Source organism: Aedes aegypti, chromosome 3, assembly GCF_002204515.2.
Source record: "Aedes aegypti strain LVP_AGWG chromosome 3, AaegL5.0 Primary Assembly, whole genome shotgun sequence".
NCBI lineage: Eukaryota > Metazoa > Arthropoda > Insecta > Diptera > Culicidae > Aedes > Aedes aegypti.
The window spans coordinates 342986055-343274412 of record NC_035109.1 but is presented as its reverse complement, the minus strand read 5'-3'; the positions used below and the strand labels follow the sequence as shown (position 1 = coordinate 343274412).

At 38.1% G+C, this 288358-nt stretch overlaps 5 protein-coding genes, 1 long non-coding RNA gene and 3 other non-coding genes across 29 annotated transcripts in view; 5 read left to right on the top strand and 4 right to left on the bottom strand.

The window, feature by feature from the left end:
• The window catches only part of LOC5579127 (nephrin), a 655956-nt gene extending 583453 nt beyond the window's left edge, over positions 1 to 72503 (top strand). The window contains exons 13-23 of one of the 3 annotated variants that reach the window (XM_021849148.1): positions 13304 to 13468; positions 14888 to 15031; positions 15508 to 15642; positions 24999 to 25079; positions 38072 to 38272; positions 39454 to 40044; positions 62467 to 62610; positions 63621 to 63691; positions 63762 to 63876; positions 63963 to 64147; positions 71504 to 72503. In XM_021849148.1, coding sequence (XP_021704840.1) covers positions 13304 to 13468; positions 14888 to 15031; positions 15508 to 15642; positions 24999 to 25079; positions 38072 to 38272; positions 39454 to 40044; positions 62467 to 62610; positions 63621 to 63691; positions 63762 to 63876; positions 63963 to 64147; positions 71504 to 72034 — 2363 coding nt within the window. In that variant the 3' untranslated portion in view covers positions 72035 to 72503. Of the gene's footprint in view, positions 1 to 13303; positions 13469 to 14887; positions 15032 to 15507; positions 15643 to 24998; positions 25080 to 38071; positions 38273 to 39453; positions 40045 to 40550; positions 40746 to 62466; positions 62611 to 63545; positions 63692 to 63761; positions 63877 to 63962; positions 64148 to 71503 lie in introns of all 3 variants that reach the window. The other 2 variants (XM_021849147.1, XM_021849146.1) reach the window with 2 other exon arrangements.
• A 9906-nt stretch (positions 72504 to 82409) lies between these two features.
• Trnae-uuc lies at positions 82410 to 82481 on the bottom strand. Its single transcript has one exon. It is a non-coding gene; the product is annotated as a tRNA-Glu (tRNA).
• Positions 82482 to 92021: 9540 nt separating this feature from the next.
• Positions 92022 to 92093, bottom strand: Trnae-uuc. The gene has a single exon. It is a non-coding gene; the product is annotated as a tRNA-Glu (tRNA).
• A 6568-nt stretch (positions 92094 to 98661) lies between these two features.
• Positions 98662 to 233350, top strand: LOC5579122 (ryanodine receptor). Of its 19 annotated transcripts, XM_021851817.1 has the most exons (31): positions 115895 to 116134; positions 152416 to 152641; positions 152703 to 152829; positions 172215 to 172418; positions 180896 to 180910; positions 189312 to 189389; positions 206346 to 206534; positions 206601 to 206800; positions 206866 to 207390; positions 207451 to 209521; positions 209582 to 209662; positions 210712 to 210811; positions 211721 to 211830; positions 211898 to 211995; positions 212062 to 212286; positions 212350 to 213117; positions 213178 to 213909; positions 213975 to 214112; positions 214426 to 214635; positions 214698 to 214991; positions 215053 to 217633; positions 217692 to 217829; positions 218027 to 218313; positions 218375 to 219042; positions 219106 to 220286; positions 220351 to 220587; positions 220797 to 220909; positions 228337 to 228430; positions 228495 to 228749; positions 228920 to 232432; positions 232496 to 233338. In XM_021851817.1, the coding sequence occupies exons 3-31, from the start codon at positions 152776 to 152778 to the stop codon at positions 232709 to 232711; spliced, it is 15375 nt and encodes a 5124-aa protein (XP_021707509.1). In that variant the 5' UTR covers positions 115895 to 116134; positions 152416 to 152641; positions 152703 to 152775; the 3' UTR covers positions 232712 to 233338. The 19 variants fall into 19 exon arrangements, with proteins under 19 accessions (XP_021707513.1, XP_021707512.1, XP_021707509.1 ...); XM_021851821.1 differs by lacking the exon at positions 115895 to 116134 and adding an exon at positions 98662 to 98780 and having other exon boundaries at positions 152416 to 152829; XM_021851820.1 differs by lacking the exon at positions 115895 to 116134 and adding an exon at positions 98760 to 98825 and having other exon boundaries at positions 152416 to 152829.
• On the bottom strand, positions 198875 to 198958 carry Trnal-uaa. The gene has a single exon. It is a non-coding gene; the product is annotated as a tRNA-Leu (tRNA).
• Positions 233351 to 237438: 4088 nt separating the features above from the next.
• On the top strand, positions 237439 to 251179 carry LOC5579120 (zinc finger protein 711). Its single transcript, XM_021849294.1, has 6 exons — positions 237439 to 237583; positions 238393 to 238830; positions 239430 to 240086; positions 248431 to 248838; positions 249198 to 250094; positions 250754 to 251179. Exons 1-6 carry the CDS (start codon positions 237581 to 237583, stop codon positions 251051 to 251053), a joined length of 2703 nt encoding a protein of 900 aa, XP_021704986.1. The 5' UTR covers positions 237439 to 237580; the 3' UTR covers positions 251054 to 251179.
• On the bottom strand, positions 241160 to 242283 carry LOC5579121 (transmembrane protein 60). The gene is made up of 2 exons (XM_021849296.1): positions 241971 to 242283; positions 241160 to 241911 (listed from the first exon to the last, which is right to left on the bottom strand). The coding sequence occupies exon 2, from the start codon at positions 241887 to 241889 to the stop codon at positions 241464 to 241466; it is 426 nt and encodes a 141-aa protein (XP_021704988.1). The 5' UTR covers positions 241890 to 241911; positions 241971 to 242283; the 3' UTR covers positions 241160 to 241463.
• A 13200-nt stretch (positions 251180 to 264379) lies between the features above and the next one.
• Positions 264380 to 270217, top strand: LOC5579119 (galectin-8). Its single transcript, XM_001657267.3, has 4 exons — positions 264380 to 264538; positions 264635 to 265259; positions 265317 to 265396; positions 269944 to 270217. Exons 1-4 carry the CDS (start codon positions 264515 to 264517, stop codon positions 270040 to 270042), a joined length of 828 nt encoding a protein of 275 aa, XP_001657317.2. The 5' UTR covers positions 264380 to 264514; the 3' UTR covers positions 270043 to 270217.
• Positions 270218 to 283679: 13462 nt separating this feature from the next.
• LOC110679173 lies at positions 283680 to 284421 on the top strand. Its single transcript, XR_002502280.1, has 2 exons — positions 283680 to 283943; positions 284001 to 284421. It is a non-coding gene; the product is annotated as an uncharacterized LOC110679173 (long non-coding RNA).
• The last annotated feature ends 3937 nt before the right edge of the window (positions 284422 to 288358 follow it).

Sequence of the window (288358 nt, the reverse complement as noted above, 5' to 3'; positions counted from 1 at the left end):
ATATCCCTCCCCTTGGTTATGCGACCTTGCCGCGATGGGAGGGCATAATCCATTAGAAAGATAGAAAGACCAAAGGCGTAACCTGTAGTGGTGGTATCACATTTTGGCATTTTTAGCTTAAAGCCGCGTCATAATTCATATGGCATAGACGCAATAATATGTCGGATGTGATCCAACGGACATTCTGCGTCATTAATAGAATTGATGCCCATTTCAAATAATTAATCTATTCGAAGTGGACATTAATACTATTGGTGACGTTCAGTTTGCCTTTTGCTAACCAGAATGAACCGTAGCCACTCTTACTATTAGCTAGCTAGATACATCGTTATCATATACGACGTAGGGAATACTAAGGAACTCTTAGGAAAATGACTAGTATATTCATTGAGTAGAAATAAGTGGTGACAATCTTATTTTAATATGGTTTTTACATTGCCATAATAATACCTCTTTTGTAACAGCAGTATAAATAATCTAATTCCAGCTTCATTTTCGCAAAATTTACAAGTAGAAAGTAGGCGTTGTGAAGCATTGCATTTACCACCGAAAAGTGAATCTTTTAGGAGAAGCATAAGGTAACTTTACTCTTCAATGTACAATAAAAAGGCCATTTTACCCTTGTTTCCAGCTCTAACACTGCTATTTTTTGCAGTAATATGTGACACATTGTTAACTTTCGCCAAATCATGCAATACAGATACATTGAGTTGAAAATCTCTTGATTTTGCGCACAAATCCTAAACTACGTTGATACTGTGAGATACATTTATCAGCTACAACTTTGCCGAAGACCGTTTTCAAATCAGACGCCTCAGTAATTAGTTATTGATTTATATCCACAGTCACAAATTCTTCAGCACTGCTCATTTAACTTCTGAACAGGCAACATTGCTCCACCCACGGTGTACTATATTTAAGAAGGTGATATATTCCGAAAACTGACAGCTACTTGACGACGTCATTCCTATCCACCTCGAACAAATTTTCAAAATAATTGATCTAGTGGTCCGAAAGGTATATGGTACGATAGGAGTGACGTCACATGTTTTCAATTAAACTTGATGTTTACATCAGTGAAGAGCCTGCCTTGTTAATTTTTTATGCCGTGGCTCCACCTGGCGCGAAAGATAGCACGCACAAATCATGGCTACTATGTTTTACAGCATACATCCAGTAATGCCTGCAGAACAGCCCAATAATTATACCCAAAGTTTTACATTTCATTCAAAAATCAATAACTAATTACAGGAGCGTCCGATTTAAAAACGGTCTTCGGCAAAGTTGTAGCTGCTTATTGTACCTCACAGTATCAACGTAGTTCTATGACCGATTGAATGAATTGGTTGCTTTTCTCATACTAATTCCCATATAAACTTTGAAGGGCTTGTGCAGTCTCAGTTTTCATCCAAATGAGATCAAACTTTGAGAGGACACTCAGAATTTGATCTAGAATCGAATGAGCGGTGTGGAGCAAAAACGATTTTTTGAACCACTCTAATGAACATTGATCCATAATATAGTTTTCAAAAACCGATACAATTTTTAATTTTCATGCAATCCTATATAACTATTACACTCAAAACAGTTTATTATCCGAAGTTCCATTTTGAAACGATTCAATTCGTACTTTTAAATTACAATTTTACGTTTTCCATGTCGTTTTATTGAATTTTATAGGTTGGACTCCACATTATTACTACAAAGTGACCATTTGCATGGATAAAGTTTGGTTTCATCGGGAAATTTATACCGTAATTTCGGGTGAAATTGATCATTTTTCACGTTTATTCTAGTCTGTTTTCTATAAGGTTAACAATTCCAAACAACTAAATGCAGGAAAACAAGTACGAAGGTGAGCCTCATAGACTTATGTACAGAAATTTTCTAACAAATGTCATTTTAGTGTTAACAAATATATCTAAAATAAAAAATCAGGGGATCTCATTTCGGGGTGAAATTGATCACTTGTCAATGCCATTATTACTAGTTTTCAAAACAACTCTACATGATAAATTTGAGCTTCCTGAATCCGAATATGCTTGTCAAATTCTTAACAATGCAATATTTATATAAATAACGAATAGTTAAATTTCAAGAATTACGCGGAAAACGCCTAAATGTATGTAATTTACTATGGAATTCAATGATATCTAACAGAAATTCAATTATTTCAACCATATGAACTAATTGGTACGAGTTTTGGTGATGAAATCTGGTTTGGGGATATATCTCAAGCATCCTCACAAACTTTCAGGTTTATACCATGTTCAAATCCTTGCTTAAAAATAGAAGTTCATAGGTGTTTGTCAATACTTCACCGTCCATGATTTTGAAATTTTATATAATTTTCATAGTAATAAACATTCTTTAACGCAAAAAGCTTCACAACACACAATTCGACAATAGTAACGACAAACAAAGTTCACTTACTGCTGCTTACATTGATATTTGTGCTCCATTACGAATAAATACAATTGTGTGATACGATGATCAATTTCACCCGTCTGATCAATTTCACCCGATTTTACGGTACTGTAGATTCCTTTCCTGGTTGAAACAAATCATTAATACCACTAATTTTTTTTTACTTTGTCATTCATTCAACAGGCTCAAGTGCTTTTAGGCATGACGGAGCCGAATTCTATTGATTTAATTAATAAAATAATTTTTGCTTCTCATGGAACTATGTTAGTTTTGAGAAAACGTTAAACTCGTGATGTGGTCGAGGTTAGGGGTTACAATCATTCTTGGAGGGGATGTAAGCCCGTTAATATTCATCAGCAGCATACTATTATTGCGTCGTTGCTGCTGGTCAACGTATTGGGGACATGTCGACAACATGTAACGGTACAAACTAATGTTGTTCGAGGGGAACAAAGTGGACAACCAATAAATGAGAGGGGGTATACCAGCAGACTTATGGAACCACAAAACAAATAAACAAACGAAGACGTCGATTTGCTTTAAAAACTCGTAAACAAAGAACATGTAGCCAAAGTCTAGCCTACACAAAACATCTCAAATGTCATCCTTTTCTGTTTTTTTTCTCTGGCCCTGAGGGATGTACAATGATTTGATCTTGTAATTCCGTATTTGGGGCAGCATGATTGATGTCTTGATAGCCTGCTCTACAATCACATCTATTACTATCGGAGAGCTCAATGCGATTGAAATGCTTACCTTGGCGAGTGCGTCCACTTTCTGATTGCCCGGAATAAAGCAATACGAGGAGACCCAAGGTGATGCTTTGTTTCGACAAAGCACTCAATGAAGATTGTATCTCACGGAGGAGATACGAAGAGTGCTTTACCGGTCTCATTGAACGTCTAGCTGAGGCAATCCGTAAAAATGAAATATTGGTCAGAGAGAAAAGAGGCAATTGGATCTAATGCGTATTGTACAGCCACTAATTCCAGGCTCATTTACCAGTTGTACATGGTAATGAACTTTGTATAAGGATTTCGTTCGATTAGCTTTTCAAAATTTTCAAATACCAATGGGTTCACTACCTCACAGCGAATGAGGTACCGGAGCGACAATTCTGCGAAACGATCTGATGAAGGAAGAACTCCTGCTAATACCTTCAAACTCGTTGTATGAGTCGAGTTCATGCAGCCTATCTCGTTTCCAAGGCTGCTGGATACGCTCAAGTTTCAGAATAATACTACTACTGTTGTACGGAATAGCATTACTAGATCGTCCGAGTTAGTTTCCTACCATGTTCCGGTTAGTGTACGCGTGAAGTTGATTCTTTGTTGACGAGTAGTGTTTGATCCTTCAACCTTGTCGCTTGCTCCTGCGGAGGTGGGTGATGAGGGCCAGACCAAACACGCGCGTCATTCGCGTAGTGAAATGAAAAAGCCTCGCGTACCGTTAGTAGTGTTTGATCTATTGATCGCGTCGCTTGCTCTCGCAAACACTTGTGCGGCATACAATGCGATTATCGAATTATATCGCGAACCCGGTTAGGGGTGATTATATCATAGATTGCATTACCAAACATTTGTGACTCTCAGATCTCTACCTTATCCCGCTAACCCAATATCCTCTCCATGTCAACTGTGGAGATGCAGAGGTGTTTTCGGTCTCTAGTTACACCTCTTGCTAACTAACATTCCTTCCCCTGTCCAATGACCGTAAGGACGTGGCCGGCGCCGTTATTGAGTTTTAATTGTTGAGCTCTCGATTTGTGCATATTGAAAATGGTAAGTTAATCCCAAACCGCATTCATTAAATCTTTGTGCAACTTCGATTGTTCTGGTCAATCACTGAGTAACAACTACGCATTGTGCGGTCATATATGCGTATGCTTATGCTTGACTCTTTATTGGCATTTCTGATACTGGCATCTAAGGTGCTTTCCATAAGTACATTTGGGTTCGAACCAGCCCTCTAGTATAAATGTGAAAGACCTTGAGTTAGTTTCTTACCCATAATTTGAAGCCCCAGCTGTGCCGGAAAAAGCTTCCTAGAAAAGCCGACTCAACTCTCCGGGAAAAATTCGATACCCAGCTTTAAGGCCCAAGTAGACAATTTGTCTAGAGTATCTTGAAGTGACCTTTGCAGTTCATTTGCCCTTGACCCTGTTAAGGAAACAACAGCATCATCTGTAACCTTCAACAACCACACTTTAGCAACCTCTTTAATCAAATGCCTAAATTATATGAAATTTGCTAAATGTATTAAGAAAGTAATGATTAGAAGTGAAGCATAATGCTAATTGATGTTTTTGCGTGTGTAGTTCACTTTCCGTGGTGTTAGAATGTAGCATTGCCTTCCATGTTACCGCAATGAAAATCAGTTAGTTTTTCACGGTTGAACAAATATCAGCATACTTTCTGTTATGTTGATAATTAAAAACTAGTCGTTCTGATAACCCTGGATTGAGAAAGAAAATCTGAAAATTTACTTTCTGTATGTAAGCGCATCGAGTGATACTTTTTCGAATTGTTATTGACCATGAGGAATAAGTTTTTTTTTTTTAATGCGATGTACAACATCATCATGTTTGCCAAAACGAATGACGGGCTCCTTTGTATTAATAAAGTAACGCAAATGATGCCCATTTTCAATCTCTTGAATTTTGAATGGGGCTTCTGAAAAATATAAATGAATCGTAACATTTCTCAATCTACAGTCTTATGCTTTTTGACTACCTTTCTCATATAAAAATTGGCATATTGGCATTTTATCAGATATTCACCCTTATAAAAGGCTTGCATGTCAAAAAGGAATTATGCTTTCTCAATGCCATATGCTTTTCCTTTGGAGACGTGATATGTAGTCACTTTATAACATTTTTAGTTGTTATGCTAAACATGCTATTCTTTTAATCACAAAAATGCGCCAAATCGAGCTAACAAGCAAAACACGATGGCCAAATTGCGTGCGCGGAACCTGTACCGTGAATTGCTGGTCAAGCTAGGCTGTCTCGTCATGAACGACGAGACATACATCGAAGCGGACACCAAACAAATCCCCGGCCTCGAGATTTTAGTCGGTACGTCCCGCATGGAGGTTCCGGAAAAGCTTCGGAAGAGAAACACGGACAAATTCGCGAAGAAGTACCTGTTGTGGCAGGGCGGTCGGTACAGCAAGCCGTTCGTTACAACCGACACCATAAACGGGCAGATTTATCGAGAGGAATGCTTGCAGAAGCGCTTGCTGCCCTTCCTCCGCTCTCACCGTGGTCTCAAGCTGTTCTGGCCGAGATCCGTGCCATTACGCCAAGTCTGTAAGGGATTGGTATGAAGCGAAGGGCGTTAATATGGTCCCGAAGGACAACCACCAAAAATTCGTCCGATCGAAAAGTTTTGGGCGACAATGAAGAAGAAGTTGAATTAAAGTAGAAAAACATTCAAAACCGATGAAACTTTGAAGAAAAACTGGGAGAAATTGTGTAAGAAAGATGAGCAAAGCTTCGCCCAAGATTTCATGAGCAGTGTTAAGAAAAATGTACGAGCATTCAGCTTGAGGGAGGAAAATCAATAAACAAATTAAGCCAAAACGTAGCTGCTATATAGAGTTGTTTAATTCCTGAAAATTGGAGAAGTATCCGATTTAAAATGCATTTTTGGTGATCATTTTTGTGTGTCTTATTTTTTAAGAGCCTAGACATTAATCATTTTTGGATATATCAAAGTATTCATGATTCGAAGCGTTTGGGCAATTGGAGCCAACACGGTACTGTTCTTTTAGATGCATCCGCTTGGGATCAAAACTCAATATTGTACACTTTGCGAAAGAAACATCTAACGACTGGGCAATTTTTACTTAGATTTGTGAACTAACAGAAAGTTTAAAATCGACTTTGTTCGTTTATTATTTCTGCATATTAGTGCCTTCAAAATCGTGAATAGGGGTACAAATCGTGCATTGTGACAGCCTGGCTTGGTTTCCGACATGTTTCACCTAAAATTTATGCCAAAATATCTTTGTACCACATTTATGTGAAACGTCACTTACAGACATACCATTGGAACATTTATTATTTTTTGTTTGCAGTGCATAAGTTTAAAAGAGCATTTACTCGCACGTCATATCGAGATCCAGAAAATAAAACTTCAATTTAGATTTCTTTTTTATTTTTACTTTAACGTTTATTTAACAGGCTCAAGCGCCACTAGGCATAACGGAGCCGAATTCAATTGATTTTTTTTTACAAATTCATAATTGCTTCTTAATAATCTATATTAGTTTTGGGGAACCGTAAAACTCGCGGTTTGGCCGAGGTTAAGGATAACAAAAAAATGAAGGAGAGGATAGGGTTAAGGTTTACATGTTGACGTTCAGCGTGGTAGTGAGTATCGTTGTTGCTGCAGGTCAACCGTAGAGTGGACATGACGACAACCTGTAACGGTACAAACAAACGTATTTCGAGGGGACAAGGTGGACAAACGAAACCAGAAAGGGAACTATGTGGACAGCGAGAATGGGAAATCAAACAATGACATCATTTTGCTTCAAAAATTTGTAAATAAGCATCATGTAATCGAAATCCAGCCTACCCAGAACATCTCTAATGTCTTCCTTATCTGGTTTCCCTCGGGCCCTGAGGGATTCACATAAATCGGATCTGGCAATGCCGTATTCGGAACAGTACCACACCACGTGGTTGATGTCTCTGTATCCTGCACCACAACCGCAACGGTTACTGTCTGAGAGCCCTATTCGATAGAGATGCGATCCCAAAGAGTAGTGGTTGGACATCAGCCGACACATTACCTTGATAAAGTCTCGACTCATGTCCAACCCTTTATACCACGGCTTCCTGGACACCCGAGGGAGAATGGAATGCAACCACCTACCCAAGTCACCATTGTCCCATTTCTGTTGCCAACTGAGCAGGGTTTGCTGACGAGCAATTGCAAAAAATTCATTGAAGGCGATTTGACGATCATAAATATCGCCTTCCATAGCGCCCACCTTGGCGAGTGAGTCTGCTTTCTCATTGCCCGGTATCGAACAATGTGAAGGGACCCATACCAAGGTGATGGTGTGATTCGATAAAGCACTCAATGAAGATCGTATTTCGCGAAGGAAATACGAGGAGTGCTTTAACGGCCTCATTGAACGTATAGCCTCAATGGAGCTGAGGCTATCCGTAAAAATGAAAAATCGATCAGAGGGAAGAGAGGCAATTCGCTCTAATGCATAATGTATAGCCGCTAATTCAGCGACGTATACTGAGCATGGGTTTTGAAGTTTATGGGCGGCACTATGAAATTCGTTATAAACACCAAATCCAGTGGAATCATTTGTTTTTGACCCATCAGTGTAAAACGTTCTGTCGCTGCTGACATGACCGAACTTGTTTGCAAAAATTAGTGGAATATACTCCTTTCGGAGATGATCTGGAATTCCATGGATTTCTTGCTTCATGGACAGATCAAAACCTACAGTAGAACTGGAGAAGTCTGGGAAGCAACTACGATTTGGAGCATTCAATGAAGGGTTAACCTCCAGACTCATGTACCAGTAGTACAGTGTCATAAATTTTGTTTGAGGATTTCGTTCGATTAGCTTTTCAAAATTTCCAATCACCAATGGATTTAACACCTCACATCGGATGAGGTAGCGTAGCGATAATTCCGCGAAACGATCTGATAAAGGCAGTACTCCTGCTAAAACTTCTAAACTCATCGTATGAGTTGATGACATGCATCCTAGCGCGATCCGAAGACAACGATACTGGATACGCTCCAGCTTCAGGATGTGTGTTTTCGCGGCGGATTGAAAACAAAAGCTACCGTATTCGAGAACCGACAGAATCGTTGTTCGATATAGCTTTATCAGATCTTCCGGGTGGGCTCCCCACCATGTTCCAGTGAGGGTACGCATGAAGTTGATTCGTTGCTGGCATTTCTGATACAAATATTTGATGTGCTTTCCCCAGGTGCATTTAGAGTCGAACCAGACCCCTAGATACATGTGTGAAATACCCTGAGCAAGCTCCTTACCCATGAGTTGAAGCTCTACCTTTGCAGGATCACGCTTCTTAGAAAAGACAACCAACTCAGTTTTCTCCGGAGAGAATTCGATACCCAGCTTCAAGGCCCAAGTAGACAAATTGTCTAGAGTATCTTGCAGTGGTCTTTGCAAATCATCCGCCCCTGGTCCTGTTACAGAAACAACGGCATCATCCGCAAGCTGTCTTAGCGAGCAATTTTCCACGAGACAATCATCAATGTCTCTGACATAGAAATTGTAAAGAAGGGGACTTAAACATGAGCCCTGGGGGAGACCCATGTAACTTATTCGTGAAGTTGTTGAGGTACCGTGAGAAAAGCTCATACGTTTCTCAGACAACAAATTATACAAGTAGTTGTTTAACAATAATGAAAGTCCACAATCTTGAAGTTTGTCTGAAAGGACATCTATGCATACTGAATCAAAAGCCCCCTTAATGTCCAAAAATACTGAGCCCATTTGCTCCTTTTGAGCATAGGCTAGTTGGATTTCTGTTGAAAGTAACGCAAGACAGTCGTTCGTTCCTTTGCCTCTGCGGAAACCAAATTGCGTATCTGAGAGAAAGCCGTTCACTTCAACCCATTTGTCAAGCCGATAAAGAATCATCTTCTCTAACAGCTTGCGTAAGCACTGCAGCATCGCGATAGGGCGGTACGAGTTGTAATCCGACGCGGGTTTTCCGGGCTTTTGGATGGCAATTACTCTCACTTGTCTCCAATCATCCGGAACAATGTTGCCTTCAAGAAACTGATTGTATAAGTCCAACAAGCGCCTCTTCGCGACGTCTGGGAGGTTTTTGAGCAAGTTGAACTTAATCCTATCCATTCCTGGGGCGGAGTTGTTACATGAAAGGAGAGCAAGTGAGAACTCAAGCATCGAAAAGGGTCTATCAACTTCGTTTCTCTCTGGCAAACAAGCGCGAACCGTCCTGTACACGGGAACGGAGTCAGGACACACTTTCTTAGCGAACTGGAAGATCCACCGAGAAGAGTGTTCTTTATCTTCATTTACCGACGACGCGTTGCGCATTCTTCTCCCGGCGGACCATAATGCTGTCATCGACGTTTCCCTCGAAAGACCGTTTACGAAATTTCGCCAATATCCTCGTTTCTTCGCTTTGACAAGGCTACCAAACTTGCGTTCAAGAGAGGTATAGCGCTCGTAGTTTTCCCGAGAACCGCGTTTCCGGTATTCTTTAAACGCGGCGGATTTTTCCCGATATACTGCGGTGCACTCCTCATCCCACCACGGGGTGGGTGGCCGACGTCGAACTTTCGATCCCGGTATTGGTCGACGCTGTGCTTGAAGAGCACTGTTGACGATTAATTCGGATAGGAACTGATACTCTTCCAACGGAGGAAGTAACTCGACCGAATGCACGCCATCGATGATTAACTCAGCGTACTTTCCCCAGTCAATATGTTTCGTGAGGTCATACGCTAAGTCGATCTGGCGGGCCTGACACGAATCATTGGTGATAGAAATTTTGATAGGCAGGTGATCACTACCATGGGGATCTTGAATCACTTTCCACGTGCAATCCAATGATAGCGAATTCGAACAGATTGAGAGGTCTAACATGCTAGGTGGAGCTGGAGGTCTTACTCGTGTTGCTTCCCCAGTGTTTAAAATTGTCAAGTTGAAGTCGTCGCACAAGTCGTATATCAAGGACGAACGGTTATCGTCATACATTGACCCCCAGGCTGTACCGTGCGAATTAAAATCGCCAACGACTATCCGTGGAGCCGGCATAGCGCAGCAGATGGCTGCAAGGTCCCTGCGAGATACCCTGGCGCTCGGCGGCAGGTACACACTTGCTATGCTAAAGCTTTTGCCTCGTATCGTGACCTGCAATGCGACTACTTCGGTGCCAGTCATCGGGGGGAAGTCAACTCTATAAAAGGAGTGGAGTTTTCTGATCCCCAATAACACCCCTCCATAACCGTCCCCTCGATCCTGACGGATAATGTTAAAATCGTGGAAAGAAATATCTTTATCAGAAGTGAGCCATGTTTCACTAAGGGCAAATATGTCACAGCGCGTGCTGTGGACTAAAAATTTAAACGCATCAATATTTTTAAGAATGCTTCTACAATTCCACTGTAGGATTACGATCATATCCCCGACCTCGTTGGTTGAATTATCCATCGAGAGATATGAACGAATCAAGAATCGGCCATTGTGAAAACAGACGTTTCAGAAGAGGTTTCACGAAAGGAAGAGCCATGTTAATGAGGTTTCTTGTTGCGGGAGAAACTTCCAATATTTTGAAGATGATTTCCACAATCCCAGAAAGTGTTAGTTTGTCGGAAGTTTCGACACTTTCCTGTCGAGCCGAAGGAATATTTGCGTGTTGGCTTTCTGGGCGAAAAACTGGGATATCTGGGGTTTTAGATGATCCCGGAAGTGACGGAAAATCTCCAGGGACAAGTCTGAAACCTGGTGGATTTGCTTTGATAGCTTTTTCGAAACTTCTTGACTTTTTCAGGGAGGGTCGGAGTTCCTGCTGTGCGTTTTGAGAATTTTGCTGACGATGTCGCAGCTGTCTAGCAACAGCTCGCTTTCTCTTTGATCCTGTTTGCACAATAGTATACTCTTCACCCTCCTCAGAGTCAGAACCTTGCTCATCGTCAGCTAGGGAGGTGAAGATATTGTTGCTAGCTATTGGTTGGGCTGGCGGAGCAACAGCTGGGGCGATCTTCTTCAGCATTTCTGCGTAAGAACGCTTCGATCGTTGCTGTAGAGATCGAATTTGATGTTTCTCCCTCTCTATATACCTAGGACATGTGGTGAGCTCATGTGGAGCTTGACCACAGCATGTACACTTAGGTTCTGTACTGCAGGCACCCTCAACATGTTGCTCACCGCATTTAGCGCATCGTGGTTTGTTACAACAGAAAGGTGTGGTATGACCAATCTGTTGGCACTTATCACAGTGCATGACCGTAGGTTTATAGAGGCGAACGGGTAACCGAAGTTTCCCGATCACCAAGTAGTCCGGAAGCGCCGATCCAGAGAATGTGACGCAAAACGAATTTGAGGGCTGTTTTGTGCCATCAGGAGCCACCTTCTTCATTTGTCTGACATCAAGGATAGTGACTGGGGGAACATCACGGTTTTTAAACCCTCCAGCACCAGCTTTGATGTCAGTGCAACTCAAATACGGTTCGGTGACAACCCCTGCGATCTCAATGTCTCGACTTGGTATGTATACTCTGTACTCCATCGAGAAGAGCTCGTAGGAAGCAATTCTATTTGCCTGTTCACGATCACTGACAGTGATTCGGAGCTTGTCACGGCTGGGTGCATCTACAGACTCGATGCCCCGAAACGACTTTGCCAAATCTTTTTCGATTTGCAATTTGTTTAACGGTTTACCTTTGGGCCGGAAAAAAACCAGAAAGGGACCCTTAGATCCGGGCGGGTAAGCTTTCTGGCGGGGGTTCGCTTTACCAAAGGTGGAGGGGAGCGCTTGCCGTTGATGTGCAGAGGAAGAATTCGAAGAGGATGTTTCCATTGGTACTTGTGGACTGACCAATGTTTCGTACGATGGTGATTCAATAGATTCATCCTCAGAAAGATGGGTAATGGACTGTTCGATTTCAGGCAACCTCACTGGAGTTTGTAATTCAGGCGCTCCTTGTAGGGGAGAAGACCCTGTTTCTAATACGCCGGTCTCCATAGGGGAGACATTTTCAACAAAATTATTGTTTGACTCGTCTTCGGAGGATATTAGAAATTGCGAATTGCCCCCGCCTTCATCATTTGGATCCATTGTGTTGTAATATTAACACAAGGGAAAAATCAAAAACCTAACTAATATTTACAAGTGGGCTTTTTTTAATTTAGCTCACAGAAAGTAGCGTTGGTTCACGCTTCGAGAAAAATAACAATAGCAATAATAACCAAAAAAAAAAAAATGATTTGATTGATTTTGCACTGCTGTGTGAGTTAATCAATATTAATGCAACACAAAAAAAAATCAAATTAATAATACAAAAAAAAAAAATAATTCAGCAAAAAAAAAATTCTATTTTAGTCAAGGGAGAAAACACTTCGAGACCACTGTGTAAGTCAACGTAGATGAAATTGTCCGACCGACGGCAAACAATGCAACCAAGAAAATATGAACAATTTACCTAACCACAGCGTGCTACAGCTTGTTATCTGCTTACTGTAGGTAGTCAAACAGGCGGCGTTTTCTGACCTTGGCTCGTTCGATCTGCTGGAGCTGGGTACAACGATGAAAGCGCGTTGATGTTTGCGATGGGCACGATGGTAGATGACGGGGAGGAGGGACCCCCGGTTTGCCCTTTGGTGATGCTTCGACGCACAGTCTAGCCGTAGGACTAAGCCAGGACTAGCTGCTTCCACGTGTTGCGCGATTACCGTTTCGTTCACTGGTAGGATTAGCGAATGATAAAAAAACTCCACTTGGAGAAAAACTCTACCGAAAAAACGAATGGTTCAGAGCACGGAATAAAGGCGACCGTCTCGATAGAGCGCACGACGAGGAATGAATTTAGATTTCTGATAATAGACTTCTGATTATCGGATCATACACCTTAACTCTGATCATCATCACTGATTGTTTCTAGATTTACTGGCGACCTTGTTTTACCCATTCGGATTATATCGCATTCGGGTAAGTGTTACTATCAGGTAAATGACGTTCGGGTATTCGTCTTCGGGTAAATGGTTTTCGGGTATTTGTTACAGCTTCGTCGTGGCATATCGCAAGCAGTCAGTGGTGTAAAAGCCGCTGCCAAACCCGATCGTCCTAACCGATTTTTCCTTCGCTTTTCTCCCCCACCTCGTTCTCCCGTTCTAGGTATAAATAACTCGTCCAAAGCGGGCCTCTGGGGTGGCACGGTATCGTCGTTGGAGCTGAAGGTAAACATCACCCAGGACATGAACGGAAACGTCTATACGTGTCAGAGCACGAACGAAGCATTACAGCGCAGCGTACACGAGGCAGTCAATTTGCAAGTACTATGTACGTCATTCTCCCACGCGGAGTGCCCTTTTCTATCTAGTTTACTTAACTATTCACCGGCCCGACATATATGTGTGCACATAAGTGCAAGGGCCGGAGGAATGGTACCTTCCAGAGCGAATAGTTGCTGAGCCCGGATTTGGATGCTGGAGTTTCCTGAAATGCGCAGCTTCCCGCGAGTGTATATGGGGATGGTTCGGGTCGGGGTTTCATTTCAATTACAGCCGACAATACTGATTTGATGGATCGCTAATCGGTTTTTCGACGGATTACGGCAGGTCTAATCTAGGGAGACTTTTCGGTGGAAACAGTTTGATGGGTTTCTGAAGAGGTTCATAAAATGTCAAATCAGAAGGATTTATAGATTACATCATGTTAAGTGATGAAAGCAACCGTAGAAGGCTTTCAGAAACAACCTTTCAACATTGGATATCGTCTACACAGTTGGCTCTCCATATTTCGAAGCACCTAATATCAATATCTCTCATTATATCAATGATTCCTTTGGGACCAATTCAACATACAATTTGCTTACCTTGTTTTTTTTTTATTATTTGACTCCTTATTTTTCATTCCTTTCATTTACTTTCCCTTATTTTCATATTTCATTCCTTTCGTTTCTTTTGTTATCGTTTCAATTCTTTTTATTTACTTTACTTTTCTTCCGTTTCTTTCCCTTATCATTCCCATTTTCGATGCTAGGTCAATATAGCCTTCTTCTAAACCTTTTGTTAACTCTCAATAGTTTAACTGTTACAGTCCTCAAAAATATCCAAAAAGGATCCAAGTGCTTCCTAATGAGTCCACAATGGTTTCAATTAGTTTCTATTGATTTCAAATACATTATGTATTCATGGGTCCTCTTGTGGCGTAGTAGTTAAACGCGCTGTCTACTTAATTGGAAATCGTGAGTTTCACCCAAAAAAACATGTAACTTTTGCGTAAATTTCTCTTCAATTTGTGTAAAGGAATAAAGTGTACATTGCAAATAACCAAAATTTGCTATCTGAAGTAATAATCCTTTTCCACTAGTTTGGTTGCACGATGAAGCAACATTTTCCAGTACATCAAACTACTCGAGGAATCAGTTGTTTTTGATGTTCTCGGTATCGCTTATCCCGAATGGATTTCGACCAAAACACGTAAACAAAAGTTCATTGAATTCGCTGGTAATGGATTGGCTTGAACCCGATCGAATGCCAGAGCCCATCAATAATACATCAACAACTCACTCGTGCTGATAGACAAAGGCTTGATCCTGCGCAGCCAAAGCAACAGCCATCCCATCGAAATGCCTCGCCCGGTGGAAGTGGAAGCATATTCAGGAAACTTGCGCCTCCTGGAAAGCCATCAATCAAAAGCGCCTAATTCCGCTCATCATTTTACCGCCTTTTCGCTTCTCCCTGTTTCGTTGTGCAGATCCGCCGAAATTTTCGCCACCACCCTCGTCGACGGTCGTCGGCTTCGAAGGCGAATCACTTACGGTTGGCATGGTGGCCAACGGTAATCCTATGTCGATTGCATACACCTGGACCAAGGAAGGTCTTCCGATTCAAACGCCCGGTAAGTATTCGGTGATGTCGGCCAACCTACGCGCTCGCCGTCAGCCTATTTAAAGCATCAGTAAAGAATTGAAATTGCTCCATAGAATATTGAAAACTGGTCCATAATAAAAGCAGATATTCGCTGGGCATGATTAGTGAGTTAAATTTTCAGCACAAACGGTTGTCCGGTTCTCAAGAGAATTCGAGGTTTAGTTTCGATGCATCTCAGTTTTTAATTTTCCATTGAACATTTTCATTACCTTATAATTGCAAAAATATTTTGCCACGGTCGCCATATGTGTGGTATGATGTTGTTTGTGCCATTTTGCGCGACCTATTGTATCCCGAGCTAAGCCTTACGCCAGGAGCCGCAATGAACAATGGAACCCCATTAGGGGGGTCTAATCACTCTCGATTAATTCACTTTCCCGCCCCTCCCCCCACCCTCTCCGGTCTGCTGGATCTGTTGCTCATTGTTTTCGTATCCCGTTACAGGTGTCCAAAGAATCGTCTCCGAGGGACCAATCCTCAACATCACCAAGCTGACGCGGAACGATGCTGGAATCTACACGTGCGAGGCCGTCAACTCCCAGGGCTCGGCGATGATTAATATCACAATCGTGGTCGAATGTAAGTATGCCGCCTAGATGTTCTCTATGGAAACCAGTGCTTTTCCGTTGCGTTGGCGGGTACAGTGGGGCTTCGGAGAAGGTGCTTCAATGGGGAACCCTCCAAATGACACCGCATTGGGAGAACCTACTGTACACCCTTGTGTGAGATTGTGGGTGCAGACATCTAAACAAAATCTAACCCCAGAGAGACGGATGGAGACGGATGGTAATCCATCGTGTACCTGTGGGGCCCAGATAGCCGTAGCGGTAAACGCGCAGTTATTCAGCAAGACCAAGCTGAGGGTCGTGGGTTCGAATCTGTTCGGGTTGGAAATGTTCTCGACTTCCCAGGGCATAAAGTGTCATCGTACCTGCCACACGATATACGCATGCAAAAATGGTCGGTCATTGGCATAGTAAGCTCTCAGTTAATAACTGTGGAAGTGCTCATAAGAACACTAAGCTGAGAAGCAGGCTCTGTCCCAGTGGGGACGTAACCCCAGAAAGAAGAAGACCTACCAAGTCAAACCGGTGCGACGCCACTGAGGAGTAACTGGACCATTTATTTGGTCATAAGTCGAGAATTCGTAATAGTAGTTGACGCAACAAGTTTTAGAATGAATAATTTAAAAGTAAGAGTGTATTGCAATACAAGCTTAGCTGTAACACTTCATAAAAGTATGAAATAATATTTAAAATTCCGGCCCTTGAATTGGTGATGTTACTCCTATGAGCGACGGTAAAGTTACTTTGACAACCAAACCAAATTCAATGGGTTAGAAGCACCTCAAATTACATTACACCGTGTGGGAGTGATGAAGCACGGTTGTTGTTGTCGTGCTTTGTTGGCAAACACCCGATCCCTCCCTCCCCCCAAGTTAACCTTTCCCCCATCGCCTCTGTATTTGTACGGACGAACCGCACTGCTTGGCGCCGGAAATCGGCAACTAATTTCAACAGCAGACTGCCAACAAACAACCTCATCCGTTGATTTACGACCGGAAGTGGGGCTCTAATTTTCAGCGATAAATCATCAACTTTTTTGCTGTTATCTGGTGGTAGTAAATACTTTCGTTAACCAGCTTCAGAGCTAGTCCTGGGTGCGAAGTAGGGGAAGTAGGTGCTACAAAATGGAACTTAGCCGCAGAATTGACGAGGTTATTTACTGACTGCTCTCACCCAGGCTTTCCAACCGAACAGGCCTTGCGGATGGGTGGTTGTAACAAAGTTGAAAAGAGGCATCGAGTGCCATAATCATCAACATCAACCAACGGAGTGATGATCGCCAGTTACCGTGGTGATTTACCAAATTGTTATGAAACGTAGTAATCGTTATTGCTACCGTTTATGGATGAAAATTTTTCGTTGCATCAATCATGCACGTATAGCTAGTAACTATAATATGTTTTCAAAGGATTTTTACAGTAACTAAGCTTCAGTAGAAGCTTGAAAAGTTTCAAAAGAAATTAGATAAAGTTTCAACAGAAGCTTGGGAAAGCTTCAAGAGAAGCTTGAGAAAGCTTCAACAAAAGCTTGGAAAATCTTCAACATATGCTTGGGAAAGCTTCAACAGAACTTTGGAAAAGCTTCAAAAGGAGCTTGGAAAAGCTTCCAGAGAAGCTTGGAAAAGCTTCCAGAGAAGCTTGGAAAGCTTCCAGGAAGGAAAGCTTCCAGAGAAGCTTGGAAAAGCTTCCAGAGAAGCTTGGAAAAGCTTCCAGAGAAGCTTGGAAAAGCTTCCAGAGAAGCTTGGAAAAGCTTCCAGAGAAGCTTGGAAAAGCTTCCAGAGAAGCTTGGAAAAGCTTCCAGAGAAGCTTGGAAAAGCTTCCAGAGAAGCTTGGAAAAGCTTCCAGAGAAGCTTGGAAAAGCTTCCAGAGAAGCTTGGAAAAGCTTCCAGAGAAGCTTGGAAAAGCTTCCAGAGAAGCTTGGAAAAGCTTCCAGAGAAGCTTGGAAAAGCTTCCAGAGAAGCTTGGAAAAGCTTCCAGAGAAGCTTGGAAAAGCTTCCAGAGAAGCTTGGAAAAGCTTCCAGAGAAGCTTGGAAAAGCTTCCAGAGAAGCTTGGAAAAGCTTCCAGAGAAGCTTGGAAAAGCTTCCAGAGAAGCTTGGAAAAGCTTCCAGAGAAGCTTGGAAAAGCTTCCAGAGAAGCTTGGAAAAGCTTCCAGAGAAGCTTGGAAAAGCTTCCAGAGAAGCTTGGAAAAGCTTCCAGAGAAGCTTGGAAAAGCTTCCAGAGAAGCTTGGAAAAGCTTCCAGAGAAGCTTGGAAAAGCTTCCAGAGAAGCTTGGAAAAGCTTCCAGAGAAGCTTGGAAAAGCTTCCAGAGAAGCTTGGAAAAGCTTCCAGAGAAGCTTGGAAAAGCTTCCAGAGAAGCTTGGAAAAGCTTCCAGAGAAGCTTGGAAAAGCTTCCAGAGAAGCTTGGAAAAGCTTCCAGAGAAGCTTGGAAAAGCTTCCAGAGAAGCTTGGAAAAGCTTCCAGAGAAGCTTGGAAAAGCTTCCAGAGAAGCTTGGAAAAGCTTCCAGAGAAGCTTGGAAAAGCTTCCAGAGAAGCTTGGAAAAGCTTCCAGAGAAGCTTGGAAAAGCTTCCAGAGAAGCTTGGAAAAGCTTCCAGAGAAGCTTGGAAAAGCTTCCAGAGAAGCTTGGAAAAGCTTCCAGAGAAGCTTGGAAAAGCTTCCAGAGAAGCTTGGAAAAGCTTCCAGAGAAGCTTGGAAAAGCTTCCAGAGAAGCTTGGAAAAGCTTCCAGAGAAGCTTGGAAAAGCTTCCAGAGAAGCTTGGAAAAGCTTCCAGAGAAGCTTGGAAAAGCTTCCAGAGAAGCTTGGAAAAGCTTCCAGAGAAGCTTGGAAAAGCTTCCAGAGAAGCTTGGAAAAGCTTCCAGAGAAGCTTGGAAAAGCTTCCAGAGAAGCTTGGAAAAGCTTCCAGAGAAGCTTGGAAAAGCTTCCAGAGAAGCTTGGAAAAGCTTCCAGAGAAGCTTGGAAAAGCTTCCAGAGAAGCTTGGAAAAGCTTCCAGAGAAGCTTGGAAAAGCTTCCAGAGAAGCTTGGAAAAGCTTCCAGAGAAGCTTGGAAAAGCTTCCAGAGAAGCTTGGAAAAGCTTCCAGAGAAGCTTGGAAAAGCTTCCAGAGAAGCTTGGAAAAGCTTCCAGAGAAGCTTGGAAAAGCTTCCAGAGAAGCTTGGAAAAGCTTCCAGAGAAGCTTGGAAAAGCTTCCAGAGAAGCTTGGAAAAGCTTCCAGAGAAGCTTGGAAAAGCTTCCAGAGAAGCTTGGAAAAGCTTCCAGAGAAGCTTGGAAAAGCTTCCAGAGAAGCTTGGAAAAGCTTCCAGAGAAGCTTGGAAAAGCTTCCAGAGAAGCTTGGAAAAGCTTCCAGAGAAGCTTGGAAAAGCTTCCAGAGAAGCTTGGAAAAGCTTCCAGAGAAGCTTGGAAAAGCTTCCAGAGAAGCTTGGAAAAGCTTCCAGAGAAGCTTGGAAAAGCTTCCAGAGAAGCTTGGAAAAGCTTCCAGAGAAGCTTGGAAAAGCTTCCAGAGAAGCTTGGAAAAGCTTCCAGAGAAGCTTGGAAAAGCTTCCAGAGAAGCTTGGAAAAGCTTCCAGAGAAGCTTGGAAAAGCTTCCAGAGAAGCTTGGAAAAGCTTCCAGAGAAGCTTGGAAAAGCTTCCACAGAAGCTTGGAAAAGCTTCCACAGAAGCTTGGAAAAGCTTCCACAGAAGCTTGGAAAAGCTTCCACAGAAACTTGGAAAAGCTTCCACAGAAGCTTAAAAAGCTTCCACAGAAGCTTGGAAAAGCTTCCACAGAAGCTTGGAAAAGCTTCCAGAGAAGCTTGGGAAAGCTTCCACAGAAGCTTGGAAGAGCTTCAACGAAAGCTTGGAAATGCTTCAACAATAGCTTGGAAAAGCTTCCACAGAAGCTTGAAAAAGCTTCCACAGAAGCTTGAAAAAGCTTCCACAGAAGCTTGGAAGTGCTTCAACGAAAGCTTGGAAATGCTTCAACAATAGCTTGGAAAAACTTCCTTTCAAAAGCTGGAAAATCATATTTACAGAAGCTGGAATAGCTAAAAAGCCTTTCTTAAGTAGATTAAGCTTTCTTTCAGAAGCTTGAAATGATTTCTTCTAGAAGCAGGAGAAGCTTCGTTATAGAATCTGGAAAAGCCTCCTTCCAAAAATTGTCAAAGCTTCATTCCAGAAGCTGGAAAATCTTCCTTCCAGTGGCTGCCGAAGCTTCTTTCCAGAAGCGGGAAATTGAACAAATTCTTTCTAGAAACTGAAAAACTTCCTTCCAGTAAGTGAAAAACTTCCTGCCAGTAGCTAAAAAAGCTTTCCATCAGCTGAAAAAGCTTCTCACAAAAGTCGGAGAAGCTTCCTTCCAGTAGCTAAAAAGCTTTACCTGTATGTGTTGGATTTTTTTTCTTTGGAGAAGTTTGTTCCAAAAACACTGGGAATACATTTCCCAGAAGCTCTCTCAGAAAAAAAGCTTAAAAAAAACTCTGTAAAAGCATTTATAAATATCAAATGTTTTTGAAAGCTTCTTACAGACGTTAGGGATAGCTCCTGGCAGAATTTTAAGATAGTTTTTCATATTTTTTGAGACAGTTACTTTAAACAAAATTGGAATACGTTCTCGTAAAAGATGCTGCTTAAAGAGACTTGAAAGATTTTAGTAGCTTCTTTGGAAAGCAGTTTGACATATCTTCTCACAAAAGTTACAATGGCTGCTCGTCGAAGTTGGGAAAAGCTTTTCACATTTTTTCGGAACCAATTCATACAAACGGTCGAAATAGCACCACCCTGATTCGGGATGGATCCTCACAAAAGTTATCAGTAACTTCTTTCAGATGTATATGATAGCTTCCAACAAGTGTTTTTCCGCAGAAATTTAGGATAGCTTGAGAGTGAAGTTTGAGATAATTAAAACAGGAGTTTGGGTTTAGTTAGTTTCACATCGAAATTTGAGATAGTTCCAAGCAGCGGTAAGAGACGGTTTTTTGTAGAAGTTACTGAAAGCTTTTGGCAGAAGTTCAGGAACGATTCTCACCGAAATTTGGTATAACTTCTCACAGAATATTGACATACGTAGATGACCCGATTTTGTCAGCCCTTTTTTTAAATGATTTTCAGCTCTCCTTCAAAAAGAAAAAAAAAAGATTATCACAATTCTTTCTCCACTATTCATAATAGATTCAACTGAGTTGAATAAGATTTGGAGAAAATTTGATAATGAGACCGTGAGACCAAAAAGTTCTCCGCAAAAAGAGGCTGTCAAAATCGGGTCAGTACTGTAGTTCGAAATGGCTGTTCTCTAATGATCGGAATGGCTTCTTTTTGTAGTTTGGTTGCTCACAAAGCATTCTTCAGAATTTTGAAAAAGTTTTTTTCATATAAGGGATCTTTTCATAAAACCCATTATAGTTCCATTTCGAAAGCTTCGAAAAGCTTATTTAAGAAACCAGATAAACTTCTTATAAAAAACTTTGCTACTTATTCTCAGAAACAATGAATGTTCCAAGAAGTTTTCAGCAAATGCTTCCTCAAGGAAACAGAAGCTATTGACAGAAACTTCCTAAAGGGTTCTTCGATAAACTTACAGAGCTTCTATCAGCGATTTTTTTTTTTAATTTTAAACTGTTTCCAATGGAAGACATTGAAAACATTTCTCAACAAACTCAAAATGATTTGTTTTGCAGTAGATATCTAAAATTATCCCAAACTTGTACATTAATTTGAAGAAGACTTTACGAATCAAACCATCCTTCCTTCAAGGCCACTTAATACTGTTGATAGCACCTGCTTAAAGCAACATCTAATAAATTGTCACAATTCTCACCCCCAAAACAACAAATTTCATTTCCCTCCCCAAAGTTTCCTCGTCTAATAGCTATCCCCCAGCCGGAAGTAGCCCTTAATCCCAATAAATTTGTTTTATATCATGTGTGTTATGCACACACACACATCCACACGCACGCACCCACCCGCACAACGTCTCACAATGAAGGTAGACATTAAGCCAACCTGGTGGTGGTCTGGATGACGACGAAGGACGACCGGCAATTGTGTGCTAAAACTAGCCAAAGGCTAATAAAATAAGGCAAAACCGCAGGGAGACATATAAACTGCTCCGATCTCGGTCCGGATGTCTCGGGTCTCGATTCATGCAGCGTTCGGTCCGGGGAGGTGAAGTCCTGGTTTCTTCTGCTTCCTCGTGCAGCAGCAGGATCTAATGAAGGAAAATCAATAAAGCTCCTGTTTGTCGTGCACGCAGGGGAGGGAGGTAAGGGGACAGGGTGTTCTTTTGTGTGCTTCCCTACCAGGAGGATCAATGGAAATCACTCTCAGCAGGAGTTTACTACGCTTGCATCCACACTTGTCGAGAGTGGAAAGTGATCCATGGGCACTCTCAGAAGGGGGTCGGTCGGTGTCATATCTTTCCATTACAACGCACACACCGGGACCCGTAAATTGCAATGATCCGAACGATGGTTATTTCAACCAGGCCGTACCCTAGCACTAGAGGCAAGTGCTCTCCATGTTGGGTGTGTGTGCTTTAATGGCATTGTTTGGAGCCATTTTAACCAAAAATAACGGGAGGGTAACTTGTAGGACACATTCAACGTCAGCTGGTCATCCGAAGAAAGACCTGAGTTTCGTCTTACATGTGGGTAGAGTAAAGTGGGGTAAAAGTTCGAGTAACCCACCGGAATTGCTCTGGACACAGAAGCATTCCCGAGTTCCCTCCTAACTTTCATTCAAGCCTATATGGGTTAAAACCGTCAATTTCAAAACTAGTTATAACAAAAATTGGTAAATATTTTGACACAAGTTTTTTCATTATAAATTTAGCCAATGCTGAAGGTTATGAACGAAAAGGGAATATTCTTAGACTGGCATAAAATATTTGAGTGTTACAATTTTACAGAAGCTTGGAAAACCTTCTACAGAAGCTTGGAAAAGCTTCCACAGAAGCTTGGTAAAGCTTCTACAGAAGCTTGGTAAAGCTTCTACAGAAGCTTGGTAAAGCTTCTACAGAAGCTTGGAAAAGCTTCCGCAGAAGCTTGGGAAAGCTTCTACAGAAGTTTGGAAAAGCTTCCACAGAAGTTTGGAAAATATTCCAACGGAAGCAGCTTGGAAAAACCTCAATAAAAGCTTGCAAAAACATTAAACCGAAGCTTGAGAAAACTTCCTTCCACAACTGAAAAACTTTCTTCCAGTTGCTGAAAAAACTTCCTGCCAGTAGCTGAAAAAGCATTCCTCAAGCTGAAAAAGCTTCTTCCAGAAGCCTGAATGGCTTCGCATGTAAGCTGGTAAAAATCTCCATCAGCTGAAAAAGATTCTTCTAGGAGCTAAAAAAGCATCTCACAGATCTTGGACTTAATATCTTTGGAAAAGTTTCTTATAGACGTATTTTTTGAGATAGTTCCTTTCAAAAATTGGATACGTACTCGCAAAAGTAGCTTCTAACAGAGACTGGAAAAAATAGAAGTTTCTTCTCCTAGAAACTGGAAATCTTTCCAAAGCAGCTTGACATATCTTCTCACAAAAAATTACAAAAGCTGCTTTTATTTCTGAAAATATTGATTATTCCCCTAAGATCGACCTTTGGCCCATCCCACTCTACTGTTCCTTTTGTATGTAACCAAAGCAAAGAACCATCACCCATCACAGCGATTTAATGAACAAACTTTCCCTGCTCGCAAATCTCGTTCCACTATCCTCCACCTGGATGCCATGGAATTTAATCCGAATTTAAGAGGTGCAGTTCTGTGCTCGGTGATTCGTGTAAGACAATTGTGTGCATTGAGACAACACATTTCTAGCACACAACTCTCAGAAGTGGCGCAACACAAAGGTGACTAAGAATATGTCGACGTTCCATCTGAGCAAACCGAGCACCGAAGAGCTTAAAGGTGCACGGTGGCTTCAAATTTGCTTATACTTGTCGGAACGTCTTAAGAGTAAACTAAATATGTACACGCTCGGGAAACTTTGAAGGGCACTAAAACTATTGCAAGGGACTATTTCGTAGAAAGTGGTCGTATAATCCTTCCAAATTGGTACTTTTCCGAAACATCGTTGCATGAGATAAGCCAAGAGTGTGGCCAGGGGTAACCTAATTTCGGAAAATATGTAGAGATAGTTTGGAAGAATGTGAAGGTATCCTTCTTGAAGTACCAGGAAACTTTGTTCAGTACAGTTCCTAAAACGAAAACCAATCCTTTCGAAAATCTTAGTTCCTAATGGAGCAACATCATCGAACCTCGAAGAACTTATCCTTATCACAAAACAATTCTTAAACTTCCATTATTGCTTTATTCGCCATAACGACCACATTCCATCAAGCTACCACCAAAGTCTATTTCCACACAATTGAATTTAATAGAAATTAAATTTCTCCATTCAGCCCTCCCTATTTTCCCCCTTATCTAAAACAGTACTCTTGTTTAGCCTTTATCCACACGTAACCCCCGGCTTCACTTACATTTCACAATAACAAAAACTGTTTGTACGACGGCAAGAAATGCAATCTGCAGCAAATGATGCCCTCTCAGTGGCAGTCACTCCGCCGCACATAAGCGAATCACTCTTTCTCGTCACCATCTCGAACCCACTTCAACACAGCGGAAGCGAAATTCCCCAAACTGTCGTCAGCCAGCGTTGTCGAAAAAGGAAGCGACAGGAACAAACAGCCAAATAGCCCAGGCGACACCAACACCACCATCTCATCCACCTTCAGGAAGTTGCTCCTTGGATCGGAGCACTAGCCAACTGAAGAATAGCGCAACACACACCCAAGTGGTATCCTTCGGTTATTTTCTCTACCAGTCCTCTCAAGTTCTGTTTGTTCAGGACATTTTCGCGTCATCGTTTTCAAACAAAAATCTAATAACAAAGCTCTCATGTGGCAAATATGTTCAAGAATAACGGGATTGCTTCCCTGCTCTCGTGCGGATATGAGTGGGGAGAAACATAAATAGTACTATGATTATTTAATTTTCTGATTTTCCAATTTTTTATTTCTCTAATTTTTTTTATTCTTCTGATTCTTCTGATTCTTCTGATTCTTCTGATTCTTCTGATCCTTCTGATTCTTCTGATTCTTCTGATTCTTCTGATTCTTCTGATTCTTCAGATTCTTCTGATTCTTCTGATTCTTCTGATTATTCTAATTTTTCTGGTTTTCTTATTTTCTGATTTTGTATTTTACTAAAGTCATCCTTTCTTCCAAAAACCCAGCATTTCACAAAACTTAGACCCAGACAAAACCCCAAATCTCGCGCGGAGGGAGCTGTTGCCCCTCCGACATCACTTCTCACTCAAATCTCACACTACACCCGCCCCTCGTAACGGAAGCATACAGAACGACCAAAACGGCTGGCAAAACTTTTCTGCATTTTTCTCTAAATAAAATTCCAGATGGCGCATCGATAAAATCCATCTCCGAGAACGTGGTCGTAAATCCCGGCGAGGATGCCATGTTGTCCTGCACCGTTGAAGGTAAGTCGTTTTGCTGCCTGGTTTTTTCCTAAGCTCTGTAAAGCTCGTTGGTAGCAAAAATATCAACCATTTGCGTTTAGCAGCAGCAGCAGCAGCAGCAGCAGCAGCAGCAGTTGTGATAGTGGTGCCAGTACCGGTTGTAGTGTGGCACCAGCCAACACGATTCAAAACGACGAGTGTATGATGTTTTTTCGTCCTCCATAATTTTATATTGGTCGTATAACTTTCAACAAGCTGAAGAAACTCGGTTCGCTGCAGGCCAGTGAGCTTCAAAAGGGGGTGCTGCTTTTATTCGGGGTGTTGGCTGCAAAATGCAATCACTGGGACCAAGAGCTGTACACCATTTGCGATGGATGGTTGGTTTCTTGAGAACGTTTTTTGTCGGACAAGAATGATGATATGGTCTTTCTGTTCTAGAGAACTGTAAAACTGAAACCGATTTGATTTGACGCTTCTAGGTTTACGTGATAATGAAGGAAAATTTGAATGGCGGAAAAAGATAAGATTTGTTTGACAAAATTGATTAGCAGAAGTTCTGAATATATTTTCTAATATCGGAATATTTTCGCACAAAAGCCTTAAAATACCTACCACAGCCACAATTTTCAAAAAGCTGCGCAAAAAATGTTTGCTTACTCCAATATTAGAGTAATATATATTATTAACTTGCAAAGATGAAACAGTTACTGATCTTCGAAAGGTTTCTCACATAATTTAGTAGTAAAGTTCTCTTGACGTGTACGACTTAATAAGTTACAGCGTATGAAGTAAAGACCACTTACTAACTAACTAAACTTCTCTTGGTAGCATTTTGTAGAAGCTGAGGTTCAAAACCTTCAAAAAGCTTCTCTCAGATACATCAAAAACCTTATCTTAAATTCTTGATAACGTCATTTTCAGAAGCTTCAAATATTTCTTTCAGAAGCTTCAAAAAGCTTCTCCCAAAATCATCAAATAGCTTCAATAAACTTCTTCCAAATACATCATAAAGCTTCAGCCAGAAGCTTCAAAAAGTTTCTCGCAGAAACACCAAAAAGCTTCTCCCATAAACTTCAAAAAGCTTCTCCCATATATATATCAAATAGCTTCTCCCAAAAGCTTCAAGAAACTTCTTGCAGATACATCATAAAGCTTCAGTCAGAAGCTTCAAAAAGCTTCTCCCAGAAACATCGAAAAGCTTTTCCCAGAAACTTTAACAAGCTTCTTCCAGAAGCTTCAAAAAGCTTCACCCAGAAGCTTCAAAATGCTTCTCACAGAAGCTTCAAAAAGCTTCTCCCAGCAATATAAATACCACAAGGCTTCTCCCAGAAGTTTCAAAAAGCTTCTCCCAGAACCTTCAAAAAGCTTCTTCCAGAAATTTCGAAAAGCTTTTTCCAGAAGCTTCAGAAAGCTTCTCCCAGAAGCTTCAAAAAGCTTCTCCCAGAAGCTTCAAAAAGCTTCTCCCAGAAGCTTCAAAAAGCTTCTCCAAGAAGCTTCTCCCAGAAGCTTCAAAATGCTTCTCCCAGAAGCTTTAAAAAGCTTCTCCCAGAAGCTTCAAAAAGCTTCTCCTAGAAGCTTCAAAACAGCTTCTTATAGGAGCTTCAAAAAACTTCTCCCTGAAACCTCAAAAAGCTTCGCCCAAAAGCTTCATAAAGCTTCTCTCATAAACTTCAAAAAGCTTCTCCCAGAAGCTTCAAAAAGCTTCTCCCAGAAGCTTCAAAAAGCTTCTCCAAGAAGCTTCTCCCAGAAGCTTCAAAATGCTTCTCCCAGAAGCTTTAAAAAGCTTCTCCCAGAAGCTTCAAAAAGCTTCTCCTAGAAGCTTCAAAACAGCTTCTTATAGGAGCTTCAAAAAACTTCTCCCTGAAACCTCAAAAAGCTTCGCCCAAAAGCTTCATAAAGCTTCTCTCATAAACTTCAAAAAGCTTCTCCCAGAAGCTTCAAAAAACTTCTCCCAGAAGCTTAAAAAAGCTTCTCCCAGAAGCTTCAAAAAGCTTCTCCTAGAAGCTTCAAAACAGCTTCTCCTAGGAGCTTCAAAAATCTTCTCCCAGAAGCCTCAAAAAGCTTCGCCCAGAAGCCGCAAAAAGAAGCTTCAAAAAGCATCTCCCAGAAGCATCAAATAGCTTCTCCCAAAAGCTTCAAGAAAATTCTTGCAGATATATCAAAGAGCTTCAGTCAGAAGCTTCAAAAAGCTTCTCCCAGAAACGTCTAAAGCTTCTCCCAGAAGCTTCAAAAAGCTTCTCCTAGAACCTTTAAAAAGCTTCTCCCAGAAACTTCAAAAACCTTTTTCCAGAAGCTTCAAAAAGCTTCTCCCAAAAGCTTTAAAAACCTTCTCCCAGAAGCTTCGAAAAGCTTCTTCCATAAGCTTCAAAAAGCTTCTCCCAGAAACATCGAAAAGCTTTTCCCAGAAACTTCAACAAGCTTCTTCCAGAAGCTGCAAAAAGCTTCTCCTACAAGCTTCAAAATGCTTCTCCCAGAAGCTTCAAAAAGCTTCTCCCAGCAATATAAATACCACAAGGCTTCTCCCAGAAGTTTCAAAAAGCTTCTTCCAGAACCTTCAAAAAGCTTCTCCCAGAAACTTCAAAAAGCTTCTCCTAGAAGCTTCAAAAAGCTTCTCCTAGAAGCTTCAAAACAGCTTCTTATAGGAGCTTCAAAAAGCTTCTTCCAGAAATTTTGAAAAGCTTTTTCCAGAAGCTTCAAAAAGCTTCTCCCAGAAGCTTCAAAAAGCTTCTCCAAGAAGCTTCTCCCAGAAGCTTCTAAAAGCTTCTCCCAGAAGCTTTAAAAAGCTTCTCCCAGAAGCTTCAAAAAGCTTCTCCTAGAAGCTTCAAAACAGCTTCATATAGGAGCTTCAAAAAACTTCTCCCTGAAGCCTCAAAAAGCTTCGCCTAAAAGCTTCATAAAGCTTCTCCCATAAACTTCAAAAAGCTTCTCCCAGAAGCTTCAAAAAACTTCTCCCAGAAGCTTAAAAAAGCTTCTCCCAGAAGCTTCAAAAAGCTTCTCCTAGAAGCTTCAAAACAGCTTCTCCTAGGAGCTTCAAAAATCTTCTCCCAGAAGCCTCAAAAAGCTTCGCCCAGAAGCCGCAAAAAGAAGCTTCAAAAAGCATCTCCCAGAAGCATCAAATAGCTTCTCCCAAAAGCTTCAAGAAACTTCTTGCAGATATATCAAAAAGCTTCAGTCAGAAGCTTCAAAAAGCTTCTCCCAGAAACATCGAAAAGCTTTTCCCAGAAACTTTAACAAGCTTCTTCCAGAAGCTTCAAAAAGCTTCACCCAGAAGCTTCAAAATGCTTCTCACAGAAGCTTCAAAAAGCTTCTCCCAGCAATATAAATACCACAAGGCTTCTCCCAGAAGTTTCAAAAAGCTTCTCCCAGAACCTTCAAAAAGCTTCTTCCAGAAATTTCGAAAAGCTTTTTCCAGAAGCTTCAGAAAGCTTCTCCCAGAAGCTTCAAAAAGCTTCTCCCAGAAGCTTCAAAAAGCTTCTCCCAGAAGCTTCAAAAAGCTTCTCCAAGAAGCTTCTCCCAGAAGCTTCAAAATGCTTCTCCCAGAAGCTTTAAAAAGCTTCTCCCAGAAGCTTCAAAAAGCTTCTCCTAGAAGCTTCAAAACAGCTTCTTATAGGAGCTTCAAAAAACTTCTCCCTGAAACCTCAAAAAGCTTCGCCCAAAAGCTTCATTAAGCTTCTCTCATAAACTTCAAAAAGCTTCTCCCAGAAGCTTCAAAAAACTTCTCCCAGAAGCTTAAAAAAGCTTCTCCCAGAAGCTTCAAAAAGCTTCTCCTAGAAGCTTCAAAACAGCTTCTCCTAGGAGCTTCAAAAATCTTCTCCCAGAAGCCTCAAAAAGCTTCGCCCAGAAGCCGCAAAAAGAAGCTTCAAAAAGCATCTCCCAGAAGCATCAAATAGCTTCTCCCAAAAGCTTCAAGAAAATTCTTGCAGATATATCAAAAAGCTTCAGTCAGAAGCTTCAAAAAGCTTCTCCCAGAAACGTCTAAAGCTTCTCCCAGAAGCTTCAAAAAGCTTCTCCTAGAACCTTTAAAAAGCTTCTCCCAGAAACTTCAAAAACCTTTTTCCAGAAGCTTCAAAAAGCTTCTCCCAAAAGCTTTAAAAACCTTCTCCCAGAAGCTTCGAAAAGCTTCTTCCATAAGCTTCAAAAAGCTTCTCCCAGAAACATCGAAAAGCTTTTCCCAGAAACTTCAACAAGCTTCTTCCAGAAGCTGCAAAAAGCTTCTCCTACAAGCTTCAAAATGCTTCTCCCAGAAGCTTCAAAAAGCTTCTCCCAGCAATATAAATACCACAAGGCTTCTCCCAGAAGTTTCAAAAAGCTTCTTCCAGAACCTTCAAAAAGCTTCTCCCAGAAACTTCAAAAAGCTTCTCCTAGAAGCTTCAAAAAGCTTCTCCTAGAAGCTTCAAAACAGCTTCTTATAGGAGCTTCAAAAAGCTTCTTCCAGAAATTTTGAAAAGCTTTTTCCAGAAGCTTCAAAAAGCTTCTCCCAGAAGCTTCAAAAAGCTTCTCCAAGAAGCTTCTCCCAGAAGCTTTAAAAAGCTTCTCCCAGAAGCTTCAAAAAGCTTCTCCTAGAAGCTTCAAAACAGCTTCATATAGGAGCTTCAAAAAACTTCTCCCTGAAGCCTCAAAAAGCTTCGCCTAAAAGCTTCATAAAGCTTCTCCCATAAACTTCAAAAAGCTTCTCCCAGAAGCTTCAAAAAACTTCTCCCAGAAGCTTCAAGAGCTTCAAAAAAAAGCTTCTCCCTGAAGCCTCGACATGCTTCTCCCAGAAGCTTCAAAAACTCCTTCTAGAAGCTTCAGAAAGCTTCTCCCAGAAGCATCAAATAGTTTCTCCCAAAAGCTTAAAGAAATTTTTTGCAGATACATCATAAAGCTGCAGTCAGAAGCTTCAAAAAGCTTCTCCCAGAAACATCGAAAAGCTTTTCCCAGAAGCTTCAAAATACTTCTCCCAGAAGCTTCGAAAAGCTTCTCCCAGAAATATAAATATCACAATGCATCTCCCAGAAGTTTCAAAAAGCTTCTCCCAGAAACTTCAAAAAGCTTCTCCTAGAAGCTTCAAAAAGCTTCTCCTAGAAGCTTCAAAACAGCTTCGCCCAGAAGCTGCAAAAAGAAGCTTCAAAAAGCTTCTTCCAGAAGCTTCAAGAGCTTCAAAAAAAAGCTTCTCCCTGAAGCCTCGACATGCTTCTCCCAGAAGCTTCAAAAACTCCTTCTAGAAGCTTCAGAAAGCTTCTCCCAGAAGCATCAAATAGTTTCTCCCAAAAGCTTAAAGAAATTTTTTGCAGATACATCATAAAGCTGCAGTCAGAAGCTTCAAAAAGCTTCTCCCAGAAACATCGAAAAGCTTTTCCCAGAAGCTTCAAAATACTTCTCCCAGAAGCTTCGAAAAGCTTCTCCCAGAAATATAAATATCACAATGCATCTCCCAGAAGTTTCAAAAAGCTTCTCCCAGAAACTTCAAAAAGCTTCTCCTAGAAGCTTCAAAAAGCTTCTCCTAGAAGCTTCAAAACAGCTTCGCCCAGAAGCTGCAAAAAGAAGCTTCAAAAAGCTTCTTCCAGAAGCTTCAAGAGCTTAAAAAAAAAGCTTCTCCCTGAAGCCTCAACATGCTTCTCCCAGAAGCTTCAAAAACTCCTTCTAGAAGCTTCAGAAAGCTTCTCCTAGAAGCTTCAAAAAGCTTCGCCCGAAGCCTCAAAAAGAAGCGTCAAAAAGCTTCTCCCATAAACTTCAGAAAGCTTCTCCCAGAAGCATCAAATAGCTTCTCCCAAAAGCTTCAAGAAACTTCTTGCAGATACATCATAAAGCTTCAGTCATAAGCTTCAAAAAGCTTCTCCCAGAAACATCAAAAAGCTTTTCCCAGAAACTTCAACAAACTTCTTCCAGAAGCTTCAAAAAGCTTCTCCCAGAAGCCTCAAAATACTTCTCCCAAAAGCTTCAAAAAACTTCTCCCAGAACTATAAATATCACAATGCTTCTCCCAAAAGCTTCAAAAAGCTTCTCCCAGAACCTTCAAAAAGCTTCTCCCAGAAACTTCAAAAAGCTTCTCCTAGAGGCTTCAAAAAGCTTCTCCCAGAACTTTAAAAATCCTTTCTCATGAGATTAAAATATCTTCTTCCAAAATACCAGATCCAAAAAGCTTAATTAAACTTTTTAAAGATTTTTTCAGAAGCACTATACGTTCCTTCCGAAATAATAAAATACATGTTCCAGAAATCTAGTGCATGACATGAAGACGGCTTTTTTGTTGAGGTCGAAAACATGTCTTAGAAGCTTCAAATCGCTTATTGTAATACCAAGGCCTTCAAATAGCTTCAAATAGATGCTTCAATCAGATGTTACAACATGCTGACCTCAAACACTTCTAAAAGCTTCTCCAATATCCAGCCAAAAGTTTCTTTAAAATTCTCCCAGAAACTTTGAAGAGTTTCTTTCGAAAGATTCAGCTAACTTCCTAAATAAAGCTTAACCGCGAAACTTTAAAATGCTTTTTATAAGCTTCAACTAGCTTCGCTAAGAACTTTATCCTATCAGCATCAAGAAGAAAATTCTAGAGGTTTAAAAAAGCTTCACATGAGCCATTGAATAGCTTCTCTCAGAAACTTCAACAAGCTTCTTTCAGAAACCATAAAACCAGTCGCCATAAAATTCAAAAAGACTCTCCCATATTATTTTTTTTTTTAATTCGAACGCTTTTAACGTCAGAAATATAAAAAAAACTTCCAGAAACTTCCAAAAGTGTCTCCTATAAGCTTAAGAATTTGTTCCAAGCAACTTAAGAAATATGCTTTTTAAAACTTCAAAAACCTGATTTTCGATGCTTCAAAATACTTCTACCAGAAGATTCCAAAAGCTTTCCCGATAGCTTCCAAGAGCTTTCCTCAGAAACTTCAAAGGTCATTTTCTAAAGCCTAAAATAGCTTCCAGAAGCGTCTCCCACAATCTTAAATTGCTTCTACATGCAGACTCAAACATTTCTCCCAGAAGCTTTAACATTGACCCCAGAACATAGACAAAGTGTTAATAACTATGGAAGTGCTTATAAAAACACTAAGTTGAGTGGAAGGCTCTCTCCTAGTTGGATTGTGACGCCAGCAGGACGTGAAAGAAGAAGATAAGCTTCTTCAAGTCACATGAAAAAGCTTCTCTCAAAAGCTTTAACAAGTTTTTTTTCCATAATCTTTGTAAAACTTTGTCCAAAAGCTTCAAAAAGCTTGTTCATAGAGTTTAAAAAACTTTTTAACGGAAACTTCAACATGCCTCTAACAGAATCTTCAATACGGAGCATCAAACCTTTGGAAAGCTTCAGACAGAAGTTTCATGAAGTTTATCTCAGAAGCTTCAAAAGGCTTCTTTCATAAGCTTCGAAAAGCTTTTTCAACCAGTGTCTAGAAGATTATTTTAAAAGTTTGGAAAAGCTGCCTCCAGATCCATTAAAATGCTTCTCTTAGAAACATCAACAAGCTTCTATCAGAAACCATAAAAAGCTTCTTCCAGAAAATTCAAACAAATTACCCCTCATTTGTTTTTCAAAATGTTGTGAAAAGCGAATCAAATGCTTCTAGAAACTTCAAAAAGTGTCGCCTGCAAGCTTCAAACAGCTGTTCCAAGAAACTAAGGAAATATTCTTTAAAAAAAACTTCAAAAATCTTCTACCAAAAGATTCCATAAGCTTGTGCCAGTAGCTTCAAGAAACTTTTCTTAGAAGCTTCCAAGAGCTTTTCCTAACCCTCAATAAAAGCTACATCCAAGTGGCTTACATGAAAACTCGAACCTTCAATGCTTTTGACACCGCACAAAGTTGAACCAGTGCTTTGAAGTCACCTTTAAAGTACATGGCCAAAAATCTATATCTGCCTTCAACATCGCCGTCCTACGTCCACCGAACGCCGAAAAAATGCACTTCACCCAAACGCAACACACCGAATCTCCAATGCATTCTTGGAAAACCAGGCCCGTGTCCGCGGCGTTCATCTGACGGTGTCCATCCAACATCTTTCGACCCATAAAATCTAATCTGCGAATGGAAGGGAAAAAAATCGGAACACATTTCGGAAAGCTTCTCGTTGGTTCGTTCGATCCGACCTTTTGGTTCAGGAAATCCTGACACAATCATCGTTTTTCGGCGAAACCGAAACCAAAATCTGAGCAAAAAAAAGCACTCCACTTTGCCTCAGCTTGTTGGAGCGACGGCCAGAGGTGGTCTGTGACGGACCATCTTTACGTCTCGTAGCCCTTCCAGTATCTTTATAAATGAGAAATCATAAGGAAGTTTTTCAAAACTCATAAGCAGTAATGGATAGCTCTGTTTTCACCTGGGATAGAAAGAAATACCATTCTCTAGATACATTTTGGGTTTAATTACGGTTTTAAAGAGCAATTAACGGTTTCATGTCTCTGATAAAACCTTAATTAAACTAAGAATTTTACTTCGGATTGGTTCCATTAGTACTAACGATTTCTTGTACTTTATTTGTTACATGCTACAACGACTTTAAAAAAACAATTTGCTGTGATGAAACCTTCATAAACCTTGATAAAACTACAAATGTATTAGTTTCAAGAACACTGACAATCTCTTCGGCTTCTTGAATTCATTCAACAAGTCAAACATCTAGAAACCCTTCTTCTACTTTCCGTGTTACGTTCTATAAAGGTTTTAAAGATCAATTTGTAGTTGGGATAAAACCTCGATAAAATCTCAAAGCATCCAACTCGTAAAACCCTTGGAAACCACTGGTTCCATTTGCCGATGGCCTACTCAGAAGCCGTCCGAAAGCCCACTGTCGCCTCCAGCGCTGTCCTGCTCATCATATCGGCGGGATTCAGATCTCGGTCGCATCCGTTCGAGCACAGAACCGTGACCTAGGAATGGGCCGTCTAAGTACAAAAAACTAAGCAGATGGATTTTTTGGCACTCATCGGGCTATCTCCATCGACCGACCGACCATCCCGGCTACGAGGCTGGCTTTCACTTGGTCGAAGTGCACACTTCATTTTCATCCCATTGGTAAGGATGCCCTTACCCGGGGCGGCATTCACGCAAAGGTTTGTGTGGGTTGCCAAAAAATTCCGGGTTTTGCACCGTTGGCAAGAGTCGATGCTTTTAAGTTTTTTTTCCCACGATGAAGCAGCAGGTCCTTGGCAGGCATGGGAGACAATGCCGTTAGCAGGAGGTCAAAACGCGATTGATTCCGATTGGAGTCCAAATCCAATCCAAATTCAAATCCAAATCCAAATCCAATCCAAATCCAATCCAAATCCAATCCAAATCCAATCCAATCCAAATCCAATCCAAATCCAATCCAAATCCAATCCAAATCCAATCCAAATCCATCCAAATCCAATCCAAATCCAATCCAAATCCAATCCAAATCCAATCCAAATCCAATCCAAATCCAATCCAAATCCAATCCAAATCCAATCCAAATCCAATCCAAATCCAATCCAAATCCAATCCAAATCCAATCCAAATCCAATCCAAATCCAATCCAAATCCAATCCAAATCCAATCCAAATCCAATCCAAATCCAATCCAAATCCAATCCAAATCCAATCCAAATCCAATCCAAATCCAATCCAAATCCAATCCAAATCCAATCCCAAATCCAATCCAAATCCAATCCAAATCCCAATCCAAATCCAATCCAAATCCAATCCAAATCCAATCCAATCCAATCCAAATCCAATCCAAATCCAATCCAAATCCAATCCAAATCCAATCCAAATCCAATCCAAATCCAATCCAAATCCAATCCAAATCCAATCCAAATCCAATCCAAATCCAATCCAAATCCAATCCAAATCCAATCCAAATCCAATCCAAATCCAATCCAAATCCAATCCAAATCCAATCCAAATCCAATCCAAATCCAATCCAAATCCAATCCAAATCCAATCCAAATCCAATCCAATCCAATCCAATCCAAATCCAATCCAAATCCAATCCAAATCCAATCCAAATCCAATCCAAATCCAATCCAAATCCAATCCAAATCCAATCCAAATCCAATCCAAATCCAATCCAAATCCAATCCAAATCCAATCCAAATCCAATCCAAATCCAATCCAAATCCAATCCAAATCCAATCCAAATCCAATCCAAATCCAATCCAAATCCAATCCAAATCCAATCCAAATCCAATCCAAATCCAATCCAAATCCAATCCAAATCCAATCCAAATCCAATCCAAATCCAATCCAAATCCAATCCAAATCCAATCCAAATCCAATCCAAATCCAATCCAAATCCAATCCAAATCCAATCCAAATCCAATCCAAATCCAATCCAAATCCAATCCAAATCCAATCCAAATCCAATCCAAATCCAATCCAAATCCAATCCAAATCCAATCCAAATCCAATCCAAATCCAATCCAAATCCAATCCAAATCCAATCCAAATCCAATCCAAATCCAATCCAAATCCAATCCAAATCCAATCCAAATCCAATCCAAATCCAATCCAAATCCAATCCAAATCCAATCCAAATCCAATCCAAATCCAATCCAAATCCAATCCAAATCCAATCCAAATCCAATCCAAATCCAATCCAAATCCAATCCAAATCCAATCCAAATCCAATCCAAATCCAATCCAAATCCAATCCAAATCCAATCCAAATCCAATCCAAATCCAATCCAAATCCAATCCAATCCAATCCAAATCCAATCCAAATCCAATCCAAATCCAATCCAAATCCAATCCAAATCCAATCCAAATCCAATCCAAATCCAATCCAAATCCAAATCCAATCCAAATCCAATCCAAATCCAATCCAAATCCAATCCAAATCCAATCCAAATCCAATCCAAATCCAATCCAAATCCAATCCAAATCCAATCCAAATCCAATCCAAATCCAATCCAAATCCAATCCAAATCCAATCCAAATCCAATCCAAATCCAATCCAAATCCAATCCAAATCCAATCCAAATCCAATCCAAATCCAATCCAAATCCAATCCAAATCCAATCCAAATCCAATCCAAATCCAATCCAAATCCAATCCAAATCCAATCCAAATCCAATCCAAATCCAATCCAAATCCAATCCAAATCCAATCCAAATCCAATCCAAATCCAATCCAAATCCAATCCAAATCCAATCCAAATCCAATCCAAATCCAATCCAAATCCAATCCAAATCCAATCCAAATCCAATCCAAATCCAATCCAAATCCAATCCAAATCCAATCCAAATCCAATCCAAATCCAATCCAAATCCAATCCAAATCCAATCCAAATCCAATCCAAATCCAATCCAAATCCAATCCAAATCCAATCCAAATCCAATCCAAATCCAATCCAAATCCAATCCAAATCCAATCCAAATCCAATCCAAATCCAATCCAAATCCAATCCAAATCCAATCCAAATCCAATCCAAATCCAATCCAAATCCAATCCAAATCCAATCCAAATCCAATCCAAATCCAATCCAAATCCAATCCAAATCCAATCCAAATCCAATCCAAATCCAATCCAAATCCAATCCAAATCCAATCCAAATCCAATCCAAATCCAATCCAAATCCAATCCAAATCCAATCCAAATCCAATCCAAATCCAATCCAAATCCAATCCAAATCCAATCCAAATCCAATCCAAATCCAATCCAAATCCAATCCAAATCCAATCCAAATCCAATCCAAATCCAATCCAAATCCAATCCAAATCCAATCCAAATCCAATCCAAATCCAATCCAAATCCAATCCAAATCCAATCCAAATCCAATCCAAATCCAATCCAAATCCAATCCAAATCCAATCCAAATCCAATCCAAATCCAATCCAAATCCAATCCAAATCCAATCCAAATCCAATCCAAATCCAATCCAAATCCAATCCAAATCCAATCCAAATCCAATCCAAATCCAATCCAAATCCAATCCAAATCCAATCCAAATCCAATCCAAATCCAATCCAAATCCAATCCAAATCCAATCCAAATCCAATCCAATTCAAATCCAATCCAAATCCTTTGTATGCAATCCAAATCAACTTTTATTTATATGTGAAATCAAAATGACCCGTTTAATACAAATGATTTCAGCCTATAACAGATTTTTATATAAATAAAAATGGAGTGGTGTTTGTATGTCACGAAATGACTTGAGAACGGTTCAACGGATTGACGCAAGTTTTTCACTGTTACACTCCTCAAGGGACGCGACGTGTTCGTGTGAGGAAAAATTTTGGGAAAGACTCCGGAATAATTGAGAAAACGGGAGATGACTAAGGTGTCATTTTGTATGGGGGAATTCTTGACGTTTTCCAATAGCCTACTTGATGGCAAGACGAAGTTTGCCGGGACCACTAGTTGTAACATTTTTTTCATCGCCGTTGAATTTCATGACAAAATTTGTAGTAAGATGAATAATTTGAATTTGATTGTATCCGAAAACAACACCCTTTCTACTATACTGATGAGTTATTGCCGTCACTGCTGCTGCTGCTGCTGCCGCTATTGCAACAACTTCCTACTTTTTTCCCCGGCTAGATCAGTTGAAAACACTTGCTCATTCGTATACAGGTCGGACTCGATTATCCGGAGTGTCGATTTTTTTTTCACTCCGGATAATCGAATTTTCCGGATAATCGAATCACTAAGAAAAATATTGAAATCTTTGATAAAAGAACTGAAACAATATCTCTTTTCGTTATTTTATTTATATGATGCAGTGGTGTAGCCAGAATTTTTTTCTAGGAACAGTACGGGCCTTTACAAGAAAAACAAATTTATGATCAGCATGCACAAAAAACACTTTTTCAAACCCCCTCTTCTTAAACACGTTCTTAACTGCAAAATCATTCATATTGTATATGGCAATACCAAATTTTCTCAGATTTATGCATAAAAATTGAAAAACAAGAACATCAAAAATCAAATTCCGGATAATCGAGTCTAAAATTCCGGATAATCGAATCCCGGATAATCGAGTCCCCGGATAATCGAGTCTCCGGATAATCGAGTCCGACCTGTACTAACAGAACATTTTTTCTCCACCCATTTTTTCCCTCGACCGAATCCAGGCAAACCACTGAACGAGGAGCACATTCGCTGGGAACGGATCGGGTACGACATGACGATAAAAACGTCGACAACGTACGCCAACGGAACGAGCTATCTGCACATCAAGGATGCACGGCGCGAGGATGTTGGCAATTTCCGCTGTATTGCTGATAATCGTGTTGCGAACCCAACCAGCCGTGATGTTTTATTGATTGTGAAATGTAAGTACCACCCAGGACCGAACCAAAACCAAGCGAAACTTCCTCCGCTCCGCTCCGCAGCCGGAGTCAGCCGACCTACATATATGTTGTTGGTACAACTCTCTGATTTCGTAGCTGGGATGTACCTACTCTGGCGTAATCTGACCGAGTGACGTAAGCGCCAATACAATATCGTAAAACTGTAAAACGGTAAAATGTTTTTACGACAATAAAAAAAAAAGAAAATGTTCCATACAAAATCAAAAACTGAATAAATCCTCCAAAATTATTAATAAATTCCTTGTTTCAACAATATCACTATTTCAACTTTTGCAGATATATAGCTAATTAAGGCGAAAATTTAAATGGCGCTTACGTCACTCCGTCAGATTACGCCAGTACTAGCAGTCAGAGCGAGTTGTATTTCGAGTTATGGACAAATGCACATCAAAGTTGGGTCCCCATCGCGCGCTCTCGCTGCCAGTGATGGGTGTTTTTCGCTTTGAAACTGTAGATGTTCCAGCGAATGACTGACTACTGAGTTGTAGCTAGAATTGGAGGGTGGCAGTCAGGGAAAAATCTGATACTCGCAGTTGCTTTGCAGTGTCATTTGCACCTCCACCTATCGCCATCGTCGTCGTCGTTGGATGATTGGACGGGACCAATGCATAAAACATTGTTAGTGCACAGTAAATTTAGCAACAGGTACCTAGAACTAGGATTTAAATGGCTCTGGGAAAGGATTGATGCAGCGTGGAGATAGCTTACGATTGGTTAAAATTTAACCATTATGGTGGGGACAATTTTCGGCGAATTTTCAGCGTTTGAAACTTTGTCTGCCACAAAGTTAGTGATTTTATGATACTCTGACTGTATCAGATGAAAGCTTCTACGGATATGAAATTCCATTCACATTCTGGAAACTCACTTTGTATGAGAGTACTTTTGCATTATACACCATACCGAGGAACTGAACTGAACATTTGCACGATTACTTGAATTGTTTTAGATATTTTGAGTAGTTCTCAGATTTTTGCGCCAAAATTCTAACTTTTGAACGGGACCTACGTCTGCAAATAAGTGCAGTATAGTCATAGCCGTCAGTCATAACCTAAGCTTCTAAGTAAAGTCAATTTTGGAGACAGTTGAATAGTAATTATAGTACCATTGATTATTCTTTCTATCTTTTTAATCCCCCATAGTCATCCCGGAGATCGACAAGTCCCCACCAATGCTTCGCGCAGCTGCCAGTTCCGGAGAGCGCGGACGTCTACCGTGTCGTGCCCAGGCGGCACCCCGTCCCAAATTCTACTGGTCCCGTGCTGGTCAGAACCTCAGCGTCAACCAAACGTCCAAATACCTGGTGGAGTACAAACACATTGACTCGCTCACCTACGAATCGATCCTGCTAATCGAACGGGTCAGCTCCAACGACTACGGAGTGTACGAATGCATCGCCCGCAACGAACTGGGCAGCGTCAAGGAAAGCGTCCGACTGGATGTAACCTCACCTCCCGATCCACCACTGAGTCTCAATATCCTCAACGTGACCCACGATACCGTCACCGTCGCCTGGACTCCCGGCTTCGACGGTGGAATGAAGGCCAACTACCGGGTTCGATACCGGGAAGCCAACAACGACCACTACCGGTACGAGGACAGTCTTCCAAACTCGCACAAACTCACCATCACCGGACTGCGGATGAACACGCTGTACCTGTTTTCGGTGATGGCATCCAACGCGCTCGGGTCCAGCAAATACCTGCCCGACCTGACCCGTGCCCAAACCAAAGGTAACGTTGTCCGTTATTTGAATATTAATGACCCTCACGATGGATCCGGATTCGGAGAAGTTTTATCTGCGCGCAACGGGACCAGAGTGCTTCCTTGTCTCGGCTCACCATCAAAATGGCTTTATCCCATCAATTGAATAGCAGATATTGAAGTACCCTCTCCCAGGAGAACGCGAGAAAAAGCTTTTCCCAACCCATTCCCCTTGAGTCCTTACCCGTGACCCCTACCCCTTCTACCACCCCTCGGTCGACGGGATTCCGTAAATTTTAATTAAAGACTGAAATTAATCTTACATCTTTCTCCGTTCCCGAACGCTTACTAACACACTCATTCGCCCATCGAACCCGAAACGAACGCCCAACGACGAACCAACCTTCATTATCCTAATCCGCGTTTGACCGGACACGAACCAAACCGAAATCCCCCTCCTCGCGCCCTTTTCCCCGTGGGCGTCGATCTACTCCCTCAATCTATATTAAATCCCTTATCCTCGCGCCCGGATCAGACTCCCCTCCGTCCCAGCCGGCATCGTCGCTGGGTAGTAAGCCGCCGGTCGGTGGACCGCCACCGTCCTCCATCGGGGCCTCTGGGCTGTTGCTGCTGATCGGGGTCGCGGCCGGCATTTGTCTAGTTCTGCTCAATATCCTGCTCATCGGGTGCTGCATCCACCGGCGAACCAGCCACAAGCGAGTGAAACGGGGTAAATGCCAACGAACGACGACAACGTCGTTGTTGATGATGATTCTTTTGAATTTTTCGTCCTTTTTTTGTTCTGAGTTTCCGTAACATTCTCGGTAACCGACAACGAGGCAGCGGTGGTTGACGATTTGCGTACCGTTAGTTGGCACCGAGGATGTTGCATTACTCGACATGGTTCCGGATCATGATTTGCTCTCGTCCGTGTGTGAGGTAATGAAGGTTCGCTAATTCTGATTAGTCCTTCTGGGGCTAAGGCTCAACTGTTGGAATGTGGCAAAGGAAGTCATAGTAAAGCTGGGTTGAGCTATTCAGGAGTTCAGTATACGTTAAAATAGTTACGTTTTTCCATGAAACTCGTTGTTGGCATGTTGAAATTGTCAATTTGCATCGTATCATATAGTGAGGAGCAATAATAGTCATTCATACATATTAGTTAGGCTGGAACAAATATTAAATTTAACTTTTCTCACCTCAATTTCGTCAATAGTGGAAAGACAATATTTTTCACTCTATTTTTTAAGTTTTATTCAATTCTAGAGGAATATTTTCACAAACTGGAAGATAAAATCAATATGTCATCAACATTGCTTGAAAATACTTGAAAAAAGCTCTCGCCAAAGCTTAAGAAATTGGTGTAGAGCTAGGGTTTTTTTCTGGAGGGGCCTAGGGGGGCCTAGCAAATACTTATTTCATGGAAGTGTTGGTCGCTATATGTCGATTATCAGAAAATTCGTAATTTGCTAAATATCAATGATATTGATAAATTTAAATTGTCACTACGATAAATATTCATTCTCTGTTCAGTAAAAAAAATCTAAAGAACTCACGATGAATATTCCTCGATTTTTTTAGGTATTCAATCATTTGCTTTTAAGAGATTCCTCTGAGAATTCTGACTGGGATTTCTTCATGAAATATTTCCGTACTTTTCCAGTGCTTCTCTAATAACTTCATTATCAGTTTTCACTGAGTTCCGCCTGGGATTCTGGGGATTAGTCGTTATTATTCAACAGATTCTACCTGAAATTTCTTTAGGTTTCCTGAACGCTTTCTTTAAGAATCTATATCAAATTGTTTAAATAATCTTTTAAAATTTTCTCTAGGAAAATTTTACCAGAAAGGTCCTATACGTAATTATTACATACAAATGTTTATTTCTAGCTTAAAATATAACCCAGCTGTTCATTAATAACTTGTTTGGGATTTTCATTAATTCCTGGTATCTCAAAAACAGGAAAAGAAAATTGTCTTCAAGATCACCAAGCAAAGATTATTTACACAAATCCTCAGAGAGTTCACAAACAGTAGTTCCAGCTTTGCTTTTGAGATACTTCCTTAAGTTCCTCTCCAGATTCCTTCAATAAATCATTCAGAGAATCTCGAAAATTATCCATGGATTGCTTGAAAAATTCGCAGTTATAAATTGTCCAGGACTTCCAGCAAAATAAATATATCATATGATTCTTCCAGGTGGTAATTTAAGGATTCCGTCCAATATTGTACTAGATTTTCATAAGCAATTTCACAGGATTTAATTGGGAAAATGTTCTCAGCGATTTCCCAGAGAAGTTCTCCGCAGAACAAAACAACTGCCAAGTGTTTCTTTATATTTCCCGAAAATCAATTCGATGCGGCCCTTTAACCAGTGCTGGGAATGGTAATAGTTGTAGGCATGAATTTCGCGAAAATCACGTGGCTCTCTCACTACAGCAGTTTAAAATCGTGAATCTCATCAAGTAGCCTTTATTGGGTACATGATTGTCTCTAAATCAGTAGTGTCATTGAAGACTCTAAATGCGGGAAATAGAACATTTTTCTACAGTAATTTTGGATTGCCCTTAGCAACGGGTGTTTTGCAATTTTCAAGTCTTTTTGCCTACAGCAGCGATGGGCGTGAGTTTCACTGGCTTCGCTGACTGTGATTGGCTTTGTTTGACTACTGTAGTGTGAATTTCAGATTTTTTCCCAACCCTGCCTTAAACCCATATAGGCCTGAGTGAAAGCAAAAATATTTAAACCCTCACCGCTCAGCAAATTCTTAGTAGATTCAAATGTTTTTTGTCAGTTTACTGGCCCACATATCTAGTTTCTAAAAGTGGCCAGAGGAACTCGGAAATATTCCTGTAGTTATTCCGGTGGGTCACTGGATCCAGTCGGGTAAAAAAGAGCTATTTTTTGGGACACGCCAAGTTACCTTTATTTATTTGCAATAACAATCATTTTAATTTGCATAAATCATTAAGATCTGATATTCAACATTATAAATAAGGAGTTTTGCACGGTTTAAAATATACCGTCATTCGGGCGTAATGCCCAGAAGAACCGGCTATAGTATTGTTGGATACTAAACCGTTTCAATTCTCGAAAAGTAGAAATCAAACATAATTGTGCGCTTAAATGCGTTCTCATAAGCTTGGCACAGATGTTCAGATACAAATTGGCCACTTTACCGTAAGTTGGAGGCATCCCGCGCCCCGAAAATGGTCATTTGTAGGATCAATCAAATGCAAAACTCATAGTTATCCAATTCAATCGTTTCTCAAAAGGTTACCACTGATGCATTTTTTTTTCATTCCATCATAAAGTGACCACATTATAGCCGTTTCCGGAAATTATCTGTGACTTGAAATTTGTCTACCCCCAGGAGCACAGAAGCACAGTACCCTTTTCATCCGACCTGACCCAGTGACCCACCGGAATAACTCTGACTACATGAATATTTCCACGCTCCTCTATCCACTTCTAGAAACTAGATATATGGGCCAGTAAACTGACAAAAAATTATTTGAATCCATCAAGAATTAGCTGAGCGGTTATTGGTTTTAGAATGTTTGCTTTCACTCAGGCCTATACGGGTTAAAACCCTCTCGAAAGTAATATTTTAATTTTTCTTTCATAAATTTCAAGCTAAGAAAGTTTTAAAAATTCAAACGTTCCTATAAAATTTCTAGCGGAATATGTTCAACTGTTCTTTCCAAAATTCTTCGGCAAAAATTCTCAAAAATTTTCAAAGCAAATTGTTTATAAATTTGTTCAGATAATTATTTTATTGTATCCCATGGGATATCCTCTTAGGATTCTTCCAAAAAAATATCTCCAGATATTCAAACAAGTATTTTCCAGATATTTTTTTTCTTTAAATAGCATAGCAATAACGATTGTTATGGGGATTTTTTAAAGAAATTTTTGAAACAGATTTACTTAAAGATTTTGCAATTCATTCCTAAACTTCTCACAACAATTTTTCAGAAAATACATTAGGTATTTTTTCAGGTTCTTGAAATCACTCCATATTTTTTCCAAATTTTAATCCCGGGATGCTTTAATAAATAGCATATAGAAACCTATCCACCCTTAATTCTTAATTAAAAAATTACTGCAGGAAAACCTCCATAATAGTTTGTGGATTTCTTTACAAATTACTCCACGAATCACTCCATATCTATATCCATATTATATCATATTTCAAGATTACCACATACAAAAATGTTTTGGAATAAGGGGCCGTCCATTAATTACGTAAGGATTTATGGGGGAGGGGGTTTGAGATTTCTTACGCGCTATAAAATTTTTGTTTTTCACACAAAAAGTCTTACCATGGGGGGAGGGGGGGTTGAAAAATTCCAAAAATTGTCTTACGTAATAAATGGACCGCCCCTAACTTCTAAAGTAATTTGTTAATTCGAAAAAAATGCTTAATTGCTGTCGGAAAATTTAAGAATTCACTATAAAAATTCCTAAACTTTTTTCCAAAATTCCTGACGATACACCTCACAGTAAAGTTAAAGCTATATTTTTTTAGGATTTACTACAAAAAATTGTTCATTTTTCTTCGTTTTTAAATAATAGACATTGATTGGCTGTAAAATGGATGGAATTTTTGATAAAAGTATTTGTATTCAACATCCCAGCATTTTTTATGCATGAACTTCAAAGTTTCATGATACTAAGGCAAACGGATAGATGTAGAAACCATTGTTTTTGCTACTTAAAGAAAAAAACAAACAAACTTCTTTGGTGGGACTATAACAGCGTAGCAAAAATGACATTTTTGCGTGTCTCAAGGATCAAGTTATGTGTCTCTAGTTGATTTGGGTTTGCTAAATCTGATGCCGTTCTCAAAAATGTTCCAGCACGTCACAATTTTTAGGTACAGGTCGTCAAAGTTGTAAAAATATATAAGTATTGTTATACACATGAAGTTTGAAATCTGTGACAAATTAAGTAAATAAATTGCCATACAAGCTTGTAAACTTGCATGCAAGTTGGCTGAAATAGTCAAATTTTGAATTTTCAAAACCTAGACGTGCTATTATATTTTTGAAAACGGCAATTTATTCAGCTACCATTAATTGAGTAAATGACGGTATTTCGATGCTTGAGACAAAAACGAGTTCCGTAGTGTTTTCTATTGTTGTGATAGAAATATAATTTTAAGAACATGGATGGTCCACGGGATAACAACAGATAAGTGATTATTTACAATCTTCAAAAGAATTCAATCCCAGATAACGGATTCTTCCAATAATTGATGAAATTATTTCTAAAGGAATATTTTAAGATTTCTTTACCGCTATGCTAATTTTGGAAGCAAAAGTAATCCTGGGGGTTTTCAACAAGATCCTCTGAACATTCGAAGGCAATTCGTAGATTGTTCTTGTATAATCCAGGGATTTGAAACAGAGTATCCAACTTAGAAGAATTTCTAACGTTATTTGTGATGTATTTTGAAAATATGTTTATGACTTGTGATTCACGTTAGTACATGTATCAAAACATGGTTTTGTAGCATTTAAGAAATTGTTTCATAAATTGTTCCAGAAAAAAAAATCATAAATTGTTCCAGAAACATAATCGGTACACTGAGGGGGTTTTTCGTCTTAATTAAAATTTCTTTATGCATTTTCTCTTGAACGCGACCACAAACTACACATCATTATTCCTATAGAATTATTTTATTTTTAAGGAATGATTTAAATAATTATCTATTTATACTCCTTGTTAAATTCTTCCATTTTATTTTCTTCAGTATGTCTCCAGATATTACTTCAAAATTAAAGTTTTATTGAGATTCTACCTACAATAACTTCATAAACTCTTTAAAAGATCCCTTCAAATATACGTTATGTTGAAGCTTTCTTATGATGTTCTTGATGAAGTTTGACCGAGGATTCATAAAAATCTATTTTTCTATAATTTCGATATTCCTTTAAAAACTGTTTTAAAGATTTCTTCAGATATTCAAAAAATTACCCTCCTAATGTTTATTTTTATTCTTTATCGACGGATTCCTACAAGAATCATCTTACGAGATTTTCACGAATTTGACCAGGAATTTCACCAAGAACATTTTGAAGCATTTAATCATCCCATCTTCTTCTTCTTTCTGGCGTTACGTCCCAACTGGGACAAAGCCTGCTTCTCAGATTAGTGTTCTTATGAGCACTTCCACAGTTATTAACTGAGAGCTTTCTTTGCCGATTGACCATTTTTGCATGTGTATATCGTATGGCAGGTACGATGATACTCTATGCCCTGGGAATCGAGAAAATTTCCTTTACGAAAAGTCTCTCGACCAGCGGGATTCGAACCCACGACCCTCAGCATGGTCATGCTGAATAGCTGCGCGTTTACCGCTACGGCTATCTGGGCCCCATAATCATCCCATAGGTTTAGGAATAATTTCTGGGATACATACACGACTTCATGTTATGTAATTTTTGAATACTTCTGCGCTAAGAACATACCAGAAAATAATCCATGAAAAAAAAAAGAAAATTTCTTGGATTTCATATAGTTCAAAATTTTTCTACAAACATTCCAAGTCGAATACTTGGAAAAATGCTCAAAACGCTTCCGGATGAGTTTTAAAATAATGTTTAGGAATTTTTATGTGGAAATCTCCGAACGAAACATTCTTTGAATTATACTTAAAAGAATTCCAAGAAGAGCTTCGAAGCAATTACTTATACTATTTCGAAGGAGTTTCTAGGAAAAATTGAAGGAATTTTAATGTATAGCTCTTAAGGAATTTTGTTGTTCTGGAAGAAATTTATAGACAATTTAACGATCATGTAGGGAGTCGATGCCGGTTATGGACCCTTTGCGTATTATGGACCCCCTACAGAAAAACATAAAATTAGCACTCAAAGCAACCTTATTCCTATGAAAATCCACCGGGGGAACTTCGATTGCATTGTTAGTCAGCAGTTTCAGGCAAAATATTTGGTTTGAGGCGCAAAAATACAGATATTTGAACAGTTTTGTAAATGAAACCACACAAGAGGGTCCATAATACGCATTTCCAGGTGGGTCCATAATAGGCACGTCGGCAGCGAGCCGGATTACATGGGAATCAAATGGAGGGTCCATAATACGCAACGTCAAATTCGTAAACAATCCTATTATGGACCCCGGGAGGGTCCATAATAGGCATTCGGACAACAGTTTTCCAAATGTATATTTCTTTGGGAAAATCGTATGATTTTGTATGTTGCATGGGTGTACTGTGAAGTAAAGACATTGAACTTGTTATTAGACTCCACAAAACGTATATCGGCCTGAGATATAATTGCGGAAAGGCATTGAGAATGAATTTCAGCTACTAAGGGGTCCATTACTAGCATTGACACCCTATAACTAGGAACTCAGGTCGATTCATTTGTCTGACTGGTCAGAGCGAAATTGCCAATCAAAGGAACCACAACGAATCGATTCTTCAGAATTCTCCAAGGTTATAAGGCGGCATCCACAAATTACGTAACGCTCTAGGGGGAGGGGGGAGTATGCTCAAGCGTTACGGTTCATACAAAATTTTGAAATCTTTCATACAAAAAGCATTACGGAAGGGGGGAGGGGGTCAACAATTTCAAATTTTAGCGTTACGTAATAAATAAATGCTGCCTAAATAGACCCGCCACTCAACATTGAAACAAGACGCGTTTAGGATTTCACTTTTACTATGAAAAAATAGGGTAGAAATCTTGCATAGTTTTATGTTTGATGCAGAAAGGGTGCAGAGATAGTGTATGATGATCCTTTTGACGTGAAAATCGTGAATGAAGTATTAAAAATCGGTATTGTCAATATACCTACGGCCCAGATAGCCGTAGCGGTAAACGCGCAGCTATTCAGCAAGACCAAGCTGAGGGTCGTGGGTTCGAATCCCACCGGACGAGAATCTTTTCGGGTTGGAAATTTTCTCGACCTCCCAGGGCATAGAGTATAATCGTACCAGCCACACGATATACACATGCAAAAATGGTTATCGGCATAGTAAGCTCTCAGTTAATAACTGTGGAAGTGCTCATAAGAACACTAAGCTGAGAAGCAGGCTCTGTCCCAGTGAGGACGTAACGCCAGAAAGAAGATTGTCAATATTAGGAGGACTGAGCCCCTAATTACAAAAACCTGGCTACGCTCATGTCCAGTCGTCCTTTTAAAAGCTTTTCACATGGTCAGGAGGCTGCGGACTCCCGGTTGCAAAATATGGCTTTCGATCAGAGATTTCCAACCTTTTTGAAATTGTGGCCTTTTTTAAGTAGGTTCTACAAACATCCCCGGGCCCTCTAAAAATAATGGTTCTCGAAATGGGAACTTAACAAAGATTAAAAATGAAAAGATATTCAAGATTTTCAAAAGTCACGTCCACCACAAATAAATCAAGAATTCTGCTAAAATCATCTTTTTTTTACTTCATAAATGTGAATTTAAACACATTTGGCTAATTCTTCACTCGCCAAGATAATCTGAATCCACTAAGCTTCCCCTACTCGCATAACAGTCCCATGTTCTATAAGATTCCCTATATAAATGAGACTCCAAAGCGCATATATACAGTATGAATCTTGACAGGAGTCTTTCCAAGAGTTCGATTATGGACTTTGAAAACGGAAATTTTTGAAAATTAATAAAAATCAGGTTATTGAGAAGTTAGCGATTTGTCGAAGAAATTCCCAGGAGTACACTAAAAATATCGTTGAAAACCATGCTAACAATTTTAATAAGATTTGCATTTTTATCGGGTATCTACTAAGTTTCACAAGTATCCGTGAAATTCGCTTCAAAAAAAATTTCCACAGATGTGTTAGGTATCTACCAAGCATCGCCTTTGCAAGCTGTTCTAAACATTTTGGGAATCTTGCTAGTAAACTTCTTAGCAGTTAACTAACAACCATTGAAAGAATTCTTTAAACATTTCGTCGGAAATTCTTCAAAAATATGGTCACATATTCATCTAGAAATCTCTCGAGAATCATTACGACAAATATCATTTAAAAATCTCATCATCTTGTTGGTTGAGTTGGAAACCAGGCAATGCTTGGAAACTCAGTGCTGAGCAAAAAACATGCGTGCCGCTCCGAAATTAATTGTTTGTCTCCCATTCATTGCGAGTAAACTCAAAGCAAGGTGCAGGAGACAATTTGTTTTGTGCGAGACAAAGCAAAACAAAGCAATGAGCCGTGCCGGCACAAAAAATCACACTATGAAATTTTCAGCTATGTATGCGTTGAAGGTGGACAAGCTTAATAAGTGCTCTGCAAAAACTTACAGTTGTGGATCTTAATATGTTTGGTAAAGTCAGAAACATAAGGGGGTAATAAATTATATTCATCGTGTTGAAGAGTTATTAGTGAAATGAAATCAATAGGAATTTTTGACGCGTGTACGATACGCAAAAAATGAAAATGAGACAACTCGATATCACGCAGTCCATCGTACATTACGAGTCAGCACTGCCGGACAAGTTTAATAATACTCCTCAACATCATCAGAGTTCGGTGACATATTCTAGAGCAGTGTGCTTCCATTGCCTCTTTGCGAGGGAGCGAAAAAATGCTAAGCAAAGAGGCAGCGAAAATTGAGCGAGGAAGATGCAGCACAAAACACACTTGAGTAAAACTTCTTCAAAAAAGAATGCTCTCACAACTTCCCGAAGACTGCCTTGTTCGGGCGGAACGCTCAAGAGTTATTTTGAAGCGTGAATAAAAGTGAGGAGAGTACCAGAAAAAATCCTCGCATTTTTTTTGCACTCTCACTCGAATCGCTTGAGGATATGTGTTGAAAATTTTGAGTTTATTTTTTTCTCCTCATAAAAACGACAAAATCGCACCCTCTTTGCATCGCAGAGGAGTTTCTATCAAGCGTGGAGGTGCAATGCAGAAAAAATACTCGTGCACGTCTCTTTCGAATTTTATGAGCAGCGCGTGTAGCACCGAAACGGATTTGAGTTATGGAGTGCGGAAACTGGTGGAAACAGCGAACAATTTCGAATTTCTCGAGTCCCGTCAACAGTTAGGCAAAGAATTTTCAAGAGTTTTATTTTTTTCGATGACCTTGCCAGGAAGCTAGCGACATCTGTCAAGTATGAAGCCTATAACAAGCCGTGAATTAGCTAACAATTCTTCTAGACCTAAGGAAGAATAGTAATTTTATGAAGTTCGTGCTGGACGAAAAGTTTGTGCAAAGCCCGTGAGGTAAAATTTGGCTTGTGTTCTTCTATTGACAGAATAACATTACAAGTATTTTATTAGTAATGTATAGGTAAAAACACGAAACAGGTATAAAACTACTTTTATTTACAATGGTTTCGTGGAACCCCTTATAAGTCGTCACGTCCCAATAAGGGTCCGCGACCACCAGTTGGAAAGCCCTGCTTTAGTTAAAAGCTCTGTCCTCTAGACAAACAATCAGTGATAGAAGTTAGTAATCAAATGCTGTTTTTCCATACAATATGCCCCAAGTTTAGGGCCCTAAATCTTAGCTCCTGGTAGTCAGAATCGTTTGAAATTTGGATGACGAACTACCTGCAAACTACTTCAAATTTTGTTTGCAGTAAATTCATTATAATATACCTATATTTAAAAGAGCTTCATAGGGTTGATCAATGGCAGAAGTAAATAATCGAGAGATTTTTATTTTATTTCAATATGGGTGGTTATTGTGCTCTGTAAGATTGCTCAAGTTGTGATAGTGAATATCTTTGCAGAACAAACCAATCATCCACAACTAACAATTTTTGTATTAAATTTAAAAAAAAATCTTTCAGTTATTTTCTGTTGTCTTCGAACAACCCGCTGAAAATCTTTAAAAAATTGACTGTAACATGATGAATTCAATGCAAACAAAATTTCAGGTTATTTTTAGTTCGTCGTTCAAATTTAAGCAAAACCGAACTACTATTTTGTCTCAAATAACGAACGTAACTCTAATTCCAAACAGAGACGATTTCAAACGTAATGATTAATATTTTTTCAACTTTTAATAATAGATGTCCTAAATAATGGAAGAATTGATCATCCTGTGAAGAAATTTGAGTGGTTTTCTTTAAAAAAAAATCGCTAGACAAAATGGTACTGACTGTGCAGTTCTTCAAAGTACATCCAAGTGACCAAGGGGAAGAAAAAGTTCTAACTGTTTTTTAATTCATTTCAAATGCTTCACATCCCGTCAATCCGAAAACACACCGAACAAAACTAAACTGAAATCCAATCTGCACCGCTTTCCATCCATGCTCCTGTGCTATTCTCAATCCAATTCATCGCGCAGAACAAGACAGCCAACAATCGTCAATCGAAAGTTAACCCAAACGTACGAAGCTGGCCGTCTCAACTTTACCGCCACCACTGACTGTTTCTCCGATTGCGATAGTTTGTACTTCCATATTGCATAGCTATTGCCATTTCTCGGAAGAGTCCTTGCATTACTGACCGCAACAGTGCAAGGGGGAAGGGCATGGCAGCAAAAACCCCGGACCGGAAGTTCACTGTCGACGTTCATCGTAACATACCCGGACAAGCGGATGGAAAATTAAACAAAAGCGAAAAATTACTGCTTTCAACAAGTCATTGCTTTCCCGAATGGGTGGTTCACTATAGGGGAGTCTGGGGTGGCTTGATCCCCCTTTCTTAATGTAGGTGTAACTCTGCAGGGACATCATAATTTGGCGAGATTTTTGCACAGGCTCTCAAGTAAAGATGTTTTACAAGGTTATACATTACGAACTCGTTCCCTAAATTACTTTCGAAGTACTCATAACTATTCAAAAATGTGCAATAGCTCAAAATTTTCCAGCAAATATTTTTTTTATTTGGTAATCTGAAATGAAGAAATTTTGTTTGATTTAACTAATTTGTGTTTGATTTTACTTATTTAAATCTCCAATTTCTGTTGGATTTTCAGATTTGACATTCTATTTTGTATAGAAGAAGTATTGTATAAAACTATTACAAATAAGACTCCGAGAAAATAGGGAGGGATCAAGTCTTCCCAGGGATCAAGTCTTCCCATAGATCAAGTCCACCCAGTCTCCCCTACTGATGGGGAAGTGAGAGCAATGAAAAAACCTAACAAACGGAGGCAAGTGGAAGTCGACGCGCAACGTGGCAAATAGTTTCCAATTAAATTTTACTCGGAATGTTGGAATGTCTTGTTGTAGCTGAGGATTGGTTCTTGGCGGCAGAAGTAAGACAGAGGAGCGAGGAGGGGCCAAGTCAGTCTACGGAGGATATGGAATGCCAATAATATTGCTGCCGCTGATGGTGGCTGTTGCTGATTGTCGTCGGTCGTGTCTTTGCTTCTGGGTGGTTGGTTTGCTGGAAGTGGAAGAAAAACGACACGTGGTCAAATGAAATGATCCCCACGGGTCAAAATGGGGGTGAAACAAGAAACGCTGGAAGGGAAGAAGGGAGTTAGCGGGTGATGATGTTTCGGTTTTTCCAGCATGCTTCTGGGTGGGGGGAAACATTTTTATGAGCAGCTCACAAGGCGGTCGTGTGGAAGTGTAATGTCAATAAATGGAAAATTTGATAAAGTAAATTGAATTCAGCTGAAAATTATGGAGCGAAATTAAATGTCGAACGGGAGCAATTAAAACCGAGCATTGATTTCAAGGACAGGAAAGTTGGTGGCGCTTTCACTTCGATGTCATGAAAAAATCAGGAGGGTCAATTTTTCTATGGTAGTATTTTTTACGTTGGTTTAGTTTGTGACCACTTTTTCACAACCTTATTTAGATTATGTACCGTTACCATGATTAATCAATGTCTTTACAAATGATCATATAAGACGGTTATGATGTTCTGCAAAGTTATAGAAGTTTTAAAAACTTTTTCTTGTCGTTAGATAGTTGAGCGCATCGTGGCGTGGAATGTGAGTTTGATTCCCGTTTCGGCCTTCTAAACATTTCGTGAGAAATGCATAATGCTGAGTCATTGGACCCATTCTTATCCTGCTGTCTAGTGTTAAGTTTACAATTTGTACTGCAATAAATGGCCTTAGACGATGCTGCTCATGTTAGCAAGGTTGACGTAAGCGCAATTGACAACATCAAAATACTAATGTAGTTCATTTCATAGTTCATTCAGCGTATTATTGCAAATAATATGATTTGATCTATAGGGCGCTTCTTCCAACCCTCATCTAGATAACTGCGGGGAAAAATCTTAGATCATTTACTATTTGTCGTTCAGATAACAACAATATGTCGAAAACGTTAGTGGCGCTAACGCCATCTTTGCGATGTTGTCCGTTTCTTTTCTTCAAGCTGCCATAAATGATTCATATGTATGTCGTTAGATAGTAACACTGTTTCATTAAATTCAAATTTTTTTTAACTTATTCATATATTTCTCAGGCTCAAGCGCTATTAGGCATAACGGAGCCGAATTCATTCGATTTTTTTTGTTTACAAAATCACATTTGCTTCTTAACATTCTATATTAGTTTTGGGGAACCGTAAAACTTGCGGTTTGGTCGAGGTTAGGGAGTACAATAATTTTCGAGGAAGGATAGGATTTAGGGGATACTAGTTGGCGTTCAGCAGCGTTATGTAATGTTTCGTGTTGTTGCTGCAGGTCAACCGTAGAGTGGACATAACAACCTGTAACGGTACAAACAAACGTATGAAATTCAAATAAATCTTAATAGTTCTAGTTCAAGTTCTTCAAGTTCTTATTCAAGAATAAGATAGCGAACTGGAATGTTGAGTATGAAGTGTTTATTCAAACTTACTAATCAAAGTCGTATGAAGCACAGAAAAAATATTGCTGGCCATACTATTCGTTTAGTAGTATAAGTTAAATGCAACTCAATCAATCTGAATTAATTGAAAGGCGTCATATTCGAATGATAAGTACGAGAGGTGTATAAGACCTCCTCCGAGGTCTGTTGAGAACTTTTCGACGAATTCATCTTAACCAATTCAGTTCAATATTGTTAAGTAGTTATTGGAATGATCTTGAGAGCTCATTAGAGTACTGTAATAGTCTACTTATTTTCAATAGTTCAACTAGTGATAATCAATCATATCACTATTGATTCACAATCATTTATTTTTACTTTGATAAATTTAGATAACTGCTGACAACTTTTGTTCTAGCACTTTTTATTTAAAGCATTTCTTGCCATCCAAACATTGAAAAAAATCGTTTATGGGAAGGCGTTAATATAATCTTGAACATATTGAATAAATATACAGAAAAGATTTTAATCAACGTCTCAAGAACAAAACTTTGGATCCCGCTAAGTCTCCCTTTTATACTGTTACACAGGCTGTCTACTCATTTAAAGAAATGAAATTCCCTGATATTTTCAGATTTTTCCCTGTTTTCACAAATATATTCCAGATTCAGGAAATCTCAAATTAATAAATGATCATCGGATAGTGAATTTCAAGGTTTCCATTCAAAATCAGTATCCAAATTCCGTAATCTTTCCCGGATGCCTAAAAATTCAGAACCAAATCGTATCATGATTCTGCGACCTCATATATTAGAAACGTTTGAAAGAAAGTTTCGATATTTGATTTGACTTTCAAAATGCTCTTTTTCAAACTAAGGTTTCTGGAGCAGTTTCTGCATATCCCTTCAGGGACGGACGATGTATCACCTTTATGATAAAATTTATCTTGATAGTGATAACATTAGGTGTTAATGTAAGTCATTCACTGTGGAGGATTGAAGACGGAGAAAAAAGTATATTTGAAATCGACGGTGAACGAGCCGTTCCAAAAAATGAAATGAGCTAAATTGTGCTACATAGTTCGTCCCGAAAGGTATATGCAGAAGAAGTTCAAAAACTTTGCACATTTTCCGAGAAATTCATCAGTTATGTTGCCAAGAATCTCATCAAGAACTAAACAAAATTCTACCCAAGAACACTTAAAGGACCTTGTCGTTTATTCATTCATCAAAGATTTCACAGAAAATTCGCTGAGAATGGCTGGAAAGATTCGCTGTAAACCTGCAGATCTCGTCAGGGACCTCATAATGAGTTGATCATTGATCAACGACTAGTCCTGATGGTAATCCAAAAAAGGCTTCACTAAAAATCAGAATCATTATCTCCAAGAATCAACCAAACAGGAATTCCTCTTAATGTTTCTAAGATTTCAGTAGAAAACCAATTATACCACTCAAGAAATCAGCCAAAAATCTATTCAACTCAGCTTTCAGCAACCGCTAGTAACCAGCTAAGAATTTTCAAGAAAAAAGAGTTAGATAAATTTTGAAGAAACCTACAAAAATCTTATTAGCAATACGCTTTTCAACGATTTTCCAAAAAAAAAATCCTTCAAGTAACTGATCAATTACACTTTTTTTATATTAAACTTTGGGAGGGATTATTAGAGTATGTTTAAAAACTACAAATGAACTTTAACACTTCACTTTTTGCAAAAAAAAAAATAAAATACTAAAATCACTAAGGTGAGCAAATACCTTTAAACTCTAATATGTGTTGCTTATCTTGATAGATAGGCCTATTTCGTCTGCGACTTACAGACTTCTTCAGTGTCGAGCACTCGACAACATCAGTAAAAACAGTAAAAAACAAAGATCTCTCCAGGAAACAAACGATTTGTCTCAAATTTTTACTTTAAAAATACTTGAAATTGTTAACTATCTCTTCACCTACTCACAAAAATTAGTCATAATGCAAAGTGTGAAAGTATAGGCAGTCGTACACCTTTGGCTAAATAGAGCTGCGTGTGGTTCATTACACATGATAGTGCAATGTAATGATTCCGTTTCTTTACTAATCATAAACTCAAATCTTGGGATATAATCTTCACTGAACTGGCAGCAGAACATGCTTTTACCAGCATGGCAATCTAACGTACTGTTTCCTAATGTAAGCATTTTTTTTATCCTAAACGAATATATGTTAGTCACTTAGCAGTCAACAAATTAAAAAAAAACTCAACTAGAGTCGGTGAACACTTAGAAGACAGTTCCCTATAGTCGCACTAGTTTCTTTCTACGGCCGTTTTGGTATAAATCGCTGCAAAATGTGTGTTGACATATGTATGTGTCAGAAACTATTTGTCTATGTACCATCGATTCACAGTTTGATTTTGTTCAAAAAATCATATAAATAGCTTCGCTTGAAACTTAAACTCCCTTGCAATTAGGATTACCAGGAAGCTGGTGTAATAGGGGTTCATAACGTGGCATTACTGTGTCTATCAATTTGACCAAACATACGCTTTTATTGGAATCCTGAGTTAGGGAGTAGACTACCTTAAACAGTGGTGGAGCGTGATTTTGCACCCCTATGTTTGTTTGGAGTTTGTTTACACTTCCCTTCAAATTCATGAGCTGGAGGGGGGTCATAATGGTGGAGAGCGATGGATTTGAAGGCTAATTTAGAAGATAATTGAATATAATAAGGCAGAGGATGCAGAAGGTTTATAGAAAAGTGTGTCATCAATCGCAGTTCCACTTACGCCTTTACTAAAATGCTGCATTCCGTTTCTGAACAAACGGTACCTTCAAAGACTTTGCAACGCAAGTTTCATCCCCATTAAAACTCCCCTAGATACTGTTAAACTTCCCCTCAAATTAGATCCTGGTGTAACAGCGAATCATAATGGATGTGGTATCCACTTTGCAGAAGTTTCGATGTTGCCTTATTGATAATACTTTAGCAAATATACCAACAAACGGTATTTTTTGAATTCATTGTGGAACAATTATAAATCCCGCTCTAATCAGACTATCCCAAATCATGTCCTTAACTCTTTAATGAATGTTCGAATCCTCTGAGCAGAATCTCAAATAGAGAAACTTAAAAGTAGATGGAGTACCGTGTACCTTTTAATTCCGCTCCTAAATGCTTATATTTGACAGATACGCGTATTTCGACTACCACTTGCAGTCTTCTTCAGTGTCAGTTAATCGTATCCACTGAAGAAATCCTCGCATCTCTGTACCTTAAATACTAACACCAGATAAGTACCTACACAATCAATCTACCTAGGAAAAATTTCGACAGGAGTATACCTGCCATGCCTTAGTCAAAAATTGAAAAGGGGGATAATAATAACTATACAAATTCCTAACTATCTACCTATGTATTCAAGCTCGTTTATATTTCTTAGGTACAAACTTAAACAGCCTTGACTGTCCGTTTCCTTGATCCCTATTAAGAAGTAGTGATGCATGTTAATTCATCAGCTTGAGCATGATTTTCTGGGAGCATCAGAAGTACATCTTGATGAGGGCATGTTACTTCTAGGCACAAACAAAACAAACTCAATTTATCATAACGCACGCTTGAGATTTTTCACGCGTGAGTTGTCAATCACGCAACTCAGCAGTAAAAAAAATCATGGATGAGTTGGCTCACCTTTTTGTCTCATTGTCTCATATTTCCACAGTTTATTCATACACGGCAATAATTTCTTGTTAGTCTGGTAAAATTATAGTAATTCTTTCTAGCGTAAACAACAACCTTCGGGTTTCACGAGTTTTTGACGGATTTTGCGACTGAATCATTTTTTACGGTTTGAGTTGATTGAGCGATTTTGAATCAAAATCTCAAGCGTGAGATTTGCGAAGCAGATAATGAGTTTGCTCTCAGGGAAGAACGTATTGATTGAGGTTTGAGTGTGAGTCTATCAACACACTGGTTGAGTGCTGCTGTTTTTCATTAATCGTAAATATTTTACCCTCGGAACAAACGCTTCCTTGGTATTCTTGACGAATGTCCCCCTCTTGCTCAAGGCTTCAAACCCCAAGTAGATCCATTCTGTCATCAAGAACCAACTTCAACGTCTCTGAATCATTCATCTATCTGCCGGTTCCAAAAACTAGTGTTTTCCTATGTGCACATTTCATCTCCATATGACAAGCAAACGTCCATGTCTTACAAATCGTCTCTAATGGGACACACGCCAATAGTATCGCCATTGCAGCTTATCTCAGCCATTGATGCTCCAAACGTTACCTTCATTCCAGCTTTTGTCAGCATCTTCATTGATAGTAGATTCGCTCGTACTACCGGAACATACAATACGCTGTTCATTGTATACGTGAGTCCCAGGTTGTTGGTTACCTCTATGAACCAATGCATGCGTTCATTTTTTGACGTTTTAGCGGTGCCGTGTTATTTATGTTACCATACCAACGAATGAATTCGGCACCGCTCAAACGTCAAAATAGTGAACTCGTGCATCGGTCCATTCGTCCTCTATGGACAGATGCACGAGTTCACTAATTTGACGTTTGAGCGGTGCCGAATTTACTCGTTGCCATGGCTACATAAATAACACGGCACCGCTCAAACGTCTAATAGTGAACTCGTGCATTGGTCCATGTCATGCGGTTAAAGATTGATTGTCCTTCACCACAGAAAAAAAAACAACAGGTTGCTTCAATTTATCCAAGGAAACAATATATTCCTGCCAATTCACTAGGTGATAACTATCAACGGAGTCCTGCTTTAAGGTAACAGTTCTTCGGTTACTGCTATCCGTCGATTTGAAACTCATGAACGCAACTGCTTTTCTATTGACCGCCGCATTCGCTTCCGCTGGTAGTTTTCTTCTGCAATCCTTCGCTTTTTTCTTCGTTCTTCACAACCATGGCTTCTGCTGATTTCCAACAAACATGAATGATTCCTTCTCATAGAGCTCAGTTATTCGATCGGATTTCTCCATTTCTTTCGCTAGCACTATTTCTCTGACTACATTCAGGGTCGAATCGAACTTTTATCGAAGGGTCGTAGTTCTCCGGAAGGATAACAAAAAGCTGCAACTTGATATGGGCAAAACGGCTCATTTTAGTTAACGGATCCGATCCGAATCACTCATTTTAGTGAACTGGATCTTTTGAACGGTTCAGTGGCTCAGCGGCTTGCAAGGGAAGAGCGAATTGAACCGAGCGAACGGAAAAAGTACGGTTCATTCCCTGTTGCGCGACATGCGTCAAAGTACCTTTCGTGTTTTTCGCTCTCTCATTCTTCGTACATTCTCCCCCAGAAACTCACGATATTCTCGGCCGATTTCCCCTAACCGAACCAAAAAGGAAGAAGCAAAAATGTGCTTTGCCATTCAAGTGGGCACTTTTTCTTTCTATATTTCATCTGCTTGTATGCAAGTGGGCGGAGCAAATAAGTTGTATGGCTGTGTATGCTCTGAGAGTGCGGAACTGCAGCATACTGAGTTTGTTTGTGTGCCGTGGCGTGCAAAGCAAGGTACGTGTCAAGCATTCTGATAAAACCGATAAACGAAAGAGGAAGAGGGGAAAATAATTGGCTCGTTTTTTACGGGTCACATGTTGTCTGATCCGTTCTGATCAACGACTCTCGCCAAAAAAGAGCCATGGATCACTCGTTCCTTTGAATGATCCGGATCATTTGAACGGCTCCGGTTCTTTTTGCCCATCTCTAGCTGCAACACAAGATCAATGTCTTGAAGTTTCGCTCCTGCTGATTTGAGATTCTGGATCAGCTCGTCAACAAAATTTCAGATGATCATTGATCGATGCATCTTCTGCCATCTTGAGCTTTGCGAGTTGCTTGCGTATCAGCGTCTGCGAGAAAAACGACTTCGCTGTTTCCTTCTCTCGGATAAGATCCATCGAGTCGACGTGAATAAATAGAATTATCAACGGTTGGCGCATCCTTTTTGACCGCGTCCAGCAATTCGGCCGACTTATCGAATCTAGCACTGGTTAAATGCAGAATCTCATGTACCAAATCACTGCGCGAATGGTCCATAACCTCTTGAAGTAGTGATTGAAAAGTAGTTGTTGAACAAGAAACTTATTATATTTGAGTCTTTACAGGGCGGAGGTTGGATTTTGAAAATGCTGGAAAGCAATCGAAGTAGCTAAGTTCTTGAAGCCTAATTAAACTCATCTTAATACACTAGTTGGCTATCTATTGTAATATTTTTTAAATTTTACTTGAACAGTGTAGCCTTCTTTCAAAAATAAATATATAAATATGACATACGTTTTTAAATATTGAAAAAAAAAACTCAGGACATGACATCTTGTGACAAGTATGATAATTCAAACCACTTAAACAACTTTTAACTTTGTTGCAATTCAATTCCAAAATATACTGAACATGTACCCATGATATGAAACAACATTTTGACACCTAGAAACATAGTTCTGACAGTACCAAATCCAATCACACCGTCGACCGGATAATTAAACCGATCGTTACTTTTTATCTCCGCTTTGACTTTCCACAAGCACAATGTGTTCTTCGTTGGAAAAACAACAGCAACCGAACAACTGGTCACTGGTTTTAACAGGTCTCCGGACTTTTCGCGTAACAACCGGCCGCCGATCCAATTATGAAAACCTACACTGAGCAGCGGGGTGGTCCCCTCGGCAAAAAGATTGGTCGCAAAGGAACAAACAACGCAACAACGGTCACCGAACTGTACTATAGGGCGGTTCGGAATTTGAAAATGGTTCAAAATTCAAACTCGTAATTCATCCTTGTCATGCTTATGATAAAAATTGTGTTCCGTGAAATTTTCAGTTTTTCCGATGTTGATTCAAAGGTGGCCCAAAGACGAGTGCATAGGTTTATATGGAAACTGCTTTGGAGAATTTTCGGAATAAACACTTTAGTATGGTAGTGTAAATACAATCCAATTATCTCATAATGAGAACTCAACTTTAGACCTTAATAAAGGGATTTGCTGAAGATACACATTCTTTTCGAATTTGGATTAAATCCCGTTTACGTCGGATTGAATTTATTCCTTCAGCAACTACCTTTATCGAAGTTTCAAGAATGAGTATTTACTATGAGATGATAAGTTTAAACTTACATTACAGTACTAACGTGTTTGGAAAATATTTCAAAGATTCGACACGGTAGTTTTCATTTAAACCTTCATCGTCTTTGGGTCTTCAAATCACCACCGAAAAAATAGAAAATTTCACACTATTTTAATCGTAAGAACCATACTGAAGATATGGTAGAATGTATTCTCATACTTTTTCGAATTTTGAACCGCCCTACTGTACGATGCACATTTATGCCCGTGGCCGCCGGGAGAGAGTGAACTATTAAATGTGATAATTAGTGGCGGCGAGGCATCGCTGGATGTGGCGTTGCTTTGAGTACGCAATTCACAGAACGAGATACGGAACCACAGCTACAGGAATAAAAAAGAGGAGCTCGTTTTATCCACTGACCGCTGTTGATGAAAATGATAGCATCATTTTGCAGTTTTCCACGTTTAACAAGCCCTGGTTTAATATCGGATGTTGGAAAAGTAGTACTGTGGGCTCAGCGATGTAAGTTGATGACCCAAGTGAATACAGGGTCCGTTCGATTTTGGCAACAAGCTCGTGAATTTCGTGTTGCCAAAATCGAACCGTGCCAAAATCGAACGGTTTTTTTTTGTTCACATTTTTTTTTTAATTTATACTCCTATGTTGCAAACGATTCAATTTTTGACCAATTGGGGGATGCCCATAAACAACTTGACCAAAAAGGGGGGAGGGGAAGGGTAGAAGTTTTCAAAACATTTTTTAATACATTTTTTTATTTGTATGCACCGTCGACATCGACCAAAGACCCAAAAATAAATGGTCTGCGTAGTTAATGGACAGTCCCAAAGTAATTTAAAACAAAATAATACATACTTTTGATCTGAAAGAAAAAAACGGTGTTGCCAAAATCGAACGGTATGTTGCCAAAATCGAACCGTGCCAAAATAGAACGGTATGTTGCCAAAATCGAACCGTGCCAAAATCGAACCGTGCCAAAACTGAACCGTGCCAAAATCGAACGGACCCTGTATATAACGAAACTATATGTTGCATTTAAAAATCAAACATATCTAAAAAAATTACAGTCTTTTAATCTGAAAATGTGAAGAAAATATTTTCATGAAAATCAGGTTGATGTTTAATTAATTACGGGTATTACACATTTGAAAAACAATGATGGGTCATGTCCTCCTATTGTTCTGCAAATCTATAGTTATATCATGGAACGCTAGATGGCAGAATGTCATTTGATTATTAATTTTAATTTTCAGCTGTTGTTCAGTTTTGACGATAATATTTTATCCAATATTCCTAATTTTGTTTCGTTACATTATTTTATCTAGCTTTCTTTCAAAACAACTAACTCTTTAACATTTACACGGTACATTCCACATTCGTTCTGAAAACTGATCAAATAACATTTGACAGATTGTTTTCAAATTCCTCTGTCCGCCTTCCCATCCCATCCCCCAAAACACACATCCAACAAAACTTTCCATTTTAATTTAATTTCTCCGTTTTATTTATCTTTTGTTTACTTTCATGATTTCGTTTCACTACTCCTGCACTGGTGGCATTTGTTGGCCATCTTCAACAACAAAACTGCAACCGAATATCGTTCTGTTTGCCACTACTACGTCGACGGACGCTGGAAATTTCCGGTCAAACAAACAAATCAACAAACAAACATACAAACAGGACCGGAACCGATGCCATCGGAGCTGGCCGAAAAGGCGGAACTGCCCAGTTTCGTCATTTTCTGTATAGCCCTGGCTGGCCTCTGTCTGTTGGTCGTGAACGCCGGCCTGGTCGCGTGGTTCATCATCAAGAAACGCTCGAAAGGTAACTTTTGGAGGGAATTTATTAGTTTGTTAGCTCTCGCTGAAGGTATTGATTGAATTTCCTTTTTTGTATTGGAGGAGCAATGATCATTTTATTTATCACCACCTAATGTAGGTTACCTTTAAAAGGTGGGTGACAGTACAGCATTGGACAATACATCAGATCAACTTTGGAGGATTACATCAGAGTTATTTTTGGAACGTTTTAGTAGACATTTTTACAGCACTTCAGACATAACTTGAATTTTAACATATACTTAAATTTCGGCTAAGTCGAGTCTACTACACGATACTGAAGACGGCCTAACAATTGAGGTCGAAATACACGTATCTGTCCAAGGACTAAAATATTTTTTTCATTTAAAATCAAATTCATTTGAAATTCACAAAAAATATCTGAACTGCCGCTTAAATTTCATTCACATCAGTTCAAAAATAACTGAGATCTAGCCTGCCAAAGTTGACCATTTAGCATGGAAAATTGAAAAAGTTGCAAATATATTGTCCAGTACTGTATATGTCTTACATGTCGCTGTCATCTCGCCCTCGACTTTATGGTTTCCATATTTTGTAATTATTTGCGTGGATGAAAGTCGTATCGTAAATATGAGCCACTTCACGAGAAATGAATGACGTGCCGCACTAAGGCTTTTCCGATTATGGTGAAACCACGTTTTGACTGTTCATTAGGGGACACTTTCCGGAGAAATTAATTAAATTCAAAGCCCAACAGCGACGGATAACATTTTCCATCGTCAGTCTGGCATTTATAATTAACGCTAATCGAGTTCAAAGACGGACGCTGCGAGCAAATCATGCCGGACCTTTCTTATCGCCCATTTGTTCATAATCTCATCCAATGTCAACGAAACATTGAAACTCATATCATATTCTCTTCTTCATTCTCTGCCGTTTTCGGAAACTCGAAAAATTCAGATTCATCCAATCAGAACAGCAAATCCGCCACCATTGAAATGTACGCACCAAGCTCATACAATGACACCGTTACAGGCGAAACCCTGTCCAGCGTGTCGGAAAAGAGTGACTCCTACTCGAACGACGGCAGCCAGCCGGACTACATGGTAAGAATCCACCTCAGAGATAAAAGCTTCCCATGAAACGCCTAACTCTATCCACCCCTCTCGAAAACAGGATGAAACCCGCAAGAAAGCTGCGTCCACTTATCTAGTGGAAAACTCAGATATGCCACCGCCTCGCTATCAGAAGGACGGTACACTGCCACACTATCCGAACAACATCAACGCAGGTGAGTGTCTTGGCTAGGTGCTTTCGAACACCACACATATCCATCCCAATCATGCGCACTGTTGAACAATATTCTTTGTATTGCAGCTCACACGCGAACGCTGCCTCACCCGCGGCACAACAACGTCGTGTACGAGCAGCGAAGTCGCGACGACCAGCTGATAGGGAAGAACAACTACGTCACCGCACCGTCCCCGGGGCCGCCAATGGATGGGTCCTACTACAACATGAACAGCGACCGGTACCTGTCCTATCCGCCGATGGTGAGTGGGGTTAGTATGCTTCAATTTCTAAGATAAAAAAAATTACCGTTAAGATCTACGACTTGAGACTTGGTGTTGCAGATTGGAGCAGGATTGCCAACTCTTTATATTTGACCAAATTATTTAAAATACATGATTTCTAGTTGATGTACCTACACTACCCACCATAAGTATGAAATCGCGTATTGCAACACTCATACTGAATATTGCAGCACCTTGAAAAGTTTAGCATCACCTAAAATGAATATTATCTCGTGCTTATGAGGTGCTAGCAGTACCGGATTTGGGATTCGGGGGGCCCGGGTCAGATCTAATAATAAAGGGCCCCCTTTTATACAAAATTCAGCACGTTTTGGGAATCCACAAACTAACGTATTGAATTTGAGTTTTGAACGAGAAGGTCTGTCCAAACATATGAGGGGCCCAAATTCAAAGTAGTGTAAGTGTCATTTTCGGTTGTGAGCTATATACATTGCGAAATTCGTCTGTATTCAAGCTTTTCAATAGTGTTTTGTAGTGATTTTTTCGTCCAAAGTGAAAAATATAATAATTCTTAGAAGATTAGCTGTTTTTATTGGCTAAATAATTTGTGTAGAGTAAAAAATTGCTAAAAATCTTCAAAGCCGTTTTTCTTTTCCTATTGACTCTATTTAGTACAAGTTTCCAGTTTGTCTCAGTTGCCGCATTCTCTGGAAAAAAATATTTACAGTATTGGCAAGAATACAGTATACAAGGCCGATTGACCTGAAAATGGAACTGCATGTTTGAAAAAGCTTCATTTGTAAATGAATCACCAAATTCTATGCAAAGTATCTAAGTTCTTAAAATCCACCCATGTCGACAAAAATGTCCAAATGTTGATATTTTGAAAACAAACAATTTAGGATAAGTTTAATCTTCTACAAAGTTTTGCTATTAATTTAAGTGAACCAATTTGCTGAAGCATGCCCCCTTCATCGGGGGGCCCGGGGCATTTGCCCCCTCGGCACCCCCCCAAATCCGGGCCTGGGTGCTAGATCAACATATTTTTGAGGTAATCTTTAACAATACGTCTTTGAGCCCCTGCGATTTTTTATTTTAGTTGAAGAAACTTTTATCACTAGATTTTAGGTGATGCCAAACTTAAAAGTGCTGCAATACTCTGTATTGCACCGATTCCATATTTATGGTGGGTAGTGTATATCAGAAATGTCGAAACTGTTTAAGATTTTTCCTTGGATTTTTTTTTTCATGAATTTCCTGCTGAAAATTACTGACAGAATGCGTGATGGAATTTTTGATGGAATGTCTGCCTTAAATCAATTAGAACTTTTATTGCATTGTCGAAATAATTTATGCAAATCTAACATGAATTCATGATAGCAATTTTAGTGGAATATTCAATAGCCAATAGGGATAATCAATTGAAAACATTAAAAAAAATCCTACTGATAAAATTCTAGTAAGAAACTAGAGAGTTAGAGAGATCAAGTAGAATTTCTGAACGTATTTTCTAAATTTTCATATAGGTGTGACATAACGGAAATGCAACAAGAACTCCTTTTTCAAGTCAAACCAGTAATTTCTCAAGAATTTTTGAACATTAATTCTTCCAAGGTATGAATCAGGAAGTTCTTTCCAGATTCCATCCAGAGATTAAATTCGCCTAAAATTTTCCAGGAATCTCTCCAAAATCTGCCAAAAATTACTCGGCTAGAAACTCAATAATTTTGCCTGAAATATATCCAGAAATTTCACCGGTAATGATAAGTAAAATTTTGCCATCATTCAGTTATTTAACTGTCAAAACAAACTATTGATGAAAATTTCGACTTTAAATTATATTTTTCATAGAAAAATCGATTTTTGTAAGAAAAAAGCCGAAGTTTTTCAATATATGGGCCTATTGTTCAAGTTAGACATGGACAAAAAGAACCGGAGCCGTTCAAATGATCCGGATCATTCAAAAGAACGAGTGATCCCTGGCTCTTTTTTGGCGGTTTTATCAGAATGCTTGACACGTACCTTGCTTTGCACGCCACGGCACACAAGCAAACTCAGTTTGCTGCAGTTCCGCACTCTCAGAGCATACACAGCCATACAACTTATTTGCTCCGCCCACTTGCATACAAGCAGATGAAATATAGAAAGGAAAAGTGACCACTTGAATGGCAAAGCATATTTTTGCTTCTTACTTTTTGATTCGGTTAGGGGAAATCGGCAGAGAATATCGTGAGTTTCTGGGGGAGAATGTACGAAGAATGAGAGAGCGAAAAACACGAAAGGTACTTTGACGCATGTCGCGCAACAGGGAATGAACCGCACTTTTTCCGTTTGCTCGGTCCAATTCGCTCTTCCCTTGCGAGCCACTGAACCGTTCAAAAGATCCAGTTCACTAAAATGAGCGATTCGGATCGGATCCGTTCACTAAAATGAGCCGTTTTGCCCATCTCTAGTTCAAGTGGCGTGAGGTGAAAGATTATTATTATTTATTATTATTTACCTTTATTATAGAGACTTTCAGCCCAAGGCTGGTTCGTCTCTATGGGTGAAAGATCTCGATCTCGTATAGCAAAATGATAATACTCGGCTCGAATGAAGTGACTCACCATGTAAATCAAATTCATTCATTCGAGTCGAGTTTTGGTACCTCGTTATACTGCCCATACAAGCATAACTGTCTCAAATGGATTTTCGAACCAACACCTTTTTACGTCGCAACATTCATGTTTCAATGTGTACTTTACTATTCATATAAAAATAAACACACTTTGTTTGTAAATGTTGTGGAAAAATATGAAGATGGTGCAGTCCCATATTGAAAAATAAAGGCATAACAGTCTTATATGAATATTCAATCCAAATAGTGTACTACAAAACGTGAATTGTGTTCAAGTTTATATATTTTGCTAATCAATAGAGGAAAAATGAGTAATCTGTGTGGTTGTGTACAGAGGACTGACACGGCTGTCATCCTACATAAATTTCGACTCTTCCTCACATCTCGTTTTGGTACCCAGTTTCTGGTCGGTTTGCCCTAACTTGCTCGACTGGTTTTCGAGTATATGACTCATGTGCTGCCAGTGCTAGTTTCTGACAATTAAATATATCGCGTTGAATCGTCGCATTTGATGTCACTATTCCTTTTTCCAACATTTTGTTGAATGTTTTATGCATCAGTGAGGTATCATTGATGCCTCCTATCCAAATAATCATATGTTTTGTCAGTCCCAAAAGAATCAAAACAAAGACACTGGACGCCATGTTGAATCAATGTTAGGTAGCTAATTATTGGCTCATTTCACTTCCCTGGTTGTGTAAAATGATTATGGCATGTACAAATGTACCAGAAAATTATAAACATTTGTATGAGAAGACATACTTCAAACTTTGAGCGCTATTTTCTCAATGCCAACTTTTTCCATATGGGACAGTTATGTTTTTTGGGGCAGTATACGAGATCAACATTTCAGACCCGTAGAATATGCCCAAAAATAAAACTTAACGATCTTTTTGAAAAAGATTATAAATCATAAATTATACAACCTCAGAACACTTGAACAAAAGTTCAGAAGTTTAACTAATTTTCTTCTGAAATTTTTTTAAGGGTCTGAATAATTTTTGAAGCTCCAATCGTTTTTTCAAGAACCGCACATACTTTCAATCAAGTTTTAAAAAACATATCCCAGAAATGATAAATGTTCCTTCAACAACTACGAGAGCTTCAACATAATTTATTAATGCTTCTCCATACGATTCTAAAAGGTTTTAAAAAAAAACCTCCTAAGGCTCAAACTGCATTCAAACTCACCTTAAAAATTCACCTTCTATAGCTTCTCCAAATACTCCAAAGTGTTCTCCCAGAAGCTATGCAAGCTTTTTTCCAGAGGCTGAGAAACTGAGAAGGCTGATAAAGTTTCCTTCAGAAGCACAGAAATTTTCATACTGAAGCTGAAGAAGGCAGAAGCTTGGAAAGCTTCTCTAGAAAGCTAAGAAAGCTTCTCCAAGATGTTGATAGAACTACTTTCAGAATCTGACAAGGCTTTTCATAGAAGCCCAGTTAGTAAGAGAAAAAATTTCCTAGTACCTAATAAAGCTTTTTCCAAAAGCTGTAAATACATTTATAAGGTTTAATCACCGCAATAACACAATAACGAGCGACGAGAGAAGTGAATAGAAGTTGAAAATTTGTTTTAACAATTTGTTAAAACAAATTTTCAACTTCTATTCATTTCTCTCGTCGCTCGCATGCGATTCTATCCATCTTGTCATTTCATTACTTTCGTTACTCCCTTTCACTCTGAGTATAGGTATTGTTATTCACCGAAAAAAGCCAATAAATTTTCATAATAAAAAAGCTGTAAATGCTTCTCTCAGTATCTCAGAAAGCTTCGTACATAAGCTGAGAAAACGCTGAAAATACTCTTCATACAAGCTGAGAAAGCTTCTTAAGCTGAGAAAGTTTTTCTCAAAAGCTGAGAATGCTCTTCCAGAAGCTGTGGAACATTCTCCCAGAAGCTGGGAAAGCCTCTTCCAGAAGCTGAGAAAGCTTCTCCCAGAAGCTGAGAAAGCTTCTCCTAGAAGCTGAGAATGCTTCTCCCAGAAGCTGAGAAAGCTTCTCCAAGAAGCTGAGAAAACGCTGAGAATACTCTTCATACAAGCTAAGAAAGCTTCTTGCAGAAGCTGAGAAAGTTGCTCTCAGAAGCTGAGAATGCTCTTCCAGAAGCTGGGATGTTTAACCCAGATGCTGAGAAAGCTTCTCCCAGAAGCTGAGAAAGCTACTCCCAGAATCTCAGGAAGCTTCTTTCGGAAGCCGAGACAGTTTCTCCCAGAAGCTGAGTAAGCTTCTCCCAGAAGATGAGAAAGCTTCTCCCAGAAGATGAGAAAGCTTCTCCAAGAAGCTGAGAAAGCTACTCCCAGAATCTCAGGAAGCTTCTCTTGGAAGCCGAGACAGTTTCTCCAAGAAGCTGAGAAAACTTCTTCCAGAAGCTGATAAAGCTTATCCCAGATGCTGATAATGCTTCTCCCAGAAGATGGAAAAGTTTCTCCCAGAAGCTAGAAAAGCTTCTCCCAGAAGCTGAGAAAGTTTTTCTCAGAAGCTGAGAAAGTTGCTCCCAGAAGCTAAGAAATCTTCTCTCAGAAGCTCTGAAAACTCCTCCCAGAAGCATAGAAAGCTTCTCCCAGAAACTGAGAAAGCTTCTCCCAGAAGATGGAAACGTTTCTCCCAGAAGCTGAGAAAGCTTCTTCCAGAAGCTGAGCAAATTTCTCCCAGAAGCTAAGAAATCTTCTCTCAGAAGCTCAGAAAATTCCTCCCAGAAGCTTAGAAAATTTCTCCCAGAAGCTGGAAAAGCAGAAATTAAATGAGTGAGTGAGTGAGTGCGAATCATTTCACCGAAACTTGAATTGTGGCCCACCGAGATCGAAACTGTCGGACCCCATGTGCAACACTCAAGCCCAACCACCTCCTCCTCCATCTCAGGAATACAACGCACAGTTATAACAGCTCATGGTTTCACAATTCGAATTTCGGGGAAATGAGTCTGGTCAACACTGCTCAGGACCCGACTAATATTTCAGAATACTACCTTTCGGAAGCTCAGAACGGCTTACTCAAGTTCATATTTTTTTATCCAATAGCTCCCACATATTTTTTCCACAAGCTTCAAAAGCTTATTTCAGAAGCTTAGAAAGCTATTTACAGAAGAGCCAAACATCTTCTCCTTCATAAAGCTCGACGAGACTTCAGATATTCAAAATGCTACGCTCATACGCACAGAAATTCCCCTTCCAGAAGTTCAGAAGACTTCTACCGGAAGCTTTGAAAGTTTCCTTGAAAATCTCAAAAAGTTGCATAAGATAACTCTGAATGCTTTTTGTATGAAGCTCCGATAGTTCTTTGTGAAGCTTGACAAAGTTTTTTTTTCAAAACTTGTATCTCACGGCTCATCACCGGTACCTACAGTCGGTTTCACAGAAGGTGACACTTCCCAGCGGCTAACGAGACTCTGTATACCATTTATCTCTAGGGTTGGCACGCTTATCCTTGCTGTTTCGCGGAATTCAGGAAAATACTTGGGTTGCCTTTTCAAACTCCTGCTTATTATTCTTCTTCTTTTTCTTCTCTTTCTCACACTTTTCTCTAACCTTGCTATCTACTTTTCTCTCTACTTCACCCATCTTCTTAAAACTATTCTGACTTTCACCCTTGGGGCCCCTCTGTCGATGTCCTCGATCCATGTCTTGCATGCGACCTTTGCGCCATTCCTGGACCAAGTGATGAGCACATTGAAGAGGAGCACCAGAATATTATTCATGGCCTTGCTACCAATGGTTTCTCCCATAAGATTTAGGCAGAGTCCTCTGGTGGTCGGTATCTTGAAGTTATGGGTAGCATTTAACAGACTGCGTACCAATCGGGTGACAAAACATAGAGTAGAAACACACAACACAAACACTTTCCTGAATTATGAACATTTAACCGACTAGAATACTACATTAACCTCAATAACCTGCTATGGGGATACCACGAACCGTTACAAACCGTTACAAACTTGAGAATCTTCCATTCTTCCAGCTTAGATAAATTCTCCCAGAATCTTAGACAGCTTTCTAGCAGATTATCAGAGAGCTTTCTTCCAGATGGACAAAAAGTTTCTTTCAGAAACGCAGAAAGCTTCTTCCTGAAGGCGGGATAAGATTGAGAAAGCTTCTCATATCATCTCAGTAATCTTCTATCCAAAATCTAAGAAAGCGTTTTCAAGAATTTCAACGTGTCGTTCAGAAGCTCAGAAATATTACACCTGAAGCCTAAGAACTTAATCTAACAGCTTCCTTCCATGAGTACAAAAAGATGGCACCAGAAACAACGAAGGCTTTTTTTCCATAATTCACAGAAATCTGCTTTCAGTACCTCCGAGGTCTTCTCCCAGCAGAAATAATCCCTTCCATAATTTCAGACAATTTCTCCCAAATCTATTTGGGTACTCTCCGAAGCACGGAAAGCTTTTTCCAGAAGTTCGGAGAGTTTCTTCCTGAAGATCTAAACAGCTTCTTACCTAATGCTTGAAAAATCATTTTTTAGTAGTTCAAAAACCTTCTCAGCTCAGATAGTTTCAACTAGAAACTCAAGAATGTTTTCCAAAAGCTCAGAGAAGTATTTTTCTGAATTTTAATATGTTCTCTTTCATAATCTCAGAATCTAGCTTAGCTGAATCCAGATATTCAGAAAAGCATGTAAACCTTTAATCCATAACCTATAAAACCTCAATGAGAACTGTATTCACACTATTTCGTGATTTTAAAATCTGTATACCTGCTCTCATGTCGTTAAAATTATGTATAGACTCCATCTAACGCTTTATTTCTCTCGTCCCCACCTTCTTCCAGGACTACCCCCCGATGGAATTTTCGACGCCACCACTGCCAGTGATACCGGCCCTACCGACCAACAACGGCACCCTGCGAAGGGGAACCCGTGCCATGGTCCCACCGCCGGACGTGACGCACCACACGCAGCACACGGTCAAAACGCTGCACGACTCGTCGGCCTCCTCGGGCCTGCTCAACATCTCCCAAGTGTCCCAATCGACGCCAAAGCAACCGCAAAGTATCCTGAAAGACCCCAACAAGCGCAAAGACCAGCAACTTCAACAACAGCAGCACCAACAGTCGGGCTTACCCCCGGGGGCAATGAACCACCTGAACAGCATCGGCGGCGGTCTGCAGATGCTCGGTGTCCAGAATCCCTCGCCAGTGCCAATGATGGGTGGACCTCCGCCGGGTCTAGTGCCGGTCAGTGCCGGCGGCAGTAGTTTAGGAAACAATTTGCTCATCGGGGCGTACGACCCGAGCAGTACGAACCTGAGCTCGTTCAACGCGTCGCTCGGCTACACGGACGCCGACGGACACCTAGTGTAGGCCATTGCCAGGCAGATGATAATAATTACTAAATTAGTAGTCTAGGCGCCAAAATTCGCGAGCTACGAGGCAGGCGGGTAACTTGAAATTCTAACAACTCGTGAGATTAAACGAAGGAGGAAACGTAAAAATAATGTGGAAGGGTTGAACCGGAATCGGCCGAGATTTTTCAGAAAAAAACACAAAGGAAACAAATTGATTAGGTCACGCAAAATACTTATGACAGGGAGGAAGAAGAAGAAGTTAGGAGAAAAAGGTCGATGGAAGGTAACACGGGAAGCGCAGTCAATGCAGTCCGAGGAAAACAGAAACACAAAGAGAATTAAGACAAAGATAATTAAAATTAAAACATTAAAACAATCTTTTTAACTTTAATGAAAAAAATAAAACAAAAACAAGTAACGGTAAAGTATGTATTAACAATTTAATTGTTGAGTTTTAAGCGCGTGTAGGAATGCTCGAGGACCGATGTGTAAAGTGAACGAATGTTCGAGAATCAATGTTGACACAATTTTATGTTAAGAATGACAAAATGGGAGGCCACTGCCCGGGTCGGTTCCGATCCGGGTGATGTGCTTCCACTGCCTAAGGCGTGTGAGAACGGGTGTGAAACGTAAGTCTTCTCTCAGTTAAGTTGCTTTTGATTTATGATAGGGATTATTGGTTTAAGTTTTGCCCTCTGCTAGTTTGCTTTTATGAACCAGTTAGCGTGTTAGCGTGTGGCGAGAGTCTTCTCAGATACGTACTCTATGAATTGCTCGGTGCAATTTGCACCCATCCCGGAAATAGAAGTTTTTAAGAGTGGGTCGAAGCTGTTGCAATTGTTTAAGTGATATGGATGTTGCTGGTGGATTAGAGTGAAGAATGGTATTTTTTATCAAGCACAGAAAAGGGTACGAGAATGCAACAAAACTCTTAAGGTACAAAACAAGGGTGTACCTGTAATCATTGTTGCAGGTGAACTAGGTGTACAATGCGCTATCGGAGTAAAACGTGCCACCCTCTATTTAAACAAACGACGTGTTTTGGAATGTTTTTTTCTCACCTGAGGTTATACAAAATGTGTAAAAATGCTTCTATATTTTTTTTTTGCAGAATGTTTTCCTTGCATCTAGAATCACCTAGAATAATGAAAAAGGATGGCTGTTTTGACTTTTTGATGGAAAACATGTTAGTTTATCAGATCATGATTAAAAGAGAGCTTATAATGATGTATTTCACAGCAAACATCGCGTCCTTCCTTAGCTGGCGCGTTATGCCATCAGTCATCCTAGTAGTTTAGAGCCATTCACAACTGAAGCTACAAGACTTGGCTATTGGCTTTAACTTAAGCAAATGATTTAATGACCAGAATTGCGAAAATAGTTTGCCATATTGTAGTTTGGATTGAATGGCAGAAGATTAAAAGTGGATTCTTGTAAGGTAAAACCCTGGTAGGTTTTCAATAAGATATTTGCAGGAAGGATTTTCCTAAAAATGGGTTCTGAAATCCATTTTTAAGGATCCAAATATGAACCTTAATTCTTTTGATCATGTTCAATGTTCACTTAGTCGACAAAAACGGATTTCATTTTTCACACATGGGTATTCTTAGGGGTCTATTTTATAAGTCGAGTCGATCATAATGACTCGACTGGAGTCATTGTCGACCGAAAAATTCGCTCGACTCAGCTCTGTCACTCGAATTTTTCGACAGTTGTCACTCTATGTGACTGGATTACTATGGAAGTCGACGGGTGACATCTGAAATATGCAAGCTTGCTTTGATCGACAATGAAAACAGACGAGTCATATGAATCTGCTCGATTTACAAAATAGGCCCCTTATTCTTATCTGACATTTTGGAGGGTATACGGTAAATAAAAAACACCCAAAATTTGAGTTTTAATCAAGGGGTGGGGGGTGGCGGGGTGTCAAAGCCTGGAAAAAAAATCGACTTAAACCAACGAAGTGCATTGAAAAATTGGTAAACATGTATTCTGGTCTAAACTTAAGCGTTTGGTACTTAAATTGGGTCAGCATTTTAGGACCCTATTGTTACAGCAGTTTTATTGCAAGATCTTATGCAAACATTGTATATTGTGAGTTTTTAGAAGATCTAAATGGATTTTTTGAAGTCCTTGTCAGGATCCCTATTGGCCGATTTCCTAAAATGCTTATACAAATACTGTTGAAGCATGTTTGCTCGTTTGACTAATCTTTAGTATATGATAAAGCCCTTTTCACGACATTTTGTGTGAACTCTGAAAAGCTTCACACTTCTTGCAACATATGGGTTAGATAATTAAATGGCGTGGTCCTTAAAATCATATTGGAAAAGTTTTGTTTGACTTCTGATAAGATGTTCGATAAAATCCTAAATCCTAAATGGACTCCTGCCAAGACGTATTTTGACACGACGTATATGGACACTCAATATATAGTTTTTGTCAAAGTTCTCGTTAGAAATTGTCCAAAGACCATGCTTAACAATTAAATTCAAATACATCCTTAGAAAATTTAAAACTTTCAGAATTTTCAATAAAACTAGGAGCTGCTTACTAACGTCTTTACATTAATCATGTTAAATGATCTTAGTTCACAAAAAGCAGCTCACATCTCTCCAGTGCGCTATTCGGAGTATCATGAAAAGCATCATTATGGGTTTACATATTAAATGAAAGGAAATTCGTTTAGCTGTTCTTATACCATCGGGATTTCTTTTAGATTTTCGTTTAATCCTAAACAGGATACCGTAAGTTTTCTAGTCTCTTTTCCGTAATGTTGGCAATGTCAAGCAACTGGATACAGGAAAACAAGTACGCTGGTGAACCTCATTGGTTCATGTAGTGAAACCAAATGTGATTTTAATGCTAAAATACATCTCTAAAGGGTGAACACGAAATTATTGCGACACCGAAAATGTCATGCCAATTATCTTATAATGTTTAGAATCAAACCAAAATTGAAGGCATTTTCGCTTGATGCCCTCCATCAAAGTTTTTACGGTGTCATCCGGAACCAGTTTCTCAGTTTTTTTTTTTTTTTTTCATTTTCTTAACATGTCCTTCTCGTCTTTGACTGTCTTCTTGAACTTCCGAAGTTCCCGCTTCATTATTGCCCAGTACTGCTCCTCCGGGGGCAGCTCCGGATAGTTTGGCGGATTCATTGCCTTTGGAACAAAATGGACAGAATTGGCCTCATACCACTCCAGGACACTTTTAGAATAGTGGCATGATGCCAAATCTGGCCAAAATAACGGAGCTTCGTCGTGCTGCTGCAAGAACGGCAAAAGGCGCCTCTCGAAGCACTCAGATTTGTAGATCTCGCCATTTACTGTGCCCTTTGTCATAAAAGGCTCACTCCTCAGTCCGCAAGAGCAGATGGCCTGCCAAATGAGATATTTGGAGGCGAACTTCGACATTTTCTTCTTCTTAAATTTGTCGTCCACATCTAACTTGCTCTTGCCGGTGAAAAACTCCAATCCCAGAATTTGCTTAAAATCGGCTTTTATATACGTTTCGTCGTCCATCACACACCAGCCATATTTTGTAAGCACCTTCTGGTAGAGCTTCCGTGCCCGAGTTTTAGCCGTATGTAGTCCAGCTCTCTTCTTTGCATTCTGGACGTAGCTCTGCGACATGCCGATCTTTTAAGCCAAATCACGGCTTGAGACGTTGGGATTTGCTTTAATCATCCGCTTCACCTTTCCCTCCGTCTTTTTGTTCTCCGGTCCCGGTTTTCTTCCAGCTCCTTTGCCGTGGTCCAACGTCAACCGCTCCTGGAACCGCTTCAACACTCTGGAGACGATTGAATGGTGAATGTTCAACATTTTTACAAACTGCCGGTGCGACAGGTCAGGAAATTCCAGGTGTTTGGAAAGAATTTGTTCTCTCGACTTGCGCTGGATCACTTCCATTTTCGTTGAATCGAAAACCATACTTCGAGTTTGACAGCATGTAAACAATACACAACAATGAGAAAGTGTGGAAAATTTGGCTCATTTTTACCCAATGTTAGAAACGTTATGGATGACATCAAAACGAAAAAAATATAAAAACTTTCAAAAGATTTGAATTTTTCAATTGTGAAACAACAGATATCCTTGGCAGATACACCTAAGCGTTTTGTCTGTAATTGATCACAGATAATGCAAGAACTCTTCCAAGATCATCCAGCCCATTAAGAATTTTCACAGGAGTTACAAAGGAGTTCACTAAGTCCACTAAGAATCTTTCCCAAAGTTCGTGAGGAAACTTAAAAAAAATGATCTTGCCAAAATTCAACTAGAAATCAGGTAGTTGAGAAATTGTGAAAGATATTCCCAGGAGTAAGATGAAGGTTTTAAAAAAATACATTTCAAAAAACTTTCACATTACAATAAAACAACAACATTAAAAAAATGGGTGCACTTAAAAGCTCCACCAGAATCCACGAAGTTCTCGCCAAGAAATTTTCCTTGGGAATCAACCAAGCTTTCCCGCTGCAAGCTGCTCTTATATATTGAGAAAGAGAGTCTGAAGAGGTTTTATTATCGATCTGTTTACGGAGTTAGGAAGAAAATTTCGCAAGAAACTCTTAGAAAATCTTGTCGGATATCTGTCGAAAATTTCATAAAAATTCTGTTGATTGTTTGAGCAGAAACAGTGAAGAATTGTAAATTTCTTCAATCCCGTAAAAAGTTCTTCAAACAATGGAAGCTAGCGAAATCTGCCAAAAGTTAAGTCTAAAATATACCATGAGTTTCCTACTGTTATCGCTAGAAACGACGATAATTTTGTTTTCTAGTTTGCACTGAAGACAAATAATCAAATCCGGGCAGGATAAATAGAGTTTGTAATTTCTTTAGACAGAATTGCATTACATGTAGTTTATCTGTACTAACAATGATCTCTTGCAAAACAAGAGAGGGTGAGAAATTCCTGAGATTAATTCATCAATGAAAAACGACACATACATGGGTTTATTCTACGAGTCGCGTGAGGTGACAATTGTCGGTGTCGTATAGCGAGGTGACAATTCTCGACTCGAGTGAAGTGACTCTCCATTTGATTTGCACGGCGAGTCGCTTAACTCGAGTCGAGAATTGTCACCTCGCTGTACGACACCGACAATTGTCACCTCACGCCACTCGTAGAATTGACCCAATTAACAATTGCTTCGCGGACCCCCTGGGAAGTCATCACGGCCTCCTAGGAGTTCGTGGAACACCAGTTGGGAAACCCAGTGCTACTTAGTGCGTAGGATTCTCCGTAAATCAATCTTTTCATACAAATCTCGCAGCCATGATAAACGGGGTTTTTGTCTTCACCCTCCAGGATTGGGGAGGCGGGTTATTACTAGAACAGTGGTTCCCAACCGTTTTGAAGCTGCAATCGCTTTCAAAGCTCTGAACACATCTTACGGACCCGAAAAACTGGATATTCTTGAAATCAATGTTGATGCATATCCCCCGAAGATCTTAGAATGATTTAACAGATACACTTGGTACTTGAATCACTTTTGTGATCCACTACAGATAATGTTTGGATTCTGTTATGACCATTCGGAGGGGTCCTTTACGATTTTAGACAGGAGTCTACCGAATATTTATAAGAATTAGATAAGGATCTTTCAAAAGATGTTGACCGACTATACGCAGTGTAATACGCAGTGTAAGTTGGATAAAGAACTACTTTGGCACCTCCTGAATTGAACTAATTGTAGTTTTAAATTTTCCTCGTATTACGTTTCCTATGGCGGAGCAAGTTATTGTCTAACGCTCCAAAATATTAATTTTTACTTTATTTAAGAATCCTGAATTTATTGCCATTACCTAATATGTCATGGCACGTCTGGTTTTTTGAAATAATAATGGGTAAAAATGCATTTTCAGTTAACTTGCATGCAAGTTTATCAGCTTGTATGCAGATCTATGTGCTTAATATACAACTGAAATCAGTTTTTAGGCCATACAAATATTAGTATCAACGATGTTTGTAATATTTTCGTAATCAAAAGGCTACTTTTTGATGGTTTGGAAAAGTATTGTATCAGTATCTGTCCAAAAAATTGATTAAATCGACAATGACCGCATTAAATAATATTGAAAACATCCCAAGCCTTAAATACTCAAATGTACCAGACATAACGCGGTTCACCTACAATGAATACCCATTGGATTCATCAAATGCTCAAAACCGACATATTCTGCATCAAGCTGTCATTAGAAAAATGCGTGTTTGCGGGTGCTCTCAACAGGGAGTATTACCACCACTTTTAAAGAACCTCGTACCAGATGTGCTGCTGTGGAAACTAACTCAATAGTAGCGATTTACCAGCATATGCGTTTTCTGATAACAATCTAGCTTTGAAAGTTAGTAGATTCGTGCAAAAGCACCCTTTTCGACCTGATGCATAGTTTTTTTCTGGTAAATGAAGGTGGGTGCCGCCAATATGAGTTTTGTTTAACTTAAGTAAAACGTCTATTGTTCCGTTTACTGTCGACTTTTACGTGATTTAGGGATTTTTGGTTCTGACCTTTCTTGAGTGCCTCGTCTTGAATTAAGAGAGAAAGAAGCTTCAACGGCTTTCGAACAATGTCGATGAACTTTTACTAAATTATGGGGCCTAAAACCCAAATATATAAAATTTGGTTTACAAGATGGTTATTCGACCAGCGTATGATATCTTATGTAAAAGGCGAAGTTGAAAACATAAACCAATCTAAATTTGGCCATCGAAGTTGAAAACATAATCCAATCAAAATTTGGCCACCTCTAAAGGATGTGCAACTAAGTCAACTGTTTGGCCTGTAACATTCTGTTAGTAATTAATCGTTACCAGGTTTTGTAATAGAAATAACTCAAAACCTACTGATAGAAAATGCATTCTCCAAAGTGATTCATCATTAACCCATGCTCAAAACAAAATTGCAACGATTCGTCCCGAACACTCCCATTTGTTTCGTTTTATTTGAAACACAAATTCGAACTGAGTGAAACGTGAGGCAGCATACGAAAGCTCAAACCGCTTCGGAAACAGCTAGTAAGGAGCCAGAATGTAGTTAAACACAATTTGATAGGTAATGGAGGAGGGCCGAAGTGTTGCAGAGTGAGCGACCGATTTTAGAGCAAAACAGTCACAGATGAAACTTTATCAAATTAAACTTAATCAATCGCGAAAAAGAGACTATAAATAACACAACAACAAAAAAAAACGTTTTAAATGTTCGTAACTGATGTCAAATCCGACGGGCAGAAAAAAAATACAGTATAAAAATCTCAAACGAAACAAACCAAACACGAGTGAAAACAATTTCCAATGCAAACAAAAAAACCATAAACACGGTAAAAAAAAGAAACGAATACGAATGAAACAAATTTTAAGTGTATACAAGTCTCTGTCTGTTTGTTAAAAGCTCGAACCTTGGCGAAGCATCGCAACCGCGATTCCAGTCCATAAAAATGCGCCAAAATGTCGCGCGCCCAAGGTCGAACACGCAGATGTAACTCACATTATGCCAATTATTAAGTTTAAAAACGAGTTTAAACCAATCACTTCGAATGAAACAAAAAAACGTTGTACTTGTACATAGAACCGGACGATGAAGATGAATCAAACAGGTCGACACCGGTTGGAGGTTGGTCCCTCCAGCGGGAGAAAAAGTCTTTTATTTATAGATAAAGTCATTGAAAGTATAATAATTGATTTTTTAAATCTTTGAAAGAAACATTAGGGAATAACAGAATAGCGAATAAATCATAAGCACGAACTCGTGCACGAGAGGATAAGAACTGTACATATTTCTTGTATTATACTATTGACTCTATGAATATAAACAAACAAAAAGTACTTTCAAAAAGTTTTTTTTAAGGAAGCGAAAACAAAATTTATATACATGTATTATACTAAAAACCAGTGGAATGAAATGTTTAATTTCATCTTTCAAACAGAGCAAAAGTCTACATCTGGCAGAAAGTGTAAGAAATCAGGGATAAATTCACAACCAGAGCGAGAAAGGAGATCACTCATCAGTATGAAATTAGCGCAAAGAGTTGCATTTAAGCAAATAGTCAATTTTCCTCCCTCTCCCCCTTGAAACAACTGTTTTGATTGTGTTGATGCTCGTTCAAGACAAAACGAAACAAACTTTCCCTCTCATTCATAAGAAACAAAAACGATTAGCAAATTCCTTATCTTCTTAGACAATAATTAATTAACCAAAAAGAGAACAAATGAAAACACGAAAACAAGTTGAGAGGCGTGGAGAATTTAAAATCGCATCCGGTACAGTAAAAGCTGACGGTACATCTTTCCGAGAGACAGTCGACAAGAAATTTCAAAAATCGAGCTGTCCGAGCTGTTTCTGTTCAATTCATGTCAAGATTCAAAATCTTTCACAAGAATCATTTTAAAACGGCAACACACAGGAAATGTAACGAAAATTTTTAACAAAGCATCACTCTCAGAAAAGTAAAATACCTCAAAATGTCAGGCCTCAATGAGCAGACCCTGACGAAAGAGCAAACGAGAGTGAGGAAACACTGCGTCACTCAACTCAACCGACACTGAAACACAAACTCACATGCAAATCAAGTGGTAATCCGATCCGGAAACCGGATGTTCTTCGTTAGTTTTAATTGACAATTGTTTGTAAATATTGTTTTAAGCAATCGATCAAATGCAAATGCGCAAAAGCCTCTCCATCAAATTATTTGCCAAAGAGAAAACATTGTGAGAAATGTTGTCATTTTAATGTTCGATTTTGCTCGCATATAGAAAACAGTGCAACTCGTCACAGTCGAACCGTCGTTTAAGTTATTCGCTTGATTAAGTATTATTTTTAGTCACTAATTCGTAAGTCCTTGTTCCCCAACTCTTTTCCGTACGTTGCACTAAGTTGCTGACACAAACAGAGAACAAAATAATAAAAAAAACGAGAGCTTAACCGTACTAAAAATACTCTTTAAAGGTAGAAACGCGAAAGCTTCGCGGTCTTAATTTAAGTTCCCTCACTCGATCATACAGAATCAAAAGTATCAACGATTACAATGATCCAAGCAACCAACCTTATTAGTCGATTAATTTATTTGCCACTCTTTCCAACCCCGTAGTAGTTTTGTTTTTCAAAATGATCTCATACTTGCTGTCAAACAAATGTCCCCACAAACAAACTCACAAAACGAATCAAGACCCACACAACCTTGGCAACACCCAACTTTCTCCTGATTTTTGTTGTTCCGTTTGAAGTTTAATCTGAATCCCATTCCAATGGCAGAAAAAAACTTATATCATACATAGGACAAAGCCAATTCTATGAAAATTAAAAACCACACCAACTCTTCTCGTAGATAGTCAAAACAAATCCAATAGCACCCATGAATCAGAGTCCACTTGTAACCCAAGACAAACACCTGTAAGTTTTATTCATCGCAACTGGAAAACAAACAATCAAGACACGGAACGTTAAGCCAAATTAGATGAAAGTGTTCAATCCATTTACGCATTATCTTCAACTGAAACACATAACAGTCATTCAAATGTTTAGTTCAAACCAACAAATTCCTCATTGGAATGCATACTGATGAAATTAAAAAAAAAATGTACAGGAGTAAAAACAAAATAATAAAAAGACGAAAAAAATCCTTCAATCGGAATTAGGTGGATTGAAACAAAAATAAACACACAAACTCAAGAAAACAAAGAGAGAACAAAAAAAAAGCCGGATGTATAAAACATAAAGCGAAATGTGTACAGAGGTGAGCAGCTCCGCTTCCGTCAAATGGAAATTTAAAACAAAACAGAAAAAAAAACCTTAGAGCGGACGACGAAAAAAAGGAAAAAGTAACAAATTTTCTGTCAAGTATATATACATTAAATAATTTTTAATAAATTTAATTATTTTTCATTACAAATTAAAACGAATGCATTATGTTGTTGCTTTTATTTCAACATGGTGGAATATCACATCTTCATTATTCAAATTCGACGGATGTACTAAGGGGTCATGCACAAATTACGTCACGCTCCAAGGGGGGGGGGGAGGCGGTCAAGACAAGCGTGACAAGCCTTACAAAAAATTTGGAGGACTCATACAAAAAACGTGACAAAGGGGGGGAGGGGGTCAAAAAAGTTGAAATTTAGCGTGACATAATTTGTGTACCATCCCTAATTGAAAGTAAATGGGAATTCAAATTTAATATTGAACCATCTAGGTAACTCCAACAAGAAAGTTTTATCTTATGACAGATACGCGTATTTCGTCCTGTACTAGAATAAGAGGTATTGTGTAACAATCGACTATTTGTATAAATTTATAGGCTATTGATTGCATCAATAAAAATAAATATCAAATCACTCAGCGTTTAGGACACTTACAAACGCAAACAAAACTATTTATTTGCGGCAAAAAACTTTCCCATACCGGGAATCGAACCCGGGCCTTCTGGGTGAAAGCCAGATATCCTAGCCACTAGACCATATGGGACGGATACAGATGCAGTTTGTTGCAGCACAGAAAGTGGAACTGCATAATGCAAGTAACAAGACAGCGCATGTCCAAAAATATTAGCCTGTTGCTTCATCTCATATGCAGTATACATACCATGCGAGGAAAAAGGCTTGAAGAGCAACATGTTGATGGTCTAAGAAAAATTGATCAACTCTGCCGGTCTATCTGACGATTATATTTATAAAGCTAGTCTAAAGCATGTAGTTCATGGTGTCATATATTTGGGAAGAGTTTGAAAGTAGTCCAGGCATTTATTTCACACTAGCAGTCATGTAAAATCGAACAACTTTTTGTAGAAATCTTGTCGGATACAGATTTGTATAGGGTAACATCGTTTATCTTACGCTCCAATTACCATTCTATTCAAAACAATTTCGACTCGTTTTTATTTTAGGCGAAATGCTCACAGCAAATATAATCGTCCATTGGCATATTTACCTTATGTGTACATATTATGATAAAACAAACCTCTAGCTTTTATTATTATATTTATATCATGCTATCAAAAGACGCTTTGATACGTGATGCATTGGGACCTGATGTTCACTACAGTTTGCCGTATGGTTTCTTACTACTTCGTAGTAAGCGCTATTATTCGTCGTATCAAACTTAAAATGTTCAACTTAGACAAGTGTAATTTTGTGAAAGCTGTTAAGGTTCGTACACTTGTACACCAAAAATGCAATAAAACTACTGTACAGTGAAACCTCCATGAGTCGATATTAAAGGGACCATCGACTCATGGAAACATCGAGTCATGGAACAGCAATCTTTTGGAAAGCTGCTTCTAGGGACCATCATAGTAATCATGAAATTTTGTTTTTAGTATGGTTCCATGAGTCGATATCGAGTCATGGAACATCGACTCATGGAGGTATCACTGTATTTCGATAAATAACTTCAGTTCAATTATCCACTTTTCACTTTTTCACCGAAATCACATGGACCAACACGATGTGAGAGAAATGCTTAGCGATCGACACCAGTCACACCACTTTATGATACAAGTTTCTTCTCGCCCCCTGTGTGGCTTACTTCGGCGGGCACATATTTTCACTATGGAAAACCTTCGTACTTTTTCACTGAAGGATTTCATTCCAAGCACACGCCGTAAAAGTTCTATAACTCACGAAATTTTATGAAATTTCCTTAACGACCACGTATAATTGAGAATAGCATAGCATAGCATAGCATAGACTGACTGTACATGTCAATGGTTGCTACTCCGTGATTGATCAGAACTGGTAATAATTGCAATGCGATCCAAATGAATAAGGGATGGGAGTTTCCGCTTACTCTCGGAGTGCAATTTTAGCAGATCTAATATTATTGATCAATAACGGCGCCGGCCAAGTCCTTACAGTTAGTTGGGATAGGAAAGGAATGTTAGGGTGTAATGATTGTTGCTTCTAAAGACCGAGAATACCTCTGCATCTCCACAATCACCACGGGAAGGGTGTTTATTAGTGGAAAAGGAAAAGATCTGGGAGTCACCTTTGGTCGGTGATGCGATCCATGGATAAGGAGGAAAAATACGATTTATACTTTAAGCTAGTTTTTAGTTTTGTCTCAAAAAGTTTTTGGTAGAAGATTTAAAATAAACGTCAACATCTATAATGTCGAACCATTCAAAAGAAGTTTTTATTAATGGCGAAAAGAGAAAAATATATGCGTTTATTTTAAATTATATGAAACAGGAATAATGCCGACACTTTTAGTGACGAACCATACATAGTTTGTTTGAAAATTACATTAAAGTATTGTTGAACATTTATGCCTCAAGAAGAAAAGTCTTTGGTAGAAGTTTTAAAATAAACCTCGACATTCATAATGTCGAACAATTCAAAAAATATTTTAAGTAAAGTCAAAAATTTTATATGTATATTAGAATTGTATAAAACAGGCATAATGCCGACACTTGTAGTGACGAATCATACAAAGTTTGATTGAATATTACAAAAAAAGTAACGCTTTCATGAAAAAATGTGTTATCATAAGCATGAAACGAGCTCACCAGTTGGTAATCCATCCTCGACTGAACACGAATATCTTTTCGCATTCACACAGCGCGAACAGCAAAACTTCTCGGCGCCCCGAAAACGAACCGTCTTGCTTGGGCTTTCCAAAACACTGCCGAGCAAAGCCCGCGAAACGGAAACCAAACTCCCGGCATCTCGAAAACGAAGCGTCTTGCTTGGGCTTTCCAAAACACTGCCCAGCAAAGCCCGCGAAACGGAAACCAAAACGTCCCGAAAACGAAGTGTCTTGTTTGGGCTTTCCAAAACACTGCCCAGCAAAACCCGCGAAACGAAAACCAAACACCCGGCGTCCCGAAAAAACGAAGCGTCTTGCTTGGGCTTTCCAAAACACTGCCCAGCCCTTAACGACCACGTATAATTGAGAATGTAAACAAAGTTCAATCCGTCGTACTGAGCAAAAAAAAATCTTGTGCGCATTAATGTGTTCGCGATGCTTGGCGTAGAAAACTGCTTCTTTGATTGTGTTATTTTCGCTGCACTGTGAAAAGCTGTCATGATTGTTCGATCAAAAGGAATTGTGTTTATAGTTTGAGCTGAACTTTAATGGCGAACAATGAATTTTAAAGGAAATTAATATATTTCATCATGCTGGAATGGAGGAAGATGCCCTTAGATCTTTATATTCCAGTAAAACATTTTATTATAGCTTTGATATGTTGTATTTTGTCCACTCACTATATCACAGTGAGCCGTTAGTTGTGAGACGAATCTTGATACTGATTGCGACAGAAATGAAAACGATACGTCGAATTAAGAATACGGTAAGATGCGATTTCATTGCATTATTTCCGAAAAGACGATCAAGATTTATCAAAATCTTATTGTACAAAGTCGTTTTGGGAAACAATTGTGTAACATCGGTTTGTATCAGCATCATCCACTGCAATACTTTTGTGGGCTTCGTAGCCGTGTGGTTAATGTCACCAGGCATTTAGCCGCATCGTGCTACGGAGTGTGGGTTCGATTCACGCTGCAGGCCGGAAAAACTTTTCGTAAGGAATGTTTTCCGACTGTGCCACTGGGCGTTGCATGCTAGTCCGTTGTCTCTAGTGTGGTGCTTCCTTCAAAGGGCAAAACGCCCACTGGAAGCATTAACGTGTCAGTGTCTTTTTTAATACTAGAAAAATTGCAGGTTCTCACTGATCAAAGCTTACTACGATGGATACCAGCACATCACCCTATGTCAATCGAAGGATTAATCGTATAGCAGAAGCATTATCAATTGTCGATCGGTCACCATCGGCGTGCTAGAAAACTTCCCAATGACTTATTGAATACAAATAACAGACGTCGGATGATGATCTGTAATTACTCTGTACAGATTACAGACCTAACTTAGAATTACCATCACTCACAACATTACAACTTGTCGGTTACCTACACTTTCCATACCATTCTATTGTTCATCGAAGTGCTGCGTCCACCTTGGAGGACGAACGTGACCTCCAAGATGCATCCATCCTACATCTACGATTGCGATACAAATCCTTTGCGAAATGCGATACACTTCCGATAGAATTTCTGTGTTTATTGAGACCATCACAGTTGTTTTTTTTTTTCGTTTCGTTTATGAAAGCATGACTTTCCCGCTGCATTAATCTTCTTAACCTTTCGGTCGTCGCGCGAATTTTTGTAACGCGAGTAGTCGCGCGTTGTACTTTGTACAACAGCCTTGGTTTTGCGAATATCTCAGGAATCTGACCACTTAGAAAGATGACGTCTTCGGCAAAGTTATTCAGTAGCTCAAGGGCTATCATTATTTTAGCCAAAAAAGTCGAAATTTTGCCACTAGGCGGCGCTAGTGAGCATGAAACTTTTGTATCGTAGATCTCAGGATCCTGACCACTTAGAAAGGTGGCGTCTTCGGCAAAGTTGCTCGGTAACTTATGGACTATCATTGTTAGAGCTAGTTGATTCAAAATTTTGCCACCAGGCAGCGCTAGTGTGTATAAAACATTTGTTTTCTCAAATATCTCAGGAGCCTGATTACTTAGAAAGATGGCGTCTTCGGCAGAGTTGTTCAGTAGTTTAAATTATTTCTTTATTTAATCCTAAAAGTCCGAGATTTTGTAAAATAATGATAGTTCCTGGGCTTCTGAACAACTTTGCTGAAGCTGCCTGTCTAAAAAGTCAAGATCCTGCAGTATCCGAAAAACAAAATTTTTATGCTCACTAGCGCCGCCTGGTGGCAAAATATTTTATTTCTTCCATCAAATAATGATAGTTCTTGAGCTATTGAACTACTTTGCCGAAGACACTATCTTTCTAAGTGGTCAGGCCCCTGAGATATCTGCAAACAAAAGTTTCATGCACACTAGCGCCGCTTAGTGGCAAAATTTTGAATCAACTAGCTCCAACAATGATATTCCTTAACTTACTAAACAACTTTGCCGAAGACGCCATCCTTCTAAGTGATCAGGATCCTGATATATTTGCAAAACAAAAGTAAAACTTCCATGCTCACTAGTGCCACCTAGCGGTCAAATTCCGAATTAAATGCGGTACCATCAGATAGCGCTTCACATCCAGAACAATTTTTCTAAAGACCTCAAATTGCTATATTATCTGGATTTTGAGATATAAGGTACCCCGGGGCAAGTGAGAATCCGGGGTAAGTGGGGCGTTTCGTCATAGCTCAACTAGGAAAAGTTTTTCATGGGGGTATTCTTCTAGAAAGTTGAAGATACAATGACAATGAATGTATTTAGTACTAAACATATTATTATTTATTATTACCATGTGGTTCATATAACAGTTGTCAGTTCAGCGCCATTTCCAACTTGCATGGCAAATTGTGACACGTTTCACGTCTTGCATTGACTCGCAAAAAATAAATGTGTTTTAAATCGAATTTCCATCAGTAAGCTATAATTTTTAGTATTATTACAAGCTGCTAACGATAAACCAGTATTTTGTTTTCATTTCATATGAAATTTTCGATGGTCTGTCTTACCCCAAAATATATTTGTACCTGGGGTAAGTGGGACCTATCAAAACAAAAACCAGAATCAATACTTTTCGTACACGTTTCATACATTTTGCTAGAGAGTAGCACTAAAACATTCAAACAAATGATTTTTATCAAAAAAGATCAACCTCAAATTACGTAATTGCATAGAAGGGAGAAGAAAAGTGTTTTTATTATTTATTTTTTAATTATTGTTTTATTTTTGAAATACGACTTCAAAATTGAACAAACACTCAGCTGAAATTTGAAATGCATCATGAGAACGATTACTTTTCTATGTTATTTGAACTTTATTTGTTATTTCTACCAAATTAAGTAGTGATGTAAAACAATTCCATCCCATAAGGTGGTTTTCTGCCATGCATATAAATAATAACAAAACATATTTATAATTATTCAATTATAAGTCAATTTTTGATTATTTATGTGCTACATTTTAATTAACAACGTATAAATGATATATTTTGAACATGTTTAATTCCTCTTTACGCTTTTATTGAGGAATTTTCAGTTACTATTATATGTGAGGTGACATACTATTATATAAAGGGTTTCTTCCTAAAACGTAACGTATTTTATGGTTGATCCCTTATGTACAATAAATATGTACTCAAAATTAAAAATATATGACTTATCAATCCTATTATTGTAATGGTTGATTTACTGATGTGGATTGACGCATGAAACTGGATGTGTCCCACTTGCCCCGCTTAGCGAGGTAACTGCGTCCATTGGCTCATTCTAAAACTTTCTTCCAAGGTTTTCACAATTTCGAAATTATTCGATTAGTTTCATGCACACACCAGCAAATATGTTGCCAAAACGTGATTGTGTTGTTGGATTTGAAAAATATTGACATTTGAAAATTTTATTGAACAATTTGTTTGAACTATCGTTTTTTTCGTTCCCACTTGCCCCGCGGTACCTTAGCATATAAATCACAACTGTTGTACAAAGTACAACAGCGCGACAGCCCGAAGGTTAAAAATCTTCCGATGAAGAGTGCTATAATCCAATGGTTCTCAGACTAATAGAATAGATGGGCCAGCATAATGCTTTCAAAACATGGCGCGGATCGCAAGTTATGAAAAGATTTATTTGAACGGCTTTCAATGGAAACACAAAAAAAGGGTTCGTCCATAAGGCACCGTCCACAAATTACGTAACGCTCAAGTGTTACGGCTCATACAAAAATTTTAATTTTTTCATACAAAAAGTGTTGCGGAGAGGGGGAGGGGGTCGAAAAGTTGACTATTTTAGCGTTACGTAATAAATGGACGCTGCCTAAACCACGCGGTCATTTTTCTCAGTTTTCAGACCCCTCTCACCCTCGTGGCTCTGCGTGGTTTTGACGATTACCCCTTCCCCACCCCCCTTTGACTACGTGATTCTTTATAAACATAATATAAAATGTGAAATTTGAAATTCTTCTTCAAGCTGATCTTCCAGAGCAGTTTACCCAAGTAATTCGAAGTTTTCCTATAGCGCTGATTGGGGCTTCCGGGAGCAATATTATAAAACTCTGAAATACTTTCTGAATCATTGGTCACTTTAGGTAAAATATTTCAGCAAATTGGGACTACGATAAGAAAAAATCTTATATTATTTCTGAATTGTTGGTGGAAGCTTATGATTTCAAAAATTTTATCATTCAAAATTCTGAGGACTACTAAAACATTGAAAATTGTTTCAGACCTATATAATTCTATATTTTCTAGCATATCTTTTAATTTCAATGTTTAATAATTTCGACAATTATAATTATTCCAAATGAAATCGTGTAAAGATAACTGGAATAATCCAAATTTCTTCCACAATCCAGATAACATTAGTGGCTGAATAACAGTTTATTCAGCTGAAAAGAGGCTGTATAAACTGCATTCAGCTGAATATGATGCTATCCAGCTACAAATGTTACTTTGGATTTTTTTACTCAAATTTTCAGTGATTCATCTACAAATATCCATCATGTTCTTCAGGAGATTTTCAGGGCTTACTCACTGTCTAAAAAGAAACTTCTCTACGCCTAATTGCAAAAAATACAGAAGTTTGTGAATGCTAAGGACTTCTGACAAAATTGAAATTATTGAAGAATATTGGATATTTAAAAATCATTTATCAAATAATTATGAATGGTAAGGATGTCTTAAATAATATTTGAATAATATGGACATTTAATTCTTCGTGAGGGCCGTTCGACAGCGGACCAGATATTTAGCTTGCGAATGATCCTCGATAAGTTCCGGGAGTATAACTTGCAGGCTCACCATCTGTTTATTGATTTCAAATCAGCTTACGACTCAGTGATAAGAAATGAGCTATAGCAGATAATGTCTGAACATGGTTTTCCGACAGAACTAATTCGGCTGATACGTGCTACGCTGGATGGTTCGAAATCAAGTGTTTGGATCGCAGACAAGGTGTCCTTGGCTTTGCGGACGATATAGACCTAATTGGAATCGATTGCAGGTCAGTGGAAGAGGTTTTTGTACCTCTGAAGAGGGAGACAGCGAGGATAGGCCTGACCATTAATTCTACCGAAACAAAGTACAGGTTTGCAGATTGAGATAGAGTCAGGTATGATGGTGTAGGCGCTTAGGTAGTGTTTGATGGGGATGTGTTTGAAGTTGTTGAAGAATTTGTTTACCTTGGAACACTTGTGACATGTGACAACGACGTTCCCCGCGAAGTGAAAAGACGTGTTGCGGCTGCGAATAGGGTCTATTACGGACTAAGTAACCAGCTTAGGTCCCGCAGCTTGCGAACGGAAACAAAATTCGCCCTGTATAAAACATTGATTCTTCCGGTGGCTCTCTACGGACACGAAGCATGGACGTTGAAAGAGTCAGACTGGAAAGCTCTCGGTGTTTTCAAGCGTAAAGTGCTGCGAACAATACTCGATGGGAAACTCAAAAATGGTGTGTGGCGCAGACGCATGAATCACGAGTTGTATCAAGTGTACAAAGATGCAAATATTATCAAGCGTATAAAATACGGCAGACTTCAGTGAGCTGGTCACTTAGTGCGAATGTCGGAAGAAAGAATTGCGCAAATAATATTACGTCGATAATTTGTTATTATTTATAAAAAAAGTCTATATCATGTTGAGATGATCATTCACAACAACACTGCTTTTTTGCTGTAGAACATAGTAGCCTGGATTACTTTGATCTAATCTTCCCGCCGTGAGCACTACTGTTGCCTGCCGAACAGTTGGTGAAGCATGCTATATGCAAACCAACTTTATGATGATGAATAACAATTTATCCTGACGACCAATCAAAATGTGGTCTTCGACAAAGTTGTAGCTGAGAGGAATTCACATTAGAAGAATTTGTTCACTTTTCCATAAAATATTATGTCGAAGAGATAGGGGGCTGAACACAAAAGATTGGCGTTTTCCATAGTAATCTCCATATAAACTTCAAATGGCGTGTGCATAGTCAAGTTTCCTCAGAATCACTTCAAACTTTGGGAGGATGCTATTTACCATAATTAAAATCGTTTATGCATAGGGGAGCTGAAATTTCAAAATTTGCATCACTCTAATGACCATATGCAGTACAACATGACAGACGAATAATTTTTACTACAATATCAACGTCTGTAAAGCATATTAGTTGGAGTCCAATATTTGACTGTCATTGGGCTGAAGGACAGTTTTTATTAGCACTAACGAAACTTTGATATTGTCAGATATATTGGAAAATTGACATTTTCAAACATTTGGATCGCTTTCAGATCTTGTGGCTGAATTAACTATATACTAATTTGTACTATTAATAATTTAGTAATGTTTTCCTAATAATGTTTTATTACTTTTTGAAGACTTTTCTAAAACATCTGTGGTTTTTTTTTATGATCAAAATTTTCGACGTATGATTTTTATTAATTTTTGGTTTCAAGGGTGTAAGTGTGCATAATTGTATGGTAATGTATGTATATATACATGTCTGTATCCTACGTACGAGGTAGAGCAGAGAATAAAATTTAAGCCACTGAATGATTTGGCGCTGGTATGCATCTTTCGCCTCTGAAATTTTCATTATTTATATTTCAATTTCTTTACCAGGCTACGTTCATAAATTACGTCACACAAAGTTTTGCAATATTCATCCTTCTCCCTTTTCCTGAGCATCACACTTTTTGAATGGATTTCAATTTTTACATGAGAAGCCATGTTTCCCTGCTATCCCTTCTGTCCTTCTGTGTTCGGGATGTAATTTCTGAATGACCCCTCAACAGCAGTTTTTTTCAACTTCTTATTATTATGGGTTGAATAGCATGGAAATATATTTGATAAATATCGTAAATAATCTGATAGAACAACTAGAAATGGACGACACAATTTCACGATTTTTTTTTTTGGATACTTGATACAAATACGGAGCTGAATTTCAATTGTCAGATACCTTGGACGTTAACAGGTTAATTTTGTTCCCTAAGCATGTGATCTTTTATCTGTACTTTTTAGTCCCTTGAAGGGAACTGAAAAGATAATCAAAATATTTCCCATACCGGGAATCGAACCCGGGCCTTCTGGGTGAAAGCCAGATATCCTAGCCACTAGACCATATGGGATATTGAAGTAGCAAATCTCTTTCACAAATCTCAATTCATATTTATAGATATTATTTCAATTAAAATCATAAATAAACACGTTGTACCTAGGTGTCATCATGGCAGATATTTCAATATTGAAACGAGAGCGCAGCAACAATCCTCAAAGAGAGCTGTGAAGAAGCGACAATCGTGTTGGCAATGCAAAAGCAGTTTGTCGCTATTTCTGACCTCGACATCCAATTGAAACCGAAAATATCTGTAAGCACATTTTTGTGTCACGCTTTGGGTGGTGTCAACAAGATGGGTTATATCTGGTCTCAAAATAGGTGGCAGATTGAATGAAGGATGCTGTCGTTTTTCCGAATGCTTTGTGGAAATGAAACGCGGGAAAATGTTGCGGCGTAGCACACACAGGCATTTATATTACAACCACACGTAAAAGATAGTGCTGCAAACAAGCCGAAGTTGAAACAAACAGCAGATTATGCGTGCAATCGCGTTTAGTGTAGAGTGCGGCGAAAGCAGCAATCCAAACGATAGGTATTATTGGCGCTTGTTTGGGTTTCAGCTCTAGCCAAACATCGGAATCGTGCCAAACATTGCCCCGGCCAAACACTTGTTGCATGCCAAGTCGGTGGATTTATACACAAAACGGTGTGAGATGCCATGACCGAGTGCTGAAGAACCAACGCTAATTGTTTACACTTGAACTTTTCGTCATTATAAAGCACATTTCAGTTCTTATTAAAACAATAGCAATATTTATTGCGCTACAAAGCCGGGAATTTTAAATTTCTATATCATGATGATTCATGAAAAATACCATAAGGTTCAGACACCTTCATGGTCATTAATCTGAAATTCGTTTACTGCAGCAGGTTGCTCGCTCAAGGTACCAGCTCAGAAGCGCATGCGTTTAACTTCGTGTTCTTTACCTCTACCATCGTAAATTTGCCGCTCAGAGAAACGCACACAATGGAAGATATTTTGAAAACAACCCAGATTCTCGGAAAATCATCACCATGCTTGAAGGACGCCAGCTGTTCAAACGGGGAAAATCGGCAACAGATGAGAGTTGTTGAATGTTCGGATACGCGGAAAATTCAACGCAGAGCAAAAGACAGAGGTTCAGAATTTGAATTTGGCTGACATTTGGCAGGGGTGTGTTCATTGAGTGAAATAAGTTTCAATAATAAATTTAGGATCACACAGAAGTAAGCTTAAGATTGATGAAAATGGACCACCCGTTATTGCTAACCACTTATCGTTATTCTTACTCAAGGAAACTATCGATGGACTACCATCTGGTAAGCTCGTTCCATGCTTATGATATCGTGGCAATGTTACGTTTGTGTAATTTCCAAACAAACTATGAATATTTCGCCACTACAAGTGTCGACATAAGCCATTAGGCTACATCCTTGTATTACATAACGCAAAAATAGGTTATTTTTGATTCCCTCTCCCCATCCGTAACGCTTTTTGTATGAAAAATGGCAAATTTTCGTATGATCCATAACGCTTGAGCCTACTGCTCTTTGCCCCCTAGAGCGTATACAACCTCGACGGTTGTAAAAAGTTTGTTTGAACATACCTATATTGAATAATAATAAAACACATAATTAAATTCATAAAATTGATTTTATCTCAAATTCGAATTACAAAAATGGCCAATTAACGAAGAAAGTTCTCAGTTTATGGCAGTGCTCATGAGAACACTTAGCAGAGAAGTTGGCTCTGATCCATATTGGTTACGTCCGAGAGAAGGAAGAAGAAATTTGACAATATCTAGAATCTTAAGCATAATATAATACCGAACTCTAAAATACTGATTGATTTGGCCAATGTTCACGGAATGCATACATTTACTGTCAGTTACCGTAATCCGGGGTATCATTGATCAGCGGGGTAACATTGATCGGATCGACCCATCTCGTAAAAAGTTCGTATCATCATTTATTGACGAAATATTTCCAAAGCATGAATTGCGTTTCTTCTTCTTATATTCATTAGCTAATGAAAAATAAGATGTTTTCGAAAATTGCATTTACTTCATACGCAAATTTAACAACTTTTTGAAACAACGTTTTCAATGGTTAAGGATGACACTACCGAAGATTCATGTCGCACATAAGTTGGGCAAGCGATAAGAGCAAGGAAAATGTGATTCTAACTAAAAATGGCATCGCCAAAAACGATTCCGTTGTCAAAACATTCATAAGAATTTTCAATTAGGCAAAATTAACGGCGAAGTAGGCCGTCATTGGAATTTGTACGCGTCGTTGATGATTGTTGCTATTTCACCTCACGATTTCGAATCAAAGAAAATCAGTTGGTTTTACACTGACACAGCTGAAAAAGTATCAGCTTACTTTATGTATGTCAGCGCGAACAGTGATACTTTATCAAGTCAATATAAACTATCAAGGCTGAGTTTTATCACTTTGAAATGCAAGCTGAAAAGTTATCATTGTTGCCAAAACGAATGACGGGCTGCTTAGCCTTAAGAATGAATAATTTCCTTAGGAAATTGCCTACCTTTAGGTGTATTCCGCCGTTCGAGGTGTTTTTATTTTTGAAATAACTCAAAAAGTAAATGACTTGTAGGAGTTTGGTTTTCATATTCGGCTTCAGGAGGCATGATTTAAGTAAGTACCGTAATCCGGGGTAACATTGATCATTTTTCTGAATGTTTCTTTAATATTTCGTTTGAAAATGCAAATGTTGTAAATTTTATATTTTTAAAACAAGTACTGGCACCCATTACTCGAGACTATATACAGTATTTTGTTTATTGAAAGTTTTAAGCATGTTAAAAAAAATATTTAAGGCGATTTTTTGATTTAGCTGATATGGGGTAACATTGATCACATATGTAAACATGGTTCGGTAATACTGAAAATGTCGTTACTTACTAAAATCATGGCCCCTGAAGCCGAATATGAAGGCCAAACGCTTACAAGTCATTTACTTTTTGAGTTATTTTAATATTAAAAACACCTTGAACCACGGAATGATATATTGAGGATCGCAGTAAGCCGCGCTCGCAAAATTGTTCCTGTCACGAATTTTCACTCTATAACTTTCCTTTTATCATTCTACTCTATAGCATTTGAAGAAGTTAGTTGTATTGTTTGCAAATCCCTTGGCAAAACCTTTTTATTATTCCGCATTTCAGTTCGTTTCATGCTTGTGATAACATTAATTTGTATCATGGCATTGCTTCATTTATTTAATCACTAAACATACTATGGATGGTTCGTCACTGTAAGTGTCGGCATAAGGCATTATCCCTGTTTTGAAAATTCTGAGCTACACGATCATGTTATTTTATATATTGGTCGCAATAACCAAAAAATAACCTTTGAATAGTTCGACAATAAAATTGTCGACGACAGATAGATAACTTTTTTCAAATTGAGGCTACATTAATCGCATCACTAACCAAGGTGAATCCTGATTATGCCGCTTTATAACCCTCCCACTAACAATCCTCCTTCCTGTGAAAACCATGGAGATGCAGAGGTGATCTCGGTCTCTAGTAGCAATGCACAGTGGGACGGATAGGGGTTTTAGGAGGAAAGATGGAACTCACGCCTTCAATTGTGATTTTACGTAAAAATGATGTTCTACAAAGTTGTTTCTATTTTAAAAACAATTTTTTTGGTCGGAGCGAAAATTAGGGTGGCCCTTTGTAAAAAAAGATAACCATAAAAACTTTTTTATTTTAAGGAATATTGGTACAATTTGTTCTACAAAGTTGAAGACCAGAAAATTTTAAACTGATTTGAGCAAAAAAGTTTTTTTCTAGCTCAAAAATTGACCGTTTTAGAGCATTTTTTGCTATTGATGTAGGGTGGCCCTTCAAAAATAGGTTTTTGTGTTTTATTTTTATTATTTCAATTTTTGTCAGATAGTTGCCGTCCCATCACTTTTAGAGCTAATTGAAACGCAAATATACAAGATATAGCTAAACGGAACGAATAGATACAAGAATCTTTTCATCATGAAAATTTAATTTACATCCATAGACATAACGTATCATCGATACTAATATATACGATATACGAAAGCAAAATGACAAATATGACAAAGATGAGAGCTTTCTTCTTTAATAACTGTGGAAGTGCTCTTAAAAACAGTAACCTGAGAATCATAATCTGTTCTAGTTGGAACGTAATGCCAAGCAAAAGAATATTTAAACATTTTTTTCTGATGAAGAGTTATAGACTGTTTATAACAAAAAATAACATTTTATGGGTTTATAGAGCAGGGGAAATAAAAAAAATCGTTGATATAATTATTGCGTTTTTCAGCTTAAAATATGAATAACAATTGTATTATTCTTCGGCTGACTGGATCATAAGTACATAACTGTTAAAAACAGTTTTTGAGCATCTTCCAAAACAGCTCTACGTATCAAATAATGCATATGATTATATTCCTTAAGGTGAAGATAAATCGAAGCCAAATTTTAAAGAGCACGGAACTGGAGAACCGTTTAAGCTGAAAACTTAATCGATTGGTCACTACCAGATAGTGATCAATCGATTAAGTTTTCAGCCTGAACGGATGTTCGGTTCTCCAGATTCGCTCTTGAAAATTCGAGGTTTGGCTTCGATTAATATTCACCTTAATCTGGACAGTAAAGTCAGCATCGTAATCATTAATCATACTCTAATAATGAACCGTTTCAGGTACCCTTTATCTCCTTCGATGCACAAATTACTTGTAAACGGATTTCCGGTAATTAAAAATTCGTTACATCCAATCAGAATGTTTCCCGATGAGGCTGGTGAATCCCATAACAAAAGTGTTCGAAAGTTTAGGAGGATGACAAATTCAACCGTGAGCTGCATTTAAAAGATGTTTAGAAGACTATTTTCCTTATTATTATTGCTGACCTCCTTTGAATATATTCACAAGAACTTTTATATAAATATGAAATAAAATACTTTGTTATTCATATTTAAAGCCGAAAGGAATTTATTATCATGCAAAAAAACTTTTTGTTTGCCTCAAATACATCTAAAAGTGAAAAAATGTTTGTTTTTCACGAAAAATGTTTATAACTCTTCATCGAAAAAAATATACAGGCCCCAAAATATGGCAAAGGCAACTTTGCTGAAATACTCTAAATAAAAAAAAAATAAAACACAAAAACCTGTTTTTGAAGGGCCACCCTACATCAATAGTGAAAAATGTTCTAAAACGGTCACAAAGGGCCACCCTAATTTTCGCTCCGACCAAAAAAATTGTTTTTATTATAGGAACAACTTTGTAGAACATCATTTTTACGTAAAATCACAATTGAAGGCGTGAGTTCCATCTTTCCTCCTAAAACCCCAATCCGTCCCACTGTGCAATGGACGTCACACTATCATTCCTTTCCTTCCCCGATGACCGTAAGGACGTGGCCGGCGCCGTTATTGACATTACTATGGATTACTATTGGAGTTCTCGAAATTGTACATTGAAGATGTTAGCTACTCCCAAGCTGCACCTGTTGGTTCCCTGTACAATTTTGATTATTCTGGTCAATCACGGAGTAGCAACTACGAATTGTACGGTCATCTATGCTTATGCTTTATGCTTATGCTTATTAAAAACACCTTGAACCACGGAATACGCCTAAAAGTAGGCAATTTCCTAAGGGAATTTCACATTCTTAACAGTAATTGGGTAATGTTTCCAAATTGAGCATACTTATGAAAGTTTTGACAACGGAATCGTTTTCGGCGATGTCATTTTTTGTAAGAACCACATGTTCCTTGCTTATATCGTTTGCAGAAAATGAATCTTCGGTAGTGTCATCCCTAACAATTAAAATCATTATTTCGAAAAGTTGCCAAATTTACGCATAAGGTAACGCAATTTTCGCAAAAATATTAACTTTCATTAGCTTATGAATATTAGAAAGAGAAGCACCATTTATGATTTGGAAATGTTTCATCAATAAATGATGATACGAACTTTTGATAAGATGAGTCATTCCGATCAATGTTACCCCGCTGATCAATGATACCCCGGATTACTGTAACGACATTTTCAATATAGCCGAACGTTGTTCACATGGGTGATCAATGTTACCCCATATCAGCTAAATAAAAAAATCACTTTAAACATTTATTTGAACATAGTTAAATCGTTTGAAAACAAAAATACAGTATATAGACACGAGCGGTTGGTACCAGTACTTGTTTTAAAAATCCAAAACTTGCGACATTTGGTTTTTCAAATGCAAAATTTAAGAAATATCTCAAAAACTGATCAATGTTGCCCCGGATTACGGTACTCACATTTTGAGTACGGTTGTGAATTGACTATTCCTGTCAATATTTTTGGATTGATTCTTTGAATTTCCTTACATTGATAAGAACACAATTCCATGGCATGATCCATTCGAGAGCATTCGTCAGATTTGAAATAATCTGAAGCTCCGTGTTTATTAACCACAACGCCACAATTTAGCACACCCCTGTGAATGTACTCTCAAATTTTCTTACTCATTTTCTATCATAAAAATACGACCACTTGCACCTGCCGGAACGGAAAACCCACCGCTCAGTCGAAACGAGACCGTCGTGGCGATACGAAGTAAAATTTTCTTTCCTAGAATCCCTTACCGGTTGCGTCCTGGTGTGCTCACCAGGAGAGTGCAGTTTTCCCTCCGCATAGAGGTTCTCTCTCGCTCTCTTTACACAGGTTAGCGCAAGTGGTATTCGGCAGAGTTTTCCCGCCCGCTTTCGAGTGAGTGAACGAGCGAAATGCTCATCTGTTGCCGTGGGGTTTGTTTGCAGTAGTGGCGCTATTTCTCGTCCGGTCAATGTCGCGTCGTTGCCGTGGATGCCAGTAATCTGCAACTGTGCTGCGGTAGAAATTATAGTCACTAAAAAAGTTAGCTGCAAGGAGTGACGATTATACGGGAGTGGTACTTAAAAAACGATTAGGGTCGAAAGGGTCAGGGTCTGGAAAGAAAATCGTATTTTTTTAAGGTGCCGGTGCATCGTTTCCGGAAAAACATCCGAAACGTGATCAATTTCCTCGACAGTGAAGTGAACGGCGGGCGCAAAGAAGAGTGGCTGCGAGCGAAAATTTCATTTCTTTTGCCCGGGATGGCTAAGTGATATTTTTGAGTAGCTTTTCCACGGTGCTCTCCAGAGTGTTATAATAAAAAAAAATCAAATCAATTGCTAAGCCCAGTCGATTTCTATTACTAAGCTGCACGTCTGGACATAATTAAAAAAAAAATAGGACCCGCTTTGTCGTTTTCAATGGCAAAGCCGCACATCTGGACATAATTAAAAAAAAATAGGACCCGCTTTGAAGTTACGCCCTTTTGAATGTATGAGTTCACAATTTCAAAGGAAATTAGTAATATTCAAACGATTTTTCTTTGACCGTGATTATCAGAAAAAAAATATCATCAATTGTATACTGGGCTTTGCGGCCGTGCGGTTAGTGTTGGCAGGCAGTTCAGCACATCGTGGTATGGGATGTGGGTTCGATTCCCGCTGCAGCCATAGAAACTGATCGTCAGGAATGTTTCTCGGCTATACCATCGGAGCACGCTTGTCCGTTGTCTATGTTAAGTTACTACTGCACATTACTACTGCAGCTAAATGAGTGAAGACGGTGTCCAAGTCATTTTACTTTGGTTTATCTAGTTGTTTGTAGCTTCTAGGCGGAGTTATAAATTTGTTAATCTCTAGACGGAGGTACAAATTAGAAATACGTCCTTTTTGAGACGTAACCATCAGACCAACAATTTTACATAGATTAGAGGAGCACTTTAATATCGTTAATCATGTTCAAATGTTGTTAACGACAAACTGTTACACATTACATGTTGCAGATTTTTCTCAGAATTCAATCCCTGATTATTATGAATCGTGAATTAGTTTTACAGCACAATAATTTGGATAACTAGGTGAAATTGAGTGCTCACTTTAACTATTTTTTAATGTCCCTTTGCTTCAAGGAATACTTTAGAAACTTGAGCCTCCAATTGTGAGCTGCTATTCGTTCTTCTTTCAACTGGTATGTTTTGCAATCAAATTGAACAACTAGCAAAAAATTTGTAATTCTTAGCTCCATGTTAGATAGGTACATGGCATTTTAAAGAAAGTGTAAAAAATCAGCATTTTAAATTTTGATGGGGAGTCGTTGACCACTGCACTATGGTCCAGGAATCAGTTTTACGCGGAAAGATGCTTTTTGAGCTTTAGAATGAAACATTAGACAAAAACGGTCTTCTACAAAGTTGTTTGTATTAGTTAAGCCCTTTGTTTGGTGTTATTGAAAATTAGGGTGGACCACATTTTCATAGAAATTGTGTAACTAACTTTCTTATTTGTAGAAATTATATTATACATGCTATAGCAAAGTTATAGACCATTCAATTTCAAGCAACTTTGCCAAAAAAAGTTTTTTTGTATCTCTTAAATTGACCGATTTAGAGCTTTTTTCCTGCAGTGACATAGGGTGGTCCGAACAAAACTGGTTTTCTGGCTCTAGAGTTTTCAATTCAAATTTCTCATCAAAGTAGTCTATGAAACACTTTTAGAGCTTTGAAAAATGCGTAATTTGGTGAGTGAAGAAACTCGCTATCTCCTTTCGTTTAGGAGTTATTGTTGTTTTTCTCTCAAAAACATGCCTACTTTGATTGTGAATATCTCTGATTGGGGCAAATATAAAATATATCTTTTGACGGCGTTCAAAAGACAAAATAAAATTGTATATTATATCAAAAATCTACAGATGTGTTATTTTTGTAACTCTAATAAAACGTCTTGAAAGTCAAATATTTTTTATCACAAAAACTTCAATAACTTTTGAACTAAAATAGATATCAACAATCTTTTTGCATGAAAATTTGCGTTTTGTTAAGTTTTAAAAGTCGTTCATAGACGACTTTGACGAGAAAATAACATTAACAAAGCTAGAGTTGAAAAACTTATTTTTGTTGGACCACCCTGCGATGATTAGGAAAAATGCTCTAGATTGGTCAAATTCTGAGCTACAGAAAAACTTTTTTTGGCAAAGTTGATCAAAATTTCAAGTTCTACCGCTTTGCCTAAGAGCATATACCAGTATTTTTGCAAATAAAAAAGTTGATAATATGATGTGTGTGATATTGTGGACCACCCTAGTTTCAAATGACACAGTATGAAAGCTTACATTTTGAGAAACAATTTTGTAGAAGATCATTTTTGACTAAAATTTCATTTTCATGCTCAAAATGCAAAATAATATAGAAATACATACTATGAAAATCTTCAAAATAGTTTCAAAGCCCTATCTTTCTTATTTCAGATTTCTCGTCAAAGCGGTCTCTGAACGACTTTTAGAACTTAACAAAACGCAAATTTTCATGCAAAAAGATTGTTGATATCTATTTTAGTTCAAAAGTTATTAAAGTTTTTCTGTTTAAAATTCTTTGTTTTTCAAGGCATTTTATTAGAGTTACAAAAATAACACATCTGTAATTTTTTGATATAATATACAATTTTATTTTGTCTTTTGAATGCCGTCAAAAGATATTTTTTATGTTTGCCCCAATCAGAGATATTCACAATCAAAGTAGGCATGTTTTTGAGAGAAAAACAACAATAACACCTAAACGAAAGGAGATAGCGAGTTTCTTCACTCACCAAATTACGCATTTTTCAAAGCTCTAAAAGTGTTTCATAGACTACTTTGATGAGAAATTTGAATTGAAAACTCTAGAGCCAGAAAACCAGTTTTGTTCGGACCACCCTATGTCACTGCAGGAAAAAAGCTCTAAATCTGTCAATTTAAGAGATACAAAAAAACTTTTTTTGGCAAAGTTGCTTGAAATTAAATGGTCTATTACTTTGCTATAGCATGTATAATATAATTTCTACAAATAAGAAAGTTAGTTACACAATTTCTATGAAAATGTGGTCCACCCTAATTTTCAATAACACCAAACAAAGGGCTTAACTAATACAAACAACTTTGTAGAAGACCGTTTTTGTCTAATGTTTCATTCTAAAGCTCAAAATGCATCTTTCCGCGTAAAACTGATTCCTGGACCACTGTGCACTGGAATAAAATGAAAAATAATATATAAGTGTTTAGAGCAAAAAATTACGAACATAAAACAAAAACTACCCGAACGTGAATGAAAAAATGAAATGTGTTTCTTATTCTTGGTATTACATCTCAAAAGTAACAAATTATGCTGCTGTGCTTATTTTTTTATGAATATTTCAGTGTTTTAATTTGAAAGCTCTACCAATCTTGTGTGAATACGGTGATGCTTTACGCTCAGCATGATCGAGAAAACTCATAACCAAAACAAATCTCCATATAAACAATAGAGTAAGGTGGGGCAAAAGTTCGACCTTAGTGCTATAATCAAAGTTTCCAGGAAAACAATAGCAGTTGAAACAAAACAAATACCATACAGTGAACCTTCAACGTATAATTTTGCTGAACAAACTTGTGTCAAAATATTTACCCACTTTTAGCTATAACAGTTTCAAAATTAATTGTCTTATTCGAACTTTTGCCCCACCGGTGGGGCAAGAGTTCAAATCTAGTGTGGGGCAAAAGTTCGCTGGCTAAAACACAAAACATCGATCCTTTTATGATAGGCATAGTTTACACCAGTCGTAAACTTAAGTTTGACGAAAAATACACACTAAATTTTCATCAAAAAATTGCCCAAAACCGGGTTAATTGTAATATACTCAAAAATAGCAGTTTTTCACAAAACTATGTGGAAATGAAAATTTTTGGTGACAATTTTCACACAATCAGACAAATTTAACTGAATTTGAAGATCATATGTGGATTTTAGACAATTTGCAAATTTTTCCGTGATTTTAAACATGGGTCAAACTTTTGCCCCGCTGATTCGAACTTTTTCCCCACTATGGGCCAACAATTGTTTTCAAGCATATATGCAAAAACTTATACACCTCAAAGTAACCTTATGATAGGCCTAGAAATGCCATTACATAAAATATTGAAAAAGATTTTATCTTCAATTGGTCCCACGCAACGAAAGTTTGACCAAAAATTACAATACTCACGTCGAAAAACAACAAATAGCCATAACTTTTCCAAATCTCAATCGATTTTTATGATATTTGGATTGAAAGTCTCTTACTTGAATAGCATTCGAACCACCATGACATTTATAAGATTTGTTTTGAACTGAGCTGGAAATCTTAAAAATAAACTCTTACCCCACTCGAACTTTTGCCCCACTTCACTCTAATTAGAACCAAGTCGCTTTCTGCAGTATCTTGCTTTATTTGTGTACGTTTACTCAGCATTGGCGTAGGAACAGGGGGGCCAGGGGGGCCTTGCCCCCTCCAGAATCATCCAGGCCCCCCCCCCAGAAAATTTTGATGATAATAAAAATGAAAATTTTAACAAAAACTATTTAACATGGAGCGAAATCTTCTGATTCAATGTACATGACTCTTGTTATTGACAAAAATCACTTCTATAGTAACGTTATTTTATGTTGAACATCTATAGTGATGAAACATCGCTTGTCTTATACAACATCAGCGTGGCGGTTCTGACTTCGGTGAATCGCGTGACAACCGAAATCTTAACCGTCCGGCCGTCGAATGAATGGTTATTTGTTAGAAATAGTTTCTTGTTATTTGCGATAAGCGCAATTTTTCTACATTTCCGTTGCAAAAAATGTCGTGGTACAAAAGAGGCAATATCCGGGAAATTGGATTCTCAAAATTTGTTTTTTTTTTCTGAATAATCCAAATAAATTCTGTTTTAGCATGAACCAGCATATTCACTGCATTATAATTTCTCATGTTTTTGGGGGATACCCTGCTCAAGGTAATGTCCGGAAAAAATTGAAAAAATATACAAAATTACTAAAGGAATTTCTCAGACAGTACATAGCGGGATTTTTTGTCGAAAAAAAAATTTTCTATAATTTTCCAAAAAACTTTTTGACATTCTTTATGCAATTTTAGTGTGATGAAATTCTTGAAGAAATATTGAAAGGTGGCTTCAGAAATTTTGAAAATCTCTTGAAAATTAGTCGAGTAAAATTGTGGAACTTGTACATTTGTTCTATGTCTACTATTTATTAGAAAACTGATTCCGGAATATAATCCCGGATTTACCCAAAAAAAATGCTACCTAATCTTTTAAAAGTTCAGCATTCTTCTAAAAATAATTGATTCTGTCAAATCTTATACTGAGATATTTCGCAGAAAGTTGTATAAGAAATTCTTCTGTTCCTTCAAATAGTTTTCCCAAAAAATTGATTACTAATTCTTTCACGAAGTTTATCAAAAGCCCTTGAGAAATATTTCTAAAGTACCGTCAAGCTACCATTCACCGTGCATTTAAGGAAAATTTGCACTTCAAAAATTATATTACTTTTCCAAATAATTTGAAGTGCGCTAGAATACCACTACGTAGCGTGTAATTATATAATAATTCAGGAAAAAATCTAAAACTAGTGATGCATAACTAAAAATTACACAAAAAATATGTTTTAAAATATCATGTTAAGGTCGCCTCGTACCGTTCTATGTCACCATTTACCGTGCACACTAGTGCACCATTCACCGTGCGTATAGTTTTCGTCATGATTTAATTTTGTTTCTTGAAGAAACGTTGTTGATGGAGTAACTATGTTGCTAGTAGTGTGCGCACTCATTTTTAAGAGTGTTCAAATCTTCATTTACAATAAAAACCATAAAAAGTTTAAAAATTGGCTAAATAATGATTTTTTTCATTAAAATCGTTATAGGAGGTTTGACTGTATTGTCCAAACCATTCCATATTCAGTCAAAAACTAAATATGAAGTAGTTTAATGACGCCATAACAATAAATCCAATATTACCGAATAATTATATGCCTTTTACACTAATGCACGGTAATAGGAACCATATATATTGAAAGAGATCCATTTACCGTGCATTTGGGTTTTGACTGAAACACAATAAAAAATTCTAATTTGTATGAAATCTCATTGCTTATACGATGAAATACATCTTACCATTAGTATCCACAGTGAGAACTTATTGAAATTTTGAAAAATTTCATACTCTATCATTAAAATGAAATATGTGAATTTTTGGCGTTCCTACTAAGAGTGTTGAAAAATCTTATTTTCAAACAGAATTCACATGATTTTGACTAAATAAACTTGATTTTTCAAAATGCTTTGTGACAAAAACTACTTCATTTAATCAATTTTATCTTATTTTGCTGACAAAAGAATAATTTGTGAAATTTGTATGAATATTCTGTAAGAATTTGTATTTATGCACGGTGAATGGAGGCCGCACGGTGACTGGTGACTTAACGGTACATAAAAAAATTGCGTCAAAAATTCTCTTATGTTTTCCTTTTCTAGAAATTTTGCTTCAAGTCCCCGGATTATTCAAGAATTGAGAAGAAAATTGTTTTTGGAATGTCTCTTGCCTGCGAATCTTCGGAGGAAATTAGTTGAAAAACTCCAGGAAATTTTTGCTTCCAAAATATGCATAGCGGTAAAGAAATCTGTAGAGAACCATGTAGCGAAATAACAGGGAAGGGAGTGAGGATTTATTAAAATATTCATAAAGACATTTGTATTGATCTTCCTTTAAAAAACTTCTTCAGAAATAATTTTACTATTTTTTGGCAGAATCCATATTTTTGGTTTGCATTTTTCAGCGATACGAGGGCGGAATTTTAGGAGGCTTTTTGGCAGAATTCCAGAAAATCAGAAGTCAAGGAAGGATAGATTCCAAAGACAGTTTCCAAAGCAGATTCTGATGGAACTTCTTGAGAAATTTATTTTATTTGTAAATTCATTAGAGAGGTTGCAACTATCCTGTAATTTTCCAGGTTATAAATAATAAGGACTGTTCATTTTATAAAGCGGACACTTTGTTTATGCTATATCTTTTTAATTTGTTGATAAAATCGAAACTGGTTTTCTGTGCATCGTTCAACTATTATTCTATAATGCTATGAAAATATAAAATCTTAGAAAATGCTTTTGGTTGATGAGCTAAATAGTTTTTCCAAAAACTCACAAAAACAGCTTCGTCAAAGTTTAGCATTATTATTCGCAAAACAAAAATCTTAATTTTTATGAACAAATTGTATGTTTGTATTTTTTACTATCCCACTGAAGGTATAGCTTTAAAAAATCAATTATATTTCACCATTCTCTGACATTAGGTATTTAGTGATTTACCCATATATGGCCAAATTTGCTGATACACCATCCTTTCACTCCCAGCAAAAGAGAAAAGTAGAAAGCGTGTTCAAAACTAGTTTGGCTTACTAAATAATCTAAACGAGAGCTAAATCGTGCGTTAAACCATAGTCTTAAGTACAAATTTTACTGTTTATTGTAGTTTTACTAAAAAGTCTCATACTTTTAAAATCGTGTATGAATATTTATCGATCTACAGCAAATTGTAAATGGTTTTCTACAAATATTTCAATTGTTAATCTCAGAATAACATACTATGAAAATAATATGTGGAAAATTAAATCAATTTTTTTACAGCAGTGTTGCCAATTTTGATGATTGTCATTGTAATTTGAAAGGTCTTCTAAGAATAAAGCAATTTTGTTTCTAATGTTCTTTAAACGTGGGGACTAGATAAGTAACTTTATGAAGGCGTAAGTTGTTTTTCATATTAATACTATATTAGGACTTCTGTCAGGACGTACTTTTAACCAAACAATTCTACTCATATCAGTTCCCTTCAAGTTCTAAATTGTTTTCTCTGAAAAATATAGGGGGAAAATGATTTTATTCTATCTGTAAAATTGTTGTTCCAAAAATAGCTTGATTTTTTCCATCAGGTTTCTGATTGATAATGCTTTCGAAGAACAAGCCTTTTTTGAAAATAAAAAATATAAATTGTCGAATTTTCCAAACAATCATTAATTTTGATAAAAAATCGACCGTTCTAATCGTTGTGCCATATTCGTGTAAAATTTAATTATTTTGGAGAATTATTATTATCACAACATTGTACAATACTAGTCGAACGATGTGAAAAAGATACCGCATGCACAAGATGCCCACTTTATAAAATGAACAGTCCTAAACTTAATTCTCATTGTACCATTGCCCATCTATTGTTCTACCTCCTTCATTAATGTGTTGTTCCTCCTTCCTTCCCATGACGCTTTAAGAAACTTCGTACAAAAATCTTTTCATACTACACAAACCAACATTTCATCTATAAAAAGGTTAATTATGATAGTTTAAAAAGTGCAGAATTCTTATACGTATGGTTTTGGATTTCTCAAAACCCATCAGGAATTCCTCTACAAATTTTCAAAGTAATGAAAAGATTTAAATTTCATTAAAATCTTACATTACGGATTTTACCACAATATATCTTCCGTAATGTTCTTAAAAAAATACCGGCAATATTTTCGCGTTAAATTTCTACAGCACTACAAAATAATCGATAATACACCCTTTAAAAAAGTTTGCTTGGAATTTCTAAAATTAGGAAAATGGGCTCTACATTAATATGTTCAACAGTACTGTAGTACTGTCGAGTTCATACAAAATGTTATGTAAGATTTTAGTAACAAATACTTTCAGTTGAAATTCCATCCATTTTAACACCAATCAAGTTCTGTTATAGAAGACGAAGGAAAAGAGCAAAAAATTGTGTTGTAAATCCTGCATGGACATTTTTTCTCTGGAATACATTGACAACAAATTTCAGAAATTCTACGATATACTACTTGAGTTTTACGACAGGAATTTAGTAATTTTTCGCGAAATATTTTTAAGCTGCAATTATTAAAAAAAAATACCAAAAAAGTTCTTCCAATTTTTTTCTGTATGTTTTTTTATGGAGTGATTCGTAGGAGGAGTTTGTAAAGCAATCACTGAAAAAAAAATAATATGGATAGCGGATACATTTTTAAATGTTATTTATGGAAGAATCCTGAGATTACCATTTGAAAAAAAATTGGAGTTATTTCTAGAGCCCGAAGAAGTACTTGATGGAACTGTACTTTGATGAAAACTTTGTTTGAACATTCTCATTTGGTAAAGAAAATGTAAAGAAAAAAATCTCTGGAAAATACTAGGAAGAATCCCTGGTAAATTTTTCGGAAGAATCTTAGGGAAACAATAATATAATTCTTTAAGAAATTCCTAATTTGAGTATTTTCGCGGAAGAGTGAAAGAGCAGTTGAACGTATTCCGCTAGGAACTTCCTAGGAATGTTTGAGTTGAAATTTTTGAAAAAAATAAAAAAAATATTGAGAGGGATTACTAACTAAGTGATCTTGAAGACATTTTTGATTTTTGGTGAGACTCCTAGATTTTTTGTACTATTTTTAGGAGAAATTCTAAGTAATTTCTAACAATCCTAAACAAATTATAAATGAACTGCTGGAGGATTCTTCGAACTTACATTTGGAATGTATATGTAATAAGTACGTAGAGGACTATCCAGGAGAAATCATTTAAAGAATTTCTAATGCATTCTCTGGAGGAATTCTTCAAGAGATTTTTTTAATCCAATTTGCTCGAGAAATTTTCTGGCGAGATCAGAAAGCCTGGAAATGATTTTCCGTTGGAATCCCAAGACAAACTCAGTGAAAACTAATAAATAAGTTATTTAAGAAAGCACTGAAAACTATTAAAACAATTCATGAACAAATCTCCGTAGAAATTCTCAGAGAAGTCTCTTCAAAGCACATGTTTACGTACTTGCGAAATTAGTGGAAGAATCACAAAGGACATTCCTTGTAAGTTTTTTTTCTAGAAATCTTGACTGGATTACAAAAAGAATGAATCTTTTCCGTTGTGAAAATTTAAAATAACAAATATCACTGATGTGCCGTGAAATGAAACAAAATAATAAATAAATAAAAATCCGTTGAAATTACGAAATTTGTGAAAATCCTACTTATTGCTGTTGACAGTACTTTTAAAAAACAAGTATTTACTAGGCCCCCCTAGGCCCCCTCCAGAAAAAATCCTAGCTACGCCAATGTTACTCAGTTAACCAAAGAAGTTTCAAAACTGAACTAGGAGTTTTTTAAATGAATTAAAAATATGCATAGTGCACGATGTGCAGAATGCAACTGTCAATACCAAACAACTGAATACAGGAAAACAAGTACGAAGGTGTGCCTCATTGGCTCTTGTACCGAAATTTTCTAACAAATGTCATACAATTTTTATGGAAATAATGAATAGTTAAATTTTGAGAATTACGCTGAAAACGCCTAAATGTATGCAATTCCCCAAGGAATTTCCTGACATTTTATAGAAAGTCAAATATTTCAAACGAATGAGCAAATTGGTAAGCATCCTCATAAACTTTAAGGTCTATATGATGTTTAAATCCTTGTTTAGAACTAGAAGTTTTTGGATGTTCGTCAATACTGCAGCGTACATACATGAATTTGAAATTTTACATGATTTGCATACAAATAAATATTTTTTTAAGGCAAAAAACGAGAATTTCATTCCAATATTATAACCCAAACAGAGAATCTCTTTCCAATATTATAACCCAACAGAAAGTATAATTATGTTTGCAATAGCTATCAAGTTTTCCACGGGATGGTTTGTTATGAGAAGGGCGCATCAAATCTATCACAACTGTTGGAAATAGAAGAACCCATCTACAAGGATGTAACGGTTATTTCAACCCATGACTCCTGCTGGAAATCCAATCCATTATCCGACTGTAACTTCAATGATGCCCTGATGCACCCTCCCAATGTTAAACTTGTTATACGATTGAACCAATTAATTGTTATACAATTGACATTAAATATAAAAATATTATTATATCATAAATGAAAAAAATATGCAGCAACTTGAAGATGTGTCCTAGAATTCTTAGAGAATGATTATTAATATAAATAACATAACATTAGATTTTTGGACAATTTAAATTTTTATACTATGTTTTCTTTTGCAGATATATCATGAAATTGTAGCATACTTTTAGCGCTCAGAGGAAACTGTGAATATAATTTGAAAAATAATTTGGAAATGATGGTTTGATAAGCAAACTCAATCAAAAAATGTGATTTTAATTATCATGATTGATTATGATTTCCTTGCAGACGATTCGAAATGTTCTGAAAATTATAAATACATTAAATATTGTGCCTGAAAATGGGGCTTGCTAAATTAGGTGCCTGCTGTATATATATCGACTACAACATGTATGTCGTGCAGAAAACATGGTTTTACTAAAAAGCTGCATTTTACCGCTTCAGATATTTAAGACCCAGCACAGAATTAATATGTTGTGCATGTTTCGTATTTTTAGGAGTTCAGCTGAAAGATCTCCAACCAAAACGGTTTCGTTGTATAGTTTACAAGAGGTCCCTCTGATTTTATCACTGTGTCGAGGTTACCAGCTACCAGCTTTCCTATACCGTGCACCTCCGTTAATTTAAACGGTACCTCATGCACCATCGAGGCACATTGGTCTAGTTTTTAGTAAACATGGCAGCAATTGCGCATTCTAAATATTTCACTATTTTTAGCCATTACAAGTGTATTGGAATATGATTTAGGCTGAAAGACTCTATTTTGGGAAAAGTTAAAAATTTTTGGTTGTCATAGGGCAAAATTCTAACAAAAATGCTGTTTTTAATAACACTCAACTTTTTCAAACAACTATCGTTTAGGCAGACTTAGGCAAGAAGATTCTTCTTCAATCGATTCCTTAGTCTTAAACGTGCGTTTGTGCAAGATATCTCCGCGGGGAGTGGCGTTGAGCGATTTGTTCAGTATAAAGAAGCTTTTCTTGAAATATTTGAAGTACCTGCGACAGTAAGTATTAATTTAATAAGGTTAACATCACTTGGATACAAATTTGCATCCGAAGATGTTGAATCGATATGAGAATGAGTTATGGACTAAAAAAATATTTTGAAACCAAAATTTGCACGGGTTTTGGTGAAAATTGATTAGTTGAGTTTCGAAGCAAAAATTTAGGTTTTTGGACATGTGCAGCTATTTATCGTCTGAACAAGTAGAAAAACATGTTCTCAACTATCTGATATAGTAGATGAATGTTTGACTTTGTTTTTCAACTTAAAACTAAGTTTGGAAATGGGGTTTTTGCCAGCTATTTGAAAATCTGGACCAATGTGCGGGGTTCATTTTTAATTTGAACTTCCTGTCACCCTAGAACGGTGTTTTTGGTTACCTCTTTCACTGTTTTGTTTTGATTCTGCGCTCCGTTCCACAGCGTTCCATCTCACTACACTCCGTTCCATGAGCGAAATGACGTTTGAACCATTTTTAATCTGAACGATGTGAAAATAAGCGGGGTACAAATTAAAAAGTGTTCCGATTAAACGTGGTCAAACCAACGGGGATACCCGGTATTACTCAGACTCGATTTTTTAACGAATTAGCCTTCTACGCGGTCCAATAGAACAGAGTTTGCAGTGATAATCTCGCAGCGACCTTTTATTTTCGTTGCCGCGTAAAAAATAATATGTCGGTGAAAGGACAACTAAAGATCTACCGTTTTGATTCATATTACGGACACTTAAGGCCTCAGTGAAGTATAACCCAGCTTGGACCATACCAAATAAATCATTCTGTATGATTTTTTAGCGTTATCGAGCGTCGGAAGCCCTTAACTTTCGGATGGTGGGTAAAGAATACGCGTCCGCAACTTGAATAATTTTAAATAAATCAAAACGTGTGGCCTTTTCATGATTCTTATTCCGGACGCTCCCTCACTTTTGCCTCATATTCCGGACGCTTTGATTCGAATTACGGACAGCTCATGATAATCATTAATGGAACAGTCAAATCATCAATTGAAATCGTTCAACCACTTAAGAGACGTCTAAGGTAGTTGGGCATTATAAATTTGCTATGATATTTATGGAAAAAAACCTAATAAAACGAGCCTCGAAAATGAGAACTTTCGGATGGCGAAAATTGAAACATTTCGTGTGAAATGTTTCCCATACAAAAGAGAGTGTCCGGAATTTGAAGCTGTCCGTAATATGAATCAAAACGGTATGGCGACGTTACTGTTTTATAAAAGATCTGATGTTGATTTGATTTTGAGTATTTTATAATTTAAATTTTCATAATAGATTGTCCCTTATTTTTTAATAGGCGATTCTTTAATGTATTGCAGTCAGGCATTGCTAAATTCGTTCTCGTTTGATTTTCTTTTCATCTGTATCGGTCCATGATCGGAAATGTTTCGCAAGTAGTAAGAAGCTTGATAAATAACAGCAGCGAAGGAAAGCCCCAAAAAGAGAGCGATGTAATGTTTTCATCTTTCTCGCTTATTCACCATTGGGAGTACGTTTCCGGCATGATAAACAATCCCTGAATATTTGATAGCAATAGTGTCCCACAGGTTCGGCATTTGTTATGATGGGTTTTATCATACTCTGTGATTTCCCCGATCTAATGGAGCTGTATCAGAAGATGATGAACGGATTCTCATGATGTGTTGCGAATCATAATTGTTACAGAGAGCGATAAGTGAGAGATTCTTTCAATTCTCTCAGATTTTAATCTCTGATTGCAGATATGCACATTCAACTTAGAATGCCGTAATTGATAGGGCATAACTCGGATTTAATGCTAAATTGTAGGGTTTTTCCCACCATCTGAAATATTGAAATTTTGCATAAAATGTTAAAGCGATGCATAATGAAGCAATTCAATGCTCATTTCGTACAAGAAACCAATCAATTATTATAGTGTCTTCCCAACTATTAATCCGTACCATTATTAGATTGTTAAGCTTTCGGGGTAACGGCATTCGGGATAGTGTCGTTCGGGGTAGTGTCATAGAGTCCATAACAAGTATTAGCCCTTCAACGCCCAAAAATGAACTGTTATAGATAAAAAAATAATTTCGATGGGATGTGAAATGTTTTGCTAAATCTTGCTTTATTCAATTTAACGGTTCACTTTAGAACCGGTAAAATAAATTATTTCAATTTCAGAAGATAAAGGATGAAGTTTGCTTCTATACTTTGGTAACAGTTCAATCGCACAGCTGAAATGTGTAACTTTTTGAACCATTTAATTTCACCATTTCTCTTTTGAACCGGTAAAATGATATATTTTTATTTCAGATAATATTCCGTGAATATTATTTAACAGCTTTTTTTTATGAAAGTTTAGTTGTTCAACTGAAATGTGTATTGAACCGTTCCACTTTTGAGCCAGCATATAAGGAAACGTAGGCAGTTATTGATTCGGCTGAACTTATTTTTATAATATTGAAAATCGAAGTGTTATATCACATCTTTTTATTTGATGAGCCAGTTCATGTATTCAACTTATCGAGTTAGCCAAAATTCAATTTTGATGAGAGATTAAATATTCTGGTAAATGTTGATTTTTGATGAATCGGTTCACTTTCGGATCGGTAAAATCAATTATTTTTAGTTCAGAAGATAACCGCTGAAATCTGCTGCAATAATTTGGTAGCAGAATAATCAACTGAATAAACTTCCAATCCGCAAATATCTTCCATCGGACAGAGCAGTGAACCCACTGCTTTTTCAATCCACTGCACTTTTCAATCAAAACATCGCCTAAAGGTTGCAAATCAGAGCTTTAATAAAAACACTAATTAAATTCTAACATCGTTCTTTACTTCCGCAAAAGAAAAATTAAATACTCTTAATCACAGGTAAGGCGCAAATACCTTTGAATACTAATACACTTACAGACTTCTTCAGTGTCGAGTGCTCGACTTTAAAAAATATAAAAAAAGAGTACCAGAGCTTAACTGATTAACGGATTCCAATGATAAATTTAATGATTAAATATAAAGAACTCAATTTTACAATGATTAAGTATTATTTTTATGACTAAACTAATTTTTTAGGTGATTAATAATTATGATTCTAAAATCATTTCAGTATGTTTAGTGATTATAATAAACACTTTCGTGCCTGACCTTTAATTTGATCAAAATTTTCGATTTCGAAATATATGTTACTCTGTCGTTTTTTTACGAAACTCCACCAAATTTTCAGGGTCGTTCTCTAAATTCTTCTGATTTTTAGAATCGTGGTTATTGATTAGAAAATCACGAAAGTTCCGAATTTATTGCGGGGAGTTCTGGACTAATCTCTCCTAATTTAATAATTTTGCAAACCAATTCTAAAGAATTATGGCTCAAAAGCCTTGGATGACTTGGCCATTTGCCGGTGTGTTCCAGATTTCCATTCCCTATGAAGATGTGGCCACTATTTTGCCGGTTTTTACTGTGTTACATGTTTTCTAATCACTTATACATATGTAACGAAATCCCGTAAATTTTCTAGGTCGACCACAAAACTCTTATACTTAGTTTATTGGAACGTACTAATCGTTTCGAAAATTACGGCAGTTGCGGATTTACCGCGAGGAGAGCTGGAGTAGCCCTCCTTAAGATTCAGTAGCCTTCAAGATTTTGCAAAATAAGTCTAAAAAATGATAGTGCCAGAGCTTTTGGATGATCTGGCATCATGCCACATATATTCCGGAAAGTCATTCCCGCGGAATATAGATCAATATATGTGGGAGTTGTGATGGAACTTTCAGTAGAGAATTCTTGATTCATGTAAAATCTCTGTAATTTATCAAAGCTCATGACATAGAAAACTTCATGAACTTGCAAATCAAGTTCAAAGAAGGATTGTTCAAGCATTATTGAATAACTTGAGCACATGCCAGGATATTCCGGATAGTCGGAAGAAGTGAATGGTTCTGAAACTGATGCGATTCCTGTATTCATTCTCGAAAGTATGTATGAGAAATTAGATGTTAGAGTTCTTGGACGAATTTCAAGTGAAATCCGTTTAGCGACTGTCAAAATCCATGAACCACGTGGTTATTTTTTTTCTGGATTTTCAGAACCTCCCTCTTCTCCGCTCGTGGTATTTTGTCCATACAAAAATTTCTAAAATTCTACGGACCGTGGTAATTATTGGCCAGACACTTTCTCCCTTAGTTGATGATGACATTATGATCATCATTATAATTCAAAGAAATTTTCACCCTCATTCTTGTTTACTGCGGATCCAACTTCCGATCGAATAAGCCATTTTACGAGACAGTCGGTTGACGTTTTCTGGCGGGCCGCTCATTGTTATTGTTTTAAAAACTAGCATGATATGTGAATGGCGCTGGTACCGTTTTTGTCGGTGATGACATTTTTGACTCTTTCTAGCTATTTTACTACGCGGTTACATGTCTGATGTTACCAGTAAATATAATAAATTCTGAAGATTGAAAAGCTCGTTGCACGCTATTATTGAATAAGCTCCTCCCAAATGTGGTGCTAGAAGAAACGTAAATAAATGGGCCCGCCAGCAAGTTTCAAAGCTGGTAAACAAACAAAAAACATATGATTCGAAACGTCTCATAAAATGGCTTATCCTAATCATTCGGATCCACGGCCTACTTGATGTTGCTGGCGCAAACGAGAATGCAAAACGGTTTCCGAACGAAAGAGCATTCGAACGTAAACAAGAATAGGAGTGAATGATTGAATCTTAAAGTTTTGTGATTATTGATTGGCATTTTTGAGCCATTGAACATCAATCAACTTTGAACCAAGTTTTAATGGATTTTCTAATAAATGGAAAACTTTTTAAATATCACTGATTTCCTTTAAATTTGTGGACTTATACCTTCAAAAGGGGATAACTTTGAAACGGGCCCAACTTTGTAAGGCATGCAGATTGACCAAATAAAACGATTGGAGAGCACAGATTTGATAGAGATATTTTCTTATATTAACGGTCGAAGGAGCACCGTGTTTTCGCCTCGCAGCCATGCTCAGATCCTAAAATATCGACGTTCGCTCGTCAGTTGCTCGCCGTTGGACCAGTCGCGAACATCGCGGAACATCTTTCTCTCCTGCAGTTGCTGCAATTAACCGACCCTTGGATTACGGTTCTTGCAGTTTTCCAGTGTGCTGGAACGCGTTCCCTGGATCGTCGTATCCCGTCAGTGTCTGTGTGTGAGCAGCTTATTCGGATTTTCGCGGTTTCTGGAGGATTTCGAGCCCAGAGACCGTACTTTTCCACCATCCCGGATTAGGTAATCCGAAAATAGTGTGGCTGAATTCCGCTTTCCACGCGTGAATGCAAGTGAAAATCTGTTCCAGAAGTTGAACCAGCATGCACTGTAGCTGAGAAACCGGATTCCGGAAAAATCCAACAGTTTTGGACGATTTTCTCATAAAATTTCCATAACGAGAAGAAATTGTGGGCCTGGGAAGAAAATTTTCATCTTGAAAAATTTTCCCCTCAGGCTGGGTTCACATGCGATTCAACTCTTGTACGAAGTACGAAGAAAAGCGACGCGCGCACCTTTCGACCCGTATGCGTATTGACACGTGATGAGGCGCAAGTGTGAGAGTGAATAGTTCAAAGTGTGCGTTCCATAGCCGGGAGGAAAATCAAACGTTGTGGCCGCACATTCGGCAGTGAAAATTCCTCATCAAAGGCAAAGCCCCTTTCATATGCGAGTGGTGGTGGTAATATAAGAATATTCCCAATGACCTGCCAGCTGAGCAGGAAGATGAACGCGGCGCGGGTAAAGGTTTTCGTCTTGATGTCGTGACACTCAGCAGACAGAAGAGCACTTACTAGTGACTAGTGGCATGAAGCGATTTTTCTAGAATCGCGTACAGTGACCGGTGGAAAAAGTAGGAGCGAAAATCTGTGAGACAAAAGCAGTTAATTAGCCGGAGACGCGAGCGTTGAAAGCTGCCCTGTGTTTAAAAATATGACCGGCTGTTTGAAGAAGGAATTCAGTAACCGAGTGATCGGTGGTGTGCGTTAATGTGCGAGTGCTGCAAGGTTGCGAAATTACGGAAAATCATACGATTCTGCAGACCTTGCGAAATCAGTATTGCTGTTGAATACAACAGAAGGATAATTCCACATACTATAGGGGAGCCAATGGATAAACTGATTCGAGGTAAGTTTCAAATAAATGAACTATATTAGAATATTTTAAAAAAATTTTAAACTGTTTGGTTTCGATTGTTGTTATGACGATCTATACTTGAAGTTAGAACATACCCAGACTTAATATTTCGTTTTCGGTGGCGTTTTACCTATGGAGTTTCTTACTCAGTGTTTCAGCAAGAAATTTGTGTGTTTGTTTCTATACTTAGAAAAAAAACATTGTTTTTGAATTTCAAATAGTTTTGAACATGATTAATTGAATATCTCATCGAATCGCTTATGCTTGAAGTTTACGTAGATCTGCATATGTGCATAACACCAAATTACGATTTCATTATTAAAATTTATAAATTATAATGAAAACACATAACACGCACTTGAACTTGAATCTACATAATTGATTATTCTTGAAAACTTCATCAGAGAACCAACTGCACAATCTGTACCTATCTAATCTTAATTCGCTCTCAAAATTTGGCTCATCGTAACTAATCGCTTCTACCACCGGAATTGCTCTTTTCGACAAAAGTATATCCTTCTTCAAACAATCCACACAGAACCGGAAAACAGCTTTCCACCATGCAATTATCTCGCAGTTCTTCGCTCGCTTTTTCTTCCCATCCGGTTTCCAATTTGCTCCATACCACACTATCTGGGTTTGTATCTTTCAGCACGAGCAATTTGTTGCTGCCCCAAGCGTGTCCCAAATGGAAAGAACTCACGTGTTTTTCTTTGAGCTGATACCACGACGATGTGGCACCAGGTCTGCGTTTGAGAAGGGAGGTTTTGGGGTTTGTTTCCGGAACAGTGCAGATGAGTGCTGGCACCTGCCTAATACATAAAAGATAAGCACTTGGATTGTTCACTCAACAGGTTACTTCTGTAGGTAGTTAGCGGATTGCGCTATCATAAAATTGGCAATTGCCGATGGAAGAAAATGCGATTTCACCAAATAACGTTTCGTGCCTCACTACAAGTTGGGTTTTTAATTGAATAAATTTTATTCATTCATACAAACTAAACAAACTTTTCACTTTTGGATTTTGATTGTCAAGTGCTATAAGCGTATTTGAGTTTGTATACTCAACTTCCTTATGGATATTTCCTATTTCAAATCCATTGTAATCAGTTTTATTGTAAATCACAAAACAATTTTCCCCAGGCGATTCTCGTTTGACTTTAAAACAGTTCTTTGAACGACCATAGCTCGCTTAGTGAAAGCTGCATCGCTTGTAAATCGGCTCGTTCATTATACAGTCACTCAGGTGAATTTGCATATTCTCTTTCCACAAGCATTGCGCTGCGACTGAGCTTGCATGATGAATGCCCACAGCGAGGAAGGATATAATCCGTCGCAAACCACATAATTATTCGCAGGGGAGACCACTCTCGTTTCAGTTTTTTGCGCCAATATTAAATAAACCTATGCAATTAGATATGATTCAATCATAGGTTAATTTTTCTAAAAATGTTATTTTTCTTTGAGTTTGACTAACATTTTTATATTTAAGGAAAAATACTGCAAAATGGGGTATATTTGAGTGTTGATTACAAAACTATAAACGAGAATCGAGGGTGCGACCTCAAGATCGTAAATCTTGTCTTCTACTCACTACTTCACTAGTTCTTCGAACGAATACTCGACCAATGCGCTATGAAACCTATAAATAAATGCTTGCTGCTTATTACTTAACTGTACCATTCGGAATACAAGTTCAATAACTGGCGAAGTTAGACCACGCCCCACATAAACTAAAGTTTTTGCAAAAACATTCGCGTAACATATGAGAAACATCATTTAAACAAACAAACTGTTGCTAGAGCATGGTTTTGTTGCTACAGTCAACCCGTCGTTATTGAAAGGACCATCTACTCATGGAAATATCGAAGCATGGAACATCAATGCTATGGAAAGCCGTTTGAGGGGACCATCATAGTAACCACGAAATTTGATTTTTAATATGGTTCCGTGAGGTCGATATCGCGTAATGGAATATCGACTCATGGAGGTTTAACTGTACATGGTACGTAATTAGTAACTCTTCTACATTGCAACTTAATAGAAACAAACAAACTTCTAGCTGTCATACTCGTAGTTGAGTGCAAATTTCGAGCTACTGGGATGAATCTTCTTGAGTTGTGGGCATTGAAACGCAACTTGCATGCAACGAAGTTGGGTTGCGGATACTTTAAATGAAAGTAATTTGAAACATAACATTAAAATCAGCATTTTGGGAGAAATTGCAAGAGTTTGTTTGAAAAGTTACTGAATACATCCTGATTAACTTGACTTCAATGTTGATTGCAGCTAGAACATTTGGAGCAAAACTCGTGGTTTCAATAATGTTTAACGTCAAACATTTCACCCCAAGTTCATTGGAACAGCAATCCAACAGTATGAGCTTTAGATATTAATATGCAACGGAACTAGAACAATGTAAGTTACAGATGCTTTTATTGATAGATCTCTAAAACCATTTTTGGAAAGTATCTTTTTGAAAGATGTTTCGTGTGCTGAACTATTCTCAATGCACAAATCGAGAGCTCAACATTAGAAAGTCAATAACGGTTCCGGCCACGTCCTCACGGTCATTGGTTAATATATACTACACAAACATCAATACTAGAGATCGAGGAAACCTCTACCGAGACCGAGAATTCTCCACAGTTATCAATAAAGTTTGTGTTAATAGTTCAAAGTAAAAAATCTAGGATTCACCTTTAGTTGAAGTATCAAGCCATGCTATATTCGCACCTGATCAGATGCGTGATATTACTAGATCACCGCATTTAGACTCCGAACATGAACAATGAAGGGACCAAACACTGCTACCATCTAAATTTAGGTTATAGTAGTCAGTTTCTTCATCCTTGTGATGAATACTTTGTAAATATCATTAATGGGGTTAGTTCCTGTACAAAACTTAACCTGGACTGCTTCATTCCATTACTCCGAACACCATTATCCATAATGTAACTACCTCGAATGTGTCACTAACTCGAGAGCCATTACCCCGAACGCCACAACCCCGAATGAGCCATTACCCCAAATAGTTCAGAATATGGCACATTTTTTGTAGACAATAAAATATGACTGAGCTTGGTATGCATGCGTCTGTAATGTATGCTGGCAAGCAACGATACGTGAAAAACGATGTTGAATTTTCTCTTCTTTCATATGTTAGTTGTTAGCTCGAAATATTCTGTTGGTGGATCTTACCCCACATTATCTTCATCAGAGATTTTATTTTATTTTCACCAATCTAACAATTCTTTTGTATTGTTTATTGTCATTGTTATTATTATTCTTTTTTAATTTTAGCCTGAGGCTGGTTCATCACGGTGCTTATTGTTATCACAGCTACAAGTTTTTTTTTATCAGAAATATTCCCTTCTTATTAGAATAGACTGTTATTTCGAGTTATTGTTACAAAAGCAAGCCACTGATATTTTATAATGCTATGAACTCTAATGAAAACATACTTTTTTAAATAAGTTGTACCATAGACAAGTTGTAAAATAATCTTTCATTTCGTTCAAAAAGATTAAAAATCGGTCGAACGGTTCAAAAGTTATAATTTTTTTTGACAAAATCGCGATTTTTCTGGTCACCCTATTTCGGAAATGGTTACCCTAATCAAAAAATCCAAAAACACGTGTATCCTTATTTCAGATAAGGATCAAAATAGCAAATATCACGGAATTCGGTGACCCACTAGATCGGTTTTTCATGGAATGGCTGAGCTGCTACAATTTTAATGTGAAATTTGCCCTTCTTCAAAACAAAGGCTGTTCTCTTGATTTGGGTACCGTAAAACGGGTTAACTTTGATAATGCGGGTAACTTTGATAATGCGGGTAACTTTGATAGTGCGAGACCCACAACATATTAAACGAAAAAAACGAAGTTTCTGTCAATCAGTGAAGAAAAACGAATGCAATAGTAAAGAGCATTAGTATGACACTTCATGTCAAAGCTATTTTCGCTGGAATCAAGTGCATTTGAAGATTTATATGCAAATTTTAAAAAGTTACAAGTTTTTTGCGTTTTTGCACCGCTTACAAACAATCTGTTCTACGATCACTATTTGATAAAGTCATAATTTATTCGTCACTTATCCATGACAGCCTAATTATAGTAGAACATGAATACGGTCTCAAATCTCTTAGCGAAATCCATTTTCACAAACTGGGACCATTTTTGTAATCTAAGTCAGAAATTTCCATATAGCGTTAAACGCCTAGAGGTATGTAACGCCCTATAAATGTTCCGTAATTCAATAAATTTTGTTCGATTATCAAAGTTACCCCAAAACAGAAAACCGACTTTCGATTATATGAAAAATAATATATCCATACAGAATAAATCTTTTGGCAATCTATCAAGTGCAATCGATAGCTAGGATGTCAGTACTTGTTTTAAAAATATATAATGTAATTCTTTGAAACAGCATGCATAAATATTGAAGTTTTCTTCCAAAAAACTATCAAAGTTACCCCGTCTTACGGTATATTGTTACAGTCATATTGCTTATATAACTCACTGTACACCAATTAACTTTTATGAAAATTTCTTCACTGTATCATCAAAAAAACTTAATCTTTCGTGTATGTTGCTAACACGAAATATTATTTATCTTGGATGAATATAGCATAAGTTTTGTTGATTTCTTATTGAAATTCAGGTAAACTATCCTCCAAACCAATGCGGCCTAGATCTAAAAAATGCAAGAATTTCAAGAATGTGCTCTAGGCAAAATATTCCTTTCATCTAATATACCTTTTCGATTGGATCATGATTTTTACAGAGAGCGATAAGTGAGAGATAATCTCAATTTTCTTACAATTCAGCCCCTGATTAAGGTCAAACTGTTAAAAATGTTGAAAAATCGTAATTTAAAAAAAATCGACCTGAGCTGGTAGGAATCAGGTCATTGGGCCGAAATGTTTCAGATCGAATAATTTATCAGGCCGAAGTACGTTAGGCCAAATGGGTCATTAGACCGAAACCAGTCCTGAAGGTTTTTGCAGTGTTTTCAGAATTTTGGTTAGAAGTTAGAAGAATTTTATTTTATCACTACAACGGTTTCTTTTTAACACACCGAGGACGAAGCCTCAAAATCAGTTGGAACGCTAAATTCAACCCACTATATCTCGGCTGTCCTAAGCCCGATTTACAAAATTTTGGCACCTGCAGAAATGTATGGGCTTCTAGATTCATGTCAGATTTTTGAAATATTTTTGGGAATCACTGTTTGATTTGTAGTACTTAAAACACCGGAGCAAGTCCTAAAAAAAATTCTAACCGGCGGTAATTTGTAGATAACTTAGAATTTATCGCGATAACCTATAGATTTTTTTAAAGTATGATGATCGTATTAGTTTAATCTAACAATTGGCATTGAATTTTTGATTGTTAGCCGTTCAAAGAACTACAATATGTTCACAAAACTGCGTAGAATACAGAAAAAAATACATTTTCAATTATAACTTGAAATTCATCGCGATGACCCAAACATTTTATGATCTTAAAATATACTCATATTTAAGGCCATCAAATTTGCAGAACACTGATAATGTATCTCTGTCGGAAAAACTACAATATTTTCACAAAATAGTGAAAAATACAGGAAAATACAGGTTTTCTACAGTAACTTCATGTTTATCGCAATGACTCATCAGTTTTATGATTTTAAACTCTTTGTGTGTCCATGAGAAACAAATTTCCTGAAAATCGTTGATCGCTGTTTGTTCATAGAACTACAATATATTCACAAAACTGCGTAGAATACAGAAAAAAAATACATTTTCAACTATAACTTGAAATTTATCGCTATGACCCAAACGTTTTATGATCTTAAAATATACTCATATTTAAGGCCATCAAATTTGCAGAACACTGATAATAAATTTCTGTTGGAAAAACTACAATATTTTCACAAAATAGTGAAAAATACAGGAAAATACAGGTTTTCTACAGTAATTTCATATTTATCGCAATGACTCATCAGTTTTATAATTTTAATCTCATTGTTCGTTCATGAGAAACAAATTTTCAGAACATTTCTGATCGCTGTTTAATCAAAGAACTACAATATATTCACAAAACTACGTAGAATACAGAAAAAAATACATTTTCAATTATAACTTGAAATTTATCGCAATGGCCCAAACATTTTATGATATTAAAATATACTCATATTTAAGGCCATCACATTCGCAGAACACTGATAATGAATTTCTGTTGGGTAAGCTACAATATTTTCACAAAATAGTGAAAAATACAGGAAAATACAGGTTTTCTGCAGTAATTTCATATCTATCGCAATGAGTCATCAGTTTTATAATTTTAAACTCTTTGTTTGTTCATGAGAAACAAGTTACCTGAACATCGTTGATCGCTGTTTGTTCAAAGAACTACAATATATTCACAAAACTGAGTAGAATACAGGAAAAAATACGTTTTCAACTATAACTTGAAATTTATCGCTATGATCCAAACGTTTTATGATCTTAAAATATAATCATATTTAAGGCTATCAAATTTGCAGAACACTGATAATAAAGTTCTGTTGAAAAAACTACAATATTTTCACAAAATAGTGAAAAATACAAGAAAATACAGGTTTACTACAGTAATTTCATATTTATCGCAATGACTCAGTCGAGTTTAACTATCCGGTGCATTCGGACGTGCATACAAATCGGTGCGATAAAGCAATTAAATTTAACTTCGCCGACACCAACCATCGGGAGGGATCAAATTACGCAGTGCAAGCAGGTGACCGCGAGGTGACATAGCGAACAAATCAGTGCATAAATAATAAATCAAGAACCAAGTGTGTTCATACACCCCTCAGGGGGGATCAAATTCCGCAATGCCGCCTCCCAGCGGCGGAACTGGGGCCTTTCCCGTCTTGGGAGAAAACCCGAACAAATCAAACGGGACTTATCTTGTAATTCAGTGCAAATCCGAAGACGAAAACCTTGCCAAAGCTTCTCCAATTCTGGTGGAAAAAACCGTCAAAGCTACATGCGGTGAAGTGCAATCTATGAAAAAAACTAGCGATGGCAAAATCTTGGTGTTGAAAAAATCGGAAAAACAAGCAAAAGTGATGATGAAGTTGGAAAAAATGGGAAATTATGAAGTGTCGGTTGTTGAGCACAGGTCGCTCAACACCTGTCGCGTAGTGATCTCAGATAGAGAACTGATGTACGAAGAAGACTCGGAAATCGAAAAAGTACTGAAACCACAAGGCGTGACAAAAGTGGAACGAATTATGAGGAAAAGGGATGCGGAACTCCAAAAAACCTCATCCTTCATTATACACGTGAAAGCCAGTGTCCCCTCATCAAACTTTAAAATTGGATATCTATCAGTGGTAGCAAGGCCGTATTATCCAAGGCCACTAAGATGCTTCAACTGTCTACAGTTCGGACATCTAGGAAGAGAGTGCAAAAGAGAAAAAACATGGAGAAAGTGCAGCCAAGTTTATCACAGTGAATCCTGTGAAGAAAAAGAAAAATGCATAAACTGCAAGGGCAAACACAATGCTCTCAGCAACGAGTGCGAAAAATACCAAGAACAAGTTAAAATCACGAAGCTGAAAGTAGATAAGAGAATAAGCTACTGGGAAGCCAAAAAGTTAATTGAAGCAGAACAGAAGAAAAGTTATGCGGAACAAGTTAAACAAGCGACAGCAGAGGTTTACGAGAAAGCTGCATTGCAAAGAGAAAACGAGTTCAAGGAAATGATCAAAGCATACGAAAACAAAATCAAGTCACTGGAAATGGAAGTTCAAAAAATTAACGAAAATTACCAAAAGGCATCAAACAGGATGACGGAAGAAAGAACAGCTCGGAAACGCGCAGAGAAAGAATACGACGACCTTTCGAAGTGGATTCAATCCACCGAAAGGAAAAAAACACAAGCTCAAAACATTGAATCCGGAACGAAACATGGAAGGCAAAGCTCAGACTATCAAACGTCACCATTAAGAAAAAAATCCTGCAAAAAAAATGGACACACAGTCATCAGTGATTGAATCTGATGATTCAATCATTGAAGAAGACTAGCTCAACAAACAAAGGAACTGAATATGGACCCCTCTATTATACATCAAACAACAGCAGAATTAATCCAATGGAACTGTAATGGCCTCAGAAGCCAAACTGCCGAACTACAAGATCCAGCAATTTGTAGAACATGCGGTGAACCAATCACCGTAAGCCACATACTAATCAAATGTCGTCTCTACGAAACAGAGCGCAGAAATTACAAACTCGGCAATTCCCTGCATGAACTGTTGGGGAACGACACGAGCACCCTTGAAAAAACAAAACAATTTCTGAAAGACTGCAAACTCGACAAGCTGATATAAACCTACAAAAAACACCAAAAACGCACACCAATGCTGATCCAACATTAAGCTGCAAAAGCCATCCACCATCAAGCCAACATGTCAGCATAATGCTCCTACTTATACCGTCGACGAATGATAAACAAGCTAAAGTAATATTATCGACCACCAGTGTAAAACCAAACCTCATCAACATCATGAGCAACGACAACTCCAAGAAACCCACCCAAAACGGTGACCAGGACGTCACCATCATCGATAATCAGGAAGTCCACTCCGGACTTCTAGAAGACCACGAATGGAAGATTAACCTGATCCTTGTAATCTCAACAATACAACTGCTCATCGGCATCCTCACTATCCTAAGGAAACAGTGGAAGAAAACCGCAATAAAAGCTGCAAAATCTGTAGCAGCCCTCGATGTCTAGGCAGAAATCTCCAACCACGGAAACAAATGGAACATAGAACCTTTTAAAAAGTGTTAGAATTAAGAAGTGAACAACATAATAAGACCAAATTGTATTTAACATAAAATCAACGACCGGAATGACCAAATGGTTAAACGGTCTCTAATAAATATACATACATACATACATACATCGCAATGACTCATCAGTTTTATAATTTTAAACTCTTTGTGTGTTCATGAGAAACAAATTTCCTAAACATCGTTGATCGCTGTTTGTTCAAAGAACTACAATATGTTCACAAAAATGCGTAGAATACAGAAAAAATACATTTTCAACTATAACTTGAAATTTATCGCGATGACCCAAACGTTTTATGATCTTAAAATATAATCATATTTAAGGCCATCAAATTTGCAGAACACTGATAATAAATTTCTGTTGGGTAAACTACAATATTTTCACAAAATAGTAAAAAATACAGGTTTTCTGCAGTAATTTCATATTTATCGCAATGAGTCATCAGTTTTATAATTTTAAACTCTTTGTTTGTTCATGAGAAACAAATTTCCTGAACATCGTTGATCGCTGTTTGTTCAAAGAACTACAATATATTCACAAAATCTTGTATAATACAGAAAAAGCTTAAATTTTTGCTGCAATGTATTGATTGCCTCTAGATCAATTAAAAGATTTGAAGTATTTTAAGTTATGAAAATAAATATATTTACAGAACATTTTTGATGTTTTTTAAAGAACTACAACAATTTCACAAAACTATGAATAATACAGGGAAATTACGATCCTAACAACAGTTTGAAATTCATTGCAATGATACATGGATTTTGTGATTTTAAAATATTGTCATATTTAGGGTTATCAAGTTTTCACAATATAATCGATGAAATTTTTTTAAAAGAACTACAATATTTTCACAAATTACCATATAATACAAAAATATTCTGTTGCTGCCGAAGTTTGAAAACTTTATCATCTATATAATTTTTAAAATCGTTGTGTATTTTCAATAAAAATAAATGTGCTCAAAATTATTAGAAGCTGTTCGTTTGTTTGTTCCTTTGGAATATTGTAAGACTTTCTAATTATGAAAACATAACCCAATTACTGAACTGTAGCGAAAATAAATCCGAGGTACATTCGATTTGCATAATCTGCTGATTTAGACATAGCGTGATATATTCTAGCAATATTAACAACTTTCAAATGAAGTCGTCTGACTTTATTTTTATGTGGTAAAATTATTCTTTATATTAAAAACACAAGACGCCTTGAGCGGCTATTGGATCAGTAGGTATTTTTTATGTTTCAATATTCGCTCATTCAAAAATTATTATGTATACTAATTCTTTTTGCTGAAGTAGGTATAATTTGACCATAAAAAATAGCAGGATAAATAAAGAAATTCTAATTATGTAATGTTTTTTATCCAGTATGTTCGTCACGAAATCTGTTTACCGTGAGCGGAATAGGAACACTTAGATGCAGTAACAGTCAAGCATGGGAAACATTCACTCGAATATTGCATTTCTCTCGCTCACATCCACAAGCGGTCAAGAGCGAGATTGCCGTTTCTCCGACCAAGCTGAGTGTTTCAAATTGCTCAGTTAATTTATGGTTTAAAATATGAAAAAATATAATAAAATCATTAAAATGATAACTCCTTGCCACAATTATTATATTGCAACGGAAATCTGATATACTTCTGTTCTTCTTCTTCTTCTTTCTGGCGTTACGTCCCAACTGGGACAAAGCCTGCTTCTCAGCTTAGTGTTCTTATGAGCACTTCCACAGTTATTAACTGAGAGCTTTCTATGCCAATTGACCATTTTTGCATGTGTATATCGTGTGGCAGGTACGAAGATATTCTATGCCCTGGGATGTCGAGAAAATTTCCAACCCGAAAAGATCCTCGACCGGTGGGGATTCGAACCCACGACCCTCAGCTTGGTCATGCTGAATAGCTGCGCGTTTACCGCTACGGCTATCTGGGCCCCATTTCTGTTATAATACATAATAATACATAGATATGATTTGTGCAAATATTATCAATAAATAGAAATTGTTATATTACCAATTTTGTAAACTGTTTGTCGTGCTTTGAAAACAGAAATAATAACTGCTTTTTTTTATATTTATTACGTTGAGAATATTTTAAATCGTAAACACAACTATTATGAAAACGCAACCATAGTCAGAAACTGTTCTGTATTATTCGTGATTTTGTGAAAATATTGTTAGTTCTTAGAGCAAATAGCCATTATAATTGTTGAGAAAGTTTGTTTTTATTTTCAAAACTTTAAAACGGTTTCGAATAATAAAATCAATTAGTCATCTTGAATAATATGAAACAAGAAAAGCAATAGTATATTCTTGTATTACATGGTATTTGGTGAAAATATTGAAGTTTTCTAACGAAATTTCATCGGTTAATTTATACAAGCTTACCAACGACTAAATGAAAACATTTTATTTAACATTTTCAAATCATAAAATCCATGGAACATTGTGGTCAATTTCAGGTTTTTATTACGATCTTACTTTTTTGGTATTTTCCACAGTTTTGTGTAAATATTTTAGTTCTTCAGAAATCCCTCAAAATGTTCTGTAGATATATTTACTTTTATATATAATTATGCTCCAAACCCTTAAAATTATATGGTCTGGAGGCAATCAGTTATTTGCATTTGGCTGACAAAACGTCGAAAGGTGGGACTTGGAAGAGAACGAAATGATCTTGGAAGAATTATTCTCTTCCGAAAAAATAAATAATTCGATATTTTTTTCTTTTCGATGTGTTATTCCTTTCGACGTTTTGACATTCAACGTTTGTTGTTGTGTTCTATCAATTTATATATGAATCTGAAAAATTCAAAACCGTGGAGATTATAAGAAAATGCAGCAATTTTGAAATTACAGGAGAAATTTTAAATGTTTCTGTATTATACATGATTTTCGAGCACACTTAATTTTCTTGCAAATTTACAACAATTTAGAAAATTATACAGATGATAAAATGTTCAAACTTCGGTAGCAACAGAATATTTTTGTATTATACGGTAATTTGTGAAAATATTGTAGTTCTTTCAATAAAATTTCATCGATTATGTTGTGCAAACTTGACAACTCAAATATGAGAATATTTTAAAATAAAAAAAACCATAGATCATTGCAAAAAAAATCAAACTGTTGTTAAGATCCTATTTTTCCTGTATTATTCACAGTTTTCCTAAAAAGTTGTCGTTCTTTGAAAAACATAAAAAATGTTTTAAAATATGTTTATTTTTATATCTCACAATTGAAGCATTGTCTTTAAATTGATAAGGTCTAGAGACAACCAATAAATTGTAGAAGAAATTTCAGAATTTCATACAGAAAATTACAATACAAGATTTTGTGAAAGCATTGTAGTTCTTTGAACAAGCGGCCATCAACGATGTTGAGAAAATTTGTTTCTCATGAACATACAAAGAGATCAAAATTATAAAACTAATGAGTCATTGCGATAAACATGAAATTATTGTAGAAAACCTGTATTTATCTGTATTTTTCACTATTTTGTGAAAATATTGTAGTTTTTCCAACAGAAATTCATTATCAGTGTTCTGCAAATTTGATGGCCTTAAATATGATTATATTTTAAGATCATAAAACGTTTGGGTCATAGCGATAAATTTCAAGTTATAGTTGAAAACGTATTTTTTCCTACTCAGTTTTGTGAATATATTGTAGTTCATTGAACAAACAGCGATCAACGATGTTCAGGTAACTTGTTTCTCATGAACAAACAAAGAGTTTAAAATTATAAAACTGATGACTCATTGCGATAAATATGAAATTACTGCAGAAAACCTGTATTTTCCTGTATTTTTCACTATTTTGTGAAAATATTGTATCTTACCCAACAGAAATTCATTATCAGTGTTCTGCGAATGTGATGGCCTTAAATATGAGTTGTTTGGGTCATCGCGATAAATTTCAAGTTATAGTTGAAAATGTATTTGTTTCTGTATTCTACGCAGTTTTGTGAATATATTGTAGTTCTTTAAACAAACAGCGATCAAAAATGTTCTGAAAATTTGTTTCTCATGAACAAACAATGAGATTAAAATAATAAAACTGACGAGTCATTGCGATAAACATGAAATTACTGTAGAAAACCTGTATTTTCCTGTATTTTTCACTATTTTGTGAAAATATTGTAGTTTTTCCAACAGAAATTTATTATCAGTGTTCTGCAAATTTGATGGCCTTAAATATGAGTATATTTTAAGATCATAAAACGTTTGGGTCATCGCGATAAATTTCAAGTTATAATTGAAAATGTATTTTTTTCTGTGTTCTACGCAGTTTTGTGAATATATTGTAGTTCTTTGAACAAACAGCGATCCACGATTTTCAGGAAATTTGTTTCTCATGGACACACAAAGAGTTTTAAATTATAAAACTGATGAGTCATTGCGATAAACATGAAATTACTGTAGAAAACCTGTATTTTCCTGTATTTTTCACTATTTTGTGAAAATATTGTAGCTTACCCAACAGAAATATATTATCAGTGTTCTGCGAATGTGATGGCCTTAAATATGAGTATATTTTAAGATCATAAAACGTTTGGGTCATCGCGATAAATTTCAAGTTATAATTGAAAATGTATTTTTTCTGTATTCTACGCAGTTTTGTGAACATATTGTAGTTCTTTGAACGGCTAACAATCAAAAATTCAATGCCAATTGTTAGATTAAACTAATACGATCATCATACTATAAAAAAATCTATAGGTTATCGCGATAAATTCTAAGTTATCTACAAATTACCACCGGTTAGAATTTTTTTTAGGACTTGCTCCGGTGTTTTAAGTACTACAAATCAAACAGTGATTCCAAAAAATATTTCAAAAATCTGACATGAATCTAGAAGCCCATACATTTCTGTAGGTGCCAAAATTTTGTTAATCGGGCTTAGGACAGCCGAGATATAATGGGTTGAATTTAGCGTTCCAACTGATTTTGAGGCTCCGTCGTCCGTGTAAGTGACGAATATCTTAGGCGGACAAGTGTTAAAATATGTGGTTTTCGACTATTCTAGCAGCGATTTTCTTTCCAATCTGTTATTATACCTGAAATCATTCAATATGTTGTTATAAAATAGTGATTTTTTATCTGTTTATAAGTTTGTTCATACGAGTGTTGCTGGCATAGTGATGTTGATTCAATGATTAGTTTTTGGCATCAAAGTTACTGTACTTTCATCAGAAATTTTTCCTTTTTTATATATACTGTTTTTTTTTTTTAATAATTACTGACACTTCTCGTATTATATAAAATGGAATCAATCACCCTTCCTTCACATCAATATAATTGTATAAAATGTAGCAATAAATGATCAATTATGAAATCAGATATCTACTATCATTTTTAAACTTATTCGGCTTGATGATCCATTTGATCTAACGTGTTTCAGCGTAAAGAACTTTGGCCCAGCATACTTAGACCTAAAGTACTTCGGCCAAATGACCCAGCACCGAGATAGCAAGCAGCTAGATTGAATGGCTATTTTTATAGTTTTTTAGTTATATTTCTTGTATTTAATAAACTAATGCAGAAATGAAACACAGAAAGCTATTTAAAACTAGAATCGGAAAATTTCCACAGACACTAAATTTAAGTTTCTAGTTTGTTTATTGCACAAATATGAGATTCTTATTCGTAGTTCTAAACTACAAAAAAAACATTATATATTTATACATAATTTTGTTTTTTATAACGACATTTTCTTAGACGAGATGATATGCCCGCTCTGGACAAACACAATATCAAACTCTTTGACATTTATGTACAGCGAAAAATGGTCAATCACAATGAGAATGCCACAGGGTGAATAAGTAATCTTACATATATTACGCCCCCAACACGTCACACTAATTTGCCAACAGAACGCTTTATTATTAAATATTAACATACATTCGATGTTATATGAATGCAATATGAAAAGAACTTGTTCCACGTGGTGCCATTCTCGTCGAAGAGTACGTGTCTAATAGGGTGTCCTCATAATTGTTGTATTATCCATGACTTATCAAAACTTCTCCTGAAAAATCATGAAAAATAATTAGATTATTTGTGACATTTTTGACTTGATGAACCAATATTTATAATACAACTTAGAAAAAATGTCATATCGAAGAAATACTCTTTGAAATTTCTTCAGAACTCTTATGCCGAAAAAAAAACTATGAACGTTATGGTTTCTTTATTCTGTATGCTGCTTTGAGTCGGTTGTGACTACTAGTCGAGGCCAAGAAAAATTCATCATCACACCTTAATGAGCCTGTTAGACCCAACTAGTTTATTCCTCTTCACAGCCCGTGTACATGCACACTCACATACGGCCACATCTTTCAGCATGTAAGCATAGGAACCTTGAGGATTTAATTGAATTATTTTTTTTTAGTCCTGTCTGATGGTTGTAAAATGTTTCAAAATTGTGCCAAATTTATTCAGAACACCATAGAAAACGGTCATGACTAATACGATTACTACAACTCGAGTACGCTGATGATGTCGACGGATTTCATTCATTTCCGCCCGCATGCGACATGTTCATACTTTTGGCAGTGAATTCGGGTTTGATTTTTCGACAGTGAACAAAAAATTCAACTCTCTAGTTCATCAGCAGCACCGATATGATCTGCACAGTGAATCTATTTTTATGTGCACCAGTGTGAATCAATTAGACTGTGCTGGTCTACATCGGTGGGGGAGGTAAGTCATAAATTGCCAATAAGAGAACGTCAAACATTTTTTCAAAAGGTTTATAAATATACACAACACTCAACCAAGTTCAACTTGCTTTCGGTGAAAAATGTGAATTAATGAAATGCAAGACTCGCAAGGGTGTTCAGGAAATCGTTTATGTCGTGACAAGAAGACAGACACATTTTTTGTGGATAGGGAAGACACAAAATCAGGACCACTACTACTTACTACTTCTTGGCACTGGGACAAAGCTTGCTTCTCAGCTTAGTGTTCAATGAGCACTCCCACAGTTATTATCTGAGAGCTTTATTCGCCAAAGTTGCCATTTTCGCATTCGTATATCGCATGGCTGGTGTGATGGTACTTTCTGCCCTGAGAAGTCAAGGAAATTTCTATAACGAAAAGATCCTGGACCGACCTTCAGCCTGGCTTTGATTTGTAGCCGCGAACTCTAACCACTCGGCTGAGGAAGGCCCCCATCAGGACCAGTGGATTGTAATTCGTAGGAAGATAGCGAAGCTATCTACAGCACATCTTGAAGCAGTTTCATATTGTAATCAGGGCCGAACTTACAAATATAGGGGCCTTTCAAGCAGAAAACACTCAAAATCATAATCTTCCTTAGATATGGGTTACAATTGAATAATTATATTTTAACATATAGAAACAAATCACAGAATTTAATTTTGGAAACGATTTATATTTTGTTTTTTTTTTTTCTTTTTTATAAGCTTTACACTTAAAACTCATGTGTTTTTTGGGTCAATTCATCATCGGCAATATTGATTCGATAATTTTCCTCTTTCTGTGGATCCTTGTGTTCTTGCTTTTGTATGTTAATAGTTAGAGATAGTTAGACGTATCATTTATAATTCAAGTATAAGTGCACCAAGAAACTTTGTGATCCAAACAAAAAAATAAAAGTTTATTTAACTTTTTCGGAGTATGTACATTTTTCTTAAATATAAAGCTTAAAGGTAAATCTGATGCCAAATTCTTAATACAGCCTTTTGATTTTGACAACACGTCCAAAAATTTCATGTTACCAAAATCGAACGGCGTTTTAATGGTGCATCTTAAAACACAATTTATAGTGAATTAAATTACATCCTACAATCTTAGTTTTGATTAAATTTTAGAAAGTATTGATAATAATTGACATTATCTAACAAATTTTCGAAAATCCTTCGGTTTTGGCACGGCGCTAAACTGAGTATTGCCAAAATCGAACGGTTTCGTGTTGCCAAATCGAACCGTGCGAAAATCGAACTCAAAATAAATCGTTTAACAAAATAATTCCATATATTTAAATTCAAATACTTTTTGAGTATTTTTATACATTTTTTATGAGGAATCAACTGAATCGCTTCCATGAAATCTGAATATTTTGCTTAAATATTTCACCTCTAGATTGTTTTGCGTTAATCTTTCGATTATTTTTTTCAATCGCCTAGAATCTATCAAACATTTTTATGTGATTCATAAAAGTTGATAGTATTTTATTGGATTGCTCTTAATAGTTCAATTACATCTATTTCAGTAATGTTTTTAAAGATCGTAAATATGGCCCTCAATGTGAAATCGTACTTAACGATTCCCAAGAGTGTTCTTTTTTGAATTGAATAGGTTTATGAAAGTATAATTTTAATGATGGAAAAAAACATTTCTGTTCCTTTTGAGAATCCTACACAAAGAAAAATATATTGCAGTACTACTTTAATCTACCGAGAACATAACTTAAAGCAACCAACGGTCAGCTGCAAGAGTATAGATAGAACCAGAGGAAACGGTCAGTCGGATGATGATAAAAATAAACAGAAGCGAGTTGAGAAATGAGCTAAGTGACAGAGAAATGCCCCTCCGGCGTGACAAACCGGCGGTTGTGCAAATATTTCAAACGTACCTACCTACTCGGTGGTACATATTTGCTATGAGTGAGTGCTATTGTAGAATCACGAAATAAATGCGATGTGAAAAGTTGCCGGCAGTTTGTCGTTTTTCCGGGCTATCCGGAAGCCGGGGTTTTGTCAGATGGAAAATCGGGTCATCGACGCTTTTAGAGTGGCTTGTGTGCATCGACATGACGTAAATCTTTTCAACATTGAACAACTGTCTTGTTCTTTTTAAACTATACTCCTATCAGGGTTAGGTGGCTTGATAGTTTGAAGTTGTAAAAAGTTTCAAACTTTAATTAAGTTTCGTGGATATATATTATATGGATTTCTTGAAATATCCTTTACAAATTCAAAATAAAACTGATCAATGTTCAATTGCGGAAAATGCGTGAATATCTGACCATTCCATAGTAAATGTTTAGTGATTTTTTCTGAGTTCATTAGAGCACTATCCTAATTCTGATAGATAACTTCTTTCATCCCAAGTCAATTCACAGTAAGCTGTGTTGTGGATTCTAATAGCTGTTATTGGTGTTATTGGTCTATTCATTATTAATGCCAAAAATGTATTTTTTCTCAGAAATTAAGCCTTACATTTTGTTTAAGCACTCAAAACAAATATTTATTCATCAAAACCTCTAGATCTGAAGCTGAGTATTACCTCCTTTTCCCAAAAGCTGTAACAAGCGTTTCGCAAACAAACAGCTTTCGCACACCTCCAGGGAGTGGGAAAACCCATTTCAGCACTCACCGCAGAAAGCTAATTTACTTTCTTCTGGGCAAAGCACCATCATCGCCAGCTAGCCAGCAAGCACAAGCGATGGGACACTATGTATTTGCTGTGAGGTTTTCTCTATCGGCACTACAAGTAAATCCGGTGGAGAGCTAAACCCACCCTTCCCCTCAGTAATCCAGTAGCCTCGGTGCTGTACGGTGTCCTTGAATGTCCTGATTTTGCCAGGTTTTCTCCAGTTCTCAAGGATGAACTTTCTTATCTCAGCTGCTTTTCGTGCACATTACTTTCTCTAGCCTTGGTGGTTCCCAATCCTTTTAAAGCTACGAGTTCTACACACAATGGATATTATTAAAATCGACGTTTATGGAATCTTGTCGAAAATTCCATAATAGGTTGACCAATTTACTTATTTAGCAGATACACTTAGAAATCATGTATGTAATCAATCGTAGATACTGCAAGATTTCGTATATGATTCCTATACACCTAATCCTTAGGATCAGGGCAGACAATTGTCAGAAAAAGTAAAAAAAGACATCGTCATCCAGTATAATAACTCTGGCAGGTCGGTGTCTCGTCATCGATGAAAGAATGCACGACTAACTTCAATCCAAAATCGTCAGCGAGCAAATTTTTCTTCATCCCGCTTGCTACCCTTATGCAAACCGATTTATGTTGATGCAACCGTTCGACCGACTGTCAAAGTTCGTTGCAGCAAAACGTCATTTCTTCAAAGATCAATCCGAAAAATTACATAAGTAATTTCTTCATTAATTCTTCAGGGCTTACTCCATGGCTGCCTATAAGAATTTCTTCAAAGACTCCTTCAAGAATTCCTCTAGCAGGATCCATCGCGCGTTACCGAGGAACCACACCACGAATTTTTTCAGATATTTTCAAGGGATTCCTCAAGCAATTCATCACCAGAAATTCCCCTAATGATTTCACCAGAACTTTTTTCAGGACTTCATCCTAGGATTCCTCCTTAAATTCCACAAGGAGTTGTTCAGAAATTCCACCAGGATTTTCCAGCGATTGTTCAAGAAATTTCTTCCAAGAAATAAATACAGGGATTCCATCATAAATTCCACTAACAATTTCCACCAGGAATTGCTCCTATCAGATAACCAGTGATTTTTCTAGTGAGTTCGCTATTCATTCTTCAACAGATTCCTCAAGAATATCCGTCACCTATTTTCTCTAGAAATTCCTTCAAAAATTCCTACAGAAATATATGGAGAGATTTATTCCGGAACTCTTACAATGATTCTACCCAGAATTTATACAAAGATTCATCAAGTAGTTCCTCCAAGGATTCTGCCAAGAATTTCTCCAACGATTCAAGAAGCCTTCAGAGATTCCACGAGAAATACTACAAAAGAATTCATCAAAACTTCCTACACGAAATATCAACAAGAATTCCTTTAGAGATTCCGTTTACAATTTTTTCTCCTTAATCCTCCGGTATTCCTCTAGGGAATCTTTAATAAATCTGTTTATAAATTTCACTAGTGTTTCCTTCAAAGATTCTTCCTTATATCTCTGAGGGGACTCTACAAAGCATTCGTCTCTGTATTTCTGAAGGAATTACTTCAATAATCTACCATGATTTTTCCAAAGATTTCTTAAGGAATTTTTCCATCCATTCTTTCCAGTATTTCTTGAAAAAAAAAATTCGAAGGGATCCACCAGGAATCACTTTAGAGAATCCTTTAGGAACTCCTTCAGGGATTGCTTTTAAAGTTGCTCCAGAAATATATTAAGGAATATCTCCAGGAAATTATCTGGGAATTTCTCCAGTAATTTCTTTGGTGATTCCTCCAAAGATTTCTCAAGAAAAAAAAAATTCAACCTGAAGGTATTTAGTTTTGTTAAACCCTCTAAGTAAACATCAGTTAATTCTCTGGAGGACTAATAACCCTGAAGGTAAATCCTAGTAAAACCTTTCAAGTATTTTATAGTAGAACTTCTGGCGAAACTCTGATAGATTTTTCTGGAAGAAATTCGAGCAAAACTCCAGTGAGATCACCAGTGTTAACCCTGGAAGAACTCCTAATGAAATTCCTTAAAAAACTTCTATCGCGAAAAATTACTGGTGAAATAATTAGAGAAAATACTGGTGAAGTCTCTGAAGGAATTACTGGTGAAATCTTTATAGGAAATTGTGGTTGAATCCACATAGAATTCGTTATGGGATAATTGAAGTTCATCTTGGCGGAATTCACCTCATATGGAATTCTCAAAGGAATCTCGGAAGGTGTTGCGGGAGGCGTTACGCTTCAGCAAAATGCTCCACAGGGATGCTGCCGGCCTGACGGATCGGCTTGACATCCGACGACTTCTATTGTGTGAGTGGAGATGCACGAATGACGGATAGAAGCAGATGAAATGTATAATCATGTGGTGATGAAATTGTGTCGGATCCTGAATTAATTATTACTACGGAAAAACTGTTAATTTACTATTGATTAGAACTAGTTTTGGATTATATATACTTACTATTTGATTATTGCTAGTGAGTTAAAAACGTAAAACTACAATATGTACAAGAAAAATGTGTATAATTCACAAATTTATGATTTTAGGTTATGTTCCATGCACTTAATCTTACGACAATGAATTATAACTTAAAATACTATCTTAAACTATACAACAGTGAGTAAACCTATATTCTAATGAATGACTTAAGACAAAGACTTTAAAACTGACTTAAACAGGTAGACCTCGAGACTGACTATAAATTACAGGACGGTAACCAGGACGTAGATGTTGTATGTAGAGTCACCGAAATGTGAGTACCAATGGACATAATTATTAACTGTAGGAAAAGTGACCAAAAATTTATATTTTAGCTTTAAAGCGCTATTGCCGAATAAATATGGAATTCGCTAAAAGGACTGTGACCCGTTTGTTCTACGTCTCCCGCCGCGCCAACAGAAGAAATTCCGGATTTGAATTCCAGAAGGAACTCCTGATAGAGTCACGGGATAATATATTTGGGGGTCCCCAAAATACTGGTGAAATTCTTGTAAGAAATTTTTGGTGAATTCGCCGGAGGAATTCCTGAAAATCCTCAAGAATCCCTGGAGTTATTCAGCGAAAAATTTCAATGAAAAATCCGGAGGAATTGATTCTCTAAGGAATTCTGGGAGGAATCCCTTGATGATTTCCGCGAGAAATCCTTTTAGAACACCCAGAAGAAATCTCTTGAGTAATTCCGGTGATGAAATCCTTATGAAAAATTTCTGATAAAACCCCTGGAGGAATTTCTGATAGCCCTCGAGAATCCTTGGAATTATTACTTACGGACTAATTCCGTGAAAGATTACAGGAGGCATCTCTTGATGAATTATGAGGGAAATCCCTTAGAAATTCTGGGAGGGATCACTTAAGGAATTCCAGGAGGACTATACTCCTGAAGGAATCCTAAAAAGAACTTCAGGGATAAGTAAGAATTCCTAATTGAATCCCTATAAGTTATCCCGATGGAACCCCATGGGAACTCCTGATGAAATCCCAACAAGAACACCTGTTGAAAGACTCAGGGGAACTCCTGATGAAACTCCAGGTGGAATATCTGAAGAAAATTCAAATGAAATCCCTGAAGAAACTCTTCATGAAATTCCTGGAGAAACTCCTAAAGGAATCCGGAGGAACTCCTGTTGGAATTCTTTTAGGAATTCCTAAAGATATTCTTGAAGAACTCCAGATGAAATCATTGGAGGCACTCTCGATGATATTTATTGAAGAGTTCCTGATGTTCCCTGGAGGAATTTCTGATAAATTCCCGATGGAACTCTTGATAGAATCCCTAGAGGAATTCCTTATGATATCCCTAGAAGGAATTCTGATGGAATTCCTCGAGGAACTCCTCCTCTGGATGAACTTCTGATATAATGGAGGAATTCCAGGTGAAATCTCTGAAGGAATTCTTGAGGGAATCTCAGGAGGGATTCCTTATGAAATCCCCAGGAGAACTGTGATGGAAACCCTGAAGGAACGCCTGATGAAATTTTTGGAAGAATTTCTAAAGATATTCTGGAAGGAACTCCTGATGGAATCCCTAGATGAACTCCTGATGGAATCTCTTTAGGAACTCCTGATGAAATCCCTGATAAGTATCCTGATGAAACTCCTGATAGAATCCCTAGAGAAACTCCTAATAATATTCCTGGAAGAATGATGGAATTCCTCGAGGAATTCCTCTAGAAGAACTCCTGACAGAATCTCAGAAGGAATCATTGATGGAATTTCTGAAGGAACTCCTGATGAAATTTCCAGAAGAACTCTGATGATAGCTCTAAGGGTACTCCTGATAGAATACCTATAAGAAACTCTAATGGAATCCCTGGTAGAACTCCTGATGGAATCTTTGGACGAATTTCTGAAGAGGTTCTTGAAGGAACTCCTGATGGGATCATTGGAGGAACTCACGATGAAATCCCAAGAAGAATTCCTGGAGAAACTTCTGGTGAAATTACTAGAAGAACTTCTGATGGAACCCTATGAGTTATAGTTGCAGTCCCTGAAGAAACTCCTGATGAAATCTCTGAAGGAATTTCTGATGGAATCCCTAGAAAAACATCTGATGAAATCTTCAAAACAGCTCTGATGAAATATGTAGAGGAAATTTCGATGGACTCCCTAGAGTACCGATGGAATCTGCAGAGGAACTTCCGATGGAATCCCTGAAGAAACTTCCAACTCCTGATAAAAATCCTGAAGGAACTCCTGAACGAATCCTTCCTGTAATTCACGATTGAATCTTTAGTAGTAATCCTGGTGGAATGCCTGGATGAATTCGTGTTTAGTTTCCCAGAATAACTAGGAACTACTGATGGAATCCTTGGAAGAAATTTTGATGGAGTTTTTGGTGGAATCGTCACAATAACTTCTGATGGAAACTTTTGAAGTTCACCTTGGAAGAACCTTTTGGGAATCCCTAGAGAAAGTCCTGATGTAGAAAAAAGTATCCCTTGAGGCACTCCTCGTGGAATCCCATGAGGAATTCCAGGTGTACTTTCTGAAGGAATATCTAAAGGAATTCTTACAGGAATTCTTTGTTAAATCATTGGACAACATCTTGATTCAATTTCTGGAGAAACGCCTGGTGGAATCATGAAGGAATTATCGATGAAATCCATAAAGGTATTTTAAAAGAATTCCAAAAGATATTCCAAGAGGAAATTCCTGATAGAATCCCTCTAGATGTTCCTGGTGAAATCCCAGGATGAATTTCTTGTTGAATTTTTGATGAAATCACAAGTAAAACTGCTGATGGATTCTCTGGAGATAATTCTGGAAAAAAATCTTGAAGAATATTTAAAGAATCCCTGTTGAATATGCCGAAGAAAACGGTTAAAGACTGTTGGAAACACTAGCAAAATATATTTCAACAACTCAAGAGCTCACATTTGCTGGATCACTATGGCATCGACGCTGCGTGCATTCATGCATTTTGACTTGCCACCCATCTGCATCGGCACTTCATGGGACGTCGAATCTTCAATTTGACATGCTGACGTAGATTTTCGTGCAACATCCCTATAGACAGTGCGATCAATTCGTCAAATATTCGACTTCGCCCACCGGTGGTTTGAGTAAAATCAAACTCGTTTGATTTTGGCCGACCGATCCAAACATAGCACCAGCTTAGAGTTGATGATGCAGAGATCGTTTGTTCGATTCCACGTCTATTTTGTTGTTTTGTTTTTTAAAAAATGCTCTTAAGGCGAAGTAGGCCGTCATTGAAATTTGTATGCGTCGTTGATGATTGTTTGTTATTCATCCTACGATTTCGATTCAAAGAAAATCAGTTGGTTTTGTACTGACACAGCTGAAAATGTATCAGCATACTTTATGCATGTTAGCGCGTACAGTGATACTTTCTCAAGTCAATATAAACTATTAAGATTGAGTTTTATCACCTAAAAAAAATACAAGCTGAAAAGTCATCATTGTAGCCAAAACGGGCTACTTAGCCTTAATATATCGAAGACACGATTCATATTTTTAGTCGGCTCAGCGCTCCCGAACGAAGATTCGCTCGTAACGAAGGAATCGTATTTGTTCGTCATGACGCCGAGCCTATGTGTTCGGATCTCTGCGGCAAATTGTCATCCGACGCTGGTTGAGTGACGATTACGATGCTTCTTTTGGTTTCGTCGCCAACTTTTCCGTTTGACGGTGACGATTGTCTAGCCTGCTTAGGATTAGGAACTTCCATAAAGTATCTTATTAAAATGCGAAAATGGCAACTTTGGCAAAGAAAGCTATCAGTTAATAACAGTGGAAGTGCTCAATGAACACTAAACTGAGAAGCAGTCCCTTTCCCTGTGAGGACGTAATGCCAAGGAGAAGAAGAAGGGCCCACGAATATGCCAAAGATTAAACTGCAAATATGTTAGGAATTGATTGTGGATACCTTCAGGTACGATCTTAGTTCAATTTTCAATCTTAAATTGGATAAAATTAGAACAGACGCTCGTAGTAATGTTGAAAGTAATTTATCACTAATATATTTGAAATTTCACATCAGCATCTCGGTGATTATGCTGATAAGAGATTCTTCACATTTGTTCAATAAAAAGGACACTTATGATTCAAGCTTCGCTGACTTCTTCCAAGGGTTCCGCGGACTAGCAGTTGGGAAGTCCTGCTCTAGCCAATGGTGTCTTGCTCAACCATGCTCCGGACCCAAAGGCACCCATTCGTGATGATGTGAGCTACGACTTGTAGACTAAAGGCAATAGCAAGGAGGACGACAAAGTTAAGAATCGCTTCGTAGGAAGCAATCAATAAAACTTCCCTCTACTGAATGCTATCTTGATAGTAAATTCCAATCAAGAGCAAAAACTATTTCTGTTTTTATCAGACTTAATCTTTATGTCATTCTGTTGGCATTTCAATCAACAAAGATACAAAAACAGATAAAAAGGCTAAGCTTAATGTGCTTTCACTTTTAGAAAACTTTAACCTCAACTTCTGTATTCAGTAGCTGACAAAAACCATCAGGCACGAGCGGATTATCTGAGATGCTTGTCATGTGAACTTACGGCAAGTGACATTATTTGCTTTGAATTTCCAATCGCTTACTCCTTCTACTCAGATCTTGACTTTGCAGGTTATGAAAATTCAAGGGTATAACTTTTTCGCTTCCGTCACGCGGTTCCGCGTTTGGTGTTTCATGTGCTGCATGTTTGATGAAGTCACAAATTGAAACGCCCTCAGGAAAAAAAATGTGATTCGAATCATGCCTGGAGACACTTCTGGTGGAAGAAAAATTGTTCAACCCGATCGAAATCCATTCCAAATTCAATCCAGATCCAAACCAAACCAAATCAAATGTATACCAAATCCAATCGAAATCCAATCCAATTCAAAAAAAAACTCAAAAAATTTCAGTGGCTCACAATACTGTTTCATCTATTTTTTGTTCAATATATTCCGACTTCTATCACTATTCTTTGAACAAACTCACAACCTAATCTCGTAAGCCCTGTGTGACATTTACGGTATTTTTTTCCTTATTCTTTTGGACAAAGTCTGAAATGAGGGAAGGTCATTTCATCGCACAAATGGACCATCCATGGTCATGGTAGTCATCTTTGTCGCCGCCAAAGTGGCAGTAAACGAGAATGCCAACGTCGTCAAATTTAGAGTACCATGATGAAAAATTGCAACCACGTCTCCATTGTTGTTGGGACGGATTGCGAAAATGAAATGCTGAAGCACGAGACATCATTCAAACTGGTCTAGTTGATTAAAGTGACCATTTCATTTAGCGATATGTTGAACAGCTTCGAAGCAAGAACGTCTGGGTAATATTCGACAAAGATGGAAACTACTCTATTTCCGGATGGATTTTCCTTACTTTTCTAATTAAAGAGCATTTTTTATCTTCCACACGATGAAGATATGAAAAAGAGTAACTTTTGAGAAGAAAAACCTTAAAGAGAATAGTCTAGAGCACACTGAGAAAACTACAGACAATGTTCCAGTTGGAATCTATTAGAATGAGGAAAAGCTTATAAATTGTCGGTACAAAACAGATCAACCTAACAGTAATAGAAAGCATATCGCAGAAACTTTTCAGACATTTTGACCCACCAGCAAATTGAAAAGCTTCTTGAGAAGTTATCCTCATGCTTCTGCTTACGGCCAAAGCCGAATCGTAAACTTCTTCCGACAGTTGAGTCAAAATGTAGTACAAGTTGTACCGACTTTTATTTCCCTCCTTATGTCGGTCCCTATACTAACGAGGTGCAGATCTGCGGAATCCACCACCACACGCAGCTCACGGAAATGTACGCGGGGAAAACTTTTGTTTATGTCTTTCTCTCCTGGGGAAAAGTTTGAACCGAGGGAAATGGTTTCAGACATCTTCTTTTTCTTGGCACTACATTGCTCTGGGACTACAAATCTTCTATTCAGCTTAAAGTTATGAGAACACTTCCATATTTTATATGTATAGATCTTGTGAATAAAATTTGTTGCAATTTTATAACATGTGGCAAAAACTGCACAAAAATTGTTACTTGATACCCAAGGATGCAAAAGAAATAACACAATAGGTAGTTGAACCGAAACGCCTTCAGCATGGGTTTGTTTTATAATCACGGACGCAACCATCAAGTCGAAGAAGGCCCCTTTTTCCCGACGTAAGCCATCTGAATCAATGGTAATGAGCTTCAGAAGTGTGAACAAAAGAAACAAAAACGTAATGATTAACAATGAAAGTTAACTCACCCTTCCTAAACAGAAAGTTGATAAAGAGGAAGGGCTTTTATTGACGGTAATTCATAAGCAAAATTATTCTAAAAGGGTTTAACTTTAGAACATGGTTTCCTCCGAATGCTACCAGTTTCGAAGCTTAGCTTACAAAAATGTATATGATTTCTTAGTGAACATTCAAAATTTTCCCTTTTCTATTAAATTTAACTGTTTAAATGGAGACGCGTGACGCCATCTTTGCCGCCTAGTGGCAACATTTTGAAAATTTCGACTCAAATAATGTTAACCCTTGTGATACTGAGCAACTTTGCCGAAGACGCCATCTTTCTAGGTGGTCAGGCTACTGAGCTATCCGCAAAAAAAATCCATGCCCACTAGCGCCGCCTGGTGGCTTAAATCCGTATCAGAATGACCACCACATGCCAGCCCTTGAGCTACTGAACAACACTTCCCAAGACACCAACCTTCCAAAACATCAGGATCTAGAGATATCATATGTTACAAAATTTTGCATTCTTATCCCTCATGGTTCATAAAGTGCAAATCAGAAAAAACGCCCCTACCGGCCAAGATCTCAACTAAAAGGATGATCCTCAACTCCTAAAGGTAGATCGTACTTAGCACTGAAACTTCGCCGAAAACAGCACTGTGCTATCTTTTTTGGCATATGAAATAGAGTAAGGTAGGGCAACATTTCGGACCTTCTGAAGTTATCAGAAAAACAATAGTAGTTGAAACAAAATAAATATCATACAGTGCACCTCCAACATATTGGCTATAATTTTGCTGAACAAACTTGTGTCAAAATATTTACCCATTTTTAGTTAAAACAGTTTTTAAATAGATTGTCTTAAACAAACTTTTGCCCCACCGGTGGTGCAAGAGTTCGAATCTAGTGTAGGACAAAATATCCCCAACCAAACATTAAAAATGGTAATACTTTTATGACAGGCATACTGCCCATAACTGCATATTTGTAACAATCGACAAAAGTTGGCATTGAGTAAATGGAGTACCAAGTATTTATTTTTCACTAGTATGGAAAGAAACTAACATTTCTAATAATTACCAGGAGCTCGATAATACATATTTTAAGCTGGAATTGTGTACAGTTCATATCGTATATTGGGTAAATAGACAGAAAATTTTTCTGATAGAGATATTATGAGACCCATGCTTAATCCCAATGTGACTGTTATGCGGTTATATTTATCAATGTGACAAAACAACTTGGCATTTTTTCGAAATTTCAAGAACAATCTCAAAGATTTGCTTAAGTTGGACGAAAGTATTCATGATCTGATGGCGTTTCACGGTATTAACTCAAAATTGTCAAAAATGTCGAATGTTACAAATATGCAGTTATGGGCAGCATACTTTATACTAGTCGTAAATTTATGTTTGCCGAAAAACACACACTAAATTTTCATCAAAAAAATTGGCCAAAACAGGGTTAATTGTAATATACCCAAAAAAAGCAGTTTTTCGCAAAGCAAAGTGAAAATGTAAAATTTTTGTGACAGGAAAATTTCTCTAAATTTGATGATAGTATGTTGATTTTGGACAATTTGCAATACATGGGTCATGGGAGTGAAAGTCTCTTACATAAATAGCATTAGAACCGCTATGACATAGTTAAGCTTTGTTTTTAACTGAGTTAGAAATCTTAAAAAGAAACTCTATATGAAATGTCTACATAAATTCATTAACAAATAATGAAATGTTGTTTAGCCGTTTCGGTACCAGCATTGAAATTATTAAGATTCTAATCGCATCGGAATCCAGAAAATTTTTACTGACATTTAAAATTATTATTTCTGAAATCCCAATAGAAATGGAGATCAACGGAATCTCAACGGATTCTACAAGAATTACAGAGATTGATTATCACAATTCCAAATATTCACACTAGCATTCGAAGGAAATCCCACCAAAATCTCATAGATTCTTACAGAAATACCGTCTCAAACAGGCACACAGGATTCCAGAATTCCATACTAACCCGAATTCCAGAGCTTTTACCAGATTTCTAATATTCCCACAATAAAAATCCTAAAATGGCCTGGAAATTTCAGTATTATTCCAGGTATTCCGGAATTCCAAGGAAAAAACTGAGAATCCGTGATGTCAAAATTCACACGTTAAATTCAAAATTAATTCATGTGTATCTGAATTTCCACCGATATCCCAAATTTCCTGATTAACAACATAATTATCGTAATGCCAGAATTCATACGGATATTACAAATTCCTACGGTCGGTGATCTTACCGGAATCTCAGAATTCTTATCGAAACCTCAGGATTTATAAGTAAATATCAAAATACTTTTCGAAATATCAATACTCACATCATCGTTTTTCCATAATTTTCACTTAAAAGTAAATAATTCTTTTCAATTCCGCAATCTCAAGGCATTTGTAGCAACCTCTGAAGATAACTACAAGTAGCTTTGTAGTAAATGCTACCTTTATTCATACCAACTCGTTGTTTGTAGTAGTTGTAAAGTAAAATGACACAAAGATGTTCCACTCGTGTTCCACATGTAGCATTTACTACCAAGAATGTGGTAAACTCAACTTTACTACATTTTAATCAAACCGCCCAATATCGATACTTTTGTGCCAAGAATACCTTTTATTCGTCGTAAAATTATGTACATACAGTGATACCTCCAGTCGATGTTCCATAACTCGATATCGACTCATGGAACCATACTAAAACCAAAATTTCATGGTTACTACGATGGTCCCCTCAAACAGCTTTCCAAAGCATTTGTTTCCACGACTCGATATTTCCATGAGTCGATGGTCCCTTCAGATATCGACTCATGGAAGTTTGACTGTACAGAAGACTGTGCAGAAAAATACACAATTAATTTTGGTCAGGAATTTGTCCAAAACATGGTTAATAGGGTCCTAAAGTCATGTTCCAATTTTGATGCCAAACGCTTAAATTTAGACCAAAAACACATGTTTACTCAATTTTTTAATGTTTTTCATTTGTTCAAGTCCAAAAAGCATTTTTTTTACTTTTTTTTTAGTTTTTTTACGCTCCTTGGCGTAAACTCAAATTTTGGGTGTATTTTGTTTTCCGTGTCAGATAGGAACAACCCCAACTGGGGTTCACTGGTGTTAAAACTAAAACCCCTGTGGTGTTTTGTCGACTAATCTAACGTCAAACATGATCAAAAGTTTAAATATGATATAGCCGTTATTTTTGCGGGAAAAATTGCTCAAGCAGTTGCAGTAACATGCTCTTTCGTGTTATTAAATAAAAACAAGTTTTCATTTAACATTTTAGGACCCTATTGTAATTTACTGAAAATAGCAGTTTTTTGAATAACTAATGTAAAATGTGAAATGTTGTTGACTTTTCTCACACCAACAGGCATACTTAGCTAAATTCGAAGGTAGTATGTAAGTTTTAGATAATGTTTTCGTGAGATAATACAGTGCTCGAACATTTTCCCACTGATTTCAACTTTTACCCCACGATGGGCCAAAATTGGTTTCAGACTGCTTCGGAAACCCCAAGCAAGCCGGATCGGTTTGTCGTGGCACCGGTGAAGAAGTTTTTTTTATTCATTCCACGCGTTGCGGTGGGCCACACACGAATGAGTGCTTCGTGGAAGCACAAGCATTCGTGTTTTTCTTATGTGTCATCAGAGCGGTTTTTTGCATGAAAACAAAATTTTTATTTTTCTCGCGTTTCCAGAAAGATTTCTTTCTCAGTTAGTCTGTATGCGTTAAGTGTAGCTGAAAGTGCATTGTGGCTGCTCAGTCAAGGATGAAGTATCAATTGGTGAGCTCGTTTCATGCTTTTATTTCAAATTTGTAAAATATGAATGACTGCACATTTAATCGTTACAACGGTGAGACGTTAATAGATTTTTTCGTTCGTAACTGTGAGTGTCGCCATAAACTCTTATTCATAAATAATTGATGTTTTAGCAATGTTGCGTTAAGCTATTTGTTAAACTAAAAAACAGTTTCAATACATTAATCCTCACGGTAGGCCTAGCCTAGCCCTTATATAAATATCTACCAATATTTTAGTTATGATTTGGTTCCATGTTTTATAACAAGGAACAAAATGAAAATTATTAATAGATCGATCGAAAATTACAATTTTTATTTCTAAAACCGGAATCTAATCAATTTTAAAGATATATGGAGTGAAAGTCCCTTACTTTGGTTGTTTGTATCACCATTATTTTTGCAATATTTGTTTTGAAATGAGCTAGGAATCTTGGAAGAAAAATTTTGTCCCGCTCGATCTTTTGCCCCACCTTACTCTACTAGTCTTACAATCAGATGGACTCTATTTGCTTGTAATATATTCTGAAATAGAATGTATAAGAACCACAAACTTAGAAGCACATTTTAAAAGGGGCGTTTTGAACTGCTTTCCCCTTACAGCAAGTTAAGAAGTTCAGTTGGAACAGCAATGAATGTAGCTGAAAAGCGCAAAATAGTGTCCACGAGTTTCTCAAACGTAATGGATCTTATCCAAGAAGATCAACTCATCACCCAAACCCATCTCTCAAAACCTGAACGAAGCATGTTTCGTGCATCAAGAGAAAATGAAAATTTTAAAATAATCCATTGCATCGTCATTAGCGTCATACAAGATTAATATCTCAATCGTTCTCAGAATTCGTTCGCCATTTGTGGCCTGTCAAAGCAGACGTTTTGGTACGACAAATTAGGTCATATTTCTAAATAGCCAATTGATTTGCATTTAGATTAAATGCCTGTGTGCAGTTTGTAGACTGATGATTTTTTCATTGAATGAAATGAATTATTGATTGGCTTTGGAAATTATACTGAGATAGATCTCTTATTCATATTCTTGATGGAAAAGTTAAGTTCATAAAACTTAAAGTGAATGACATAGAAGAATCCGTAGTTCATAAACCAGAATGATTCTTGGTTACTTTTACTTAATAACATATGGAAGCCTGCACCATATTGATGGAATAAAGTTTTAATGGGGGTCAATACTAGCAAGGTCAAATTTGCATCCATTTTGAAAACAATTGCTCTTCTAAAGTTACCAAACACACAAAAACAATGTAGGACTGCCCCCCTGTAGTTAGAGAATTGGGTCCAATAAATGGGCCCCATTAAGTAATAAAGAACTGTAGGCGCCCGGTCTGTCACGTTATCATCACTTGTTCAGAGTTTCATGGCACCCATGGGAGTGGGTCTGAAATGGCTGATTGTGCGAGCAACCGCTGACATTGCGATTCGATTATAGCAATGGGATTTGAGCTGCTGCTTTTGCTACTCGAAAGAGAAACTGTGCACATTAGGTAGAAGAAAATTAGGCAGAGCCGACCCCATGCGGTACATCCGATTTCCCATGATTTATTTCAGATAGTGAGGTTTTCTGATGATATACTGATCGAGTTTGCTACAATCAGAACAAAATATGGACGCAAAATTTTGTTTCAAGATCAAAAACCAATAAATAACAAACAAACAAGATCGTCCTCTAAATTTTTAACGTGTCAAACGTCCATTCGATAATTCGATTCATTCAATCCCAAATCTTATAATCAACGAGAAAACAAACATGCTCTATCAAATTGATCTACGAACTCTCTCGCCAAATGTCCCTAAATCACCTGTCCTTAACTGCATACCCAATTCAGAAAAACGACCAATCCCCATAAAAACATCACCTGTGCATTCCGGGCAAGTGTGAACCGGGGAAGAATGCGAAAAAACAAATCCGTTTGCCCATTTATCTGCCACCAGCTTTTTTTTCGACTACGACAACCACCCAGCTCCTACATTCTATACAGTGTTATATAGGCGCAACTATGTGGAGGCGCAACCTACCAGTCGCTTTATAACCGGACACGATATTTTATGGAACGCCTTCCACCGGATTTTCTTGGCTTCTTTTTGCCAAAGCTTTGGAAGCTAAATCAACGTGTCGAAACGCAAGCTGTTGCTCGTTTTTTTATTGGGGAGTCTATGGTAGAGCTATTTAGCAGTGGTTTGGGAACGAAATAAATCTCGAACGCCGAAACGTTTTTAGCAACTAATGACTTGTGATGTTGACAAATGAAATAGATTCAGTCGTTTATGATTCAGTTTGTGCTCAGACATAAAATGCAAATCGAATTAACAAGAATACCTACCTCTTCGAACTTTGGAAAGATCCTTCTCAGAACTCTGAGAGAATCCCTCTCAGGATTCAGAGAGAATCTCTCTCAGGAATCTGAGAGAATCCCTTTCAAGAATGAGAGAATATCTCTCAGAATTCTGAGAGAATTTATCTCTCTCTCTCTTTCAGGATTCTGAAAGAACCCCTCTCAGTATTCAGGAGAATTCCTCTCAGGATTCTGGGAGAATTCCTCTCAGGATTCTGGGAGAATCCCTCCCAGGATTCTGAGAGAATCCCTCTCAAGATTCTGAGAGCATCCCTCTCAGGATTCTGGGAGAATTCCTCTCAGGATACTGAGAGAATCCCTCAAGCTTCTGAGAGAATCCCTCTCAAAATTCTGAGAGAATACCTCTCAGGATTCTGAGAGGATTATTAGAAAATTCCTCCCAGGATTCTAAGAGAATCCCTATCAGGATTCAGAGAGAATCCCAATCAGAATTCTGAGATAATCTCACTCAGGAAACTGAGAGAATCTATCTCAGGGTTCTGAGAGAATCCTTCTAAGGATTATGAGAGAATCTCAGTATTCTGCGAGAATCCCTCTCAGAATACCGAGAGAATCCCTCTCAGAATTCTGAGAGAATCCCTCTCAGAATTCTGAGAGAATCCCTCTCAGGATTCTGAGAGAATCCCTCTCAGGATTCTGAGAGAATCCCTCTCAGGATTCTGAATGAATGCCTCTCTGGATTCTGAGAGAATCCCTCTCAGAACTCTGAGAGAATCCCTCTCAAGATTCTGAGAAAATTCCTCTCAGAATTTTGAGAGAATCCCTCTCAGGAATCTGAGAGAATCCCTCTCAGGATGCTGAGAGTATCCCTCTCAGGATGCTGAGAGAATCCCTCTCAGGTTGCTGAGATAATCCCTCTCAGGATGCTGAGAGAATCCCTCTCAGGATGCTGAGAGAATCCCTCTCAGGATGCTGAGAGAATCCCTCTCAGGATGCTTAGAGAATCCCTCTCAGGATGCTGAGAGAATCCTTCTCAGGATGCTGAGAGAATCCCTCTCAGGATGCTGAGAGAATCCCTCTCAGGATGCTGAGAGAATCCCTCTCAGGATGCTGAGAGAATCCCTCTCAGGATGCTGAGAGAATCCCTCTCAGGATGCTGAGAGAATCCCTCTCAGGATGCTGAGAGAATCCCTCTCAGGATTCTGAGAGAATCCCTCTCAGTATTCTGAGAGAATCCCTTTCAGGATGCTGAGAGAATCCCTCTCAGGATGCTGAGAGAATCCCTCTCAGGATTCTGAGAGAATCCCTCTCAGGATTTTGAGAGAATCTCTCTCAGGATTCTGAGATAATACCTCTCAAGATTCAGAGAATCCCTCTCAGGATTCTTAGAGAATCCCTCTCAGGATTCTGAGAAAATCCTTCTCAGGATTCTGAGGAAATTCCTCTCAGGATTCTGAGAAACTACCTTTAAGAATTCGCAGGGAATCTCTTACAGGGTTCGGAGACAATCTCTCTCAGGATTCAAAGGAAACCTCCCTCAGGATTTCGCTACCTTTTTCTTTTATTGAATAAGATTTCTTTCTCAGAATTATGAGAGAAGGATTCGAAGAAAATCTTCCTCAGGATTCTGAGAGGATCCCTCTCAGGATTCTGAGAGAATCCCTCTCAGCATTCTGAGAGAACCCCTCTTAGAATTCTAAGAGAATCTCTCTCAGGATTCTGAGAGAATCCCTCTCAGGATTCTGAGAGAATCCCTCTCAGTATTCTGAGAGAATCCCTTTCAGGATGCTGAGAGAATCCCTCTCAGGATTCTGAGAGAATCTCTCTCAGGATTCTGAGAGAATCTCTCTCAGGATTCTGAGAGAATCTCTCTTAGGATTCTGAGAGAATCTCTCTCAGGATTCTAAGAGAATCTCTCTCAGGATTCTGAGAGAATCTCTCTCAGAATTCTGAGAGAATCCCTCTCAGGATTCTGAAAGAATCCCTCTCAAGATTCTGAGAGAATCTCTCTCAGGATTCTAAGAGAATCTCTCTCAGGATTCTGAGAGAATCTCTCTCAGAATTCTGAGAGAATCCCTCTCAGGATTCTGAAAGAATCCCTCTCAAGATTCTGAGAGAATCCCTCTCAAGATTTTGAGAGAATCCCCTCAGGATACTGAGCAAATCGTTCAATTCACAGACATAAAATATCATTGATCTTCTAGACTTTCATAAAACAGTTTAGCTTAATTGATATTCCCTACCTAATTTTATTTTATGCATATTAATGGGATTTTTTTTGTATTTTCTCCTTACAGATTTATTAATCCTGAAATCGTTTATCTGCAGCTGTTCGTCGACCGTTGTGACATGTTCACATATTTTTTTTTATCTAGGAAATCATCAACACCTACGTGGGAACCGCACACGATCAGTGAAAACTAGAGAAAACGAAACGAAATCAGACAGGTGGTGACGCGGTCAGTGAAATAATCGAAACTAATCCCCATCGAATGCTAAAATCGTGTCATCTGTGAAAACAAAATTCTTTCGAAGAAAAGTGAAAATTCAAAATTTTATACCAAACAAACCAGTGACCAGTGTCCAAAGTACACCGATGAAGTAACACGCCAAGAAACCGTATTTTTCCGTTTAAATGTTCAATGTTTTTAATTTCGGAAAGGAATATTTAGCGTCAACTAGAAAAGTAACCCACTTGGAATAGGGGAGTGGTCAAAGAGGAGTAAGCTACCACCATGGCGGAAGCGGAAGGAGGATCGGAGCAGGATGATGTTTCATTCTTGCGGACGGTGAGTAAACTTTAAATATCTTCCATAATGTAAGCTGAAACTCATAGTGGGCATTTAAGTTTATAACGTAGGTATCATACCATATAGTAATCCTCTCTTTTTTTTAAATTATGAACTACCATGCGTCTCCACCAAATTCATTTACGCTAAACTAAAAATAAATTTGCATCCTATTCGTTTCACACACAGACGAATAGCTGCACTCATAGCTACTCGAAATTTCCGGAACACAAATTCATCCGGAAATTGAACTGTCGGAAATTAACGAAAACGAAGTTTGTTTACTCTAATTGGATCCGATGCCCGGCACTTAAATTATTCAGTAAACACAGTGCTACAGTGTATGGTCGACCAACCTGGCTGCTTATTCAACGCTCGATGTAAATCAGAATGAGTAGTAATGAAGCCAATTTACTGCAAAGGTAAACATTTGTTGAATCGAATCGAATGGAATCGGTGGATGTTTTGGGAATGGAGAGTCATCTCATTCGAATGTCTTGTGAAAGAAAACATTAATACCTTGTTTCACTCAACGTGATACACATGATAACCAATAGCATCATTGATTCTATCAAACACGGAACTAGCTACTATATACCTTTGATTTACCGTCCATAAATTCTGTGTGAAATATACACAACGCATTCATGAATCGACGTGGTTTTATTGCTATGCTAGGCACGGAAGTCACGTAATGCGACCGTGAAGAAAGTTTTCCGGCGTTTGATTTTTGTGGAGACCGTCTGACATCCGAGTAAATTTGGGGCGCGAAACTTGAGTCAAGTTGAAGTCAAGTTACCAAGTTGAAGATTGCGTTAACTCTGATAAAGTTATACAGTGCCTGCCAAACGCAAGTATGTATATACTGTATGGAGCATTTAAAACTAAAATTTCAAAACGCTACCTTTTCCGAATTAAATGTGCTTTACGCATATAAAAGTGGCTATCCAGAATATCATTTTCTATTTAAACTTTGTAAATTTCCTACACTATCATACTTTAAATGGTTGTTTTTCGTTGTCGTCGGCAGTGTTGATCAGACTCATTTCCCCGAAATTCGAATTGTGAAGCCATGAACTGTTATGACTGTGCGTTGTATTCCAGAGATGGAGGGGGAGGTGGTTGGGCTTGAGTGTTGCACATGGGATCCGACAGTTTCGATCTCGGTGGGCCACAATTCAAGTTTCGGTGAAATGATTCGCACTCACTCACTCACTTATTTCATTTCACCGAAACTTGAATTGTGGCTCTCTGGGATCAAAATTGATCGATTTTGTGTGCTGTACTCAAGCTTAACCATCTGCTTTTCTATCTTAGGAGGATAGAGCATGGTTGTAGTAGTTCGTGGTTTCGTAGTTCGGAAAATGTTATTTTCGGGGAAATGAGTCTGAACAACACTGGTCGTCGGAAATAACTCCTATGCCTGCTTTGCTAGTCTGTTCGTAGACGATTTGACAGTTCAATAAATAGATTTGGTTTCACTCTGAGAGAGAGGAGACAGCTCACTGACAACTGGCTTGTTTTCTTGGCTTCTTTGATTTCTTCTTCTCATGTTTGGGTTGTGCACAAGGGTTCGGAGAGCACAAGCTGAGTCAAAACTATTTTCACATCCCATTTGTTATCAAAAAGATCACAAAACTGAAAAAAATTCAATGGCAATTTGAGTTCAATCGACAATAATTAAATAATCAACGATTTTATATGCGAGAGCACTGGAAAACAACCTGAATTTTCAATCACATTCAGTTTTAGTTTGGCCAAATTTTGACGGTGTTTCACGCTCGGCCCTTCGAATGTGCGGTTTTCCAGTGACAGTTGATGACAGGTTCCCTTGACTTGTGGGAGCTCGCAATCTAAGCCAGCTGTCTCCTCTCTCTCAGGTTGTGCGGATGATTTCTCCAAAGTCTCAGAAGCAAACCAGTGCACGTATAATTTATAATTTATAAGGCAATTAACTAATTATTTATAGTCAACAACTTTTACGCCCAGAGAGATATCCAACTTTTAAGTTCAAATATAAATTCACTTAGTTTTTTTAGAATATTTAGTAACTAATTGTATGCCACGATTTCAATTGTACTTTCTACATGCGAGAGCAATTCAATCCTTTTCCTTTTTGTTTACACCCGATTTTTTGGATATCGTTGTGATCGTTTGTAGTGTCGTTGTGCGGTCTTCGCGATGATCGTTTTCTACATCGACTGTAGAACGGGGGGTCTCATCGTGACATACCCCACCCCGTGAACCTGCATGATGTCCTAGGGCTCCTTGAACACGTTCAGGTTCACTGCTCTCCACGATGTCCAGAACCGCTAACTTAACCGTAGGTCTCCTGAAGACTCCGGATGTAGTGCGCACCAGCGCTTGCCGAACTCGTCCATCTCTTCCGGAAATAGCCTTTTCAATGCATCCACGGACCCACTGGTTACGTGCAGTTCCACCTACCATCAATACCAGATCCCCAACTTTCAGGTCTCGTGTTTCCGTAAACCATTTGGTGCGACGAGCGATAACTGGGGCATACTCCTTCACCCATCTGCGCCAGAAGTCGTCGCAAATCGATTGCGCCAGCTTCCAATTACTTCGTAGAGCCCCTCGCTGTGGTATTGGCTTGGATGGCAGGATCTTCAAACCGCTCGAATTACCCAGCAAAAAGTGGTTGGGTGTGAGTGATTCTTGATCGGCCGACTCAAGAGGAATATAGGTGAGAGGTCTTGAATTTATGGTGAACTCTGCCTCGACCAAGATAGTTTCCAGGGTTTCATCGTCCGGTTTTCGAGGGGCATCTGCAACTGCTCCAATGGCAACCTTTACCGATCGTACAAGTCGTTCCCAGGCACCACCCATGTGGGGCGCGGCTGGGGGAATGAACAGCCACTTTGTCTGGGCACTCGTAAAGGTCGTAGCTAAGGCTTCGTTAATTTTGCGCTGTCCCTCTAAGTCTTTACTTGCTCCCTGGAAACACGTCCCATTGTCACTGTAGATTTCAGCTGGAGGACCACGCCGAGCAACAAATCTGCGAACCGCCATAATGCACGATTCGGTGGATAGACTATACACCAGCTCGATATGCACCGCACGAATTGTGAGACAGGTGAATACTGCAACCCAGCGTTTCACTTGGCTCCTTCCAACCCTGACAAAAACTGGACCAAAGTAATCGACTCCAACATATGTAAATGGTCGAACAAACGCTTGAAGACGAGCCGGTGGGAGTGGAGCCATAGGCGGTGGCTTTGGGTACGCTTTCTTCACACGACACAAGGCACATTCTCTGGACACTTTCTCAACGAGACTTCGGAGCTTTGCAATTTCAAACCTCTGCCTTACCTCGTTCACAACGGTTTCCCTGTTAGCATGCCGAAAACGACGATGATACCAATCGACGATTAGCTTGGTAATTGGATGTTGGCGGGGTAATACAGCGGGATATTTGGCTTCAAATGGTGCGAATACTGCAGCGCCAATTCGGCTACGCATCCGAAGGATCCCTCGGTCGTCGAGATATGGCCATGCTTTGAAAATTGGACTGGACTTGGAAACGCAAGCATGTCGCGATTCCGGTGATCCTTGAGTAGAAGAAAGAATCGTGTACTCCTCTGGAAAGCTTTCCAACTGGGCAATTTTCCACAAGGTTTCCTCAGCCCGCTTTAAGTCGTTTTTATTCAGTAAACCTAACGGCAGACTTTCATCAGAACGCTTGCGAAGTAGTTTGTCAATGAAACGTAGGACGTAAGCCACTGTTCGTAGCATCTTCTCGTATCTACTGAATCTTGTCGCATCGATCAAAGAAACTGCTGACCAATGCGTATGAACGGGTCGAAGCTCCTCCTGAGTAGAAATGTTCCGCCGACGTTCAGGCCAATGCTCTTCACCTTGATGCAGGAACGCTGGGCCACAGAACCATGAAGATTCGGCTTGTAATTCGGGGCCTTTGCCCCACTTTGTGGCTCTGTCTGCAACATTGATTTTTGCCGGGACCCATCTCCATTCTTGAGGGTCGCTCAAGGTCAAAATTTCCCCCACTCGTACAGCAACAAACTTCTGGAATCGTCGATGGTCTGACAAGATCCACGCTAGTACCGTAGTCGAATCGGTCCACAAATATCTCTGATGCACTGGAAATTCATGATTGTTCAGAACGAATTGAAGATATTGAGCACCTAGAACTGCAGCTTTTAGTTCCAACCGTGGAATTGAAAGAGTTTTCAGAGGAGCTACTTTGCTTTTAGAGCCGATTAGGGCTACCTCAACACAATCTGCCTTTATCAGACGGAAGTATACAACGCAGCAGTATGCAGTTTCGCTGGCATCAACGAAGACATGGGCTTCCAATCGATTTTCGGTACTGACATACGGCGTAGAGAAGTAACATCGAGGTATCCTTAGTTTGTCCAGCTGATCAAAACAGTTTACCCACTGTCGCCATTGTTTAAAGAGATTTTCATTGATCCGGTCGTCCCAGCCTGTGCCGGAAGCCCAAACTCCTTGGATGAGAACCTTTCCGTGTATGAGGAAGAATGAAATAAGGCCCAGCGGGTCAAAGAGGCTCATTACCACCTTAAGTATCTCCCGCTTCGTAGGAATATGGCTTTCCTCGAGGACAAGTTGCAGACCTGCATTTATGTTCACCGTGTAAGTGAAACAATTCACGCTGGGTATCCACTTCATCCCTAATACTGATTCCATATTTTCACCTCTCTGCAACGCCAGATCTTTCGTCATATCACCCGATACTTCGCCGATACCTTGAAGTACTTCTCCGAAATTAGAGAGGAAGTTCCTAAGTTCAAATCCGCCTCTAGAGTGGACCAGTTTCACCTCTTTCACGACCTCTACAGCTTCCTGGACTGTCTTGAAGCTGTCCAGGTAATCGTCCACATAGTGATGCCTCGTAATCGCAGTCGCGGCCCGTGGGTACTGAATGGACAGCTCTTCGGCATTGAGATTTTTGACGAACTGAGCTGATACGGGCGAACATGTGGATCCAAATGTCGCAACGTCCATCACAAATATTTGGATTTCATCGGATGCCCTATCCCGCCACAGAAAACACTGGGAGAGACGGTCTTGTTCCCTGATTTTGATTTGGTGGAACATCTCTCGGATGTCTCCACACACCGCCACCGGAAATTGACGGAAGGAGCTAAGCACGGCGACCAACGGAGTCAGTAAGTCAGGCCCCTTCAGTAGCTTGGAATTCAACGAGACGGAACCCACTGTTGCTTTAGCATCCCAAATTAGTCGTACCTTTTGCTTCCTGGGATGTTGTACAACTCCCAAAGGGAGAAACCATAGACGGCTGCGGTTAACGGAGTCCAGTTCTGCTTGAGTTGCTTTATGTGCGTAGCCTTTTTTCTCGTAGTCGTGAATTTGCTGTCGCACTTGATCTCCGAGCCATGGTTCCTTCGCGAAATTCTTCTCCAAACCTACGAGTCGTCTAGCAGCCATTGGGTAACTATCAGGAAACTCTGGATTGTCCGTCCACCATAGGAGGCCTGTCTCAAAACTATCGCCAGTTCGTCGTGTTGTCTTTTCTAATATCATCTTCGCTCGTTTGTCCTCCTCAGAAACTAGATTTTCGCTGCGATTGGTGATTCCGTCGTTCTCTATCGTGAAAAAATCACGCAACTGCGCATTCAGTAGATGATCTGCAGTGGAGGATTCGGCAGTGTGAAAGTTTACGATCGCTGCATTACTGCTCCTTTCACCGGTACATCCATATACGGTCCAACCCAGTCGACACTTCGCTGCTATTGGGTCATACGAACTACCTTCACGGAGTTTCAAAGGTACTCCTAAGCGAAGATTATCCAATCCTATTAGAAGTTTTGGTTGGATGGTTTCATAGCTATCCATTGGAAGCCCTCTGAGATGAGGGAAACGCTGTGCCAATTCTTCGTAGTCAAGTCGCTGGCTGGGCAGGAACAAACAGCTTACGGTCCTGGCATTTCGAAGATCGAACTTCCCTGAACCACTTTTTCCTGATATTCCCAAACTAACTTCCTGGGACTTGGATTCATTCCGCTTCACGTTGCCCGTCCACTGAAGAGTTAACGCCTTTACGGGACCTTTCACTCCTAGCTGCTTTGCGACGTTGTCTTCGAGTAGTGTTATTTCCGACCCTTCGTCGATAAAGGCGAACACGGAAACGCTTCTTCCTTCGTTGTATAAAATGACGGGTAGTATACGGAAGAGAGCTTTCGGAGAAGACGAGTGACTGGATGAGCAGTTGACATGATGTGTCGGTGAAGGAGAATGCAGAAGAGTGTGATGCTTTAGGCGGCATCCTTCCACTGCGCAACCTTGCCATGATTTGCACGGCCATTTGCCATGGCTGTTCAAGCATGTCCTGCACAAACCCTTCTTTTGGACAGTCTACCAACGCTCGTCGGCGTTCAACTCCTTGAACTGAGGGCAATCGGCAGCTCTGTGACCCTCGCGAGTACAGACGCCACACACTTTTGTCGGTTTCCGATGTTGCTCTGTCAGATTCGGCTGTTTATCTCCTTGGCGGTCACCTTGGGAATGTGCATGTATACCTGCATTCTCCCGCATTTTATGTTTCTCGCTTTTATACGGCTTATCATGCAGTGGAAGCTCGAAGCTTACTGCGCTCGCTGCTGTTAGTTGCTTCTCCATGAAAAGCCCAAAAGTTTCCAGGTCCGCCAACGGATGTTGACTCTTGAAGGAAGCCCACTCCATTTTCATAGAGCCTGGAAGTTTATCAACCAGTTCCTGCATCATCATCGGATTTGAGAGATGTTGTTGCAGTTGCGCCGCCCGCAGATGATCGACGAAGTTCCCTACTGCCAATCCAAACTCGATCACCGTTTCTAGTTTGTCTTGTCTAGGACCCGGTGTGCGGCGAACCTTTTCTAACAGGGATTTGAGTAGCAGTTCCGGACGACCGTAGCGAATTCTAAGTGTCTCGATGGCGTGAGGTACACTCACTGGCAGTAGCAGTTTGCTGCAAACTGACTCTTTTGCGTGTCCCGAGAGACACTGCTGTAGACGAATCAAATTTTCTGCATTCGTGTAACCACAAGCAGCCGTAGACTGTTCATAGCTACTAATGAACATTGGCCAGTCCATCGGGTTTCCGTCAAACCTGGGCAACTGTTTCCCAACTACCTGCCGGGCTGCAATCTGCTGCGATTGAAGACCGGTCGGCTCCGCAACCATTGTTGTCTGCTGAATCGGAACTTGCGGTGGTACAAACATCTGCCCTCGAGGGTTGGTCTGCCAATCTACTTGAGGATTGGCGACACCATGAAATTCGGGTGGATAAGCTTGACGATTTGGCACAGGGATCTCAGCGTGGTGCTGAATTGGCTGCTCGAACACTCGTTGAGATTGAGTTGCATCCATCCGAAAACAATTATCGTACTGTTGTTGTGGAAGGGGCTGGCATAACTGCGGCCGACCGGTTGTTTGATGCAATTGCCGATTTGGCAGCGGTTGATGTTGATGAACTAACGTTTGGATACGCTGTAACGGTAACCCATCCTCCGATTGGGATTGATGCAGTTGCTGCGCCATAGTGAAGTTCTCCTTCTTGCTCTGCTGGGGACGAGGCTGAGAACTCGAAACGTACTGGTGAAATGGCTGCACAACAATTTCAGAACGAGCTTGTTGAAGTTTGATAGGTCCTCTCTTCTTCTCAAGGACCGATTGCGTGGCGAGTTGAGCAGCCCTATGTAGCGGAGGTGCCAGCTGGTATGGTAACGGGTCGTGGAAACCAGTAGGATGAAGGCCATTATTGCTTTCTCGCTCCTTCACCATCTTTCCCATCGAACTTCCGTTGGACTTTTGATCCGCCAGCCAACTTTTTACCTTGTCCCGCGAATCTGGCATCGAGCTTGTACTGCTGACACTTCCACATTCCGACATCAATTTGATCAGCTCGTTCTTTTTCTCCATAGATTCTCTGCGAATCATTTGCTGTTTCGCCAACAACGCCCGTTGTTCTTCAAGCTTTCGCTGGCGGAGCTTTCGCTCTTCTTCCATGAGCTGCTTCTTCTCTTCAATCTGCCGCTGTTCTTCCTCGAGTTCCCATTTTTTTAGCTCTTCTTGTTCTTTCAGCTCCTGCTCCTTCATCGCCTTTTCTTCCTCGATGACCTTCATTTGGGCTTCCAGAGCCGCAGCGCGAGCACTTGACGATTGACTCGCCGGAATAGACGGATTCTTCGAGCCCTTTCTCGAAGTCGATCTTCCACCGGTTTTGGTGGACCGATTGTCCACCTTAAGCTGCTTCGTACGTTTAGATTTCTCGGCACTCACCTTGGCTATGCAATCTTTGCATACATACTGCCTATCCTTCACTGTCTCGTCTACGCCCGCGCACGTGAAGTGTTCCCACAAGTGGCACTTGTCACAGGCGACCATCTGCGCATCAGCCGAGTCCGGTAGATTGCAGGTTTTGCAGTTGAACGCAGTCGTATCGTGATCTCCATCCATTGCGTCTATCCACGTACAAAAATTCTTAAAGAATGTGCGGATGATTTCTCCAAAGTCTCAGAAGCAAACCAGGGTTTATTGTTGTTTGGTAAGCTTTAAGCTAAAATGAGATTTATTTAGTATTATGATCGTGTTCTCTATATATGCCTGGTCTTACAATTTTTGGTGAACCTTTGTAATGTCGAATCACTGTTTCCGATCTTGTTTTACCGTCACTTCAAAGATCGTGCTGTATGTATAGAGTAGTTTTAAGGTTATAATATGGTTTTAATTGCTAAACGATTGTACTCACGATTAGTTTCAACTAGACTTATTCGTCTTCGAAGTTATTAGGTGACAAATGGTGGGCTTTAGGTTTAACTACACGTACACCTGTGCACGTATAATTTATAATTTATAAGGCAATTAACTAATTATTTATAGTCAACAACTTTTACGCCCAGAGAGATATCCAACTTTTAAGTTCAAATATAAATTCACTTAGTTTTTTTAGAATATTTAGTAACTAATTGTATGCCACGATTTCAATTGTACTTTCTACATGCGAGAGCAATTCAATCCTTTTCCTTTTTGTTTACACCCGATTTTTTGGATATCGTTGTGATCGTTTGTAGTGTCGTTGTGCGGTCTTCGCGATGATCGTTTTCTACATCGACTGTAGAACGGGGGGTCTCATCGTGACACAGGTTTCACTCTTTGCGCGACGTATATTGTGCCTTTTTTCCCTTAACTTTATTTGGTAAGCCATTCGTCCACTTTGGGCACCACTGGGCTGAAGTACTTTATACCTTGTACAATTGTGTTGTATGAGCCTAAGATCTATTTATATTGTGTCTACTCTTGTCCGTCGTCTCATCTCGAGATGCGGAGAGTTACCTGTTGCGGCGTGCAGCAGCTGATATAGTCAAGGTTGCCTACCGATCGGGCGGCGTATTCTGTATTTATCAGAGCCATAGTCCATTGTCCGATGCCTAGTTTGTTGAGCCATGTATTTCGAATCGTGTGCAGGTATGCCTGCGAAAAGGGCCAATTTGCCTCAATCGTTCTCCGACCACAGTTGAGGATTGATGTGGGGGCTCCATCCAGGGTGGGTGTACGGCTGTCAACTACAAACAAAGCTCGCCTAATAATCATCTCTCGGGCGGGCCGACCCAAACAGCATCATCTCTCACGCGGGCCGACCCAAACAGCACAGGTCAAAACGCGGGCCATGCCAGACAGCAAATGCTGATGCATTTCAACACTCAAACAGCGGGATGCCTAGCAGCGTTGTGAGCCAAACGAATACACCCACAAAACATGAACGGTAGGCGAACCTCGTTGCGTATACCCCCCCCCCCTGGCTCCATCATCGCTCAATATTGTGGACCATTGAGCAACTGTGCGGTTTTTTTGTTGGGGGCTAGGCCATGACCATCCGCTTACCAAAGCGAACGTGTAGCCAACTACGCCACGGACCCCCCTATAGGCCTCTGCACTGTTTTGATTTTGTATGGGATTTTGACTTTTGCTGGCCTTGTTGTTTACAAATTTCATGAAAGAGTGAAAGAGAGAGATACATTTTTGTGCAGAGCCCCATATTGTGACTTTTCATTCTACAGTTAACTCTCCTTTACTCGATATTCCGTATCTCGATATCGAGTTAGAGAACCATAGTAAAAGTTGGTTTTCATGGCTAACTCGATGGTCCCTCGGAACGCAGTTGCACTGCGTTTGTGTTCTGTAACTCGATACAGGTATGTTCCGTTTTTATCACGTTCCGATTTTGTCACGCTCCGATTTTGACACGTCAATATACGATTCAATAAGGTTTGACACCTTCCTATCCACTAATCAATTGGATTTTTCAAACTGAGCATGGAACAGAACAGAATAGGATTGATCTATACTTAAATCAATCGAGAGTTGCTCTGGCCACATCCTAGCAACAACTGATATCTTTGATTATTTGAATACGTACTGAAAATAAGTGGCAGAGACCTCTCATTTTTCTTATATAACATGGCATCAAAGAATTTTCTATATTAGTTTGATAGACACTCCATTAGTTACGTAAGATAATTTGGCGGTTTTCAATCCCCCTGCTATTATGGTATGGTTTTTAGTAAGAAAATCAAAAAAAATGTATCAAAGTACAAAGATTTTGAAATGCATTAGGTCTCGTTTCAAACTTCATAAATGTCAATTTTCATCCGATTTGAATCGATTCGAAAACATCGAGGAACAAGGATTCGATTAAATCGGTAAATCGATTCGGCAGTTCAAAGGTGAATCGATTCAGTAACATCGATGTTCTGGACAAATTTCCCCAACGCTAGTTAGAGTTGAGGTATCGATTTGGAAAATTCTCTGCAATAACTGGAAAAACAACTGAAAACTAATCTGTCGTTTTGTATGGGAGATTGCTTGCCATTTTTTCAATTTTTCAGCAGCCTATTTGATGGCAAAACGAAGTTTGACGGAATCACTAGTATTTACTATTATTTTTACTTAATAAAAACCTAGAACTTTAAGTTAGTTAATTGCCAGTCTATTCGTGACCTAACGTTAAGCTAAATGGCGGTGGTGGCGCTTTTCTAGATTGGCGATTAATGTATCCCTGTCGAAGTTGTTAGTAATATATTCAGATAGTAATATCTAAAGATATTACTATCAACTTCTACAAGGATGCACTAATCGCCAATCTAGAACAGTAAAAAGTAAAAAAAGTAAGTAAAAATACTGACAAGATGTTGGCAATTCAAAGCACAGGAATCCGTAAATATTCAATTCAGTTTGTAAAACTTTCGCAACATAACTCCACAATATATCGCCAATCGGGAGTGCCCAAAAATGCAAAAACGTACCTTGGCAAAAATGCTCTCAGTTATTACCACTGCAGTGAAGCAGATGAGAAGGTTCTTTCTTAGTTGGGATGTAATGCCATAAAAAAGAAGAAGCAGAAGGATGAGGATGAACAGTAGAAAAAAAAAAGTTTCTTGTTTAATTTTTTCTTGAGAAAAATAAAAATGAACCAATGATCAGCAACAAGGAAGTGGGTTATCCTTGTGGTTATTTTTACAAACATGAAGCACCTTATGATGCAAAGGACATTTATTTCATTACCAAATCATATTGATTTATAGGAGTCTGCAATCAACTTTCATTACGAATTTATGAGAATAAACAATCTGAATGCTCCTCACAGCTCCTAAACATCAATGTGCATTTATATGAAGAAAATGTGTATTATCCTGACATAACTGAAATTTTATTTTCAAATTTATAAAATATTTTGTCAAAGAAAATTATTCCGTTTTTGTCACGGTTCCGTTTTTGTCAACTGAAAATTGCCGATCGTGTTGATAAAAACGGAACATACCTGTACCTCCCTTACTCGATGGTCCCTTCCAGGATTGGGAAAAATCTGAAATTTACTCTACAGTAGCCAAGCAAAGCCAATCACAGTCAGCGAAGCCAGTGAAACTCACGCCCATCGCTGCTGTAGGCAAAACGCCTTGAAAATAGCAAAACACCCGTTACAAAGGGCAACCCAAAACTACTGTAGAAAAATGTTCTATTTCCCGCTGCATTTCCCGCATTTAGAGCCTTCAATGACACTCATGATTTAGAAAATTCGTGCACCCAACATAGGCTACTTGATGAGATTCACGTTTTTGAACTACTGTACTGGGAGAGCCACGTGAAAATTCAAGCCTACTACTATTACCATTCCCAGGTCCCTTCAATATCGAGTAAGGGGGGAGTGATGACTGTATATCATTTTACAAGAAATGATTATCTTTAATAATGAAAAACAAAAAAAAAATATTTACAACCTTTTAGAATTATTATTATATTTTGAATCAGTTGAAAGTTAATTAATGGCGAAGCTTACATGATAGACAGTAATTTTCACTATTCATTATTCACGATCAATTTGTTGAAGTCTAAAGAAGTCAGAGAAAAGTAAATGTTGTTCGGCTATTGTTGAAATGTTTTTTAAAAAAATAATGAAAAATTCTCAAAAGTAAATTCATTTTTTGGTAGAAACACAACATTATGGAGAATCTCATGAAGGTCTCGTCAAAGTTATTTCTCAACTAATCTATGAAGTATGATAATAAATCGTCCAGAACAAAAAGAAAAAAAATCAATATTGCTTCAAATGCTGTAACGGTTATGTATACTTGTTTTTAATTAATTATGAATCGTGGTTTACGGCTAACCAGCATAATGGAAGTTCAACAACTACCGAAAAGCTAAACGTTACATATACTTTTCAATTGTATTGAATGGACATATTGATGTGAAGTTTTTGCGAAAAAGTTACACGTCTTCTTGGTGAGAATCGAACTCACGACTCCCTGATCTCTAGTTAGAGCGCGTTACCCCTACGCCACGAGAGAACTCATGGACGCAGAAGTTAACCTGAATTAGATTTCAGCTCAATAATCACGTGGTCCTTTTTCGCAAAGTGCACCTCTTTCGGAAGAATTAGATGCCCATCCAAACACAACGCTTTATATATATATCCAATGCCTAGCCCGAGAGCGCATTTTTTTAGGTAGTGAAATACATACTTTAATAAACCTTTTATTTTACTTTTTGACACCGTATAACATTTTGAACCCTAATAGAAAAGGAATACATATAACATAACAAACAAACAAACAGTATCTTAGAATTGGTCTTTAAACGACTGTAAATGCCGAGTGTCCATGATTGTGCTACTTTTCCTCGAAATTCGTTTCCCCTAATATTGTTTTACCGAATTTCATTTACCTTAACGCCAGTTCTCCGAACGACCTTTTCCACTAGAATGCCATTTCCTCGAATGACCCGTTTCCCCGAAAAGTGATTCAGCTCAAAAAGATGCTGGTAGCTGAATAACAGTTTATTCTGCTGAAAAGATAAACTAAAAGTATAAAGCTCCGAAAGTTCCTCTAGAATGTTTTTTTTTTCTAAAATTCTCCACCTTTAAATGTTTATCGGAAAAGTTCGTACTTGTAGTTTAATTAGAAAAATCCTCCGGAAGTGTTTCTAGGTAGTTTCTCCAGGAATTCCTTCCGCTAGTGTATCTATCAGATGCCTCCGAAAGTTCTCAATGGAAATTTCAGCGAAACTTCCTCTAGGAAGTTGCTTTAGCAAGTTCATTTGTTAAGTTCCTTTGGGAAGTTCTTTCGGTGTGTTCCTTCGGTATACTCCTTCGGTATGTTCCTTCGCAATTCCATTTGCAATTTCGTGCAAAATTTCCTTTGGAATTTCCATTAGAATTTCCTTTGAAATCTCTTTTCGAATTTCCTTCGGAATCCGGAATTTTCTTTGGAATTGCCTTTGGAGCTTGCTACGGAATTTTCTTTGGAACTTCGTTCGCAATTTCCTTAGGAATTGCCTCTGTATTTTCTTGAAGGAAATTGTTTCTGAAAGTTTCTTTTGAAAAGTTCCTTCGGTAAGTTCTTCCGGAAAGATCCTTCGGAAAGATCCTTTGAGATATTTTTCGGTAAGATCTTTGGGAAGTTTTTTCGAAAAGTTCCTTCGGGAAGCTCTTTAGGAAGATCCTTTGAAAAAATACTTCGTGAAGTTTCTTCGAATATCCTGCGGAATTTCCTTTGGATTTTCTCGAAGGAGCTTCCACCAGGATTTTTTTTTTCAGGAAGGTTCTAGGAAGTTTTTACATAAAATCCAGGAGTTTCCATCTGAAGATATTTTAAAAAGAACGGTAGAAAATTGGAATTCCCTTCAGAATTTTCTTTGGCATTTCCTTCTGAATTCCTCACAAATTTCCTTCCGAATTTTCTCTGGAGTTTCCTTCTTTGAAATCGCTTTCGAAATTTTCTTTGGAATTTCCTCATGAATTTTCTCTGGAATTTACTTCGGAATAAACTCTAGAATTTCCTTCGGTATTACCTTCGAAATTTCCTTTACAATTTCTTTTGGAATTAACATCGGACTTTCCTTTGGCTTTTTCTCCAAAATTGTCTTTAGAATCCCCTTCAGAATTGCCTTTGAAATTTACTTCGAAATTTTCTTTAGAGTTCCCCTTGGAATTTTCTTTGGAATTTCCTTTAGAATTTTCTCTGTATCTTCCTTTGGAATTTCATTCTGAATTTTCTCAGGTATTTCCTTTTGAATTTTTCCTGGCATTTCATTTGGAATTTCTCTCGGAATTTCCTTCGACATATCATTTGATAGGTATTTTGTTTGAAAATCCTTTTGGATTTTTTCCGGAGTTTTCAGCGGAATTTCCTTTAAAATTGCCTTTGGAATTTCCATTCTGAATTTCCTCTGAAATTTCCTTCTGTAATTTTCTTCGGAATTTCTTTTGGAATTTCTTTTATAATTTCCTTTAGAATTTCCTTTGGAATTTCCTTTGGGATTTCCTTAAGATATTTTGGTAGGAATTTGCTGTAGAATTCCTTTCTGAATTTTTCTCTGGTATTTCCTTTTTAGTTTTCCCTGGCATTTCCTTTGGAATTTCTCTAGGAATTTCCCTCGACATACCCTTTGGAATTTCCTTTGATATTTTGTTTGGAATTTCTTTTGGATTTTTTCCGGAGTTTTCATCGGAATTTCCTTCAAAATTGCCTTTGAAATTTCCTTTTGAATTTCCTTCTGGAATTTTCTTTCTGAATTTCCTTTGCGATTTCCTGAAGATATTTTGTTCGGAATTTCCTGTAGATTTCCCTTTGGAATTTGCTTCGGAATTTCTCTCGGAACTTTCTTTAAAATTTCCCTTGAGATTTTGTTTGGAATTTTCTTCTTAATTTCCTACCAGAGAAAATTGAGAAGAAAACTCCAAACCAAATTTCGACGAAAATTCCAGACACAATTCTGAATGAAATTCTAAATGTAAAGTCCAAAGGAAATTCAAAAATAAATTCCGAAGCTAATTCCAAAGGAAACTCCGTATGAATGCTTCAAAGAAATTTCGAAGAAAATTTCAAAGGAAATTACAAAGAAAATGCAGAAGAAAATTCCCAAGGCAATGCCAAAGGAAATTCCGAAATAAAATTTGAGAGGAAATTTCAAAAGAAAATCCTTAGGCTAATTCCAGAGGAAATTCCTAATGCAACTCCAAAAGAAATTCCGAAGGAGATCACGTGATGTTCGGATGAAGATCCACATCGAAGGATATTCTGATGAAATTCATCCAGTGAGAAATGTCCTGAAGAATTCCTGTAATAACTTCTGAAGGAATTTTCAGAAGAGTTATGGAGGAATGCTTGGCAAAATTTCTTAAAGATTCCTTGAAGGAGTTTATGGAGAAATTCCCTGGAAAGTCCTTGGGGAAGAGGAATTTTTAGTGAGATGCCATGAATACTTTTTGAAACGAATTTTCAGAGGAACCTTTGGAAAAACCATCCGCGTTGAATTCCTGTGCGAATTCTTGAAGGATTTTTTGAATGATATTACTAGAGAAATTTCTAAAGATATTTCCCAAGAATTTTCTGAAGGAATTCTTGAAGGAATCCCCATAAGAGTTCTGGAGAAAATCTTGAATGTCTTTGAAGAAAACCTGAAATCACCAGGCTGGTGAAATGGCTGGCGCAGTTTTTGAAAAAAAAAAGTCAAAAGCCGAAATAAATCGGTTTATTCTGCAAGCGTATTGCTGGGCAATGCTTCGTTAATACACAAACAGAAGATGTAGATGCATCAAAGCCAAACCTCATTTTTTTCAGATGCATGAGTCGGTCTGGAGAGCCGGACAGCAGATCGGGCTGAGGGCTTGATCGAGTGGTCACTCGCTGGTATTGACCAATCGATCAGGTTATCAGCATGATCTAGTCTGGTCTGGTTTTCTAGAATTGTGCTGGGTTTCGGCTTCGTTTCATCTTCACCAGAAAAAAAACGTTTTTTTTTTTTGCGTAGTCGCGTCGTCGAAGTTTTTTTTCTCGTTTTAGTTTGCACGCGTTCTGAGTGCAATCGAGCTCCGGTTTTCGCATCGCCGGAGTGATATTTTGCTTTTGTGAAAGGGACCGTACATAAGAGATGTAGTATTTTTTGGGCACCCCTTCCTCCATCGTAGCCTATTTCAAAGTCGTAGACTCGCCCACCTCCCACCTAAAATGCTAAGTCATTTTTGGACGAACCCAAATGAGCATGCTGATTTAAATAGCTACAGCTGCTCAAACAAGGATGGATGATTAAATTTGGTGAGCTCGTTTCATGCTTTTATTTTAAATGTATAATATATTATTGAACTTATTTTGTCATGACAACGGTAGCATGTTTTACCGCTAAAAAAAAAATCAAATCGCGATAACTTTTTTGTTTATCAATATTTTTGCACCATTTTTCCACAAGACCTCAAAAAATGCTTCTAGTTTAAGAATCCGTGTCGATATTAATCAGTGGTTATCTAGTTTTGATGATATTCCGATGGTACCAGAAACATCGTTACCGTAATCCGGGGTAACATTGATCAGTTTTTGCGATATTTCTTAAACTTTTCATTTGAGAATCCAAATGTCGCAAGTTTTTTATTTTTAAAACAAGTACTGGTACCCACCGCTTGTGTCTATATACTGTATTTATGTTTTCAGTAGATTAAAGTACGTTTAAATAAATGTTTAAAGGGATTTTTTGATTTAGCTGATATGGGGTAACATTGATCACCCATGTAAACAACGTTCGGTTATATTGAAAATGACGTTACTCACTTAAATCAGGGCCCCTGAAGCCGAATATGAAAACCAAACTCTTACAAGTTATTTACTTTTTGAGTTATTCCAATAATAAAAAAAAACACCTCGAACCGCGGAATACGCCTAAAAGTAGGCAATTTCCTAAGGAAATTATACATTCTTAACAGTAATTCGTTAATGTTGCCTAATTGAACATTCTTATGAATGATTTGACAACGGAATCATTTTTGGCGATGCCATTTTTTGTAAGAATTGCATTTTCCTTGCTCATAATACTTTTGATGATACGAACTTTTTACGAGATGGATCATTCCGATCAATTTTACCCCGCTGATCAATGATACCCCGGATTACGGTACTCAAAAACGGCTGTACCAAATTGCTTCATTTTTTCACAAAAAACTCGCATTATTGTATCATCCCGAGGAGTGAATATCCGAATAGGTTAAAAATTCTGTGGCCTGATATATTTACGTGGGTAATGGCTACGCGTCGACCCCCAAGGAATTTTGCAATATCTTCGTGTCCAGATGTCCAATAATCAGTATCGATACATATTCTATAACTAGAAGAGTTTTTTGAGAGCTTGTGAAAATTTAGTGCAAAAATATCGAGATACAAAAAAGTTATAGCGATTTGAATATTTTTTTAGCGGTAAAAATGAAGCTGCCGGTAGAGGGGTTTAATAAATCGATTTAACAAGATATGAACAGTTCGTCATTGTAAGTGTCAACGACTCCTGTACATTGAGTATACATTGAAGACGGAGTAGCAGCTACTAAATTATTTAGAGACGATCAGCAGCAGGACCTCAGTAAAATAGCAAAACTTCAATTTTCTGTACTTTGCTACCAACATAATGACTTCACTGGTTTTATAAAAAATACATCCATGCATGCCAATACTGATGAAATATTGTTTATCCTTTCATCTTCGGAAAGGATTCGCTCACTCGGAAAAAGTATAAATTTTTATTCAGCAGCTCCATCAGAACTCCCAGAACGATTCAACTTCAGTTTTGTCATCCAACTTTCGTCGAAATCCCACAGAGTTGCTGCAACATTTACAGTCGAACAGCACATCCGAGCAGTTTGAATCATGATATTTCAAATATCACTTTCAAAAGGAGATATTTAAACTGTCAAAAATGTATGAAAACATAACGTTCCAGAAACATGATATGGGTTCAATACCCAACCGCTTGTTTCATAATAAAACTCCGTAGGCTGAAAAGCATAACCCGTTCATTAACCACAAACAAATATATGAAGTAATGACAAATATGAGTGCCAGAAAACTTTTCAATGAAATGGGCTATGTCCAGGGAACTGGCGTACGGAGAAACGACATTCGGGGAAAAGAAGCACCGTACCCAAAAGCTCCGCCACTGCCTATAAAAACAAATCATGTCAAAACCAATTTACTCCACGTTTACCATACATCATTCAAATCGTCAAATTCCAATAACGGTTTCTAGCTCAAACGTCCTGCATATTTTTTCCCAATTGCCTGCAGAGCTCTAAACTCAATAAACACGAAATATGTTGTTTGCTTTTGGAGCATTGGGACGCTGTGAATATATATTGCAGCCTAACAGATAAAAAGGCACCATCATCGTGTGGTAAAATCATAATCGCTCAGCATCCCCCCTACCTCTGATCTCATACAATCAGCACCGTTTTCTTTGCGAACCGAAAAGATATTTAGAACCCATACTAAACCAATTTATGATCCTCGTTATGGAGACCGCGTGATGAGTAGCTCAAGTAGCAGATCCCTGGCTATAGCTGCCGACCATGAATATTTAATTTTTATTTATGCCTTTGAGGGTCTCCATTCGATTACGAGGCGTGAAGAAGAAAATATTGCAAAGTTCAAGGTGGGTTGGTGGGATACGCTTGAGAAAACCATTCGTAACTGTAAGTGGCTGATTTTATTTGAAAGAGATGTGACTTTATCTATATGAAGCAATCGAAACAAAATACAATAACCAAACATGTTTGTTTGTTGAAACCATAGTGATAGTGTTACCTAACACAGAACACCTAGTTATAAGAAATTAATGTAATATTTGAAAAGATAAAAGAAATAAAAAAACAAATAAAAAGAAAAATAATGACAATTTAATTCTTAAAAAAAATAAACTGACAGCATACTGCTATAAAATATGCATGTCTATATGAAAAGACAAGAGTTTGCTTGAAACCACAAGCATCGCCAAAGTGCTAGCTACTTTCATCATCATATAAATAATCAAAGTTTCCCACACTCTAACACTTTTTTCTTTTCCCATTACAGGAAGACATGGTCTGTCTGTCCTGCACGGCCACGGGGGAACGTGTCTGCCTGGCGGCTGAAGGCTTCGGCAACCGGCACTGCTTCCTCGAGAACATTGCCGACAAGAACATCCCGCCGGACCTATCGCAGTGCGTGTTCGTCATCGAGCAGGCGCTCTCGGTTCGTGCCCTGCAGGAGCTGGTCACGGCTGCCGGTTCGGAAACCGTAAGTACACCCCTAAGCCCGGAGCGAACGACCAAGAACTGCCAACGTGGCACAAAACCGCAAAACCAATCTTCAAAACCGACCAGCAGAGGGATTTTGATTTTAAATATAGCAACAACAGGTTGAGATTTTCCCACACAACGAACGGCACAAACGACTTTCTCACAGGCACTGTGTGGTATAGGTGTGAGACACTTAGATGCACAAGGAAGGTTGTACACTTCGCACCTCTGCACAATTAATTTCGTCTGAATGGTTACAGTGTATGGGGAATGAAATAACGTTCACATAAAGCGTTTCAAGACGAAGGACTTAAAAGCAAACCAACTGTCATACTACGACTAATTTTACACACACTAAAGACAATTCTATTGCTAGACTCTGCTGCCAAGACAACGTTTTCCAAAGCACAATTTTCACCTGTTACACTTTTAAGAGTTTCTTGTGCTATGCTCTTTTCGTATCTACCTACAACGACGCTTTTTTGGTCTAAATTAAAAAGTCATGTGCTGAATTCATTAATCACATCAATCACCTGGAGGTATTGAACAAGTTGATCATGATGAAAAGCAATGAATTCACATCGGAGCGATAAAACCGATGCCAAATACATAGGCATGTGTCAAACAACTTTTCTTGTAATACACAGTCAATCACACGACATAACCCATCCGAGGAAACCGTTTGGGTTTTGACCTTTCCCATGCTCCACTCAATTTTCAGGCACCCTCGACGGACACGCAGGCCACTCAAGTCATACACACCCACGCACACACACAACGCACGAAAATGTTCGCCGGTCACACACCGGTTGTCCGTAAAACCCACGAAAGCAATTGAACACGCACGGTACCTTTAGCGAATCATTGTGCTCCTCGAGAGGAAACGTTAAAAATGAAGTTTGGGCAAAGATGGGATTCGGGTTCTTTTTATGCGCATTCGGGTGCTCGTAAAAATTTGCGCATAGCAGACCGGATGGTGAAAGTTCCACTGGGTTTGTAAAAAGTTCACTGTGGTTCGAAATAAGAATCATTTTAAGATAATAAAAAATAATAAAACAACATAATAAGTTATCAACATCGAAAATTTGTCAACTATTTAAAAACATAACATAAAAACATAAAACATTTAATACTTATCATTTAACATGATGATTTAACAATTAAACTGTAGAAAATAAATAAACCATTGACAAATACAAAAAAAAAACATAGCAATATAAACAAAATCTTAAACACAACTTAGAGCAACTTCAACGGGGGCGAATATTTAGGCGAGTAATATTATCGCTCATGGAGCTGCCATTTTAGCTTAGGCATTAATGTTCGCACCGGTCGTAAATACATTTAGTACTACTCGTTTTTGTACCGGTCGTTGTTTTTTGGGTTGTTAAAACAATGGCGAACATTTAAGATAGATTAATTTTTGTAATTCTATTGACATTTTATTTATATTTTGGCGCGGAACCTTGAAATTCTAATGCAAATCTTTGAAAGACTTCAGGATTTCTTTGGGAATCATTGCAATTTTCGTGGAAATTGTAGTATTTTGGTACAAATCGTTGGCTTTTCGGTAGAAATATTTAGGGTTTCTTTAGAAGCTACGGGAAGTAGGAATGTTAGGCATTACTCTAAATTCTTTGGGATTCTGACTGGAATTATTGTGAATTCTACTAGAATACTTGTGAATCCAACTAAAGTCCTTGTGTTTTAGGGTGCGGATATTTTTTTAAAAGTTCTCAAAACCAACAATTCGTGTGCTAAACTCTATAATGGAATCACATTTAAAGAAAAACCGCTAAGTTTGAGCTAAAAATATTAAGATTTAGAGGTGGCGCAAGCATTTTGAAGGTGAATTTTTAAGTTGTAAAAATGGCATTCAGTGACATCACCATAATTTTGTTATTTTCTAATAAATTTTGAAACTTTTAGCATCATTATCTTCAAAATTAAGTTTTTAATAACTTTGAAGAACATCAAATTTGTTTGAAATCAAAACTAATCTTAATCAAAATAGTTTTCTTCTTTCATTAGTTTACCAAAAAAATCATCTTTATTCATAAATACTCAATCGATTCCAATTTTGTTCTTTTCAAACAGTTCATACAACACATTTTTCAAAAAAAAATAGTTTGGTTTAGAAATTTAGCAAAAACTACCCAAAGACATGATTTTTTGACGAAAAAATCATATTTCGTTGGATTATTTAAGTTTTTTTTGCCGCAAATTGCATTTTTTTTTTCAATGATCCTTAAGTTAACAAAGTATCTTGTTTTAATTACGCGTTGAATAGTGCATATATTTTGTAATATGTGCAAACATGTTTTGTTTTAATTTGTTTTTAAAATTGGTGCAAAGTCCTTTTCAAAGGTTTAACAAATGAGAAAAATTAGTTTCAACTTTAGAGATAGTATTTAAAAAAAAAACTGGCATTTTCGTTAAAAAAAAAAACATTTTTTTGTTGAATGACTTGGTCGAATGAACTTTTAATGAAATATGTTGTATGAAAAGTTCGAAAACAATAGAATTAGCTTCAAAAGCATTTAAAAAAAATTGGAATCGGTTCAGTATTCACGAAGTTTGACCACACAAAGATGATTTTTTTTTTAGTAAAATGAGAAAAATATTGGAGTACACTTCTTTTAACTACAACTAATATTGGTTTTAGACAAATTTTGCGTTCAACAAAAATTTCAAAAAAAAAAATTTGAAGGGAATGATGCTTAAAGTTTCAAAATTAGTTTAAAAATAACAAAGTTATGTTTACTTCATTGAAGGTCATTTATTATAACATGAAAATCACCTTCAAGTCGCTTGTACCACCTCTAAATGTTAATATTTTTGGCTCAAATTTTGATGTAATGTATATTCAACTGGAATTCTTGTGAATTCGACTGAAATGTTTGTATAATTGACGAGAATCCTTGCGAAATCGACTGGAACCCTTGCAGGCCCAACTGGAATCCTCACGAATCTGAGATGAATCCCTGCGAATGTGACTGGAATACTTGTAAATCCACCTGAAATTCATATACATCCAACAAGAATCTTTTGGAATTCAACTAAAATCCTCGCGAATATGACTGAAATACTAGCAAATCCAACGGAACCCGACTGAAATTCTTGTATATTCTGCAAGAATACTTGCGAATTTAATCGGCATCTTCGAGAATTTGACTAGAATACTCGCTAATCCGACTGAAATCTCTGCGAATCCGACTGGATTCCTGGCGAATACCACTGGAATTCTTGAGGAACCAAATGAAATCCTTGCGAATTTGACTTGAATCCTTGTAAATTTAACTGGAATCCTTGTGAACTCACCTGAAATTCTTGTGAATCCGACAGATATCCCAGACAACCAAAATGTACGTATAACGAAATCACCTGGAGGCTTTGTATGTGCAAGATTTCACTTATAAGATGTCGCCAAAAGGCCTTCTACGTACAAAAGTGGAGGCGATATGCGTGCATACAGGGGATAGGCAAAATGATTGAGATAGGCAAAATTTTTCCCAAATTCAAATGCTTATAACTCTATGATAAATGGATGAAATTGGATGCATCTGGAAGCAGTCGATGCCAAATTTGGTCCAGTTTTAGGAACTTCCTTGGCCATGCATATTGGCCACTGGACACCGGAGATGTTCCGTATTTTCTGAGGTCATGTCCAAATGTCATTTTTTCTGCCGCTTGTATTTTTGTGCGGTGTAAAGTTAGATAGATGTTTGCAATTTTCCTAGAAACTAGAACTAATAGGAAGTTGAATGCCACCGGACGCATTAAGATTGGTTGGAAATCTTCAGGAATATGACCATTTCCGTAGAACTGGTTCTGGAAAGCATGGTCAGTCATGTTTGTATTTCCAATCATGTAAATATTATCCGGAGCTATATCCAAGCGGAGCTATATCCAAGCGGACACCAACCTTAAAAATGATGTTCTTAAAGGTAGATTCTCTATGACTCATGTGGTATTCGTAAAGATACCAGTAGAATTTGCAAGCGTTTCATTCGAATTCACAAAGATTCCAGTTAATGCACAAGGAAGCTTATTGGATTCGCAATGACTCCAGTTGGATTCGCAAGGATTTCAGTCGGATTCACAAGGATTTCAGTCGGATTTGCTAGTATTTCAGCCGTATTCTCATGGATTCTAATCGAATTCTCAAGGATCAAAGACGGATTCGCAATTATATAGGATTGATCAGCAGGAATTCCTATGATATTTGCAAAGATTTCAGTCGAATTCGCAATGATTCCAGTTGGACTTCGCTAGGATCCCTGTGGTATTCGCAAAGATTCCAGTAGAATTCCCAAGGATCGCAGTCAGATTCACAAATATTCCAGTCGAAATCACAGGGAATCATATTGGTTTCGCAAGGATTCCAGTCGAATTCGCAAGGATTTCAGTAGGATTCGCAAGCATTCCAGTTGGATTCGCAAGGATTCCAGTGATATTCGCAATGATTTCACTTGAATTCGCAAGGATTTAAGTCAAATTCGATTTTTTTAGTCGATTTCCAAGGTTTCTAGTAGAGATGGTCGGGTTTCGGGTTTTCAAACCCGAAACCCGACCCGAACCCGAACCCGACGGGTTCGGGTCGGGTTCGGGTTTGAAAATTTAAATTTTTTCGGGTTCGGGTTCGGGTCGGGTTTGAAGGCTACAAAATTATCGGGTACGGGTCGGGTTCGGGCTTGAAAAAAGTCGGGTTTAGTTGGGTTTGGGTCGGGTTTGGTGAGAATGGTGAACAGAGTAACAACCTAAAAGCTTCCCTATGCATCAGAAACGATGAATTTAAAATCTTTTCAAACTCGGGTTCTACTCGGGTTTTTCTTAGAAAACTTTTTCGGGTTTCGGGTCGGGTTCGGGTTTGAACAGCGAAAATTTTTCGGGTTCGGGTCGGGTTCGGGTTTGCTTTTCAATTACAGTCTCGGGTTCGGGTCGGGTCCGGGTTTAAAGAAATAAAATAAGTCGGGTACGGGTCGGGTTCGGGTTTGAAAAATGTGAAACCCGACCATCTCTAGTTTCTAGTGGTATTCTCAAGGATTCCAGTCGAATTCTCAAATATTACAGTCGGATGCACAATAATACTGGTCGGATTGACAAGGATTCCAGTCGGATTCACAAGGATTCCAGTCGGATTTTCAAGGATTTCAGTCGGATTTTCAAGGATTTTGGTCGGATTTGCGAAAATGCCATTCATATTTGCAAGGGTTCCAGTAGTATTTTTAAGGTCATTAAAACGATTGCGTTGATTACTTTGTTATCTTCGCCTACGTTTCGGTCCGGGAGTGGACCTTCTTCAGGGCTCGAATCGTTTTAATGACTGTGAAGCCGAAAAACAAGATATAGTAGAAAACGTAGCCAGTCAAATCCATCCCGTTACGAAAAACATGGCAACTCCACAACAAAGTATTTTTAAGGATTTCAATTTGGATTCACAAGGATTCCAGTCGGATTCGCATGGGTTTCAGTCAAAATTCCAAAGATTTCAATGGGAATCCCAAGAATTCCGGTCGGAATTTCAAGGATTTTAATAAGAATTCCAGGAATTACGATTACGGTATGTTCATCGGAATTCTACCTAAGTCCCAGAATTCTCCGAAATCGCAAAATTTTTACGAATTTCAATTTCAAGAACTTCTACCGGATATCATCAGATTCCTAGAGTTCTCGCTGCTTGGGAACAGGCTCTGTCCCAGCGACAACGTAAATTCAAGAAGAAAGAACCAAGCAGTCGGCAGTTTGTTAGGTGAATAATGTTTGTCAACATTCAATCTCTTTTAATTTTTTTAAAATCGAGATTTTTTCACATCTAGCAATCCTGTAATAAAAGATTTAGAATAAATTTTATAAACTGGATGTCTTAAGAGTTCAGAGTAAGAATTGTACGCAAAACTTGAACGAATTACAGTAGATGTTCGTTAAGTGCAACATTATAACGTTTCACCTATAGAAGGAAAACCGATAAAGTAAAGTAGGGCGAAAGTTCGATTAGGGCAAGAGTTTCTATTTAAGATTTCTAGCTCAGTTTAAAACAAAAATTATAAATCTTATGGTGGCTCGATTGCTATCCAAGTGAGATACCTTCACTCAAAAAAAAAAATAGTTTGGGATTTAGAAAAGTTAAGGCTATTTGCTTTTTTTCAGATATGACTATTGTGATTTTCGGCCGAACTTTCATTGTATGGAACAAATTAAAAATAAAATTCGATTTTTTTATGTAAGGGCGTTTCTTAGAGATTGTCAGGTTTCTCATGTTTCAAACCCAAACCCGACCCGTACCCGACTTACTTTATTTTTTCAAACCCGGACCCGACCCGAACCCAAGACAATAATTTAATACTAAATCCGGATCCGACCCGAACCAGAAAAAAATCTTTTTTCTAACCCGAACATTCGTGGTGATGGAATTCGGAGTGATGGCATTCGGAGTAATGGGGTATAATCGAATTCTTCGTTTCAGATGAACAATCTAGCTTTAAGGTTGTTGCTCTGTTCACTATATTCACCAAACCCGACTTTTTCCAAGCCCAAACCCGATAGTTTTGTAGCCCGACCCGAACCCGATCCCGAAACATTACAAATTTTCAAACTTGAACCCGACCCAAACCCGTCGGGTTTACCTAAAATCCATACATTATCTTTAAATTTAGCGAAGTTTGGCTGATCCTGCGAAAAAAGTCATTACAAAAATTGTTATTTTTGGGTATTTTACAATTATTCATACACTCCAACCTTTTTTTACGACCGTTTTTTTTTACCGACGGTTCTTTTTACGACCACTTTTTTACGACCGAAATTCAGATTAACGACCGTTTTAATAAATGATCAATATCTTAAAAAGTATTCAAGATAGAGGGTCATGATGTTCAGCAAAATTGTTCAGAAATTCGAGAGCTGGTCATTGAATCGCGGAGTTCTGCCACTAGGTGGTGCTAGTGTGCATCATAATATTGTTTTGCGGATATCACAGGATCCACTTAGAAAGATGGCGTGGTCAGGATACTGAGCTATCCGCAAAAAAATATCTATACTCACTAGCGCCGCCTGATGGCAAAATCTCGAATCTCTTGGCTAGAATAATGATAGCCCTTGAGCTACTGAACAACTTTGCAGAAGACGCCATCTTTCTAAGTGGTCAGGATCCTGAGATATCCGCAAAACAAAAGTTGCATGCACACTTGTATTGCCTGGTGGCGCAATTTCACTTGAGCAGTGTTGCCAGCTACGACAAAGTTTTGAACCCTTCATGAAAAACTGGATTACAGTTGAAGAGTATTGCTATGTTGCTAAGCATTCTATTTTTCTATTCCGCTCAAGTTTTATGGTTTTGATCTTTTCTTTATTCTTCTTAAACAGTGTTGCCAGCCACATGAACATTTGTGATTCTGCCGAATGTATGGTACGCAACACTTTCTTCAACTTTGGTGAACATTCGGTATCGTTATCTTTAATTTTTTTTTTGTATTTGCAGAACGCACCCCCAGAAAATTGGCTCTTTTGATAACAATCGAGTAGTGCTGCCATCTATTACCAAAATATGAAAACTTGAACTGCCATTTTTGAACGGCCAATCATGATTACAAATACTGCAGTATTTCCACATCTAGGGGTTGGGGTGTATTTTGAGTAATTGTTTGATGAAAATTTAGTGTGTGTTTCTCTACAAACATAAGTTAATGGCTGGTATAAAGTATGCCTGTCAATAAAAGTATAGAAATTTGGGTTTTGACCAGCGAAGTTTTGCCCCACACTAGATTCGAACTCCTGCCTCACCGGTGCACCGCGGTGAGGCAAAAGTTTTAAAACTGTTATAACTAAAAATGGGTAAATGTTTTGACACATGTTTGTTCAGCAAAATTGGTAGCCAATATGTTGAAGGTTCACTGTGAGGTATTTATTTCTTTTCAACTGCTATAGTTTTCTTGGAAATTTTGGTTATCCACTTTACTCTAAATGCAGTGACAAATAAATGACAACTGAGCTTAAATTAACGTCAAATTCAAACAGATAGCGATACGATAAAAGATCTTGCAATTATTGCATTTGCACTTTTTGCAATTATTGAAAAATTGTTGTATAAAAACAAACAAAATATCTAGATAGAAACATCTATTGTAGAACTCACATTATATATTTTGGTATTTGTCTTTTAAAGCATTATTGTATTTGTTACTAAAAAGATCATAAGCAATTTAAAAATATAAAACATCAACAGTTTAAAAACAAAATAGTAAATCAACGCAATCAACAAGTATAGTAATTCAACAGTACAAAGCCGTATAAACATTCATAGAAGAGTACTCAACAGACAAAACAGGAGTCAAAGTATGAAATATATACTTACGTTACATCGCAAAGTTGTGATTCCTAAAACAAGTTCAACGATAAACCCTCCTTCAAATAAGCATAACCCAACCGTGACCGATTCACCGCAACGACACCTCTTTTTCTGGCTTCTCTCAATTTCAGGGCAATGACTCGGTAGTAAGTACACCCACACTCTCAGTGCAGATTTCATCCCGCAAGCAACCCTGTGATTTCGTCTTCGTGACCTCTGTATTGTATCTGTTTTCAGTTGCCACTTATCATTTCACTGACTTTTCCTCTTTTAAGTTTTACCTTTCTGTCATTGGCTGGATTTCGTGTATTTTTATCTGGTTTTGTTTCTACTGTTTTTTTATGTTTCCGTTTGTACTCCTTTATTTTACGTTTTCGTTTTGTTCATCTTTCTAAATTTCCTCTACTCAAAATTTCTATCCCTTTCTTCGTTTGTCTTTCGACTGGATTTGTGTTTGTGACAGTGTACTCCGCGGAATGAAATTTAGCAACACAGAAAATACTACCATTTGCAACCACTTTGAAAAACCGATCCAAATTGTGCCCGCTTTTTGGATGAAGTCTAACACTGACTGACCGATTTGTTCCCGCGGAATGACATAAAACAAAACCCAATTGTCGACAAGATTGTTGAAATAAGGTTCTTAAATTCTGTGAATAAAGCTCAGGCGATGATTGTGTGACTGGTTGTTCTCGATTTTGTTTGTGCAAATGTAAATTGTACCCAGTGGCCTCTTCAGTAACCAGTGGATTGTTATTCTATCTTCAGATTTAATGTCTCCGCATACAAATGCTGCATAGCTTGTCAGGCACCGGATAGTTTGCCACAGAGTCAAGGACGAACGACATTACTCCCTAGTGTGTCGTTGAGTCACGTGAATTTGTATAAAAAATGCATGTATACGTTAAAACAATACAATCGTGCTGCTCGTTTCTACAGATACCCAATATTCACCAACACAATGGCTAACAATTCAGTGAAATGTAAAAACTGGGGTTGGTTAACAATCAAAATACACAAACATTATACATGTTTTCTTTCACACTCTCATCATTCATCGAAAGCTTTTGTGCATGAATCACACCATCAGCAGAACAGGAACACAGAATAGAATGTAGAAAAGTACTAAGCTGTAAACATAAATAGCCGATTCGAAACCTTTTAAAGCAATCAATACTATTTCACTTTCTACCTATCGCTATTTCGTGGCTTGGTTTTAACGGCCTTGCAAAGTTCATAAATCATACCAAAAATAGCGAAATGATACCGAATCTGCAGATCCCATGGGATGCAACCGTGAACTGCGATGCTACGATGAAAGCTTTTTCATCACCTTCCTCGTTGGAAGGATGAGAGGAAAAAATCGATCCTATACAGTGTGTATTCACGTAAATTTGGGATTTATTTAATTGAAGCTGTTTTATAATGACTTAAAAACTGTTAATGTATAGTTTATAGTTTTAAATCATGAAACATCTAATTTCTCCACATTTTTCGCTGATGTGCAAACTTTTTGTATTTTTTTTTTATGTTTGGCACACACTGTACTTCTGATGCTGCAGCTCAATCAACCTTGAAGGCATGCCTAACTAAGCTAGCCTTTATTCAACCATTCAGAGCACTATTTACTCTTTTCGATGCATGATGCATGTAAGAGACTGTTGTCAACAATGGAACAACTTGAGGAGCAATTAAAACAAATACTGCTACAGAAGTTGGATTGTGACAATTTAAATAAAACATTGTCAAATATTGAAAATAGTTTCCTGCTTCAAATATGTTCGTTCTCCGCTATTCAAAAATTGATATATTTGAGGAACTTTCTTTGGCATTCGGTTTTGTTAATATTCTTAACATTCACAAGTGACTGATATATCAATTCAAAGATATAAATACCATTCAGATAAAATCAATCAACATTGCTTGTCTCGATGTTCACTGCTTTACCCTAATTTTACATACAGCGATTCCATCGTATGGTGGATTTCCATATTGTATCAGGGAGTACAACCAGCGCAGATTTTCCCACCCGTTTCCTTTGCCTTCATTGCACCGCTACAGTGAAGTGGTTCGTTGTCTAGAATAAAACTGTGTGAATATATAGAAAAACTAGCGTTGTTCATAAGACATCATAAGACCAACGTTCAATATCATATGCGAATAGTTATAGCATATGATAAAGGCAAGCATTTTAGCTAGTTGGACAAGAGAACTTTTATCGAACTGAACAATCGATCAGAGAGTTCTCAAAACTTGAAGAGTTGATTTCCAACAAATTTGTATGAAAATTCTTAAAAGAAAAAACTTTTCGATATTCTGTATACAGTTTTAGTATAATCAAATTCCTCAAGGAATATAGAAGGGTGGCTTCAGAATTTTTGCAAATCCCATGGAAATTAGTCTACTAATATTGAGGGACTTGTTAATACTTTCAAAGTGAATTCCATCCATTTCTTATATATCTACTTTTTATTGCCAAGTTGATTCCGAAATATGTTACCGGATTGATTCTGTCAAATCTAATAAGGTACAGTGGGGGAAGTGTATCAGTGGGGTAAGTGGATCATTTGTCCATATTAAGCATAAATACTTGAAAATAATGAATGTTTTCGCACCATTGCTTCGTTTTAGGTTATATTCTTACGTCCACACTAATACTATTACAAAACTGGTAAAACACGTTCACCAACACAAGCAAACTTGTAAGCTGCAAAAATCAATTAATTTCAAAATTGTTTTCTATCAATTAAAAATCCATTGTATCTCTGTCTAAAATCGAATACTATTAGTTTTTTCAACGCATGGTGAGCATTTCAGTTCTAATTGAGTGAATCACAATGAAAAATGTGTGATTTTTATGAATAAACACAGATAAATTGAACATGGTACACTTTCCCCTACTTTTAAATGGGATGGGGTAAGTGGATCAAGCATTGTTATAGCATATTAGCAGACTGCTTATGCGAATTTGAATAAGTTTGAATATGCTGAAATGTTGTTTTCCTTTAACTTTTTTCATTTCTAGCTTGAATTTGTCAAAGTTCCATAGAAAATTTGAATTAATCCACCTAAAAGTATTTTCAATCTCTCTGGTATAAAAAATGTAAAATAATGAATATTTCCAAATTCAAACAAAACTTTTCGTGGTTTATCTAAGCTTTATTGCGATAGAGCAAAATAAACAAATTTACCAATTGAAAGCATATCATCGTACCTTATTTAACGATATAAATTGTTCTAGACGGATGGTACAATTATATTCACGAATAGAATAAAAAGATTTCAGTTTGTTAAACAAATAGAAATGTAACTATTATTTTTAAACTACGAGTATTTTTAGAATACATCATTAAGAATAATCTTACAATACGTCTACAATACTTATGAGAATAAAATAATAATAAAATTTTTTTAGTTTGAATAAGTGTACATATTTTTTTCATAATATTTTGATATAATAAAGATACTTTTTAATTTAAAAAGTATCAAAATGTAACATAACTTGCACTAATAACATGTACGAGAGCAACGTCATTCTTACTATACATAATTACACCACATTTGTTTTGAGAACCGGTTATTTTTATTGGTGATCCACTTACCCCACCATGGTGGGCCAAGTAGATCATTTGGCGCAAATGTTTAAGTCCCTCATACTCAATACATAACAATCAGAAAAATCGAAATACATGTCGATTTGAAGTATATTAGTCCATCATTTGTTATCCACAGAAAAAAGTTTGAATTACATTATTCACGTTAGCCGTACATAACAATGAAGGTGACTATTGATTTTTCTGTATCCACTTACCCCACGGTACCTTACTGAGATATTTCGCTGAAAGTTCTACTAGAAATTCTTCTGTGAATTTCTTTAAATATTTTCTTCAAATATTTTATGACAAATTTTTCCGCAAAGTTCGACATAAGTCCTTAAAAAATGTTTCCAAAATACATCACAAACTGTGTCTAAAATTCTTCTGTTTTTTTTTTCTACATATATGGCTTCAAATCCCTAGTTTATTAATGAATTGGAAAGAAAATTGTTTTTGAAATGATTCTTGCCTAAGAATCTTCAGAGGAAATTTGTTAAAAAAAAACCCCCTAGGAAAACTTTTGCTTCCAAAATAAGCATAGCGGTAAAGAAATCTGTAGAGAAACATGTAGTAAAATAACTGGGAAGGGGGAAAGAATTCAGTATATTCATAGATAAGTTTGTTGGAAGATCAATTCCTCAAATCACTTGTTTAGAAATAATTTTACCAATTATTGTCAGAATCCATATCCTTGGTTAGAATTTTTGTGCGATACAAGGGTGGAAATTCTAGAGGCTTTCTGGCAGAATTTTAGAAAACCAGAAGTCAAGGAAGGGTGGATTTCAAAGATAATTTCTACAGAAGATTCTAATGAAATCTTGAAAAAAGTAAAGTATAGTAGATTTGAAAAATTGCAGAATTTTTAGACGTATCATTTCCTGAAACTCCATCAGAAACTTCTCAACAAATTTTCAAAGAAATGCACTGTACATCTTCGGTAACGTTTTTAAAAACACCGGCAATATTTTCGCCGTAAACTTCTACTGTACTACAAAATATGCGACAATAGATCCTTCAAAAAAGATTGTTTGGAATTTCTAAAGGTTGGAAAAAATAGGTTCTTTCTTCATCAATAGGTTTACTTTATAGTATCATGAACTTCTTCAGTGTTTTTGAACCAAAAAATTGAGTGTGGATAAGTTTTTAATGTTATTTATGGATCCTAAGAATACCATTTGATATATAAATGGAGTTATTTCTAAAACCTGAAATAATACTTAATGGAATTTCTAGAGAATTTTTTTGAGAAGTTCAAGAATGAATTACAAAACAAAGTAAATCTGATGAAAAATTTCTTTAAAAAAATTATTTTGGGAATTTGTGGGGAATTTTCTATTGGGAATTTCGTTAATGCGGTTCAAATAAAAAAAAACTCTGGAAAATTGAAGAAATGGGGGATGTTGCACCTTGATTGTAAAGAAATCTAAAAAAAAAATATCTGTAAGATAATGCTGATAGATCCACGGAGAACTTTTTAAAAAAATCATGAATAACATTTTTCCAATTGAATTCTTTTAAATTGCTAATGAATTTTTTATGGAATATAACAAGGAATCCTCTGGATAATTTTCGCTGTGATTTTTTTTTAAATAATAAAAAAAAGCAAACTGTTCTGAAGAATTCGTGGAAGAAAGGAGAAATTATCAAAAGAATTTCAAATGCATTCCCTGGCGGAAATCTTCATGAGATTTTTTTAAGCAATTCGATAGAGATTCTTCTAGAAATTTTCTGATGAGATCAGAAAGTCTGGGAATGATTTTTTGTGGAAATCCTAAGATGAACTCCGTGAATCGGAGGAGTTCTTGAAGAAATCACTGAAAAGTACGAAAATAATTCATAAAGAAAATCCCGTAGGAATCTCTTCTAATCACAGATTACCTGAAAAAATCGTGGTAAAATCACAAAGGACATTCCTTGTGTTTTTTTTTTCGCTAGAATTATTTAAGGATTTTTGACCGGATTACAAAAAAAAATGAATTTGTAAATTTAAATTTACAAATATCACTGATGTGCCGCAGAATGAGACAAAATAACAAATAATCCAAATCAATACAAATCTGTTAAAGCTACGAAATTTGTGGAAATCGTGATTATTGCAAACGACATTACATCTGTAAAACAAGTATATGCTAGGCCCCCTCCAGAAAAAAAAACTAGCTACGCTAATGGTGATCGGGTATCTGAAATGGCCAGAATCAATGAGAAACAATGTTATTTGACTTTCTGGTAGCTTTTTACTAATAAAAAGTACACAATGAATATTTTTTTACCGCTAATGTTGGAAAATCTTCGTGAACCTGAAAATCCGGAACGAATATACCTCATTTGAATCCGGAATAATTCCGGAACCAAGTGGTCAATCCCATTTCTTCTGAAACATAATAAATCTCGAAGAGTATGCGGTTTGTTTGAGACCAAAATATCCAAAACCGGTCTATAACTGGCCAAGTAATGATTTTTTAAAGTTCATTATTAATGAAAAGTCAGATGTTGGGGGTTTGAGAGTTAAATTCTTTGTTAAACGCGAGGAGTACGCAATTTCAACGCACTCGAAACAAACATTTTGAAAATAAAAGTTCTCAATTGAACCCATGATCTAAGCCTTTTTGAAAATTATCTAAAATATTGATAAAACCTCAGAGACCAATTGAGAGAAGCATTGAAAGAAAACAAATTATTACTTATCAATTTCGGAAAAGCTCAAAAACTTGCTGTGTAGCTTGAAAGCGCGCATAATTTTAATTAAGGACTCACTAGTCCAATTGAAAATCAAGTAACTCAAGATTTCGAAAGCATTCTTAATCAAGAAAACGTTGTTGAAAATTCCTGGTGCACTGATTTGGAATAAGTGAGATCTATTACAAAATAATACAAAAAAAAATATCCGCACCAAGAAACTAACACAGTAGCTAATAACTCTTGATTGATATATTTAACGAATGTTTTCAATTGGCATATTTTCCTGACAAATGAAAAGCAGAAGCTTCTAGCCTATCATCAAATGAGCTTGCTTTTCTCCTCCAGCAAACTTTTTTAAAAGGTCATTTTGAACAGAATGATTAGGCCATGCGTTTCGTGAATCATTTTTTCTGTATATTCAAACTTTATTCTATGGGGACGGACCTGGTGTAGTGGTTAGAACACTCGCCTCTCACGCCGAGGACCTGGGATCGAATCCCATCCCCGACATAGTCACTTATGACGTAAAAAGTTATAGTGACGACTTCCTTCGGAAGGGAAGTAAAGCCGTTGGTCCCGAGATGAACTAGCCCAGGGCTAAAAATCTCGTTAATAAAGTCAAATCAATCAATCAACTTTATTCTATAAAGCAATTACAAATTACAACTATCAAATATTATTTTCAAATTATGCATAACGTCTACTGTAACACAATTTAATCAGCTCGACGAGGACAAGTCGTGCGACAGTCTAATCTAAACAAATCATGTACCTTCCCGCACGAAAATCGCTGGAAAATGGTTGATAGCATGCGACAACCACCGCCGCTCTTCGCATTTTAAGTCAAAAAAGTAATTTTCAGCTGGGCCATGTGCCATTAGATTGATGCAAATTTTGAAATATTGGCTCCCCTAAGCTCAAACGATATATATTATGTTTAATAGCATCCTCCCAAAGTTTGAAATGATTCTGAAGGAATTTGACTGTGCACAAGCCATTTGAAGTTTATATGAATATCACTATGGAAAACACCAACTTTTTGTGTTCAGGCCTCTATCTCTTCGACATAATATTTAATGGAAAAGTGAACAACCTCTGCTTACGTGAAATCCTTTCAGCTACAACTTTGCTGAAGACCATATTTTGATAGGACTTAAGGATAAATTGCTATTCTCAATCATAAACTGGGGCTGCATTTTGCATGCTTGACCAACTGCTCGGCAGGCAACAGTGGTGTTCCTGGCGGATAGAATTGATCAATTTAATCCAGGCTACTATGTTCTATAGCAAAACAGCAGTGTTGCTCTGAAAGTAATTGAATGATCATCTCAGCATGATTTAGACTTTGTTATCTTCAATAACAAATTATCCTTACGCCCCATCAAAATGTGGTCTTCGACAAAGTTGTAGCTGAGAAGATTTCACATGAGTAGAGTTAGTTCACTTTTCCACAAATTATTATAACGAGCAGTTAGAGGACTGAACTCCAAAGGTTTATCTTTTCCATAGTAATTTCCATAGAAACTTCAAATGGCCTGTGCACAACCAAATTTCTTCCAGATCACTTCAAATTTTGGGAGAATGATTTTCATCATAATTGAAACCGTTTAAGCATAGGGGAGCAAAAATTTCAAAATTTGCATCAGTCTAATGTGCCATACATCACACGAAACACACAAATCACACGTTCTAAACGAGCAAACACGCCTCCGAGCTTTAAAGGTTGAAATCCAAAAGAGAGAAACCGTATTGCCCTCCTTACGTATGTGCATAAACTTTGACGAATGGAAACAAGCGAATCCTCGACATATTAAATAAAGCCCAAAAACACAAACCGCTGCAAATGTCTTGTAACCGCGAATTTAAAAACTGGATGAACGTAACCTTCTGGGTGTCCTGATACTGACACAATTTCTTTTTTTTTTTTGCTGTTGTTAAAACCAAGTAGAATAGATAGAACGGAATGTCGCGAATGCCGCAATGGAATGACGCTTTAACCCGCAATGTTGTGCCAGAATGTCTAAACAACGAACATCAGAAGTTCGTGCAACTGAGTCAAACCTAAACCATTAAACCATATGAAAAAAAAATCGAACGCCTATTCACCCTTCCCTGGGTGAATACTGTGAATGGCAGTGGATGAATTTATTAACCGCTTTTTTCTAAAACATTTGTGCTGCTATCGTGGATCTGAATCCATTTACTAATAAATTTTTCTTTTATTTTTATTTTCTTTCAAACTTTCTTTATCTTTTCCTCTCGACCAATCTAGGGCAAAGGAACAGGTTCCGGGCACCGAACGCTGCTGTATGGCAACGCCATTCTGCTACGTCACAACAACAGTGACATGGTAAGTATAAGTTACGTTACAACATTCAAGGGGGGGGGGGGGGGGTGGATAATCCCCACACCGAAGGCATTAATGTTGTAACGTAATGGAATGAAACACGCTGCGGGATCGTTAATTACGTGAGGAGAGCCATTTTTCGCGGTTGATGGGGTTAACTGAAGAGGTCTCCGGTTAGCCTAGTGAACCAGGTGACGGAATTTCCTGTCCGGAAACGATTGATTGGATTTTCACTTATACTCTTATACACTAAAACAAATTCATTCAAGTTCACGAAGACAAAGAGTACATACATCGTTAATATATAGTAATTTCAGAGCAGGCTAACTTCAAGTAGGAACGTAGATACAGCAAGAAAAAGATGAATGAAATAACTGATGATGGTGGTCGGAAATCGTGTGGCTGTCGCGTGCTCATAAATTAATACTGGATGTACTTTCACAATGTATGAAGGATCAAAGTGTTGTATAGAAGCCAAGTAGCTATCGTGTAGAGTTGCCTTTAAGATGAGGATTGTGACTTGGTTAGATGTTGAAAAGAAACTTTACGACTTTTTATCCAACATTTAGCTTCTTCAGAGATTCATCCAGGGATTTATCAGTTGGTGTCAAGTTGACCCGACGAGTTTTTTTTTTTCTATCGTTCGGATATTTGGACAAACCAAAATTGAGCATGGAGATTACGCTGTTTCAAAGAAAATAATTCATACGAACATTGATTTAAAATCCAAACATAATGTAATCGGCATTAGCGTATTGAGGAGCAAGGGTAGTAGGAGAGCCGAAGTAACGAATTAAGTGTTTTCGCTAGTACGATTCAGAAGGTGTCCTTTTGCATATCAGAATAAACGACACTCTTGTTTCATAATGGTATCACTAAAATCTTTTAGAGTAGCGGTTTTCAAATCGTACTCCGCGGAGCACTTGGTGCTCCTCGAAGCCTTGTTAGGTGCTCCGCGACAGTTTTGAAAATGTGTGCTAATGCTTTAAAATATCTCAACTTGTTGCTTAAAAATTACGGTACGCTTATAATCATACCATACTAAGCCATATCTAGAATTTTCAAGAGTAAAAATTAAAAGAACAAAACAACCGATCATGCTGAAAATTTGATCGATTAGTAACTCGTTAGCTGTGACTAATCGATCGAATTTTCATTTTGATTTCATTTTGAAATTTCCCTTAATTTGTGCTCTTGAAAATTTAGATGTTGTTGCATCTTCACCTAACGAGGTTTTAGCATTATGGTAGAAACACATTTTTTATGAATCTTATACACACGGTGTCAAAGTATCGATCATTATAGAACTTTCTTGTACCTCGGATATTTTTACGAAAATGTTCAGCCTTTAGGCTAAGATATTGTAATTGGAATACATGTTCTATGGGACAGGTTTAAGGTGAAGATGAATCCAAGCCAAATCTCAAATATTCAAGGGCACAAATCTTGAGAATCAAACATCCATTCAAGCTGAACCACCTGCTAGTGACCAAGCGATTAAGTTTTCAGCTCAAACGGATGATTAGTTCTCCAGATTAGTGCTCTTGAAAATTTGATGTTTGGCTTCGATTCATCTTCACCTTAAGTGGAAAATTAGGTTTTCTCGAATTTAGTAAGTACAACATCGTTTTAAGTTGAAGAAATCCAATTTTCTACGACAGAAAATTTTAAAAACTTCAGGCTGTGAAAAATTTGCCAGGATACTATCTTCTTCGAAAAAAAAAATCTGATGTACATGCAACTTGGATAATAATCGAAATTTTGACACCGTAATGTAAAATTAGAATTAGTATATGAGTTGTAACAAAATGAATATTTCCGTGAGTGTCGAACTTGAGCTCAACCCAATTGAACACATTGTTGAAGACTTAACTTTCTGTCAGTGCGATGGGGTAAATTGACCTTAAATTCAAATCATATAACTCCACGGGCTGCAAAATGGTGAGTCGACAATCAGGAAGGAGCAACCAACACAGCTCTGGTCCTCACAAGTTCCTACCTCGCGCTTCCACGGGTGAAATGATGACAAAGACTTCCAAATAAGCTGGTAGTGCAGCCTAGGCAATGTTCTCCTTCTGACATCAGCTAGAGTGAGGAGGTACGTTCTAAGCGTCGGTACACCAGGAGGTGCGGCTCAAACAGCGTCTGTTCTGACATCCAGCGGCTTAGTATGAAATACTGTATCACGTCAGCTACACCTAAGATGGCAGTCCCATCAACGTGATGTTTGTAACGCGAACCCGGTAAGGTAGCATACCGAATTCATTATCCATGAGAAAGAAGAAGAAACGAACGTTATTTTCGGCAACCGACCTGGCAACGAAATAAGGACTATGATTGGAAACCCGGTACCTACCTGGAACGTCAGGACCTTAAATTCAAGCTGGATGCGTATTGAGGATTCGGGGCAAATTCTTCAACTACAGTCTGATCAACGTCTATACACCGACTAACGACAAACCCGATGACGTGAAGGACGCGTTTTACGAATGTCTCGACAAGACCTATGGAGAATGCCCAAAACACGACATGAAAATTGTTATCGGCGACGCCAATGCGCAGATCGGAAAAGAGAACTTCTTCCGCCCTATCATTGGTAAAGAGAGCCTTCACTCTGTTACCAACGACAACGGCCTACGTGTAGTGAACTATCCAACTATATGTAGTGAAATATCCAACGTCTGTCAGCAGATGGTGAAGCAGCGGACTACCATCAAAAGCTCGATGAGCGGATTAGCGAAATCGACGAAAGCATCATCCTCAGCGATCTGTGGGAGTCAGCCCACGGAGCGGTGAGCACAGTAGCGCGAAAAGTGGTAGGTACACCTCAACGAAGACCAAGGAACGCTTGGTTCGACGAGGAGTTCCAGAATGACGAACGAGAAGAACTTGGCTAGAAGCCGGATGCTGGTGTCTGGAACCCGTCAGAGCAGAGAGCGAAAAACCCGAAAAACGGATCCATCGCAGAAATAAAAAGGAGCATGAAGAGGCAGTAATTGCTCAGGCGCAAGAAGCTATGGAACAGAACGACATGCGACGGTTCTACGAATCCGTTAATGGTGTGCGGAGAAAAACAGCGTCTCCCGATCAACGACGATTAAATGTTTACGGCCGATCAACGACGGATTAAATGTTTACGCTGCATCAAATCGTAGATAAGTTCCGGGAATACAACTTGCAGACTCATCATCTGTTTGTAGATTTCAAAGCAGCGTATGATTCAGTGAAGAGAAACGAGTTGTGGCAAATTATGTCCGAACATGGCTTTCCGGCGAAGCTGATTAGACTGATTCGTGCAACGCTTAATGGATCGAAATCAAGTGTGCGTGTGGTGGACGAGATTTCGTCATCGTTCGTAACCTTAGATGGATTGAAACAGGGTGACAGGGTGACGCTCTTTATAACTTGCTGTTTAACATAGCGCTCGAAGGTGCTATCAGGAGAGCCGGTGTGCAGGTACCATTATCACACGTTCTCATATGGTCCTTGGCTTTGCGGACGATATCGACATCATCGGGATTGAACGTCGGGCAGTGGAAAAGGCGTTCGTGCCTTTCAAGAGGGAGACAGCGAGGATCGGGCTCACGATCAACACCACAAAAACGAAGTACATGATAGCTGGTGGTCAACGTGGGTCCGGACGTGTTAGTAGTCTAGAGACGTATTGCAGCTGCGAGTCGGGATTTCTACGGGCTCCGTAACCAGCTGAAGTCCCATAGCCTTCAAACAAAAACAAAACTCGCGTTATACAAGACATTGATCCTTCCGGTTGTCCTATATGGCCATGAAGCATGGACATTGAAGGAAGTCGACCGGAGAGCTTTCGGGGTGATTGAACGTAAAGTGCTGCGAACAATACTCGACGGTAAACAAGAAAATGGCCGCCGACTTCGTGGTAGGCCGCGCACACGATGGCCTTTTGCAGTTGAGGAGGACTTAAGGGCACTTAACGTTCAGGGCGACTGGAAGCGATTGGCCCAGGACCGAGCCCACTGGAGAAGACTCATCCATTCGGCGCAGATTCATCGTAGCGAATTGTAGCCCATCAAGTAAGTAACTCCACGGAATTTTATTCGATTTTCGATCTGTCTGCTGTTTTAAAAAGAACATTGAATTCTGTTCTTCAAAAAAAACAATTATATAGAAAATTCAAAAGAGGGGGGTCTTTACGGGGAGGGGTGCGAAAAAAAAAACGTGAAATTTGTAAACTTTGGACGCTTATATCTCAGAAACAGTTTTACAAAATACTACACTTTCTTCGGTAAAGATTTGCTACAGCGGTATTTCTAGTCCCAGATAGCCGTAGCGTTAAACGCGCAGCTATTCAGCATGACCATGCTGAGGGTCATGGGTTCGAATCCCGCTGGTCGAGGATCTTTTCGTAAAAGATTTTTTTTCTCGATTCCCAGGGCATAGAGCATCTTCGTACCTGCCACACGATATTCACATGCAAAAATGGGCAATCGGCAAAGAAAGCTCTCAGTTAATAACTGTGGAAGTGCTCATAAGAACACTAATCTGAGAAGCAGGCTTTGTCCCAGTTAGGACGTTATGCCAGAAAAGAAGAAGAAGAAGTATTTGTAGTCCCCCGAACTTTAGAAAACTATTTTATAGATATTTAAAAAATCATGTACGAAAGGAACAACTCGTGGATACGCACCAATGTGTAAAAAATTTCACAAATCAAATTACTATTAAAAAAAAAGTTGCAGCCCTTCAAAATTCTCTGGGACATATTAACTCCAGAAATCAGACTAAGGGTTAAACGGCTCAGTTGTTCTTTTAGTTAGTTAAAAGTCGGAAAATTTCACAACCAAAGCTGTTTTACTGTTTTCAAGCCACTATATTTTTTAATTTAGGTTGTCACTCTATTTTAATTTAGCTGTCTTTTTGTCACAGTTCATGCCTCAAATTAAAAAAAATACTCAATCAAATGTAACACTTTTTTTTTTTCAGATCAAAATAAATATCAAAAATAAACTCAAAATTTATTGAATATGGACCAATAGGGAGCCGGATCCCATTCTTGGCATTTTTTATTCACTTAGGCAGTAGGGTTTTTTAAAAGCTACTGAGTTTATATTTGGCCACAATATGCGTCGTATTGCGAAGTTTCAGACAATTCAGCCGAGAGAAACCGCCCATGCCAAAGTGAATCATGGAAGTGCACAAGTAGCTCTGCACCCTATACATATCAAAATAAATTGAATATATGAAATAATGCACCGAATTTGAACAGCAAAAAAAAAAAAAAGATTTTTCTATGAAATCTACTATTTAACCGATAAAATTCGTGACAAAGTGCTCCGCGAGCCAAAAAGGCTGAAAACCCCTGGGTTAGAGTATTCATTTTGCCCCGCTACCTTTTAGGTCACCATATTTTCAATCCAAATTCCTGCCTCGTTTGGCAGCGTCCGTTAATTACGTAACGCTAAAATTGGAAATTTTCGACCCCCCCCCCCCTCCGTAACGCTCTTTGTATGAAAAATTTCAAGTTTTTGTATGATAAATCACGCTTGAACCTACTTCCCACCTCCCCTAGAGCGTAGCGTTACGATTTCTACGGGCTCCGTAACCAGCTGAAGTCCCATAGCCTTCAAACAAAAACAAAACTCGCGTTATACAAGACACTGATCCTTCCGGTTGTCCTATATGGCCATGAAGCATGGACATTGAAGGAAGTCGACCGGAGAGCTTTCGGGGTGATTGAACGTAAAGTGCTGCGAACAATACTCGACGGTAAACAAGAAAATGGCCGCCGACTTCGTGGTAGGCCGCGCACACGATGGCCTTTTGCAGTTGAGGAGGACTTAAGGGCACTTAACGTTCAGGGCGACTGGAAGCGATTGGCCCAGGACCGAGCCCACTGGAGAAGACTCATCCATTCGGCGCAGATTCATCGTAGCGAATTGTAGCCCATCAAGTAAGTAACTCCACGGAATTTTATTCGATTTTCGATTTGTCTGCTGTTTTAAAAAGAACATTGAATTCTGTTCTTCAAAAAAACAATTATATAAGAAATTCAAAAGAGGGGGGTCTTTACGGGGAGGGGTTATTGCGAAAAAAAAAACGTGAAATTTGTAAACTTTCGACGTTATATCTCAGAAACAGTTTTACAAAATACTACACTTTCTTCGGTAAAGATTTGCTACAGCGGTATTTCTAGTCCCAGATAGCCGTAGCGTTAAACGCGCAGCTATTCAGCATGACCATGCTGAGGGTCGTGGGTTCGAATCCCGCTGGTCGAGGATCTTTTCGTAAAAGATTTTTTTTCTCGATTCCCAGGGCATAGAGCATCTTCGTACCTGCCACACGATATTCACATGCAAAAATGGGCAATCGGCAAAGAAAGCTCTCAGTTAATAACTGTGGAAGTGCTCATAAGAACACTAATCTGAGAAGCAGGCTTTGTCCCAGTTGGAACATTATGCCAGAAAAGAAGAAGAAGAAGTATTTGTAGTCCCCCGAACTTTAGAAAACTATTTTTTAGATATTTAAAAAATCATGTACGAAAGGAACAACTCGTGGATACGCACCAATGTGTAAAAAATTTCACAAATCAAATTACTATTTGAAAAAAAAGTTGTAGCCCTTCAAAATTCTCTGGGACATATTAACTCCAGAAATCAGACTAAGGGCGGCTTAGTTGTTCTTTTAGTTAGTTAAAAGTCGGAAAATTTCACAACCAAAGCTGTTTTACTGTTTTCAAGCCACTATATTTTTTAATTTAGGTTGTCACTCTATTTTAATTTAGCTGTCTTTTTGTCACAGTTCATGCCTCAAATTAAAAAAAATACTCAATCAAATGAAACATTTTTTTTTTCAGATTAAAATAAATATCAAAAATAAACTCAAAATTTATTAAATATGGACCAATAGGGAGCCGGATCCCATTCTTGGCATTTTTTATTCACTTAGGCAGTAGGGTTTTTTAAAAGCTACTGAGTTTATATTTGGCCACAATATGCGTCGTATTGCGAAGTTTCAGACAATTCAGCCGAGAGAAACCCCCCATGCCAAAGTGAATCATGGAAGTGCACAAGTAGCTCTGCATCCTATACATATCAAAATAAATTGAATATATGAAATAATGCACCGAATTTGAACAGCAAAAAAAAAAAAGATTTTTCTATGAAATCTACTATTTAACCGATAAAATTCGTGACAAAGTGCTCCGCGAGCCAAAAAGGCTGAAAACCCCTGGGTTAGAGTATTCATTTTGCCCCGCTACCTTTTTGGTCACCATATTTTCAATCCAAATTCCTGCCTCGTTTGGCAGCGTCCGTTAATTACGTAACGCTAAAATTGGAAATTTTCGAACCCCCCCGTAATGCTCTTTGTATGAAAAATTTCAAGTTTTTGTATGATAAATCACGCTTGAACCTACTTCCCACCTCCCCTAGAGCGTTACGTAATTTTTGGTGCCGCCTTTCTGGCATTTGATATGATTTATATAATTTAAAATTAGATCACTCATAAAAATAGATAACTAACTTAAAAAATATTGCCATTTGTAGTATTTAAATAAGTATTCGCTAAATGTGTCAATTTTCCAAATGCTTCATTTTTTAAAGCATATTGATTGCATCGTGACTTTTAACTCCTTTATGTACACGGCTATATAGTATACATTTATGGGAAATTCTTTTTGAAAACCTTTTAAAAGATTTGCTTCAAAAGTATTTCACTAAAATTTCAGTCAAACCTTCATAAGTCAACAAGGACTGTATCGAAAAAAGCAACATTCAAAATACTTATTCTCCAAGCTTAATGTATCTTTTTGTACCAAAATTTCTGGCATGCCATCAATATTATATATCGTGTAAGAGCAATAAATTTCACAAAAGATATTGTTGTGATGAAAATAGATTAAAATGTGTCCACTCAATTCATTTTAAATTTGTACAAAATCTGATTTTTACCACAATTTCGGGCAATTCATCAATTAGTTACAAAGAGAATTGACACGAAAAATAAATGGATTTTTTTTATAATCTTGAAAACTATACATTTTTGAATACATTTTTGAATAAAATGCTGCGGAACTCAAATATATTTGATTCATTTTTGAGGCCTTGCTTTGAACAACTGCACCTGTTGAATTTTTCGTTTTTTGCTCTCAATGCTTAAAATGTATGTTGGAAAGCATTACCAATGTTTACAATATTATTTTTCCTGTTTAGTGGTCGTTGCTGGTAAGTAATGAAATATCGACTGATGAAGGTTTGACTGTATCAAAGAAAAAAATACTAAATAAGTTTCTTAAAATCAACTTAAATAAATAACATCTAATGTCCTCCAGAAATTTTCTTGGTATTCTGAAAATTGTAGGATTGATTATACTTCCATCGATAGTTCCTTCGATAACTCGACAATTTCCTCTACTTTGTTTCGGCTCTTCCACGAGTAAAACCATCATAAATTTGGTAATCTAACATATATTTAATCAGCATCTCAAAAACACATGAAAATATATATTAAGAGAAGCATTTTTACCCATTTTCTACATTCTAGAGTGTAAAAAGTATTCTAAAATGGGTGGCGCGTTTACGTAATGTTTACTTCTGTTTATGAAGAATGTTGTTGTAACCAATGATAGCAATATATTGCTTGTACGTCATTATAGTAATCGGTTGAAATAGGGAAATATCACTATAACATATCGAAATAGTAAGACCATTTGAAGGGACCATTGAAAATGTCGGTATAGAGATAACTTTGTCGCAAATAACAGTTGTCGCTATAACGCGCTTCGACTGTTTTTTTTGTGATACAGTCGAAGCGCTTTATAGCGACAACTTCTATTGCGATAAAACTATCTCTATTATTTCCCTAAATCCAAAACATACTGACTCCCACCCTGACTCATTCCCAGAAAAATCCTAGATACGTCAATGGTGTACGGTTTTACGGTACGACCGCCCTTTTTCACAGTTCACTTATGAGGTCCATGTTGAATCTAATTTGAACGATGCGCAACTATGCGTGAAGCTCTGAACATTTTACATATGGCAAAGCATTGAGAGCCAATTCTCAAATGCTTCTAAACACTGAATTTAATTAAATAATGTTAACTGTACGGGGTTGAACTTTTAATAAGCTATAAAATCAGCCGAATATTGAGAAAAAAAAATAAAAATCTATAATGTAGCTCATCAAAAGTCTATCAACATATACTGAAAAGATTTGAAATTACTATTATAGTTAATTTATATTAGAATTTGAAATTTCGCTTTCTATTTCTTTTCTTTTTCCAGGTGGCAGCAAGGTTTCAAATGCTAATATAAAATTAACTATTATAGTTAATTAAAATCTGTTCAGTATATGTTGATAGACTTTTGATAGACATATTATTTTGATTTGAAATCGGAGTTTCACGCATAGGATTTAACTGTAATAAAATTAACTTCGTAGTCGCGAATTAAGATTTCAACTTAAAGCAGTTTGATTTTATAACACCCTCAAATTAAAACTATTATAAAAAGAACTGTCAGAACTGGGGTTCGAACCCACGCTCCCAGACGGGAACCAGAGCTTAAATCTGGCGCCTTAGACCGCTCGGCCATTCTGACGCACAAGTACTGTTCGCGAGAGAATAGAAGATTTTACAGAGAACTGCAATAACACTCACACGAATTTATAATTACACTAGGCCATGTACAAATTCATTAACGTTCCAACTCTGTTGCATACCAGACTATTCGTTAGATTCATGCGAATTGTTTCATGTTGCCTCAGCCTCGTGAAGATATGATTGAGATATTGATTATAATTTCGGATTACAATAATGTGATACGTCTTTAGCATGTTTTCCATAGTCATTGACGATCCAACTTTATCCCACAAAACAAATATAGAATGTCTGATTTCGATCCAACTGCTAAGCACCACTTGTGGAACTGTTGTGATTGCAAGGTTACTCTCTGAAGCGGTAGCATCTAACGGACGAAAAAGTCGAAAGAGAAATTGGAAAGTGTATTGTACGCAGCCCGGGGCCAGTTTCCAAAATTCGATAGAGTTGCTAAATGATTAGCAGTCACGCAATCGGATCGTGTCTCGGCGGAAGAACAGAAACTGTGCTCAGACCGATACGTGCTCGCCCTATCTCAAGTCAATTGATTTCAACAGAAGCGTGCAGGTTCTGGCGAGTGCCTTTGTCGGAAATGGTGAAACACGTGTTTTTGTGGATACTGACTACTGCTACTCAGTGGCATTGCTTCGCCAAACAAAAGTAACTGACCGGTAAAACAGATGCGGATCGCGACTCGTGTGATGGTGGCGCATTTTGATCATAAATTTGAACTAACTGAGGTCTATTTATCGAGTATTTATTTACAATTCTGCCTAAGTGGTGTAAGAAATACAGAAGGATGTAACGCTATTTGTTCTTCGATGATTAATGGCTTTGAAATATATCATCTCTGTTCCTCCGAATAAGGGGCTGTCCATAAACAACGTGGTCATATATGGGGCGAGGGGGGGTCTGGCCAAAGACCACGGTCCATACAAATTTAAAAAGTTTGTATACATATAAGACATCAAGAAGGAAGAGGAGTGTCTGAAAACCCAAAAGTATGACCACGTGGTTTATAGCCAACTTCTAACAAAATAAGTTGAAGTTACAATGGTTTAGTGCAGTTGCATCTAAACTATTCCTCGGTATATTTGGCAATATGTGGTGTTTAGCCGTGAATGACCAAATACCGCCTTATTTTGAATCATTATTGTTCTTCATGGTTCACCACCAGTCACTGATGCATGTTCATGTTCTTAAAGATTTGTGACCTGCACCACTTTCCGGGAAAACGGTTATTTGGGAAATAAAGGGTCATTCGGGGAACTGGCGTTTGGAAAAATTATATTCTGGGAAACGTAGGATTTACTTTTCAGTCTTGACAAAGTTGCAACATACAAAGTTACAACTATGTAGTTTTCAATTGAGTTTCAACCTAAAATCTTAGCTGGGTAATTATTTTTATTGTTTTGTTTGATTTTTTTTTATCTTCTTATATATTTAATTTCATCCATGATTCAAATTTTAAATATCAAATTCTGGGAACGTTTTTACCATGATTTTCTTTGACATAAAAAATATGTAGCCTGAACAAAACTTATGGGCAAAAGGCTTAATTTTCATACATAATTTCACTGAATCATAGGCTAATATTCTCGCAGAATCCTGTAAATAAATTTAACCAATACCTAGGCGTAATACACGCAGAATCCTTGAAATTATTATAAATAATGCGGGATTTTTACTAAACCTTGAACAGAATTTAATAAGAATTCTAGATCCGACTATGATGGAAAACATCGGCAAGATTCTCACAGAATTTCCACCAGGATTACAAGCACATCTAACCAGGATTTTCTACATAATTTTCTTTGAATTCTGGGCTAGATTACAATATAACGCTATGTAACTTTTTCTCAAAAACATAAGCGAAATAGTAATACAATTTTGAGCAGGTTTCTTTTGAAATACTTTTTACCACTCTCAAAGATTTCAAGCTTTCGAAATGATTATTGAGTAAGATTTTGAAGGAATAGGAGATTTTCGTTATAGCTTGTAGCATATTCTGGATCATGTTATCAATACTAGGGTCTTGTTCACAAATTTCATAACGCTTAAGGGGGTGGTGGATGTCCTCAAAATGTTACAGCTCATACAAAATTTGTAGAATATTCATACAAAAAGAGTTACAAGGGGGTGGATGGGTGTCCAAATTAGTAATTTTTGGCGTTATGAAATTTGTGAATGAGCCCTTGGTCGGATTCTGATAGAATTAAAAGTATGATTTTTATAAAATCCTGAGCATTTGCCCACAAGATCCAAAATTCTAGATTCTTCAAAATATTCTGAACAGGATTATTATATAATTTTGAAAGTAATGCTCATAATATTCTTCAGATTGCTTAGCATCAATTATCTGTTTTTCGGTTACTTAAAATAAATTTTACTTTATTCACAGATTTTATGAATTTCATTTGCTGACTTTTGTCAGATTTCATGCGAATATTTGTGCGTTTAAAAATGTGGCCCGCGACATAAAATTGTTTCTGTGATTTGGCCCGCGGTTCAAAAAGGTTGGGCAGGCCTGCATTAAAGAGTTGTTTTGCAGAGTTAATAAGAAAAAAGTTTGGACATATTGAACACAACACAATAAATTTCGTGTTATCTAGTTGTAGCACTATGGGAAGGATATGGAAATGAACATTGATAAATAAATCATTTTTCAATTTATTTTCCATCCTACCGATGGAGTAATATGAGCAGCCTATTTTTGGTTGTGCAATTATCTCATATATGAAATTATCTTATGTATAATCTAAAAAATCAATTACTTTTTTCTTTGCACTTGGGAGTTATTAGTGATTATGAAACCTCCATGCAAACAGATTAATTTTTAAAGGGGCCTTCCATTAATTACGTAAGGGTTGAGATTTCTTACGCGTCATACGATTTTTTTTAAATTTTCATACAAAACATCTTATTATGGGGGGAGGGGGCCCCAAATAAGATAGACCTAAAGGAAAACAAAATACAATAAATCATATATATTTCTGACATATAAAAAAATTCAAAAAATTATAATTCCCAATTAAAAAAATAAATCTCAATAAAATTAAAGCCAATCTAACTTCATAAGAAATAGTTTGTGCAACAGCCCGTAATCCTCCTAATAAAGCATAATTAGAATTAGAAGATCACCCCGCCACTATTACAGTATAAACCCCTAATCTAGTAATACATAAAAAAAATAAAACCCCTAAATTAAAAGAATACAATTTAATTAAATAAGGCATACTTATTCAAATTAATAAAGACAAAAATAAAGAAAAAATAGGAGAAAAATAATAAAAAATATAATTAGATAATAAAGGATAAGTTTGTTCCTTAGTAAATAACTTTACAGCATCACTAAAAGGTTGTAATAACCCTATAAATCCTACTTTATTAGGTCCTTTACGAATTTGAATATATCCTAAAACTTTCCGCTCTAATAAAGTTAAAAAAGCTACTCCTACTATTACACAAATTACCAATAATAAACTTCCAATCAATGATAATAAATAATCTATATAAAACAATACTATTTATAATTAATTAAATTATATAAATAAATTCTAAATTTATTGCACTAATCTGCCAAAATAGTTTATTAAATATTAATATAATTCATAAATTTAAAATTTATATTTTTTATATTAGGTCCTTTCGTACTATAATATAATAATTAATTAAAGATAGAAACCAACCTGGCTTACGCCGGTTTGAACTCAGATCATGTAAGAATTCAAAGGTCGAACAGACCTAAACTTTAAACTTCTACACCTAAAAATAACTCTTAATCCAACATCGAGGTCGCAATCTTTTTTGTCGATAAGAACTCTAAAAAAAAATTACGCTGTTATCCCTAAGGTAACTTAATTTTTTAATCAATATAACTGGATCAAATATTCATAAATTAATGTAAATTGAAAATAAAAGTTTTTTAAATTTTAATACCACCCCAGTAAAATTTTTTATTAAAATATAAATTTAATTATTCTTTTTAATTTATAATTAACAAAAATAAAGATCTATAGGGTCTTCTCGTCTTTTAATTACATTTTAACTTTTTAATTAAAAAATAAAATTCTATAAAAATTTAAAAAAGACAGTATATATCTCATTCAACCATTCATACAAGCCTTCAATTAAAAGACTATTGATTATGCTACCTTCGCACAGTCAAAATACTGCGGCCCTTTAATAATTTATCAGTGGGCAGGTTAGACTTTAAATTAAATTCAAAAAGACATGTTTTTGATAAACAGGTGAATATATAATTTGCCGAATTCCTTATTTAAACCTTTCATTTTAAATAATTTATATAAATTAAATATACTAATTTTATCATAATTTATAAATTATTATCATTAAAATTTATATTTTAATAAATAATTTAATTTAACAATAAATAATAAAAATTTTAAAATAAATTATAACAAATTTATTAATGATAACTATTTTTAAGCTTACATTTATTAAATATTTTATTAAAAATTTAAAAATTTATTTTAAAGCTAATCCCTTAAAATATTAATTTTATAAAATAAAAATACTATTTTTAAAATTTTTAATTTATAAATCTAAATTAAATTTATTTCTTAAAAAACTAGATATATTTTAAAACGATTAACATTTCATTTCTAATTATATATTTAAAATAATTATTCCACAGTAACTTTTATATATAATTAAATCTTTAAAATTCGAGAAAAATTAATATAATAATTAATTAATTAATAAACCCTGATACACAAGGTACAATAAATTAAATTTTCTTTTTAAATAAAAATTTTTCAAATTATTTCAATTTTCTTTTACAATACAAATATACTATTATTAAAATTATTTATTTCTTTAAAAAATACTAAAACTAAAATTATTAAAATTATTTTTATTAATTAAATTAAAAAAAAAAATTAATAAATAAAATTTAATCAATTTAAATTGATTTGCACAAATTTCTTTTCAATGAAATGAAATACTTTACTAATTAAGCTTTAAATTGTCTTTCTAGATACACTTTCCAGTACATCTACTATGTTACAACTTATCTTATTTTAAAAATAAGAACGATGGGCGATATGTACATGTTTTAGAGCTAAAATCATATAAATAATCTATTTTATATTACTATTAAATCCACCTTCAAATTTTTGTTTCAAAAAATTATTCATTTAAATAAATTTATTGTAATCCATCTCTACTTAAATATAAACTGCACCTTGATCTGACATTTTATTTAATAAAATATTAAGAAAATTAAATCTTATAACATATTCTGATGACGACGATATACAAATTAAACAAATTTAAGTAAGGTTCAATGTGAATTATCAATTACAGGACAGATTCCTCTAAATAGACTAAAACACCGCCAATTTTTTTAAATTTTAAGAATATAACTAATACTACTTTAGCATTTTAATATTTATTTTTAATAATAGGGTATCTAATCCTAGTTTATTACAAAAAGTTTATAGCTTAAATTATTTTTTAAAATAATAAATTAATAAATTTAAAAATTTCACCTAATAAATTTATATTTATATTATAAAAATTTATAATTTAACTAATACTAAAAATTTTTACTTGCATTATTTGTATAACCGCGGTAGCTGGCACAAATTTTACCAATACTATATATTATTACTAATACAAAATTTCTTTTTTAATTAATATCAATTACTGCGAATAAATTAATTATTATAATTTTTTAAAAATTAAAACAATTCACACAAAAATTTACATGTAAAATAAAATAATAATAAAAATATTAACCAAAATAAAATAATATTTATTGATATAAATATTAAAAAATACAATTATTATTTTTAAAATAATATAAAATTAATAAAACTTAAAAATTTACAAAATTATTAATTATATAAAATTAATTGATATAAAATTTTATTAGTTCAATCCTCACTAAATTAAACTTTATATAAAAATACCCCTTAAATATTTTTATATTTATTTATTAATAAATAATTTTATATCAATTAATTATTATTTTTAAAATAATATAAAATTAATAAAACTTAAAAATTTACAAAATTATTAATTATATAAAATTAATTGATATAAAATTTTTCGTCTCAAAGAATAATCCAGGTTGATTAATTAAAAAATTAGTTTGGTTTAATCGTCCTGGAGTAGCATCAATTTTAACTCCTAAAGAGGGGACTGTTCAGGAATGAAGAACATCTGTAGCTGTAACTAAAATACGAATTTGATTATTTATAGGTAAAATAATTCGATTATCAACATCTAATAAACGGAATCCATTTAAATCTAATTCGTTGGTAGGAATTATATAAGAGTCAAATTCTAAATTTAAAAAATTTGAGTATTCATAACTTCAATATCATTGGTGACCAATAACCTTTAAAGTAATTAATGGTGAATTAATTTCGTCTATTAAGTATAATAGTCGTAATGAAGGAAAGGCAATAAATATTAAAATAATAGCGGGTAAAATTGTTCAGATAATTTCAATTGTTTGTCCGTGTAATAAATATCGATTTGTAAATTTGTTAAAAAATAATATAAATATAATATATGCAATTATAACTGTAATTATAATTAGAATTAATAAAGTATGATCATGAAAAAAATTTAATTGTTCTATTAAAGGAGATGAACTGTTTTGAAGTCCTAAATTTGCTCATGTTGCCATTTTCTAATAAAAGATAATAATCTTTATATATGAAGCTTAAATTCATTGCACTAATCTGCCATATTAGAAATTAGAAGAAAGTAGTGGTAATTCTGAATAAGTATGTTCTGCAGGAGGAAGTGTATGATATCATTCAATAGATGAAGATAATTGTATAGGGAAAGAAGGTGTTCGTTGAGTAATTATACTTTCTCAAATAATAAATAAAAAGAAAATAACGGCAAATAATGAAATTGTTCTTCCTAAAGAAGAAATAATATTTCAAGTTAAGTAACTATCAGGAAAATCTGAGTATCGTCGAGGTATTCCAGCTAATCCTAAAAAATGGAGTTTTCTTTCGTCTAATAAACCTTTTTCTAATAAGAGAAGCAAAATTAGGTATACTTTTCAGCCATAAAAATATGCCACCGTGCGACGAACGATTTAGATTACCCATCTCAATTTCACCTTTAAAGTAACCTCTCTTCATGTATTGTGCACAGAAACACTATAGATCACTATAAATAAAACAATTTAATTGGATTTTCATCTATACTTCCCTACGGCACAGAAAGGATGTGACAAATCCGTTATATACATAAACCAATTCGTTTCCCTGCTTCAGGCAGCACCTACATCGACGCATTACTTGCACCGTAGAAAAATGGCTCTCGGCATCAGACTTTCCACATTATTTTCGGATGAAATTTCAGTAATGGCCATTTCGATTCCTTATTCCTTCCCATAGTATCTAGCGTGCCTTTCGACGTCGTCTTCCAACGACAAACTATCGTTTGACGTCGGTCTACAGGAGCACAGCCAGGGCGAGGCTTGCTGGTGGACGGTTCATCCAGCTAGCAAGCAGCGTTCCGAGGGTGAGAAGGTCCGCGTCGGTGACGATCTGATTCTGGTCTCGGTGGCAACCGAACGATATCTGGTATGTTTTAAAATCATGCGTTCATAATCGCCCTGGTGTCACATTAACTATGAATTCAATTTCTAGCACACCACCAAAGAGAATGACCTCTCGATTGTCAATGCTAGCTTCCACGTGACGCACTGGAGCGTCCAGCCTTACGGTACCGGTATCTCGCGCATGAAGTATGTCGGCTACGTATTCGGCGGCGATGTGCTCCGATTCTTCCACGGAGGTGACGAGTGTCTCACCATACCGAGTACATGGGGACAGGAACCGGGACAAAAGTAAGCAGTCAACGATAGCTCGTATGCATTGTGGGATTACTTCATTATCTGTTCCTCTTCCGCAGCATGGTAGTCTACGAAGGAGGCTCGGTGATGTCCCAAGCTAGGTCTCTCTGGCGACTGGAGCTCGCACGAACCAAATGGGCCGGAGGCTTTATCAACTGGTCTCATCCGATGCGCATTCGTCACCTGACCACTGGTCGTTATCTGGGCGTGAACGAGAACAACGAACTGATTCTGATGTCACGGGAGCTGGCTACCACTTCGCAGACGGCATTCGTACTGCGTGCGGAGAAAGACGACCAGAAGGTGGTGCTGGAAGACAAAGATCTTGAGGTGATCGGTGCACCGATCATCAAGTACGGTGACTCCACGGTCATCATGCAACATCACGAGTCCGGGCTGTGGGTGAGCTACAAAAGCTACGAAACCAAGAAGAAGGGCGTCGGCAAGGTTGAGGAGAAACAAGCCGTACTGCACGAGGAAGGTAAGATGGACGACGGGTTGGATTTTTCCCGCTCGCAAGAGGAGGAATCCAGGACCGCTCGGGTCATCCGCAAGTGTTCGCATCTGTTCACCAAATTTATTGGGTATGATTGATTTTATAAGTTTTCAAAGCCGTATTCTTAATTTTTGAAATTCCGTTACAGTGGCCTTGAGACGCTCCAGCAGAACCGCCGACATTCGTTCTTCCTGCAGACGATCAACCTGGGCGAGATGGTCATGTGCCTGGAAGATTTGATCAACTATTTTGCTCAACCGGAAGATGATATGGAGCATGAAGAGCGCCAAAATCGTCTGCGAGCTTTGCGCAACCGTCAAGATCTGTTCCAGGAGGAGGGTGTGCTGAACCTGATTCTGGAAGCTATCGACAAGATCAACGTCATTTCATCGCAAGGCTTCCTAGCATCGTTCCTGGCGAGCGATGAAACCGGTCAGAGTTGGGAGATGATTTCCGGTTATCTGTACCAATTGCTTGCGGCGATCATCAAGGGCAACCACACCAATTGCGCCCAGTTTGCTAACTCAAACCGCTTGAACTGGCTATTCTCTCGATTGGGATCGCAGGCCTCCAGCGAGGGTTCCGGTATGCTGGATGTACTCCATTGCGTTCTGATTGACTCTCCGGAGGCGTTGAACATGATGAGAGACGAACATATCAAGGTTATCATTTCGCTGTTGGAGAAGCACGGTCGCGACCCGAAGGTTTTGGATGTTCTTTGCTCTCTGTGCGTAGGTAATGGCGTAGCTGTACGATCATCGCAGAACAATATCTGCGACTTCTTGCTCCCCGGAAAGAATCTACTGTTGCAAACTAGTCTGGTTGATCACGTGGCTAGCGTACGGCCGAACATTTTCGTTGGACGAGTCGAAGGATCAGCCGTTTACCAGAAGTGGTACTTTGAGGTGACCATGGATCATATCGAACAAACTACGCACATGTCTCCGCATCTGAGAATCGGATGGGCCAATACGAATGGGTATGTCCCATATCCGGGAGGTGGAGAGAAATGGGGTGGAAACGGTGTTGGTGACGATTTGTTTTCTTATGGTTTCGACGGTGTTTTCTTCTGGTCAGCTGGACGTAGGACACAAGTCGTATTTTCGGACATAACAGAGCCGTTCATCAAGAAGAATGACGTTATCGGTTGTACGTTGGATTTGAGTGTTCCGGTTATTAGGTTTACTTTCAACGGTGAACCGGTCCACGGCTGCTTCACGGATTTTAACTTGGATGGCATGTTCTTCCCAGTTATCAGTTGCTCATCCAAGTTGAGTTGCCGTTTCCTCTTCGGTGGTGATCACGGTCGGATGAAGTTCAATCCACCGCCTGGATTCTCGCCACTAGTGCAGTGCCTTATGCCTCATCAAAATTTAAGCTTGGATCCATGCTTTTTCTTTGGTAACCTTAACAAGAATGTCCTGGCCGGTCCTTGGTTGGTAGAGGACGATTCAGCTTTTGTACCGAAACCGGTGGATACTTCGTCTGTTACGCTGCCATCTTCAGTGGAGACTATCAAGGATAAATTGGCAGAGAATATTCATGAAATGTGGGCTTTGAACAAAATCGAAGCAGGTTGGACCTGGGGCGAGCGCAGAGATGACTTGTACCGAATTCATCCTTGCTTGACATCGTTTGAGAAGCTGCCAGCTGCGGAGAAGCGTTATGACTGTCAACTGGCTGTACAAACGCTAAAAACTATCCTTTCACTGGGATATTACATTTCAATGGACAAACCTCCGGCGAGAATTCGTCCGATCCGTTTGCCAAACGATCCCTACATGCAAGGTAACGGATACAAGCCGGCTCCACTGGATTTGAGTGCTGCTGTGCTAAATCCAAAGATGGAGGAGCTGATTGATTTGCTTGCCGAAAACACTCACAACCTGTGGGCTAAGGAGCGTATTCAGCAAGGTTGGACGTATGGTTTGAATGAGGATGGTGAAAACAGACGTAGCCCTCACTTAGTGCCATACAGTAAGGTCGACGAAGCCATCAAGAAGGCGAACCGTGATACGGCTTCGGAAACTGTACGCACTCTGCTCATTTACGGATATAATTTGGATCCACCGACAGGAGAGGCCAACGAAGCCCTGGCTGCCGAAGCATTCCGCCAGAAGTTTTCAGCCTTTAGAACGTACCGTGCAGAGAAGAACTATGCCGTCACATCCGGAAAGTGGTATTTTGAGTTCGAAGTTCTGACTGCAGGTCCAATGAGGGTTTGTTATAATTTTATATGAGAAATAGGTGCCAGATATTGACGGTTAGTTCATTCACAGGTTGGTTGGGCACGTGCGGATTGTAATCCTGGAACAATGCTTGGTAGCGATGATTCCTCGTGGGCTTTCGATGGCTACAATGTAAGTATTAAGATCACCACCGACTCTTCTCATTCCGAACAGTCACCTTACCATCCCCTCTGTCTATCGTGCACACTATCTACCACAGCCAGTTTGATCAGAGAAGATACAGAACAAAATTAGCCAAGACATATTTCCCTTCATGAACCGTTTCACTGCTGCTGTTTTAAACTTCAAAAATCTAGAATAAATCTCCAACGTAAGTTAGTGTACCAAACAAAACCTTCACTTCTATTCCTGTGACCACCTACACGATCCTCTGTAATCGCGTGCCTGGGACTTTCCTGTACCGCTACTTCTACTATTGCCATGCACCAACCGCGTCCGCGCGCTTTCTCCCTCTCGAGTAGGCACGTAAGCTACATCTGCACACGGTCGAAGATTTCGGTAGACGATACCAGGTCGGAGACATCATCGGTTGCCTGATTAACGTCACCGATAAGACCACTAGTAAGCACCATCCCAGTCCTTGATTTTTGTTTTTTGAAAAAGAACTGGCGAAGGCTTCTTGTTTTTGATAACTACGTTATGTTACTACAATGTTTATCTACGTGTCCATACACAATCTCTGTCTCGTCCGTTGTCATCCGATCAATTTGGAACGCCGTCATAACAGCAGTCCCGTTAAAAATTGACGATCGTTCTTACGAGAATTCAACGATCTGGAAAGAAGTATTCCAAGTTCCCACATTAGAGTTACTGGGTATGCTATCTACCGAGATTGTTGAACACTCTGTTGAATGAAAGTCGCTTTCGCATTTAGTCTTTGTAGTTCGTTGTTCAGGAGCCAAAAGATCGTCTAGTGCCACTCAAAGCTGTTCTCTTTCTCTTTTCTTCTCTTTTCTCTCTCAATCTGTACTCAACAAACTGTGTCATGACCACGCCTACTTCGATTACGCACAAAAACGTTTAACTCACACAAACACATACAAACAAACCACCCAAATAAACAACACGTTCATACCATAACGACACACTCACGATCTACGATTGGCTAATTCGTGTTTCAAAATGCTCTGTAAAAAATCAATTCCCTCAAAAATTTATAGGAAGAAAAAGTGTCTGGAGGTGCAACGGAATCATTCGGCAAACAGTGGGTACCTGGCGATATCGTTGGTGTATTTCTTGACTTAGTGGATCATACGATCAGTAAGAAATCTCAAATTTAGCCAAAAACAGTAACCGATTACTAAGATAAGGAAAAACTTGACAAACGCAACAGTCTTGCAAGCAAATTACTAAATTTTGAACGCATCCAAGCAATCTTGTGGCAAAGCAAGCTGCAACCGCCTACTTTGCATCATTTTGTCTATTTATTACTCTTTTTGACATTTAACCATACTTTTAACGCTTTTCGGACGGCGTCACGCCCTCCGTTGACTGAGTTTTATTTGAGAACAACATTAACGCAAAAAAAAGAAATTAAATAACTCGGGCTTACTTAGTTCACCAGTAGTTCACGACAATAGTAGTGCCGATTGTTTTATCTGTACAAACCGTTCTGATTGGCCAGCGCTTTTTCTTAATTGGGTTTTCTTTTGTTCTTTTAATCTTGATTTGTTTTGATTGGTTTGAAATGTTTATACAGCCCACTTTCGTTCACATATTTTTCTCCACTCTGCACTATTTACTCCACCTCCAATTCAGCAAGCGAATAGCGAGAAAAGTAGAAGAGAATGTTGCCAAAAAGATTTTGTTTGATTGCATGAAATTTTACCATTCCCACCAGTACCATCTCATCTCATACTTTGTTTGTCCTGCGACATTTTTATCTTTTCGAAATTTCATCCCCATTGTAGTTGAACAAAAGTTTCAATGTAACGCCTAACCAAAAATGTATATACACAGATTATTGAGCAAATAACTACGCTTTAACCATCAACTAGCTGCGCTTTAGATAACATAACTCCGACGCCAATTTATGATTGAGCTAACAGCATGACTTTTGCGACAGTTAATTTTAGCAAAACTGACGATAGCTTCTGTTTTCTGTCTAACCCCTTTTTAAATACTAATTCAACCCAACTCAACTAATCTATGTTTTCTTCATTGAATCAGGCTTTTCGCTGAATGGCGAACTGTTGATGGACGCCCTTGGTGGCGAAACTACCTTTGCCGATGTAACCGCTCCAGAAGGAGTAGGTTTCGTACCGGCTTGTACCATTGGAGTGAGTAACGCCTTTTATGATGAAGTATCCCAAATATGAATCAATAATCTACATTGAATGCTTACAGATCGGCCAGAAAGCTCGCGTTGTCTACGGCCAAGACGTCGATTCGCTGAAATGGTTCACCACTTGCGGTCTGCAAGAGGGCTACGAACCCTTTTGCGTGTAAGTAACCACTAGCTTGAACAACTAATCAACCTAATCCACCTACAATATTCGTGTCCTATGCAGTAACATGAAACGCGCCGTTACGCACTGGTACACAAAGGATCAACCGATTTTCGAAAACAACGAAGACATCCCGGATTGTAAGATCGACGTCACCCGTATTCCGGGTGGTGCCGATACTCCGCCATGTCTGAAAATCTCGCACAACACTTTCGAAACGATGGAAAAGGCCAACTGGGAGTTCCTACGATTGTCCCTTCCCGTTACATGCGATGCCTCCTTTATCGAGTAAGTCTTGAATCCGCACTTAAAATAGTTGCAATTCTGAGTAATCTTGCACTTTTTCTACAGTGAAAGCGAAAAGATGCACCGATGGGAGGAAATCCGAATTCGTCAGCACCGTCTACTGATGGAAGCAGAACATCAAGCTCAGCCTAGTGGTGCTCATATGGACCACATCATGAAGAGTGGTTTTACCATGAACGATCTGAAAGGTCTGCAGCGGAACTACTCTGAAGATGGCGTAGAATCTGATGAAGTTATGCGCCATGGACCGCAACGTCCAACACGTGCTTCCCGAAGAGCTGAAGCTCTCAGTCCACCCGGAATTGAAATCAACGGTGAAATGCACATGTCCGATCCGGAGAACGCCTATTCGGATCACGAAATGGAAGATGATCGCAAAAAGCGAGGAAGAAGTCCGTTCAGGCTGTTTGGCAAAAAGCGCGATCAGAGTAAAGATAAGCTGAAAGATCAACGCATGCCGGAGCCTGAGCCCCGCAAGGGAACAATGCAGCAGCGTACGGTCGCTCGTAGTCCTACGATGCGCGCTTCGAATGCCGATGTCCGTGGAGCTGCACAGATGGCTGCCGAACGCAAATCCATGGGCAGCCCACAAGGAGTTGAGTCGTTCGGCAACGAGGTGTATGATGCCGACTGCTTGAAGCTGATCAACGAATACTTCTACGGAGTACGCATCTTTCCAGGTCAAGATCCTACGCACGTTTACGTTGGTTGGGTAACTACGCAGTATCACGTGCACAGCAAAGAGTTCAACCAGGACAAGGTTCGCCATGCTGCGATCTACGTTGAAGACGAAGGCGAAAAAACCGTTGAAGTGTAAGTTAATCCAATTCATCTACAATTTACATGTAACTAAGTGCAATCTTTTACTTCCAGTGTCAATCGCCAATCCTGCTATATGGTCCGAGCCGACGAACTGTTCAACGAAGTCACTCAGGACGCCTCTGGAAAGGGAGCTTCCCAGGGCATGTTCGTTGGATGCTTTGTCGATACTGCCACCGGTACTATTCGCTTCACTTGTGAAGGCAAGGAGACATCGCACGTGTTCCTAATGGAACCGGAAACCAAACTATTCCCTGCCATTTTCGTTGAAGCCACTAGCAAGGAAATCCTACAGATTGAATTGGGTCGCACTCCAACTACCCTGCCTTTATCGGCCGCAGTTCTTCCAACAGGCGACAAACATATCAACCCTCAATTCCCACCGAGGCTGAAGGTGCAATGCCTCAAGCCTCATCAATGGGCTCGTGTGCCAAACACTGCCTTACAAGTACACGCCCTCAAACTGTCCGACATCCGTGGTTGGTCAATGCTTTGTGAAGATCCAGTGTCCATGCTGGCGCTGCATATTCCCGAAGAAGATCGCTGCATAGACATCCTAGAGTTAATCGAAATGGATCGACTTTTGTCCTTCCACGCTCACACCCTTACTCTATACTCTGCTCTATGCTATCAGTCTAATTACCGAGCAGCTCACGCACTGTGCAATCACGTTGACCAGAAGCAGCTTCTTTACGCCATTCAATCAGAATACATGAGTGGACCACTACGTCTAGGATTTTACGACCTGCTGATCGCTCTCCACCTAGAATCACATGCAAACACCATGTAAAGTTAAGAATCTGCAATTCAAGTTCTCCGACTACAGCTTCTCTCTATCTCTACTTTTGCAGGGAAGTCTGCAAGAATGAATTCATCATCCCATTGGGTCCGGAACTCAAGGATCTTTACGTTGATCCGGAAATGTGTCATTCACTCCGATCTCTGCAGACCCTTTCCGTAAGACCCCAGATGAACATGACGGAGATTGCGTAAGTACATTTGCCCCGAAGAAGTAAACTGTGCTCAACTCTAATCCCATCACAACTAACTCTCGAGAATAAAGTGTGAGGATAGTTGCAAGCACAGCTATTCATGGTACAGCACAATGCTCCTAATCTCACGAAGTACTATACTAATCTCCACGAGATATCACAACTTTAAAGCTTCTTATCAGTGACGTCCCTACTGTAAAACAGCACTGCAAAAGATTTCTCAATTTAGATCTATGTATCATTTTTAAGTTTACCCCGACCCCCCCTTTTGTTTCTCTACATTTTGGGCATGCCATTCTCTCCCCTCCAGATCACCCTCACCCCCACAATCGAATTTGCCAACAATAGTAGCACCAGATTCTTCCAGTGAACCAATACCGGCAATTGATTCGCTTTATTCGCCAAGATTCCCGCTCGAAGTGGTGCGGGAGTTTGTGATGGCCGCCCTCAAAGAGGCGGTCGAAATCAATCAGGTACACAACCGTGATCCGATCGGTGGTTCCAACGAGAATCTGTTCCTGTGAGTATGCACTGCTTTCTAACCTTTAATCGTCAGCTAACCCACACTTGCCTGAATTCTAGGCCGTTGATCAAGTTGATTGATCGATTGCTGTTGGTTGGTGTGATTACCAACGAAGATGTTGAAAAGTTACTGATAATGATTGATCCAGAGACTTGGGATCCATCGTTCGAGAAAGAAGGTAAGGATGAGCATCGCAAGGGCTTGCTGACTATGAAGATGGCAGAAGGTGCCAAGCTTCAGATGTGCTACCTCTTGCATCACTTGTACGACGTCCAGCTGCGTCACAGGACGGAGAGCATCATTGCTTTCGCTCACGACTACGTGTGTGATCTGCAGCAAGATCAGTTGAGAAGGTAGGAAGTCGTAACATTACGAGTATTTCGTTCGATTACTAATGAGAGTCTCTACCAACAGATACATCGAGATCAAGCAATCGGATCTGCCGAGTGCTGTGGCCGCTAAGAAAACTCGTGAGTTCCGTTGTCCACCGCGGGAACAAATGAACGCAATTCTGTGTTTCAAGAACCTGGAAGGCGAAGATCTGGAAAACTGTTCCTGTGGAAGTGAACTGCGCGAAAGATTGATAGAATTCCATGAGAAGCTGATGGGCAAGGTTTCGTTGAATGCTCTACAAGAACCGGAAGAAGAGTCTGCCGAGCCCGTAGATGAAAGCAAACCGGGGGCTCTGAAGAAGCTGTACAATTTCATTAACGCCGTCAAGGAATTGGAGGAAGATCCTAAAGAACCAGAGGAAGTTGAGAGGAAGACTCCAGAGGAAGTCTTCCGTAAGGTTCTCATCAAGCAGATCGTATCATGGGCGGAAGAGTCCCAGATCGAAAATCCTAAGTTGGTCCGAGAGATGTTCGGCTTGCTGGTCAGACAGTACGACACAATCGGTGAACTAATCAACGCTTTGAATAAAACTTACGTTATCAACTCAAAGACAACTGGAGATGTTGCCAACATGTGGGTTGGTTTGAGCCAAATCCGTGCCCTTTTGCCAGTACAGATGAGTCAAGAGGAAGAAGAATTGATGCGCAAACGTTTGTGGAAACTGGTCAATAATCATACATTCTTTCAGCATCCTGATTTGATTCGCATCTTGAGAGTGCACGAGAACGTTATGGCTGTTATGATGAACACTTTGGGTCGACGCGCTCAAGCGCAAAGCGATGCACCCGTACAATCCGCTGAAGGCGAAGAAGCCCAACCAAAGGAGAAAGATACATCTCATCAGATGGTTGTGGCATGCTGTCGTTTCCTGTGCTACTTCTGTCGTACTGGTCGTCAAAATCAACGCGCTATGTTTGACCACTTTGATTTCTTGCTTGAAAACTCCAACATTTTGTTATCCAGGCCTAGTCTTCGTGGTTCCACCCCACTGGATGTAGCTTATTCCAGTTTGATGGAAAATACCGAACTTGCTTTGGCTCTCCGTGAACACTATCTGGAAAAGATCGCAGTCTATCTATCTCGTTGCGGTCTGCAAAGCAACTCTGAATTGATCGAACGTGGCTACCCGGATCTAGGCTGGGATCCCGTGGAAGGTGAACGTTATCTGGATTTCCTACGCTTCTGTGTCTGGGTCAATGGTGAAAGCGTTGAAGAGAATGCCAATTTGGTCATTCGTTTGCTGATCCGACGTCCGGAGTGCTTGGGTCCTGCGCTTCGTGGTGAAGGTGAAGGTTTGTTGAAAGCCATAATCGATGCCAACAAGATGTCCGAGAAGATTGCCGAGCGTAGAAAAATGCAGGATGAGGCCGAAGGTACGATTGCCGGTTTAGGATTCTCGCATCCTCTTCCCGAAGGCGATGACGATGAAGACTACATCGATACCGGAGCTGCCATTCTGTGTTTCTACTGTACGCTGGTTGATCTGTTGGGCCGTTGCGCACCGGATGCATCGGTAATCGAACAAGGCAAGAATGAATCGTTGCGAGCCCGCGCAATTTTGCGTTCCTTGGTACCACTGGAGGATCTCCAGGGTGTGCTGGGTCTTAAGTTTACGCTGACCAATCCGGCTGCGGGCGAGGAAAGGCCCAAATCTGACATGCCATCAGGCTTGGTTCCTGGACACAAGCAAAGCATCGTGCTGTTCTTGGAGCGTGTGTATGGAATCGAAACGCAGGAATTGTATTACCGACTGTTGGAGGACTCGTTCCTCCCTGATCTGCGTGCAGCTACTATCTTGGATCGTAGCGACGGATCGGAAAGTGACATGGCTCTATCTATGAATCGCTACATCGGCAATTCCATCCTGCCGTTGCTCATCAAACACTCCAAGTTTTACAATGAAGCTGAGAACTATGCTAGCTTGCTGGACGCCACCCTGCACACCGTTTACCGCATGTCTAAGAATCGCATGCTAACCAAGGGACAGCGCGAGGCCGTATCCGATTTCTTGGTCGCGCTGACTTCAGCAATGCATCCAGCTATGTTGCTGAAACTGCTGAGGAAGCTTACCGTTGACGTCTCCAAGCTGTCCGAGTACACTACTGTAGCTCTACGACTGCTGACGCTTCACTACGATCGCTGCGCTAAGTACTACGGAACAACGGGCAGTGGACAAGCTTCACAATTCGGGGCATCTTCAGACGAAGAGAAACGACTCACCATGCTGCTGTTCTCGAACATCTTCGATTCACTTAGCAACATGGATTACGATCCAGAACTATTCGGTAAGGCTTTGCCATGTCTGATTGCCATTGGTTGCGCTTTGCCACCGGATTACAGTTTATCCAAGAACTCCGACGACGATCTGTACGGAAAACCGACCACCAGCCCCGATCAACCGCATTACAATCCGCAACCAATTGATACTACCATTGTCCAGTTGACAAACGACTTGAACCAGATTATTCAGAAGTTCAGCGAGCACTACCACGACGCATGGGCAAGTAAGAAGTTCGAGAACGGTTGGAGCTATGGTGACCAATGGTCTGATAGCAATAAAACACACCCACGTTTGAAGCCGTACACTATGCTGAGTGAATACGTAAGTTTAAAAGGGATTTGTTTTAGTGTATCTAAAACCAAAATGTTTGATTTTTCAGGAAAAGGAACGCTACAGAGAACCTGTTCGAGAGAGCCTGAAAGCCTTGCTCGCACTGAATTGGCGCGTCGATCACTCAGAAGTCGATGTCCCTCATTCGAACCGTGGATCTATGCGCAGACAATCCAAACCGAATCTTGTAAGTACATAACTGACCTTCTTGATACTAACTTTTCAAAACGTGTAAACTAACCAAATCACATTCAAAAATTGACCAAAAATCTACCCTTCCAAACTCAAACCCTGGTTTGCCAACAATTGGTTATCTTTGTGGAAACGCCCTTTCCTCGTGTGACACCCCCACCACCATCATTGGATCGCACTTAACACCCAAAGGAATTACAGGGAGACACAGGATCACCGTTCAACTACAATCCACATCCGGTCGACATGACCAACTTGACGCTGAGCAGAGAAATGCAGAACATGGCCGAACGTTTGGCCGAGAACTCGCATGACATTTGGGCCAAGAAAAAGTTCGAAGAGTTGCACCAATGTGGTGGCGCCGTCCATGCTCAGTTGGTCCCGTATGATCTCTTGACCGATAAGGAGAAGCGTAAGGATCGTGAACGATCTCAGGAGTTCCTGAAGTATCTGCAATATCAGGGTCTGAAGTTGCACAAGTGAGTTCGGGTTATGCAAGTGTAGTGTTTTCAGCGATGGGTAACTGATTTTTCGTTCTAGGCCATCTCGTGGTATGACTGAGGAACCGGGAGTTACCGCTGCAGCTATCGAAGCTCGCTTTGCCTATTCACTGCTGGAGAAATTGATTTCTTACATCGATCGTGCCACTATCAACATGAAGTTGCTGAAGCCCTCGACGACCTTCAGTCGTCGGTCATCGTTCAAGACCTGTTCTAGGGATATCAAGTTCTTCTCAAAGGTCGTGCTTCCATTGATTGAGAAGTATTTCTCAACAAACCGAAACTACTTCATTGCAATTGCTACCGCCACGAATAACGTAGGTGCTGCGTCGCTGAAGGAAAAAGAAATGGTGGCTTCTCTGTTCACCAAACTGGCTAGCTTGTTGCGATACCGAATGGCAGCCTTTGGCGCTGATGTGAGGATCACCGTCCGTTGTCTGCAAGTCCTGGTGAAAAGCATTGACGCTAAATCGCTGACTAAGGCCTGTCCGGAGTTTATCCGCACATCTATGCTGACGTTCTTCAACAACACTGCCGACGATCTGGGCCAGACGATCTTCAACTTGCAAGAAGGAAAGTATGATCGTTTGCGTGGTACGCATCTGAAAACATCAACTTCGCTGGCGTACGTCAATCAAGTTATACTACCAGTATTGACAGCGTTGTTCGATCATTTGGCAGCTTGCGATTATGGTAGCGATTTGTTACGTAAGTATAGCTCTTGGCAATATATATCATTTGTATTATGTTGAATCTATTTGTCCGTTCCAGTGGACGAAATCCAAGTGGCATCGTATAAAATTCTGTCTTCTTTGTACACTCTGGGCACTGATACCACGCTTACTCGGGATCGCAAGTATCTCAAGACTGAAATCGAACGGCATAAGCCGGCCTTAGGATCTTGTTTGGGAGCCTTCAGCTCTTGCTTCCCGGTGGCCTTCCTCGAACCGCATGCAAATAAGCACAATCCGTTTTCGCTATTGAATCGCATTGCCGATACTTCCTTAGAGGCTCAGGACATCATGACCAAAATGGAGAGCTCCATGCCAACGCTGGAAACGATACTGTCCGAAGTCGATCACTTTGTCGAGTCGGAGAAGACCTACCAAGATGCTCAACATATCATAGACGTAATTCTACCTTTGCTATGTTCGTATCTTCCATTCTGGTGGAACCAAGGACCCGACAATGTCAGTCCTCAATCAGGAAATCACGTGACCATGGTCACAGCGGATCATATGAATCTCTTGTTGAAGAATGTACTGAAGATGATCAAAAAGAACATTGCCAATGAAAATGCACCCTGGATGACTCGTATTGCTAGCTTCACCCAGCAGATCATTATCAACAGTTCCGAAGAACTGCTGAAAGATGTCTTCCTCCCGTTGGCCGAGCGTGTCAAAAAGCGAGTTGACAGCATGTTCCACAAGGAAGAGAGCTTGAGAGGTTTCCTCAAATCATCTACGGACGATACTTCCCAAATAGAGGCTCAGATTCAGGAAGACTGGCAACTGCTGGTCCGTGATATCTACTCGTTCTATCCACTGTTGATCAAATACGTTGATCTGCAAAGAAATCATTGGCTCAAAGATAACATCGCTGAGGCTGAGGAGCTCTACAACTACGTTGCCGAGATCTTCAACGTCTGGTCCAAGAGTCAGTACTTCCTGAAGGAGGAACAGAACTTCATATCTGCCAACGAAATCGATAACATGGCACTGATTATGCCGACTGCCACGCGCCGAACTGCTGCTGTATCCGGCGACATGCCAGCCGCCGGTGGAAAGGTCAAGAAGAAGAAGCGTGCGCGCGATAAGAAGCGTGACAAGGACAAGGAAATCCAGTCCAGTTTGATGGTCGCTTGTCTAAAGCGTTTGCTTCCAGTTGGATTGAACCTGTTTGCCGGTAAGGAACAGGAACTGGTTCAGCATTGCAAGGATCGCTATCTGAAGGTGAGTTGGACAAACTACTGCAAGTTGGGCAATTGATACAACAACAAAAATGTCAATATTTCAGAAAATGCCGGAATACGAAGTAATTGAGTTCGCTCATACTCAACTGACCCTACCGGATAAGCTGGATCCGGCGGACGAAATGTCCTGGCAGCATTATCTGTACTCCAAGCTGGGCAAAAAAGAAGACACCATTGTTCAGGAATCTGTCGAGAAGGCAGATAAAAAGCAAGGCAACAAGATCGAGGAAACCGTCGAACGCATCGTCGCCATGGCCAAGGTTCTATACGGATTGCACATGGTAAGTATTCCGATTAGTCCAATTACAGACCCCACCCTTTATAAGAAAACAACCAATCCAGACATCATTTCATTAAAATTGATATCGCATCGATTGAATCAGTCATCAACATTCCAAGATAGTTATTATGAAAATCCAACTTTTTTGAAATCGATAGAAGTTTCATTTTCTAAAGTACACTACTGTATTGTTTCCGGTATTACATCTAGATTGACCATCCACAACAACAAAGTAAAAATGTTTATAGAAGTTGTGTGTCGATACAGAGAAAACGAGCGGTTATTGCTTGTTTCAGACATGTCTCCTTACATTCACTGCCAAGGTTTATAGTTTATAATTTTGTTGCTCGAAAAAACTACCTTAATTCTATTTGTTTTTTCTTTTTTTGTGAGTTCTGTTTTTATCTCATTCACTGCCGTAATAAGTTGTTGTATTGCCAAGAAGAGGATTGTTTGAAACTTTAATCTTCTCTCGAATTTCCATTAATGCATACAAAAATTGATTAGTTTTGTTTCTCTCACACTTCTTCTCCAAAACTAACACTCACTGAAACTTTCAGCCAGAAAGCTAAGCTCTACCAAAACCAACATCACATGTTTGATCAAAATGACAACGCATATAGTTTCTCCTTTGACAAGCTAACAATCTATTCACACTCGATGGTCCATACTAACTAAGCAATGACCTCCTGCATCAGCATTGGCCTAACTAATCGATCACCAAAAACAAATATTCCCTTCGTTCCATGAAACAAGTCCTAACAATAGTTGAAATTTATTTCCCAAAAACTAATGACTTCTTCAGCATAGAGATCCCACAAAAACTTTATCTTCCTTTCCTTATTCTTGTAGTTTGAAAATATCCATATGTCACTATGTCATCAATAAGAAAAATTCCCAATGTATCGATATATCCCATCACAAATTCATTGAAAACTTAGAATGACTGCACGTGTAAAAATTTCTATTGTTCGGTCTTATCAGCGCAATTCACCTATGAATCTATCTCTTTAAATGCAGACCACTTTTTTAGCAGAACAGTAACTACTAACTTCGCACTTAATTAGATCACAAAACCGTCTGATACTCTTTTTCTTTAACTTTTCCACTTATTGAAAACTTGTTCTACAAATCCAATCCACCACTTGTAATCCAAACGACAAATCCAACTGCTCACTCTATAATCGTGAAGGTAAATATGGATTCTCCTGCGATGTAAAATAACTGTGACTCGAAATACTGCTGACAAGCTTAGATTGACGCTTAAGGTGAAACATCTCGGAATCCAAAGATGGCCGCCACAATGGCCGACTTGTGCCCCTACTCACGTTTTCAAAGGCACTAAACTGGAGAAATAGTTGGCAAACGCTTTTGATCTTCTTATTTTAAGCTTTCGGCTAGCGCACAAAGCTAAAATAAGATGTGCACTGTTGTTGGATGGGGCCTTCCTTAGCCGAGTGGTTAGAGTCCGCGGCTACAAAGCAAAGCCATGCTGAAGGTGTTTGGGTTCGATTCCCGGTCGGTCCAGGATCTTTTCGTAATGTAAATTTCCTTGACTTCCCTGGGCATAGAGTATCATCGTACCTGCCACACGATAGACGAATGCGACAATGGCAGCTTTGGCAAAGAAAGCTATCAGTTAATAACTGTGGAAGTGCTCATAACACTAAGCTGAGTAGCAGGCTCTGTCCCAGTGGGGACGTTTATGCCAAGAATAAGAAGACTGTTGTTGGATGCTTTCTTCGCGAGATTTGTGCCTTTGAAGTTTTAGTGCAATCTAAGAAGTTGATTCCAAACTGTTTCATTTTAATATGGTTTATTACCCATCTATCTTACCCATCTTGCCGGCATGGTATAACCGTTCACTTATGACAGGGGTCGTTCATAAAATGTGAGATTGAGTGTGCTTTCCAGAGTTTTGACCTCCATCTTTTGTCATATTTTGGTAAGGACGCACAGTGCGTTGCTCCATAAACAAAAATCAAATTTAAAGTTATTTTTTCCAGCGATAATAAGTATCCACAAGTGTTTATAGATAACATCCGTTATCGAAACAAGTATTTATAAGCTATACAAAGCACTAAAACATCTACGACAAGCGTCGAAAGAGACAGCTGTCGAAGTAGCAGAAAAAACAAATTTTGTCGCATGTTTTCAGCATTCCATTCAAATAGCACGGAGAGTGTCGTAATCAATCTATTCTTTCAAAATCTAAAAGAGAACATGACTGAAGGTTGGTAAAGTATATTTGATGTGATGAGAACACCAATTTTAACTTAAAATATGAGAAATTGGCACGTTGAGTTGGCTATAAAATCAAACTTATGAAATACTAACATGTAACTTTGATTATCGATTCAAGCACAAAGCCAAAATAAAAAGTGCACTGTTGTCGGATGCTTTTTTCGTGAGGTTTGTGCCTTAGAAGCTTTAGTGCAATCCTAGAAGTTGTTTCCAAACTGTTTCACCTTAACCAGCACAAGTATGAAAATGAGTTGTTTGTGATAAAAAATCCGAAAATCTTGCAACGCTATGTAGTCTCGGCTCAACCAGACATTAACCAGAGCAAGCTCATGCTTAAAATAATATATTTTAAATGTAGTTTCCAAGATTTTATTCAAATTTCATATTAAAACTAAAAAAATAAAAATAAAATGCGATTTTGTTGCATAAAGGCGTATAAGTCACTTTTGCAGCTACGAGTGAGAAGAGACATACTTACAAATAACTTCTTACATTATAAGCAATAAAAGTTCAAATTGCAAGACTTTTCTTGGCAGTTTTGCGATTATGCGTCTAGTATATGTCGTTTATGCAAATTGTTGCTCTTTTGATCAGAAACAACTTACCCTTCCATAACAAGGTGCTCAAATGGCTTGATCTTCATGTTTTGATTTTTTTCCCGCATCTCCATACGTTCAACGCACTGTGGGACGCTTCGAAAACTTTGTGTGGATCGTCACGTTTCCCTTACTGCCCACTTCTGCCTAAAAGCTTGACGTAATTTATGGACGGCCCCTATCCAAGAACAGGATTTTAATTATGTGATAACTCCAAGACTCTATGACACTACCCCGAACGCCATTACCCCGAATGGGTCACTACCCCGAACGCCATTACCCCGAATGACTTTTTTAGACTTAATCTTATGATTGTACGATGCCTTATGAGTATTTAACGAGTTTGGCTCAACAATGTATTTTTCAAATATTAAAAGATAAAAAAGCAGTTAGTTTTTCTGCAATTATTTTTTTATAATAATTAATAATTTTTAATTTTTGGATTTGTCCTCTAAATTTGGTGAGATTCACACAGCCACATTGCAATGCTCTGAAAAACAGCCTATTTCGAAAAGAAGGTTGAATTTGTTATGAAAAGGATAGCTATAATATGTATAAAATGAGAATGTATTAAAGTCTCTTATTGGACGTCGGTAACCACTTCCTTCACCCATTTTTGTAGGTATCGGGCTATTAGCATTAAGTTCTTCTTAAAGATTTTGTTTCGTAAACGATGGTAATGGAAAATCACCCTGAAATAGTTGCAGAAAAAAAAACGTTAATACACTTGTACATGTAGAAAAACGGCGGAATTCTTTATATGAGAATTTACTAAAGAAATCCATACATTAACTTCAAGTCGTATAACGCCTGAAAAAAAAATAATTGAAAAAAATAGACAAAATTACTAAAGGAATTTCTGAGACAACACATAGCGGGAATTTTTGTCGAAAAATAAGGCTTAACTTTCAAGGAATATCGGCATGCATGAATGGCTGGAAAAATGTAACAAAATCGACCATAGTGTTTTATTTCAGCAATAAATTTTCTCTTTGATTTTTGTTCAATGTTTAGAATATTTTCTCATGAATAAATGTATTGCTTAAACTATATTTTTTCGACAAAACTTTTTATTTCATAAGCTATTTTTTTAACTTCCAACAGAGTTGAGGCGAAATTTTTCAAAAGCTTTTCGATATTTCAATAGAATTTTAGTGTAATCAAATTACTCAAGGAATATTGAAGGGTGGCTTGAGAATGTTTGCAAATCTCTTGGAAGTTAATCAAATGATGTTGTGGGACTTGTTCATACTTTCAAAGCGATTTCCTCCTGCTTCTTTTTATTAGCAAGTTGATTCCGGAATATGCTCCCGGATTTACCTAAAAATTCTACTTAATCTTTCGAACTTCAGTTTTTCCTCAAAATTCCTCCAAAAAATCATTGATTCTATCAAATCTAATACTGAGATATTTTGTTAAAAGTTCTACTAGAAAGTCGTTTGTAAACTTTTTTTTTTCAATATTTTTCCTAAAAATAAATCCCTTCTTTAGAAATAATTTTACCAATTATTGTCAGAATCAATATTCTTGTTTTGAATGTTTGTGCAATACGAGGGCGGAATTTCTAGACGCTTTCTGATAGAATTCCAGAAAACCAGAAGTCAAGGAAGGATAGATTTCGAGTGTAATTTCCAAAGAAGATGCTGATAGAATCTTAAAAAAGGTAAATTATAGGGGTTTTGAAAAATTACAGAATATTTAAACGTGTAGCTCCGGATTTCTGAAAGTCCATCCATTTTTCAACAAATTTTCAAAGTAATTGACAATACATATTGGTAATATTTTTAACAAATACCGGCAATATTTTCGCGTTAAACTTCTACTGTACTACAAAATAATCGATAACAGACCATTCAAGAAAGTTTTTTTTGGAAATTCACCATATAGTATCATAAAACTTCGTAGTTCATACGATATATAATCGAAGTTATAAATACTTTCAGCAAAACTTCCATCCGTTTTAACACCGATTTTTTTCTATTAAAATAGACAAAGAAAAACTAACAAGTTTTTTTTTGTAGTAAATCCTACAAGGGCCACTCGACCTTTCTTGTGCGGTACATTGTCAACAAGTTTCATAAATTCTGCGGTTCAATCCTTGAATTTCTCGACTACGACAGTAGTATGTAAGTGTTTCTCGTGAAATCTGATATGGAGTGATTCGTGGAGGAGTTTGTTTAGCTATCCCTAAAAATATTTAGAAATTCATGGAGTACTTTTTGAAAAAAATGGAGGGTGGATAAAGTTTTAAATTTTATTTATGGAAGAATTCTGAGATCACCATTCGAAAAACAAATTGGAGTTATTTCTAGAACTTGAAATAATACTCGATGGAACTTCTGGAGAAAAATTGCAAAATAATAGTAAACTTGAAAAAAATTCTTCAAAAAATTCCCAAAAGAATCGTTAGTGCGATTTGAAGAAAAAATCTCTGGAAAATACTTAGCTATTAGGAATTCCTGTTATTTTTTTCGGGAGAATTTTAGGGAAACAATAATACAATTCTCTAAGAAATCTCTGAACAAATTACTCTGGAAATCTTTGAGTATTTTCGTGGAAAATTTTTTGGAAGAACAGTTTAATATATTCCGTTAGGAATTTAACAAGAATATTAGAATTCTTTAAACATTTCTTTGTTAGACATTTTTGGAAAAATAAAATGAAAAGATCAAGAGAGTTTTGAAGGAATGCGGGATGTTGCTTCTTGATTTTAGAGGAATCCTAAAAATAATTACCTGTGAAAAAAAAGACAATAGATCTGCGGAGAACTGTTCTGAGAAACCATGAATAACTTTTCCAATTGAATTTTTGATTACTCATGAAATTTGTATGGAATATGACGAGAAATTCTTAGAGTAACACCTGGAAGATATTTTTTTTTGCTGGGAGTCTGGGAAACTTTTGCAAGAACTTTGAAAACAAACTGTTGGTAAACTTTCTGGAGAGTTCGTGAAAAAATTTCCTTGCTTGGTGGTCTTGAAGACATTTTTTATGCGACTCCTGGAATTTTTTTGTATTATTTTTTGGAGAAATCCTCAGTAATTCCTGAAAATCCTAAGCGAATTATGAACGAACAACTGGAGGATACTTTAAACTAACAATTGGAATTTATTTGTAACAAGCACTTCCAGGAGAAATTATTAAAAGAATTTCTAATGCAATCTCTGACGGAATTCTTCAAGATATTTTTTAAACAGTTCGATAGAGATTCTTCGAGAAATTTTCTGGTGAGATCAGAAAGTCTGGGAATGATTTTCTGAAAACTGGTAGAGGAGTTCTTGAAAAGTACGAAAATTCCCGTAGGTGTTCCAAGAGGAATCTCTTCAAAGCACATGATTGAATCGTATGAATCGGGCATTCCTTGTGATTTTTTGCTAGGTTTATTGATTTTTTTTGACTGGATTACAAAAAGGATGAATTTGTAAATATAAATTTACAAATATCACTGATGTGCTGCACAATTAGACAAAATAACAAATAAATAAAATCAATACAAATCTGTTGAAACTACGAAATTTCTGAAAATCGTGATTATTACGACCGACATTACATCTGTAAAACAAGTATATGCTAGGCCCCCCCTAGCCCCCCTCCAGAAAAAAATCCTAGCTATGCCAATGGCACTTATCCAGTTTTTGCACATGTCCCACTAAATGTCAATTTTCAAATAGTTAAGTGCGAAGTAAAGAATTATTTCTGCTAAATAGCCAGCTATAACCATTCACATAATGCATTTCTAACTCTAGGTTTCGGGCACTGTTAGTTTTGGAAAGAATTGTACTTTGCATTAATTATCACTTTTTTTCGCGCTATCGGTTTTTAATTATACGTACAAGTTTGATTAAAATGTTTATCAGAATTAAAAGAAAATGTAAAACGATTGTATTTTTTTTTCTAAATAAATGTAACAAAGGCGCAGTCTGAAACAAAACTTTGTGCTAAAAAGTTCTGCACATAACCAGCATTTCTTCCTAAACGAGTTTTTTGTGGGAGCGAAATTTATTTTGGATTTAATCAAAACATTTTATTTTATTTTTGCACTAGTGTCATGTTTTTGAGAAATAAACCACAACAAAATTAAAAAGAAAAAATTCACCCAACTAGGCATTTCTAACAAGCATTTTGATTTACTCGATTCAAGCAAAACTTCAGCCACTCGGTCATTTATCCATTTTATTTACACTTACACATACAAACATGTACCTTAAGTTTTGCACGTAACATTTCTACACTGATTACAAGTTATGTTTTAACGACCACAGCACCACCCATCGATCCAAATCGCCATGTCTGTACCCTTGAGTTTCATGCCCTGTCTCTCCTTCGCCACCTCCTAGTTGTTAAGCCACACACTACAAACACTACTACACTATTACACCTATCTATTGGCTCAAAATGAGAAATACTAACCGCATTATAATCTACTAACTTGGATACCGCCGACTATATATAGGCATGCCGACCAAAAGCCAACCGTTTAAATGTGAAACTAGTTTTGTCACAAGCACGACGCAAAATGGCTGTTGCATGTATAAGATCAAAACCAATGTATAGATTGAGCAGGTGACTTGTCCACTATTATTACTACTCTATGCACTATTGTTTTCCGTACTCCGAACCCCTCTCCTCCCCTTGATTTGTTCAGCGTCTGAATGCCGAAATTCAAGCATTTGTTTTTGTTCTTTAATGTTCGTATGCATTTCTTTTTGTGTTCGAGTTCGCTTATGTTGTCTCTGATAGTGTTGAATTTCTAACCTAGAACCCTCGCAAATAATTTTAATCTAAGCTACATTTTCTTTGTTCAGTTTTTTTGTAGTCGTATAGTTTTGTTCTTGTTTGAAACAATACTGTTATAAGCATTTTTACTAATCGATATGTTTGTTTCGGGAATGGGCCCATAACTTCCACAGACATCGCGCATGTAACATCTTCGCTAGGACCTACTACGAACTGTGGCTGGAAGACGAGAATGTTGGACAAGAGGTCATGATTGAAGACCTTACTGTAAGTTAAGCCTTAAAGATATCTTCAGAAATCAATGCTTCTAACGTTGTATCTTCTTGTCTAGCAAACATTCGAGGATGCCGAAAAGAAAAAGAAGGAAGAGGAAGAGGAGGAGGGTAAACCTGATCCACTGACTCAGCTGGTGACGACTTTCTGCCGTGGTGCGATGACGGAACGCAGTGGTGCCCTACAAGAGGACGCCCTGTACATGTCCTACGCGAGTATTGTTGCTCGATCTTGCGGTGAAGAGGAGGAAGAAGGAGGCGATGAAGAAGAAGGCGGCGGTGGCGGAGAGGATGAGGGTGGTGCTAGTATTCATGTAAGTTTTTAAACTGCTGTATTTTTGTCCTACAAATCTGAACTAATACCTAACACTTCCAACCCATATCTAACCTAAAAGACCATGGATAAACTCATGGTAAGATGTCTAACCTAGATTATACGTGTGAAGTTCTGTGGACTATAGCTGACAAACCGATATCTTTTCAGGAACAAGAAATGGAAAAGCAGAAACTGTTGTTCCACCAGGCCCGGCTGGCAAACCGTGGAGTGGCCGAGATGGTTCTTCTGCATATCTCTGCATCCAAAGGTATCCCATCGGACATGGTGATGCGTACCTTGCAGTTGGGCATTGCCATCCTGCGTGGCGGTAACATCGATATCCAGATGGGCATGTTGAATCATCTGAAGGAAAAAAAGGATGTTGGTTTCTTCACCTCGATCGCTGGTCTGATGAACTCTTGCAGTGTCCTTGACCTGGACGCTTTCGAGCGTAACACCAAGGCCGAGGGTCTCGGCGTTGGTGCTGAAGGTGCAGCCGGTGAGAAGAACATGCACGATGCCGAGTTCACATGTGCTCTGTTCCGATTTATCCAACTGACTTGCGAAGGTCACAACTTGGACTGGCAAAACTATCTGAGAACGCAAGCCGGTAACACCACCACCGTTAACGTAGTTATCTGCACTGTCGATTATCTGCTGCGACTACAGGAATCCATCATGGACTTCTACTGGCACTATTCCAGCAAGGAACTAATCGACTCGGCTGGTAAAGCGAACTTCTTCAAGGCCATCGGAGTCGCCAGCCAGGTATTCAACACCCTCACTGAAGTCATTCAGGGTCCATGTACGCAGAATCAGCAAGCACTGGCTCATTCACGTCTGTGGGATGCCGTCGGAGGTTTCCTGTTCTTATTCTCGCACATGCAAGACAAGCTCTCGAAGCACTCAAGTCAAGTCGATCTGCTTAAGGAATTGCTGAACTTGCAAAAGGATATGATCACCATGATGCTGTCCATGCTTGAAGGTAACGTCGTAAATGGTACTATCGGTAAACAGATGGTGGACACCTTGGTCGAATCAGCTTCTAACGTTGAACTGATCCTCAAATACTTCGATATGTTCCTCAAGTTGAAAGATCTTACCTCGACGCCAAGCTTCATGGAAATCGATCCCAATGGTGACGGTTGGATTTTGCCGAAGGACTTCCGTGAGAAGATGGAGCAGCAAAAGAGCTACACACCTGAAGAGATTGACTTCCTGTTGGCTTGCTGCGAAACCAACCACGACGGAAAGATCGACTACATCGGTTTTGTTGATCGCTTCCACGAACCAGCAAAGGAAATCGGTTTTAACTTGGCTGTATTGTTGACCAATCTTTCGGAACACATGCCCAATGAACCTCGTCTGGCCCGTTTCTTAGAAACTGCCGGATCGGTTCTGAATTATTTCGAATCGTTCCTCGGTCGTATCGAAATTATGGGTTCTTCCAAGCGAATCGAACGAGTCTACTTCGAAATCAAGGAAGCCAACATAGAACAGTGGGAGAAGCCACAGATCAAGGAATCCAAGCGTGCCTTCTTCTACTCGATCGTTACTGAGGGTGGCGACAAGGAAAAGCTAGAGGCTTTCGTAAACTTCTGTGAAGATGCAATCTTTGAAATGACCCATGCTTCTGGATTAATGGCTAGTGACGAAGATGGCGGAAATGTGCGACGCGAAGCTGCTTTCACATACATCAGCGAAGAGGAAGAAGAACGTGCTGCTAGAGATCCGATCAAGCGAACCATCCAGGCCATCAAAGACGGTTTATCCTACTCGGTGTACATGATCTCACCATCGAACATCAAACACCAGATCGCAGTGCTGCAGTCAAAATCATTCCCGGAAATCATCGTCGGCTTCTTCAAGATGATCTTCTACGCTTTCTATTATTCAGGTTTCGGAGTATCGATCATCATCAAGTACTTGGTTAACATTCTCATGTCATTGATGCGTGGTTCGACTCAAGAAGAAGAGGAAGTGATCGTAGAAGTGGAACCGTCGTTACGAGCGTTACCACCGTTACCAACAGAGGAACCACCTAGTACAGTACAGGCGTTCGGCTTGGATATAAGCAAAGAGGAGAATGGACAGTACCGCGTGCAACCTCACGAGTCTCCCGCTTTAAGCCCATCTTCATCTGTAGAGGAGACTGGAGAGAGCAGTCCGGAAGATGGCGCTGGTGAACTGTCGGCAGAAGCGGCAAGCACTGAGCCACCGATGACTCTGGTTGATCTCTTAGGAGGTGAGGCAGCCAAACGAGCAGCGCAAGAGCGATCAGAAGCGCAGAAAGCCCAGGAAGCAACTTTGGCCAATATTGAAGCTGAACAGAAGAAGGCGTCCGCGGAGACGAAGGAACCAGCTGCTGTTACTCAGATCGATTTCTCAAAGTATACGAAGAAGGCTGTTAGCTTTTTGGCTAGAAATTTCTATAATTTGAAATATGTGGCTTTGGTCTTGGCGTTCGGCATCAACTTTATGCTGCTGTTCTACAAGGTAACGACACTTGGCGATGATGAGGCTTCGGAAGGATCTGGTGACGATATGATGGAATTGGCTTCAGGACTTGGCTCAGGATTGGCGGAAGCTGTTTTAGAAGGTGGAAGCGGCGGCGATGGTGGTAGTGGAGATGGAGGAGATGAAGGCGATGGGGAAGATCCTTTAGAGAAGGTCGAAGTGGATGAGGACTTCTTCTACATGGAACACGTCATGCGAGTAGCAGCTCTCATGCACAGTTTGGTCTCGCTCTGTATGTTGATCGCTTACTATCATCTCAAGGTTCCACTGGCTATTTTCAAACGCGAAAAGGAAATTGCTCGACGATTGGAATTTGACGGACTGTTTATTGCTGAACAACCAGAGGATGATGACATCAAGTCACACTGGGATAAATTGGTGATTTCAGCCAAAACGTTCCCTGTCAACTACTGGGACAAATTCGTCAAGAAGAAGGTCCGCCAGAAGTACAGCGAAACCTACGATTTCGATTCGATATCGAACCTTCTTGGAATGGAAAAGAACGCATTTGCCGCACAGGAGAGTAGCGAAGGTGGTGGATTCTTCCATTTTATAGCAAACATTGATTGGAGATACCAGATTTGGAAGGCCGGCGTCACTATTACGGACAATGCATTCCTGTATTCGTTATGGTACTTCATTTTCTCTGTCATGGGTAACTTCAACAATTTCTTCTTTGCTGCTCACTTGCTCGATGTGGCCGTTGGTTTCAAAACTCTGCGTACGATCTTGCAGTCCGTAACACACAACGGCAAACAGCTAGTATTGACGGTGATGCTGCTAACGATTATCGTCTACATCTACACAGTAATTGCGTTCAACTTCTTCAGGAAGTTCTACATCCAAGAGGACGACGATGGGGAAGAAGGAGATCGCAAGTGTCATGACATGGGTACCTGCTTTGTCTTCCATTTGTACAAGGGTGTACGAGCAGGTGGTGGTATTGGTGACGAAATTGGAGACCCGGACGGAGACGAATACGAAGTGTACCGTATTCTGTTCGATATCTCGTTCTTCTTCTTCGTCATCGTTATTCTGCTTGCCATCATCCAAGGTTTGATCATTGACGCTTTCGGTGAGCTTCGTGATCAATTGGAGTCGGTCAAGGAAGATATGGAGTCTAACTGCTTCATTTGCGGTATAGGCAAAGACTATTTCGATAAAGTGAGTATACGACAGATTCTTATCTGCAATACATTAAGTCATTGAAACTTTTCTTTATCTCAGGTACCCCATGGGTTTGACACGCACGTTGCCCAGGAGCATAACCTGGCGAACTACATGTTCTTCCTCATGCATTTAATCAACAAGCCGGACACAGAGTACACCGGTCAGGAGACGTACGTGTGGAACATGTACCAGCAAAGATGTTGGGACTTCTTCCCTGTGGGTGACTGCTTCAGGAAGCAATACGAAGACGAATTGAGCGGTGGAGGCAGTTAATTAGAGCTGAGTAACATCGACAAACCGAATAGCAAACCAAAGATTATAAACAAACGAACAGAAACCAAACAATCAATCAATGTAGAAACACCATTTTAAAGACATTTTTTCAAAGTTTCATCTAAAAATCAGAAGATCGTCTATTCCAAAGAAATCCGTTTTCCCTAAACCATCGAGATATGTCAATTTGTGCAAACTAAATCAAAAATTAGGAAAATCATAAAGCAATTTAATGACTAACCGACATCTCTATTATTCTAATTCTCCTATATTGAAAACTTGTTAGGAAGCGTTTAGCGGAAATTTCATTAAAAATCAATCAGTAGAGAGGACCTATTTAGTCCGACATCTTGTTCATTTCACAAGCACACACGAACGAGTAAACTTACAACTAGTCCATAGAACGAATTTGTTTTACGATTACATACCTACTGATGCGTATTTCTCTTTTTCGTTATTATTAAGTTTGTCTTTTTATACTTATTTTGAAACAAAAATGCGAGGAAAATTGTGACAAATTTAAACAAAAAACATTTACGCGAAATAAGCAGATAATATACACTATGATCACTTTTTATCTACTTGAAAAGATTCTATTAGGATTAATAAAACAAAACAGATCGATTACTTATGAGTAAATTCAATGCTTTTCAATTACATCACATTCCTACTTTGGGATAACATCTCACCATGGGTATCGCTGAAAATAAGTAGCTGATGGAGTATCAAGTACTTTTAATTCTAAATCTTAAGCTAGGCAAGATAGAATATTGATGTCTTCGACAAATTTCTTCAGTTCAATGGTAACGATTGGACAATGGGTAAATAAAACTTGGAAAACATCATCACACTCCATGGCCATCGAGTTGTGTCTCTAGGGAACCGATTAAGTGAACGTTTTGCAATGCAACTTCTCGAACGCCAGATCTGGTCATATATCGAACTGATATGATGTGCTGATGTGCTAGAATAAGGGCGTAAGTCGTATGATCGATTTCTCTTCATCGATCCTCTCTTCTGTGAATAAAGGTGACAAAATGCGGGTTTGTTAGCATTTTTGACGTTGGATAACGTCCTTCGGCATTTGGGGTATGGGGTACAATTTCAAAAAACGAAAAATTGAGCATGTAACGAAAAATGGTCAGGTTTTGACCGCTAATAACTCAGTCATTTGTCGATAGATCTATATAAATAAAAATGGAGTGGTGTTTGTATGTCACGAAATGGCTTTAGAACGGTCCAACGGATTGCCGCAAGATTTTCACTGTTACACTCCCCAAGGGATGTGACGTGTTCGTGCGAAGAAATAAATCAGAAAAGTCGCCGGATTTATCGGGAAAACGGGAGAAGACTAAAGGCCCAAACGCAATGATAGCGGAACGGCAACGGAATGCGGAACCGGTTCGCCAGCATGAACTATAATCAGCTTGTCGACTCAGTGTTGATCCAATTTCATTCGTTGTCAGCTCAGTCGAGATGTTGTGATACATGCTGGCGAACCGGTTCCGCATTCCGTTGCCGTTCCGCTATCATTGCGTTTGGGCCTTAAGGTGTAATTTGTATGGGGGATTTCTTGACGTTTTCCAACAGCCTACTTGATGGCAAAACGAAGTTTGCCGGGACCACTAGTTTTCAATATTTATACATCAATCGATCGGAAATTTATCTACGCGTCGATTCAAATAGAGGACAATATTGATTATTGGCAACAAACTATTGAAAAATCGTAAAATGTTGACCCCTTTCTTATCTAACCAATCACGTTCAAGCACATTTTTAGGTTCCGCTTCCCACTATAAAAGCACACCGGTCCTGCTTCTTCCCTCAGTCTTCTTTTTGCGGTCGGACTGTGAACACGGTCGGGCGAGTCATTTTCGCTTTGCGTTTGCTCCCGCCGTCACAGTTCAATTTGTGTCGTCGGAAGAGGAAGACGCAAGATTGATTTGCGGCGGCGATGACGGCGAACTACTGCCGCTCGGAAAAGCGTCCAAGCCGTCGTCATCGCCGCCGCAAATTTATCCGCGCTTGCAGATTTCGACTTTGAATTCAGCATCGGTGGTCAAGAAGCAAGCCCGCTAGGAACGAAATACCACAGGCCCTCTGAGTTGCTGATCCGAGGAGCTGCTGCTAATCGAGCGTCGGACTTGTGAAATCGCTCAAGATTTTAAGAGTCAGCATCGTTTGCAGATTTCGACTTATGTCCGGTAATCCACAACCCGTTGCTCTTGTGCGCCATCCACGTCACGTCATTTAGCTGGTTCGTCGTATACGCAAATCGGCGCTTTTTAGGGCCATCAAATGTGTTGAAAAGAGTTAAAAGAATAATATTTCCGACCTTATTACATCTTATATTTCTCAATCAATTGTGTACTCCTAGCACAGATCAATCAATCTCAATCAATTGTGTATTCCTAGCATTGCTCGATATCTTAGCCACTTTCGTCATGCAAAGGGAAACGCCCCTTTCGGTCTTCTTCTTACTCCTCTTTATTCTATCGGGTTCAGTCGAAGCCAACCAAGCTTCAATGAGCCCCGCGCACATCAGTCAATCGTCGACCAGCAATTGGAGAAGGACTCCTATCGGAATAAATTTTACACATTCGTCGCTGCCGCTGCTTCTGCTCTTGTTTATTCCCAACCCAAGCTAAATGCTGCGGGTTCCGCAAAATCGCTCATCAACCTTGAAAATTGCCGTCGGAGGAATGAGCAAACCAACGAAAACAAGGAAGCACAAAATTACCGACCGCATTTCGATTTAATCGTCTTCGGTAATCTTTTGGTGTGTTTCTGTCTAACAATGGATTGACAACCCAGTTCGATCGACGGTGACTAGCCCCAACCGTCCTTTTCAGGACGACCATTTCATTTTTGAAAGAGTTGTGAGAATTTTACACCGTGAAGAGCGACATTACTGATGATTGGATGTGATTGGTTCAGATTTTGGTCAGTAATTTGCATGCAATCATTTATCACGGCTTAATAATGCTCCTCGAGAATCACAGTGTCAAGAAATGAAATTCCCATTGTGCGCGCGCGGACAATCGTCGACAGTGTGTGCATGAGTCGGATAAATCGCGAACGGCACTTGAATTAAGAATCCATCACGGTTTGCCTCGCATTTAGTGATAATTGAATGATGCCGTTGTCGTCGTCGCATGCTAGAGCGATCAGTATCAACTTGGCGAACAAAGAGCTAAAACTTATCAGCAACAGCTTTGTTGACGTTTTGATTTGGTAAGAAATTGTCGATCGAATCGAAATACACACACAGAGAAGACTGCATAAATGTAACCGCCACCCGACCCGAGCGACGGGAACCTAGATAAAACGTTGTTTGCCATTTATCTCCGTTGAAAACTTATCATTCGAAATTACAATTGATAACTAAATATTAATTAATCAATTGTGGCCCTGTAAAGGGTTGTTGTTCGAAATTGTGCTTCAATGCAATTTAAGCGCCCTCGTCACGGATACGACGAGCCAGCTGGATGTTCTTCGGCATGATGGTGACACGCTTGGCGTGGGTCGCGCACGGGTTGGTATCCTCAAACAAACCGACTAGTTAGGCCACGCTCGCTTCCTGCAGGGCCATGACGGTCGTGCTCTGGAATCGCAGATCGGTCTTAAGGTGCCACGGAAGACCGTGTTATTTTTCTTATCTTTTGTCTCACTCTAACAATTATCATCAAAACTTTGCAGATGCAAATCTCTAGTTTTAGTGAACCGATTAAACTGAAAATTTAATGGGTTGTGCACTACATATATATAATGCTAGTGATACAGTTTTCGCATCGATTATTGAGTGGTACTTGAGATTAACTTTTCAAATGGAGAGGGTGATTAAAACACCGTCCCGTGGCCTTAATCAAGAAGTCCTGATCGATTTCACCGTCAGCAACAACGATTGCTGTGGCGCACAAGATTCGCAAACTCTGCACCTGTTATGATGTGGAGCTGGGCTTGTCAGATGATTATGGTGATATTTGCGCTGCCGAAATCACTATAATGAATTGTCGGGCACTACTGGTTTGCCTCTACATTTCTCCGGATACCACAATGAAGCAGAAGAAGTTCTTCATGGCGCGGAACTTCTTCGAGTATCAAAAGGAGCCCATGCCAATCATCGTGACAGGTAACTTCAACATCGATTTGAGCAAAGAGGAGAACACAGATTTAGCGGACTTCATGGACAAGAACCTCAACCTCAAACTGGCTTCGGAATCCACAAAAGCAACCAATCTTAGTGGATCATGAATGGACCTAACGTTCAACCGGTATATTTGTTTGGAGAGCAAAAGTTACCGCTTATGCTTCATCTTCCATCGACCGGTTCTATCGGTGTTGAAGTGTTAACCGAACCAACCAAATAATAACACTCAATGTCTACAATACATCAGAATTGAAATGCAACAAATAGTATGAAAATTGATTAGATTTTTTGTCAGTACCTTGAAATCTTCCATAAGTTCGTGACGGTCCTAAATCAGGAAATAGAAGAAGCTAACGTTATCCAACGTCAATTTGGCGGTTGTATCTCGGAAACAACCTCTTACTTTTTTTTTAAACATGGCCCGCAGTAAAGGCTTTCTTTACGCTGGATGGTGCATTCAATTAATTCATGGTTAATATTTCCCCAACTGGTCCATATCCTAGACCGTTGAAATATTTCAACCATTGAAAAACCGTAGTCGGCATATCGCTGTCTGTTTGAACGACCCAAACCCACCTCTGTTTTTCTCTCTCCGTTTGCACCTCGTTCGTTTGCATTCCACATTTTCCCCGACCAATGCTGACAACGTTCAGCAAAGAAAATTTTGTGAAATCCTTATTTACATCGAACGAAACCGGCTAAAATTGTGTTTTTCTGCAATGGTAAGTACCGCAATTTGGGTGTGCAGTCGAAGTTTGAAAGATTTTTCGCGAATTGGGGCGGTTTTCGCGAATTTAAAGTCGCTTGAAATGTGGATTTTTGCATCTAATGGCGTCGCAGATGTGACACACGGGCGTTTCGTGTGGGATTTGACAGTTGCCTGTCCTTGATTCCGATTGGAAGAAAATCCAGAGCAAAACAAAAGAGAATGCGTCTAGTTGAGGTGCTCGATTCTAATAAGAATTCTAGTTTGATAGAACAGGGCTGGTAGCAGGTCTCTTTTTAAAGATTTTAAGATGTCTACTTTTTAAAGTCTCTTTAGTTTTCATAATCTCTTTTTAGTCCAAAAGTAATTTTTTTTTTCGATAATCCTCTCCACCCCTTCAAGTTAGGCTATATTATATTAGGGGAATTCCTGGTATAATTTTTGTTACAAATAGTATACCCCCGTTAATTTGAACGGTACCTCATGTAAACTATCGAGGTTCATTTTTAATTTGAACATCTAGTCACCCTAGAAACGTGTTTCTGGTTACCACTTTCACTGTTTTGTTTTGATTATGCGTCACGTTCCACAGCGTTCCATTCCAATTCACTCCGTTCTATGAGCTAAATGACGTTTGAACCATTTTTAATCTGAACGATGTGCAAATTAGCGGGGTACAAATTAAAAAGTGTTCAGATTAAATGTGGTCAAACCAACGGGGGTACCCGGCAGGTACCTATTTTTAGGCCCTGGATAATACACTGAACACCAGATTTGGATCCGTGATTTATTCTGATAGAACATTGTTACTATTTATATTTCCAGATGCTCAGCGAAGGAGCGGTCGTCTTGGACGAACTGCACCATCAGATAGAGGAAACCATCCATTATTGCTACGTTTGCAATACGCCAGTTTCCAACACCACCAACAATCTCTGCCATCTGTTTCCGATCATGAGCGAAGATGAGGAAGCACTCAGTCCTGCCACTATTCTTGCAAATATGCTGCAGTTGGACATCACGCCGGAACTATCCCACTCACAAGCCATTTGCATCCAGTGCAATCTGCTGTGCAATGAGTACCAACAGCTGTTGGACCGATTGGATTCTATCAAGCTGCAGATCACTGTTAGCTACAATAGCACGGTGACTAAGCTGGCCGCAAGTTTAACCGCTAAAGAACTGGTGGAAGCTGAAGCCGAGGCACTAGACGATTGCAGCATGTCTCAAGATTTGGTGCTTCCAGACACGGATTCAGAAATGGTATGTTACACAATTTTGATTTTACAGGGTGTCTACTACTTGGAAAACCTGGATTTATCGAGTTTTTTTTTTCAACCTGGAAAGACTCTATATCATCGGAATTTTGTCCACAATCTAAGAAATTATTATGAAGTAGTAATACATGGTAAAATATATTAATTTTATGACACAAACTCTTTTCCATTCCATCCGTTATTTTGTTGTTTCGTGACTTTTATTTATGCAGCACATTCAGAATAGAACATGCTTAAACGCAGGACATTAAATTGCCAAAGTGATAAAGGCAAGTTCAATTCCTAGTTCTAGTTGAATATCGTTCATGAGCATATGAAACATAGGGTGATCAAAGTATTTTGGACAGACCGCTACGCGTATATAATTTGACCATTTACGGCAAAATCAAATGGAAGTGACCAAATTATATTTCGACATCAACTGTTAGGCCTTTTTCAGTGTCGTGTACTAGACTCGACTTGAAGCAATCCATCATATTCACACATTATATACCTATACATAGTTTAAATATATAATGAGTATGTGTTTAGCCGAGTAGACACCTTGCTTTTCTTTTTCCAAAATGACTAATTAGCGTTTTACAGATTGCTATTCCTCTGAGTGATCTAACGGCCGTTGTTCCGGTCTCGTCAAGCGTTGCGCTGGAATCAGACTCGGATGCACCCTCGGAAACGATAGTTCAACCGCTGCCCAAGCTTCATCTCATTCCTCGACAAATGGACAGCACGGAATCGATTACACCCACGTCGAAAAATAATTCACGTTCCATCATCAAAGTGTTGCAAAAACCGGTATCCGAAAGTTCATCGGCCACCATTACCAGCGATGCTATGAGCAACGACGTGGACATATGCGAGGTTCCTTCGACGGCCATCACGATGGAGCAGTTCTTTGACGGTGGCGACGGGAATATGGTGGAAATCATAACCGATGCCAATTCGACGGATTACATTTACGAAAATGTAATCGAAACGATCGGTGTCTCCGAAGACGATGACCCCAGCGATGACAACGGAAACGACGGAGTGTTGATTCTCAAAGGAAGGAAGCCATCGACCGCGGTGTCCGTGGCGACGATGGACGACGGTAGTCAGCACATCGAAAGTGGTCTATCCGAAAAGAGTGCGGAGTTTACGATGTCCGATCAAGCCTTCGGGCAGGAAGCGGACCCCGACAGTGCACAGATATTGATAGCCGCAGCCAACGAGAGCTTGAACCGGATGAAGGCCAAACTGGAATCGGTAAGTCGCGGATTTTGAAATATCGGTTTTACTATTTATTGTAACAAGATTTCGAGTCCGAACCAAGCTTTCAGATCTGACTGTGATCTCCAAAATTGTTGGTATATATTTTGGCGACTATTGCTTGGTGTTTACCCGCGGGTAGATCACGTGGTGCATTGCGGGGTAAGATCTACCAATCTGAGCAATAGTCTCATCTTGTTCAACGGCTTAGGGTAATAATATTATAATTATATTTTTTTTAATTAAATATAATACATATTATGTTCTGGTGATTCAAGGATTCGCGGTACAAAGCAGGGCTGCCAGATGTACAGATTTCTCTGTATTACACAGATATTTTTATGCTGACACAGATTTAATTTGTATGGAACACAGATTTTCTATCAACATTTTTTGTATGGACACAGATATTTTTGTATGGGTCACAGGTTTTTTAACCTCGTGGGTACAGATTTTCTATCAAATCATCTGGCACCTCTGGTACAAAGTCCTTGTTACTGACTACAGAAATTGGATCTATTTTACCTAGCACATAGGGTATTTCGCCAATTGTTGAACGGTCAAAATGCTCGCTAAAGCTAAGTATGCTGTTTTGCTCATGAAAAGTAAAGAAATTCCTTGACTGAATACGTCATGAATTTCCTACAGAGAGCCCCGTTTGAAATGACATTTCTTCTCAACTGCGTACTGTGATCAGAAAAATGTGATTTTCTGGACCATTTCTGTAAAGAAATTTTCCACGCATCGAGATAAGTGATTCCTTTTCTTGTCAGTAGCAAACCAGCCTTAATTGTTGAACATGTTATAAGGAATACATGGCTTGTTCAACAATAGGCGAATTACCATAGTTGTTGTCTAAATAATTTGCTAGATTCAACAAAAAAAAATATCAAACGATATCGTGGAAAGTAGATATGTAAGTTGAAATTTATAGCGAATTTTTCGAATTAATGCTAACTGAGATAGTGCAGAATCATGTTTGGTAATGACTTCATTACAAAACTAAAGTGAAGCTGATCGTAAAAGCTAAATTTCCAAGGCTTTCTTTCTAATCCATCATCTTCTAGGAATCGGCTGCAATCCATATAATTCTATCTACTGTTATATCTTAGAATACTATGTGAATTTTATAAGTCTAAAACAGTCCTATAAATCGTTCCGATTGCTGTAACCGACCTTTCAGATCACTTCCAGCAATATAACTCAATCTTCCGATGTCCATCACAAGTTCAAGTTCAAAAAAGAAATTGGTACTTACACCAAAAGCAGCAACAACCGCGCCATGAGCTAAAATCCCCAGAGGGTGCCTTCCGGAGCTTCTTCAGCACCTCTCCTGGGCGAGGGCGAAACTCGAAGCTTCACCCGTACGTACCCCTAGGAAGAAGCGGCCGTCGTCTGCCGGGTGCTCTTGTTCGATCCCAGGGAGCGAGGCTTCGGCTGCAGGTTGGTTCCGATGTAGACCACCAACATCGCCAGCAGCAACCAAATCGGAATCATCATCGCGTACAGCGGAATGTTGTTGTACTCCAGCTTGAGACAGATGGCAATCTGGGACAGGATCTTCAGCAGTATTCCGGCCACGTAGTATTCGTAGTGCCGGAACGAGATCAACCGGTTGGCGTGCTGTCGCTGGATAATCTCGATGACTACCCAGGTGATCAGGATAGTGTCGTACAGCCAGAGTGGTATGAAAACAATGAACCAGTTCCAGTTGATGCGGCTTTCCAGTCGAAGGCAGAGCAGAATCAGAAACACCAAGATGATGAACCAGGTGAAGAGCGCTCGCTGCACGAAACCCATCTTTGCTTGGATTGGTTGTTTCCTAAGTGGGGAGAGCATGAGTTGTGAAAATGTTCTTTAAACTTCATTTTAACTACTCACCACTATTGGTGTACTTATATATGGAATGCACCACAAATTTTACTAGAATTCTATCGATTTATCTGCATTTCTTTGCGGAAAATTTACGAATCGCCGCAAATTGTTGATGTTTACGTTTTCTAAACGAGAAAATCTGAATCTGGATCAAAAAACTGTCAAACGAATCCAATAAGAATTATTTTCAAGGTTGGCAACGTTTCTCGTGAAATATTTCCATTTGTCGGCACAATCGAAGGTGATAAATTTCGTCGAATGTCGAATGTCATTGGGGCGCGAAATTACACGCGCGGGTTTTCTTTTCGCGCGCACTTGGCTCATAAGGGTTCATTCATTTATTTCATAACGCCGAAAATAACCATTGTTGACACCCACCCACCCCCTCGTAACGTTTTTTGTATGATTAGTCTACAAATTTTGTATGAGCCGTAACATCATGAAGACACCCACCCACCCCCTTCAGCGTTATGAAATTTGTGAATGAGCCCTAAGTATTTTTTTTTAACAACACATGACCGTATAATAGACAAGTAAAAAAAAACGCAATAAGGCCGGAACAAATCTTAAAATCTTCTTTTGTCACCTTCCATTAAAATGTGTCGTGCGGGGGGACAATAATTAATAAATTGAAAATTCAGTTAAATTTATAGTTTTTTTCATTCTCATATGCTGCAAAACCATGTTTCTGCCGCATAAAACCGTCAAATCAAAATGTTTTGAACAATATTTTTTCCTTTTTTTTATTTTTCATAACATTAATCAATAACATTTTTCATAATTCGATTGTTCATAACAATAATCTTCAAGTTTTTTTTTCCTTTTTTTTTCGAGTTTTGATGAGAGAAAATATTAAACTTTCAAATTGTATTTTAGCTATTTGCAATTTTAGAAACACTGCAAAAATGTTGCACTTGGATGCAACTGCGTTTTTCATATGAATTAAAACAAACAAACGAATTTTGCGGGTTTTCCTGAATTTCACGGCTTCCGCGAAATCGTGATTTTCTATTGTCCCTAGTTGTACGTGTCCTGAAAAGCAGTTTTGATGGCACTCTTTCTATTTACGGCTTTATACTTATATTTTGCCCATTAATATGGTTATATTCTTTAATGAAAAAATAGAACGTTTACACCAGTGTTGCGATGGATCTTCTTCGTGAACAATGATCGACGCATCTTCGCGATCCAACATTCGCCAAAATTCATTTTTCATTTTTGAGTCACGAAGAGCATCGCAAAAAGCGAACTGATGCAACGCCGAAGAAGCAAAACGAACACACTGATAAGTGGTTCGCGAAGCCTTTCCACTCGTAGGATTCATTTATCCACGCGCTGTTCATTCTGGTGATTCATTGCAAGGTTGCTTCTTCTCGTAAAGTCAAGCAAACACTCCACGCTAAGCCAGCTCCACGCAGCGCATGTATTAAAACTACACAGAATGAGGCAACCAATGCAGAACTGGCTGACTGAGTGAAAATTCTGTGTAGGTCGCACTCATTCCGTGAGTTGCCGACGTGTTGGCCTTCGGTTGTGCGGGGATCGATGGAAACGGAACTGTCAATGATCTCCCGCGCGGCAGCAAACAGTTGACCGTTGGTAAGATGGGGAGTTTTCTAATATGTTTTCTAGCGAAAAGCCGGAGGATGGTCGCAAATGCGAAAGTTTTTTCCCCATTTGCTTCCACTTCGGCTATTTAAATGAAAAATCTCTAAGGCTGTGAACCGTTTCACCAGTTCGTTTAACTTTTAGTTAAAATTTGACAGCTCGATAGTTATTTCCCCTCCGGTAAAAAATAACCCTGCTCTGGAGCATGGTTAAACTTGACAGTTCGAAAGTTAATTTTTGCTCCCGTGAATTTGAGACATTGTTCTGAAATAACTACTCGACTGTCAAAGCTCAAATGGGTCGACTGCGATGTTCAATTTAACCATTTGAAGGGAAAATAACTATTGAAATGTCAAATTTAAACTAATAGTTAAACGAACTGGTGAAACGGTTCACAGCCTAAAAAACTTTAAAATTGGAACTGAATTCCGCATTCCAAGCGTTCCTCCTCTGTGCTCATTTCACTCATTCAGTATTGTTTACCACCGTTTGCACAAAACTGTGTACAGCCCCTTTGTACAGAATCTGTGCTGCTCGAAAAGAGGCCAATTTTGTGCGCTCGGCACACATTTTTGAGTGGTGCAAGTTTAGCGTGATTGTTGCGAGCCCGTTTGAAGATGATCGAAATGAATATTTTCCTGCTCTTCGCGAAGAACAGGCAGCGTGGATCGTAACGTTCACATTACCGAGCGATGGAAAATCACCCGATGATACCGTCGGGAGAAACAGCGATCCGAAAATGGAACACGAACGAATGAAGCGCCCGAACGGTTGTTAGTGTTTATTCGCAGATTCTGTTTTGATGCCTACGAAAATTCATCGTGCTTCACGTTTCCGATCGCTGTTCAGCAACATTGGTTTACACGAATACAATGAAGACGAGAACAATGACTTTTGATATGCAGCTTGTGGATGACAAGGGTAGAGGGCGGCTGTCAAATGGGAGTAAAATTGAAATGCGTCCAGAACCAATTTTAAGGCTTAACACGGAAAAGTAAAAATTATTATTCGCAAAATTAGGGTTTATTCACAAATTTCATAACGCCAAAAATGGCCATTTTCGACACCCACCCACCCCCTCGTAACGCTTTTTGTATGAATATTTTACAAATTTTGTATGAGCCGTAACACCACGAGGACACCCACCCACCCCCTTTAGCGTTATGAAATTTGTGAATGGGCCCTTACAGGTAATCAATGCGCTTGAAAGATATTGTTTGCAAGCAGTTATTTGCTACGTGCTACTGCAGTGCGCTATTGGCAATTTGATCAGCAAATTCTGCAAAATTCTCAAATTGGATGTTTTCGATAAAATTGATAACGCCTTCACCATTGTTTGATCGTAATTTTGTATGGTTGTTTACATTTTAGAATCAGCAACACGTTGGGGTAGCAGTAAAGAACCGCCAGTACCTCCCTTGGTGGATGATGATCACGCTTTCAATATTTGTGCATCCAGAAGAAGGACTAGGAAACCATGTATTCAAATAAATTTTAAGATCCAATTGTTGAATTGATTTTACAAATTGATTGTTCATTGCAAGTTTGTATAAATTATAATTCATTGAAATCACTAAAATATTCTTTTTCCATGGCTACATTGTCACAGTGGAAGTGGCGTAAACTTGATTCTAAAAGAAATACGTTCAATAAAAATCCCGCACCTATTAGCATTAACGAACAAATTTAGGACTTATAATTCAATAACTTTTGTTATCTCATCTAAATCTAAAAAAACAAAAAAAAAAAACAATAAAAACCTACACTGAAACAAAGACATTTTATTTATTTCCCCCCTCTTACTTTTTGAAAAATTCGAGGGGGGGGGGGTGACAAAAGTAAAAATTCAAGTTTGTTCCGGCCTAATGGAAATGTATTGTTGAAAACGACGGTTAAACATGTTTGGAAATGATTTTGAAGGACAAGCTATTACGCAGGAATTTGCGTACATGAACTTGAGATACAATATCGAGAGAAATTCGCGATAAGGGCCTATCTGACAAATGAGAAAATAACCAATGAAATTTTCATGTGCAATTTTTAATCCCAATTGGAGAAAATATACTCAAACTTTAACCACAGACAATAAACAAGCCTTGTTTATTTTTTGTTTGCAGTATCGCCGTTTACTCTCGCCGTGTTTTAATTTCGATTTCAGATGCGCCCATCACTTTGATAAACAAAAACACAGGCGTAATCAATACAGTGTGTGGTTTTGCATGAGGTGAAGTTTCGTCTTCTACAAATTTGCGTTTTTAGAATAGTTAAATTAGCGATAGGGGAAAAGTTCAAGTGCAGTGAATAGACAATCAAACTACAATGTCAACGCTATAGTTTCTTAAATTGTGTACATTTTGTCAGTTTCGCCTAATTCGCGAATCTTTCTAGATATGTTTGAAGTATCACTGCACAGTGGTTCGATCTAGGGGGTATATACTACAACATGGAATAACATCAATGCTAAGAGCTTTTTATTGAACAAACATCAACCAATAAGATGTTTATAAACCATAACTTTTTTAAATATTGAAATCATCATGATGTCTGCCGACTCATAAAATAACAATTAAAAAAAAACATTTGTTGTGTGGCAGAAAATTTCCTTACAATCCCGTGAAATTCCTGAAAACAAAAATTAACTGGTGGAATGGCACAAATTTTTTCGATTTACTACAACGCGCCACAATTACGGCATCATAATTGGCTATCTAATATTTTACTCCATTCAATTTTCAGAATGATTTCAGACGCATCTCAATCAAAAATTGAAATTTCCCACGTATATTGTAATTATCAACCCAAAACGGCGACAATAAAAATTGATTCCATCCAGTTAAATCTTGCTGGTCTTGTCTGGGATGGTTTAAAATCAATTGGTGATTATTCCGAACAATATAATTATTCATAAACGCTTTTGATCTTAAGAATCCTTGCACAAAGTCCTTCGCTGGCTAAAATATTCCAAAATCAAATAACTGAACTAAGACAAATAGGTTTTTTGGGGAGCCTTGACTTAAACTTAATGCACGCAATTGATTTTACTAAATTCGTGCCGTTATGTATCTAACTATGTTTTTATTGGAATGAATTGTTATGATAAAGCCCGTCATCTTTGATCGGTTGTACTGATGTAGAAAACGGTAAGTGAAGTGCCTAAAAAATGAAAGCTTTTTTTGTGTAGCTCAACGGTTGTGTGCAGCATAGTTTTCCCACTTGAACGGGAAGTTCTGGCAAGCATGGGAAAAATATGCTATATACGGTAGTCTGATAATTCTATGAGAGGAATATTTGCCATTTTTGTTTTTGCGTTCTAATAAACTCATAATTCACTACATAATTATCATTATCAACATAATGATATTGATAACCATACGCAGACTGCAATAACATGCATCAGTCAGTTGAGATTTAAGAAGGATTTAACATGACTTAGTGAAGACTTAGAAGTTTTATTTATGTCTTTATAAGACAAGCAAGATGAGGTTTTAAGTAAAAGTTTCAATAGACACTACACAGCTCCTTCAGAAATTGTATTACATATTATCAACAAATTTGGCCGACAAATAAGTTTGAAGCTTTTATCTACAAAGCATTTTCAAGTGGGTTTCACCAAAAAGAATGTTTAGCATTTTTCAATACTTTATTAAATCTGTTAGGAATGAATGCATCTCTAATAAAACCTCCATAAATAACATCTAAGATCAAAAAGCACTGAAATTGTTACTTAAGATTAGTGGTACACCTAAGGTAAAACAGCTAAAATATGCCGATAAAATCATAATATTTGTGATTTTAACGAATCAGACGATAGATTTTAATTCCTACTATCATTCAAATGTATAAAAAATACGATTCATTAAAATGTGTACACCAATGATAGGAACACCTAGTGGAGTGTTTTTAGCATGGTTCCTTTAATGGTACAATCCATTGATTTCTTATGATGCCCTCCTCTTTTGGTGCGGATGCACTACTGTAGGCGAAAAGGAGCAAAACTGTTTAAAGAAAAATGAATAAACTTAATTTGAACGATATGGTGGTAATAACCCAAGTAACATTTTTAGCTTCTTTACATACTAGAAGCATATCGTTAAAATCCATTTTAGAACTTATTAGTCATAACAACTCTAGAAAACCTTCAATAACACTCCGTTAAACCCGAAAAGGCCCACACTAAAGGAGGTTGTCAACACTATTCATTAAAACCTTGTAATGTACTATTAAACAAACATAAGAACTATTGTGTAGTCTTATTGAGCACAACTTTGCGATATCCTGAAACACGGAATAAAAACAATGTTGAGAGCTTCTCAGTTGAATTTGTTGTTGTGCTAAATGGATTGGCTATAAACCACGTCGGCTGGGTTTGATGAATTTGGTCGACTAGTGGCATTAGAAACCACCCTCATGGTCTTGCTGAGCTGCGTATACACCGATACTATTATTTGGGCTAACCGTTTAGTGATCGTCCATATACTACGTGGTCACTTAATAATACCACGATGCGGGAGGGGGTGAGCACGTGGTCGAAAGACAGGGCTATACAGAATTCGGTTCCGTTATATATCATCGTATTCATCTTTTCTCCGATATTACATAGGTAGCAAGTGTCCGCTTCGCAGCATAGCTTCCTTATGAGCACTACATATCACAGTTATATAAACTGATAGTTTTTGAACCCGCGTTCTCGGCTATGACTATGTGGGCCCTATTGTCTTGTTATGTCAAATTCTGAACTCATTCATCAACACAAGTTATCTGCCAATAAATGAGTCAATATATATTTAATATTACTTATGAGGAAATCAATCCAAAAAAGTATATATTGAACAAATCAAATACATTCAATCTTCCACAGCTCTTCATCAAAACCAACAACAATTATTACTGCGCCCTGTGCAGTGCCAACGGAGGCCCTTCTACAGCTCACAATGTGAAAACCGTTGCCATTCATCTGAAGAACGATCACAACGAGAAGATCCTAATCTGCGAGCACTGCGATGCTGTATTCCGCCGGCGGACAGAATACAATCAGCATTTGGATCAGCACGTGGCCCAGGAACTGACTGACTTCCGGTGTGACGTTTGTCAAACGAAATTCAACAACATTCGAGCGCTTCGGATGCACCGGAAGAATCACGTCGCCACGCCCAAAGTGTGGTCATGTGAGGTGTGTCAGAAAAAGTACAGCTCCAAGAATTTGCTGGATGAGCATATGAATATGCATTCGGGTAAACGACCGTTCAAGTGCTCTCTATGTCCGAAGGTAAGTGTAACTTGAAGTTATCTGTCCTTTTATGTAAGATACCGCGGGGCAAGTGGAAAATTAACTATATATTTCTTTTAATTTTAAACACAATTTAAATTAAGGGAAGATTCAAATATGGCGTCCATTGTTTTCAGGATTTCAAGACCTCCTCTGTCACGCTTTTACCAATACCTTATACACGCACTGTCACACTTCCATAGACACCCGTCCTCCCATAAATGATGGACGTCATTTTTGAATTATCACTCAGATTTGGTAGTGGTGAATCTAAAAATATTACGATTATCCTTACTCACTTGCCCCACGGTACCTTAATAAGGTAATAATATGCAAATATCCAAAATTTCAATTTCCAGGACTTCGCTTCCAAGTACACCCTCACGGCTCACATGAAAATCCACCAGGATCGTGAGCGCTTGTATAGTTGCAAGGAGTGCGGCAAAGGATTCTACAGTCAGAACAATCTCATCCAACACGAGAAGATTCATTCCGGCGTTAGGGACTATCGATGTCCGGATTGTGGGAAAACGTTCATGTCCCAGCACAATCTGGATATCCACAAAATCGTTCACCTCAACTACAAGCCCTTTATATGTCGGACGTGTGGCAAAGGGTTCGCTCGAAAAGCGGAAATCAAAGATCACGAACGAACTCATACCGGAGAACGACCGTTCGTGTGCGACATATGTGATGCCAGCTTTTCTCAACGATCAAATCTACAATCGCATAAACGGGCCACACATTTCAACGACAAACGATACAAGTGCGATATCTGCAGTAGGTGCTTCAAGCGGCGCCGTTTGCTGGACTATCACATAAAAGCGTGTCACACAGGCGAACGTCCGTACAAATGCGACGTCTGTTCGGCGACTTTTGTGTATCCGGAGCACTTTAAGAAGCATCAGAAGATTCATACCGGGTCGAAGCCATTCGCCTGCGAAGTGTGCAGCAAAACGTTCAACAGTCGAGACAACCGAAATGCTCATCGGTTCGTGCACAGCGACAAAAAGCCGTACGAATGTGTTACCTGCGGGGCGGGATTCATGCGCAAACCGCAACTGTACTCCCACATGCAACAGCGGGGCCACCTGAACGATACCATCGTGGTTAACCAGCCGAGGATAACCAGTGAAGATATGCTGGAATTCGATACGACCACTGACTCGATTGGCGATCCGGTTGAGTTTGAATCGAAGGACGGCATCATACTGGAGGAAGACATCGACGGGACACACATTCTGATGCGGGATGAGGTGAGTTCTTTTTAGTACTTTTTTCTAACATTTGATTCAAAGATTACTCCTCCAGTTCATCCAAACAATTTATCAAATGTTTTCTCGAGTAAAATGTTTATGGCTTTTTCAAAAGTTCATTTAGGTTTCACACAAGCTAAGACTACAGTTATGGACCGATGCACGAGTTCACTATCTGCCGTAATATTTACGTGGCCATGGCAACGAGTGAATTCGGCACCACTCAAACGTCAAGTTAGTGAACTCGTGCATTGATTCATGGACCGATGCACGAGTTCACTAATTTGATATTTGAGCGGTGCCGAATTCACGGGTTTCCATGGTCACATAAATAACATGGCACCACTTGAACGTCAAATAGTGAACTCGTGCATAGATCCATGGACCCATGCACGAGTTCACTTATTTGACGTTTGAGCGGTGCCAAATTCACTGGTTACCATGGCCACATAAAGAACACGGCACCGCTCAAATGTCAAATAGTGAACTCGTGCATGGGTCCATGTTACACTTAAATGAAAAATTATTCACAATTATTTCGACTAGACAGTATAATAGTAGTGACACTACTATTTCAAACAAATTTTTATGGTTTTGCTGATTTTGACCAACCCCGTATTACATTATAATCCATGACCAAATCCAATTTTCTCTTACAGTACTACATCGAGGAAGAAGACATCGAAGAAGAGGAAGAAGAACTTGATGAACAGGACCACGTGAACTCAGAAGTAGCTGGTCCTAGCGATCAGATGGTCACCAACGCGCTTCAACTGGCCGACGCGACAGAGCTTTCCGAGTCGACTGCCTTGCTGGCGTCCAGCGCAGGTTTCATCGAAGAATCGGATATCATCAGTCACGACGGTGATGATGAGGAGGGTATGCAGATGATGAAGCTGAAAATAACAAATCCAAACGGAACGGACGGAATAACCTGGGTGAATTTTGTTTCGGAATAAAAAAAAAAGTAGCGATCGTGGGAATCGAAAACAGGTTGAATTACAACCAAAGATAGTGCTAATCGGAATTTATGTTCTTTGCAGAAATGGCGAGAATAAAGTGTACATATACCAATGCAGAATAAATTTTGCATGATAAATTATTTTATCCGAATGACATAGATCGCGATTGGTAGAAGGTTCTTTCGTGTTTGGAAACATCATCTTGGTCGCATTTCTCGTTATATTTTTTCACGTTCATCATGCTAGATTTGATTCATTTTTATGGATCACTAGTGGTCCCGGCAAACTTCGTCTTGCCATCAAGTAGGCTGTTGAAAAACGCCATGGAACGCCCCGTGCAAAATGGAAGTTCCGTTCACTCCTGTTTTTTTTTTCAACTTTCCCGTTAAATATCATTTGCTTTTTATATACACAAACACGTCGGAACACTTCAGGAACATAACTATGGAAGAATTTTCAAAATCCGTTAGCCCGTTCTCAAGCCATTTCGTGACATACAAACATCATTCCATTTTTATTTATATATATATATATATATATATATATATATATATATATATATATATATATATATATATATATATATATATATATATATATATATATATATATATATATATATATATATATATATATAAGATGATCATCGTTTTGATCTTCATGAAGGCTCAAGCATTTCGGTTGGAGTTTTAATTGTTTGAATTAAAACATGCCAACTTACTATAGCTCAAATGTTTTGTTTTTAGGACGACTTTTTGATTTTTTGTTATAGGGTACCGTGATCTGCTCTAATGCCGTGTGTTGCCTAATATCGTGTATTTGGGAATTATGTGGATTTTTAGCATATTTTATTATTTATTTTTCTAAATGATTGTTACAAACGTTAGCATATAAAGTAGTCTTTAGAAAGCCGTGACAATTTTTCACTAAAGTTGGAAACACATGTTACGTTTGAAATATGTTTAGCTTAGCTTAGCTTAGCTTAGACTGACTACACATATCAATGGTTGCTATTCCGTGATTGACCGAAGTCAGTGAAAATGCACAAAGAATCAACTAGAAGTTCGGCTGGGATTGGCCATAATCTTCTTCAGTGTGCATAATTCAGTGCCTCTATTTATACATGGTCAATAACGGCGCCGGCCACGTCCTTGCAGTCAGGTGGGATCGAGGGAAGGAATGTTAGTGTGTAATCTTTGCTATTTGGAGACCGTGTTTGCCTCTGCATCTCCACAAAGGTTACTGGGAGGGATTTTTGTTAATGGGAAGGATCGTTGGGTCACAGGATTCACTTTGATAAGCGATTAGACCATGAGAAATAATTATTTGTGAGATATAAACATGCTTATATGTAAATATAATATTTTCATTTGATATGAACAACATCTATGTAGAGAAAAAATATGCCGACACTTGATGTGACGAACGTTTCAAAGTTTGTTGAATAAAGTGAACCTTTTGGAAGTCTACACTTGAAGTGTCGAACCATTCAAAGTTTTTTTTTAATTACAAAAATAAAGGTAAAAAGAAGAAAGTGTTTTGAATAAAAAAAAATTAGACATAAATAATTTATGAATCAGAGTTTATGTCGACACTCACAGTGACGAACCATTCATATTTTTTTGAAAAATTATATTTACGTCTCACCGTTGTAACGATTAAGGGTGCAATCATACATATTTTATAGATTAGAAACAGTAGCATAAAACGAGCTCACCAATTGATCCGTCATCCTTGAGCAGCAACAATCCTCTTTGAACTTCACTCGTTTAATAGGCTATATAAAAGCACTCAGAGAAAATAGGCGTGCAACCCGTGAGGGAAAACAACTGACGACTGCTCGGTCTTTCTTGACGCACTGCCCAGGAGCAAGCGTCAACGTCGGAAGATCAAAAAGAACTAATCGAAAGCGGCACTTTTTCACTTTACTCGATCGACGCGCGACATGTTTGATCCTGCCCTCATCGCCGGCCCCCGCAGGAGCAAGCGTCAAGGTCGGAAGATCAAACACAACTCCATCAAACCATTCAAAGTTTTTTTAATTACAAAAATAAAGGTATATAGGAGGTGTTCTGAAAAAAAAATGTTAAACATAAAAAAAAATCATGAATCAGAGTTTGTGTCGACACTCACAGTGACGAACCATCCATAGTTTGTTGAAAAATCATATTTACACCCCACCATTGTAACGATTGAATGTGCAGTCATACATATTTTATAGATTACAAATAGTAGCATGAAACGAGCTCACCAATTGATCCGTTATCCTTGACTGAGCAGCCACAATCCACTTTCGGCTTCACTCGTTTGCTCGGCTATAAAAAAGCACTCAGGAAAAAAAAAAAAAAAAAATAAGCGCGCGACCCAAAAAGAATAAAAAAAAAACTGTTCGGGCTTTCTTGACGCACTGCCCAGGAGCAAGCGTCAAGGTCGAAGGATCAAACAGAACTAACCGATCGCGGCACTTTTTCACTTTCTTCAACCGAACTCATCGATCACGCCACTTTTTCACTTACGAGACCGACGCGCGACATGTTTGATCCTGCCCTCGTCGCTTGCCCCGGGAAAAGCAAGTGTCAAGGTCGAAAGACCAAACAGAACTCTGGAAACACATGTTACGTTTGAAATATGTTTAGTTGATTTAGTGTACATTTGAAACAAAATCAGCATTAAGCCAATTATTGTAAACATGCCAATGGAAGAAAAAGTATCGCTCAGCACGCCACATCTTGAAACCCCCTGCAAAAGTTGTTTAATCAGAAGAGCCAACCGCCCTGACAGAAATCATCAGCCAACACTGTTAGCTGCCATCAGTAACACGCATTCTCCACTAGTTTGCTGGTATTGCACGAAATAAACTCACACCGGGTGATACGGAAGCAATCAAGAGCATCAGCACAATACCATAGTGTCAATGACGGTGACGCTGGTAGCAGAAAGCCAACGCGAGAGCAAAGGGTAAAGATCAGAGAAAAATCTCATCGCGACGCACGCACATCTCTATCGGTATGTGGCGAGGCAAACGAGAGTAGAAAACCGACGCTACTTTTTCTCTCCTTTCTCTTCTTTACCAACACCATCGCAAGCTGCAAATGATGGGTATGTGGACGAGTACACTCGATGAGGTAAATCAGAGTACCGTAGTACAGTGAGCAGCCCACGTCGCACGGAAAATCTACGTCGAAGAAAGAACAAATTAGTTCCTACATAAACTGCCCATAACTGCAAAACAGTCACATTCGACATTTTTGACAAAATGGAGTTAATACCGGGGAGAGTCATCAAATGGCAAATACTTTCGATCAACTTACTGAAATCTGTGAGATTGTTCTAGAAAATTCGAAAAAAATACCAAGTTGTTTTGTCACATTGGCAATTGTAACCGCATAACAGTCACATTGAGATTGTACATGAGCCTCATGATGCAGTAGCAACGAAATTTCTATCAGAATTTTTTTCTGACTATGCACCTTATATGCGATATGAGTTGTACAAAATTTCAGCCTCAAATAAGCACTTTTGAATTCTTAGTGATTTTTTGAAATATTAGTTTCCTCCCATACTGCGATAAAATGCACACTTGGTATCCCATTTACTCAATGCCTACTTTTGTCGAATGTTACAAATATGCAGTTATGGGCTTTAAAAGCCTAGTGAAAGTGCGCAGTGGATTTGTGGCAAAAAGTAAAACTTTCAACCCATACGTCGCCCAAGGATTTTGCCGGGGCGTGTAAACCGTAACTATAAAGTGCTGATAAGCTAGGAGTGTGAAAATTAGCCGCGCCCAAGAAAGCATCCATATTGGATCAAGAACCATTAGTGAAAGGACTCTATTCTTCCTTGCGGTGATGACGCTATCCATCCGCCATCTTTGAAGATCGGACGAATAACTTCCCACGCGGACCGAATCGTCAAGGAAATTCCATCCCATCCCGTGACAAGACCTCTGAAAAGCAATTACCAGGACGAATCCATCGGATGCGATCCAGGCAAGGACCGCAACCATTACCACAGATTTCCTTCGCTAAAGTACATGCCATTCGCGGAAAGCACACACGTCGCTAGAGGGAAACGAACGACGGGTAAGACAAAATTAAGTTGTCTTCGGCACAATCCATAAACGAAAATCATTCGCTTCACAGTCGTTATCGTTTGATTTAGCCAGCCTAGAAGTCGATCACTTCGCAGAGAACCTCTACGTCCATCCTTCGGTTTAAAAACAAAACCTTCCCTCGGAAGTAAGTGCTTCGTCGCAAATGTCAACCCCACACAGGCTGATGGCTTCGGTGCCTTAGGGCTTTGTTTTCTCCATTTACAGCTAACCCACTCACGGATAGTGGCATCGAAGTTGTTCGAACTACCGCAAGGTGGCTGCGAACCATCCATCATGAGTTGAGTCAAGCCCGGGGAGGGACGAACCACTGGTGCACCGAAAGGGGCCTTCGACAGCCGCAGCATACGACACTGAATTGCAACCACAAGTCTTGGTCAGACGTTCTCGGCGGTCTGAAGAACCACAGCAGAGTACACCAGCGAGCGATCCTCGGCTGCACTGCATTGTAGTGTGGAGTAATGTGCGGAAGGGTAGCATCCATGATGATGGCGGCGGCCAGAACATCGATTAAGGTAGGGGCGCCCCAATAGTGAGTACAAGAAGATGGAAAATAAGCACATAAGTAGAAATTCAAAAGAGAAAGGGAAGGCAGGCAAGCTAGTGTAGGACGAGACTTAGAAGGATACAAGAAAATGTCGTTTGAATAAAATATGTACAGTTTATTCGGATTTGTGTTGGAGTTCAGTTTGTTTTGAATGTAATCCCTTTGAGCTTTCCGGGGCTGATCGAGATTCTCATTCCCTCCTCGACAGTAACTGCAACACACAAATAAACAAAAATAATGTTAGAATACAATCCCTTGGTGCAAACACACGCTTTAGGGCATGATTACTTCTGAGTTCCAAATACCGTGTTTCAGTTATTATTCAAAAATGGATGTGTCAAATATATATTTTATTTCCCGAATTAATCATATCGCCCCATCATATGCAACAACTAGATAACTCGAAATTTCGATTTTTAGAGTTCACTTTGTTAAAACATAAATCTTATTTGAATCTGTCAGATATGCACAGATTATAAGCATGTGATTCAAGGTTAACAAGTTAAAGATTACTTTTCCATCATATTCTTTGTGATTAACAAACACCTTGAGAAACGGTCAAACTTTCAATGTTGTTTAGTTTGAAATTTAGGTTATTGAGTTACCTAGTTGTAGCATCAAGGGGAGGACAGACAAATAGACGTAACTCTTTAATTATTTTCATCGTACAGCAGAATAGCGCTTAATTCTAATATTTTCTTCTGTTTCTGTTCGGGATGAACCACTGCGACCAGTTTTCTTTGATCTTTTGTGGTATACCCATGTCCTTTGTTTAGTGCATGTCGTTCTACTCCATTACTATTGAGAAATAATGAAGTAGTCGTTTTTTATACAAATATCATTCTTTACCATTTTGCATAGAGCCTCTTTAGAAAAAGATACCGCTATTTATACCTTTTGGGGAAAACAGTTTGTCACCATTAAATTCTCAAAAGCGCGCCCCTTAATCAGGTTCGGCCACTAAGCTGGTTGAATGATACTGATTTTGACCATGCATTGGTACTCTAGCGTATCAAATTATTGCTTCTACTTATAAGATTGAAAGTCGTTTTTTGAAACTGTGAACAGGTTTCATCGCATGAGACATTTAGATTCCTTGAAACAAAAAGCTTATTTTAGAAGTTAAGAGGTCTGCTACTCCACCGATTCGGAATCGTTTCCTTCCTAGATATCGAGAGATAAACTCTTGAACTTGGAAAGAAATTGTCTCATGCGTTGAAACCAACCTCAGATGCTGATTGAGCCATTTTTCCACTGAGGTCATCTAGGACAAATAGGTGGGTCTTAGTGGCTTGTTACTCTCTTATACTCTTCTGACCGTAACTTATAAGTATTCACAAGAACAGATACAGCAAGAGTACAATTTGGTAGATCTTACCCCGTAACGCATTTCGAAAAGGTGATCTACCCGCGTTACGGGTAATTCTAATATTTGGTAGTTGGCCGACGGGCCACTTGTGGCGCTCGCATCACTTTTATTAGAGTTTGACGTTTGCTCTCTACCGCCACCTAGTTCACGGTTGGCCAAATGAGGTATTTTTAGCATTGGGCGTAAATGTTCACATGACTATGTTTTAAATTGATAATTGTTTTAGCTGTCTGTTTGTCTGTGATATAAACCTCAAGACGTTGTTTGATACAACATTTTTAAGTATGATGCGGATCGTTCGTTCAATTGAGAGATGTATCAAAATGCCAGAATCAGATGCACGGTATTTGGAACATTGGTATATTTAACAACAGCAACTGTAGCTATAATTAAAAAACTCAAAATAGTACAAATCATATTTTTTGTGCAAAATATATAAAACGGTGTACAGTCGACTCTTCACATCTCGATATCGTAGGGACCATCGAGATAGGGAGAGATTGAGACATAGAACAATTTTTTTAATGAATACTAGATTGAAAATCACTCCCTAACCAAGTAAATTAAAAACAAACAGACGTTATTTCGTCTTCGCAAAGTGTTTTGATCCCTAAAATCTAGTCTAGTAATCTTTGTTAATGGACATATCGACATAGGAAAGAAAATCGGAAATGGAAATCACATCGAGATAGGGAGGATATGGAAATATGGAGAGTGAAAATGTATGCATCATTAAGGGACCGAAAAAATCATCGACATAGGGAAAGATATCGAGATATAGAACATCGAGATGTGGAGTACAATATAAAACTTGAAAAAAACTTAAAAATTGTTTGTTTCGTTAAAGCTCAATGCATCGAAGCGGAACTTCAAAATATTGAGGGTTTGAGTTTTTGCTTCGTTTAATCACCATCAAATTTTTTTTTTGCGTCGTCGCTGAAGTTTATTTTTTGTTTTAGTTTGCACGCGTTCTCTGTACAATCGAGTTCAGGTTTTCGCGTCGCTTTACAGCTACTCAATCAAGGATGGATGATCAATTTGGTGAGCTCGTTTCATGCTTTTATTTTAAATGGATAATATATTGTGAAACGTATTTTTATCATGACAACGGTGGCAATGTTACTTAAATGAATTGGTTAAACAAAATATGAACAGATCGTCATTGTAAGTGTCGACATAGACTCTTGTAAATTAACATTAAATACCCCTTTAGAGTATTGATAGGTGATTTTTGGAACTGAGGTTGCATGAATCGCATTACATACCAAGGGTAATCCTGATCATGCAGCTATGATCCCTTTCCACTAACAAAAACCCCTCTGGTCAAAAAAAAATCTGGTCAATCACGGAGTAGCATCTACGAATTGTACGGTCATCAAACTTGCTGGCCGGCTCATTTACACGCACAAAAATTGGGCGATAAAAACTACAATTTTATGGGGTTAACTTAAGCGCTCGCAGCGGCAATTTTCAGCAGATCAAAAATGCGTTTGATTTTACCATGTATGTACTCGAAATCAGAAGGACGAAAATGATTTCTATCAAATGTACCAGTAATGTGGTGGAATGTACTACAAACATGGTAAATTGTTCTGAAAATCCATGGTAGTTTAAAGAATGGGCGTAGTCAGCTACAATAGTAAATTTAACCACAGATTTTTTTCCCGTGTATTATGCCTCACGTATATGATGCTTATCGTGTTCAAGGCAAACGTTGTGCATAAAAAAATAGTTTAATATTTTTCCTACATGTTCATGTTCAAGACTTTTCACTTTATGCACAAAAGTTCGGGGTCACAAAACATACAAGTGTTTTTATATCTCTAATTGTCAAATTGGAAATCTCTATGGCTTATTCCAAATACAACGAAAGATCCTATTTTGTGAGAATGACCAAATATTGTTGTGAATTATTTTTAATTTCATTTTCATTTGAAGTCCTGATATTTGTTCAAAAATTGCACTGACTTGGCTAATTTTTAGAACAAAAAAATCAGAGCTAATAAAAATTGAGGAAACATATGTTATGTTTTAACGTAAATTTTCCAAATTTTTGAAATAACTATTTCCAAGATTATGGATGACAATACCAAAGATTCATATCTAACGAGAGTTCTACACATAATATAAAGAAGGAAAATATGGTTTTGACTAAAATAGCATCGCCGATAATGATTGACGAATTACTAAGAAGTATGCAGAATGACCTTACGAAATTGCCTATCTTTCGGCGTATTCCGCAGTCCAAGGTGTTTTTTTTATTTTGAAATAACTCAGAAAGAAAATATATTGTAAGAGTTTGGCAGTCATATTTGGGTTTGGGGGCCATCATTTTAATAAGTTATGACATTTTTAATATTACCAATCACTGTGTACATGGGTGGTCAATTTCACCCAAATATCAGCTAAATCATAAAACCACATGAAACATATTTTCGAACATGTTTCAGAGTTCTAAAAAGCAAATTACGATATAAGCCACGAGCGATGAAATAAAAAACAAACAGATCAACCCTCGGCTAGTTTGAATACGACCTGCTACATTTATCCATGTTGATAAAGATAAAAATCATATAAAAAATATGGAAAGAACGAGATAAAAAATTGGGCCTGAGAAAACGCTGGTAAAAATGTATCGAGGCCAAATGAACACTTTCGTAGAATTTGGTGAATATAGTATGGGTGTCAATCGTTCTGATACCGTAAATTCGGGTGAAATTGATCAGTAGGGTGAAATTGATCACTGTGTCACTCGATTTTATTTCTTCCTAATGGAGCACAAATATCAATGTAACCTGCAGTGAATGAACGTTGTTTGTCGTAAGTATGTCCAAATTGTGTGTTATGGAGTTTTTTGCGTTCAAAAATGTTCATTTCTATTAAAATAATGTAAAATTTCAAAATCTTGTACGGTGCAGTGATGACAAACATCAATAAACTTCTATTTCTAGACAAGGATTTGGACATGGTATAATCCTGAAAGTTTGTGAGGATACTTAAGATATATCCCCAAACTAGATTTCATAACCAAAACTCGTACCAATTCGTTGATTTGGTTGAAATAATTGAATTTCTGGTATATATCAGGAAATTCCTTAGGAAATTGCATACATTTAGGCGTTTTCTGCATTATTCTTGAAATATAAACATTTATTATTTCTATAAATATTGTATTGTTAAGAATTTGGCAATCATATTCGGATTCAGGGAGCTCAAATTTATTATGTAAAGTTGTTTTGAAAACTTACTATAATGGCATTGATAAGTGATCATTTTCACCCCGAAATGAGATCTCCCGATTTTTTATTTTAGACATATTTTTTAGCAATATAATTACATTCGTTAGAAGATTTCGATACTTGAGTCAATGAGGCTAACCTTCATACTTGTTTTCCTGTATTCAGTTGTTTGGCATTGTCAACATTATAGAAATCCGACAAGAAAAACCGTGAAAAGTGATCAATTTCACCCGAAATTACGGTACTCAACAGGGCTCCTCCGCAATCATACTTGCGAGAAATAATTCTCTGGGTAGGATACTTTGCTTAAAAATTAGATTCTTCCGCCACATTTAAATTGGTTTATAAAATTTAAAGCTGTGAAAAACTTAACGTCTAATTTAAAAAAACCATTTAAGTAAAAATTAAACTTTTATGCAGTCAAGCAATTGGTATAAATCTCCAGAATGTATAAAATTTTGATTAAATGTTCATATTCTCAGAAAAAAATGGGATGTTCATTATGCTTCTTACCCCTAATCAAACTTTTTCACGATGGCATCAATGACTGTTTTATTAATTTTGAATAGTTTTCATTATTGTTACGGTTCCAATGCCGCATTGATTGAAGTTTTAGTCACTCCAATGCTGAAAAAAAAACTAGCCATGTTTCTCAGTGTAATTTTTAAAAAATGTCACAACTTCAAAATTTAAAATATAAATATATGGAAACGAGGTTGACTTATTGCTTTTCAAATGAGATTTTCAATCAGACGTGTAGATAATTACAGAGATGTAGACGAAACAAATTTTTATAGAGGTGTGCGTCGAACCAAATTAAATCGGCGGCGGCGTTTGTGACAATTTAGCTCGGCGGCAGCAGCGTGATCCGCGTCACGCTGAATTTATTTTCAGCGGCGGCGGTTCAACGAGAGTATTCGGTTGGCCAAAATTTTTCAATAAAATTCTAGATGTTAACAAGTTTTACGAATATCAAGCAAGTTCAAAAATTTCATTTGTACAAATTTTATTTTCAAATATCTGAGTATCGATAAACCAAAAACTACCGAAGACATTACAACAAGTCTATAACATTTGAGTTGACTTAATAACTTCAAGAAACCCTAAAAAATTATTGATATCCATCATAATTCTCGACGTGTTTCCAACAAGTTACAAAAAATTTGTTAAATTAATTTGGCAGAAATATTTTCCAACAAATCCTCAACTTCCACCGAAAAACTGAAATGTTCTTCAAAGTATAAAAAGTGAATATTTTTTTATAATTAATTCTGATCTTTTGCCATTCTATTATTAATCTATATCATTTTTGATTAACTTAAAAAAGTAAGCAAAATGATTGTTAAGGTGGAGATGAATCGCAGCCATTCCTCAAATTTTTAAGAGCACAAATTTGGAGAATGTTTTATTCGAACTGAAAACTGCAAGTCACCCATCGCCTCCAGCCTGAACAGATGTTTGGATCAGATTTATGTTATTGAGATTTGATTGATTCTGTAATGATTTGATTGTTGAAAATCCATTGTTTTTCAAAATTTTTACCGTACCGATTTACAGAAAAAAACATTTACTCGATTTCTGTCCATACAAAATATAGGGCAACATTTTTACTTATGAAAAATTTATAAAGTGAAGTTTGGAAACCGAAATCGTGAAAGATGAAGTTTACATTCATGAAACGCGACGCGAGACAGAAAATAACACTTGTAGATCTTACTAACTAACAACAAGAATGCTTAGAAACTACCTTTCTATCGACCACCAATGCACCAATCACACACCTTGATAATGAAATTATAGTGTAATAAATGTCATAGGGCCTAAATGCGCAGTTATATTTTCGAATTTTTAATTTTTAACGATAGTTGTTAAACTTTTTGCAATCGTCATCTGGATCGTTATTATACCTGGTTTTTATTCTAAAAATTAAACAATACTTACCGATTTCAAAAATATGATGAATCTTTTTTTTCTCTTTGAAAATTGAAAACTTTGAAAATTTTGAAGGGGGGAGGGGGTGACAAAAAAAGAAAATTAATATTTGTATCAGCCTTACTCTACTACAAACAAAAAACATAAATTGCGGTAAATACTATCATTTTAGGGAGTTAATTTAAGCGCTCGCACCGGCAATTTTCAGCAGACTAGAAAAGCGTTTAATTTTATCATGTCTGTAGTCGAAACAAGATTGGTGAAATTAATTTCTGTCAAATGTACCACTATAATGTGGTAATATGTACTATAAACATAGTAATCAGCTCTGAAATTCCATGTAAGTTTTAACATTGGGCGTAGTTAGCTAAAATACTAATTTTTACCATAGAAGTATTCCTTCGACAAAAAGGCGTATTGCGACACCAACGGCGTATAGTAGACTCGACTTTTTCCTTACAAGAAAACACATCAAATGTGTAAGATGTGGTATTGAATGAGTTTGCATTTTTTGAACGGTTGGCTTACAACCTGAAAAAAAAAACTGCGTAACAATTTTTGAGTGTTCGGCAAAATACGACGGCAACGTCGGCGTGGCGCGACCTCTAAATTTGTATGTATTTAGGGGGTGATCCCAAAATTTTTGTACGAAAGTGTATATGTAAAACAATACAAAATTCAGTTGTGAGCTTTGGAGGCCAACAACTGTTTCCAAAAAATGAAACACATAATATTTTCATTTAGAAAGAAATGCCTTAATATCGGATTCATAGTTTCATTCTTAATTTATTTGGAAAGTATAAATTTGATAAACTTGTCCATCTTTTTTAAATTTCTGTATATATCCTACTAGAAGATTTTGTGTCAAGTGAACTTTCCACGTATCTCCTGTTCATTTTTTCAGCATTTCAATTAAACCATTCTCTGGGTTTGTTCGTGACATTAACCCACACACGCTGGCCCACCAATCATGGCGTGACCATATTTGCTTTATTGCTACTATCCGAAAAAAGGAAATCCACCCCAAAATTAAAATCAAGACGAAAGTAGTCCCAATTGACCTCAAAACTTCGCAACTTTCAAGGACAACCACTGATCGCCCAGTTACTGAACGGCGCAATAATAAGATGGCTAATGACAATACTCGCCCATCGATCTCCGGCGGGCTTGAACATGAACTTCAACCAGTAGTGCAGTGAGTGTTTATGCGCAAACATATACCTACTCCCTCCACCAGATGATCGACCTACGTTAAGGCGATACTTATTTAGTAAACTATCGGCACCGACTGGTTGCAGTGAACGAGCATATCAACTGCTTGAACCCATTGATAGGTACCTGTATCTTGCTTACCCCGACCATATGCTCTGCCTGCACATGTTGGTTTTGCAGAGCTTGAGTTGGGCAGCCTATTTAATGCATTAATAAAAAAGTGAAAATGTACCATAGAAAATAAAAACTGTTCCATAATTCAAGCAGTTATTCACTTTTCGGTATCTTTTTTGATTTCTGTTAGGTCTCTTTTTTCGGACAAGAGGTTTCTAAGTTTCAAGGCATTCAGTCGCTACCAGACCTGAAATTGGAAAAAAAATGAGGGTGCCACAAATAAATTGTAATGTTGAATAAGTAGAAGCATTAACCTAAGAATGCTAATGTCGCTGCTGTTCGTGTTACCAACATCTAGTTTGCCACGAACTGACAGCGTGAATACCGGGCCTCAAAGTGTCAGATTAATTTTAGGAACCAAAACAACATCATGGTATAGAACAAACAATGAAAAACCATAATTAAAGGTAATAAAAATTGAAATCAGTTTTCTGCCAATTACGCTATTAGCGTTCTACTACTATTATTTCTATTGTTGAATAGCTTCATTTATCATGGAGCAGTTATTTATTTTCCGTGGAGCATTTTTATCATCTCATAGTCGCAAGAACCTTTTACCTTCAAGTTGTAACCTGTGAGCGCGCGCAATCTACGCGGCGTGATATTTCTGTGTTGATGGTTCTCTATCCTCTGATGCGAGAATTACAACAAAATGTTGTTTTCAATGCCACACTTTCGGAAATCCAGTTTTTGCAAACATGTTGGCATAGTCGTCGTTCTTGCACGCTGCAGATTGCCGCCGCTACTCGGGTTTGGGTCGAAAGAATTCTTAACTCAACCAACAAACGACAGTTTACTGCAGGCAACGGATCATTACAACGTGTGACTTGAATCAATGAGCGCGCGTTTTTTCTAGAAGCTCGACCGCTCGAAGATGTCGCACCAGATCACCTCCCCGGTAAGTACCACTAGTAGTGCGATGGGTAGAGTTGCGAAATATGTTGTGCATGACATAGATATTTGAATGATTTATGTGATACGTGTTTCCAAATAGGTCCTACCTTTCATGAGGAGACTCCCAAGTGAAATGCAACCGGGATGTCGAATCAGGATACGAGGAGCTATGAGCAGGCCCAATGGTGACTGTCGGATTCATCTGCAGAGCGGAGATTGTTTCGATCCGATGGACGACGTTGCCTTGCATTTGAATCTCCTACCGGCCACAAGGGAAATTCTGCGGAACAGTTACATTTCTGGACAATGGGGACAGGAGGAGCGTGCAGCTAACAGTCCGATAAATTTTGAAGAAGATTTCGATTTCGTAATTGGAGCTGACTCAGGAGGATACAACATCGAAATCAACGGACACCACTTTACCAGTTTCAACCATCGACTTCCAGTGCAAACGGTACGATTCGTATTCATAACGGGTGGATGTGTAATTCGATCTGTGATGTTCGAACATTGGAATACAGCCGTACCATCAGCGATCAGTGTTAATCCTAGTGCCCCAGTTCTTAACCCAGTGCCTTCGTCGCCGCCGATTCCGGTTCCATTTCAAATACCATCGTGGCCGCACGGCAATTTTCAACATTTCGGTATGCCACCTGCTCCAATGTACCCTCAGTTACCGCACCCGGCCTTCAATCCTGCGATGCTTTTGCAACATCCCTTGATAAGTATGGTTATTTGAAACAATTTATGTAGGCATTGATTTAAAGTGATGGTATTTTCAGTGAATTTTCCCAACGAAATGCAGAAGAATATCGAAAATGGATCGAGCATGCCGTACAAGATAATGATAACTGTCTTATGGGTAAGTATTGATTCAAATTTATCTCATGATTGAAGAGAAGTTATTCGGTGTCATCGGAAGTGGTTGCGATTTTTTGAAGATTACTTATTAGCATTTGAGCATTTCGCACAAATTCGTAGGTGGTACAGTCCTAGACCATTGTATGAGGGTTGCCTCCTTCCTGTCCGTTACCACAGTCAAAAATGTGGGACTAATTTCTAACTCTTAGACAAGTTTGACGCATCCTTCAATAGTCGAGAGCTGGGAGGGAGAAACCAATACGAAATATATGTACGTCAAGGTGAGCCGAGATTCTGCTGTCACGAACTGTCACTGTGAGCCCAGATGTAAAACAATGGACAAACATGATAAAAGCGCGTAATTGATTAAAACGTATTTTTGCATTTTATCAAATGTGACAAAAAATCGATTGAAAAACTATTCATGCTAATTCAAAAGTAATGTCACAATAGCACCTTTTATCCTGATTGAATATAAAGAGTTCAAATACGCATTATATTAATTTTTCCAATAAAAACGAAAATTAAATCACAGAAAAGTTTGGCCCTTTTTCCATGTTTGTCCAGAACGATCGAAGGAACACAACAAAAGAAAACTAGCGAATTCCATCAAGTCTGCCTTGAGTGTCGTTGGCAAGCTGGAGTTTTCTTGCAATTATTAATAACATTGTGTCATATTTCGTGTGTAATATCGGTGCCTCCCTCCCAGGTCGAGAGCTGTCATGGCCACGTTCTTGCGAAAGCTGGGGAATGGGAAAGGATGATTGATTGAACACCTACTTGAGAAAGATGCAGAGAACTCTACGACCTCTCATAGGTGTTACGGGTAGTTGTGGAATGTTGATGGAAAGGGTAGTGCCATAGGATACGTTCGGTAGAAATTATTTAAAAGTTCAGCACATGCAGAACATATCTTCAGATATAATCTTTCATCTTTCATGAAAAAAACAAACACTTTTATCACTTAAAAAAAAAGCGCCATCCGCCGAATCAAATTCTTCGCCAGCCGAATTTGAAAATAAATAAAAACGACGCGGGACGAAGTAAACGTGACACAAAATTCAAAACGCAGCGGCCCAAGCGCACGGCTTGCTGCGATCTCTCGCGATTTTTTGAAAATAAGTCAAAGTTTGCTACTGACAAGAAAAGGAATCGCCTATCTCGATGCGTGGAAAATTTCTCCCAAGAAATGGTCAAGAAAATCACTTTTTTCTGATCGCAGTACGCAGTTGAGAAGAAATGTCACTTCAAAGGGGGCTTTCTGTAGGAAATTTCTTGACCCTTTCAGTCAAGGAATTTCTTTATTTTTCTTGAGCGAAACAGCATACTTAGCTTAAAGCTAAGTATGCTGTTCCGCTCAAGAAAAGTAAAAATTTCTGCGGAAGAAATGGTCAAGAAATTTTCTACAGTGAGCTCCATTTGAAATGACATTTCTTTTCAACTGCGTACTGCGATCAAAGAAAAATGCTTTTCTTGACCATTTCTTGCAAGAAATTTTCCACGCATCGAGATAGGCGATTACTTTTCTGTTGAAGTGCATACTTCGCTTAAGCAAGAAAACTAGGGAGAGATCCCCTAGTACAGAGCATCTGTGCCGTTAAATTCTGAACTATCTGCAATTATTGGGTTTATGCAATCTTGTTATTTATTTCTACTGAATATGAACATTTTCATTTCATTCATAAATTTATTTGGAAATAGTTGTTATCACGGTCAATGGTATGGGTGCCCTAGTGTAGATGTGGTTGTGAATCTTAGAGGAAAACAATATACACTCTGTCTAGGAAAACACCTAGAAGCTGGGTGTAAATATTTCAAATTGGGTAATATTTCCATATGCATTTTGATGAGTCTGAAAAGCGTGTGCAAGTGTCATTGAGGAAAACAAAAACAAACTGTGTATGATGAGCGTATGCAAGTGTTCGTGTGTTCAAATGTCACTAAGCTCTATATCAATGAGCCATTTTACGAGACGTTTCGGAACAGCTGATCGCCGCAACGGCGTCAATTGACAGGAGACCTGGGATTAAATCCAGCGTGATTTTCAATAACGCCTCATCTTACCAAACGAGGACATGGAGAAAATGACAAAAATGAGATCCAAAAATGTTCGTTACTGCAACATTACACCTAGTTATTGTATCAGCTACCTCTTTGTTACCCATATTGCACATAAAAAAGCACTTTTGTGATCAGAAATATTTTAATAATTTTTCTTCATTTAAGTTTTCGCCTGGATGAAAAGCTACACTAGAAATGCGCACTGTCATCAACCATCATCATCGCGAAAACTGACGCCGATGATTGAAAAATCCCAGGTCTCCTGTCATTTGACCAGGCTTCGTAAAATGGTTTATACGAATTCCGGTATTGCACAGTGGTCCAGAAATCAGTTTTAAGCGGAAAGATGTTTTTGAGCTTTAAGCTAGGTATGCTGTTCCACTCAAGAAAAGTGAAAATTTCTGCTCAAGAAATGGTCAAGAAATTTCCTACAGTGAGCTCCATTTGAAATGACATTTCTTTTTAACTGCGTATTGTGATCAAAGAAAAATGATTTTCTTGAGCATTTCTTGCAAGAAATTTCCCACGCATCGAGATAGGCGCTTACTTTTCTGTTGAAGTGCATACTTCGCTTTAGAATGAAACATTAGACGAAAATGTTCTTCTACAAAGTTGTTTGTATTAAGTAGACCCCTTGTTTGAAGTTATTGAAAATTAGGATGGTCCACATTTTCATAGAAATGGTGTAACTAACTTTCTCATTCGTATAAATTATAGTATTCGCACTTCAGCAAAGTTGTAGACCATTCAATTTCAAGCAACTTGATCAAAAAAAGTTTTTTGTATCTTCTGAATTGACCGATTTAGATTTTTTTTCCTACGGTGACATAGGGTGATCCAAACAAAACTGGTTTTGTGGCTCAAGCGTTTTCAATTCAAATATCTCACCAAAGTAGTCTATGAAACACTTTTAGTGAGCGAAGAAACTCGCTGTCTTCTTCCGTTTGGGAATTATTGTTGTTTTTCTAACAAAAACACGCCTACTTTGATTATGAATATGGGGCAAACATAAAAAATATCGTTTGACGGCATTCAAAAGACAAAATAAAATTGTATATTATATCAAAAAATTACAGATGTGTAATTCTTGTAACTTCAATAAAATGCCTTGAAAAACAAAAGATTTTTATCACAAAACTTTGATAACTTAAGTGTAGTTTGTAGCGCCCATCTAGCGAATAGGGGACGTAACGCCAGAAAGAAGAGAAGAATCTTCTGCAAAACCTGAAACAAAATTAGCTCACAAAAAAAATAGTTCCTTCAGCTATTTTTTTTTTTAAAGGCTTGAGAAATTAAGTTCGGTATGAATACTAGCAGCAACATCAATTCTTTTAGTTTTTTTCTATAAATTTTTTATACAACTTGAACATCTTTGGGTCACCTTTAAAGCCACCTTGAATTAATTATTACGTAATTACGTAAAGTTAAGTTACAATTGACAAATGACGTAATTTACCGTCACATTGAATTGAATATTGTTTGGATCACAGCAATTTTTAGTTACATTAGACGAAATTATACAAGAATTCAAATACATACGACCAAATTTACGTCATTTCATTTTTTACCTCGAATATTCTGCTTACGATGAAATTTACGTCATATGTAATATTAGTTTTTTTTTTCTTTTTTGAAATTTGAACCGCCCTAATGTGCACTATGTTTGTTTATAATGCTAAGTCACACCCCCGCATTGTAACCCATAAAAGTTACTCTTAAAGTTTGAGCGGAATGTATCAAAGTTAAGGGATGGAGTGGGCTTCTCGTCGAAACGAGCTTGGAGTTTGTGTGAGAAAATCAACCAAATATATGTTCCAATTACATTTTTGGCGACCAAGAAACAAAACGATCAATGAATAAATAAATAAATGTTTCCAAACATTTATCAAGAAAAAACTAATGCACTTCAAAACCTCAAATAGGGTTAAATTCAACATAAAAATCGAATAAGCTTTTTTGTTGGTCAATACGATAAAAGTTAGGAGAAACATTAAAATTTTTCAATCAATAGCATACAATCGTGATATCTTTTGCAAATCCTAATTAATTTCGATAAATTTTCTTACTTCAATAGCATTTGAATCACCATGATATTGATAACATTTATTTTGAATTGAGCTTGAAATCTATAAAAGAAACTTTTGCTACGCTCGAATTCTTGCCCCATTTCAACATTTGTATTTACCATAAAACTAAGCTAAAGCTGTGCATATATGTTGTTTGGAGAACCACTAGAGAACTCGCGGTTGTATTCGTATTAGAGACAACATTAATACAATAAGATTTGATAGTTGTAAAAATATACATATTTTTACGCTACTTAGGATTATAAACTGATGAAGCTTGATAGGACAGTTTGTTTAAAACTTTAACGGAAACTATTTATTGGAAGACAACGATAAGCAGAGGATGTGTGACCTTTTTTCCTGACAGATCAATACAGTTCATATACAAAGCTAACTCTTGTTTCAATTATTCCTTCCACAGAAAATTAGCTGCATACTCTTCAAGGTCCTGAAGTTCATCCTAGTGGCAGTACTTGGCGGTGTTGGCATGTACATATTGGCGAAAAGACTACGTCTGTGATTGACGAAGGGATATCGAATTTCGGTTTGGATAGCAACTTTTCAAAGAATCAATTATTCGTTACCAACGCAGAACACATTTCGGTTTTCCTAGTAGGTAATCCAATGCTATACTTTGTAATTAAAAAGTATGTACAGATTCATCTAGGTCTATGTTCAAGTCTAGTAGTTAATGATGATCGAATATAATAAAGTTTATTTGCTTCTGATATATCAAAATGTGCCTGATGAGAAGCTCATAAGGTTAGTGTTTATGTATCAATCAAAACTATGGCTGATTAGAGAAGGTAAGTTACTACGCAATCGCAATTCAATGTAATTGCTTATTCTAGCCCATTCTATCTATTCCTACGGTCATTCTTATTGTCTCACGTGCGCATTTACAATGTTACAATAACCTTGGGCCTTTTTTAGCCAAGTGGTTAGAGTCCGCGGCTACAGCGCAAAGCCATGCTGAAGGTGTCGGGGTTCGATTCCCGGTCGGTCCAGGATCTTTTCGTAATGGAAATTTCCTGGAGTTTCCTGGGCATAGAGTATTATCGTACCTGCCACACGATATACGAATGCGAAAATGGCAAGTTTGGCAAAGAACGCTCTCAGTTAATAACTGTGGAAAAGCTCATTGAACACTAAGCTGAGAAACAGACTTTGTCCCAGTGAGGAAGTGACGCCAAGAAAAAGAAGAACAATAGCGACGTGTTCGGATCAATTGAAAGTAAAATACTAATAATATTTTAAAGAATAAAACTGAGCTTTAAGATTTTTGAAGAACACTATTTTTACATTGCATGAAAGATTCATAACATTTGGAGTGGGTCTTTTCCCTCGCTTACACACTTAGAAAATAGTGATGACTAGCTATCCCAAATAGCCGCAGTAACAACCAGCTGGTCAGTAAGACCATACTGAGGATCGTGTGTTCGAATCTGGCTTGGGTTGGAACTTTTCTTGGCTTCCTTGGACATAGAATATTTGTGTACCTACTTGTCATTCGATTTGCGAATGCAAATAAGGCCGATTGTCAAAGAAAGCTCTCAGTTAATAAAAGTGGGAATTCTCATAAGAACACTAAGCTGAGAAGAAAGTTCAGTCCCAGTTGTAACGTTGTACCAGGTAGAAGATTAATATTAGCTACCACAACCATTCACCTCTATCAGGGCTTTCTATCTGTAGCTCTGGATCTTAATAGCTTAATTACCCTTACATCATTTTTTTTTCCAAAACAACAAAACACCAGACGTCTCCTTTATTCATCAAATGAACGTTGACACACGATGTGTATTTTCCGACATTAGAATCATAAAATTCCATCCCTCGTAAACCTAGCCTGACGCATGAAAAGTTTGCCTTCGATAATTTATTAGGGTTCATTCAAATATTACGTAACGCAAAATTTGCCGATTTTAGACCCCCTCCCTCCCCCACGTAACAGCTTTTGTATGGAAAATTTTAAATTTTGTATGGACCGTAACACTATGTAAGACCCCCTCCCTCCCCCTGTTGCGTTACGTAATATTTGAACAATCCCTTAGCACACACGCAAAAAAAATGTGCGGTAAAAAGTACCATTTTAGGGGGTTAACTTAAGCCACAGACAAACAGACGTAACACTTAGAACAAATCTTAATCAAAATCATAGTCACGAAGACATGCACGCCCAATGTTATAATCGGTGTGTTTGGCCGACGGCCCACAGATGGCGGTAGTGTGTAAACGTCAAACACGAACAAAAGCGATACGAGCGCTGCGGGTGGCGGATCGGCCACCTACCAGAAATGCGCTTGATTTTACCATGTCTGTAGTTGGAATCAGATTGTTGTAAATTATTTCTGTCAAATGTACTAGTAATGCGGTGGGGTGTACCGTAAAAATAGTAATTTGGTCTGAATTTCCATGGTAATTTTAAGAATGGGCGTAGTCAGCTAAAATAGTTATTCTTACCACAGAATATTTTCCCGTGTAATGTTTAATAAGGTGTTAAGCATAAATTTTATAACAAAGTCAATAATGCCCAGGCATTGCAGAATTCGCTCTCATTTGAGTATGAAGCACGATCAAAGCAAGCAAAGAAAAACATCCCATCTGTTGCGGTCCACGATCGTCATTGTATCTTAAAGTGTAACAAGTCTGATAAATGGAAGCAGCAAGCGAGAGCGATGATAAAATCCTATTTCTCCCTTGTTTACCGTTGGGGATAGGTGTTTTTCTTTACTGGCACGATAAACAATCCACGAACTTCCAATAGCAATAGTGTCCCCCAGGCTTGGAGCATGTTTAGAGGGGTTTATCATGCACTACTATCCCCCCAATCTGATCAAAGTTGTAGCAGTACACGATAAACAGTCTCTCATAATGTGCAGCATGTTATGATAGTTACAGAGAGCGATACGTGAGAAATTCTCTCAATTTTCTCAGGATTCAATCCCTGAAATGTCGTTTTCGTGGCTCTATGTTCATACTGGATTCTTGAAAGCCACTCCAAGTTAGTGTCTTGAAATGTATACATTTGTTAATTGAAGGTTTTTCCTGAAAACATAATTCACCCGAGATCTCCGACCACAACTTTGCATTACTCACCGAAGACGATTAATCAAATTTAGGTTCGCAATAAGCGACCGCCCATAAATGGCGCAGCATCTTCTGGAAAATTCTTGACATCCCCTCCATCGTCGTATGCTATTTTCGAATACCATCACAGATTCATAAACTTTACCCTAAAATGATACGTAATTTATGGACGATCCCTAACAATGATTGTACAATTTGCTATTATGGCTATTATAGTCCCTTTGTAACAGTACACGGTAAAAAATCAGCACGTTCGATTGAATAGATTGATCACTTGACTCAATTCAAAACACAAATCACCATGATTTGAAGAGTTGCTACTTTGGATTTGCTCTACTGTCTCTAGAACTAGACTCTGAAGTGAATAGGTACATTCCTCTAGTCAAAAATATTAATGTTCCCAAATTCGTCCTTCGTTCTTCCGGTTCCGACAGCGTCGCGTCATCATCGTCGTCTCTGAACGGAGCGCTCGAGCTATTTTTAGAAATTTACCACCACATCGCCATGTACCCGCCCCTTTTTATGCGCGGCGTAGCATTGAATCTCAATTCATTGACTTTTCTTCCACATATATGCATTGCTATGTAGATATCCACTTAAGCTGTGTTATGTTAACCGTGGTCGATTGCTTGATATAGCTACTGTCATGTATAGGTGACACTGTGAGACATTCATTGCACACTGGTGTTTCCTAGAACCATTCAACCATTAGCACAAGATGAATTGCGTCGTTATGGAATACTTAGGACGAAATTTCCTCATAATCGTCCTTGTCGTTGACTGAGAAGGGACGTTCGCGAACGTTTACGTATTAGCGTATCAATGGAAAAAGCTCAACTGCGAAAACACGAGACTGCATAGATCAATTTTGATATTTGTTCAGGATTGGATGCACTGAATGTGCAATGTGCTATAATAGAGGTGAGGAGATGATTCTGTATAATACACAACTGTTTGCATGTGTTAGTCGTCAAGATTTTGAGAATACTAATCTCTGTTGAAATATGGTAACTCTATTATAGAATAATATTCTGTTATCGAGTATACTGTTCCGGAGTACTTTCCTCTCAGCAGTAAGACAAGTATATGTTGAAGGTTTATGGGTTGGATTTTTACGGATTATGTGAAAGGAAGTTTTGTTAGATATTGCAAGTAAAGGTTTTCTTGCTATGGTTTTGATCACCGTTCTGCTAATCGTTTCCAATTTATTGGTATTTTAAAGTGACGGTGTATGATTTCCAATATAGAGATTTTACGTTTCAACCTACTTTTTTATTTCGGTCTTTTTCAGAAAAGAATCCACCGGCCGAATTCAGAATTAAGTATACCGCCGAAACGGACGAACGGCCGGCGGATTTTTTTCTGAAGATGACCGAAATAAAAATGTAGGTTGTAACGTAAAATCTTTCTATTGGAAATCATAAACCGTCACCTAAAAAATAAAGTAGGCAAACTTTGGCCAAGTAGGAACGGTCCATACAAAGATAATAGTTAGTTTCAATTCCGTTTCTTTCTCGGTAAATTCTGAATACCCTGAAATGTTTATACGCATGAACACGTCAGAACACTTCAGGTACATAACCATAGAAAATTTTTCAAAATCCTATAGCCCGTTCTGAAACCAACTCGTGGCTTATAAACAACATTCCATTGTTATTCATATAGATAAAATATTGATGTTTTCTCTTCTAGTAGCCATAAGTAAGCAAGGTTCGCAAACAATATTTGAAGCATTATAGATTGTTCGAGATAATTTAACCTCTCAAAAAGAAGACGCCAAACATTACGATATTTTGTTTATACTGCGAACAACCGATTAAAAGGAGGACATATTTTTAAATCTAAGGAAATGTACGGAAACCTTGTGAAATGTCGCAAAGTTAATTGCAGATATAAAAAAATGGTGTTCGGTTTATCCGTACAATACTTTGTTGAACGATACCGTTCCGAAAAGTGATTTCTCTCAATGATTTTTCCGACGTCATGTCTGACATTCTCAATAAAATATAGGGTTTCAATGCTAGTAATGGACCTCTTAGTAGCTGAAATTCATTCTAGACGCTTTTCCGCAATGATATCTCAGACGCATATACGTTTTGTGGAGTCTAACAACAAATTCAATGTCTTTACTTCATAGTACGTCTATGAAACATACAAAATCATTCATTTTTCCAGAGAAATATGCATTTGAAAAACTGTTGTCCGAATGCCTATTATGGACCCACTTGGAAATGCGTATTATGGACCCTCTTGTATGGTTTCATTTACAAAACTGTTCAAATATCAAATATTTATGCGTCTCAAACCAAATATTTTGCCTGAAACTGCTGATTAACAATGTAATCGAAGTTCCCCCGGTGGATTTTCATGGGAATAAAGTGGCTTTGAGTGTTAATTTTATGTTTTTCTGTAGGGGGTCCATGATACGCAAAGGTCCATAACCGGCATCGACTCCCTATGAGTGGTAGAAATTTTACAAAGCAGAAAAGATATTTCTGTCCCAAGATGATATTGAAATTAGAAGAAATTTGAAATGGAAAGAAAAAAAATAACACAGCGTAACAAAAATGATAATTTTTCATGTCTCAATGATGTCTCTAGTAGTTTTGGGATTGCTGAATCTGATGCCATTCTCAGAAATGTTCCTGCACGTCGCAATTTTTAGCTACAGGTCGCCAAAGTTGTATAAAACACTGGTTTCATTGATGTTAATATGAAATTTAAAGTATGATTTAACAAACTTTTTTTAATCTAATCCATCAACCATGAAGTTCTACTTCCATTTAAGACGTAATTTTATTGAAATTGCATGATTAAATATAGATTAGATCAATTTTTTCAACATGCTTGTAGTCTCCATACAAAATTTTTCGTTTCTATCATATGGCAAAATCCAATTCTAAACCATCAAAAAACAACTTTTGAACATCGAAAGTATGATAAACTTTGATGATAATTAATGTTATACTCATGAAGTTTGAATTGTGTGGCATATTAGGCAAATAAATTGCTACGAAAGTTGGCTGAAATAGATGTGATATGGTATTTTTGAAAACGGCGATGGATTCAGCAACCCTTAAATAAGCGAACAGCGGTATTTTTGTGCTTAAGACAAAAACATGTTCCGCAGTGTAATCGATTACATCTGATTAATGTTATTGTCAATTGAAATAGTGAATCTGTCTGTTATTTTCCTTGATTTGTCATTTAAAAACACATTAAAACACGCTCAGATTAGGTAGTTGTCAACTGGAAGTATTGACATTAATTAATGTTTCGGGAATATGATACGTCTGGTTCCCCATTCAAAAACATGGTCAAATCCTTGGCTGCGGCAAAAATAGGTAGCACAAATTTCGCATTAAGGATAAAGTACAAAACCGCATGGTTTATTTGGTATGTAGCAAGGACTCAACATATCCCATCGATGTCGCGGCACAAACACAAGCATGATTGAATAAATATGGTGAATTAATATCGGCAAGCGAGCTGGTCTATGGGTCAAACTAGGGGAGAGAAAACAATGCAAATTCATTGATCCTTTCTCGATGGAAAAGCCACGAACGCACATGCCTTGTCTCGGTGGAATAGACGATGGGAAACGGAGTAGCCGGCATGTAATCCGCGAAAGAGGCAAAATCAGTCCACATGCCCACCTCGTTGTATTCATGAATGATGCATACGACGAGCAATGTTCAAAGGTAATGGTAATTTTTGCGACGGACTGCTCTATGTTTATACTTTTCAACAAACGGTGTTTGGTTTTCAAGGTAAATACCGGATCGTCCCAGATTTTTTGTGCCAGCAAGCATACGCTTCGGGCCGCATTCGCAGGTTGATAGCTCAGGCATAGTGCAGTCAGACAGAATATTATGCTTTCCACTATCTTGTATGTATACCTTTCATTATGATTCATTTCAGTGTTTATTTGCATGAACCAATTTCTTGGTCATTTCGGTCCTCTTCTATGGAAGTAATAAAATCGAGTTGTTGAGTCTCCACTGTAAAGCATAAGCAGTAGGTATAATCGTTCGAACGATGATAGTGGTTGTAAATGTTTTGAATGTGTCAACACAAAACCATTGCGCGCGTTCCAAATTTTATGACCGAGTAGAACAATACCTACCTTTGAGATTATATAAGTAGGGGTGTCATACAACAGTTGTGACTCACCATTATTTGTAAAAAACGATAGGTTTGGAAATAAAAACCACACACCTTCATGAGTCAAAAATGATGTCCACACAATATCCTGAAGATTCAAAATCAGGATATTTGGCAATTTTTATAACGCTTTGTTTTAAATGCCAAACATGACTCATTAACCGAACAATTTCAAAGATTTTTTGTTATTTTATTTTCTGATGATAAGGGCTTGTAAAGAACTGATCGTCCAGAGGAGTAATTTTACTGATCAAAGTAATCCCTGATCAAAGTTGAGTGTTTGGAAAATTTGGAATTGGAGACAACACTCTATTACTTTTTTAAATCGACGTAAGTAACTTTCATAAGTAAGTTTCGAGGAAATAAATTGAGAAGAATCAGAACCTTTGGTCTTAAACTGTGTAAAATATCCCCTTTTAAACATTTTCCGCTGTGTACTAAATTTTGCGTGCAATCAGCTCGCGTTGAAAGATATTCTTTTATTTTTCCACAAAAATTTGTTGACAAAATGATACATCGTTATATTCAATTATCGATGACGTTTTTATACCACCTACCTACCTACCTGGGTTCCTGGGCACTGCGGTATTCAAGGAAATGTGGCTGTAGACTTGCTAGTTGCTACGGGACACCAAATGTCTCGTTTAACCCTTTTCGTTCCACCCCCAGACGTAAAACGCTGGATCGCTAAGTCCGTCAGAGACTATTGGGCCCAAGAGTGGCATCAAAATACTTCGGCTCAGCTTCGGAAGGTAAAGGGAGATACTTCTAATTGGGAAGAGCTCTCGTCGCTCCACGACCAGAAAATAATTTCGCGCCTTACTTAGGACCGGACATACCCGTTTTGCCTATAACTTTGATGGCAGATCATTCCGTCAAGAGTGTGAACAATGCGGTGTTCACAACTCAGCGGAACATGTAATCTGCCAGTGCCCTCTGTACGAACACCATAGAAGTACAAATAACATTCCCGGAAGCATCCGCGATGCCCTCACAAATGACCCCGCATCATTGGTTTCCCTAATTCGCTTCCTTGGGCAAGCCAGACTCTACTCCCGCACGTGACGACTCTACAACCTGATCCGCTGTCAATCCACGTCAGAGAATACCTAGGATTGGACGACCGGTGGGCTCCCTGAAGACCTCTCCTCGGGGGTAAGTCCCATCCAACTAACGTAACTCCTAACGCAACCGCATCATCATTTCAATGAACCTGCGAGAATCTCCTTGGTAAAATGAACAGGTTTATGTTTTACGGTAATTATGCTATAAATCTATGCAAAACATAGCACTACCCTTAATCCTCAGACTAAAAACCTAGTTTGACAACTCTAGCGCGATCTAGAACTGTCAAAAGCTGGAAAAGTAAACAAAAACAAAGTACGCCTCTCCGTTTTCTCATATGATGTAAATTTTTACTCATTGAATTTAAGTTTTTTTTTCACTAAAATCATCAAACTTCTATTGAACTGCGTAGCACATCATATCTTTAAGGTATTTATGATAAGTAGACGGAAATTGAAAGTATTTTTATCATCTAAATTCTTAAAATAAATGATTTGATTATGTTGATTCTTTGGGGGTAAAATGAACCACCCGAGATGGAGGTAAAATGAACACCATGGCAGGGCGAATACTACCGAATTTTATTTCAGACGCCGAGAGTTTTCCGGAGAAAATACAAATACAGACATCGACAACCATCCAAATGGTCGCAGCTAAACGTTCCAGCGATTCCGGAATGTCTGTGAGATATGCATTGATCGTGTACCAGATTCCGAGAATCATGCCGCAATCCGTTCAATTTAAATGGTGTTCATTTTACCCCCACTGCATGTTCATTTTACCCCCATTGTATGTTCATTTTACCCCCAAGTATATGTTCATATTACCCCCGTTACAGGTTAATTTTACCCACATGTTTGAAACATTGACTCTGTGGAAAGAAATTTTCAAAATTATAATGATAATGATAAAATTCTTTTTTCATCACAATGTTTCAACTTGTTACATTGCATAAACATCCTTCTTCAATTCTGAGCTATTGAAAAAGAATCTGACAGCTTCATAAGCAAGAAAACATGAAAATTGCTTAGGGTGTTCATTTTACCCCCAGTTCCCCTACCAGGCTTTGAATATAGTACGCAGCGCTCCATCTTTCTCTTCTACGGGGCAATGGAACTAAGGAGGCGCATGGTTCTTGATAAATCGATGTTAATAATCGGTGCCGAAAGGCAAAAGCGCGCTACAAATTAGAAAATCTGCACAAAGGTGGAAAATCGTCATTTTTTCCGCTACAATCTCAACTATATGAACACGTTTCAACTTCACAGACTTGAATGCAGTTTGCATCCATCAATGAGCAAACATGTTAAGGCTCAAGAATCCATCATTCAATCATCAGCAATCATCAAAAATGAAAAACCAGTTTTTTCTTGCAAATTTAAAGAAATCCTTATAGAAATCTATCATTGCAATCCAGATGGCAAAAGTAATGCAATGATAGATTTTTTTGAAAATTGCTTAAATTTTGAGCAAAAAAACTGGTTTTGAAAACTTGTAAAACGATGATGGTTATTTTCCTCTTAAATATGATTAAAAAAACTGAAGGCGTTTTGCATCCGGGGCCTTTTGGGGCATGTTTTCGTATTCAAAACGTTGCTAAAGCTGAAGGATACAATGGGCGGGGATGTTGCAAGAACATCATACGGCAACCCTGTAGAGATGGTGTTCAGTTTGGATCCGACAAGTATAATAAGGCGTGCAGATCAAGCACAATGGTTTATCAACCGTGGAGGAGAACTGAAGATGGAGGGAACCAATGAACGAGCAAGAACCAACTATTGTGGATGGATATTGTTGATTCAGTTAGTGTTATTTTAACTAATCATGATTTGTGGAAATAGGGTATCATAGGGTTTTTGTAGATATGAACAGGCTTGATAGTTCTCCTCAACATCATCAGAGTTCGGTGACATACTCTAGAGCAGCGTGCTGCCTTTGCCTCTTTGCGAGGGAGCGAAAAAATGCTAAGCAGAGAGGCAACCAAAAATGAGCGAGGAAGATGCAGCACAAAACACAACAGAGAAAAATTTCATCAAAAATGGGTACTCTCATAACTCCCCGAGGACTGTCTGTTCGGGCGGCAGACTCAAGAGTTGTTTTGAAGTGTGAGTTATTGTGAGCATCGCAACAAGAGAGAGAGAGTACCTGAAAAAATCCTCGCATTTTTTTGCACTCTCACTCGAACCGCTTGAGGATCTGTGTTGAAAATTTTGAGTCCATTTTTTTTCTCCTCAGAAAAACGGCAAAATCGCCTCCTCAGTGCCTCGCAGAGGAGTTCCTATCAAGCCTGGATATGAATAATGGATATTGAAAGGGGTCACCCTTTAACTATGTAACGGGTTATAGGGGAGTAGAGGTGGTTTGAAAAATCTAAATTTTTCACCCATATTTATTTTTTCATAGGGCAGTAAAATTTGAAATCTATGAAAGTTGTCGTAAGTAGTTAAAAGCGCTGTTTATTTGTTATATAGAAAAACACAAACCCGAATAAATCTAAGCAGACAAAAGTTTTTTAGTTCCATTTGGTCCTTTTTTCTAAACCATTAACTCAAAATACACTGAAGTGTACTTTTCAATATGTTCCGTTAAAAACAAGGTACTAAAACATCTTTAAGAAAAGTTTTAACCCTCTTCGGTGGTGGTGATGAAATGTAAAATATTATGTAAAATTCTTGTGAAATTGATCGGTAGGGTCAAATTGATCACCGTGTCACATGATTTCATATATTACAAATAGAGTAAGTACCAATATCAATAGCATTGCACGTAAATGCACGTTGTTTGTCTCAACTATTGTCGAATGAGGGGGACAGACCTGGTGTAGCGGTTAGAGTACACGCCACTCACGCCGAGGACCTAGGATCGAATCCCATCCCCGAGATTAGTCACTTATGACAAAAAGGTTAAAGGATGAACTAGCCCAGGGCTAAAAATTTTGTTAATGAAGATAACAAAAAAAAAATGTTGTATTGTGTGCTGTGAAGTATTTTGTGCTAAAGAATGTTTATTTCTATGATTAAACATTCTTTAAGTCCTTTAAGGTGAAGATGAATCGAAGCCAAACTTCAAATTTTCAAGAGCACAAATCTGAACAACCGAACACCCGATTGAGCTAAGTGACCAAGCGATTAAGTTTTCTGATTAAAAGGCCGCACGGGACGGTGTTTTAATCACCCTCTCCATTTGAAGAAGCAAATCTCAAGAACCACTCAATATATCGATGCGAAAAATGTATCACTCTAATTATATATATGTAGTGCATAACCCGATACATTTTCAGTTTAATCGGTTCACTAAAACTAGAGATTTGCTTCTGCAAAGTTTTGATGATAATTGTTAGAGTGGGACAAAAGATAGGGAAAATAACACGGTCTCCCGCGTCACCTTAGAAGGATGTTGAGTTTTTCAGATTTGTGCTCTTGAAAATTTTAGGTTCGACTTCGATTTATCTTGACCTTAAGTTCTAAAGCCATGTTCCGTCTGTTGTTGACAGACATCCGTAAACGTCTAGTTATAAACAAGGATTTGAACATAGTGTTAACATAAAAGTTTGTGAGAATGCTTCAAATACATCCCAAAATAAATTTTATCTCCAATAATCTATGGGTTTCGCACCAAATTGCTCATTTTTTTGTAATAGATGAAAATCTGTTAGATATCAAAAACTTTCTTTGGAAATTTCTTACATTTAGGATTTTTTCCTTGGTGTTCCTGATATTAAATTACTGATTATTTCAATAAATATTGTAATGTTAAGAAGTTAGCAAGCATATTCGGATTCAGTAAACCCAAATAAGGTAAGTAAAGTCAATACGACAAACAAAAGTGGAATAACGATCAATTTTACCCTGAAATGAAATTCCTTCATTTTTAGTTTTGGAGATGATTTCAACAGGGAACTGACACGGCTGTCATCCTGCATACATTTCGGCTCTTCCTCACATCGTTTTGGTACTTCGCGTTTTGGTACCCACTTTCTGGTCAGTTTGCCCTAAACTTGCTCCTGATTTTCGAGTATACGGCTCATACGCTGCTAGTGGCAATTAAACAAATCGCATTGAATCGTCGTATTTGATGACGCTTTTCATTAGTTCATCATTTTGTTTAATGTTTTACGCACCAGCGAGGTATCACTGATGTCTCCTACTCATAAAAACATATGTTTTGTCCCTCCCAAAATAATCAAAACAAGAACACTGGACGCCATGTTGAATTGATGTTGGGTTGGTAAATATTGGCTCATGCCACCCCCCTGGATTTTAAGCACTGAAATGACATTTGTTAGAAAATGAGATCGCAGCAAGACGTGCGCGCGGGCGACTGCGTTTTGAACTTTGTGGCACGTTTACCTCGTTCAGAGTTTTTTTTTCAATCCGGCTGGTGCAAATTAGATTCGGCGGATGGTAGCCACGTACAAATGTTCTATGAAAACATGTTGTTCGCCATTCTAAGGATAAATATTGTTCAAACATAAATCAAGAGACATTTGATAACTGTCAATACGTCAAACGAAAGCTTTCATTTCATTTTAAGCAAGAAAAATATAAACTGATGAATAAAAACCGATTAGAAACTTTATTTATGTTTTGAAAAATGGGGTGGCGAATACTGGATCACTTGCACCAGTATTCGTCACGTTTTCAATCTCGGTTCCTGAATTCGTCACCTACGTTGATTCCGTTGGAGGGTGACGAATCAGGAACTCCATGGTGAAACAAGGTGAAAAAGAACAAAAAAAAAGTTTTTTTTTTGTTTTTCTTTAATTTGCTGTGCAAATTTCGAGGTTTCTAAGAATGTTTCCATATTGAAGCAAGAATTAAGAATATTGAAGCAATTAAAACGGTATGTTATCCGGGGTGGCAAATAACTGGTACATGGGGAATAGCGGTACACATTGTTACGTTTGAAATATGTTTGGTTGATTTAGTGTACATTTGAAACAAAATTAGCATTAAGCCAATTATTGTAACCATGCCAATGGAAGAAAAAGTATCGCTCCGCACGCCACATCTTGAAAACCCCTGCAAAAGTTGTTTAATCAGAAAAGCCGACCGTCCTGACAGAGATCATCAGCCAACACTGTTAGCTGCCATCAGTAAAACGCATTCGCCACTACTTTGCTGGTATTGCACGAAATAAACTCACACCGGGAGATACGGAAGCAATCAAGAGCATCAGCAAAATACCATAGTGTCAATGACGGTGACGCTGGTAGCAGAAAGCCGCCGCGAGAGCAAAGGGCAAAGATCAGAGAAAAATCTCAGCGCGACGCACGCACATCTCCATCGGTATGTGGCAAGGCACCTTTCTCTTCTTCACCAACACCATCGCAAGCTGCAAAATGATGGGTATGATGACGAGTACAGTCGATGATGAAAATCAGAGTACCGTAGTTCAGTGAGCAGTCCACGTCGCACGGAAAATCTGCGTCGAAGAAAGAACGAATTAGTTCCGACAAGCCTAGTGAAAGTGCGGAGTGGATTTGTGGCAAAAAATAAAACTTTCAACCCGCACGTCACCCAAGGATTTTGCCGGGGCGTGTAATCCGTAACTGTAAAGTGCTGTTAAGCTAGGAGGGTGAAAATTAGCCGCGCTCAAAAAGGCAACCATATTGGATCAAGAACCATTAGTGATAAAAGGCGAATAGAGTGCGGTGGTGACGCTATCCATCCGCCATCTTTGAAGATCGGACGAGCAACCTTCCACGCGGACGGAATCGACGAGTAAATTCCATCCCATCCCGTGACAAGACCTCTGAAAAACAGTTACGACGTCCAGGACGAATCCATCGGATGCAACCCAGGCAGGGTCCGGTAAGAAAACCATTGATCACGATAAGTACTCACGCTGAAGAAAATACCTGGTATTTCACAGCAACCATTACCGGATTTCCCTCGCCAAAGTTCATGCCATTCGCGGAAAGCATACACGTCGCTAGAGCGATACGAACGACGGGTAAGACAAAATTAAGTTGTCCTCGGCACAATCCCTAAACGTAAATCATTTGCTCCACAGTCGTTTGATTCAGCCAGCCTAGAAGTCGATCACTTCGCAGAGAACCTCCACGTCCATCCTTCGGTTCAAAAACAAAGCCTTCCCTCGGAAGTAAGTGCTTCGTCGCAAATATCAACACCACAGAGGCTGATGGCTTCGGTGCCTTAGGGCTTTGTTTCTCTATTTACAGTTAATCCACATACGGATAGTGGCATCGGACTTGTTCGAACTAGGTGCAACCGCGAGGTGGCTGCGAACTAACGGTCGGGAGTTGAGTCAAGCCAGGGGAGGGCCGAACCACTGGTCCACCGAAAGACGCCTTCGACAGCCGCAGTATACGACACTGAGTTGCAACCGCAAGTCTTGGTCAGACGTCGTGAAAGCATAGTACACCAGCGAGCGAGCCACGGCTGCACTGCAGGGTGGTGTGGAATCATGTGCGGAAGGGTGACATCCATGATGATGGCGGCGGCCAGAACAGCGATTACGGTAGGGGCGCCCCAATAGTGAGTACAAGATGGAAAATTAGCACATAAGTAGAAATTCAAAAGAGAAAAGGAAGGCAGGCAAGCTAGAGTAGGATGAGGCTTAGAAGGAGATAAGAAAATGTCCTTTGAATAAAATATGTACACTTTATTCAGATTTGTGTTGGAGTTTAGTTTGTTTGGCATGCCATCCCTTTGAGCTTTCCGGGACTGATCGAGATTCTCATTCCCTCCTCGACAGAACTGCAACAACATTCCCTATCTGAAACTGATTTGTGGAGTTTTGTATTACTTGTATTCGATTTGCTTGCGAGTACTCTGTAATGGCTCCAGCAATTGAATTCGTTTCACGCGATTTATTTTTTATCTCTTGTTTGTGTTAACTATGTTGATATAAAAATTGAATGTGATTTGTGGATGCTCGGTTCATGCTATTGTTCATTGTTAGAGGAGCGACGGATTGCAGTTTCAAAAAAGGAATTTGATGAGTTTGTTCTGATCAGCAGCGCATGATCACAATGCGTAAATATGAACCATTTGTCGAGAATAACGTCTACCAAACATATCCTATGGCACTACCCGTTCTATCAACATTACACAACACCTATGAGAGGTTGTAGATGTCTCTGCATCTTTCTTAATTAGTTGTTCAATCAATCGTCCTTTCCCATTCCCCAGCTTTCGCAAGGACATGGCCAAGATTGGAGGATGCGGCAATCTTGTCTAAGAGTTAGAGGTAGGTCCCAAATTTCTGACTTTGGTAACGGACGGGCAACCCTCATGCAATGGTCTAGAACTAGAGTGTCCATTTCCCGGCCATTTTGCTCTTCCCGGGATTCGGGACAAAACTCTATGCTTGTCCCGGGAAATCCCGGGATCCCGGGATTTAGCAAATTTTCAATAAAACTAGCATTTCGGTTGAAATGGAAGTACAAATCTAACACTATCATTTTTTTTTTTTTCAATGAAATAAACAGATAATGTAAATTTTCAAAATAATATGTTAATTATAGCATATCACATTTCAGATAAGACTTTCTTAAGTAGATGAAAAAACCGAATTTAGTACTATACCATTTAATTCCACTAGAGTTTGTATCCTTTACAGTTGAGGTCGAAATACGCGTATCTGTCAAAGGATACAAACTCTAGTGGAATTAAATGGTATAGTACTAAATTCGTTTTTTTTTTCATCTACTTATAGGTATTCTACTAAACAGCTCGAAAATTTATTATCATCAAGACTTTCTTATTTTGATGAAGTAACCCAACAAAAATCAAAACTTAGCTTGACTAATAACGGGTTTGCTATTGATTTATTGTTTTTTTTCTAATTCTCTATAACTTTTATGAATGGAAGTATGGTGAAAACTAAAGTCATAATTTTAAAGCAATTTGCTTCATTTGAAAAGTCATAAAATCTTTAGAATATAAGAAACGGTTGAAGATCATTGAAGGTATTGTAGATCATGCTAAAAGTTATTTACTGAAAATTATTGACTGGAGTGTACTACCGTGAATCGCAAGTCAGTCCCATCTGTATTTTGGTGAAAATTGAGTTATATCAGTTTTTATTATATCTTCTAATGATGTTTTGGCTGCACTAATGAGAAATCATATTTTGTTCAGTAAAATTAGGAAAAAACACCAAGTCGAATTGTCCCGAGTAGCACACATGTTATAATAGAGGCAGAATAACTCTTATATGACCAGATCTGGTCATATAAGAGTTATTCTGCCTCAATTATAACATGTTTGTTACTAGGGTGTCCCTTAATAAAAAATAAACGCATGTCAGTCCCACTGCAGATTTTCGCATCGTGTAACACAAAAATAAATCGTTATTTGGCCATCTTTATATTTTTCTTGGAAAGGCCCCCGTGAGCAAATTATATAAATTTCATTGAGATCGAAACATGTTCCAATCTCCTGGAATTTTTTTAATATTTGTATGGAAAACGAGATTAAAAACTTCTCAGTCAATTTTCTCAATGCTTACAGATGGTACTGACTTGCGAGTTGCGGCAGTTGAGGTGTACTTTCAAATTTGTTATCTCAGCATAGGCTGATAATAACGGCTAATGTTGAAAATAAAAGCATTAAAACTTCGCAACTAGATAAATAAAAATTTGTGTTTCGTTGATTCGTAAATTGCTCTTTTTATGAAAATTATTACACGTTTATTCTCTTTTTGATTATGCTCTTCTACTTTATCAAATAAGTGATAGTGAGAAAAAATGTAATTGTTTTTCATTTAAATTTAGTGGTTTTCATCAAATTCTACGTACATTTCGGGAATCCCGGGATTCCCGTGATGTCAGAAATAAAATCCCGGGAAACGGGAAATCCCAAAATTTTCCAAATCCCGGGATTTTTTGTCCCGGGATGTCCCGGGATGGAGACTCTATCTAGAACTGTACACGGATGAAAATCTGGTTCCCACACCATGAATTCATGAAATTCATAAATTGGCTAGGCCGTGATATCAGGACGACAAATCATGATTCCTGGAGTCATAATCATGATTCTTCATAAACGTAACATCCAGAGCGACAACACAAAGCGGTGCACTTTGCTTCAAGTCATTCGCATCGATTACCCACCATTCATCGCGATAGATTGGTACTGTGGTAAAGTACGTGGCACTCAATCAGAAGGTTCTTGGTCCAAATCTTGCTCTACCAAATTTTGTTTTCATTTTATCGGGTTGACTGACAGAAATATAAATAGATCCGAAATGAATGCGCGAATCAAAATTTTCGTGCATTCGATGCATGATTTCGAGCACTCGGCTGCTGCTTGTGTCGCGTTACGACAATCTGACTCATGATATCGTGGTGTATTTTCATAAGATGAAAACACACTGGAATCATGATATCCGGGTGCATAATCATGATTTTGGATTCTGATTTCTACCCGTGTACCACCTACGAATTTGTGCGAAATGCTTAATGCTAATTCCAAAAACCACTTCTTTTTAAAAAATGTTTGTACATGAGCCAATTAGGTTCACCGTCGTACTTGTTTTCCTACATTCAGTTGTTTGACATTGTCAATATTATATGAAAACCGTAGCAAGTGGTCAAAGTGTCTAAGTTGCAAGTTTGAAATTACCGTTTTCCATCGAATTGCCCGACGCTTCAAAATCCGAACACCTTGAACATTTTCTTATTTTTTGCCATGTTTGAGAAAGTGTAACTGTAATGTTAACACTCAGTTCGATTCTTTGATTTTAAATGTTGTTGTGAATGTCAACGTATCGCAGTAGGCTTCAAAATCATAAAAACAAAAATAAAAATAAACTGCGCGTGAAATTGTCAGTTGATTTTTTGCCTGATAAACAATTTCTTTTAAAGTTGGTGCTCGTATATGTGCTTGAAGTTTTCATAGTCAACATACGTTTTTATTTTGTTAAACGTGACGAACAGTAGGAAAAAAGTGTGTATTTGTCGCCAGCTAGTGAAATTTACCGGTATTTATGTGAAAATTCATTTTTTATGGTTAAATTCAAGTGTCCGGATTACGAAGCATGGTTTCCAGCTGCTTCAAAAGCCGTCCGGCCAAGAATGTGCCTTGATTTCGATCATAATGATCAAAATAGACAATTGATGATTGTAAAAGTGTTTTCGAGAACCTCCGGTAAAAAAAAATTGTTACCTTCTGTTTTGTTAAAATAATTTGAAACGAATGTGTCTTGTCAAATTCCAGATGTTTCACGTCACTGAATCTCATGCGACGATAGAAGAGAGTTGTGTGATTTGTCGATGTTTTTCACATCAGTTTTGACTGTTTAATAGTCAATGTAACTGGAACTTATACTGAAAGCTGGTGATATAACCTTAAAAAAATGCTAAAAATTCAATTCGAATGAAATAATTTCAAAATCTTTGAGTTTTTAGTTAAATAATAGTGTCCGGAATTCGAAGCAAATGTGTCCGGAATTTGAATCAGCTCGAAAGCGATGTCCGAATTTCGGAGCAAGACGTAGGGGAAGGGGTGTTAAAATGAACACCTTAAGGAAATCCTCTTGATTCTGATAGA

What these genes read in the sequence shown, in the direction of transcription:
- LOC5579120 (XM_021849294.1), top strand. An exon ending in TGAAGGCCAAACTGGAATCG is followed by an intron (nt 240,087 to 248,430) that starts GTAAGTCGCGGA and finishes AATCTTCCACAG; the next exon opens with CTCTTCATCAAAACCAACAA. An exon ending in ACATTCTGATGCGGGATGAG is followed by an intron (nt 250,095 to 250,753) that starts GTGAGTTCTTTT and finishes TTTCTCTTACAG; the next exon opens with TACTACATCGAGGAAGAAGA.
- LOC5579122 (XM_021851815.1), top strand. Translation starts at nt 152,776, where the DNA reads ATGGCGGAAGCGGAAGGAGGATCGGAGCAGGATGATGTTTCATTCTTG. An exon ending in GGACAGGAACCGGGACAAAA is followed by an intron (nt 206,801 to 206,865) that starts GTAAGCAGTCAA and finishes CCTCTTCCGCAG; the next exon opens with CATGGTAGTCTACGAAGGAG. An exon ending in GGCGAAAAAACCGTTGAAGT is followed by an intron (nt 213,118 to 213,177) that starts GTAAGTTAATCC and finishes TTTTACTTCCAG; the next exon opens with TGTCAATCGCCAATCCTGCT.
- LOC5579119 (XM_001657267.3), top strand. Translation starts at nt 264,515, where the DNA reads ATGTCGCACCAGATCACCTCCCCG. An exon ending in CGCACCAGATCACCTCCCCG is followed by an intron (nt 264,539 to 264,634) that starts GTAAGTACCACT and finishes GTTTCCAAATAG; the next exon opens with GTCCTACCTTTCATGAGGAG. An exon ending in TTTGCAACATCCCTTGATAA is followed by an intron (nt 265,260 to 265,316) that starts GTATGGTTATTT and finishes TGGTATTTTCAG; the next exon opens with TGAATTTTCCCAACGAAATG.
- LOC5579121 (XM_021849296.1), bottom strand. Translation starts at nt 241,889, where the DNA reads ATGGGTTTCGTGCAGCGAGCGCTCTTCACCTGGTTCATCATCTTGGTG.